Here is a 233,657-nt window from a genome sequence, read left to right as displayed (position 1 = left end):
GTCTGCAGGGAGGTGCGTTTGTTTCCTCCACTGGCGCCTACCTTCATCAGCAGCCTCTGGTTCTTCATGTCCTGTTTCCATGGCATCACGTACAGTTTGGGGATCATGGGATGTCCGCCTGAGAACGTTGGGATGTGGGAGCGGGAACGTCTGGGAGGGAACGTGACAGTGTGGATTTCAGATTTCAAACGTTATGAAGTAGTCCAACAACAGTCTGATTATTTTCAACTCATCAACAGCTGCATTTTTTCTTTATTATTTGGAAAGAAACTAAATTATTTTCCTTCACATCATGATTTATTTCCCAGTTCTGTTTTCTTACTTTGTGTTTTTTTTTCTGTTTTGAGGATTTTAATTCCTCTTTATCCATCTCTGAGTCCAGAGGAATGTTGTGTTTAATAAAATAATAGTTTTTATTTCATCTGCTCTGACTAAGCTTAGCATTTAGTAAAAACTCATCAGTAATAAACCAGTGAATAATCTTTGCTTAACCTTGTACTGATGCAGATTTATTTTGCTTTAGTGGAGACGTGACGACCTGACGATTCTGCTGCAGCCATCATTTATGTTTCTGTTGCCCAGTAGAGAAAGAAGTCCTGTAAACTTGTTTTAGTTGCAGGATTATTTGCAGCTCCACTAAACAAAGTGTGGTTAAATCAGAGGCTGCAGAATTCCAGCTGGAGAAGGAAACTTGATTTCTTCTCTAGACTGCTGCTGTTTGTGCTTGTGTTTGCTGTTACTCTTAAAGCAGAACCTCAGTCGTAGGAACGTGTCAAATATTTGTGCTTTAATTAAGTCCTGGATTGAAAAGAGAAACACATAAATGTGACAGTTTAAAGGTTTTATGAGGAGAATTCATTGTTGAAATGATCAAACCCTCCTGCAGTGAAGTGCTCTACAGTTGACATGAATTCATGGGTTTAACTGCTCCTGTGTTGCAGCAGGATTTACAGAATTGTCATGTGACGTTCACTGTGTCTCTATGTCATAATAATCCGGTTTCTCCACAGGCTGGGATCACCTGGAATACAATGAGAGTTTGGATTCTCCTTGACAGAGAAGATGGCGAGCCAGCATCCATCAGACGCCACTGGACCAGATGGTCCCGTCCTCAACTCTCCATCAGTCCAGTTCTCCTGTGTGGTAGGACGGCTAAAGCCTCACTTCCTCCTCCTCGACTTTTTGTCAGACTCAACCAAAAGTGACTGAATTTAGCTGAAGCTAAAATCTTGAAGGGAAACTTGAGTGTTGTGACATTTTCCAGACATTTGGTCCCACACACAAACTAAACTGGAATCATCTCTGAGCTTCATGTTTGACGTGTGAAGCTCAGCTGAAACGTGTTTATTGCTGCACTGAAGACTAATCTGTCCACTGGCGTCAATTCATTGGAAGTAGAAAGGACCCTGTGGCTCCAGCTGCTCACTGTGTCTCTTCAAACACCTCCCACTCACTTAGATACTGGTTCAATACTCTCAAGTCCTCTGTAGGAACCTGTAATGTGTCAGCTGTTTCCAGTGGAATAATCAGTAACTCTACTCACTCATGTGGCTCAGAGCTCCCTGCAGCGTCGGCCATGTTTGTTGACTGTCAGAGTCGCCGTAGAAACCCTTCCCCCAGTGCATCATGGGGCTTGGGTAGGATTTACAAGGACAGACCCTGGGAGTGAAGCTCTCAGCTGTTGGTCCCAACTGGAGTCTCAGTTAGATTCTACGTGACACGACTGAAGATTTACAATAAATACTCAGGTAGCAGCAGGACAGTGACTTTCTCAGCATATTACTGCATCTGATGACAAAAATGTTAAATTTTCAACACTTCCTCTTTGTGTTAAGAGAAAAAATAATCATATTGACTGTAAAACATGAAAAGTTTCACAGAAATTAAATGTGTAGGAGTCAATGTTGTTCGTAGAAACAGACAGTGGAATAAACTGACACTAAATAACTCCCATGTGACCTGAAAGCATCAACAACAAGTGAATTTAACCAAATCTGACCAGTGACAGCTCTTTAACACAGAATGAATCTACAATAGAACAGGAAAACAAATATTAGAGCAAAAGTGAAAAGTTTATTTCAAAATAAAACTTTATTCTTCAAATTAAAATCAGATCAGTGAATATATTTATATATTTATTTTCACACACAGTTACATTAACACGTGTATAATTAAAGTAAACGGTGGAAATGGTTTAAATGTGAAAATGAATAGTGGGAATATTAGAACGTCTTTCATTTGTTGCCCTCTTGTGGTCAAATTGGGAACTACATTTCTATTTTTAAAGCGGACGAAACAGAAAATTTGAATTTGCTGGAATCACAAAAGATCTTATTAAGTTTAAGTCATGAACATTGACAATAAGCATTTTTTTATTTAAACTACTTTGATGTTTTTTTTTTCGTAATTTGAGTCAACTGCTGAGAATCTTTTAACATCGTCTTATTCCAGGTTTGCAGGTAGATTTTAATAATTTTCTCTGCTCTGTCTGAGATGAGCTCAACGATGTGGGCTCTATAGAAATGTAAAACTTTTATTCTAGATTTCATAATAGAAAACACTGTGATAGCAATGATATCATTCTGGACTCATTCAACAACCCCTTGACTAGAACTGGACCAAGAAAAATAAAGCCAAAAAAAATACTACTACAGGATTCCCACTTCAGCAGTCATTGTACACGAAAATAAACCACTGACTGTTTTATTTAGCCTGTACTTCAAACTGTACTCCTGTACTGTTTGTTTTCTGTAGTTCCACCGTATACCCACTGGATGGAAGCAAAGGACCATGTGTTAAATTGAGGCTCAGGGATTCATATATTTTACCAACATATGCAAATTATTCAACAAAACACATTTGGACAGTTGTATTTGTAGTTTTAAAGTTATTTTGATTTTTTTTTAGAAACATTGTCACAACAACACCACACACTGTTTTATGACCTAATTCCAGGAAGTCCACAGAAAGTCTATTCAGATTACAGTATGATCACAGTATTTACTGAACAATATGACGCTATATTCTCTCATAATCCAGTAAACATGAACATCACAGAGAAATCTCACTTTCTTATTTTGATATCAAAGCTTTTGGCAGCACCAGCTTTTGCAATGCTGAAATATGGGAAGAGCTTCTCGGTGAAAGTGTCTCTGTGAGTGTAGATGAGAATCATGCCATCAGAGTTGTAGAAGGACACCTCCCCCCTGTCATAGTCCAGCTGGACTCTGATCCTCTGGAGACTCTGCTTCACTGTCACGGTCTGACCAGCACCATTAGAGTATTTTCCACTGCGATGCAACAAACACCAGATTCCATATTTTGGTGAAACAAATCTCTTTTCCTTCCTGTCAACTGACTCTTTAACTAAACCAACATTCCAGGTAGGATGATCTCCCACCTCCACCTCCCAGCTGTGTTTCCCTGAGCTGAAGCCCTCAGAGCCCAGAGCAGTGGTGTAGTTAGTGTTTCTCTCTGGATTGTCAGGAAGCTGCTGCTTTGTGTCTCCGCATCTCATGCTGGTCAGATCATCAGACAGATAGAGCCAGGGGTTTGTAGTGTTTGGGTCCAGAATGACAGGACTGAAGTGGACCTTCTCCTCCATCTTCTCCCAGACTCTGAAGGCCAGGTTGCCCAGGTGTTTGGCCACATCTATCAGGGCTCCTGAGACCAGCTGTGGATCTGACAGTGAGCACTGGGCTCTGGCTCTGGTCTGAGTGGCTTTATAACTGCTGAGGAATGGCACCTGGTGTTTCTGCAGCTCTTCTTCAACAGCAGAGATACTGTCTGACAGAGAAGAGATTCGCTTCTGAATCCTCTTCATCTTTTTGCTCACAGTCTTCTCCTTCTGCTCCTCTTCATCCCTCAGAGCTGCCAGTCTGGACTCCTCTTCCTCTTTCAGGAACTGGTGGAGCTTGTTGAACTCTGCTCTGATCTGCCTCTCTGTGGACAGCAGCTGCTTCTTGGAGTGTCGAATCACCTCATTGTATGTTTCCTTCACTTGTTTGTATTTGTTCCTCTTGTCCTCCAGAGACTTTAAGTCAGATTTCAGCTGCTCCTTCAGGTCACTGACTGCTTGTTCTATAGGAACCACTTTGTGATTGTGGTGGAGAGTAAACTCACAGACAGGACACACAACTCTCTGCTCATTCTCACAGAACAGTTTAGGCTCTTCTTTGTGTTTACTACAAACCTCCATTAATGACTTCTCTTTTCCCTTTTTTGTCTCAGATGATCCAGATTTCTGTCTTCCAGCAAAGAAGTCAGCCAGTTCCTTCAGTGTAAAGTTCACTACAGGAAAATCTTTTAAGGATTTCCTTTTACAAATAGGACAGTTTTTGTTTTTAGCCTGTTCCCAGAATTTCTGCAGGCAGCTTGAACAGAAGTTGTGGTTGCAGCTCAGAGACACAGGATCTCTGAAAGTCTCTGAACACAAATGGCAGCTCAGATATTTTTCAAAAAGAGTAGCTCTCTCAGCCATTTTCTCAGATTTCAAATTGTTCTTAAAGAAGAAACTCACCCAGGTGAATTATCTTCAGCTTGTCTCTCAGTTTCTTTCAGTCCTCCAAGTAAATATTGTTCAGTTCAAGATCTCACATCCTGCCACTGTGTCTTGGCTTCAACGATGTCATGTCAAGATTGTCAATGACATTCAAAGTGTGCTCTCAATTTCATCCCCAACTTTAATTGGTTAATTATTAACCTCTAAATGATTGTACTTTTATGACTTTTAGATAGAACATGTTGTGTCTTCAACCCTTTGTAACCTGACTGAATGTGACACTGGTTGGTGTCTGATTATAACTCATCCACATATATACACATATATCTATTTCATCCTTTTTGTTCTTTACACTTAATTTTATTTTTGTACAACTATTTGTTTGTGTAGGCATTTAATGATAATTCCTTTGCGTTTTATTACTTTTGATTACGTTGTAACAGGATCAATTAAATCTAATCTTTGGACTTTGCATGACAGCTTTTATTATTCTGCACGTCCCCTTAAGATTAACTGGTGCACTATGATAATCTAGTTAGTTCTCATGTACTTTCTGACTGTCAGTGTTATTTTCAACAACACTCAGACATGAACTGTGCTTGAAGACTCAATCAACAGAATTAGTTTTTACTAGGTACTCCCAGAACCTCATATTCAGCAAATGTGTATAAAAAAAACTTCAAGAATTGCAAAAAATACTTTTCACAAGAAAATCATAACATTTAATTTTCAGGATAGTTTGAACCTTGTTGGATCTGTGGAGACAACACAGACTGTTGTATCTAGTACTGTATATAATCATTTGAGCTGGTTTAATATAAAGCGACAATGCTGAACATTTGTCTCCGCCATGTGGCTGTGAGAGGAATTACACAAACATGGTGTACATGTGTATAATGCATTTGATTAGTCTTCAAGTCTTTTCTTCCAGTGCTGTCCATGGAGGAGAATCATTATCAATGATGATCTGTGTTTGTCCTTCGCTGTCCATCACTTTCTTTTTAGACTTTAATCCTCCCTCTAAACACAGAGTTTTATTTCACCCTTATTCAACCCTTATTGATCGCTCCTGAGATTCTGTGTCATTCTTCCTGTCTGACAGAGACAGTGAATTCATAGAAGCTTAGTGCCACTTCTTGGCTCTACCAAGGATTCATTGCTGGTTGATGTTAAAAAGTGACAGCAACATCTGTACTGTTGTTGCAGCATCGACACTGACGACAGATTTAAACTGTGGTCATCTGCAGAATTCAGGGAGATGCTGATTAGATTAATCAGCATCATGTGAACTTGTTTAACAGCCCCCATGTTTCATGGAGGGATGAGGTTCCGATGCTGGAAGTCAGTGGTGGAATGCATCTCCAAACATAATGCCTCTCATTTAAACCAAACTATTCTGGTCTCCCCTGTCCACTATACGCTGTCCCAATATGTTTCTGGTTTGACCACATGATGTGGAGGATGGTGTTGAGTTCAGTGATCAGGACGACACACGACTGAAGATTTCCAATAAATACTCAAGTAGCAGCAGGACAGTGACTTTCTCAGCATATTACTTCATCTGATGTCACAAATGTTAAATTTTCAACATTTCCTCCTTGTGTTAAGAGAAAAATAAATAATCATATTGACTGTAAAACATGAATAGTTTCAGAGAAATTAAATGTGTAGGAGTCAGTGTTGTTGGTAGAAACTGACAGTGGAATAAACCGACACTAAATAACTCCCATGTGACCTGAAAGCATCAACAACAAGTGAATTTAACCAAATCTGACCAGTGACAGCTCTTTAACACAGAATGAATCTACAACAGAACAGGAAAGAGGAATGAAAACAAAGTAAAAGTCAAAAGTTTATTTCAAAATAGAACTTTATTCTCCAAAATAAAATCAGATCAGTGAATCTATTTATATATATTTATTTAATATTTACCACATCACAGTGATTCTCATCTCTGTAACAGCCTGTGAACTAGAAAGTAAATGAACCACAATTATCATCATGATGTTTTCACACACCAATACAATAACACACATATAATTAAATTGGAAATGTTTTGCATTTGAAAAATAGCAGTGTCAAAGTTTTTGTCGCCCTCCTGTGGTCAAACTGGGAACAACACTTCTATTTTTCTTTAATAAAGAGGAAAACATAAAGTTTAAAGTTGCTAGAAGAAATAATCTTATTTGCTGTGTTCACTCATGTACTGAACATTAATATATGTTCATTTAAACCATTTATTTTCAGAATGTGACAATAAATACGACTCAAGTGCTGAGAATCTTAATCTTATTCCCCGTTTACAGGAAGATTTTAACATTTTTTTAGTCTTTGAAATGAGTTTGGATTGAACTTCTTGCAGGAAGCAATAAACAATGCAATTAAATAAACCAAGAAAATGTGACACAATGCTCACATTCATCATGGACTTTCACACATTCATACAAAGGTAAAAATGAAACGACTAAAGGCTTTAGACCGATAGAAGTATCAGCCTGATCTAATTAGAGCCAGCCCTAAAAATAGGGGGTATAGGCAAATGCTAAGGGCATCGTGCATCCATTACAACTTATCTGAGGGCATATTCATGAAAGGTTAGTTGTTGCATCTCTGTGCTCGGCTCAGTTTAACCAGCGTCCAGACACTGGCTGGTGGAGTTTGTTATATTGTCACCATTTGCTGGACATTAAAATGTGTTTAGCAGGTTTTTTTTTTTTATTTTGGAAGCAGTGATCTCTGGCGCAGACCCCAGGTTGGGAACCACTGATGTGTACACTCTAATATAGTTATTTTTGTGCACTATATGTCTATCAATTCTGTCTACACTTTTCATCAATATATTTTGTGCAGTACCTTATTGATGGGGTTGGGGGCGCCACACCGTAACTGCCTAGGGCGCTGAAATGACTCGGGCCGGCTTCAACTCTAATATCTAATAAACAACATATTTACAGGAACGTTGACAGGAACAGGAACGTTCAGGCAGCTTCCTCCAGTAGTCTCTGCAGGTTCTTCTGCACCTGGAAGAACCAAACACAAACGAACGTTCATTCAAATAATGAAACATCAGGTCAGTTCAGGGTTCCTGTGTTTTAAAAACAGACGCTCACCCTGACTCCTCTAACGGCCAGAAAATAAAACCCGGATCAGATCGGACTGATGGATGAGGTGTAGAGATTCTCATCATCCACTAATAACTGAACATCAGGTTGAGGGACAAAAACAACAAAGATGAACCGAAGCTGGAATCCACGAGGACAGAGACGATGGAGACATCTGGGTTGTCTTCTAAGACTCTAGACATTCAGGGCATGGAGGAGGAGGAGGAGGAGGACGAGGAGGACATCTTTTCTTCCCTTGTCTTACCCTTCTCCTCACCCTTCTTCTTTTCCTCTTTATCCTCTCCTCTTCTCTCTTATTCTTCTTCTACATCTTCTCTTTCTCCCTCTACTACGACTTCTTCTTCTTCTCTTCTGTTTCCATCAGATTTGTCTCTAAGTTTGATGTCCTGATGATTTCTTTTGTTTACTGGTTTGTAGGAGAGGGGTTCTTCTTACAGACGACGTCTCAGTGAACAGATCACTGACTATAAATGTTTGATTAACGGCAACAACAAGCGTCCGGTTTCACTTTGCTCACTGGAAACCTGTGCTGAAGCCTTCCAGCCGCATCCCTCCACAACAGAGAAAACCAGCTTTTGGTTGCAGGTTTGTGCAAAAATGTTACCACAGATTTAAAAAAAAATAAAAATAAAAATCCAGTTAGAGCATCTGAAGTTAAAAAAAATTAAGACACTCATTGACATGTGCACAATAAAACTATGTGTATTTATCTGTGACCAACAGGAATGGGCATTGACAGTCAGTTCTCGATGAAAAACCGGTTCCAACTTGTTCAATTCATCGACATCGACATCATCATTAGTTTTAATGCTTATCGATTCTTTTGGTGACGGATCTTTACATCAATGGAGGTCAGACTGTAAAGGTCCGAAGTGGCTTCACGTCACCAGAAGTGCCATAAGAACGCCATGAGCTGGAAAATCTCTGATCAACAACAAGTCTCAGCAGAGCAGAGCAGAGCTAGTGAGGATACAGTGACCAGTTTTGTATTTGTTTACTTACACAACCTCTTATCTCTTGTTCAGAAACTCAATAAAATTTTGGTTGTTTACATGAAACCACCAACGCCTACTTTCTCTAAACCAAAAACTCACACGAGGAGTTGATAAAGATAAAGACTCGGATCGATAATGGAATCTGTATCAATAAAATCCTATAATATCCTCGTAACCAATGAAAGCTTTGGAGGAAAAGACCAGAGAGGGTTAGAGGACATTAACACTGAACCGGAAGAGACGGAGGACGAACCTTCTCCAGTTTCATCAGGTTGATGGTGATGAGTTCAGAGAAAAGCTCCGTGTTGACATCAGGACCTCCACTCAGGAAGTCGCCTCTAGAGAAAAGAGAGGAGAGAAAAACACGATAAGAAGATTTAAAAAGATTCATCACTAAAGGAATAAAACTAAAGAGCGAAGGCCATCATTCATCCATTCACTCATCCATTCATCCATCTCATCATTCATTCATCCATCCATCCATCCATCCATTCATCCATCCATTCATCCATTCATCCATCTCATCATTCATCCATCAACCATCCATCCATCCATCCATCCATCCATCTCATCATTCATCCATTCACTCATCCATCCATCCATCCATCCATCCATCCATCCATCCATCCATTCACTCATCCATTCATCCATCTCATCATTCATTCATCCATCCATCTCATAATTCATCCATTCACTCATCCATTCACTCATCCATTCACTCATCCATTCATTCATCTCATCATCCATCCATCCCCCCACCCCATCCCCCCAGTATCTCTCACTCCTGGTGGGTGAGCTCAGCTCCGAGTGTCGTCAGTCTTTGCTCCAGTGAGATGATCTTAAAGGCCAGGTAACAGGAAGAGAGAACCAACACACACACTCTGAGAGGACACACACACACACACACAAAAGCAGTCAGTTATTCACAATGAATAAAGGATGAATGGATGAATGTATGAATGTCGGTAAACTCACAGAAACACGTAGATGAACAGAAGAGTGTTGAGAGAAACATGTTTCAGGTTCCTGCTGTCGATCACCAGTTCTGAGCCTGGAGACAACAACAGAACCACAATATTCACACGACCCGTTAAACAAAGTCATTCAGTTATAATCTAATAAGCACAACACACTGTTCTTCATTTTATTGACAAATTACAAGCAGCAGGTAGTTTTATTATTCTTATTCCTGAGAACATCTGCACTCACACACGTCCAGGACGTAGACAAAGAGACAATGTCAGGACATGAGTCCATGAGCTGAATGTGAAGAGAAACTGGGTCATGGCGGAAGACAAGGAGCCCAAGAACACCAGTGGTTCTCCAGAAGAACCAGATGAATGTATAGGAACAAGTCAAAGTCCTGACCTTCATCCAATAGAAATGTTGTAGCATCAGCTGATGAGAGGAAACCACCAACACCTAAAAACTCAACTGGTTCTGAAGCTGCTGTGGACACTGATCAGCTGTTACCACAAACATTTGGAGCTCACAGCAGAAACTGGACACAGATGTGCACAAATAATAAATGGTCTAGGATAAATAAATGTCGTCTAATATTTCTGTTTCTTTTCATGTGTTTGATTGGGTTCTCTTTGTCTACTTTCTGGACTTTTGTGAAAGTTCTCTGATATTTTGAGTCATTTTCATGCAGAAATGTATCTATGTAAACTTTTCAAATTATTTAAAATACCGGTGTGGTGTGTGCTGTGCTGCTTGCTGTCTGAGCTCTGCTGGTTTTTCACTCTGTGCTGCTGGTCTGGGTTTTCAGAAGTAGATGCACAGTTTGTGTGCTTCAACACGTCCAGGAAGGGAGGGACCGGAAACTCTGCAGACGAGAAAACTTTTATTTTTACTAAAGTGTTTCTCAAGCTGCTGTCAATCCACCCTTTTCCCCCCTCACTGCTGTGAAAGACTGCATCGGATCAGGATTCAAAAGAATGTTTTTGTAAGAGCCCAATTTCTTAGCATTATGACTAAATATAGGGAATCTAATTAATCTTATTATTTATCCTTTTATACAGTTCACACTTTATTCTTGTCACTTTTCTGCACTATGTTGCTGTTGCAAACTGCAATTTTCCCACTGAGGGACAAATAAAGGTTTTTCTATTCTATTCTAAAGCATCAATGCCAAATAGTTCACTTCAGATTCTTTCAACAGGACTTTGATAGGCATAAGATAAATAGAGGTAAAGACTTTGTTGATACCTGTGATCTTCTCATACTCTGGGACCTGAGAGTCGGAGCTGCTGCTCTCCTCCATCTCCTGCCTCCTCTGCCTCACGGCTCCGTCCAGGTCACTGAACTCACTCTGCAGGGGTTCACAGACACAGGTTATTCAGCAGCAGAACATCTACTGCTTCTTCTACTTTCTACAGTGTTGCTGCGTTTCTGCAGAAAGATGAATCAAAAGCAGATTTTCTGAAGTCCTCAACGTTTCCGACAGCAGCTTCAGAACCAGTTGAGTTGTGAGATGTTGGTGGTTTCCTCTCATCAACTGATGCTCCAAAATTTCTACTGGATGAAGGTCAGGACTTTGACTTGTTCCTATACATTCATCTGGTTCTTCTGGAGAACCACTGGTGTTCTTGGGCTCCTTGTCTTCCTCCATGACCCAGTTTCTCTTAAAATTCAGCTCATGGACTCATGTCCTGACATTTTCTTTTGGAGTTCACTGGTAGAATTCACAGTTCATTGGTCCATCAATGATGAGCAGAAGCAGCAGAACAGGCCCAAACCAGGACATTAGCGCCCCCATGTTTCATGGAGGGATGAGGTTCTGATGCTGGAATGCAGTGTTGGTTCATTCAATCTCCAAACATTTAAACCAAACTATTCTACTCTGGTCTCATCTGTCCACTAAACACTGTCCCAGATGTTCTTTGTGGACAGAGAGCAGTTTCTTTGGTTGTTGAGTGGATTCATCAACATGAACATCAGCCAATGTGAGAGAGGCCTTTAGCTGCTTAGAAGTTCCCCTGGGTTCCTCTGGTTCCTCTCCCACTATGATGGAGTGATGTTTGTTGGTGGACCACTCCTGTGGAGGGGAACAGTCGTCTTCAATCTGTCTGACCCTCTGTGGATTATTTGTGGCTTCCAGACTCTTTAGAGATGGTTGTGGAACCTTTTCCAGCCTGATGGGCAACAACAACTCTTTTTCTGAGCTCCTCACAAAGCTCCTTTGATCTGTTGTCATCACACATTTCAACACAAACATGAGACAAATCCCTGATTTATAGAAACTAAACCAGGAACTGAGTCTCATCACATTGATGAGGCTAATCCTAGAGGTTCTCTGATATGTAATATTGACTCATTTTCCTTTTCCATTTCCATGTGTGTGATTGGATGTGTGAAAAACCTTCTGTTGATGTTTTGAGTAATTTTTATGCTGAAATTTAGGGTACAAACACCTTTGTGTGGCACTGAGCAATGACTTTATCTTTACGTGAAGAACTTCTGGTCATCACATGGGAAATTGTGTACACAAAATGTTCAAGTAATTACATCAGGAATGTAATGTAATGTCTAAATGTAAAAGTGTAATGAACAATGGTGTTTGACTCACCAGAGGAAAGCGAGGTGACAGCGGTGACCTCTGACTTCTGAAGCTGTTTTCAACTGAGGACGGGATGGGGCTGCTGCACGGACTCTTCTCCTGGTCACATGTGAGACACAACCCGACACACTGTAGTAGGTTTCTTTGTTCAGACAATTGTTCTTGGTCAGATTAATTACATTCATTAATTTCTTCTCAAACAAGCAAACATTTTTCTAACATTTTTATTTTATCTTTTGTCCTTTCTCAAGCAAAGACGAGGACTGAAAAACAAATGTCTGTCTCTGAATTGCTAAATATGTATCATACAATATATAGTTATTTAATTGTGTTTGTAAAAACTGGGGACTACAAAAGACAAAATTATGTTTGCACCTTCAGATTGAATATACAAAACTACATAAATACCTAAACAATTCCGGTAATATGGAATAAATGAATGCATAGTTTAAAATGATATGATATGAAATACATAAGCTAAATGATAAAGTGTGACCACATGTAGCATCAGAGGTTTAGGGTCAAATCTGCAAAGGATGAGACTCCTGAGACCCTGTGTCCTCATATATGGACATTAAGTTTTAGGTTTGTAACAGCTTATTCTGCCTCATTTAGGCCTTTTATGGCTGAAACTTATTTATTTATGGGAATTGGCTCTTCTGATTTGATAGGACATGCAAACTAAACATATTCTGTCCAGAGTAAGAAGCTACAAGGTCTCTAATTAGAAAGTACTTGTTAGAGGACGTTGGGATTTCATTGTTTGCAATTCTGTCTTTGCACACTGAAAATTAACAGTTTTTTTATTATTATTTGAGCAAGCAATTCTGTTTTTGCTCGGCAATGGTTTGGTATTAAAACAAACTGTTTTATATTTTGTTAAAAATTGGTGACTTTATTGTAATATACAGTAAAATAATCCCTGTGTCCACAAATGAGAACATGTTCAAAGATGATGCTTCTTTTTTATACATTTACATTTACATTCCTACTGATCCCAAATACCTTTTATTAAAAACGAATGACACCAGTAGTTTAATAATGTGGGTTCAAGTGGAGCATCAACATATTGATCTATTCAACCTCAAAAACATTATAAATTCAGAAGAGACAAATGAAATAGAAGTGTGATCTACCTCCAGATGAAGACACACTGACATCAGGAACTTGTAGGTGTTGTCTCTGGACAGGAAGGACACGAACACGTACTGCAAGAAGAAATAAAAAGACACGTGTCCTAAATGTTCTTCTTGATCCTGCTTAAATATTTCTCTGTGTCCTCTCTCACCCTGTCGTTCGACGTGGCGATCACCAGAGCGTTTGGCACCAGGATGGCGGTCTTGGTCTTCTTGATGTTTGTGACGGACACCACAGGGATGGCGATCTGGGACGGGACAGACACACAGACAGCAGAGGGGGACAGTTGAGTCCTGCAGGAACTAGTTCACCATGCGCCGTTCACTAGAGAAGCTGACGTGAAACTGAAGAAACGTGTCCCGGTGGCAGTGAGGGTCAACGTCGAGCTAAAGGTCCTCATCCACTCAAATATTTGTGCCATTTGCAGAATGCATCCGCAGGCTGCACATGTGTGGACACGTCGGCCTGAGCAGACAAACCTCAGCTCAGTAACTGTTCACAAAACACATGTGGGGCGCGTGCATCAGTCGGAGACGTGTTCTGTTAACGTTTTAAAAGCCACAAGCTCATTTTGATCAGGAGATCACATTCATATAACCCTAAAACAACAAAATACTGACATTGTCCGACCTTATTACACAACTGTTAGATGCAAGTAGCTCCAGAGGGAATCCTGAAACTACTGGGAACCAGTTTTGGCCTTAGAACAACAGGTACAGTTCAATTTATGAGCAGGTATCAAAATCTGAGATAAATCACAGCAAAACATCTTTGTTTTATTTTTTATCTGCTGAGATAATTCTTCTTAGCAGGAAGTTTTTAGCATTAAATTCTCTTAATAAGCTTTGTTTGACTTCTTCTTGTTGTAAATTAATTCTTAAAATTAGAGACACAATCCTTAATGTTTTAGATGAACCCAACAAGTAGGAAAACGACTTTGACGTCTCGTCCCTCCTTCCTCCTCCTCCAAGACTTTTGCTTCCTTCCACACATTTCTAATGTGTTCACTATTCATCATGGAGACCACAGTCCTCCTCTGGCTCTCTCACCCAATGAATCAAACTTCTCATGCTGAAGATGTTGCATCTTTACTCTTTTTTTTTCAGTGAACGCTTTTCTTTTAGTCATTATTTATAAATTGCGTCATCATCATCTGAATGGTTGACTATCCAAGACAAATAAAGATCTAAAGATGGAATGCAAACATTACCTGGGCTTCACCCTTGATTCTTTCATCTTTCTTCTTTTCTTTTCTTCTAAAAATCTACAAAGCTCTTTGAAGGAGGGATGTTTCCTGCTCTAAACACTGTGAAGACACTGTCATTTAGAGGAACTTCCTCAGGTTGTGTTTTTTTTACTTTTTAAATGTGCCTGAATCTCACTCTGAATTTGATAAACACCGATTTAAGTTCTCTGTAGCTGCTGCTTGGAACTCACAGCAGAAAAAAAATCAAAGGAACTCGTCTCCCTTGGTTCTTTGAAAACCCGGGTGAGAGACCTTCGAGCAGCTACATGTCCTCAGTCCTGTTGTTTTTATCGTCCATGTATCTCATTTGTGTTGTTGTGTGAGTTGCTGGTTGTTCTTAATTGTTGCATCTTGCTGCTTTCTTGGCCTCACGTCCCTTGGAAAAGAGGTCATTATATCTAAAGCATTATAAATAAATAATAAATAAATGTGTTTTACGGCCGCACAAAATAATCCAGTAACCCATGCATGTGTTTGTTTTTGTTTTTTTAAATCACCTTAGTGTCTTTGCCAAACACCTTGGAGTGGAAGCAGATCCAGTGATCGGAGACGAACATCCGTCCCTGGTAGAGGATGTCTTTCTGCAGAGCGCAGGTGTAACCTGACAGACAGGTAGACGACATCGAGTCACTGACGGCAATCTGCAACACACACTCACAAATCTACAAGATCCACTTTTTAATTCATAAAAACAAAAACCATCGTTCCCAATCAAAAAGCTGGACTCAGGTGTCAGATGTTGAGCTCTTATCTAAATCTCTCATTCAGTATTTAAGGTGGAGCAGGTGGACGGGTGATGATCAGTGAAGACTTACTCTGCCTGAGCTGCTCCTCTTTGCTGATCTCCTTGAATATTTTATGGTAGTGGCAGTTGCTCTTCGAAAGCTGAATCACAAAACACACACACACACACACACATTCATCAGTGATGCTTCAACAGTGTCATGCACACAATGTGAAGAGCTGCAGAAACTAGAGAAGTAGTTTGTCAGCTAAGAGCAGGAGACTGAGATTACAGTTCACACAGGCTCCAACACCAACACTGGACAATAGAAGAACAATAGAACAACTGCCTGCTCTGAACAACATGACCACGGTGCCGGTGACCCCCTGTCTCCGTCCAGGGGGTCGATGTGGACGCTGTTGGGGGGAAAACAAGTGTCTGGGGGTTCACATTGACAATAAGCAGGACTGGGGAAACAAACAGTAATGCCCTGTACAGGAAGGGCCGGAGTCGCCTCTATTTTCTGAGGAGGTTTTTAAGTCTTTTAACATCTGCAGGACTTTGCTCAGGATGTTCTACCGGTCTGTGTGCATTCTGGGGGGGCAGCAGGCTGAGAGTAGTGGACGCCATCAGGCTGAACAGACTGAACAGACTGAACAGACTGATCCAGACTAATCCTCAAGGCCAGTGACGTTGTGGGAGGGAAGCTGGACGCTCTGACCGTGGTGTCAGGCAGGCGAACGAGTCGAACCCCCTCCATGACGTGCTGGAGTTCTTTCAGCACCAGACTGATTTCACCACGATGACCCACAGGAAATCATTCAACCTGCACCACTCCTCACTCTGAGTGTGCAGAACCCATATTTATAGCCATATTCATGTGCAATAACTCATGTTCACTTTATTTTCATGTACCTGTACACATTTCCTTATATATTATTGGACTCTGGACTCACCAAGTGCAATAACCGTATTTATAACCATATTTATACTGATAATGAGCAATAACTCATGTTCATATACTTGTACATATTTCCTTATATACTACTGGACTCTGGACTCATCGTGTGCAGTAATTTCCCGCTGTGCAGTACCCCCCATATTCAGAGCAACAACTGGGAACAGGTTCACTTATACTTATACATATTGTTATATATATTTCTTATATTTTTTACATTGATGCATGTATTCTTACTATAATTGTCTACTTACTCGTACTTATTATTATTGCCACATTGCTCTTTGTTATTAACACTGGTTCACTCTGAGTAGGAGCTGCTGTAATGAAAAGTATTTTCCCCCTGGGATCAATGAAGTGGTTCTGATTCTGATTCATTCTTGAACTGCAGAATCATTCATCTTATTTGAAACCTCAATAAAACTGGATGTAAATTACATTTGCTTTGTCTTTAAACCTCTGGGAGATGAGTTTAAGGACAAAGTGTTAAGTTTGTGTAAATGGTCCATGTTCTGTCCTGTTAGTGACATTATTCTGACTGGAAGGTTCCAGATTAACTCCTTAAAGTTAACAGTGTTTTCTGTTATGATGGTAATAAACACGTAGACCATCGACATAATGTAACGTTTACAGGTGGAGTCAGATCAGAGGCGACGTAGTGAAAGCTCACCTGGCTGTACTGAGACTTTTTCCTCTCTGTCTTTGAGTCCGAGTCGGTCTGAGTCAGCAGAGAGTGATCGAAGGTCTTTGACCTGCAGACACGACATCAACACACAGGATGGACTTAACTTACACCGATCATCCTACATTTAGCTTAGGATTTGGTTCATGGTCACAATTGCGGCTGTTCTTCCCACAGTTTGCTCATTATTTTCCAGGAAATAATAATAATAATAATAAACTCTGGAATCACCTCTGGGAGTCTGTGCAGCTCAAGTGCTGTAAAGTCAATAAAACAAAAGGACAATACAGAGAAAAAAACAACATCAGGGACAATATAAACCGGTTGTTGGTTACCTGACTAACACCGGTTTCCTCCTTCCCATCAGCTCCTGTTGCTCCTGATCGGCCGCCTGCAGAGACTCGCTGACCGTCCTCCCATACTTGATACGCTCCTCGGCCATGTTCTCCACGTCCGAGCTACGCACAAAGAAAGGACAGTGTTAGCAGTTAGCACATTTACAAATACATTACACGTAATTTTACTTAAATCGTTTCATGTTTTCAAGGTAAACGTGATTATATCATGTAGGATTTGCATGATAATAGAGTGTAGTGGTTAGACTGTTGCCACATGACCTCATGATATTGAGGCCGTTTTGGTTTAATCCTCCTCAGAGCTTCTGCAGAAGATCTTCAACAGCTCCAACCTCATCCTCACATGAGTAGAAATCCTCTACCAACACCTTCCCTTAGAACAAATTCACTCTCAGCTCTTATATTTTAATGTTTTCTTCCTCATATTGTTCATTTTTAATTTGATTTCTGTCCTTATAAAACAATAGAACAATAGTGTCTGAGACCCGTGGATTTCACCACCTCATTAAACTGCAGTTTTAAACTACGCTTTATATAGTGAGTACAAATCTTGTTGTGTAGTCGAGGTTAGAGACGTAACTTTGAAGACTGAGGCGCCACCCAACTCCCAAACTGATCCAGTTTTCCGACGTAATACGTAAATGTAAAATTCATTTCATTCAACAAGCTACCTTTTGTTTTTTTAGTTAACCTCTTCATAAAATAAAATAGAATAAAAATCTATTGTAATTGCATTAAATATATACATATATATATGAAAAACAGTTTGGTAACTCCAGTATTGCAGCAGCAACATCATACATTTATTCTGAAATAAATAAATAAAAAGAGATTAAAAGAGCAAGTTCAGTGCAAATCGTCTCAGCTTTGGGTATCGGGGGACAGAGAGTTTTCCAAAGTGGTTCACACAGACAGCAATTACAAGCAGCTCTCAAACTGAATTAAACATCAGTGGATAACAATAACTAGACAGGTTTGTAAAAGGGCAGTTTCTGAGCAAACTCTTTCAGAATTTGAGCAACTACGCAACCAGAAGCATCACATTACAAGTTATGGACAAAGTAAACAATAATGTTTCAGGTCAGAGTGAGTCAATATCAGCTAAGAGGGATTAGCATGTTCCAAAAGACAAAGACAAAAGACAAAAAACTAAATAGACTGAAAAATATATTTAAAAATAATGTATATATGCATATTTTTGTAACATAGATGAGTTGGTATAAACTGTTCCGGTTCCAGCCTGACTGATGTGCAGTTTGTTACAACAGATTAATAAAACCAGGTCTGTGTGCCTTGGTTTAAGTTGCATCTTTCTATCTTAGTGGCAGGAACAGCTGGGTTCTCCTGCGTAATAATGAAATGAGATGCCGTGCTTTGTAAGAATGGGGGAGAATAGGACCCAGAGGGACTCACCCACAAGAGGGGAGGTGCTGAGGAGGACAACGTCTCTTTAAACTGTGCAAAACTATTTGTTATTGAGCAGAAATAATGTTAATTGTCGCAGTAAAAACAGCAGTTTAGGGCACACAATGAAATCCCTGACTAACAACACACATGTGAAACCTACTAAGAACAAAAGAGAAAGACAAATAAACTGAGCGGGAAATGTAGAGACTAAAGGTTATAAGAGACTGATTTTGATAAATAATATGATAAATAAAGAGACATCGCATTCATCAGACACATCAGCTTCACCTGCAGCCAATCAAAATACGAATTAATAAGGAGACTATCAGGCTGTGGACGTCTGAGCAACGACATGTAAGGAGCTGAAATAACATTATTTAATACATTAGCACATGTGTCGTCTCCATCGGCTGCAGCTCAAAGACGATGACTCACTGATACGCTTTATTTTACTGTTCAGTCTACGAGTGTAGCCTAAACACCTTTCTTCAAAATTCAGAGAAACTTGAGGGGAGGGAGTCAGAGCAACTTTCAGTCATATAGAAATAATAGTCTGTTGTAGAACCAAACTATAACAAAAGATATTTATAGTTAATGTGTTAATCTACACAGAGTCCCACTCTAACCCTAAATGTGGCTCAGTCTCCATACGACCAGGATCCTACATGTCCCATGATGCAACTTTTACTATTATTATTATTATTATTATTGTTCCTTTCCAATGCATGTGAACCAACCAGGCCCACAGACTCCACATTTGCAAACAGTACAATCCATTTCTCCTCTGCTCCTGCTCCTGCTCATGACACTTCAGTCTAAATCAGCCTCAGACTCACTGATAGTCCCTGTCTTCATGTTTTCCAGTTCCTCTGTTGGACTTCCTGACGTCCTCCTGCGACGTCTGCCGGTTCACACCCTGGTCCGTCATCAGGCTCTGAGGGTCTCCACCGACCGACCGTCCCGAGCGAGAGCTGAAAGGTGAACTGACCCCGCTGCTGCTCACCTGTCTGCCCGACCACTCCCTCCCTCGCTGGTATCACATGTCACAGCCAATCAGACGGCAGGACAGTGTGGTGTGTGTTTGTGTGTGTATCTGTGTGAGAGAGAGCATTTAAACCTTTGATCGGTGACTTCTTCCCAACATTAGTCTGGAGCTTGGATTTTGCTCCCTGTGTCCCGTCTTATCTCTTCATACGAGTCTGTGCAGACATTTGGTAAAAGCCCTGAAGCTTTTGAGCGGGATCTGATCTGATCTGCCTCCCTGTCAATGAAACCACTTCATGTGTCTCACATTTACTGCACAGTTTAACTGAAGGCAGAAGACACATGCAAACTAATTTGTTGAGTTTTGTTTTCCGAGGCAAATGAGAAAATGTAACCAGACCCCCTTCAACAAAAAATGTAAACAACCTGCAGACGTCTCCGGGTGAAACCTGACACCTTCTGAACTACAGCTGCTTCCACTGGAGCCTCCGTGTGAAAGTATTTACAGCAACAGATGTTTAGTTCCTGAGGAAGTTCAGCCATGAATGAGGATATATGATCAGACTATTGTCCTGTGTGTGAGTCAGTGTGTAATCTGAGTCGTCTCATATCAGCCGGGGGTTACTGGGTCAACAAAACGTTCTCTCTCTTTCTTTTTGCGTCAATCTAATGTAGTTTCATTCATCCACTAACACTAACACACTAGTGGGCCTCATCCAGGACACCAGCGACCTGCACGAATACAGTATCCAGAAGGGCACAATTAACGTGTTTTTTTTTTATAAATACTTATTTCGAACAAATAGTTTTAAACTTATTTGTATTCAAGGAGAAGACAAAGATCCAAACATTGAGTGACGTTCAGGAGTCAGGGTGAAAAGTCTTGACTGTGTAACAGAGGAGGCTCTGACTGGACCAAACACCACTTCACTGCATCATTATTTCTGTGAAATATTTTTGTTTTTGACCTGGAAATTATTCCGTAACGTTCCATTAGTCTTGAGACGTCTGCAGTCAGATTCTCTCATGTTAGCATTCGTCTTAGTTAGCATTCGTTAGCTTGGTAATTCAAACTTTTGTCTTTTGGGTATGGTAAATGGTAAACAGTCTGGCTTTTACATAGCATTTTTCTACCTATTGGTTCTCAAAGCTCTTTACAGTCACAGAGGTTCAGTGTGGTACTTTCTGGGGATCAAACCTCTAACCTCTCTACCCACTGAGCCACAGTCGCCTCCATTGTCTCCAAATCATCATCACAGTCATGTTCTGCTCCTTCAAGTCACAATAAATCCCCTCTATTAGCTGCATTTAATGAAAACATCGACCGATAGTGCACATAGAATTATTAGAATAGATAATTAAAGAACACTTAATTTTACACTTATGTATCCTAAATAAAATAAAAAAAAGTTTTATACCTATTTTGAGTTTTATTGTGTTATAAATACTGGATGCTTTGCACGCCCCCGTTCAGACCCTGCATTAACATCCATCCTGGTTCCAGTTTTAGATATGGGCGTTCACTCCTAGTATCAACAACCAACCAGTGTTAAACTCCTCGTGTGTCCTCATATGTGGACATTAAGTTTAAGGGTTATTTATTCTGCTTTGTTTAGACTTTTTACAGTTAAAACTTGTTTGTTTATGCTTATTAACTCTTCTAGTTTTATAAGACATGCAAACTTAACAAATTCTATCAAGATTAAGAAGCTATGTCGCTATTTAGCAAATACTTGTTTGAGGACATTGGGATTTCATTGTTTGCCATTCTGTCAGCAGTGTTCGGTATTAAAATAAACTGTTTTATATTTTGTTATGCATTGGTGACTTCATCAGCATATACAGTGAAATAATCCCAGTGTCCACATATGAGGACATTTTTTTGTTTGTTTTTTTCAAAACCTTCCTGTTCAAAGATGATGCTTAGTTTTTATACTTTTTAGATGCTACTAATACCAAATACCTTGGAGAAATTAAAAATGAATAGCAAACAGAAGCTCAGGTCTCAGGAGGCTAAGAAGACTCTTAATTCACCAGGACGTCCCACTGAGATATTATTGAAATCAGTTTGTGATACTGAATTCCAAACTTCACTAACATATGTAGCTTCTTTTTTTTTAGTGACTGAAAGATTTACACACTAATATGTGACGGTGCTCTTTAAAATACTTCCCTCACATCATTATGAGGAGATTTTCACATTTCTTTACTAATAAAAACGCTAAATAATTGAGTGTTTTAGTCTTTATTATTGTTAATTTCTTTATGTCACAGGTTCTGAACAGTTTAATTGAAACTGTTCTGGAGATGTGATGTATTTGAATTGTTTGTGACATACACAGAAACTAAAATAGTCATTTAATAATGGCTGCGTGCGGCTGCATGCGGTTGTGGTGTGTAAACAGATGAGATGCCCTTTGAAACACAAACACTAACCCAATGAACTGCAGCTCCCATTTTTCTGCTCAAAACATGACGTTTAATCTCCCCAGATATCACTGTCAGTTCTGTCTGTGTTTTTCTGAATCTCCTGAATGTCAGAAAAATAAATTCCAGCTCTCTTGACATCCTCTATATCAGTGCTGTCAAATACCTGCTACATGTCTTCCTCTGTATTTGTCTATCATAGGATTTGATCTGTGGCTCGTTGTTGTTCTGAAACACGCTGAGCAACAGCGACTTGTTTGTTTTGTTTGGCTGGCATTCTCAACCAGAGATGTTTAACGCTGACAACTTGAACGTTCCTGGAGCTTCAGAAAGTACCAAAGTGGGAGATGTTGGACAATGAAACAATGACACTAAAAGTTAATTTAGATGCTGAACTCTTCTAAGGTTTCTTAGAGTTTAAATGTGGAGATGTTTGGGAAGTACGTTTGTTAGAGGTCTTATAAATGTCCTCAAGGAAACGTTTTACCAGTCGTTGATGTGTCCGAGAGAACATGGCTGGAGTAATAAAAAGGATGAAAGGCTGTGGGGAATATCAGCATCAGTAAAATATTGGAAAATGTCAACAAACACGCTGAAACTTGAAAATGCATGAACCCCATCTGAAGGCAGCGGAACAGTATTACTTTACCATAGATACACTGACTGGTAACTAATTTATCTGCTTTTTCTTTTTCTTGTCATTATTTAGTCAATAATTACAGTTGTATGTGATTCTACTGCAACTACACGTCTGAAAATGCAGAGAGTTTTGGAGATATGAAGAAGTAAGCTAACCACAGGCTCCATGTTACGCTAGCTGCTACTAGCATGAAAAATAAGCAGCCACGTGTTGACATGGCTTCGTCGACTTGTACAGAACGTTTACAGAACAAATCTTTGGTGCTGATTATTGACACCAGAGCAGTGAACGTCTGCAACTACAAGTCTGAAAGTGCAGAGACTGGATATATGAAGTTATGAAGAAGAAATAAGCTAACCACCGTTCATCTCTGCTGCAGGCTCCACGCTATGCTAGCTGCTACTAGCATGAAAAGGGCATGCAGACAAAAAGAGACTACCAGTATGTGTCGACTATAGATAGATGAACTAATCTCAGCATTAATGACCAGTGGATTTCACTCAATTAGAGTTCCCCGAACGTTTACCTGAAGAAAACATTGTCCACCTCTTTAGCGTCTACCATCAAGTCCTCCATTTTATTTTTCAGCAGAAGAAGAGCTCGCTCCATCTATACTTTTATGTTCTGCAAAAAGGTCAACCAGGACTTAGAACGTCCACTAGTGACCAACTGATGGACAATGAGAGGATCACCTCATTTTATGCACCAACCAAGCTGTTATTGGTTGTGGTGCACTGTGGGTAATGTCGGCATCAGTTGGGACAAGATAGAACAAAAAGAACAAATCTATGGTGTTGACTGTGGACACCAGAGCAGTGGACGTCTGCAACTACAAGACTGAAAGTGCAGAGACTTGTGGAGATATGAAGTTATGAAGTAAGCTAGCCACCGTTCACCTCTGCTGCAGGCTCCACGCTATGCTAGCTGCTACTAGCATCTAAAGGGCATCCAGATGGGAAGAGACTGTGTCGACTACATGAACTAATCTCAACATTAATGACCAATGGGTTTGTTTCATTTCAATTAAACACCGCCCAACAACTCTTTAACTTCTACCATCAGGTCATCCATTTTATTTTCAATTTTGTGTTCTGCAAAAAGTTCCTCTAGGACCAAGAAGGTCCACTAGAGACCAACTGATGGACCAAGCTGTTACTGGTCGTGGCGCACTGTGGGTAATGTAGGCATCTGTCTGGACTGGACAGAAGAGTCTGTGGCAAATCTCTGGTGTTGATTTTGGATCCTTTTAGTTTGAGCTTGTGCACAGTGAGTCCGACAATGTCACAGAAGTGCAATGATAAATCAACAGGTCGATCTTTTAAGGACACAAACAAAATAATAAGGCGGCAGAAAAATCTGTCCGTAAATATGGAACTATGCACAAGTTAATTTTGCCTGACATGGCCGACTGGTAGTCGTGTCTTACCGGTGATATCTGGGGGCGGTCGGACCACATGCATGTTTCACACGGCCTCTTGTAAATCGAGGTGGGTAGTCGGCGCTGTAGGTCTCCATCAGAGCAACAGAGTCACCCAACAACACTTCAGATATATACTGCAGGACCTCCTCAGCCCCTCCAGCAAATCTGTGCCTCTCTGTACAGTGGCTCTGTTTGGTTGGTTGGTACATGGTGTGCCGCATTCGTATAAACAATATTCTGACCCCTCTTCTTCATCCTCCTGCTGCCCCAAATCTCTTATCTCTGGTCAGTGATTGACAAACTCATGACTGGCGTATTGCATTTTTTTTTTTCTTCTGCAACAACATGCATTTGAAAGTGGCTCAGATATGTTTGTTTGCTGTCTCCCACAGAGTCAGACCAGAGGATGTTTCATTTGCAGAGCAGAAGTGGGTCAGGAGGCGTAGACTGGAAGCAGGTAGAAGCTGTTATCGCTACACTTTTCCTCAAAACAAATGCACCTCAGTCTGGTTTATGAGCCACAACAGGATTAAGTTGCACACTTGTTTCCATTTTTAGTGGTTTTATGGTCAGTTAAAGTCTATTTGTGGTTATATTAAGCCTCTCTGTGGTGGTTGTGCCACTGTGATCGTAAACTTCTGTCAAATCTCTTTCCAGTCAATTTGCTTAAATTGTTTGTCAATTTTTGATCATTTCAAGTCATTTTTTACATTTTTCAGCATCTTTATTTCATTATTTAACATTTTATTGTCATTTCACATCTATTTATGGTTGATTTTTGTTTGTCTTTTTAGTCTATTTTTTGTCAGTTTTCATGTGTTCTTGATACTTTATTTTCGTTTATTGTCTTTTTTGCCCATTTTAAGTCTATTGACTGTATTTAGTCGTGATATCGCCTCATTAAGTTTATTCATGGTTGTTTGTCGTCTCTTTGTGGTCATTTACTGTCATTTTATGGTTGTTTTGTTATGTTGAGCATCTGTTGTCATTGTTTGTTTAGTTGTTCTGGTCATTTTTTTTGGTCTCTTTTTGCTCATTGCTCAAGCCCTGACAGCTTTTTAGTCTGATTTCGTCTTTTTTGTTCCATTTTCACTGGTTTATTTTTCATTTTGACCAGTTTTTGACCAATTTCTATTGTATTTCTTGATGCTTTTTGGTTGTTTGGTGTCTTTTTGTTTATTTGAAGTCTATTTCTGACGTTAATTTCTCGTCTTTTTAATTCATTTCTTGCTCATTTTTTATTTATTTTTTATTTTTGTCTATTGTCCATTGTTGCTCATTTCATTTTTATTCTTGGCTATTTTTGCCTTTTGATGGTTATTTCAAGTCTCTTTGTGATTTGTCTGAAGCTCTCTGGGCCCCTGTTGTCATCTTGACCATTATCTCTATATTTTGAAAGCTTTTAGTCTCTTCTGTGTCCTGTTTTGTGTCTATTTGTGGTTGTTTTAAAGTCTGTTTGGCCTCATCTTTTAATGGTGTGTCATTTTTTAGGCTGTCTTCTCAATTTGATGTTTATTTGGTGTCTTTTCGTCACCTTGGTCAGCTTTTTGGTGGTCGCTGCATTTCCATGCAACAGATTTGCTATTAAATGCATAAACAAACACGGTCTTAAAGCTAATTTATATATACCTTCCTGCTGTGAAGAGGACAAGGAATTTCTGAGACACTTGATCCATGAAGTTAGTTCCACCTAAACTGACGTGCAAAACCAACGCTGCAGCGCCCTCCAGCGACCAGTGTGTGTGTGATCAGTGACACATGTGAAAAGTATATTGAGAAAGAATATAAACCTTGTCTCTCTGTAGAATATTAGAGACAGTCAACAGTGATATGCACCAACATTTAAAGGATTAAATTAACACCAGACTGTTTTAAAGTGAATAAGGAAATAATCAGAGTTGTTGTTTTTTTTTCCCTTTGTGTTTTTTCTTTTTAGGTTAAAAGTATTGATTTGCGCCTGCAGCTGTGTCTGTGAAATCCTCAGCTGTCACTCAGCCTGTGTTTGGGATCCAGCAGCCTGGATCAGAGCCGTGCGTGTCCGCCGCTCTCCGCCACACTGCGGCTGGCTGCCGCTCTGACAATGACCTGAATGCTGATTATTGTGGAGATCGACAAAGGAGACAAGGAGAGGAGGAGATGAACCGTTTCCCGAGAGTTGGGGAGAATGGAGGGCTGCTGACGGACTGCAGGGAGCTGTCACCCAACCACACCGCCGCCTCCTCCTCCTCCTCTTCCTCCTCCATCCCCTCCTCCTCCTCCTCCTCCTCCTCCAGCGCTGCTGGCTCAGCCGACAGACACGCGGCCCTGCCCTCGCTCCAGACCCGGGGACCTGGCGGCGGCGGGTCGGAGCCGAGGAGATCCGCACTGAAACGGAGCCGATCCGGCCGGGAGGGACGAGAGGAACCCGAGGCGGCGGCGGCGGCGGATCAGTCCGTGGCTACTGTCGCGCTGCGCGGCGGCGGACAGGTGCGCGTCGGGGCGGATAAGCAGCAGCAGCAGCGTCGGGAGGCTCAAGGACGCAGAGTCAGTGGAGAAAGTGTGGAGATGATTTCTACGGTCAGCAGAGACGCGGAAGGAAGCGGCAACAACAGCTGCAGCAACAGCGTCTCCGACGTGACCGCGGCCGCTCCTTCTGCGCCATGCGCCAAAGCCAAGGAGGAGAGGAAGGGGAAGAACGTGATCCGGGGCTGGAAGAGGGAGAGGGACAGGGAGAGGGACGCCGCCGCTCCTCCTGCCCGTACCAGGAAGGAGAAGCCCGGCGATGGCTCGTCTCCTCCTCCCCCTCCTCCTGCTCCTCCTCCTCCTCCCTCCGTCTTCCTCCCGTCGTCCGCCCTGCCTGAGCATCATCATCTGTGCCGCGACGGCCCCGGACACTGCCACTGCGCCGCGGCGGACTCCCGGATCGCGGCAGACAACGTGAACAACAACAACAACAACAACAATAATAACCAGAACTGCCACAGAAGCGCTCTGGATTGTGGAGCAAAAAGCGGCGGCGGCGCTATTGTTGTCAGGCGGCAGCATGACGACACGCCGGCCGCCAAGAAACACAGAGGAGCCGAGAAGGTAAGCGGGGGTTTTATTGTCTGGAGGTCCGGGGATGCACAGCAGCAGCATCTTCAAGGCTGCACATTTTTCATCTGCACAACTGTGGAGTTTAGCATGAAAAGGCCTGAAAATCTTATCAGGCAGATGCAGGTGTGAAGGCCACAGAGAAGCCTGCAGACACTGAACAGGTTTAATGTGGAAATGATGGAGGAGGAGGAGGAGGAGGAGGAGGAGGATGAGGAGGACAGCCTCAGCCTGTCTGCCACATGATATTTATTTCCTATTGTTGCAGGCTGCTGTCATTGTTCCCAGGCTCACTGTCTGTGGTGATGTTCAGCATGCTGATGTGCAGAGATCAGATCATTTTTTTTTTCTTTTGGACAGGGGGATGAAAAGAGGAGGAGGATGAAGAGGAGGGAGGCAGTAGCAGCAGTGTGTCCTCCATCTACATCCTCCTCTTCCTCCTTTCAGAACCATTTAATCCATTCCTTGTCTCTGCTGGAGATTTGAGGGAAAAGCAAGGCATCCTGCTCAGGCTTTGTTTGCCTATGAAAGACTCGTCACCTCAAAATGAACCAGTCTCAGATTGCTGAGCTTCTAACGAGTCACTCTGAGCTCGTTTTCATCTGAGGGATGGTTTGATTAGTACTATTTATTTATTTATTTATTTTTATCAGAAAGCATCCACAGGAGAAGATGGAGGAGAGACGGGAGGAGAGGTGAGGTGAGGGAGAAAAGATTTGTGATAAGAGAGGGAGGAATAGGAAGTGACAGCAGAGGACATGGGAGGGGGGGGTCTGAAAGACAAAAAAAAGAGCAGACGGAGGATGTTCAGGAGGAGGTTTGCAGGATCAGACGAGGCAGGGGAGGCTGAAGCTGCTGACAGGAGGAAACGCTGGTCTGCTTTTGTTTATTTGTTGATCTGAAGGATTCCCGTTCAGACTGAGGAGGCTGGAAGTCGTTCAACACAAATCTGGCCTCCTCGGAAAAGTCTGATGATGCAGTCGAGCTTCAGAGGCTCAATGAGCTCCAGACGTGGATTATTTGCTGATGTTAAAACAGAAACATTTAAAAGAGGACGGCAGTTTATTGCAGACTTTTATTTTATATTCACATAAATGCGTCTGCTGTCGGCGTGTCTAACCCGACACGCTCCACCTCTGCTGTAGAGACTCGGGGAAATGAGGGTAAGTCAGGACAAAAAGCTCGTGCTCCCTGCAGCTTTCTAAAAAACACTGGTACAAGTAATGACGAGCTGCAGACGTAATCCGGGGGAGGACGATCGCTGCACTACGTCCAGGTCGCTTAAGAACATCTACCACGGTATGTTTTCAGAATCCTGCAAGGAATCTTCTCACCATCTGGATAAAAACAATGTTCATCATACTGAACAAACATAAAATCGATGCACGTTTGTTTCTGCATGAAATAAAGATGGCAGGCCGATGGCTACCTGCATAGAAAGCAAGGGCTGCAACTATTTCCTCCAGCGGATCTCTGCTGAAGAACATTCTCAGCTTTAATATGTCATGCATGTCTCCAAATGCTGGTAGAAAAGCTCTGGTTCCAATTCATTGCAGATTAAGCTGCACATCCGACTCTATAGGAACGGAGTCAGACATTTAAATGAAATCTAATGAAAGTGAGGGCAGCAGGGTGGTATTCCTGTTGATAACCTCTTTGGGGAGACGAAGCTTGAAGCTTGAGCATGTGTGATGGGACTGATAAGAAGGTGAACTGTGTCTCAGGAGTCTCATACTTTCATCTGGTCATGCCACTGACTGGAGATCTTGGGGCCAAAAGGTTAAGGGTCTTGTGTAGAATGCGATCCGATCTAACGGGTCAGTTTTGGTTGCAGGATGATTCAAACATGTGGTTAAGGAGCTTGATGCCAAACCTTATCAGACCCTAAGCAGTTGGAATCCTCTACAGATAGACCTGGTTGTCTCTTGAGACCTGGTTGTCAGAAAGATGGATAACTGTACGTGGGCAGGGCAAAACCAAAGGCATCTGTTGTGGTCTAGTAGCATCTGATCAGAGTGAAAGACTGATCTAAACATCTAATAGCTGGTTCCATGGGGAAAGGTCGTGCTGAATTTCAGTGATGTCAACCAGTTCTTAACCTGTAACTGGGTCAAGTGTAGAATGCAAGCTGCCCAGGTTGCATGATGAACCAAACGGTTAAGGAGCCCGATGACCCCGGAAAACGTGAAATCGGCGGCGGTGGCTCTAAGTGTTGCATGACAAATCAGCTAGTGTTGAAAAAAGATTGGTAAATGAAACATGTTTCAACTGTTTTTTCACAGACTGAAAATCATTTTTTGTTGGTTAAGATAAGAAGCAGGACGTACTTAGGTGTCTTAGTGGCGCCGCCAGGGAAGCTTGTTTGGTTATTGGTTGGTTTAAACCCAAAGACAGAGGCGCAGTTAATTAAAGATCCACTCCGTCTGAAGCTTTTCATTGAATAATAATTGTGTCCATAATTGTGTTCTTCTAGTACCTCGACCAAGCCGCTAATGCTACTTTCAGCACAACAGAACTTTCATCAAGCAACTAAACGAATTCCTGGTTTGCTTTTTCATGTCATTGCTCAGTAAACCATAGAATAGATCCCTCCATGGCCTCTCCACGTCACTGTGACGTCATGATGTTAACTAGAGGCAAAACAGAGGGAAGCTTGAGGCAAACACTGTCACTTTCAGCCACGAAAATGTCGTCTTGCTGTATTTTTTGGTGCCAAAACCGAAAAATCGTCGGAGTGAGACAATCAGGTCTGATTAATATGCATCATCAGTTTCACCCTGGATAATGTTATGAGTTAGATTAAATTGTGACTGAAATAACGTTAAGTTAATGGTTGTTTGGGGGATTCTCGGTACATGTTAATGCTAGTGCTAACCACTAGCTAACACAATGTTAGTTGCATATTTCAGGGGTGTCCAAGCAGAAGTTGCATTTACTACGTTCCCCTCCACAGTGTTTCCACTTACTAACTGTAATATCTTTGTTGAAGGGGCTTCACTTGATAAAGACAGACCAGTCTTCGTCCCCTCTGTGTCCTTTGGTCAAATCGTCCATCCAGTGAGAGAGAGTGTAGAGGTCGATGAATATAGTCCCATCAGTCAGAGTCAACTTTTTAAAATAACACTCACGGTCTTGGAGAGTGAGTGTATTAGTATATTCTACAGTCCACTGAAATATGCTAAGCGCCGTTTACAGGCTATAGTGTTTGGCATCCAGTTAAGCCCCGCCCCTTAAAAGACGTCTCATTGTTTACAAACCCTGAAGGGGTCTATAACCTGGTCCCCTCCATCGCTCCCCAACCTGCAGCCGACAGCAGCCATGCGTCATCATTACCATAATGCCATTTTTTTTTTACCAGAAAGCGCAACTTCCCAGTGTTCAGTCACACTTTGAATTTTATTTTCTATATGTGAGTTAGGGTAATTCAAATATCGTAGGCTATTTTATGTGCAGGCGGATGTTTAGGTCTTAAAGGGTTAAGAGCTATTACAGAGAGTAGCTGTTAAATAAATTTCTGCTCAACCAATTAGAAACATTCAGCGCTGCAAACTCCCCCCCCCTCACAGATCAGGATCATTTTAGGGGCTGAAATAACTTCCACAGAACTTAATTTATACAGAAGTGTCCTTGCGTAAAAGTTAAACTATTCTGCCCCTGTTAACTAACTAAATAATAGTTGGTTCCTGTTTAGATCTGTTTAGTTGTTATATTTAACGTCAGGCTGGGGGTCAATAAATAAACCTGTTGGTGCATATGGACGCACCAATGTGTCAGTTCACCAATTTTACATAGATGTAGATGCAGTCGATCTGAATCATAATCAACAGAAAAGTGATAAACATAAGTTGACACTTAAATGTGCATTTACCAAAGAAGACTAATAAGATTTACTTAAAGTTGCTTCAGCTTCTCGAATGGAATTTGTTGTGCAGAATCACCACATTAAGTCTGTAGAAAATTTACAGCACAGCAGACATATGGTCACATGTTCACTAATAAACACAACAACAATCTATGAACACAACACGAGCACAGTAGATCAAAAACCTGCTGGTGGTGTAGTACCATGCATAGCTACTAACTACAAATCCCATAATGCTCTATATCACAAATGATTAAACTCTATTGACAGCTACATATTTCCTTTCTAACATATCCAACTGCACTATAAATTATACGTATTTTATTTTACATACAGGAGCAAAACTGAGATCAGGTGTGAAGTGGTGGCCGGGGACACGTGGAGACACATGTTACTTAAGACCAGGTGGAACTGGACAGTTGTGATGGGATCACCCAGGACAGACGTTAACAGGGTCAGAGGTTCAGATCCCTGCTCTGCAAAGGTTCCTGGGTCCTTGGGGAATGTGATTCTTGCAGAAAGTCCAGGCCTCCGAGTCGTGGAGCTGCTGCTGAAGTTGGTTTGTGTTTGTTTCAGGTAGAAAAATAAAAAACAAAACGAAAAAAACAACTTGTAGCGTTAAAAATTGATTGTAAAAGATTGATAAAAGTCTCAACATAATTATACATTTTCCAATATAAGCTGTGTGATACATGATTGACAGTTCTCTTCTTCTGACTGGATGAATGCATGAAAACTAAAAACCATGCCAGCTGTTCAAGAAACATGAGGCTTCATCTACAAATACTCATGTGACTCTTCATCTCCAGACCTGGTGTTTATTTCTTATTATTGCTGAATCAAAGACATTCTATTCAGGGACTTTTGGAAGCGCTCAAGTTAATCTGATTAAAAACGAATTGAGAGCGTACGATGCGTTTAATTTAAATGGGATCAGAATTGGATTAAATAGTTACACCCCTGCTGAAGAGCGCGTGCACCGGTTGTGCCGTTGCACGGAACTGAAATGTTACACGGAGCTTATGAGCTGCAGTCGAATGGAGGAAGATTATTACACGGAACCATATATTAAACGCAATTTACAGAGGGAAGTGGTGCTTATCTGTAGTAGACGGTCGTACAGACGCTCCGAGAGTAGCGCTGAAGGGTTTATGGTGATCTTGGCATTCTGGGGGATTAAATACAGTTTGTGTTTTATTTCCTTGTGTGGTGCTGCTGATAATATTGTGTTTTTTTTATATCTGTATCTGTAATTATAATTGTTTGTAAGGATTGTGGCTGTGTTGTCTTGTAAACCCCCAAAAGCCGACGGTCAATCAACCAGTCGAGGCTCAGGCGTGCAGCTTTGATTCAGACTGTGCATTTATTCATTCTGTATAAACAGGAGCATAAATGTGTCAAAGAGAGAGTTCTGTGAGATCGTTATGAATCAGTTTGACCCAATGTGAAGCTGATTCTTCTCTGCTCACACTGAACAGGTCATCGAGTGGCCAACCAGTGAAATGTTGTCTATTTATAATTCAATAAAGTTTATTCAAAGAAGGCTTCTAGATGAGGACTCGGGCCGGCGGGCGCTACTGATTTCCTGATTAGTTTTTATTTCTGTTTTAAAGCTAATGCTGTCGTTGGTTCCAGAGGTTTGTGGCGTCTCCTCCATCGTTTCCCTCTAGTTTCTCATCTTTCTTGTGTCTTTGCTTTTGTCGTCAGATCTCCTCTGTCGTCATACTTTTTAAATCCAATCAGTTCTCCCTTCACATTCGGACCAATCTCGTTGCACAATCTTGAAAAATTTGTTGCATCAAAACCAGTCTCGCGACACTTCTAAGGAAAGGAGGATGCAGAATGACGTGTATTTAAAATCTAGATCTGGGGATTTTTATGAATCAGTATCAAGGTCCATTTAAATTAAAATCTTTTATTTATTTTGAGCGTTTCTAAAGCTCTTCTTAAAGTTCTTTAAGACCCAAGCATTGGTTTGGAATGCATCTTAATTTCTTTAAGATAAGATCAAGATCTTTAGGTATTTGGGATCAGTGGGACCTAAGAAGTATGAAACAAATAAGCATCATAGTTTTTGAAACAAATGATACGGACACTAGGATTATTTCACTGTATATTACAATTTAAGTCCCCAACCAAACTATAATACTGTTTATGTTAATGCAAAAGCAGAATTGGAAACGATGAAATCGCAACGTCCTCAAACGAGTACTTGTGAATTTGTTACATTTTTTATGTCATATCAAACTAGAAAAGTTAATAAGAATAAATAAATAAGTGTATCAACCCCTCACTACCACTACATGGTAGATAAAAGTGTCTCCTTACGAGAACAACAGGTCTAAATGAAGCAGAATAAGCTGCAACAAACCTAAAACCTAATGTCCCCATATGAGGACACCGGGTCTCAGGAGGTTAAAGGACAAGGTTTGTGCTCCTGTACTGGATCATATTCACGCTAAACGTGTTGTTCATTAGCATGTTAATGTTTGCTGAATAGCAAAACTGGAAATTGTTGCTGTTGCTTCATTCTTACAGTTGATCCTGAAGGCAACACTGATGTCCATGTTCTTCATTTTATTGCAGTTCATTAAATTCTTGAGATACTTCACAAACAAAACACAAATTTCATGAGAATGCGTGAGAGGCCGATGCATTGATTTCCAGGAGGGGCCGTAAACGTCTGCACCAAATTTCATTCCAATCCATCCAGTATCTGTTGGGATATTTCAGCGTGATGTCTAAGAACGCACACGTGAAGAATAATAATGAAAACAGGTGAAATTATCAAGATGCAAAAAGAAAATTGTAATAAAAAAATCATGTCCAGTCTGGCTGCTGGAAAGAAAAACCGTTCTGCTGCTGTGGCTCAGGCCGTCATCTGCATGACAATAAGATGCACTCGAGTTTGTCTGTGAATGACAGCGGCTGCTCCGTCTGTCACTCAGTCCTGATCCCTGCAGGCTGAATGAACATGAAACCACAGAAACGCTCTTCTCTCCCGTTGGATGCTTCCACTTGTCAATATATTTGTTATTTATGCATTTTTTTTTTTTTCTGCAGCTCTTGAGTCGTACCGTTTCTTTGTTAACAGTTTTTGGTGATGTTGCATGGAAACAGCCCGACTTTCTGGAGCTGGAGCTCCTTTTGTCTTTTAATGCTTCTTTCTCCGTACAAGAACAAATCAGTTAACAGCTGGATGCAGTTGCTTTTGTTCTGAATTATTCAAACACTGCAAATATTTTCTCACTTGGCCTTTTTTTGTTTGTTTGTATTTTGTGCTCCCAAATTTTGTGGTGACAAATGTGAAAAATGAACATTAGGTGGATGGTTTTAATGTTATGGCTGGTGAGTGTAGAGACCAGCCATGTAACCACATACAACTGGTTTCAGTCCTATCATTGGACCAGAGGGAGCAGAGGTTAACTCAAACTCCCAGCTAATTAAATGATGAGCGTGAGTAGAGCTAAAGACAACTAGCAGCAGTTTTCAGCAGCAGTAGCCACACCCATTAATTCTTATAGAGATGAATCCTGTTTCAGTACCAGGCTATAAACATCTTTAAGGTTTTTAAAAAGGTTTATGGGGATTGAGTCATTTTTGGAGCCAGCCTCTAGTGGACATTAGTGGAAGTGCAGTTTTTTGGGAGCTCTGCATTCGCTTTAGGTGCATAAAATGTCCTGGGTTGGAATTTTAGAGGACAAGAAATGTCTTTAGACTGTTTTTTTTGTTTTTTGTTTTTTAAACAGTCCATGCATCGTGGTGCCTTCATGTCAGCATGAAAACGAACAAAGTCCAATCAGTCTGCAGAGAAGATAGATACTAAAAAACGATTTCATTTTTGTGTTTGTTCCTGGAAAACACTGAAAGATACTTCAGAGGATTTCAAGCTTCGTCAGATATTTATTTTAAGTCTTTTACAGAGATTCTGACAGATTAAGGAACAAGTAACTTACACCTATAATGTGTGAATGATGCTAAAAGAAGAGGGGAAAGCTGTTAATTATGCTTCATTAAACATAGAGAGTAGCAGATGCTGTAGAAGAAGAAGATAAAAATGACAACCTTTAAGAAGAGAAATCTTTCCTAGCCATCTCTTTTAAGTCTATTAGCACTGGTTGACCCTCTGATGATCGCTGACAGGACTTTAAGGTGCACCGTCCTTTTTATTTAGCGTGCTATCATCACACAAAGGTCACCGGTCCTCAGCGGGATTCAAACTTGCGTCACATGTGTCCAGTCTTCGCCGGGGGCTGATAATCGGCGGCACTTTGATGTAGCTTATCCTTTCATTTTTCAAAGAATATTGACTGAGGCGAGGCTCCGCCAGCGTGGCCAGACAGTTATCTAACAGCCAGCCAGACGTCTCTCCGCATCCGCAACGCCGAACGCACACTCTGAAGGCACAAAATGTCTGACTCTGGACTCTTGATGTGGATTTTTAAAGGAGTTAAAAAAAAAAAGAAGAAGAAAAAAGCTTCATGTCCGCTGAGACGTGGGTCTTGGAGAAACTATATGAGCTCAATTTAAACCAGTCTGTGTGCAACAATGTCAAAGATCAGTAACATTATACTGAGACTAAGACCGGGTGAGAAAGTGTCAGATCAGCCTGGTTGATCAGGTTTGGAGGTGGTTCTGAGTCGCTTGTGTTTTCAGCTGACGGACCAACCACTCAACTGACCTCCTCCACAGAAACAGGATTTAACGTTAACGTTACAGTTTTTGCTCTGTTGTTTTGAGACAGCAGCAGTTTGAACCATATTCCACTGCATCTCAAATAATACTGGTATTTATGTGCAAACAGAGGATGAAACTGTGATAGTAAAGTAGGATAAGAGTTGATCTGAGTCCTCGTCTGACGTTAAATGTCCTAACGTTCGTCCCCTAGGCTGTAGCCTCCTAAAGTCTTTCCTTGTCTTCTTCTAGAGGCGACTGGATTCAGTCCAATAAATCTTTCTGTCTGAGGAACCATCTCTAACATGCTCATGATGGATATTCTCATTACTCCTGGACATTTGAAGACGTTGCTCTCAAACACTTTTCTCACTTTAATGTGCACCTGCACGTATATGGACAGGAAGGATGGCTGGCCTTTCTATAGTCCACCTCATGATGTGTTCAGGGTCAAGCTCATTTCAGGGAAATTCACAGATTCCTACAGAAGATTTTGTCATATTTATTCGTTTTCATTTTGTAAAAGCCAGCCTGTGCTTTACAGTCTTTGTGATTTGGTTTTGTTTTGTTTTTTGGAGGTTATAGGTTACCTTGAAAGGCCTCTTCCTTTCTTCTGTCTGTCTTTAAGCCAACATGCAAAGTCAACTTTATGATCTGCAGGTGTGACACAAAGTTAATCCTTTAGCGTTTAGTTTTATTTAACAGAAAAGGCCAGTTTACCTACAACCTGATGATTAGGAGAAGTTCTCTTCAGGATTCAGATGAAAAACCTGCAAAATTAGAGATGTGGTCAAAATGAATAGTGGCCAAAAATGACCACAAACAGACTTGTCATCAATCAAAGCTCAGCAATTCTGACTAAAATCACATTATCTGCTCAGTATATGGACGTTTTTATTGAAGGAAAATTTCTCCATTTGTTTTGATTCGACAGAAGATTAAATAGAGGAGAAGCAAAAGTGTCGAGTGTGTTTTCAGAGCATCTCACACGGAGGCACCACAGAGTGCCCATTAGCTACAAACACATCAATGCCAACGGAGCGAAAAGGCTTCATGGTTTTGACGCTACGCCCACACACTCTGATCTGGCAGCTTTTCCTCTGCATCCGTTCACTGAAGGCTCCACTGCTGCAGGAGACACTGAAGTAAGATGCATCATAATATCACCATCAGGAAAAAAAAAGGGAAAGAAAAACGTCTTAGAATCACCCGCTGTCGCCTCTTCTCTTCTTTCATTTGACTGCAGCTTTCCTGAAGCATCTGGTTCCTTTAACACCTACAGGAAGCTCCAGCAGCTGATTGGCTCACATCTGTTTTCGCTTCTGACGGAAAACTCAGGGGAAGAGTTTAGGGGATTATTTTTATCCTGGCGCATTCGGTTCTTATTCAGATTCATTTCATTTTATTTTATAATGAGCCGTGTTTCAACAGATCAACTCCAACCAACCTGAGCCCATTTTTGTTGTAAACTAATTGAACTCAGACAGTGTGTTTGAATCATCTGTCCATCACCCACATTAAGCTCCGCCCCAAACACTGTGACGTAGGAGATCTCAGCTGGAGCAGAATCAGGAGGCGACTGAAACTAATCCATCAGGTAAAGTTGATGGACCAACTTTCCTCTGCATGAACCTTTTGTCTGGTTTCTAGAATTACACTCCTTAGCCTCCAAGCTAATAGTAGCTTTTTCTTGGTATCCTAGCCTCCCAGATTATAGTAGCTCTTCCTAGCTACCTAGCGTCCCAGCTAATGGTAGCTCTTCCTAGCTTCTCAGCCTCCCAGCTAAAAGTGGCCCTTTCTTGGTACCCTTACCTCATAGCTTACAGCAACTCTTCCTAGCTACCTAGCCTCCCAGCTAATAGTAGCTCTTCTTAGCTTCCTAGCATTTTAGCTAAAAGCAGTGGATACCTGCTCCCTAGCCTCCCAACTAATAGTTGTTCTTTCTTGGTTTCCAACCCTCCCACCTTATGATAGCTCTTCTTAGCTACCTAGCCTCCCAGCTTATTGCCTTTCAGTTAATAGCAGTGCATACCTACTCCCTCTCTTGGTATCCCAGAATGAGCCTATAGTAGCTCTTCCTAGCTTCCTAGCCTCCCTCCTAATGGTAGCTCTTCTTAGCTTCATAGCCTCCCAACCAATAGAAATGCATACCTGATCCCTAGCCTCCCAGCTAATAGTAGCTTTTTCTTGGTACCCTAGACTCCCAGCTTATAGCAGCTCTTCCTAGCTGCCTAGCCTCCCAGCTAATGGTAGCTCGTCTTAGCTTCCCAGCTAACAGCATAGCATAACTGCTCCCTAACCTCTAAACTAGCTCTAAATTGGTAGCTCTTCTTAGCTTCCTAGCCTCCAAGCTAATAAGAGCTCTTTCTTGGTGTGCTAGCCTCCCAGCTTATAGTAGCTCTTCTAGCCTTTCAGTTAATAGCATCCTAAAATGAGCTTATGGTAGCTACATAGCCTCTCAGCTAATCGTAGCTCCTCTCATCTTCCTAGCCTCCAAGCTAACTGTAGCTCTCCCAAGCTGTCTCATGATGAATCCAGTCTACTGCCACCTGCTGGTGTAAAGACTTATTTCCTCACATTTACTAGCTGGTCATTGGCCACAGTCATTTGTGTTGTGTTCAAGTTTAACCTTGTGGTCCAGACACAGTGTTCGTGTCCGTACTTCAAGTCGTCAAATTTCTCGTCTAAAAGTGTCTCATCAGTAAAAGCCTCAGTTCAGATTCATAAAGGTGCTTCATTACTGAAACGCTGCGTGCAAACACTTGAGCTCAGGGATATTAATTCATGCAGAATTGGTTCTAACGAGATTATTGTTAATGGTTGACTGAGCAGCTGAAGGGACGACGACGGCGCTTCAGATGTTTAGTGGCGGCAGCTCGAGTTATTACTGCAGCGTCCACCGCTTCTCCCTCGGACGGTTTAAATGCCGTTAGAGCTTGTCATTCAGTCGGGAGGTAAATGTGTGCGTTGTTACGCTGAGAGGCTGAAAAAAAAAGGCAGAGCGGGGATGAGCCGGAGGGAGGAAAAGATGGCTACCGTTCACAAAAACACACACACACACAAACAACAGCCTGACAATAAAGATGAGTTCTGTCTGAGAACAAAAAGAAAACCAGCGTGGCTGCAGCTCACGGAGGGAATTAACGGGAGGAGGAGGAGGAGGAGGAGGAAGGATGGAGGGATGAAAAGAGAAGGAAGGAGATAAGTAAGACTGAAAATTGAGGAAACATTGGGAAAGGAGGACGCAAAAAAACAAAGAATGAAGGTTAACGAGAAAAAGGGGAAGAAGTGAAATCGTTGAAGGAAAATGGAGATGAAAGAAGAGGAAGAAGCACAAAGAAGAACAAGAGGAAACAATGAAACGGAAAAGATACAAGGATAAAAATAAGGATCAAAAGGATGAGGCGAAATAAAGAAAAAAGGAAGGGGATGAGGTGGTAAAAGAGGGAGGGATGAGAGAAGACAAAAGAGATTAAAGGAGGTAAAGAGGGGAGATTTAAAAAGGTGAAAGAGATGGAGGAGGTAAGATGTGCAAGATGAATATGTGAAGATGAGAGGATGAGGAGGAAAGGAGAGGGGGAGGGAAAGGATGTTTTAGTAAAAATGAACGAGGGAGAGGTGGAAGGAGGAGAGGATGAGTGTAGAGAGGAAGAAGAGTCCATTAGCTGAGCTGGATGAGGGGGCGGATGGAGGACCGGATGGTTGGATTGATTAAAATTCTTTCTCTGCATTTATGGACAAACACAGAAGCATCTTCCTGTCGCCTGAGCCGCATAAAAAAATAGGAAAAGATGGAGGAGAAAAAAAAAGAGGAAGAAATCAGACGTCTTTGTTTAATTATAGATTTTAGAGGCAGAATTAATGGAAAACTCAGCGGGTTCCCCTGATACACACACACACACACACACACACACACACACACACACACACCTCCCTCTCCTGATTAATGTGGGTAAATTCAGCTCGGACAGCTGTTTGTGATTCAACACACACACACACACAAATCTAGTGCGTTTGCTTCTTTTTCATCCGTTCATCCGTCGCCTTCCAGCAGATTCAGGGGTGAAACTGATTATTCTCTGGACTCTCTCTGTTTGGAGCTGATCATGTGGTGAAGGAACAGAACCTGAATCTCTGATTTATTTACAAATAATGTGCTCTGATTGGTCCGATCCAGTTGCGTTGTGTTCTTCTCTGAATCGGTTACGATCCAGATGCTGATGCTGCCGTTCTGTTTTAACCTCCGATCTCGTTATAGAGGATTTGCATCAAAAATGTGGATTATCAGATCAAATTAAGAACAACTGGACTCAACAATGATCCGTATGAACTAGTGTGGATCTGGAAAAGTGGATTCACCTCAGTTTGAGTTAGTTTAAGTTAGTTTTAGGTCATTTTAGTTGAAATAGTTACTGTCGCCCGTAACTATGACAGAAAAACAACATCTACAAACTTATCTGACAGTCCTCCAGGACGTAACTTAAGAAGTAACTTGAGGTTTGACGTTTGATATAAATTATTATTACCTGACACTAAATGTGAATCACAACACCAGGTTTCTGAGTCTGATTCCAGTTGTTTCTTCTAATGCAGTGATCTGTTTACTTCTCTTTTCTTTGGCAGATATCTGTAAAAATATAAAATATATCTCTGACTGCTTTTCAAATCTGTTGGTTCAGTCAATCACACAACAGATTTTCACCTTTTTTTTTTAAATTAATTTTACAGTTTAGATGCTATTAAAGCCCTTGATTCAAGCTAATGCTGCTAATCTCCATGTTCAACTGTCACTTTGTGAAAGCGTTCTATTCTATTCTATTGTATTCTATTCTATTCTATTCTATTCTATTCTGTTCTATTCTATTCTATTCTATTTTATTCTGTTCTATTCTATTCTATTCTATTCTATTTTATTCTATTCTATTCTGTAACGTGTTACTGGACTCATATTCTGATAAAAACTGACTCTAATTAAACAAACGCTTCCTAGCTTCTTAGCCTCTCAGCTAACAGTAGCTCTTAGCTTCCTAGCGTCCCAGCTAGTTTCTTTGTTCTTTTCATTATGTTCTGGGTTCTGAAATCTGGGGACATTTACAACTTTAAACAAATAAAAGTTATTAAGATGAAATGAAGAGACAGGAACAATTCAATTTGCATATTTAAACGTATTTAAACCGCTGTGCTTGTAATGCCAATAGCAGCGTGACCAGCTATAGTAATAATTAGTCTACATTCGACTCAAATAGGAGACATTTTTTGGGGACAGCTTTATCCGGGGGACAAGTCATCCAAAAGAGGGGCTGTCCCCAGAGTTCGTGGGCGTCTGGTCACCTCAGTTCTTGGGTCAAAGTTTGGAACATTTCTGCAGATAAAACAAAAGAAATGCACAAATGAATCTTTCCGTATTGATTTGAAAAACCTTTATTGACTTTTCAGTTAACAAACTGAGCGTCGGGCTCGTTGCTTATGTTTATTGCACAAAGATTCATTAAAAAAATGCACAGATTTAAAGGCTAACCCTCCTAGTGCGATGTAGCTGAACTGAGAGGAGATCAAACTTTGTGTTTCTGCTCCAGGGGACGACACAAACAGACTCTGTCAGGAAGTGTTTGGATCACAGGAAGTACTGAAGCTGGTGTAAAATGCCCCGCAGGCTGCTGCACAGTTCCAGACATGTTTAGACTCGTATTTGAGACATTTGTTCGTGAAGAAACCACTGTGGTTCGACAAGTTTATGAATAATTAACACAGAACTGCTTGCAAGACTCAAACACGTCTGTCATTGGTATCGTACCGTCTTGTACGACGATTCAGAATCTGTCTGAAGGAAAGTGAGGGAGACCGATTGTGTTGTTGCGCCGCTCCAGGGTCCATGCATATTTCAGTGTTGTTTGGGTCTTTCTCTATTTCGTGCTCCTTTGTGGTTCAGTTAAAGCGCCGATGCCGTTTTTCTGAAGATACCCACAAAACCAGATTATTAGCGGCTGAGAGAAACAAAGGAAATGAAATCGATGTTTGCAGAAGCTGTCGAGCTAAAAGACCGAAGAAGGAAAGAATTCATACGACGTCGCGTCACCACACAAACGGACTGAGCTGTCGTCCAGAACGAGTCACGACAGGAGCTAAGGTCAATATTGACTGGTGTCTTCCACTTAGAAGAAACTGTTTCTTTTTAGTTACTTTTCAGGCATTGGTGCACATCACTTCTCCAGAGGAGCTGTAGTCTTCATTCCACCTCACATCCCAGACAGGCCACTTCCTTCATGTCCTGTTCATCGTTGTGTTACTGGTGGAGTGGTCGGTTCGGTCCAACGTTGGACTTCTGACTCTCTGCCAGATCTGGAGCCGTTTGGACACATAAATCCTCTGGTTCAGTTCTGTTGCCGTGATATTTCTGTGCAGGATTTTTTAATTAAGAGACAGTGTGAGAAAGGATGATTTGTTTGAGGCGTTTAACTCCTGAGGGACAGGGCTTGTGTTTTTGTTCTTCTCTTGCTGGCCGACCGTACTGTAGCTGCTGTTATTCCAGGCTTCTGAGATAGAAAAAAAAAAAAACTAAAATTAAAACGGCACAACAGAAATCACCCGGGAACGTGATTCTTCTTTTCTAGTTAATTTGCTTTGTGATTTGGTGGCAGTCGTCCCGGGTGGCCTCTATCTGCAGCTGTGTGGGAGTTAACAGACGGTTTCTGGGAGCGCGGAGGATCATCTGTCTTTTTCGCTTTACTGCTATTTTTCATGATGAATTTGCTTTGTTTATCACTGTTTCATGTGCTGCTTCTCATAATACCTGGATTACAGACTCTGCATGGGAGAAACTAAACCTGAACCTGAAAGGGTTTCTTCTGTATAACAAACGTCGCCGGTAACAGAGGAGGGAGAAGCGGTGGCTTTGCCGGCTGCAGGAACGTGCAACTTAAGAAAGACGCTGAGAAAACTAAACCTCTTTGAATGTAAATGTTCCTCAGGGAACATGTAACCTTTTCATGAACTTAGTTCCTTTGCATGTTTCCATTGGAAGGAAATCAGCAACATGAGAAGCCAGTTAGTTGAACTAATCTCAGCTTTGAGGACGAATGGGAGCCAATAATTCAGTTGACTGATATGAGACTTAAACAGATGTTTACCTGAAGAAAACATATTTTCTCCTAGTTTTATTGGGAAATGTACAAAGACCAACTGTCACCTACAAAGCAAAAGAATCACTTTATAGGTGGACTTGACTTATTGACCCTTTCCACTCCAGCGACATATGGACGCCATGATGGAAGAACCGCGGACGTCACATTTAAAACAAGCAGATGCATTGTAGTTGGACGTTTGGTTGGTGTAGTTGGACGTTTGGTTGGTGTAGTTGGACGTTTGGTTGGTGTAGTTGGACGTCTCCAAGGCTTTACATGCACATAACGGTCCCATCCAAGTCATCCAAAAGAGGGGCTGTCCCCAGAGACCGGGACGTCTCGTCACCTTAGTTTGGAACATTTCTGCAGATAAAGCTAAAGAAATACATATGCGTTTGCTGCTATCACTGTCTCGTGATAATTGTGACGTGTCTTCAAAGGCTAAATATCGTGAGAACATGGTTACATGGTACCAGCTCACGACCAGGCAACAGCCTTATAATCAGAGTCAGAGTCAGAATACTTTATTGCTCCTTCAAGGAAAATGCTTCATTGCTACATGGGAAGTAATTCATGTAAAATGTTTGGCCTTCGGGAGGTCGGTCTCAAGAATGCCGCTGTTGAAGCTAACGGTTAGCAAGCGGTTAGCAAGCTAAAGATTAGTAAGGTAAATGTAGGAAATGAAAAGGTGTAATGAAAGAATGAGAGGAAATCAACATTCTCCTCTGACATATTATAAAATTAAATCTAGTTTGAAAACGTTAGCAAACACGTCACAACTCATCAAGAGGGCGACATTTATGCAAAGTCTTTCCACGAAGATACTAAACAGGATCAGCATGTGTTGGGTAACTGACGTACCTGCTGAACGAAACACATTTGTTGCTACATTTTGCTACCGATTTCTGACATCAGTTTTGAAGCAAAGCAGAGAAAGAGAAAGATTTTCTCTATTTTATGATATTTTAATGCTTGAAACTATTGAACAGTTCTTGGTGCAGCTGAGAGACTCAGGTTTTTCTTTGTTTATGTTTTTTTTCTGAGTAGATTTAGGGCCTTCGTCAGGTTGGCAGTAACCTCTGAAGAAGAAAAACAGAAGATGGATGTTTTTTTGCCAAAGAGCCAAGACAAATCTTTTCTCATCAGATTGGAGGACGACCCGTGAGAAAGTCTCTGATCGTCATAATAAGACAAGAGAAGAAGAGCTGCTCCTTTATCTGGGAAAAAAGAGCCGGACTCGACAGAGAGCTGCTGTTTTTCTCAGCCACTTCCAGGCAGGAAGCGTAGCGAGGAAGTTCTTCTGAGCTGTTAAATCACTCAAGAATATCGTGCAGCGAGATATCTGTCGAGCGCCTAATCTTTATTGAGCCGTAATGACGATGCAGAAGAATCTTTCACCGCTGATTGCCGCTGCTCCCTCAGCAGAATTATTTCCCAGAGCTGTTGTAATTGGGACCATAATAAGTGGCGAAGATAAGAGTGGAGCTCTTAAAGGGCGACATTGACATGGATTTCATTATGTGTTACCATGGCGACGTGATGGTTAAGATCACTCGTAGGCTTTGGGAACTCAAGAATAATGTGTTATTGGTTTTATGGAACGCCGCCGGAGGCCGGAAACTCTGAAGAAACATGAAATAAATCTCAAAGAGTTTTATTTTCTCGTGATGTGAAAATCATTAATGGCTGCTTACCTCTCCTTTTTTTTTTTTTTTGCTGTTCAGAGAAAAACTGCACAAAAACAACACAATATGACTCAGACGGTTGATGGGTGTTGATTGTCAGACTCTTCTCGATGCTCTCGGACTGGATGTGTTTTTTCTTTCTAAGAAATAGACTACTACAAATGTAGGAAAGGAGATTGTTTCTAATCTCTGTCTGATCTGAATACAGCCATGGCTCTAAGGTGCATTTCTCTTTTGATAAGGTTTTACCCACCAACTTTTAAATCTAGGTAAAACAACTTTGATGCAGCAGAAATTTGAGTCAAACCCAAAGTTACGTCTATTTCTAAAATCTCAGATGTCTAATATTTGTATTGGACAAACAAATACGATGATAACAGTCTTTCCTTGTTGTACTTTTGTAATTTCTTTGCTAAGAAGTGACAGATGATCATCAGTCATATGTCAGTTTCTGCACAAGGTTGAAAATAGTTTTGTAATCTCTCAGGATGGAGAGTAGTGGGTGGATCCAAACAGACAGAGTGGAGAAAATAGCTTTTTAAAGTGTGGATGCAGCAGTTGGGAGATGATTAGCTAGTTAGTGTCTGCAGGCTGTGGAGGGAATAATGAACGCTGTGACATTTGGGCAAAATGTCTCCTCCTCCGATTCTCGCCTCTATTCAGCAGCAGCGTCCGATATTCAGATAGTTAGATGTTGGATTTCACGTTGGTGACATTAAAGTAACTACGCTTCATGCAATATAATAAAATTGATGTGAAGTTTTCTTTCTCCTGCCTCTAATCTTCCCTCCAGGTGGACACCATGTTCACGGTGCCAGCTCCCCCTGCTCCGGGTCACCCGGGGGCTCCCGGCTCCTCCCTGCCCTCAGCGCCCTCCTTCTCCTCACCGGCCCTGCCCACCTCCAACCCGAAGCAGCTGGCGGTGAGGACGAGGTCTATTGGCACCAACACCCAAGACGGAGGAGTCTCGGGGGCGCTGGACGGCGACTCCGCCTGCTTGGGACCCTGCCAGCCCGGGACCAGCGTCAACTTGGAGGGAATCGTCTGGCACGAGACGGAGGAAGGTGAGGAATGCTCTGGAGACTCTGGACACCAAAACACTCCCTTTAAATGACCTCATATACATTTCTAACACATCGTCATGCTTTGTGCTGCTGGAGTTGTCAGCAGGAGCTTCGAATTATCTCTAAATCTGACTCACAGACTCACAACTCTGCAAAAATGTTGAGGGTGATACAAGAACCACTCAGATAACCCCTGAGCTCTACTTCTTCCTTCAGTCGGGAAAAAAAAAAAGCTTGCTGACACTTGTTTTTGCAGGAGTCTTGTGCTGATTCATCTCTGTAGAGACGATGTGTTTGGGTCCCGTGGGTCTTTGAGGGGAGGGGCCTCTGTGGATCATCCCACAGATACTTGATCAGTTTGGGATCTGGTGAATTTAGAGGCCAGGTCAACACCTTGTGCTGTTCTTCATGTTTTATTTGAGTTGTTCCTAAAGCGTTTTGTGTGTGTGCCTGCGTCCGGCTGAATCTTGCATCATTGCTATGGGGTCGGGGGGGTCTGGTCTGGTCTAGGTGGGGGCTACACGTCTAAGGAACATCCACATGAATGAATCCCAACAGAACACTGAACTGTCGCAAGATGGTTTAAATGTTATTTACGTCTCCTGCCGGTGGTCATAATGTTGTGGCTGATTTGCTTTGCTTTAATGCGCAGCTGCACTACTTTCTCTAAACTGTCCAGCAGCAGCTCCCAACACAAACTTTTTAATTCAATTCAGTTTTATTGATATAAAATATAAAATCTCCCATTTCATGAGCCGAGCAGCGTCTCAGTGTTCAGAGAGTCTGAGGCTGAATGATGATGTTTGCTGTGAGTGTGTTGACATAAGCTGAGGCTGAACGAACTGTGAAAAAGAAATTGACTGAAGATTGCAGCTTCCAGTGAGTCTGTCTCCAGACGGGAAAAAAAAAGATGTGAAAGCTCTCGGGTGTCAGACGCAGGTAAAGACCTCGGAGTCTCCAGCAAAAATGATGAAAAAATAAAAAATATCCAGCAAAAGGTTTTACTTCTTTCAAATCAAAACTGCAAATAAGATAACTGAGATCCTCTCAGACGTGTCCAGACAAGCTGAAACCGGGACAACTGGACTTGTAGAGTTTCTTGAAGACGTTTCATCCAAGTAGCTTCTTCAGTTCTTCACGACTCAAAAGGTTTCCAAATAAAGCGTCGCCTCGCTACGTTCTGTGTGGGTTTGAAAAAACATATGTAACAAGACAAAAGTGGACGGTTCTTCTTTGTGCCGGCGCAGACCTTTCAGACACTTTTATCCTTTCCAAACAAAAATAAGCCTGAAACGAGGCTGGAGATCCTCCTGAGAGCAGGAACCCGTAAAACCCGTCCAACGCTGCGAAACGACCCCGGGGGAGTTCCAGGCCTCGGATCTGACGTCCCGATGAGTCACCCGCCGCCGCTCTCTGATAGGCCGCTAACGAGAGGGCCGCTGCAGCCTCTCAGCGGAGGTGTAATGTTTTACTGCCGGCTGCTAATGACTGAGTCCCATCTATCGCTGCCAGCCGCCGGGCCTCTGAAGCTCAGCCTTCATTCGTTTGTATCCCGGCCCAGTTTTAATTAACTGGAGCTGCTCTCTCAAAATAACCAAGAAAATACGAACCGAGCTCGAGGAGGAGGAGGAGGAGGAGGAGGAGGAGGATATATCTAAGGCCAAGAGAGGACAGAGAGGGAGGAAAGCTTCTCCTGCTTCAGACTCTAAACACCAAACTTCTTATAATAAATGGAACAAAATCCAAGTGATGAACATTGGAATCATTAAATAAAGCTACAAAAATAATCGTGGTCAGGTGATTACTTCCTCTGCATATTAATTAAAGATGATAAACCATCATGCTGCAGTAGATAATGTGGGACACTAGTTCTTCTTCTAAGGATCAGAACAAAACCTCAGACTGGTGGATGAGGTTCTGCTGGTCACCATGGTAACCTTTACCAGTCATCTCCCAATAAACGAATGAATGAATGAATGAATGAATGAATGAATGAACGTGAGGGTGATGGATGGATGGATGGATGGATGGATGGATGGATGGATGGATGGATGGATGATGATGGATGGATGGATGGATGGATGGATGGATGGATGGATGGATGGATGGATGGATACATTCATCTGAGGAAGAACTAGCAGAACTAGAGCAGAACTATTATCACGTCTTAATACAGATGAAGAGAAATAAACCTGGATTTGTTACTGAATTCTGATTATGGAAACATGGATGAAGATGGAGGGATGGAAGAGGGAGAGAGGGGGAAAGTGAAAGAACAGAAAGAAAAGAGATATTTTCAGTCCACTGTAGGGATGGACGGAGACAGAGAGGAATAAAAAGAGGAAGGAGGAGGAAAGAGATGGAGGGATGAAGAGGAGGAAGGAGCAGACAGAACGTGATGAAGAGAGAAGCAACGACGACAAAGAGATTATTGAGGAGGCGGAGGAATAACTGGAGCCCACTGTGTCTGGTGGGGAGGGAGGGAGGGAGGGAGGGAGGGAGGAGGGGGAGGAGGGGGATGCAGGTTGCATGTTAATTAAAGTGAATACTAATTAAAGAGACGGAGAGGAGAAGAGGAAGAGAGCAGCATTTCAGCTTCAGCCTTCCTCCCCCTCCTCCTCCTCCTTCCTCCCCCTCCTCCCCCTCCTCCTCCTCCTCCTCCCCCTCCTCTCTGCTGGAGACCAGATGAGAACTAATCAGACTGTGATTGGCTCAACTCTTAACAAAGCTGCAGCGTCCGTGCGTCTGTCTGGATGCTGACGAAGACGAAGCCAATTAGTCTGATGAAGAGATGCTGGAGGCGCCGTCACTCAATTAATCCACCAATTAACAACATGTTTAAACTGTAAATAATTAATGAAACTCCGGGATAGTATTGATCACAAAGTTCATATTTATTCAGTGCAGTTAGGAAACGCGTCATTAATTAGAATAAATAGAGTCGAGTACGATAAAATGGATGGATGGATGGATGGATGGATGAATGGATGGATGGATGGATGGATGGATGGATGGATGGATTGTGGATGGATGGATGGATGGATGGATGATGGATGAATGATGGATGGATGGATTGTGGATGGATGGATTGTGGATGGATGGATGATGGATGGATGATAAAAATGAATAATAACCATTTCCATGTATGATTTTTGTTTTGTGTCATATTTGTGGACATTTATGGTAATTTGTTAACCACCATGTTAATTTTATTTTAGAACCAATAAATAAATACATAAATGCAGTTGGTCTGAACATAATCTTTCTTATTTTGACCTTTAGTTTCATAAACAATTAAACTATAGTGCAAATAATGTGTATGTTCATGTGTATGTGCGTGTGGGTGGGTAGAAGCTGTTCTTTAGTCTATTAGTTCTGGATCAGTTCTGAGATGTGATGACTCTCCTTCTCTTATAAATGGATTTCTTAACGTGACCTTTTCTAAATCACCAGAGATTTATCTACAATAAACCCAAAGCTCAGTCCATGAAAACAGACATTTTGGAAATGGCTGCCAGGCGCATGCGTACATCCACCAGGAGGCTTCGTCTAAAGACAACGTATAAAATGAAACTTGTTAGCTGCAGTTTGACTAAATTTAATAATTAGAAGTTGATAAAAAAAAAAACGCAGTCGACTAAAATATGAGTAAGACCAAATTCAGAATAGCTGTCAAAATGAACACTGGTTTCTGGTGCAGAGGTGCCATGCTAGCCATTAGCATCGCCATTAGCATCGCCATTAGCCTCTGCCTAGAGAGTCTTAGTTGGGAGCTGTTGTCGTCTCGTTGTGGGATCTAAAACCTGCTGGATCTGCTCCGTTGACGTGTTCGTGAACAGCGGTTGTGATGCTCTCATACGACGTTTTATTTTGGATCATCTCTGTTTAAAGAATTCAAACGTTTTCCTTTTTTGGCTCCAACCTGACGTCACATGATGTTTGCTGTGAGCTTTAGAGTGAATGTGATGATGGTTTGGAGATGGACAGAGAGAAAGACAAGGAACAGCTGAGAGCAGGAATGAATAAAGGTGAACACATTCATTCTAAGTTATTTCATTCGGTTTGTTTTGGTGTGGGTTCGATGTTTCATTTCAGGGACGATCTGATCTGATCTGATCTGATCTGATCTGATCCGTTTGCTTTAACACTCACGAAGCAGAAAACGGCACAAAATGGTGTTTGTGACAAGGAGACAGACTTTGACGGATTTTGAATGTCAACGCGCTCCAACGTCTGCCACATTCACCGTGACAAGCCATGAGTTTCCTTTTCTTTCTTTTTTTTTCTTGGCTTCTTCCCAGAAATGAGACAGAGTCATGACGACTAAAAATAGAAACGCTGTCACATTTCAGACCCAGAAACGCTTCAGGGGGAAACCTTCCTTCTCCTTCTACTGCTGCTGCTGATCCCGCACTTTACCACTTAGAGATGTTGAGTCCAGACTGAAGCCTTGCTGGACCATAAATCACTCCACATCCTTTATTGTCCATTAATATTACTGCATTTAAGTTACTGTGCAGTACAACCACTGTCAATACAAAAAGGAGCCATAATGATAATTCACCACACTGGCTGCAGAGAACAGTCAAACCATTTATTCACAAAATCAAACGTTCTGAAATGCACTGATCTGGTTCACTTTCAAACTGCACAAATTATAAAGCAATAAAGAACATAAGAACAATAAAGAACCTACTCCCAGGAATCTTTCACATCTATTTGTTTTTGGGGTGATATAATTTGAGAGACGAACTCAATTTAAAACATCTTCGTCAGATATTTCGTGTATATGTGGAGTGAAATTATGGAACAGACTAAAACAATGTCCAAGCATGAGTAAGTTTAAGCAGCCATACAAACACATGGAGTTCACCAGGAACATGGAGGAAGGAGGATACATGTCTAAATATAAATGTTTACGAGCATGTGAGAAAAAAACACACACACAGGAAGTAAATGTTAAACGGAGGAGGGTTAGGATGAAATGAATGAAAGTCTTCTTCCTGCTCCCTTTTCAACATGTTGGACAAATATTGTTCAGATGTTCAGACTTTTTCTTTAGTTTCATTCATTCATTCATCCTCTGATAAAGACACAACAAAGTGTTTTAGAGCTACATGCACTGCCCTCCTAGCTTCCTAGCCTCCCAGCTAACAGTAGCTCATCCTAGCTTGCTAGCCTCCCAGCTAACAGTAGTTCCTCCTAGCTTGCTAGCCTCCCTGCTAACAGTAGCTCCTCCTAGCTTCCTAGCCTCCCAGCTAACAGTAGCTCCTCCTAGCTTGCTAGCCTCCCTGCTAACAGTAGCTCCTCCTACCTTGCTAGCCTCCCTGCTAGCCCTCTCTCTGCTCACAATAACGCTGCTGATGTTCTGCTGCAAACTGGAGGCCATGTTTCTAACAGCTGATCAGTGTCTGGTGGTGGATTTAGTTTGTTGAGCCTCCTCTAATCTGGCCACCAAACCTAAAAATGTTCCTGAATATTTCCTGCCAATAATCAAAGATTTAATGTGGGAGGTGTGAGGGTGAATAGTCGACTGCTCACATCCGTCCACTTCATTACCTGGAGCTTTCAGAGCTTCTGTTCTGATCACATCTCCGTGGCGGCCATCAGGCGTAACAGAACAGCGAGGAGTCGTGTGTTGCAGTTAAACCTCGTTTCAAAGCCGTAATGCGTCTGAAATGTGATTTGCTCGGAGATGCTGCAGGCGCATCACAAAGAGGAGGTTAATGGCTTTGAAATGTCAGTCTGAGAGACAGGGAGACGTTTATTTCAGATTAGAGTTTAAACCTTGAAGACTCTTTTTGTTTCCTCCATGCACAATCCTGACAGGAAGTAAGACTGAATCGTCCTCATTTAAAAAAAACAAAAAAAAAACAATACGAGTCTCTTAAAAGTGCACACTCCTTTTTTGTGTGTGTCCTTCAGGTTGTCACTGCTTTTCATTTCCAGGTCGTTAACTGCTGTCGTATGTCGACTCGTCAGACTGAGCCGTGCTCATTCATCTTTTATCGTGTTATTTTATCAGCTCCACTGAACCACAACCTGCACTGACCCTTTAGAAAAGAAAAGAAAAGAAAAGAAAAGAAAAGAAAAGAAAAGAAAAGACTGACTGTTTCTTGAATGTTTCCTGATTGTTGCCTGATTGTTTCCTGGTTGTTTCCTGGTTGTTTCCTGATTGTTTCCTGATTGTTTCCTGGTTGTTTCCTGATTGTTTACTGGTTGTTTCCTGGTTGTTTCCAGGTTGTTTCTTGATTGTTTCCTGGTTGTTTCCTGGTTGTTTCCTGATTGTTTCCTGGTTGTTTCCTGGTTGTTTCCAGGTTGTTTCCAGGTTGTTTCCAGGTTGTTACCTGATTGTTTCCTGATTGTTTCCTGGTTGTTTCCAGGTTGTTTCCAGGTTGTTTCCAGGTTGTTTCCTGATTGTTTCCTGATTGTTTCCTGGTTGTTTCCTGATTGTTTCCTGGTTGTTTCCAGGTTGTTTCCTGGTTGTTTCCAGGTTGTTTCCAGGTTGTTTCCTGGTTGTTTCCTGGTTGTTTCCTGATTGTTTACTGGTTGTTTCCTGATTGTTTCCTGGTTGTTTCCAGGTTGTTTCCTGATTGTTTCCTGGTTGTTTCCAGGTTGTTTTCTGATTGTTTCCAGGTTGTTTCCTGATTGTTTACTGATTGTTTCCTGATTGTTTCCTGGTTGTTTCCAGGTTGTTTCCAGGTTGTTTCCTGATTGTTTCCTGGTTGTTTCCAGGTTGTTTCCTGATTGTTTACTGGTTGTTTCCTGATTGTTTCCAGGTTGTTTCCAGGTTGTTTCCTGATTGTTTCCTGGTTGTTTCCAGGTTGTTTCCTGATTGTTTCCTGGTTGTTTCCAGGTGTGCTGGTGGTGAACGTGACGTGGAGGAAGAGAACCTACGTGGGGACTCTGCTGGACTGCACCAAACATGACTGGGCTCCTCCGAGGTAACGTCTGCTTCTCCTTTTCATTTCCAAGAAAATCTCATCAATGCAACTTCCTCACTGTCAACACAGAGGTGGCGGCCATCTTGTTTGAATAACCTTTATTGACCTGCTGCTTTCTGACACTGTGTGACATTAACCAATGAAATGAGTCACTGAATTAAAATCATTGTTACGTGAAACTGAGTCGACTGAAAGGGAAAAGATTCTATCAGAGAAACATGCTGACGTCCAGACCAGTGGTTCCCAAGCTTTTCCAACTCGGGGCCACTTTTAAGTCCCACCACCTCCATAAATACAGAGGCCATTGCAGGAGTTGTCCATCAGCACCACACAGGCTAATTAACAAACGATTAATATAAATAACAATTTCCTTCAACAACGAGAAATACATTCTTATATATAACAATTTAACATCGAATATCAGATCCAAACTAAATCCATATATCAAAAGAAGTCCATTAAATCGATAGGCTGACAAATAAACACAAACCTGATATAAAGATTCTGCTCGGGTCAAATGAAACTTCAATTTAAACAAAAGCAACAACGTCAAAGAAACAAAATTAAAACACTGCCCTCTTACTTACGACTTTCTCTTAAAAATAAAAGCTGCAGTGGTTCATATCAAGATGTCATGGCGTTAGTAATGAAATTATTTGGCGGCCCACTTGCAATACCTTTGCGGCCCACAGGTTGGGAGTCACAGTAAAATTAAGTAAAAAGGGGGAAAAAGGAAAATATGAAAAGAAGGAGATGAAGAAAGGGAAAGAAAGAAAGACTGTTGCATAAGGAATCTTCTTCCTGTTGGAAGATGAATCTTCTTCCTGTTGGATGAATCTTCTTCCTGTTGGATGCCTTATGTGTAACCAGGTTATTGTTCATGATTATTGTTTATTGGATTAACTGAGAGGAGTCTCTTTATATCCTCAAACGCTGCTAAAGTGATTTAAATAAATAATGGTAATAAACCGTCTGTTGTTTCCATGCTGAGTGCTTTTTGTAATCACTAAGTGGAGAATGTGACCGTCGCCCCCCACTCGGCTGAAACCTCTCAATTATCACTCCTGGATGTGAGTGATTGTTGTCATGACGATTACAGCTTCATCTCAGAGACCAGGGGACGACTAAATTGCTTTTTTTTTTTTATTATATTCATTTGGACTCGTCGCTGTCTTCGTTATATAACTCATCACAATAAAACGCTTCCACTGCCATGAGTCACACTTACGGCTAAAAATAAAATACACTTCAGATTATTAACGGTGGGAAAGCATCAAAACATCCTGGAAATGTCAGAGGAAATGCACAAAACTTCACTTCCAGCTGCTTCAGTGACATTCAGGGGGGGAAAAAAAAGGCAATTACAAACATCACAGGAAGAAGAGACGTGATCTTTATAAAAAAAAAACACAGAGTCTGCTCCATTAATAAGGTGATTAATACCAGAAAGATCCAGGGGCGGGATTTATCCCCCGAACAACAAGAAAGAAAGAACGTAGGAAGGAAGGAATAGAAAGAAAGAAATAATGTGGTAGGGAAGGAAGGAAGGAAGGAAAGAAGGAAGGCAAAATGAAAGAAAGTAGGGAAGGAAGGACTAGAAAAAATAAAGAATGACTCTTCCTCTGCCTCCTCTGAGCTGTGTCTCCTCTTCCTGTCCAGGTTTTGTGAGTCTCCGTCCAGCGACCCTGAGCTTCCCGGGGCCCGGGGCCGAGGGAAGAGGATGCGTTTGGCCATGACCGACCGCTCCTGTGTGGATCCGCCCCCCACCACCAAGGTCAGGGGTCTGTCCCAGCACAGGAGCCGGGGAGGGGGCGTGGCCGGGGCCGCCGCCTCCATCCACAGCAAGGGGCGGAGGGGCAGCCTCAACCTCATCAACAGCAACTGCAGGGCGCCTCCTTCCTTCTTCACGGTGGAGGAGGTGAAGCCCCCCAGCAGCAGCGCCCCCTCCCTGTCCTCCGGGAAGAGGAAGAACAAACCTCCGGCCGACCTGGACCTGAGCCTGGTCTCCTCGGACGACGTCAAGAACGGGAACGGGAAGAGGATCCGAGCCAAGTCCCGCAGCGCCCCGTCCACGCCGCAGGGCAAGTCGGACCCCTCCTTCATGGATCCAGGGGGAGGTTGCGCCTCCTCGCCGCCTCCGCCGCCCATCCTCATCGACTGCCCCCACCCAAACTGCACTAAACGCTACAAGCACATCAACGGGCTGCGCTACCACCAGACGCATGCGCACCTGGAGGCCGAGGAGCCCAGGAAGCCGGAGCTGGAGCCCATGAAGGACGGGGAGAGCGAGGAGCGACTGTCGGACTGTGAGGACGCCGTGGCCTTTGACCTCTCGGAGACCAACAGCTCCTCAAACAGCTCCTCGAAGAAACCAGCTCCTCTGTACAAGGTGACCACAGTGGGGTCTCCTAAAAACAGACGACTGCTCCTCAGCACCGACCACAGCCCCACAACCAAAACCAGAAGAACCTCGCTGCTAAAAGACGGCCTGATCGACGACCTCAGCAACCTGCCCATCATCTCCAACATGACGGTGGTTCTGGAGAACTGCATGGTCCCGGACAGGAACTCCTCGGTGGAGATGCCCAAGCTGGAAGCCGAGGGTTTGATCGAGAAGAAGGGGGGCGCCTGCGATAAGGGCAAGAAGGCCAACGGGAAGGTGGAGAAGCTGTGCAAGTCGCGGACCAACCGGCCGATCGCTCCGGCCCCTGCTCCGCCCAAACTCATCGCCATACCCAACACGGCGTATCCGGCGGATTCTGTCACGTCGCAGTCCCCCATGGCCGCCGTCGGCCTGACGAGCAAAAACCTCCCCCTGAAACCCATCAAACCAAAGCTGAGCATCGTGGTGGAGCCGAGCCTCGTGAAAGCCGCGCTGGTTCCCTGCAGCAAGGAGACCAGGAAGAAGGAAAAACGGAAGCTGAAGGACAAACACAACAAAGACGCACCGGCCAGGACGCCCAACGGCGACGGCGGCGGCGCCGCCAAAATGGAGGACGTTAGCTCTAAAATGTGCGTTAAAGAAATTTCCGGGAGCCTCCTGAAGGAGCACCTCAGTAAACAGGATGTGATGAACGGACTCTCTGAGAGCCAGGAGAGCAGGATGGCCAGCATCCGCGCCGAGGCCGACAAGGTCTACACCTTCACCGACAACGCCCCGAGCCCCTCCATCGGTGGCTCGTCGCGGCTCGACGCTAGTGGTGGTTGCCTGGCGACGGGGGACGGCAGCAGCAAGAACAACAGCCCCGCCTACTCTGACATCTCGGACGCCGGCGACGACGGCGGATCCTCCGAGTGTCGCTCAGACGGCCTCAGACCCAAGTCCGGCTCCTCCGCTTCCTCTGAGGTGAGCTCCACCAGCAGTAGCCACGGCAACGCTGGGAAAACCCCTCCCACAGCGTCCGCCCCTTTATCGAAAGACCCCCAGTCCCCGTACTACCACGGCTACGACCCCTACTACCTGCAGGGGTACATGCAGTCTGACCGGCAAAACAGCAGCAGCAGCAGCGTTGCTTTCCACAAAACCAATGCACACGACGTCAAAGGGAAGGACAGGAAGGAGGACATGAAAGAGGACGACAAAAACGACTTCTCGGACTCTAAGAAAGGCGACGGGCCGGCTCAGTCTCAGCTGCAGCTGGCGATGAGTCAAACTCAAACAGCTTTGGCCCAGTCGCTTTACTACGGCCAGTACTCCCGCGGACTCTACATGGACCAGAAGCTGCTGCTGGCGTCTAAGTGCTGCGACCAGACGTCCAGCAGCAACAAGCAGAGGGGACAGGGGCTGAGAGACGGCGAGGACATCAAACACATGGTTGGTAAAGGCGGTCAAGACGGCGCCAAAGGCTGCTGTCCCAAGCCCGTCCTGTCCTACGTGGAGATGAGCGACAGGGGGGAACGGGGCATGAAGGCGGTGCACGGCGGCCTGGTGGACCAGCACCAGGTCTCAATGAAAGACTGCGATGACATCAAGTCGCCCTCCTCTTCCTCGTCTTCATCCCTCCACAACCCAAACAGTCAGACAGATCTGGACTCAAATGTTTCCTTTTCCAGTGTAAGTTTCTCCCTCTGTCTCTAACCTGCCGCCGCCGCTGCCGCTGCTGATGATGATGATGCTGTTGTTGGTGTTGCTTTTAATGAGTGTCACAAAGAGATTAACCGCACGCTGTGTACAGAACCCATAGGTGCTAATAGCAAAGACCGGGAGGCTGCTTCCGTGGCTGTAGCTCTGCTCTGACATCCTACGTCAGAGGTAGAAACCATTTAGTTGCTGTAAAGAAACAAAAGAAAACCCTTTCTTATATGTACATAGGTTTTGATATGAGCTGCTTTTTCAGGACGATGCTTGTACAGATTTTTTTTTATCCTCCATGATCATCCCACGATGCAGTTGACTGCTAACTCTAGCCATGCTGGGTCATGTCCAGAGGTTGTGTGAGAGCTGAGTGAAAGCTGTAAAAGACTTGAAAGGTTTGGCCTGAGTTCTCATCGTGTGTGAGCTTGAGTCGTGCCGTCGTCCCACCTCTGAAAAACGTCGTCGTCGTCATCCTCCATCAACATCACATCCCAGAGCCGGTGATAGATGCTCTGTCTATGGCTCTGTTCACCACCACTGCACAGTGTTTCCTCTATAGTGATTCGGCAGCGGTGGGCCCCCGCGGCAAGAAATTCTCCACCCTGCTAAAAGGAAAACATTGCATTAGCTTTGCTTTCCCTCCAAAATGAAGTAAACATTAAGGCTTATTATTAATAAAAAAAAAGGAGTTTAGTTTTATATGCAAAAACTGGGACTGAGACGTGGACCGAAGTTGAGCTCAACTCCCCCCCCCCCACCACTGTTAACAAAGAATTATAGGGGAAACACTGCAACTAGCACCAACACTTGTCCCCATCGATCTAGCCCTCAGACGGCCCGGCCTGGGCTCACCGCCTCGCTCACAGCAAATACTCAGAGCTACAGAGTCAACACGGGGAGGAGGCGGAGGAGGGTGAAGCAGACAGTGGAAAAGACTGGGGCGCTACCGTGGAGCCTGCCGGGGCCAAGATGACCTCCGGAGGGGATAGAGGGGGAGGAGGAGGAGGTGTAGATGCTAAAAAAGCCAGGGTGCACGGATCCCTCGATGTCCCGCCCGCCATCGACGCCGAGGAGTCGGACCGTCTGGAAGGCCTGGAGGATCCGAGCCAGGACTCGATGGGGGGGCTCTCCGAGGAGTCCCAGAGCGCTCGGGCGGCGGTTTCTCCTCCGATGACCCCTCAGCAGCCCTACATCCAGTACCAGCACGCCTCCTACCAGCCCTACTTAGCCATGTGTGAGGGCGGCGGGGGCTCCTACAGAGGGGTGTCCCCAACCTTGGTCCACAATTACCCAGGTAAGAGTCTGGAACGGAAACACGAGGACGGACCTGAGACGTCACGTGTTTCTGGTGTGAGCAACAGTTTCCTGACAACGTCTTCATGCAGGATCATGTTTACTTGTTAAGTATAGATCTTATTAGTAATATCACGTCTCCAGGTTTAAGCTTCATTCTCTAGTTTTACTTGAAGACAACGACAAAAAACAACGACCTGTCAGTGTTTAAACCAGCTCCTTGTTTCCAACTGAACACATTCACGCTTAGTTTAATGATTTCATCCCTGGTCTAAATGACTGAATGAGTCAGAAACGTCTCCACTTTGCTCCCTAACATCTCGATTTATTAAACATCCTTCGTGGTTATTAAGAGACGAGAGGCAGAAGAAAGTCTGGAAAAAGTAAAAACACACAGAGATGCTGATTCACGCTGGATTAGGTTTTATCTCCACAGGTAAAAGTCTGTGAAGGTTCTCAGTCGTCCAGGACATGGTTTATATCCAAAAGGCAACTGGACTTGTAGAAGTAGCTTCTTCAGTTCTGAGACTAGAGGGAAGTTAAGGTTTAATGTCTGTACGTGGAAAAATTCTGTCTGTACGACTGATTTAATGCATCAAAACTAATCAGAAGAGCTAATAAATATATATATCACAGGAGCTTCTAATTATTACTGTTTACACACAGGGCGGCCATCTTGGAAACTCAACTCTGCTGTAGTGAAGATTCTACGACTTTGTGACTTGGTGGAAAATTCCAACTCAGAACTTGTTAATTCCGGCTTCTGAGTGGAAATGGAACAAACCATTAGGCTCATTAGGCTTAGAAACAAGTCAAGCAGGTTTCTGATGGTTTTTACACAGAGTTTCTATTTAAACATCCACTTCCCACCGGTCCCTGTCCAGTCCAGTGTCTCTTGTTCCAGCTTCCTCTTCAGCTCTAAACAGCTTTTAGGTTGTTGGTGTTTTAATGGGAACGTCTGAGTTAATGAGCAGATAAAACGTGTTGGATGATCTTGTTTCGTCTTGTTTTCGATGCTAATGTGAAACATATTTCACGTGAAGTGAAAGTGTCCACACGTCTTTGTGGTCGTGTCGTCCCCCCCTGCTCGTCCCCCAGGTTTCCACTACCCTCTGTACGGTAAGACGGCGGGGAGGGAGGAGTCCGAGGTGACTCCGCCCGGCAGAGGAGGAGCGGTGAGCGGCAAACAGAGCGGAGACTCGGCCTCGTCCACGGCCATGGAGCTGCTGCAGCAGCAGAGCCACCAGTACCACGGCAAATCTCCAGCTGTAAGGACCAGCAGACGCACAACACTGCTGCAGACACACAACACTGCTGCAGACACACAACACTGCTGCAGACACTGCTGCAGACACACAACACGGCTGCAGACACACAACACTGCTGCAGGCACTGCTGCAGACACACAACACGGCTGCAGACACACAACACTGCTGCAGACACACAACAACGCTGCAGACACACAACACTGCTGCAGACACGGCTGCAGACACACAACAACAAACATACAAAACTGTTCTCACACTGTCAGTTTAATCATTTCATACTTTATTTGGGAATTGTGTGTATTTACAGCAGGTTTAACATCATGTTTACACTAGGAGCACGTTATAGCTGTTTTTTGTGTGTAGTGTTTGTGTGTTTGGTGTGTGATGTACTGTGGGTCCTTTGTACACATGTACTCACGTCTTCATTTTAAAGCTGCAAACAAACGTCATCATCACCTGAAACACTTTCATAGACGTCGCAGAGTTTATTGGTTGCAGAATAAAATGAACGGAGAAAAAAATGTTCCGAGCTCTGTCACCATGTTTGTAACTTCACTGTAAAATGTTACAGGATTTAACACGTTTTCTAAACTTAAATTAATCCATTTTGTCGATGCTCATTTAACTCGTGTCTTTAAGTTTCGTGTTAGAAAAGTGGTGAAGGAGGATTTGATTTAAATACGGGGGAATATAGACGCTGCCTCGTTTAATTACAATCATTTAAAATGATAAAACCACTGAAACAAAGTAAAAATAAAAAATATAAGATACTGGCGTCATAATCAGAATAAATAAATGAAAGTTTTCTTCCAAAATAAAAATAAAATAAATGTTAAATTCCTGAATGTGAACATGATGTGAGTTGAATCTGTCGGAAGTTTACATGAAACTTTAAAACTCTCCAGGATGAGAAATAGACGTAGAAACAAAAGCATTAAAATGAATTTAGTTAAATCGGATTAAAACAGCGTCGAGTTATAAATGATCGTTAGTTTTTGTACGTTTGACTTATTACAGCCCAGATTTCACTGATTTTATTTCACTGTGATTCAGATTCAGATTCAGATTCAACACAGACACACACACATAAGCTGCGTCCAGTGACATGAACACGTTAATGTGTGTGTGTTTGTGTGTGTTTGTGTGTGTTTGTGTGAACTCAGCCGGGGGAGAAAGGTTCACCTGAGGGAGAGAGAGAGGCCGAGAGAGAGAGGAACCACATGTCGTTCGCCCGACACCTGCACACGCACCATCACACACACCTGGGCATGAGCTACAACCTGATGTCAGGACAGTACGACATCTACCAAGGTGTGACGCCGGTAAACCTGCAAACGTCTCTGTCTCCGTCCTGTCCGAGGGGACGGATCAGCTGATTGTGTGTCTGTGTCTCCAGGGTTGAGCTCCAGGTCTCTGGTCTCCAGTCAGCAGGTGTCAGGTCACTCGTCCTCAGCTGGTACGTTTCAGAGCTCAGAGAAACACTCAGCTCATCATGGTAACTGATGGAGGAGGAGACACTTCATCACCTTCTCCTTTCTCCTGATCCTCCACCTTCATTATTATTATTATCATTATTATTATTATTATTATTATTATTATTATTATTATTGTTATTATTATTATTATTATTATTATTATTATTATTATTATCATCGTTATTATTATACTATTGAAACTAAACTAAGCTAAGCTGAACTGAACTAACCTAAACTAAACAACACTAAGAAACTAAAAAAAAACTAAAACTAAACTAACTAACACTAAGCTAAGTTAAGCTAAGCTAAACTAAACTAAACTAAATGATACTAAGCTAAGCTAAATGATACTAAGCTGACATTAACTAAACTAAACGATACTAAGCTAAGATAAGCTAAACTGAACTAACCTAAACCAAACAACACTAAGCTAAGCTAAACTAAGTTAAGCTAAGCTAAACTAAACTAAACTAAACTAAATAATACTAAGATAAGCTAAACTAAACTAAGCTAAGCTAAGCTAAGCTAAACTAAACTAAACTAAACTAAACTAAATGATACTAAACTAAGCTAAACTAAACTAAATGATACTAAGCTAAGCTAAACTAAACTAAACTAAGCTAAGCTAAGCCAAACTAAACTAAATAATACTAAACTAAACTAAACTAACCTAAATGATACTAAACTAAACTAAATGATACTAAACTAAACTAAACTAAGCTAAGCTTAGCTAAGATAAACTAAACTAAACTAAATGATACTAAGCTAAGCTACACTAAACTAAATTAAACTAAACAATACTAAGCTAAGCTAAACTAACCTAAATGATACGAAGCTATGCAAAATTAAACTAAAGAATACTAAGCTAAGCTAAACTAACCTAAATGATACTAAGCTAAGCTAAGCTAAGCTAAACTAAACTATACTAAACTAAACAATACTAAGCTAAGCTAAATTACACTAAGTGATACCAAGCTAAGCTAAACTAAACGATACTAAGCTAAGCTAAGCTAAAGTAAACTAAGTGATACTAAGCTACACTAAACTAAATGATACTAAGCTAAGATAAACTAAACTAAGCTAACATTTGTCTGGATTAGCGTCCGTCCTTTTTGCTGAACTCTTCTTGTAAACATCATCACCGTCGTCCCTCTGGTCCAGGTTTCTGGTCCAGGTTTCTGATCCAGGTTTCTGATCCAGGTTTCTGGTCCAGGTTTCTGGTCCAGGTTCTGGATGAGCGTGAATCCTAAACACACAAATGTCCTCAACATGTTTTTATGTCCCATGTGTCCACAGACAGCGAAGGGAAGAAGTAAGGACCATGTGACCACGTCTCACATGAGGAGCAGCAGATTTATCAGACATCAATTCCATGGTGTTGAATAAGCTTCGCCTCGCTGAGAGGCAGAGAACAGAAAAAATAAATAACTAAATGAAACTTTCATTTCTTACTAATGACAACCATTAGTTTTATAAGTCATCACAGAGGAGCAGGGGGGCCGACTGAGGGGTGGGGGGGGGCAGGACCGGGACCGGGACCGGGACCGGGATCGGGACCAGATCCGGAGGAGCAGATCCAGAATCTTTTGGAGCTTTTCAGTTTTGCAGAGTTTTACCAGGAGCAGGCGTCGGCTGTGGTGTTCAACTTTATAAAATGCACATTTATGGTGGTGTGTTACCATGACGATGTGACTGAATGTACTGATGATGATGATGATGACTATCCCGATGACGTGGATTGTTTTTTTTTTGTTTTTGTTTTTTTTTTAAAAGCTCCCGATGGTCGGGGGCAAAAGCAACATTAGGAAGCTAAAAAGTATATTCTTATCCTTATTATTCTCATTCTGATTATTGAAGTGGTCCTCCTCCCTCCATAGTGCTCACGCTACATTTGTATTACTAACCTGTACTTGAGCGTAACCATGTTGATTGTATTGTCTTTATGTGAGAGTAAACCTTCACATCGACCTGCCCGGAGCCATGTAGGAACCCACTGGTGTATATATCCTGTACAGATTCATGGCCGAGCACTAACACGCTTTATTGTACACTATGTCGATCTCCATCAGCCGTGCAGGGGAGCAGAGCGCCGCGGGGGGGGAGGGGCCTGTTGAATGTCGACGCCGCGTCTCGGCCCCAGTTTGTACCACATGTTATTGTAGCAGCGTCCTGGACCAAAAAACCTCTCACCAGGGTCTGGACGCCAGAGAACAGCTCAACACCCACAGTTTGGTTTGTGGTGGAAAGTCGGTTCCAGTTTGAGCTCAGCGGGACCAGAACAGTAACACAACTCACCTAGAAATGTGTTGTTTTAGTGCAAAGCAGAACATTATTAAACATTTAACATGTAACAAGCTGCACCGTCACGAAGTAGAGAAACTCTCACTGAAGCTGTGTGAAACCCGAGGAATAGCAGCTACTTTTATTGGAACAAATTTAATTTTTGCGCTTTGTGTTTCATTAGACCCCCTTTGTAGTTCATTAAACATGAACTTACATGTTTAAATCCAGATTCCTCGTCACTATATTCCTGTTATTGTGACGAGAACAGACTCAGATCCATGGATTTGGGCTGATTCTGTTCTCAAGTCGTTGCTAATTCAGAGTGAAGCCGTTCGTTCTTTCTGTCGTACGTAGCTCAGCGCGTCTTTGCTAAACTAAACCTTCTGTTCCATAACCAGATAGTTTGCAAAAATGTGCATTTTAATGTTAAAACCGAGCAGCTCCTTCTGTCCACATTAGCTAATCTTCTTCAGTATTTGTGCCAAAACAAAAAGCTTGACGTTAAAGTCATGACAGCGCTGCTTTAGTTAGCGATGAGCTAATGAGCAGATAATCTAATGAAGGACTTTAATATGAGTCCAAAATGAATAATCAATAAATGAATAAATTTATTTATTCATTTATTGACATTTTTCTTTTTCTACCATCTAAACAAAGCGTCCAGTGACTAGCTAGGCTAGTTGTAGCATGCTAGTAGAGAAGCTTTAGCCACCGATAACCATACTGATTGTTTTCCAATTTCTTGTATTTTAAAAACAATTTTTAATGCTCCAACATGTTTGCGACAGAGTTTTTAAATTATATAAATATTTGAGGGAAATAAATCTGAACATTTAACAAACTATTATTATTTTTTTATTTATTTATTTTTGCATTTCCTGCATTGATTTACACGGTTGTTAGCTCGCTGAAGTGTCAATGTTAATAACTGTTATTTGTTAATTAATAATGAATTATTTCCATTTTTTTATATATAATTGATGAATAATGTTGTTAGCTACGTCTAACTGACCCAGTTATTTCCCAGTTTTATTCAAATTTAAGCTTTAACAATAGCGACTGGATTTGAAATCAAATGAAGGAGCTAAACGTGACCATAAACAAACACACAAACACACAAACAAACAAACACTGACACTGATGACACGAATCCGTGGGTTAATGAAAGTTGAGCATTTAAACCTCAGAATATAAATGGTGCTGAAATCAAACGTACAAACTGGGGCTTTTCATCCCCGTGTCTCTCTCTGAAGGATAAATCCAGTTTTAATTTCCACATTAATATTAAGTTCAGGAACAAATAACACAGAGATTCTGCGTCACTGTTTCTGAAAAATGAGTCGACTTTATCGTGCTGCTTGAAATGAAATCCTAAAGTTTGAGGCAGTTTCTGTTCAGATATTTGACGTAATTATCCGTGGATTGAAATAGTGACAGTGGGGATGCTCACATGAACGTCTCTCGACCTTCGACCTCTGCTCCCATGCTTCCTACAAGCCAGCTAGCTCAAAGCAGAGCCTCCGATAGACACGGCAGCAACGTCTCACCAGATCTTTCCAAACATCTTTGTTTGGCATCGTCTGCTTTGCCTGAGCCACGTTTGGAGCTTCTTCTTATCTTCATCTAAAATCTCTGATTTGACTGTTGGATTGTCCAGATGCCGGCCTAGAATTTTATTTGACAAGACTACCTTATATAAATGAAATATATCGTGTGTTTGATTAAAATAACCGACCCTTGGCTGACGACACCTTGTCTATCAGCGGCTCTGCCTCACTACACAACTCCTTACCTGCATAGTATCCGTGATCATTCTATTACTTGAATATAGTGCTATGAACTCTGTTTACAAAATGCTGTCGACTTTTGGGAGACACGGTGTTGTCTTATAAAGGCTGCTTGGTATGTTCAGTTCATCCCGCTGGTGAATCCAGTCAATGACTCACTGAAACCGTCTAAACATGAAACCTGCTGTTGCTTTTTTATACTGTATATGCCTTAATTCATATGTTTGGCAATCATGATTAAAGGATGTTTATATATAAGGTTTTTGTCTGTGGAGTTTTTCTTCTGAATCCGTCTGTGATATACGAGCTAGAAGAAAAGGCTGTATGTGTTATTATGATCTTTAGTTTAACGTACATTTACAAAACACGATATGATATGCCAGGATTTATTTTACAGTGTTTTGACCTTAGCTCTAGTACGAATTAAAAGCAAATCCACTTTTAAAATACATAAATAAATGAAATCGATACATATTATAGCACAATTTGACTTGACTTTACAGAGAACAGGACCCAGAACGTCACTAAAAGCCAAAATAAAACAGAATGAAATGGAAACTGTGAGAAAAATGTGCATTGGAATCATTTATCAGTGTCCAAGTAATATTGTGTTATTATTACTGTATATCTGCAAAAATGCTCAATAGATTAATATTTATGGAGCCATTCATTCGGTGCAGTGGACTGTATTGTTTTTTTTTTTCTTCAGATTTTTAAATTAAGAAAAAAGTTTCAATAGTCTAAAAACAAATCTCAAGTTTAATTTGGTGAACACTGTACTGAGAAGAAGTTTTTTTAACAAGAGACAAACAATGAAATTAGTTTAGCATCTTCAGAAGCTTAAATTTTAAATTAGATACCTTATAATTGATAAGTTTAGAATTTATTTGCCACAAGCACAGTTAAACAAAGTACAATGTAATGATATGCACTGTAATAATCAATAATATATTTATTATTATTATTATTATTATTATTATTGAAACTCTATCTATCTATCTATCTATCTATCTATCTATCTATCTATCTATCTATCTATCTATCTATCTATCTATCTATCTATCTATCTAATTGTTGTTGCAGTTCCACCTCCGACCACCAGGGGGCGGTGAACCTGAGTCTCTCTCTATCGTCACTTCCGCTTCTAGAACCAAAATGGGTGGCGCCAAAGCTTGACAACAGTAACGGACGGTTTGTCCTCCTCCTCCTCTTTCTCCTCTTTCTCCTCCTTTTCTCCGTTAAAATAAACCTAAATATTTTACGTCGTCGACGCAAAGTTACATTTCGAATTCAAACGACGACGACGACGAAGTAAAGAAGAGGATCGAAGTTTGATTTAAGAAGTAGTTCCGATGTCAACATGGCTGCGAAGACTGACCAACTTCTCATCGTTGTGTCCATCCTGGAAGGTGAGGACTTCAACCACAATATATCATCATTTAATTCAACTAATGTTTAATGTTTTGACTCCTTTACTCTCATTAAATGTCAGTTTAATGAGTGTCATGAGTGGCTGGTTGCTAGTTGTCTGATAGCTGTGTCAGTTCATTTAAATAGGCTGCTTAGCTTTAGCTAATGGTAGATAAATAAATAGATAAATAGATGTAGTTACTCTGGGACATTTTTGTCCTCTGATGATTTAAAAGGGCATTAAATTCAAATCTGTCTCTTTTAAAGTCAATAAAAAGTCAATATTATGGCAACTCTGGGACATATTCATATCCTGACCTATTGGAAAATAAGTAATTTTCCTTAAAAATATTAGCATCATGAAATCAAACTGACATTTAACGGGTTAAAATCCTGATAATTATTCTATATGTGATGTTTCTGACCAGAACTGAAGTTTATCTAAAGATTTAACCCCACAAAGAAATATAAATCTGTGCTATTTTATTTAAGTGGATATTTGTGGTTATTTGGTGACTTAAAATTAAGTCACTAATTTAAAAATAGAGACTAAACGTGAGTTTTTTCCATAAAAATATTGTGATGTCATCATGTTATCAAACTGGCGTTTAAAGAGTTTAAATCCTGACGTTTATCAAAAGATTTAACCCCCAAAAATCTGAAGAAATATGACTCTGTGCTATTTTTATTGCAGTTTTTTGGACGTTTTGTCCTTAATGTATCAAGAAGGTTGTAAATTAAACTGGAAAATGAATAAATGTCACATTATTTATCAGAGAGTAAAATTTATCTCTTTACATATGTGAATATTTCTTGTTTTCTTAAGTAAATAAGTTTATGAATATCTGCTCATTACAGCCTGAGTGTGAGGATTTGATGTATTTATTGAGGATTTAATGTATTTGTTGTACTTTCCTCATAGTAACAGAATATATTTTGTGTTTCTTGAGGTGTTGAACAGGTTAAACAGGACGTAGACATTATATTTGTTTGTAATTAAAAGTCTCACTTTTATAAGAGAAAACAAACAATTTATAGATTTATGTGTTGCAGCTCTGGTCCCATAATACGTTATTTTTGCACCTTTTATTTATTTTAACACACAAAGCAGAAATATTTTTGCTGCTTTGTGTGTTTTGTGCGTGTGTTAAGAAAACATCTTCATCAGTTTGTTGCAGCATTTTGAAAGAAACGCTGCAAAAATAATAGAAACGACTCAAAGTAGAAATGTTTCCAGGTTGTTGTTGTTGCTTTAGTTTAGTGAATTATCCGTCTTGTTTTTTGTGTTTCTGTTGTTGCTTTTAATGTGTTCTCTCAGGTTGTTGTCGGTTCAGTTTTGTCGATGCATTTGTGTGTTACAACCAATACTCTATATTATTAGCTCTTCCTCTCTCTTCTTGTGAGTCTCCCCCTCTTTGAGCTGTGTGTTTCTGACGCATGGATCCTGTTCTTCATGTTTTTTGAGTTGTTCCTAAAGTTCGTCCCCTTCGGTTCTAGTTTTCCATCACTTGCTTTGCTTGAATATGAACATGTGGCTTCTTTATCCTGACTCTCATCATGCTCCTTGTGGTTTGTGGTTGTACTTCAGGTGGTGGAATAAGGTTGTTGTGTTGTTGTGTTGCTGCCTTTAGCCGTTATAACCGTGCATATCGTTAGCCTCAGTCATTTTTTTACTTACGGCTCCAACATCAATAAAAATACCAATGTGCTGCTAAAAATTTAGTTTTTTCTTGTTTTCTGAAAACATTCAAATATAACTTATATATATATATATATAACTAATTATGGTCTTAGGATAACGATGTTATTATTCTGCACATTAGCCACAGCTGAGCTACAGCTGTGAGTGTTTATCACGTTTATCGTTTGATGGTAAAGTGTCATCGTGGGGATTGTTTTTGGTGGTAAATGGTGTCAGATAACTTATCACACATTCCTGGGACCTGGTCTGGTTCTAGGCAGGTACATAAGTAACGTCCACACCAGTAAATACCAGGTCCCCAGTAGAACATGTTCTCTACTGTAGTGGTGATGTTGTGGTTTTATTCATCCTGTGATTGATATAATGAAGGATTTCTGTTCGTCGTGGGGTTTTTTTTCTAGGTCGCCACTTCCCAAAGAGTCCGCGGCTCAGTCTGGTGGTGCAGGCGAGCTTCGACGGGGAGCAGCTGGCTACAGACCCGGTGGAACACAGAGAACAGCCACAGTTCAGCACCGAACTGGCCTGGGAACTGGACCGGAGAACTCTGCATCAGCACAGGTCAGACTCACACTTACAGGACGAGTCAGGAACCGAGAAAATACACGTTAACTAGAACCCAGATTAGACGACATGTAGTTTATTATCTCAGCAGAAGGAGCATGAAGCATAAAGAGGAGGAACAGGCTGGTTTATACATGGACAATAATTACACATGTGAGTGAACAACATCTACACAATGACAGGTTGAGCTGCTATGAACATATTAATGAACATATTTTACTGATGGATTAAATGTGGAATATAAACAGGAACTAGAACGTAATTTATAACAGATGAGAAATACACAAAGTAAACATCAAACAGAGCATAAGTCTGCACTTCCTTCCTTCCTTCCTTCCTTCCCCACTTCCATCCTTCCTTCCTTCCTTCCCACTTCCATCCTTCCTTCCTTCCTTCCCACTTCCATCCTTCCTTCCTTCCTTCCCTACTTCCATCCTTCCTTCCTTCCCTACTTCCATCCTTCTACCCTTCCTTCCTTCTACCCTTCCATCCTTCTACCCTTCCATCCTTCTACCCTTCCTTCCTGCCTTCCCTACTTCCTTCCTTCCTTCCCTACTTCCATCCTTCTACCCTTCCATCCTTCTACCCTTCCTTCCTTCCTTCCATCCTTCTACCCTTCCTTCCCTACTTCCATCCTTCTACCCTTCCTTCCCCTACTTCCATCCTTCTACCCTTCCTTCCCTACTTCCATCCTTCTACCCTTCCTTCCCTACTTCCATCCTTCTACCCTTCCATCCTTCTACCCTTCCTTCCCTACTTCCATCCTTCCTTCCTTCCTTCCCTACTTCCATCCTTCCTTCCTTCCATCCTTCTACCCTTCCTTCCCTACTTCCATCCTTCCTTCCTTCCTTCCCTACTTCCATCCTTCTACCCTTCCTCTCCTCTCACTTCCTTCCTTCTCCTCCTCCCCTTCCTTCCATCCTATCCCTTTCCATCCTTCTACCCTTCCATCCTTCTACCCTTCCTTCCCTACTTCCGTCCGTCCTTCCTTCCTTCCTTCCTTCCTTCCTTCCTTCCTTCCCTCCTCTAACAGACCCACATCTTTTCCTCTCTGGGATGTGAAAGAAATGAGAAGCTGCTTGTTGCATCAGTTTGGTTTAAATAACTGGTTGAATCCCGTGTGAAAGATAATCACCATGAACTAATGATAAACATTAGATCAGTTAAATCCAGGTGGAGAGTTAGAACCAGGAACAGTGTCTAATGAAGAGAGGACACATTGTGATAGTTGCGGTGAATGTTTCCGTCTCCTCCGTCCTCTCAGGCTGCAGAGGACGCCCATCAAGCTGCAGTGCTTTGCTGTGGACTCTGTCCGTCAGAGGAGAGACAGCGTCGGCTACATCGTCCTCGACCTGCGATCGGTCCAGGAGGTCAAACAGGTAAACGTTGACTCCAGGTCTGGTCTCAGTCTGTGTGTCAGTGAGCAGCAGCGCCACCATGTGGTCAGTAGTAGTATATTGTGTCAGCTGATGTATCTCCCCCCGTGTGCTGTGTCAGGATCCTCGCTGGTTTCCTCTGCTGAGCAGTAAATACACCAAACAGAGACCGGCCCTGCTCCTCAGCTTCCTGCTGGAGAACGACACCAAGACCAAAGCTTCCCCGGACAGGTTCAAGGCCCGGAAAGCCCCCCCCCGACAAGGTCAGCCCCCCCCCCTCCCTCCCTCCGTCAGCACACAACTACCGGATTTACCGGAGTACAAGTCGCTCCGGCCATAAAATGCACAATAAAGAAGGAAAAAACATATATAAGTCGCATTTTTGGGGGAATTAATTTCATAAAATCCAACACCAAGAACAGACATAGAATATAGAATAGAGGCAACAACAGGCTGAATAATTGTGCTAACGTTACATGACACAACCGAGAACGTGCCGCCTGGTATGTTAACATAACATATTACGAGTTATTCAGATAAGTATAGCATAAATAACATGCTGAGAAGTTTAACAAACCGTCCGTTTCACTCCAAATAACTAAAATCCAATGAAATCTTCATCCTCGGTGTCACTTTTAAACAACTCCGCTAACTCTACTACGCTTCCTCTTCTACGAACTCCTTCCTTTAGCTGTGGCCACGTAGCTTTTAGCTTTTTTGTTATCTTCATTTCAGTAAGAGTAACCTCCAACCTTCTCGCTAACTCCAAACTTTCTTTCTGCTGCTCGATTACTGTTCGTTTTCCGCTGCGTATTTTACTACTTGCAGCTTGTGATCTGCAGAATATGATTTTTTTTTCGGTGCTGTTTTTGTTAAACCCTTCTCAGTTGTTTTTTAAAAGTTACCGCCGATGTTGAAAATGATCAACACAGGCCTAGAGCGCCCTCTTGTGGTTTAGTGTAAGAATAACATGTGAAATGATATAATAATGTGTTAATAATTTCACACAGAAGTCGCACAATCGGCCAAACTATGAAAAAACCCGCGACTTATAGGCTAATGGTATCTCTCCTTAGCCTCCCAGCTAATAGTAGCTCTTCCTAGCCTCCCAGCTATAGTAGCTCTTCTTAGCCTCCCAGCTAATAGCAACTCTTCCTAGCCTCCCAGCTAATGGTATCTCTCCTTAGCCTCCCAGCTAATAGCAACTCTTCCTAGCCTCCCAGCTAATGGTATCTCTACCTAGCATTCCAACTAACAGCAGCTCTTCCTAGCCTCCCAGCTATAGTAGCTCTTCTTAGCCTCCCAGCTATAGTAGCTCTTCTTAGCCTCCCAGCTATAGTAGCTCTTCTTAGCCTTCCAGCTAATAGTAACTTCTCTTAGCCTCCCAGCCAAGATTAGCTCTTCTTAGCCTCCCAGCTAATAGTAGCTCTTCTTAGCCTCCCAGCTAATAGCAACTCTTCCTAGCCTCCCAGCTAAGAGTCGCTTTTCTTAGCCTCCCAGCTAAGATTAGCTCTCCCTAGCCTCTCAGCTAATAGCAACTCTTCCTAGCCTCCCAGCTAATAGTAGCTCTTCCTATCCTCCCAGCTAATAGTAGCTGTTGCGGTTTAGTGTGAGAATAACATGTGAAATGATATAATAATGTGTTAATAATTTCACACATAAGTCGCACCATCGGCCAAACTATGAAAAAAAAACGTGACTTATAGTCGGGAAAATACGGTTTATATGTATGTATTTAAAAAGATGTGATCTGATGTGGTTCTCTGCAGCCTGTCCTCTCTGTCTCTCTGGTAAGACGTCTGTAATGTGTCCTCGCTCAGGTTGGACGGGGGGGACGGGGGGGACGGGGGGGGACACTAACATGATCAGAGTCTTACAGTGAGTTGGTCTCTGCCTTTAAAAGTCGGCCTCATCTCTCTTTACGTCCGTCTTCTTCAGACTGTTTATATTTTTCATGGATGTGGGTCAGGTCATAATTCACGGTGAGCCCTTTTTATATTGGCCGTTGTCATAGTAACGTGACGGCGCAGAGTTTAAAAGTAGATCTGGATCTTTATTTATTTATTGTTGTTACCAGATGTTGATGAGGAGATTTTCTTAACTGAAGGTTTGTAAAGATAAAAACTCTCACGGCCGAGACTCTGATCACGTTTTACTGACACGTGGTGAAGAGTAGAAATGTTTCTGTTTGAGTTTTAGACAAACATTGAAAGTCTGAACAGTAACGAGAGTGTGAAGTCAAACCAGCTGATCGATGCTTCATGTTCAGAAAATCTGGAATTAATACAATGTTGAGCAACTGATCAGCTGATTCAGGAGAATTCAACTCTGTATGGTGGTTAGCCTCCCAGCTAATAGCAACTCTTCTTAGCCTCCCAGCTAATCGTAGCTCTTCCTAGCCTCCCAGCTAATGGTAACTCTTCCTAGCATTCCAGCTAACAGCAGCTTTTCCTAGCCTCTCCGCTAATAGTAGCTCTTCTTAGCATTCCCGGCTAATAATAGCTCTTGCTAGCCTCCCAGCTAAACTGCAGATGGTATCCTGCCTACTGATGGTGTTTTTAAAGTTTTCTTGATGTGTTCACCTCGTTGCTTCTACTGTTACAGTGTTGTGTGTTGTGTGTTGTGTTTCTCATTGAGTTGTTGTGTAATGAGGGATCCGTTCAGAAATCATTCAAAGCTAACGTGGTTTTGTTTCCTTTTGGTTCAGGATCTCCTTCAGTAGCCGACCTGCTCCCGGACAAACTGGAGGCCTCCCTGATCCCGGACCAGGGCTACCACCAGGTGGGGCCTCCAGATCTCTGCGCCGACATGTTCGTCCTGTCCGTCACCGTGGCCTTCGCTACCAAACTAGAGCAGGTATAAACTGCTGAATGCCTCCAGCGCCACATCACAACCAGACTTTCCCAGCGTCAGGTTTATGGAGCTCCAGAAAACATGAGAACATGTCTGATGATACGGGAACGTTTTTAGCTAAATGTGTTTTCACTCCGCACAAAAATGACATGAAAGGTTGAAATGTTTGTTACAAAAAAGTCTAAAAGTAAGTTTTCAAGGGTTCCTAGTGTTTTTGGTTCTGATTTTATTTCAGATCAACATGGACGTTGGAACGTTTAATCTTTCATAGCCTGAAATAGAGAAGAAATAACTTCCCTGCAACCCTGAAATGCTGAAAATGTTTTGGAGAAACAGTATTTATGACTTAAAAAACATTATGCGACTCTTTAAAACTTTATTTTAAATCTAATTTCAACATTTCAAAACATCTGAATTGCTGAAAAAAAGCTTCACTGAGAAGTTGCTTCAGGCCTGTGGAGGAAAATGTGCAGCTTGTTTCCTGCGTTTGAATGTTTTTTGTGAACTCCTGCAGCTGATCCCCAGCACCATGAAGCTATCGGCCGCGGGCTCCGACTTCTTCTTCTACTACACTTTACTGGGCAACGACATCACCAGCGAACCTTTCCACAACCTGCTGAGTCCCGACTTCGAGCCGGAGCGCGCCTCCGTCCGCATCCGCAGCAGCCGGCCGGTCCTCCAGGCCTTCCTGTCGCAGCAGCCCAGTCTCCAGGTGAGAGTCCGGCTGATGGATCCTCGTCTCTTTTTCCACTGCTCGTGTCTTTGTAGTCGACCCAGTTTCTATTCTCTCCGTCGTCCTCCCTCAGATCCACCTCTGCTGTGGGAATCACTCTCTGGGCTCCACGGACGTTTCCCTCTCGCCTCTGTCGGCGGCTCCCGTGGATCTGGAGAACAAGGCGGCGACGGTGGAGGGAGCGTTTGTCCTGCGGCCTCCGAAGCGTGCGAAGCAGACGCTGCCGGCCGAGCTGCAGCCGACCGTGGGAGTGGCTGTAACTCTGAGGAGGGAGGAGGTCGCGCTGCAGGTACAGAAACCTTCCAGACAAACGTCCGACTCCAGCTCAGACCGGAGCTTAGACGACTCACGGGCTCAAACGCATCATTAGCTTCTATTAGCTTCTAGTCTGAAGTGTTTAAGGTTTATATAAACTATGAGTAAAGACAATTAAGATGATAGTTCATTGAGATTTTAATGAACTTTGTAGCTTGTGACGTACATCAGATGTGTCTCGGCTAATGAAATTGCCATCGTTAGCCTTAAGCTAATGTTGAGGTTTACAGCTATTAGTAAGTAGCTCATTAATGTTGATGTTAATGTTATCAGCTAACTAGCCACATAGCTTAGATAAGACAAGACAAGACGAGCTTTTCATGTTTTACGTCGCACATTCTTCTCTTTTTTCTGTTTGTGGTGAAATGCTCCGTTGCTCATTAGCCATGATGCTGTTTGACCGTAGCTTTTCATGTGACGTCACGGCTCATTACCTCTACTGAGCATGTGCACCAACAACACAAAGTCAGTTTGGCTTTAGCTCAAACTCAGAAACATGTTGGACTCACGGATGAACTGTCTCCAGCCTTTAGGGAGTAAAGAAACTCATGGAAGCTCCTCACCAGTCCAGAAACCTCAACTATCTTCTCCACCTCCTCCTGGTCCTCCTCCTGGTCCTCCTCCTCTCTCCCACACTGAGAGTGAAGCTGAAAGTCTCCTGGAGGAGCTTCATCATCTTAAGGAGTCGGGTCTGGAAGGTGGAGCTCAGATTAAAACCAGAATCGTTCTCAGATGAAACAGTTTCAGGGTTAAAGCTCAGTGTCTTTTTTTTTTTTTTACTCGTTTCCAGCTCCAGATCTGGACGTTTCTCCTCCTCCTGCTCCTCCTCCTCCTCATCATCATCATCCAGAGACGTCAGCAGACGGAGGAGGAGCGTCGTCCGTCAGTGTCTCTGCTCCCAAAGTGTCCATCCCGTCCTCGGCCCATCACTACTGCTTCTCCCTGGACCTCCTCAGCCTGGGGAACCTGAGCTTGGACCGTCCCATCGCTGCGACTCTCAGGTGAAGGCGGAGTCACGTCTAAACCTGGTTCTGTTTTTTTTAGACCGTGGTTCTGGTCTTTAACTCTAAGGTGCTGCTGCTGCAGGTATTCGTACCAGTTCTTCGGCAGCGCCGCCCCCATCATGACCAACCCGCCCGTGGAGCTGCAGAGGAACATGGAGGTGTCTCTGCCTCAGTCCTACTGCGCCTTCGACTTCGCCGCCCTCCCCCACCAGCTACAGGACACCTTCCTCAGGTAGGACAGGGTTTAACCCCTCCTCCTCCTCTCCTCCTCCTCCTCCTCCTTCTTCTGTTGTTCTATTTCCAGTAGATGTGATGCTCCTCTGACCAGGTGGTGGCGCTGTGGTTGTTGTCGTTGTTGTTTGGGTTCTCAGGGTTCCTCTGGTGGTGGAGGTCTGGCACAGAGACTCGTCCAGCCGAGACCAGCTGATCGGACGAGCGTCCGTCCAGCTGTCCCGGCTCCTGAGCTCCCAGAGGACTCGTCTCCCGACGTCGGCGGGGGAGCAGAGCTGGAGACAGACCCACCGGGACCGGGTCCCCGTGGTCCAGACCCACCAGGACCGGGTCCCCGTGGTCCAGACCCACCAGGTCCAGGTGGCGGAGCTGAGCTACGTGGCAACGCTGGAGGACCTGGGTCTGGTCAGAGCCACCGAGGTCATCGTGTCCGACTCATCACAGGTGAGACAGGATGAAAGGATGGAAACGCGTTGTCATGGCAACATGCAGAATCCAATTCATTTTTTGCACTTTATTTGAACGAAACATTCTTCCTCCTTCGTTTTCTTTTCATCGTCATGCATCCTCTTCTTCTTTTCCTCTACTCTTCCTCCTCTGCTTCCATCTTCTTCTCCACCTTCTCGTGTCTCTTCCTTATTCTTGTCCTCTTCCCTACATATTTCACCCTCCTCTTCTTCCTCCTCTTCATTTATATTCTTATATTCTTCCTCTATATCTCCATCATTCTCCTTCTCCACCTTCTCTTCTGTCTGTCTTTCTTTCTTTAACCTTGCGCAGCACTGGTTTACTTTTCTGATTCATTTATTTCTTTTATTTATTCTCATAAAGTCCATCTTATTTTACTTTGGTAGCTTTTTCTTATTTCCTGTCACGTTTCTAATTGATGCTTTAATCCTCTCATACCTTGAAGAATGAACTTCCAGCCTGTGGTCAGTCGTCGTCCCGCCCCGCGGAGCCCCGCCCCCTGGAGCCCCGCCCCCTGGGGCCCCCACCCCCAGGCCCAGCCCCCCCTCTGGGCCCCGCCTCCAGGGACACCCTGGAGTACCGCACGGCCCTGGAGCTGGAGCTGTGGAAGGAGGAGCAGGAGGATCTGTTCGACCACCAGGTGAAACTCTGAGGGACGACTGACGGATCAAAACTGTTCAACCTGTTTTTAAATAAACGTTTGTGGTTCGTTTCAGCTGAGGAAGAAGGAGCTGAGCCACATGAAGGCGCTGGCTGAGGAGTGGAAGAAGAGAGACCGAGAGAGGGAGGCTCTGGTCAAGAAGAAGGTGGAGAATCTGCACCCGTCCACACTTTTAAATACTCTGGGTTTAATTTATGTCTCCTCCTCGTCTCATCTCATCTCCTCTCTGTCTGCGGTTGCAGGAGGTGGAGTACAACCTGCTGGAGGAGAAGCTTCAGAAGACGCTGTCGGATCTGGAGAGGAGAGAGAAACATCTGGCTGAGGCCGAGCTGGAGGTCAGAACTATTCATCTACAAACCAATTATCAGAGTAGACAAAGTAGAAACCAATAAAACCTTTTGTGCATTTATTAAATCAAGAACTTTTTAAGTTTCTGCTGCAGACGCATCTAAATAATTTATTAATGAAGTGGTTTTAACGGCGTCCTCAGACCAAGAGGCTGCAGAGGGAGCTGAAGGCCGAGCACGATCTGACCCAGAGGGAGCTGCAGGAGAGCGGCAGGAGGCTGCAGCTGGAGAGCGACCACCGGGTGGCGCTGGAGAGGGACAAAGTGCGGCTGATGGAGGAGGAGCGAGGCCGGCTGCTGCAGCAGGTGGAGACGAGGGAGACGAGGGAGACTCCTTTGAGTTTTTAATGAAACGTCGTCATCATTAACGTGTCTTTGGTGCAGATCGCGGACGGAGAATCTCGCTACAAACAGCTGGAGAAAGAGTTCCAGATGTTCAGAGAACAGCAGAACGTCAGACCTGAGATCAGGCTGCAGTCGGAGATCAACCTGCTGACGCTGGAGAAGGTTCATCGACACTTTTAAATATATTATAAAAAATAATAACAGCAAAGACCCAAACATTTAACAGCTTCACACATTTCAAAGTCTTAAAAAGTCTTTAATAATCACAATTTAATGCTTTAAAAAGTGTTAAATTACATTTAATGAAGTAAACAGAAATAAAACTGCAAATTAAACCTGAACCAGAGTTCAGCTCTGGTTTGAAATGACAATAAATGTAGTTATTTTTAAAGTAATTTAACCCATAATGGAGTTAAAATGGTCAGAATATGGTCAAATTAATTTAATCATTAATTATCATTCAGCTTTAAATGTGATTAAATAACAAATAGTTATTATTTCCTCCCTGATGCTTTTTTAATTTATGATCATATGAATTATATTTTACATTTAACTTTCATCTAAATAAACGTTTTGTAGTTAAAGATGATAAATTAGTATTTTTCTCTAATTGTTAATTAATTAATTAGTGTTTTTTTTCTTGTTTTTAAGGTGGAGCTGGAGAGGAAGCTGGAGTCGACCACTAAGTCCAAGCTTCACTACAAGCAGCAGTGGGGTCGCGCCTTAAAAGAGTTGGCTCGCTTCAAACAGGTGCCACTAATTTATCACCATCATCCATCAGCTTTAATCAGAATCACATCTATAAAATATATATAATATAAAAAGAGGCGTCTTAAAATCTTTATATTTTTAGTTACGAGTAAAGTTTATAGGTCAGTTAGAAAACAGATGGTTAAATAAACGTGTTTTTAAACGAACACCCATCAACTACATTTATCATCAAAGAAGAAATAAATAAAAATATATTAAAATATTAACTAAACTATACAAAAAGAAATGTATGAATAAAACAATAATAAATAATAAATATTAAAATGTTCATATTTTAAATAAAACAGGACTTGTAGAGTTTCATAAAGTCCTTTTATTTTTATTTATTCTACATGTTGTTTGACTGAGAATCTTCACAGATCAAAATAAATAAAAACTCATTTTATTGCCGAGCAGAAAGTGAAAGTGTGAGACGGGTTGTTTTGGTGGAAGCTAAATGTCGTAGCCTGGAGGAGCTGAGCTCTTCTCTTCCCGTCCTGACAGGGTTCATATTTCACCGTGGATAATTGTAGTTTTTCAGGGTTTTAATCTGCTGCTGGAGACGCGCTGACAGTGTTAGGACATTTAACAGCTCTGTTTAAAGACGCAGAGATCAGGCGGCTCACATCACACCACGGCTACAGCCAATCAGGTGGTAACACATCGTTTAGTCTTAGTTTTTTAACGTGACGCTCAGCTGGTGGCGATGCATCATAGTTTCAGGAGTAAAACACGACTGGAAAATAAACTTACGTTAAAATGAGGCGATAAAAGGTCAAATTATGACGTTCCAGTGTTTTCTCTCCGTCTCTGGAAGCAACAACAAAAGGATCAGTTTCTACCTAATACCAGCTCTTACTATCTAATACCAGCTCTTACTAGCTAATACCAGCTCTTACTATCTAATAGTAGCTTATTCTAGCTAATACCAGCTCTTACTAGCTAATAGCAACTCTTACTATCTATTACCAGCTCTTACTATCTATTACCAGATCTTACTATCTAATAGTAGCTTATTCTACCTAATACCAGCTCTTACTATCTAATAGTAGCTTATTCTAGCTAATACCAGCTCTTACTATCTAATAGTAGCTTATTCTAGCTAATAGTGACTCTTACTATCTAATACCAGCTCTTACTATCTAATAGTAGCTTATTCTAGCTAATAGCAACTCTTACTATCTAATACCAGCTCTTACTAGCTAATAGTAGCTTATTCTAGCTAATACCAGCTCTTACTAGCGAATGCTCTTACTATCTAATAGTAGCTTATTCTAGCTAATAGTAGCTTATTCTAGCTAATACCAGCTCTTACTAGCTAATAGTAGCTCTTACTACCTAATACCAGCTCTTACTATCTAATACCAGCTCTTACTATCTAATAGTAGCTTATTCTAGCTAATAGTAACTCTTACTACCTAATACCAGCTCTTACTATCTAATACCAGCTCTTACTATCTAATAGTAGCTTATTCTAGCTAATAGTAGCTTATTCTAGCTAATACCAGCTCTTACTACCTAATACCAGCTCTTACTATCTAATACCAGCTCTTACTATCTAATACCAGCTCTTACTAGCCAATACCAGCTCTTATTAGCCAATACCAGCTCTTATTAGCCAATACCAGCTCTTACTTACTAGCCAATACCGGCTCTTACTAGCTAATAGTGGCTCTTACTAGCTAATAGTAGCTTATTCTAGCTAATACCAGCTCTTACTAGCTAAAAGTAGCTTATTCTAGCTAATAGTAGCTCTTACTAGCTAAAACCAGCTCTTACTAGCTAAAAGTAGCTTATTCTAGCTAATAGTAGCTCTTACTAGCTAAAACCAGCTCTTACTAGCTAAAAGTAGCTTATTCTAGCTAATAGTAGCTCTTACTAGCTAATACCAGCTCTTAGTAGCTAATAGTAGCTTATTCTAGCTTCCTAGCTTCCCAGCACGTCCTAGCTAATAGTACCTCCTCCTAGCATCCTAGCTAATAGTTGTGCTGCCTAGCTTCATAGCCAATAGTAGCTCTTCCTAGCTAATAGTAGCTCTTCCTAGCTAATAGTAGCTCTCCTTTAGCTCTTTCTTTAGTTCGTCTTTCTGTGCTGCCTCCTACTGGTGTGGAGAGTCATTTCCTCGTTCTTCTTCTTTCATGTGTTTTGCTTTTTTTTTTTTTTTTGGTTCGGTGCTTCAGGACGTGGCGAACGTGTCCTCAACAGTGTGTAAAGACACTTGAGTTTGTGAGTATGTGAGAGAGGGAGAGGTGTGTTTTAACACCAAAGACAAATATTTACTTGAGGCGAAGTAGACGATGAAACGCGTTCGAGCCATCAGTCCTTAACGGCGCACACACACGTTCTGCTCTGGTATCTCTGTGAGGACCCTGCGCACTGAGCGGTCCTCACAGAGATAGACCTGCACACAAACACACACACACACCCTCTAAGTGGAGCTTTAGTCGGACTAAGACGGACGTAAACACACTCAGACCTGATCTGACAAACTAATAACTGTTACTGACGTTAACCAGCTGGAAAACTGGACCCACATTTATCTTTTCTCTCATCCTTTCATCCTCCTCCTCCTCTCTTCATCGTATTTATCCTCCCACTTTACTCTTTAACTCTTCTCGTTCTGTTCTTGTTTGTTTTCCGTCTTTCTTTTACTTTTGTGTTTTTTTCCCTCCTCCCTCCTCCCTCCTCTTTCTCTTAAGTGCCACATCATTGTAAAGAAAACACAGAGTGATTTATGCCGCCTCCGTCTATTAATCATCTGTGGGATCGTGTTGAGCAATAAGCGAGTCAGCCGCTAACTATTCAGATGTCGCACTCTCCCTTTTTTTTTTTCTGGCGTATCAGGCCCGTGTTTACACGACCATTCGTCTCTGGCTCTCGCCGGGGTTTTTAAAGCCGGGGCTTGTTTGGTTTTTCTCGGCCTCTCCTCGCCTATTCATTCTCTCCTCTCAGCGCCTCGCATGGCGTGCTGTTTAGCTCAAGTCGGATCATAAAAATTCTTGTCCGAGGGAATGATGTGCTTTTCCACGCAGGAGGCCGCGGAGCTTTTCTCTCTCGCTTTTTTTGTTGAATCTCCAAATATTGGGACAAGGAGCTTAAGTTGGTCCTTTTTAGAGTGAAAATATTGGGATAAAGAGATTAAAGTGTTGCACCCAGGAGCTAAATGTGGCCTTTTTTTTTTTTAAATGCTAACTAACTAAATTTGGTGTTTTAGCAGCTTGGTTTGGAAGTGGAACTAAACACATTTATTTCTGTAAGTGCAACAATGACATAAACTATTCGCTACAAAAGCTTCATCTACTAAAAAAAAAAAGACGCCACTGTTGTTTAGCTGATACCGAAGCGACGTCAGGCCTGAAAAAGGGGAAAAATGTGAAACTCCAGCTCCTCCTACGGCCACTAGAGGCCACTGCTGAGAGCTGAGCTTTCATCGGAAAAGGACGACGCAAGACGTGAAGCTCGGAGACGTATTAGTGTTTCGTTGTGTTTCATTGTTCATGAGCAGAAAGAAGAAGTGAATATATCTGCACTTAACGTGTTGATTAAAGTTGAAACAACTTTTTCTAGCCAACGTTTGTCCACGTTAATGTGTTGAAGCTGGAAGAAAACTCCTTCCTGATGATACTTGACGTGGCTCCACTGTTTCTGGGGGGAGAAACGTTTTCTCTTCTGAAACGATACCGATAATTACAGCCTTGAATATCGGCCGATACCAATATTGATCCGACATCAGCACAGATCGTACCAGAGAGTAAAAGTCATCTACAGATGTTGGTTGTTTGAGGAGCCAGAGGTTTGTTTTCTTCTGTGTGTGATGAGTTTGGTCGTATTAAACTTGTCTTAGGAAATTTTTTTGACTGCAACGTTTTCATTTTTAGACTTGAATGAGAATGCGGCGCTCCTTTCCACCCCTTGTCTTTGTTGTCCTCAAATGTCCCATGGGGAGGACCAACGTGTCCTTTAATGTCCTCCATCATACAGGTAACTAACTCTACTGGGACAAACTGAGACGCTCAGAGTCGTTCTGCTGCAGATGCTTCATCGTTTTAACTTGTTTTTAAAATGGAAATATCTGGCGTTAAATGTTACTGACCAACGCCTCAGTCGTGAATCTCCATGGGAGGAACTGGAGGTGGTTTGAGATCGGATCAGGACGTTAAAAGGTTGGAACCGTCCCCTGTGAAGCGGGTTCTGGTCTCCTCCGTTGATCCTCTGCGGCGACGCTGAGTGTGTTTGTATAACGCTGTCGAGCAGCAGATGGAAGTTGTTGTCTGAGGGAATCTGAGTGTTACTGGTCCCAGTGGAGACTCCGCGATGGTTCCCACTGGTCATTCCCGGAATATTCTGGTGTCGTTCCAGACGAGGAGGTCGACGGGTTTTAAGGAACATCACACTGGTGTTTTAGTCCGACGACCGGAGTTTTAATAAGAAGAAAAGACGACGTTTCCAGTGGGAACTCGCTTCAACACAAACTAAATATAACTCAGACATCTGAAGAGCGTTGGAACGTGTTTCCGGACCAGAACCTTTGGTGGAGAAATTATTCATTTAGAACCAGATTTAAACTCACGTTCAGAACCTTAACAGGTTGTTTTGGTGATTAAAACTGAACCCTGAACTCCTGCAGGTGGCGAGAAAAGTGAGACCACATGGAAGTGATGGGATGGAAGTGAGACGTCCTCCCACAGGAGGAGGAGGAGGAAGAGGAGGAGGAGGAAGAGGAAGAGGAGGAGGAGGAAGAGGAAGAGGAAGAGGAGGAGGAAGAGGAAGAGGAAGAGGAGTCATTCTTGGGTCACGTTCTCCTGCTTCCTTCCCTCCTGGACTCTTAGTCCATGAGGACGACGCAGACGTGTTCATGTCCTGGTCGTCGTCTCCATTTAACTCCCAGATGTCGGAGCCTCTAGTGGACGTTAGAGGAACTACCAGACGTTTTTCTATCACCTGAGGTCGGACGTCGCTGCAGATTCATTAGGAGAAACATTTTACTTTCAGCTCGTCGCACTTTTAAATCCCCTCTTCTGTCAAATCCAGATTTCAGTCCTAGTATCTCGTGTCTGGTTTCATAGTTTCGGTTAAATCAAAGATGGAAAGTAAAGGTCGAAGCCTGAAGCCTCGTCCACATGTGTTTCGATTGTCGTCCGTCCCTTTGTCCCAGGCTCTGGTTGCCGCGGTAACCGTCTTGTTTGTGTCCCAGTGAATCAAGCAGCAGAACATAAAAAAAATACGTCCGTCTGGGAACCAAGATGGTGGACGGTGTGTGTTTTTTTTCTCCCCTCTAAGTTCCCGTTTGAGCGTCTGGAGTTTTTGTAGTTTTTTCTCAGCCCCCCCCCCTCCCTCCCTCCCGCTTGAGGCCTCGCTATCACCTCGTCCTCTAATTGTTTCAGGACTCGGCCCTCAGGTTGTGCTTGGCAGCGGGCACCAGAGAAAATGTTTGGCCGGTTTGTTTTTGTAGTAATTAGCCTTAAAGCGGCCTGTAACGCGGGCGGCTAATGGTCCGCAGAGAGCCGGGCCTGTGTCAACACGCCGCTGTGTGCGAATGACGTCTTCGTGAGAGATTGGGAGTGTTTGTCTGTGAGGAGGTTGATCGGCCCGTGTGAAAAACCGGCCGCTCTGTTGCTTTTTCCCCGTCCAGAATCGGCGGCTGCTGCTCTGCGTCACCGCGACCAGACGGATCCTCGCGTCTCCTCACGTGTTTTACAGCAGAACTAACTCATGGTTTTAAGGTGAAGTCCGGTGGAAACAGGTCATGTGTCATCGTGTGTCTGCTCTAAAATAGTTTCACCAGAGCTGCAACGAGATTCTTCTGGTTGAAATTGATCTTGATTTCAAAGATTAATTTTACTTCCTGCTTCCTCCCGTTAGATCAGATATAAAACCAAACGTTCTGCACCTGAGAGGAAACAGGACGGACGTAAAATGAGCTTTTATTATTTGTTCCCTCTGAAGTTTGAAAAAGTAAACGTGAGGAACAATGAACTGATGTAATTTATCTTTATTTACTTCTTTAATGACGGTTTTCTGATCGAAAGTGAATCGGATCCATCGGATATTAAACGAAGCGTTCTGGCTTCGTGAATCGGTTCTCGGGGTCAGATTCTCCGGCAGGTTGTTGGTTTTTAACCTTTCTAATCTGAGTCCTGAGGGAGGCCTGAGCCGCGGAGAGAAATACGAGTTGCAGACGTTTTTATGAAGTTTAATTTGTGTTCTCACCGCGTCGCTGTGTGAATTCTTCTCTCCCGCAGCATTTTTTTTCTCAGGAAAAATGTAAAACCAGACAGATTCATCACCGAAACGTCCTCGGTGTAAATTCGCAGAAACAGATTCTTGGCTCCTCTAACGCACACGTTTCATGTGAAGGTTTCGGAGGTTTCTCGTCCAGATGTAACGGTTTGTGTTGTTGTTGTCGTTGTTGTCGTCGCAGAGGGAGCAGGAGAACGCGATGACGCGTCTGAAGAAACAACAGGCCGAGCTGGAGGCCATGAGGCTGCGTTACCTGGCAACCGAGGAGAAGGACGCGGTGCGACATGAGCGACGGGAGCTGGACGACATCAGGAACCAGCTCAACAGGTGAGTCCTGGTTTATTTACCTGTCGAGACACGAGACATTTATCAGTTAGTTAAAGTTTAACAAAAAACTATCGACTGAAATAATCTTTAAAGAAAGAGACGAGATAAAGCTTCAAAACACGTTGATCAGTAACATCAATGTTTAATTTATTGTTAAGAGTAAAGTGAGTTAACAAATAATCACTTTACTGATTCAGTTCTTAGTAAAACATGATACAGATGTTTTGTAAATGTTATTATTAATGTAATTAAATTAATTAATTTAAAATCTTGGACATAAAATATTAAATCCAGAACTCGTTGGTAAAAACTTTGACGTATAGAGAAAAATTTTCATTCATTTGAAAAACACATTTTTATTTAAATTAAACTGAATCAAATCCAACTTTTCAAAATGTTTAATTTCATGTTTTTACAGCAAAATTAATACAAATTAAAAAAAATAAACGAATTAAAATTTCACTAGATGTCAGCGTTTGTTCCAGCTTTAGAATATTTATTATCTTCATTAAGAATTTTTTGTTCCTTCTCATTGTGTTTATAATCATCTCTTCAGCCTTATTCTCACAGGACCAGTTTTACCTGGAAGCTTCTAGTGACTTAGAATAAACACATAATAAAATAAATAAACTGAACAAAGGTTTTGTGTAGAGTCACTGAGCAGATTTTATTCGACAGGTTGTTTATGAATTGAGTCTCATCACATCAGGATTTATTTAAAGAGTTTATTTATCCGGTTCAGATGAACCACACGACGTCTCCAGGTAAAACTAGAACCGTGTGAGCAGTGACGTGGTTTTGCTTAATATCAGAACTAGAACTTATATTTTTTTTCCCCACAGGTTAAAACAGGATGAGCGGTTAGGCCACGCCCCCTCTGTAGCAGACTCCGCCCCCGGTCCGGGTCCTGGTCCTGGTCCGGACGAAGACGCGGACGAGCACCTGAGCCGCCTGCTGGAGGAGAGGGACACGCTGCTGAGGACGGGAGTTTACACCCACGAGGACAGAATCATCTCCGAGCTCAACAGACAGATCCAGGAAGTGATGAGAGACCGAGGGACGGTCTGAACCAATCACAGGCCGGCTCAGCAGAGACTCCGCCTCCAGAGACGTCACAGCAGCTACAAACCTGACGTCTCCACTCGTCCTCATAAAAGGACAAACCAACACTTTATTTGATTCTATTTAAACAGAAAAAACTTTATTATCGAGTGTCACAGAGAAAACTGCAAAGATTTGACACTTTCAAGTTCTGTTTTATTCTGTGGAGCCTTTAAAGCGTCATTAGCGCCACCTATAGGTCAAAGTCTCTATGCTAAGCTAATGCTAACCATGAGCTGTACCTTTAATATTTGGAAAGAACAAAGGTTCTTTTAACTTGTGTTTGATGGATTTATTTATATTTCTGGACAGAACAAAAGGTTTTTCTTTACTTTCTCACGTGTTGATGATAAATTCACAGATTATTTCTGATTAGATGCAAAAAAAAAAACTCCAACATGTGAGAGTCTAAAGCTTCAAACCTGCTGGTTCTTCATGTTTTATTCTGAAAACTGACTCGTGTTCTGTGGTTAAACATCATCACAGCAGAAAATATCAACTTTAATTAAACTTAATCTATAAAATGGTTTAAATTCAGATTCTCACAGAAACAAACTTGATTTTGAAATAATCAGATGATCTAGAATAAATAAATTAAGTGTGTTGTGTTGTGTGATGTGTGTGATGATGATAAACAGCAGGTGGCGCTGCAGCCTCAGAAAAGCCTCCTGCAGACGTTAACTTATTCTTTTTAGAGACTGAAATGTGTTTGTTTGATGCAATAAATTATTTTGGTATGAAATGTTCTGTGTGTTTTATTTTCTCTGGTTCATTAGTTCAGATTAAACTATTTTTCATTATTTAAATAATAAGAGATTTTAAATCTGATATTGTCGACTTGAAATGTTTTAACCAACAAATAATAAACTAGGATTTAACGGTCGTGTGTTTTATTACAGATATTTGATTTAAGTCGGTTAAATAATAAAAATAAACATAAAACAGCTTCATATTAAACATGAGGAATAAAAGAAATAAAACGTTAACCTGTAGAAGTTTAAACTAAAATGATTTGATCTTGATTAAATTTGATCATTTACTGTTAATTATCATTTTCTTCATTTAAATGTAAGTTGAATATATAAAACATTTAAATTATATCAACAGTTGGAACAGAAATGAGTAAATTTAATTTGACTAGATTTTTATGTAGTTTGTGTTAAAAAATAAAATAAAAACGCGTCATGAAAAATCAGACAAATTAAATCTGGAGAAAAAAGGCGACAGATTCTCTCAATAGATCATAAATAAATTAATATTTTATTAGTAGTTAATCTGTATTATCTGATGGAATTAAACTCGTATTATATGATGATTTTTATATCATATCATAAATTTAGATTATGTAATTATTAAAATAATACATATATATATATTATTACCATATTAATCATAATATTCTATCAAACCAAATGTAGATTTTCTAAGTGAAGTAACAATAGATAATATTTACTTTATAACTAAATAATAAAATTATATTTTTACTTTATTAAGCTTAAATCTTGTACTCATTAACTATTATTATTAAACCTATATTAATATTTATATTAGATTTTCTACTGATGCTCATAAATCTATTATAAATAATATAGTACGTGCTTGTATTAAACGTATAATAAGAACATTTACATGAGATTTTCTTCTCTAACTGATCTGAGCTCAAGTCTTTTCTCTGGTTCCAGGTCGACGTGTTTAAACTTTATAAACTTTAACCAGGTGACGTGTTTAGTTTCGTCCTTTATTGAAGGTTCAGCTTCGTGTCCGTCAGAATTAGAGCAAAGTTGTTTCTCGTTTCTTTTTTTTTTTCTATAATAATTCACTAAACTTGGACACAGGAGGCAGATTTTCTCACAGTGAAACTCTCCCACTTCTCTGCTCCACATGTTTCCAATTAAAGCAGAAAACCTCCGCGGCTTCATGTCTAATTGGTTTTGAAAGTGCGACCTCTCCGCTGCTTAACACCCCCCCTCCCCCCCCCTTCACCCCCCCACAGGAAATTCCACCATTAAAACCATTAAACACATTTAAGGTTCCACTTCTCTTCGTCCTCATTCTTCTTCTTCTCAAGCTAATTTGTAATAATTTGATTTTTTTTTTCCTGTAATGTTGGGAACTAAAGTCTGGATCGGCCTCTGGTGCGTTCGAGTCCTGCAGGAATTCCTGACGACTCTTCCTGACTGTGTCTTAAAGGAGATTAAATGCTGGATTTACCTTCATGGGGCCGGACGCTCGTCTCTACATCTGGCTTCATCTTTTTACCTGAAAAGGAAACAAACTCTCAGTTTCTTTTTTTTTTATTCACAGCAGAAATCTGTGGTTCAGATCTGATTAAAATCTTTTTTCCAGGTTATTTCATTTGTTGCTGCTTCCACCCAGTTTCCCAGTGAGAAATGACCGTAATTATTAGTTAATTTGTTATTGCTAAAGCTTCTTACATCATTCAGTCGTATCTTTGAGCCTGTGAATGTTTTATATTATTTAGGTAGAACTCATAAATCTTCTTCCTGCACATTCCTCACATTTTAACTCGTTCAAACAAATAAAGCTCAAAAGAGTTTTCCTCCTCCTCCGTCTCCGTTTGTTTTTCCTCTTTCACACTAACTGCTTCTAATTAAAACTATCGCTGCCATAATCTCATTACGTGAAATCTAATCTGGGCTCATTCACATGCTTGTCAGGCTGTAAAAGTCCTGAAACTTCTGGTCGTGTGATCATTTGTTTGGTCTCGGTGGGTTCGGATCCGGTTTCCCACGGTAAAAAAACCTCCGTGATTGATGCCTTGACGCTGCGGCTGCGTTTGTTTTGGTGAATTTGTCGAATCCTCGCAGGAATAATCTCAGAAATCAGGGAAGTGGAAAAGCCAGATCGCAGCCTGACGGAGCCGAGGTCAGAGCAGAGCGGCCTGAGTTACAGATTATTAGAGGGGAAGTGAAGGCATCTGGAGACGGAAACCGCTTAGCTTAGCGTAGCTTAGCTTAGCATAAAGGCAGGAAACAGGTGGAAGTTAACAGCTCAGCTCTAATTAAAACAACAACAGTTTCCTCAAGTTCATTTCATGTGAAATTGTTTTAAAATTGAAGTTGGATTCCAACATTTTCTCATTAGAACTAATTTTAAAATGAAAGAAAACATTTAAACTTCAGGTTTAAACCTAGAACAGATAAAAAATCATCAAATAACACATTTCATTTTATTTTAAACTATAAAACATCTCATTAAATAAACTCAAATAAAAAGGCTCCAAAAAAATTCAGGAACTTTCAACAGATAATAAAGTGAAAACTGTGTCAGAGATTAGTGAAGAAATAATAATAATAATTAAAAACAGATGAGCTGAGTTTAAAATGAATTCCATTGGAAATTACCACTAAAAGTAATTTATTCATTGCACTAAATAAGGACGACATGCAGATCCCAGGACGTCTTAGCTAAGCGCTAAATTACCTGGTGACGGCTGAAGTAAAACCAGCTTTAGTTCTGTTTTATTCACCTGTTGTGATGAAACAGTTCAAAGACTCACGTAAAACAGCAACACGAGGAAACTCACGTGACCAGAGGCGCTGGGTGGACGGGAACCTGCCTGGTTTGGTTTTATCCGTTAGCTTCAGACTAAAGAGTCACAGATGATCTCAGGTATCAGCGCTGAACCTGTTCAAACTGTTCAGACACTTTCAGACACTCACAGATCACAGGTTTAGACACGGAGCTAAAAGGAAAAGTTAAAATACAAAAAGAGGAATAAAAGCACAGAGAGCGGCGTAAGAATTAAAACTGTACTTCAGCTTTATTTCCCATGGAATAACGTCTTTTTGGTTCTTTGTCATCGGGTTAAAAAAGAGGGAGGAAATCATGCAAACAAGATCGAGTCAACGTGGATTCGTACGAGTCTGTTTGACATGAGGCGGAGGAAACGATTCCTTCACTTTCTGTTCACATCCAACTCGAGTTATTTCAGCGCGTCAGGAAACACAACGTTTACAGAAGAGTCATTTAATGAGCCAAAACATTAGGGACACGAGTCAATGTGTTTTAATCTAAATGACTGAAACACTGAAGGGACTCAAACGTCAAAATAATACGAACACAGACAATAACAAACGTTAAAAAAACACAACTCAGTCATTACAAACTAACAAGGAACAACAGGAACTTCATGAAGACTAGACTCAGATTTACTAGAGTACGTAGAAGAAGGAGGAGAAGAAGAAGAAGAAAAAGAAGAAGAAGAGGAAGAAGAAGAAGTAGAAGAAGAAAGAGAAGAAAAAGAAGAAGAAGAAGAGGAAGGAGAAAAAGAAGAGGAAGCAGAAGAAGAAGAAGAAGAAGCAGAAGAAGAAGAAGCAGAAGAAGAAGCAGAAGCAGAAGAAGTAGAAGAAGAAGCAGAAGAAGAAGAAGAAGCAGAAGAAGATGAAGAAGAAGAAGAAGAACAAGAAGAAGGAGAAGAAGAAGAAGAAGCAGAAGAAGGAGAAGAAGAAGAAGAAGAAGAAGAAGAAGCAGAAGAAAGAAGAAGAAGCAGAAGAAGAAGAAGAAGTCGTCTGATCTGATTCAGGTTCTTTAACGTGAGAATAAAACGGTTCTGGATCCTGATGTGAACAGAAAGTGAATTTGTTCGGACTCTGGTTCAGATTCACATTAAAGTTTAATCTAAATCATTTCCCTCGTGATGCGTCATATAAAAGTTTTCTATGTACAACATTCTGTGCTCTGGTTAAAGAGACGTTTCACTCGGGTTCAGAAGCGTCTGTACGTTTAACACAAATGAAATGTCGGGTTTAGATGCTTTAGACTCGCTCTCTTTTAAAAAGAGGAAAGAATCGTTTCTGTTTGTGTGAGAAAAGTAAAAGCTTCTCGTCCCCGTAGTGAAAAACCTCTGAGCTTCAGTTTGACTGCAGGTTTACATCCATCACCTTCACCACTCAGTTGGTCTTTGGAACTATTTTTATTATTATTCTTATTATTTATTATTAATAAAGCTTTTTTAACTCTCAGGCACAAAAACCTATTTGGTGTCGACGTGTTGACGTGTTGACGCGTTGACGTGTGCGTTTAACCTCCACTCGTTTTAATACAAAGTGTCGTAATGACAGAAATATTTACACATCTGAGGCTGATTCCAACATGAACTGTGTAGTAAATATATGTGACGACATCAGTCGATGAAGATGAGAAGAGTCTGGAGCTGACGTCCTTTGTGCTGCGTCCACTTCACTTTTCTTCATGAACCGTCGGATTATTTCTATAAGAAATTACACACGTTATCTCTTCAGTATTTCCCTCCGTTAACTTTACATTAGAGCTGCTGAAATTAAATTATCAACATTTAAAAACAAAAGTGCCAGAAGCCTGATATGAGTAGGAAGATAAATATAATTTATGTGTCTTTTTTTATAGGGTTCAGACTCGTCCTCGTGGTTTTGTTTGTGCTGTGAAACTCGTTTGTGTCGTTGTGCATCCTCAGTCTGTTTTGCTTTGGTCGCGTCCACTTTGGCTTCGCTGCTGCAAAAAGATAAAAAGAAGAAGTAAAGCTACAGACAGACGAACGGACACAACGTCCGCCCGCCTGAGTTTTTTTGGTATTTCACTGCTTTCGTCCCGGTTTGGAGAAAAGAGTTTTTCTTTGGATGGAAACACGTCAAGGTCCCAAACGTCTCCAATAAATATCCTCATGGAAAAGCTACGTCCGTTAAGTCCGACTCCTCCGACGGAAACAAGAGAAGAAGAACAGAAAACAGATCTTTGGTTTGGATGAATCGATTCTCTCCAGCGGGATGAATGTGGTCGGTCAGTAAACGCACCACGTTCACATCAACCTCGGCTTCCAGACGCTTCCACTCGTCTCCGTCCACAAAGAAACTCCGTCACCAGCTGCACCTGCTCGTTCAGGACGTTTAAAGAGGAACTTTAACTTAAACACCAGGAACCAGACCTCAGGGGAAGTAACACTCGCCTGGAGTTGGATTTTTTTAATTATAATCTCAGATCGGATCAAGAGTTTAACTTTTTCACATCACGAGCGACAGACGTCACAAACAAACTCAAACGAGGGTTTGAGTTTGTTTGTGAGTTGATTTCAGATCAATAATTTGACTAATGAATCAGTATTTGCTGGTTTCTATTTCTGCAGCACATCCTGAAGTTAAATATGAGCTTCTCTGAGTGGAGACGTGGACGATAAAAAGGTCTGAGAGGATCCGATGCAGAAGCAGAAAGACTGAACCGTCATATTGTACAGCTCAGGTTTTGTCTCCGGGCTTTTCTGGGCCTTTAATTATCTCCTCTCACAGTTTGGACTTGAGCACAGTGAAGCTAATTTCCAGAGGCAACAGCTCCGATCTGCAAACCATCTGCCGTCTACGTTGTGAACTCATTAACTGCAGCAATTGATCGAGGCCGCGAGTTTCCCTGTGAGCTGTGCGGTGTCACTACCAGCAGAGAAATAAGATGAGAACCTAGAAACAGTGAGAAACCCGGTGCAGCTCGGGTGGAGAAAAGGTCCGAGTGTGGACGGAGGCTTGAAGCCGCGAGGAAACGGTTGATTGATGTGAACGTGGCGCTGAGCGGTCGGAGGTTAATCCACCTCGATGGACTCGCTGCTCTCGTTCACCGGTTTGCACTCGTTGGGGAGTCGCTGGTGGCGGCTGAGCTGGGTGGCCTGCGTGAAGCTACGGTCGCAGCGCTCGCACCTGGACAACACACAAAACACAACACACGGGCGTCAGCTTCCTCTCAGGTAAACAACACGTCACATCACACAACACACGGAGACACGTCTACAAGTGTCTCAGTCTAAACTTTAAGGAGACGTCACCATGTTCAACGCTTTGGTTTCAGGGTCAAACCTTAGAATTAACTTCGAAAAAAAAAAAAAAGGAAAAAAAAGGGAAAAAAAGAAAAAAAGAAAAAAAGGAAAAAAAAAAAAAAAGGAAAAAAAAGGAAAAAGGAAAAAAGGAAAAAAAAGAAAAAAAAGAAAAAAGAAAAAAGAAAAAAAAAGAAAGAAAAAAGAAGAAAAAAGAAAAAAAGGAAGAAAAAAAGGAAAAAAAGAGAAAAAAAGGAAAAAAGAAAAAAAGGAAAAAAAAGGGAAAAAAAAAGAAAAAAAAGGAAAAAAAGGAAAAAAAAAGAAAAAAAAGGAAAAGAAAAAAAGGAAAATAAAGGATAAAAGGAAAAAAAGAAAAAAAAGACAAAAAAAGAAAAAAGAAAAAAGAAAAAAAAAGAAAGAAAAAAGAAGAAAAAAAGGAAGAAAAAAAGGAAAAAAAAGAGAAAAAAAAGGAAAAAATAAGGAAAAAAAAGGAAAAAAAAGGGAAAAAAAAGAAAAAGAAAAGGAAAAGAAAAAAAAGGAAGAAAAAAAGGAAAAAAAACAGAGAAAAAAAGGAAAAAAGAAAAAAAGGAAAAAAAGAAGGGAAAAAAAAAGAATTAACTTTGTTTTAGGCGCTCGGTTGAGATTTAGAGAAACTAGACTCGTTAAGTTTCGTTCTAGTAGCTTGTTCAGTCTGAGAGTCTGGAGGAGGAAACAGAACGAGGACGAGAAGCTTCTCTCTAGAGAAGCTTCTCGTCCTTGTTCTGTTTGACATAATCTGAGACATAATCTGAGACATAATCTGTCAACGATTCATTGGAAACAGGATCTGGATTCGTGGACAAACTACGGAGGTTTAAATCTCTGGGTGACCGGCACAAAATAACCCATGAAATGTTTTAATAATATGAAGAATCATTTTCTCTGTAGACGTTTTGGAGGAAGTGGAGTTCTTTTTTATGCATAATTTGTGCTCCAACGTTGTGAAAAATGTTAAAAACAGAGAACGATAAAAAAAGAAACTTGTGTTCTGGTGGATGTAGTTATGAGTTATTTCCTTCTCTTCACCCAAACCTCAACCATCTAAACCCAGAACCAGACCATGACTGAAGTGTAATGTTCAGCCTAAAAACACCAGGAAAAAGCCGACATGTCCTCACAGCACTAGTGTGAGTGTGAGTCCGGCCCTCACAGCGTAATAAAAGCCGGTCACACACACACGGTCCCTGTTAACTCTAATATCCAGTGACAGTACAAAGTGAGTGTGAGGCCCCGCGGAGCTGTAATTGTTGCCCTGATCTTCACAACCTGACCGACAAATTACACACACAGTCCACCTGTCAATAATCTATCAGGCCGGCTCAGAGGTCCCCCCCCCCCCCCACACCCCCCCACCCCCCCACCACCCCCACACACACATCCAGGCCTGATGAGGCACCGTCACTGTCACTTCCAATAGGCACCGGGAGCAGAAGGAGCTTTTAGTGAAGGGGGGGGGGGGGGGGGGCATTTAAATGTATATAAATGTGTGTGTGGGGTGGGGGGGGGGGGCGGCGTTGTGTTGAGGTATTGGACCTAGCGGACCTGAAACAGGACTAACGTGCTGGTAGATTGGACGGTTTGGTCACAGGAGACGTTTTTAAAGTGAATCTGTGAATCTGTGACTGAACAACATTCATTCATTCATTCGTTTAAACTGAGGTTTGGTTTTAACTTCATTAACACAAAGATGAGGGAACTAACTGGTTGATGCTCCTGTGTTTTAGGTTGTTTTATCTTATAGCTTCACATGTCCTGTCTATTGTGAGACAGTAACTTGTCCAGGTTTCCTCTGTAAAGGATCTGAATGAGACTGACCTGGTTAAATGTGGGTTAAACAACAGAAAATAAAAGGGTCCCACATCGGCCCTGATGTGGCTTCACAGTTTTACCAGTTTTAAAAACACAACAGACTTTTCTCTCTATTAAGATGTAACATTTTCTCTCACGATGAGTTTAAATAAAAAGAAAACATTTTCAAATCACTTCTAACACTAATTAAATTGTAAACGTGTTGTGTGTGACAGTGACACTTCAATCATGTAGTTTCCTCAATGAGAACATTGAGTCAAACACTTTGGTCAGAGTGATTTTAATTACTTTAATTAATTAACGGATCATAGGACAAACATTCATCTCATCATCTTATCTATAATAACTACGTCCTGATTGTTGTTATTTATTTCAGGTCTGCTATGAACTGAAACCACCACCCTGTGGAGTTCTTCTTCTTCTGTTGTTTCAGTAGCAGTCGGTTGTTTGGTTGGAAGAAGAAGTTATTTAATGTGTAAAACTGAAGAGGAACTTCAGTTTATTCAAGATGTTCTCTGGACTCTGATGTTTTTACCGACTGTAAAACCATCAGAGAAGAGAGAAGAAATGTCTCCAGGATCTTCAGTCTCCAGATGTTGGAGACATGGTTGTTTTAAATAAAGTTTTTTTTTACTGTCCCCCCCTGTGGAGTGTCTGTGCAGGGCAGCAGCCATGTTTGGTGACGTTAGAGGACTGAGCCTCTTACAGGAGCTTCCACCTGAACCGTCCTCATCCTGTAAACGTTGGGCGATCGACTGCTGCGTCTTCAGGTGGACGTTTCGTGTCCTCATTTGTCTGTAAATTGAGAAAACCACAAACAGCTCCGGACATCAAAGCTGCTGTGAAGCTGCTCTGTCACAGCGACTCATCCAGCAGCACAAACACGAGGCTGTTCTCCAGCAGAACAAAGAGCCACCGGCCTCTTTCCTCAGCGGGAAAAACAACACCGAGCAGTTCGTCCTGACAAAAGTCACAGAGACGCTTTAATCAGTTTCCCTCAAGGATCAGCGACGTTTCAGCTTCTCTCTCATCTCAAGCTCTGATGGACAAACGAGACACAACGCGAAGCAAACCTGAAGCGACTGTGTTCAGTCACAGCGACATGATATTCACATGTTTCCCTGAAGGAAGCAGCTCAGACAAAACTCTGATCACAACCTTCCAGCTCCCACTGAAAACAACTTCTCCTTCTTTTCCTTCTATCGTTTCAGGGTTGGACACAAAGATGGACACTTCTCCTCCTCCTCCTCCTCCTCCTCACCAACATGCCAGTTCATTAGGAACACTGCTGATATCCTTCCAACAGATCAGTCACCGACTCTTCATTTAAAGCACTTCTTGAACCACAAATGTACAGTTTCTAAGTGTTGCACTTATTGAACTCGTGCTGTTGCAACACTGCACATTTCCCCACTGTGGGATAAATAAAGGATTATCTTATCTTATCTGGAGAAGGTTCTGGTATTCGGCCCGAGTTTCAAATAACACGGAGATGTTGACTCAACTGCTTTCACTTTTCGTACAACTATTCAACGGACACATGTTCCTATTATTTTGACACTGGGGCCTCAGCTAAATAACAGAAATGTGACTTAGATTTAAATGCATTCACCAGTTTCCCTAATGAACTGGCAGGTGGACGTGTATCGTGTCAGATCGTATTTTAGTTTGACGTCCGTGTAAACACCTGAGTTGGACCTGTAATGAGAAGGCGAAGGCTCATAGAGACGGAGACGACACCAGGAGGCGGCGAACGGGACGAACCAGCGAGCGTCGGTGCTGGAAAAGCTGCCGACCGCACAGAATCTGTGGGAGAATAAAGTTCACAGTCGTCCCGGTGACAAAGTGACAGTGGCAGCTTTAATCTATCCGCTGCGTCGTCCGAAAGGAGATAACTCCCCGAGGCCATCGATCCGCTAAAGATTTCTGACGGCCGTCCGTGATTGTCTTTGTCCCGCTCGGCCTCCGCGGAGACTCTGAAGTGCTGATGAAAAGGTTGTGGGGGGGGGGGGGTTCCCTCTGATTGCTTATTACAAACGCTGATTTGCTTTCAAGTGGATTTCTTGTCACTTCACTTTCACGCCGTGATCTCTTGTTCGTTCCCGCTCGGTCTTCTCACCCCTTCGCTCCGCGTGTCGATGACACCTTCGGATTCCTCTGATTGCTTATTAAGAGCGTTAATTTGCTGCACGTCCTCCACTATTTAAACCCCTTATTTAGCTTTCTTCCCTTTCTGTTGCAGCTCGTCCTGCCCCGTCCTCGTCCTCTCCCCCGTCCCCCTGGACGCTGACCTCCTTATTGTCGTCCACGGCTGATGAGATGACAGCCTGACAACAGCCGCGTCCACAAACCCCTGATTGCATCGCGGCTTTTTCCCTCTAATTATATCAGGCTTCAACAGAAAATAAATAAATAAATAAATAAATAAATGGAAATGAGCGATCGAGCTGCTCCTGTATTTACACCCGTCATTTTTGCTGAAGCTCTGATTTACAACAAGGGAAAAAAAAAAGGTGGAGATGTTTGTTTCAGGACGTCACAGGCGACCGATAGTAAAGCAGATGATTATTACAGATACATCATGAATAATAATGGAGGGAAATAAAAGTAGATTTTTTCTATCAGCAGGACTGAAAAAATACGTGAGATGTTCTTTGCTTTACTTTTAAAATCAGTAACACTTTAAAAACGTATCAATTCATTGATTCTAATGTAACTACATTAATGAATTATTTCAGGGTTCATCTATAAGAAAAGAAAAAATGTTATTCTAGTTATAATTAAGTTCATTTGTTCAACCACTTTTTAACCTCTTTAAAATCAGTGGCAGTGAATCAAATGGTTTAATTCCTCTAACGTGATGTGAATTTCACTTTCAATCAGCCTTCGAACCTGATCAGCTGATTTTCACCCTGATTATTTTCATCTCCTCTACGACGACAGATCAGACGACACAAGAATCATTTCACCAAATATCCTGCAGCCACAGAAACTGTGTGTGTTGCATTTTATTTAATTATTTTATTTAAATCAGGACTTTATCTGTGTTGCTTTTATTTCCCAGGGTCCAGGTTCAGTATCAATGAGGAACTGACAGAGAAGAAACAGTTCAGAGTTTATTTCATCTCTTATTTGAATTACACTGTAACTACGAGGATTTCTGACCCTTTGATCTGTGATTTTCTACATGATGCTGATAGAATGAATAATATGTTTGCACAGTTTTCTCTGCACTTACACATGTTGTGTTTTTATTTGTTCTGATTATATTCTACCTTGATGCTGCATTGATTTTATTGAGCATAATAATAATAATTATCAGGATTTCTTAGTCGTTCACACTGAAAATAATCTGCGCTGCTTTGACCCTTTGAGTCGATCGATCAATGAGCTGATAACAGAGATGACTTGTTGTTCATCAGGTCCTTTAAATGAATTAGTTTTGGTTAATCAGTCGTGTCTGGGTGCTGTGTTTATCTGCCGGCGGGGGGAGCAGGGAGGGTGGTTGGGGTACTCACTGTTACTTACTTGAACGGCTTCTCTCCCGTGTGCGTGCGGATGTGGTTGTTGAGCGTCGTGGCGCCGGCGAACGCTCGGCCGCAGTATCCGCATTTGAAGGGTCGGTCGCTGGAGTGCGTCACCACGTGGTTCCTCAGCTCCGACGGCTGAGAGAAGGACTGGGAGCAGTGTCCACACTGGTACGGCCTGAGGACGGGGACAGGGACAGGGACAGGGACAGGGACAGGGACAGGGACAGGGACAGGGACAGCAGGGTCCGTCAGATCTATAACTGTAGTTCCTCTAATGTCCACTAGAGGCTCCAACAGTGAGTGAATCCCCACAGACCATGAAATAAACATGTTGACATCCTGGTCTCTACGGGACGTTTGTTCACTCTGACAACTGTGACAAAAGTAAAATTTTAATGATATGAAGACGTAAATTTCAGGATAATTGACGAGCTCCAGCTCATTTTTGAATTAACTGGTAATTAGCTGGTAATTAGATGGAGACGTCACACTGAGTTTCAGAATGATGCCTCTCCATATATTTGAGTTTATTCCTTAAACTCTGCTTCTTTGATTCCACACACATGTTTTATTTATGGCTGAAAATCATTCAGCTTTTTCCTCCGTGTTCACTTTGTGTAAGAGTTAAACTAATTAACGTGATTAACGCTGGGATCGTGTCTCTTTTACACTTTGATTCTCGTTCTCCATCTTGTGATGTTGCTTCTTCTACAGAAACGACATCTTTTCCTTTTTCTGAGCTAAAGCTTCATGTAAAACAAATATATTGATCGTCGTATAAATTAAAAGAGTCAAACGAACGGCGACACAGAAACAGCCGGAGTCAGACCCCGGCTCCTGGTTGCCATGGTAACGTGACCCCCATCCACATCCAGGCCGTGATGGTGACTGGACCATACATCACTCTGGGTGCGTTCGGCCCAAATGGGAGTTTCATAGTGGGAGTGAATGAGACTGAAACAAACAACCCAACAATAGCAGAGAGTCTGCTAATAGAGTCCTGCTTCCACACAGCAGCAGATCTAATCTCACACGTTTCTATTTGCTGAGCTGAACATCGTCTCCTCCTCCTCCTCCTCCTCCTCCTCCTGCTGCTGCTGTTGCTAACGTCGACTTATTTTAACCTAGAGGACAAGTTCACTGTAAACGCTGCTCGGATCCTGTTATCAGATGTTAGAAATATTTTAAAGTGTGTTGTCAAACAATAGAATCGCAGCTTTTTTATTGGTTTTAACTGTGTATAAATCAGGTGATGTGAAAGGTTTACACCAGGTGAAACTAGTTCACAGATACTGAAACTAAAAGTCAAGCAGAAACTGATGTTTATGTCCTTATATTCCACATAAATCTAAATTATTTAGATATCTCCGTGTTGATCAGGTTCTTATTATTATTATTAGGTAACGTCTGAACACAGAGACTCACGTTCACACTGATTCACATCATTGGCCGTGAAACTGAACTGGAAAGATGAAACTTTCAGGTTTTAGCTGCAGAAACGTGTCGGCTCCATGTTTTACATCAGAGATGCTAAAGTTAGCAGCAGCAAAATACTCTTAGAGTAAGACTTTATAGCTGAAAACATCACATTCATTCTGAATGAACGAAGGTTTTCTGAGCCGACGAGCTGTTGTCATGTAGCGACACTTTTACAGCATCTTTAAAAACGCAATTTACAAAATCTACATATGAATAACAATAGATGTAGAGTTTGAAGGATGAGCACATGAACCAGCTGCATCATTCAATCAAAAAAGAAAAAGCCAGGTTCTCCTGAAATGTTTCAGGAAACGAGTGTGGAAGTAATGCATCACCTAAAGCTTCTACTTTCTGGCCAGTGAACATGATCTCGGGGAGTTTTTCTGTATCCGAGTCAGATTGTAAATCCTCCCGAGTCACGTTTTACAATTTGTGACATTGGCTTATGTAAATAAAACAGACGATTTTCAACGTTACATCCTTTTGTGTGTGAGTAGGAAACGTCTTCCTACGTATATTCAGAGCCACACTTGTTTATTCCTGGGAGACAAACACTGAACCGCTGTGTTAGTTGTTAAAATGTCTCTGGTTTTCGCGGCCGCTGCCTGAAAATAAAGAGATTCTCATTCTGAAACCAATAAGACAAAACTCTGACATCAGTACCTTACAAATAGGTAAAGAGCCCAGAACTAGAGTAAAACAAATAGACCAACATCTTCACCGCTCTAATAAATCACAAACACCTACAGTTCCCCGAGAGGACTTCGTCCACAACACACACACACACACACACACACACACACACACACGGAGGAAAGTAATAAGAGTAAAATAGTGTAATACAAAATCGAAAAATTCTCACTTGCAGTTTTCCACATAAAAGGCGTCTCGCCGTGGGGGCGGCTTCATTTATCAGCCGGCCGGTCTATAAGTTCACGCCTCAGTGGGCCGCACCACTATTTATTAGGTGGGTTTTCTATGAAGAGCCGCATTGATTGTGAATAGTTTAAGTTGATGAATGTGTGGATATTATTTATTAAGGCAGCAGGCCGGGAGATTAATGCCCGGTTATTGTTTATTACAGTGGAGCGAGGAAGAGGAGGAGGAGGTGAAGCATAAACACCTCCATCACACACACACACACACACACACACACACAGGTACGTGCATATGCAGCCTAAATATTTGCAAACACAAGCAACATGTAATTATGATCCTAAGTGCACGGATACCACACACACGCTGGCGTAAACAGATTTACTGCCATGAAACAGGTCAGAACAGGTTGGTGAAAAATAAGAAAAGTCGCAGTCACGGCTGATTGTGTCACTTCCTGCATCACATCTCATCATCTCACAGCGACATGTAAATACTGTTAAAGCAGCAAAGATCCGTTCAGATCGTATGGACGGGGTCGTACTCAGGCTCCTCAGTTACATCGCTGATCTTTTAACTCGTGTTTTTGATCTGATCTATATTATCAGAGCTCTTTGTTTCACCTTTTCTTAGATGAACATGTTCACATTGTCCCTGGTTCATGGATTTATGACCTTACACTAGTTTTAAGGTAACAGAGCAGTGGAGCTGAGCTGCTTTACCACTTAATATCTGCACTATCTAATTGATGGAGATGTATTTTCTCCTCTGAATGGGTCGAAGTATAAAATGAAATCCAGATGGAGAGTCACCAGTGAGTTCTGAGTTTAGCTGAGACTGTTCTGTTCGGTTCGTGTTGTTACTGACGCTATTCACATAAAACTGAAATAAAAGCAGAACATGAGAGGCAGCGACTACAGCAACATGTTTAATAAATATAAAACAAGCTGATGAGAAGTGACAAAGTGCAGCCTTTACATGTCAAGAGTTGGACTTTTTACTTTCACAGAGATAATATTTGTTCTATTGAATAACCTGATTAGTAACCGATCCTTCAACGTATTATTCTGCATCTCCATTTTTCTTTTATCCCGCGAACCTGCTTCTCCTCTGCGGAGCATCTGTCTCTCTTGGTGGCCGTTAGCATCCTGCAGTCGTTCAGTCTGACCGTGTTACAGTCTGTTGACAGCACAGACAGCCAAATATGTCCAGAGTCAACATCACGACAAGTTCACGAAAACACAAAACAGACGCTTCGATTTGGTCCAGAGACAAACCAACAATACTCGGCCTGGACGAGAGCGGAGCCGGCTGCCATGTTGTTCACACTTCGCCCTGTGTGTGTGTGTGTGTGTGTGTGTGTGTGTGTGTGTGTGTGTGTGTGTGTGTGTGTGTGTGTGTGTGTGTGGGGGGGGGAGATGTATAAAATTAGTCATTTTCAACACTTGTGCTAAAACACGGTTCAGGACAATAAACCTCGCGTCGCCTTTCAACACAACCATGAGGTAACAACAACAGAGTCGGTGTCAACGTGTCGCTGTGTCCACACCTTTAACACATGAGCTGATGACAGAGGCAGAGTTTGTGTGTGTGAGACCTAAACTACATCCAACTATTAACGCTGCGTGGGAACGAAACGTCCCGGCACCACAGTCACGGCTCCGTGTCATCGGAGAGGTCGGAGGTCAGTCAGGTGGCTCGACACGGAGGAGACACCACAGGAGGGATTAAAGTGTTTCCAAATAATGACAATAACCTCCTACTGTCAGCTGCACTGTGTCCGTCACAGACTAAAAGCCTCAGTGTAAATGAAGCAAACACACAGGAAACTAAACTCAAGGATGTGGACAGAGCTTCAAGCCCTTAAAATAACACGTCTGTTTTCTAATATTCAGATTTCACAAAGTATTTAATCTGAAAAGAGCAGGTAGACACAGAGAAGACTACATTAAATTAACTGGTAACTAGTATCATGTGTCGCTGTGACGTCTGTGCGTCTATTTAACAGTTGTAGGAGTCTTCTTGTTTCGTTGTGCGTTTTAAATTAATTTGGGTTTGTCTGTGTTGCAGCGATGCAGTGATGCAGGGTGAAGTGCGTCGATTGACCCGTATAGAAGCAGCCTTAATCCATACGGAGTTATATTTGCGCCGTGAGGACGTCTGCTCCGTCCTCCTTGTATGAAGACTTTATTCCCTGGAGACCAGCAGCTATAAATCACAGCTCACACCTCGTCAATACGCAATCAATGGCTCCTCAGAACATACGTACACACACTGAGCTTCACATCCAGGCTCAAATAAAATCACTTCCCTCCCGTCATGCAAACGCAAATATTCCTCCATCCACCACTCAGCATCTTTCCATTTCTCCCTTTGTTTATCTCTCTCCTTCCTCGTATCGATGGACCTTTTAGAGCATAAAGTCCACATAATGTCCTCTCATCAGCCCAGAAACATCACAGCAGACAGGGTTTAATGGGGGGGGAGGAGGACGAGAAGAAGAAGGAGGAATAAGGACGAGGAGGAGGAGAAAACGACGATGAAGAAGTTTTTTTTTAAGACGTGTGGTCACAAAAAATACTCAAATATCTAAATTTACTTTTAAGTGACTCTTGAAGATCTGAAGTTGAGTCTTGAAACTGGCAGAACTTTGCCGTCATCAAACATGTTAAATCCACTCCCATGCAACACAAAGTGGATTTTTAAAATAATGGCAAACATGACAGATAAAAATAGACTTTGGAGAAATTTCTACGAGCCCGTCCATCACCATGATGGATCATTATCCGGCGGCTACGAGTGGGGAAAAAAAGAAACAATCATTTTTCAACACATCTGTGTGTCCGGCAGGGACAACACACATCTGTGTTAGTGTTAAATGCAAATACGTCCTGACTGTCAGGTGATAAATCTCCTAAACGTCAACGGTTTAGCAAACCAGAAAAACATTTTGACTTAATTGTGTTTTGAGACATTTCTCAGCTCAAGCTCGAGCAGCAAGTGGGGCCTTCGACAGAAACATGAGACAGCTGCATGTTGCATTTTAACCTCCATAAATCACTTATATTTGGTTTCCTGCAAAACATTTACGTGCATTCGCTCGACCGTCGTGTTCTACAGATGCACTAGAAACAACAGCTCGTTTGTTAAACATGTGCCGTCGGTTACAGTGAAGCTGTGAGCGTTTAGACCTGGAGACGGAGCAGCTGCAGAAAGTATAGAGTTAGTTAAAGCTTAAAATGTGATCAGATATGTGTGTTTACGCCAACATCAAACACTATAGAGGAGGAGGAGGTGAAGGAGGAGGAAATGGAGAAGGAGAAGAAATATTAAAGAGGAGAAGAAGGAAGTGGAGACCAAAAAGAAGAAGGAGCAAGAGGAATAGAAGAAGGAATAGAAGGAGAAGAAGGAGAAAATGGAGAAGGAGAAGTGGATAAGAAGAAGAAGGACTAGGATAGGAAGACTGAGGAGAAGAAGGAGGAGGAGAAGAAGGAGCAAATGGAGAAGGAAGGAGAAGAAGGAGGAGGAGGGGGAGAAGAAATATTAAAGAGGAGAAGAAGGAAGTGGAGACAAAAAAGAAGAAGTAAGAGGAATAGAAGAAGGAATAGGAGGAGAAGAAGGAGAACGAGGAGAAGGAGAAGAAGGAGAAGGAGGAGGTGTAGAAGAAATATTTGGAGAAGGAGAAGAAGGAGAAGGAGGAGGAGGAGGAGGAGGATAGGAAGACTGAGGAGAAGAAGGAGAAGGAGTAAGAGGAATAGAAGAAGGAATAGGAGGAGAAGAAGGAGAACGAGGAGGAGGAGAAGAAGGAGAAGGAGGAGGTGTAGAAGAAGGAATAGGAGGAGAAGAAGGAGAAGGAGGAGGAGGAGAAGAAGGAGAAGGAGGAGGTGTAGAAGAAGGAATAGGAGGAGAAGAAGGAGAAGGAGGAGGAGAAGAAATATTTGGAGAAGGAAGTGGAGACGAAGAAGAAGAAGGAGAAAGAACGTTGGAAAGTAGCAGAGGAGGTGGAGGAGGTGTATTTATCTGCAGCTTAATATTCACTTTGCTGTGATTATGACACAAACACAAAGAGGTTCAAACTATTTAAACTTGTAACCAGCTCAGACTTTTTGTAGTTTTTCCACTGAGAGATGAAACGTTTTAAACCACTTGTGCCTGGATTACTGCAGCGAGTGTTAAATGTTTCACCGTATTCACGGAAAAACTGAGAGAACGACGCGTTGCAGCCAAAACCGTGGACGAGGCCGAACGACAGAATCAGCGTTTTAATTCCTCTGTAGGTTCAGCTGTGTGATGATACACACTTTCAATCGGCCGTAAACCCTCTGAGCTCTCATATACAAGATCATATTCATATACAAATACATGACTCATAAACAACATCAGTGAACAGGCCTGAACTGTGAACGCCGGAGATCAAAGTGCTGAACAAAAACGGCCCGTTCTCCCTAAAAGCATAACGATTAAACACCAGCACAGTAAACACATCAATCATAAAAGCTGTGGTTATTAATTCACTCCACTGCTGCGGTTTTGTGCGGCATTGCTTTTGTAGTATGTAAAGCCTACAAGTTAAAACATAGATTTTTTTTTCCTGATTCATCACTCATCGCTGTCACAAAACTTACAACAGTATCCCGAGTCCCGACACCGGTTTAAAACCGAACGCAGAGAACTTCCAAGGACTCATTGACATAAACAAACCTCTGATGATGGATTCTGTTGAAATGACATATGGAGAAAAGGAAAGACACAGAAGAAGAAAAAGTTCAGGAAAAGAAACGGTCAGCAGAAAAAAAAAAAAACCCTGAGAGAGACGTGTGTGGTGTTTTTTTTGAGGCTGATGTAAAGAACCATCAGTCTTCCCATCAAGTTAACGTCAATAAATACGTACGGAGGGAGGGAAGCACCAAGAAATCAAGAAGAGACAGAGAGAGAGGTGACAAACCCTTATTCTCATTCACTGGTAAAATGTCTGAAACCTCCTGAAATCCAGAGACATCACACAACAACTGAATGACTGATGAAGACTCGTCTTTCAAAGCACAAGCTGAAGGTTTGTCAATGACATTCCTCAAAAACCTCGTACGTGTTCAACCACCCATAAGAACTAAATGAACGTCAGAACCACAACAAACACCAGGAGGACGTCTCCTCAGCGACTACATCAGCCTCAAAACAACCTGAAACAACGGCCTCAAAACAACCTGAAGACGCCTCAGTCTTCTTCATGACAACTAATGTCTGTAGCCGGGGACGATCCTGGAGTTTTTACAACGTTGTAGTTGCTGGTTTTAGCTCGGCCACAAACCAAAAACCACGTCCCCGTCTCGCCAAAACTACTTCTTCTCCGTCTTCTGTTTTAATGGCGGTCGGCTGGAGTCAACTCTGCCAAAAAACCCAAGAGAAGGAAAAAGAACATGTCTGCTCTGGGATTAGGACGGTTACTGGGGTTTATGGCAGCGTAGAACCCAAGGTACGAGCTCCGCTCTCCACACTACGTTAACTCTGACTTAAAGAAAGATTTATTCATCTGAATCCAGGAGAAGATGAGGAAAGACTTCAGGAGTCTACAGAGATCTTACCTAACTCCCTAAGGGTTAGTAGGAACCAACCTTAAGGACGTTAGAACCCTCTAAGTTAGAACCCTGAGCACCTATAAGAGCCCGAGTGACCAGGAATCTCCATAATGTCCACAGGAGACCACTAATGGATCTCTGGGACGTTCTCAGTTACAAAACAGAACCAAACCAAGTGCCGGTGAAATCTTCTCTGTGGTCTAGAGAACTGTTCCCGGAGAACCGAACCTAAAGAACAGTAGAAACTCATGAACTATAAGGTTTTATTTGACATTTTTCTCAGCAGATTGACAAATTATTTTGGGGGTTTTGGTTGATATCTGATAACTAAGCTCAAACTAAAAAGGGTCTTTATCTTGTCATGTCACAGTCGGAGTAAATCAAACAGCAAATATCCACCGTGCACCTCAGCTTGTCGAGCAAATCAGGATAAATATGAAGCAAATAAAATCTCCCATCGTGCTTTAATGCAGCTCTGACAGAGTCTTTGAAGACACGTTCTTCAGTCAATTTGATGTATTTTTAGGGGGAAACGATGAATCACTCGTTTTCCCCATTTCTGTTACACTAGTTTTGAATTTAGAGACATTTGAGAGGCTTGTGATGAGGATGATGATGATGATGATGATGAGGATGAGGATGAGGATGAGGATGATGATGATGATGATGATGGTGATGATGATGGTGATGATGGTGATGGTGACGATGATGAAGATGATGATGATGATGAAGATGATGATGATGATGGTGAAGATGATGATGATGATGGTGATGATGATGATGATGATGATGATGATGATGAAGATGATGATGATGGTGATGATGATGATGATGATGTGATGATGATGATGATGATGATGGTGATGATGATGATGATGATGATGATGATGAAGATGATGATGGTGATGGTGATGATGATGATGAAGATGATGATGATGATGAAGATGATGATGGTGATGGTGATGATGATGATGTTGATGATGATGATGATGATGAGGATGATGGTGATGATGATGATGAAGATGAGGACCTGAATCACTGGTCCAGAGTTACACTGTGGCCTCGGAAGCTCCAGGACTGTTTTGGCTTGTTCAGCTGAATTTTATCTGCTTCTCTGTCCCATAAAACCTTCCTATTGACAGGCAGCTCCACATCGACCCCCCCTCTCTCCCCCCCTCCCTCCCTCCCCCACCCACCCCCCCATATCCAGCCCACATTTTTCTTCCCTATGAGTATTAGTTTATTGAATAAGTGGCATCTGTTTTCCTGGCCCCGTCACCGTAAGGCGAGGTATTTCTCACTGACGCACAGCGCTGATTTATTTGCCGCTCTGACTTCTCCCCCGCGAAAAAATAAAGCTAAGCAAAAAATTTCCAATACATACACACACACACACACACACACACACACACTGGTCCTCGTCCTCCTTTCGTGTTGAATATAATTAACTTGGCAGATGTTGTACAGACTGAAAACACTTTTACACTCATCCACAAACTCCCCCTTTCTGTCACAAATGCATGGTGAGATGATGATGTTGTCTTACCTGTCGGGGTTCTGCGGGCAGACGTGCATCTGCAGCAGGATTCTCTGGGTGAAGGTTTTGAAGCACTGGCCACATTTCCACAGGTGCCAGTCGCTGAACTCGCTGCTGAGCTGGCTGGTGGAGGTCGGGCTGGCCAGGACCCGCTGGTTCTTCGAGGCCAACTGGCTGAAGCTGGAGTCCGACTGAGTCCCGACGCCGACCTTGTCCAGGAGGGAGAAGCTCCGGGGGCACGGGGAGTGGGGGAAGACCATGGAGCGCATGAGGGAGGCGGTGGGGGTGGAGGAGGAGGAGGACGACGACGTGGATGAGGAGGAGGAGGAGGAGGGTTTGCCGTTTTTGCTGAAGGACTGGAGGGACTCCTGTCTGCTCATGGCCTCCATCACGGTGGCCGGGACATTTACTGGAAGAACAAACACAACAGGCAGGAATTACACCGACGATGCTCTGGAGTTACATCGTTTTCAAGAGTCCTTAAAAAAACAATACAAGTGTCGGTCACACACATGTTAAGGCAACAATTCTTTAGTTTTCCAATAATAGAAAAACAATTAACTTAGCAGAAGAAAAGTCTATAGATCAGAGGTGTCAAACTAATTGTGGTTTGGTGTCACACACAGTCCATGTTGATCTACATGATCCAGATGTTTGACACATAAAAATAAGAAGGTTCAGTCTGACTGGCTGGTAGCTCTGGGTACTTTTTGGTTTTTCAAGCTTGGCCTAAGACTATAAAAACTAAACAACTAATTAATATTTGAAAAAAGACACCGGAAAGATAAGAAAAGGAGGAGAAGGAGAAAGATTTCTAATCTTTTCTGTTGGTCTGAACGGAGCATGGACGTGACTCTGGAACAATATTCAGATTGAGGTATCTGGTATCTGGTCGTCTGAATTTCTTTGACTGTTTGTCTTGTGAATGTGGAGAAGAACCAGGTTTACTTAGACCTGGACCAGTGGAGACCACTTCCTGTTTGAATCAAAGACGATTTGTTGTTTTATATTTTGACACTTTGACCTTTGATCTTTTCTCTTCCGACGATGCTCTGGGTTTACATCGTTTTCAGGAGTCCTTAAAAAACAATACAAGTGTTAGTCACACACATGTTAAGGCAAGAAAAAAAGATATAGATCAGAGGTGTCCAACTAATTGTGGTTTTGGTGTCAAACACAGTCCATGTTGATCTCCATGATCCAGATGTTTGACACCTAGAACCTAGAGAATGGGACAGAGACAGACTTTAGATATGTTCAGCTAAAGGTCTGGTAAACTCTAACCCTCTCACCGACCATGGGAATGGTGAACAAACTAGAAGTTATTACAATAAGTATTACGCCCACTACTATATTATCACTGCTCCCAATGCTACAGATTTAAAAAGAAGAAGGTTCAGTCTTACTGGCTGGTAGCTCTGGGTACTTTTTGGTTTTTCAAGCTTGGCCTAAGACTATAAAAACTAAACAACTAATTAATTTTTGAAAACAGACACCGGAAAGATAAGAAAAGGAGGAGAAGGAGAAAGATTTCTAATCTTTTCTGTTGGTCTGAACGGAGCATGGACGTGACTCTGGAACAATATTCAGATTGAGGTATCTGGTATCTGGTCGTCTGAATTTCTTTGAGTGTTTGTCTTGTGAATGTGGAGAAGAACCAGGTTTACTTAGACCTGGACCAGTTTTCCCCGTTTAAACTACTTCCTGTTTGAATCAAAGACGATGTGTTGTTTTATATTTTGACCTTAGTAAGAAAATCAAGTCTTATATTATTTTCTCTTTTCTCTCTTGTTTAAGAATACAAACTTAAATAAAGTGTTTTGTTTTTTTTTTGCTTTTGGATTTAAAATCAAATAACAGTTGTTTTTTCCAATTTTTGTCTCTGGTTTTAAAAAGCAAACTTGAAATAACAAATACACTTTGGCTTTTATAACATGTTCATAATCACATTTATGTGGTTTCTGTTTTTTTGGACGCTAAACACATGAGGCAGATAAAACGGGCAGATTTAAGAGGAAGTGTTGCTGGTGAATAAAACAGTCAAGTACAATGACATTAACGGGAAGAGTGACTTTATATAAGAGTGTGTAAATTAGGTTCTGAGTGAGTGGGCTGATGCCCGCTGTCCTCACTCGACCCGGCCGTCGTCTGTGTTCTGTTCTGCGGTCGGAGCGACTGACAGACCTGGACTCCATAACACTTCATCATGTTTGAAATGACATTACGAGGGCTTGTCTTACTTTAACTCACTGCGGATGGTTTCTTTTTTCTTTCTGTGAAATGGGTTCAAGACAGGCTGCATGTGGACTGGCAGGAAGTCAAACTGCTGCACTTTGACACCGGAGAGAAAACGTTTTGTATCCTATTACAGAAAAGAAAGGAATGTTTCTTACAGTTATTTTATACTTAAACACATATGAACCAGGGGGCGTGATGGTTATTGTGGCAGGCAAAGACGAACAACTTATTTGGTCGTTTAGTCAGGGAAACCTCTGCTTCTCTTGTATCTTTAAAAATACACCGAGCACTAATCCAACACGAAACATTTGTCTTCTATTAGTTCTGTTGTTTCTTTGTGTCCTTCCCATTAAATAAATAAATAAAGAGCTTCTCTAAACATCTCGTCATAACCGCCCTCCATCCTTCATCGGCTCACCTCTGCCGTCAGGCCACCGGGCTCCATTGATCCTCTAATAACCTTATGAGGAGATAATTACACCATTTGTAAGTCGGCTGACGGCGCTATCGACGGCCACGTTACTCGCACCGCTCGCCCACGCTCAATTCATTTCGCTACAAACCTCACACATACACCAAAAATGCACGTCGATGCGGTTTGGGCTGCTTCTGAAATGCATCATCTGAATGGGGGAATTATGTAGATGCAGTTTGCAGTTTGCATCTGAGCTTCTCTCTCTTTCTTTCTTTCTTCCTCTTGCAGACGGGTGTGATGTAAACACAGACTGATCAGAGTACAAAGTTTTAAAAAGCAACTTTTCAACCCGACCTAATGAATGATGATATCAATCATTCTCCTTCTTTGTCATTTACTTTCACACTAAACAACGTGAAGGAGAAAGTGTAAAGAAATTGTTCTACAAATCATTTCAGTGTGAAGCAGCAGCACAGTTAAAAACTAACCATGATGTGTTAAAACAGAAGAAGAACCTGACTGTACTTGTTTACTGGTTTTATTTATCTGTGGTTAAACTTCCACTGAGGCCTGATTAACTACTGGACTAAATCAGCGAGAAGCTCCTGGTTTCCCTCAGTCTGGTCTTTAGCGCTCAGCTCCAAACCCCCCGACTCCTAATGTGCCAGAAATAACATCCAAACACGGCATCCTGGGAAACTCCTGGCACGATTCAAGTGCTATCACATTCTCTTTTAATTACTGCAGAGCAAACTGAGCCTGAATACAGGAAAGTGCTCTGATACCTCATGTTCTGCTGGGTAACTGAAGTGAGAGGCTCGTAACCACCCGTCTCCCCCCTCATGTATGAGACTATTAGGACTTTACTCCCACAGATCAAGAAGAAGCTCCAACATCATCAGACTCTTTAAAATCTGCATTTTATTCCAACCTTTAACTAGATTTACTCTCATTTCTTATTGTTTGGGGTTTTCACCAAACTCCAGGTTGTTCTTAACATGAAATATGTTTTCCACACTTAATATATATAAATTTACATCATTTTATGTCTTAATTTATTGTTTTTTTTATGTAACTTGTTTTTTTAACTAACCAGTCTTGTCCTGCCACTATGAGACATCCTACAGAAACACCTCCCATGATTTTCTGCATCAGTGACTAAAGAGACACTTTGGAAACTGACAACACAGTTATTAGTTGTACCTGTCTGTACCTGTACGTGTGACTGGAGCAGGAGTTTCATCTTAAAGATAATGGTTTCATCATCTTTCATATGTCTCTGTCTAGAGTTTAGCTGTTTTTGGTTCGTATCATATATAATCACGCAAATCTTAGTGTTCTAGAACAATCCTCATGTGTTCATTGATGACTTAGATCTTCATGACATTTGTTGAAATGAAACACATCAAATTTACTTTATATCTTTAAAGTTGTACATCAGCGATTTGAAACTTCCTAGGAAAAGGCTTGTGTGTGTGTGTGTGTGTGTGTGTGTGTGTGTGTGTGTGTGTGTGTCCTCCTCTCTTTACTGGTGTGAACTACATCAGGTCATGTTGCCAAAGCTTTGTTCATAATCAATAATCGTAACATTAGCGGCGATTATAAAGTCTTATAAAATCAATAGAGGCAATTATAACAAAGATAATAACAATACATCAAACGAAGAAGAGAGGAGGATCTTCTCTCCTTTAACGTCTGTCTTTTCTCATCCCTCGCTCATCTCCTCTATTACTCCCTTCATTCTTTTAATCTCTCGTTCCTGCTGCTGATTCATGTTGGAGAACACGACGTCTCTTGGAGATCGGTCTTTGTCTCTCGCTGCACATGTTGTTATCGTTAGGCGGCGGCCGGGCTGCAGAGCGTCAAGCCGGGAGGCTGTGATTGGATGGAACGTGGACGGTAAACAACCATGGGGTGTGTGTGTGTTCGGAGGGCGGCTGTGTTTTCTTTGTTGTGTGTTGGCCCGTGGTTCGGCTTTCTGTTCATCTATAATGTGAGTATGTGAGCACATGTGTGTTTATCTGAATTAGAAAATGCTTTGCTCTTGTTTTATAGCTCAGATTAAACATTAAGATTTAAATTTACATTTCTTAGAACCGATGACCTGTAATTAATTAATATGTGGGATCTGACTTCCTAATATTTGGGATCGCTGAGTTCATTAAATGGTTTATACGATGGTCTGTTACAGGACAGTTTTATAGTTTTGTCACTGCATTTTACAGGTTGGATTTAAATCTCCAGGTTGGTTTAAATCTCTACACATGAAACCCACTTTAAGACGACCAAGACTACAGACTAGACCAGAGACCAGAGACCAGAGGCCACGTAAAGACAGAACTGCTCCTCCACAGTGAAGCCAAAGCTAGTAGAGCGCCCCCAGGTCATAAGCTCCACCCCCTCCATGTTAGTGGGCGGGACTTGGGCCAAACTAAAACACTAAAATACACATCAAATATATTTTTTTCAAGTATTGTCTCTGTAATTGTAGTTAATATAATGTTGATGCATGTTCAAATATCTATTTTCTGGAGTAGTTTCGTTTTAGTTCATGATTTGATGCTATAGAAACAGGATGTGACCACTATTTCCATTCCAACCACGTCCATGAGAGCTGGAACAAATTGCTTAAGTCCAGTTATAATTTCCTTGTAGCTGGTGGAGGTAGAGTGTAGTAAACAGTGTCAGTTTGGCCAATGAGAGGAAGCGGAGAGAGGTTTTCCATATTTATATACAGGCTATGGTAACTTCAGCTTCTTAGAAGGCAGCAGTCTGTGATTCCCAATGAAATGGGAAAACAGGAAGAGCTACTACTAACAGGGAAGCTTTTAGGAAGCTAGCAAGTGCTACAAGTAGCTGGCTTTTGAATTTTGTTGTCTACTTTCATCACTTCCAGATTCTCTCCTCATGCTCCGGTTCTGTCGGTTGATTAGTTGTAATCAGAACGATCTCTGACTTGAGTCCACGTTGAACATTGCTGAATCGCCTGAAAAGTGGCCAACAGAGGTCTGACAAGTGGCAAAGCTGCAGGAAACGCTGCTGAACCAGGGCTACAGACAATCACCAGCAGCTGTGAGGGATCCCAGCGCCCGGCTGCACTGGTCAGCTCCCGGTCTGAGTGTCCTCCGAGCTTTGAATGCCTGCAGTCCTTCTGTCTCCACTGCAGAGCCTGGACGTCGCGCTCATCGTTTGTGGGCACCGTCAGCAGATAGCGATGCCACGGAAAAACCCAAATGCAGTTACGAGTCTTTAATTTGGAGCAGAACTGCTGTCTTTCAGTTTGTGCAGAGGAAGGCTAATCTAATTTCACTTCATTTGGAAGTGTACAAACATCTTTCACTGCAGGGTGGAACAAAAGCAAATCCTCCAGTGTTTGTTTGCCCCCGTGCCAGTGAGTAGGTTTTGTACCTTTGAGAACCAAGTGCAGATTATTTGAATAAATCTAAAACCGATTTTTACTCTTTCAGTTTGTGTGAAATGGAAAGTCCAGATAATATTTAGGATTCCTCCTCTCTCACCTGGTTTCAGAACGATTTAATGAATGAGAAATGTAAAGAATAACAACAAGTGGAGCAACTGATGTTTCAGAATCATGAAACTTTAGTATAAACTCTGAGCAAAGTATAGGGATTAATTACAGAGAACTAATCATTTTGGAAGGGAAATAGAATTATTTTAAATCTTATTAATTAAATGAACCTGAATGCAAAGATTTATATTTAATACAATGTATCACTGCTAATTTATAATAATCAAAACAAGAAAAATATCACAAAACAACTCATTTTAGTCACTGATTAAACCGGTTTGACCAGAAATACATGTTAAAGATGTGCTGATGAGCGTCTTTCTTTCCTTTTCTTTTTTACATTATTCTTTGGGGATTTGATGTCGTGATAATTTATTTCCACTTTTTATTGTGTTTTTTTTCACCTCCTCCTACTGAACAGATAACACATGCTTTTGCCTCTTTTGGCAGGTTAATCATCCCAGGAATCTGTTTAAACACTTGGACCTCCCACATTTTTGTATTCTGATGATCCGAGGTAGATTCTGGTTATTTATTTTGTTAAAACTACTGAGCTCCATCTATCTGTCTTTTTCTCCAAACATAATAAAGTTGGAGTCTATAAGAATAGAAGTAAGAAACATGTTTGAACACACTTTTCCAGTTCGTTTGCGAGGAATTTTTGCTCATTTACCAAACCTGCAAATAAACACTCTGAGATGCATTTATTTCCAGGTGTGAACAGGACGTGGATCTGGAAGTTATCAGGTTAAATCGCTGCTCATGTGATTAAAAAGGCAGAACAGGACCTTACAGAGGCAGTAATGCTGATGTGTGTGAGCAGCGCTGGCCTCGGTCCTGTCACCATGAACGATGTCATGTAAAAGAGTCGTTTCATCTGTAAAACAAACTGGTTTGTGGCCAAACGTCTCTAATTCGCAATCAGCACGATCTCATGTCTGTGCGACTCTGAGAAAGACGAGCTCCTAATTCAGTTTGATTCAATTTAGATTCCGCAGATTAAAACTCCTTCTTCACGTTATGGTTTTTTGGTTTTTCTTTTTTTTTTTTTCCTGCTTCATAAGAAAAAACGTCAAAGTTTGTTTTTTTGCCCGGTGGGGAATTTCTCTGTCAAATCCATGCAGAAAAAGAACAAATGTTTGAATGGAAACGATATAAATGGGCTGACTGAGCAGAAAACTAGATGGGATGTAAACAGAGACTAATTAGTGACAGAGAAAAAGACGGGATGGACGGAGGAGAGACGGAGGGAGGGGGGGAGTCTTTCCTTTCAGTTTTTTAAGTATATTTCATGTAGAGTCAAACTTCTCTTCATGTTTTGATGAAGTCGGTTTCTGATTCTTATGTAGAGTCGACTTTTTGGGCCTTTTTAACTGCAGCTACTTTTAGCTTAACAGGGCACAAGGAGCATTAAACTCACTACACGACATAAAACTTTATGTTTTAGAAGAACTAATATCTCTGGGGAAAAACATATATATATAAGAATTAATTTTAAATCTTCATAATTTAAGCAGCAAAATGAAGCTGGTCCTGGTTCTACGACATTAAATAACATTTATCCTACTTACAAAAGTAATACAAGGTCAAAAAGCTTCACCATGTTAAGGTAAAACCCAGAAAACTCCTTTTATTCAATATTTAAATCATTTTGCCTGGAAGTGTTTATTTTTTGTTCGTAGTTATTTCGTGATAAGAGCAATTATTATACCTTTAGTTTCTTTACTATTATTTATTTTGTAGGGAGAAACTTAATTGTTGAGCATGTAGGTCAAAACTGGAAGTAAGATAACGAGTCTTTAATATTAAAAAACTACAACTAACGTCACGTGTCATCTCAATGAGCTTGTTCCATAATTTATATCATGTCCCCAAGTCATGATGTACACACAACAAACAGCTGCTTCTCATCCAGTCGTCCATAACACACATATTTATAGCTTGTTTTGTCACATAACCTGAACATTTTCAAATGAAATAATCTGGAAAAGAGAGAAGAAGGGCAGAAAAAGATGACGAGAGGTCTGGAGAGCTTAATTTGACCGGAGATCAAGGAGCAGTGAGTCGACACTAAGCCACAACGTGCCCACATTTTAGCTAATAAAAGATTTCTCGCAGACTTGTTTGAGCTGGCTCCGACGGGCAGACAAATAAATCAGATAGCAAGAAGTTCGTAGTAAAAAAAAAGTGAAATAAAATAAAAACCTGCATCATTGTTTTTGAGGCGCGCCAAAGAATTCTGTCCAGTTCAAATAGTGTCAGTAATAAAATGTGAGCAACGTCCAAAGAAAACTGTTGTTTTTTAAGGGGAGTCAGAGCGGTCACACTGAGGGAAGGACACTTGGACACTTTAGGTCTGTCCAGGTCGGATACTAATTAATTTGAGGTCTGAACAGGAAGACGAAGAAATAAAATGAAATAGTTTGTTTTCTCACAGTTCTCGTCCTGAGCGATGCACTGCAGCGGGATCCCAAAGAAGGAGGTGTAGGAGTCGTTGTACCAAACCAGCAGCTCGGTTCCTCTGGGGATGTCCATGCACGCTCTGTAGAAGATACAGGACCTGCAGCAGAGACACAAACACAAACGTTCTCTGTCAGGTTCAACGTCTGCAGATTATCTGAGGAGAAAACCCAAATAATCAGGTCTGCTCAGGGTGATTCAGCAGTGATGTGGATCCAGTGTCAAACATAACATTTATGTCTTATATGTAACATTAATGAAGGAAATGTAGGAGCATCCTGAAGACCTGGAACAAGGACCAACGTGAGGGGGTCAGTGACTCTGTCCAGGTCTGATGTTGGAAAAGCTTCCCCATCTGATAACGGCTCAATTTCTGACCAAACCCAAATGATTTATGGGAAAAATCTGGTGTCTCTCTTCAGACCAGCTCATGACTGCGATGTTGTTCAAACACACAGCCTGCGAGCTGACAGTTCCCCGGGTCACAGCGCCACTAAAACAACACCTCGCCTGCCCAAAAACATCATTCTAACAACATGAGCGAACGCCACATTTTAAAACCACATTTTCATATCCAGCCCAGACTATTTTAAAACACTTTCCCACATGCTTTTCTCCCACCGGGACCTCAGGGTGTCAGACAGACCAGATCATGACTGAGGGGTCACAGGTTCAACTCCCAAACAGCTCTCGGTTTTTTCTGTCAACGAGTCTTTGAAACAAAAAAGAGAGATTGTTTTTACAAATAACCAATTAAAGTGAAAAGAAATTTAATCCAAACTGCCTTGAAAGTCGATTTTCCTTGTGTGAGAAATGTTCATTTGATGAAGTTTGACTTGAAGCTGCAAAAACACCTCTTGATGCAATAAATGCAATATTTGGCCATTGAACCTTAAACATTAAAGTCAAAGCTGCTACGTCCACAAATGCACAAACGTAATCAGCTGAAGGCCGTCACATAAAACTCATGCACCTTCAAAGAAGACACTGATTCCCTTTGATTCCCATAAAAACCATCTGTGGACAGAGAATAAATCACGACTTTATTCTTTTCTGGCTGACCGAATCTCAAGGGAGGGGGCGAGAAAGAGAATTTGAGGAGGACGAATAATGAAGCTGCAAAAGACAAACGTAGAGAAAAATTAAAGATGACAAAAGGGAAATCCAAAGAGAGTAGAGAGGGAGGTGGGATGTCAAGATGTGTGACACGATGCTTTATTTAATCAAGTCAAGACACACCAAACTAAAACAGAAGAGGAAAGGAAATGAAAGAAAGGAGACAGACTCACTAGCTTGCCAAAACATTAGGCACACTAGTGAATTTGTTCTTATTTTACAGACCTGCAGTGAATCCCCCTACGTGAACCTGAATGAATCTGAGAAACTAAACTGTGTTCTGTGTTCAGATATTTCTACTTTCTTTTCTTTTTGAGTCTTGTCTTCGCTTTTAAAAAGTCACACTTGAACAGAACATTAAGACAACAACCAACTGGACAAAATCGTAGCTACACCAGTGAATGCACTGATAATATCACAGTCCTACACAAAATCCTCCTTGATGACTGCTCTGATGCAGAGTTGATGTTGAAAGAGAATCAGGAAGGTTAGAAAATCCATGGCATTCATTTATTATGTCTTAAAGGTTCAAAGAAAATTATACTTTCGTAATAACAGCATTTTACTGTTTTTCACAAGCTGAACTGAGTGTGTGATCTGCGTTTGGAAGCGTGTGTGCATATTTTATTAATCCTTTCGACACCAGGGGAGGGGTGAGGTGGTCTTACACCCATGTGAAAACACAGCCAGGAGGGACCAGGCTATAAATCAAACATACCCAATGACCTCCCAGGATAAAAAGGGAGCGAGAGAAACACGCAGCAGCTTGTATGTATTTGAAACGATGTATTTGTGTGCGTCCGAAATCAAACACATCAGGTATGAAAAACAAAGACCCCTGCAGCCTCACAGCAGACGCCCGACATCAGGGCAGTATCTTCAGCTGTCTGCTCTTTCTTCTGGTTTTTATATGAAGGTTCTAAAGAATAACGTACATGACGGCTCATATGTTCAGTGAGAGGTCATCACAAATACAGAAACACTTCACAAGGTGTAATAAGGTGCACACATTAATATAAACATGTGACATAAGCAGCCAAGCATCATCAGAGGTTAACATGTACGTATCGGAGACATAGGTCATATAAAGACAGGTTTTTAGTTTCTTACGTCAACTTCCATCAGTTTATTGTTGTTTCAGTATAATCTCTCTCTCTCCAGACTTGGTGCTCTGTGCACATTTTAGTTTTTCCTAGTTTTTAATTCCTATCTGTCCTGAGCCACGTTCTGAGGACTTTTATTCCTGTTGACAGGAACCTCTTTACATCATTGCCTGTAACTGGCCGGAGATGAATGACTCATCATCTGCATTTCAGCTGAAGAGGAAATCACCAGATTTTTGTTGACAGGGAAAAAGAGACATTTTCGATAACTTGCCTGCTTGACTAGGTTTACCTGTTTGTCTGAGACATCACACTCTCCTACGCAACCTGTTTCAATCTGGAGGGAAACCTGACAGTGTTTGTTGGGTTTTTTCCAACAAGAGGTTCAATGAGAAGCTGGGAAGTTTAAACTCCTTCTCATTAACACTGGCAGTGAAACAGCATTGTTGTCATTCTTGAGTGACAACATTTAATGTGTTTTGACATCAACAGACTTAGGATTGTTGTCAGTGAGTTGGCCATGCCCATTCATAGTTTTCATTAAAACTCAGAGGTGATCTGATCCTATTTAAGAGTCGGGGGGTTTTGGACTGAGATCATTTTTTTCTGTTAAGCAGGTTACACAATTATAACCACGGATCAAAACAAGTTGTGACTAGATAGTGTAGAGCGGTGGATTGACTGGGTTATTAGTGAGATTACGGGAAATCCTCAGGTGTCATGTGCACTTGAGCTACAGTGACTTCAGCTCAAAGCATGACACAGGTGCAATAAAAGCTCCCATAGCCGAGGTAAGTGCTTTTATGTTGATATTAACTAAGGTTTTGCTCGTATCCTATGCTAAGCTACATTTATTTTCATGCTCCATAAGTTTTATTTTTTGAACACTGATCTGATCCTGATCATTGACTTTTCAGTATCAGCTGATCTGACTCTGAACAAAATATCCTCCCTGGTAGATTGATGAAGGCTTTTTCTTTACTTGCATTCTATTAGTTCACTTGTGCACGGTGTACAACAAATAGGGCTGTTAATCCAGTGTACTCGGCGTTTAGTGTGTTGTTGTTTCGGTGCAGCCTTTGTTCACCTGTCATTAAACAAAAGCAGAAGAAGTAGGAGTAGCTTTGGTTCATGACAGATGTAAAACAAACAACTACAAAGCTCCGGCTTGGCTAAAATGCCCCATCCATTCATTTTAAAAATGTCCGGACTGGACCAATAACAATCTCCTGCTTTTCTAACACACATCACTAAAGAGGGAAAGACACAAGAAACTATTCTACATCAACAAAACTGTAATGAATAGTTTACACTAACCTAAATGAGTATTTAGGTTATTTTTACCACTAAACTGACTCTAATGCCAAATGCTTAATCATTTAATACTGAACAACAACCATGGGCAGGTTTGTGTAAAGTACTGCTTTAAATATTGTAATTATTTGCATTTCAGTAATATAAGTAATAATCTCGCCTTGTCTCTTCAGAACAAACAGCCACTACCTTCAGTTTCTGCCTGCTGGAGTTTCTCCCTCACAAGATGGCGTGTGGTAAGTCTGGTATCACTACATTCATAGTTGTTGCACGAACAGACAAAGTTAATGGAAAGCTGAAGAAGGAATCTATCATAAAAATGAAAAGGCAAAAATTCTGATCCATTCAGGTTAAAGCAGCTAAAATACAGATCACACTAATAATTTTACTAATAACAACAAACAAATGATAGAGTTGCAATTATGTGTTTCTAGATTAAAGTGGTTTTACTTTTGACATGATTTACAAATCAGTGACACCTGCAGAAAGAGGAGGATGAAATCTGTGACGCTTTCATTTTGTTTTGCCGTTTTCAGGATCAGAACTCAGGATTGTGATGTTTGGAAAAAGACAGTATGAAAAGACGACACTGTGTAACTTCATCGCTGAAAGAACAGAGAATCTGTACCCCAAATCAAGAAAGCAGCTGACTCTTCTCCATGGAGAGTGGAGGAAGAACCCATTCACGATAGTGAAAACAGCCGACGTCTTCAGTATGTCTCAAGAACAACTGAGACATGAAATAAAAATGTATGCTGTTAGTTGTCCCCCTGGACCAAATGTCTTGCTGTTGGTCGTGAAGTCTTCTGACTTCACAGAGGACGACAGACAAAAAATTAAGAACATTATGAGTTTCTTTGAACAAGACGCCTTTAAATATTCAATGGTCATCACGACACAAAATGATAGTGGAGACAATCCCTCAGTGAACCAACTCATCCAAGACTGCAGGCAGCACAGAATCAACTTTGACAGAAACCACCAGTCTGACAACAATCATAAAGAACTGATGACACAGATGGAGAAAATAGTGAGTGAAAATAGGGGACAACACTTAACATTTACTGAAAATGCAGGACCAATGCTGGAGCTAGAAACTGAAAAACCCTCTCTAAATGTGCTGCTGTGTGGGAGACATGATGCCTTGAAGACCTCAGCAGCTAATGCCATTGTAAGTGGAGGAACGTTTGTCCCACCTGCTGATTCGTCACAGTGTCTCGAGGCAGAGGTGTGTGGTGTTCAGGTTTCCCTGGTGGAGCTTCCTGCCTTGTATGGAAAACACAAGGGGGAGGCCTTGAAGGAAGCCTACAACTGTGTCTCCCTTTGTGAACCTAAGGGTGTCCACGCCTTCATGCTGGTCCTACCGTTGGACTGTCCAACTGATGACAACGACAAGAAAGAACTGGAGACCATCCAGGACATTTTTGGGCGCATAGTCGATGACTTCACCATTATTCTTTTCACTGTAGAGAAAAAACCTACCTATAGAGCAGTCATGAAGCTGCTGAGTGAAAACAGAGTCTTCCAAACACTCAGCCAGAGCTGTGGTGGACGATATGTTGTCTTCAACATAAATGACAAGCACCAATTCTCTGAGGTACTGGATGAAATGAAAACAATGACAGGGGTTGGATCCAGCGGCTACACGAGAAATTTATTTCCCAAACCGGTAGCAAGAAGTAGAACTTTCTTAGCAGCATCAAATGTCTATCAGAATAGAGACAATTACAATATAGTGAGACAGCCGCCCAAGATGAGGCAAATTAGTGAGCCCCCCAGGATGGCACTAAACACTGAGCCCCTCAGGATGGCAACTGAGCCCCCAGGATGCATAAAAGAGCCCCAAATGGCACTAAACACTGGCCCAGTGCTAAGACTGACCCCCAGGATGGCACTAAACACTGAGCCCCTCAGGATGGTGTTGATTGGGAAGACTGGCAGTGGAAAGAGTGCGACAGGAAACACACTGATGGGAAAAGAATGCTTTAATTCTAAGGTCAGCCAAAGATCAGTGACCAGAGGTTGCCAAAAAGTTACAGGAGAGATTGATGGGCGTCCAGTCACTGTGGTCGACACACCTGGCTTATTCGACACGACTCTGTCCAACGATGCAGTGAAACAAGAACTTGTGAAATGCATCACCATGTTGTCTCCCGGACCTCATGTGTTCTTACTGGTGGTCCAGATCGGCCGCTTTACGCAAGAAGAAAAAGACACTGTGGCACTGCTCAAGAAGTTTTTTGGCAAGAGGTCAGAAGACTTCAGCATTGTTATATTCACGAGAGGAGATGATCTTAAAAAACAAACGATTGATAGATACATTGAGGAAGACAGCGAAGACGTTCTCAAACAGCTGATCACTGAATGTGGAGGAAGATACCACGTCTTCAACAACAACGAGCAGAACGATCGCTCTCAAGTCAGCGAGCTATTGAACAAGGTTGAGCTGATGATGAGGAAAAATGGTGGCAGCTACTACACCTCCGAGATGTTCCAGGAGGCGGAGGCTGCTATTCAAAAGGAAATGAAGAAGATTATGAAGGAGAAATCAGGAAAGATAGAGAGAGAACAGAAGGACTTGAAATTAAAACATGAGGAAAAAGTCAAGAAGAAAAAATCATCAGAGCTAATAGCCAGATATGAAAAAGAAATAGCACTGAGAGCCCAGAAAGTCAAAGAGAAGAAGGAACACATCAGTAAGGAGGAGGAGAAGATGAAGAGAGAACGAATTAAGAGGGAAGAGGAAGAAAGAAAGGAGAAAAAGCAGGAGGAAATCCAGCAACGTGAGTGGAAACAAAAAGATGAAGCTCTGCAGACAAAGATTAGATATGTAATAGATCGCAGCGCAATAGCTGACAGGATGTTACGCAGCAGAGAAGACATGAAAAAAGAACGAGAGGCATGGGAGCAGGAAAGGAAGGAATGGTGGGAAAAACGACATCGTGAGGACGAACAGAAATACGAGGAGGAGCAAAGACGACTTAAAAAGCTCAGAGAAGAATACGAGCAGGAAATTGAACGATATGAAATGCAAAGAAAAAAAGATCAACTGAGGAAAGAACAAGAGGAAAGAGAACGGAAAGAAGTCCAAGAAAACTACAAGAAGCAACTGGAGGAAATACTGAGGAGAAATCAAGAGGAGGCCAGGAAGCAAGCGGAGGAATGCAATGACTTCAGACACAGGTATGGCACTGATGTCTCAGCTGAGATGGAAAAGTATGGAAAGGAAATGGAGGAGATGAAGCTGAAGCAACAAAAACAAAATGACTACATGATCAGCCAGCTGAGGAGAAACAAGGCGTATCAGAAAGACTTTGACAAGCTCAAGCAGAAACAAAAACAAGAGATGGACGCCCTGGAAAAGTTATTCTTTCTCCACAACAAAGAAGATCAACAAAGGGAAATTGATGAGCTGATGAAAATTCATCAGGAGGAAATAAAAGACTGGATACAGGAACACGTAGAGAAAGCCACAGAAGACAGGTCGTGTATTATCCTGTAAGACGTTTTTAAAGCATCGACTGACATTATATTCCCTTATACTTGTTTATTTGTGTTTACGTGTGCTGCTGAGATGACGTTACTACATTTAACTAAAGTTTGATGTTGAAAATATGAATAATGTGACACATGTAAGAGAAAATTCTGCAGTGTAATTAAAGTGATTAAGAAAGCTGAAGAAGTTAAAACGTGTAAATGCTCAAACTACAGAAGTTAGAAGTCAGGGTGGGACCTTGCTTGATATAAAGGTTCAGCTAAAGTTATGTGAAACCAATGACACTTTTAGTTTTGAATAAAAAATTTTAGAAATATAAATATCTGAATGTTTTAATGTTGAATATAATCGATTGAGAAAACCAGCTCCCAGCTCTAGCATTAAATGATTCCTGATCTGAGTAATATCCTCTGGTTTGTTGTCTGGGTTTAGCTTTAGTAACTATATACTTCTGATGGATGGATGGATGAATGGATGGATGAATAGATGGATGGATGGAGGGATGGATGGATGGATGGATGGATGGATGGATGGATGGATGGATGGATGAGTTTGAGATATTCCAGGGAGTAACAGGACAAGGAAAAGCAGCCACAGTGTACACAGGCTGACAGAAAATGAATTGCTGGTATATCTATTAAAAGTTTGTTTAGCAGTTTGTTTCACTGATTTCTAAGACTGTAGCATTAAACTGCATTAGTTTTTTCACCTAATGTACATATTATTTTAAGGACAAATTGAAAAAGGGCAAATGTGACCCAACAATAAAAGCCTGCTGATAGAAAAGTTTTTTCTTTATATATTTTTCATTTATATTAATTTCTTCTGTGATCGAAATTAAGAGGCACAAACCGTGAGTGGCTTTTTACTTCATTTAAATTCTGCTGCTTGTCACTTAATATAATTTGATGCCTTGGTGGTTTAAAATGTTTCCAATCTGCATAGTATGTAAGTATGTTCTCTTATTTATTGTAAAGAACTTTATAAATGTATGCAGTCAAATAAAGAGCCATTCTGTGTCAATCTGTGACAATCCGGAGTAATTTACTGGCTGATCTAAGGACTAATTGACTATAAAATAGTCGATATAATAAAAAATAACTGCAAGACGAATCTATTGGAAAAATAATAGTTTGATGCTGAAAACTCAACAAATGAAGGATTCATTGTAGTTTAATATTCATTCTTACTTACACACATTACAAACATACAGTTTCTCAGTGAGACAAATTTGGCTCCTTCTGGTCATTCAAATACTTGTTTTTGATGGCAGCTATCTGGTTTTGTAATAGAAGCAGTACTACATATGTAGCATGCAAGTGTCAGATTTCATCCCAGTGATTTCCTGTCTTTACGTGTTGGTTAAAGTATGAACTCTCTGTTATGGACAAGTTATACTGGTTTACCTTTTTACTGGCAACACCTGCTTACATCATTTCCCAGTAACCTGTGTTTTGAAGACATACTGAAACAACAGACATGCTTAGTGTGTACATATATATATCTATCTACATATACATGTGTATATATACATATATATATCTATCTACATATACATGTGTATATATATATATATATATATATATATATATATATATATATATATATATATATATATATACACACACACACATATATATATACATACACACACACACACACACACACTGTGCTGCATATATGTACAAAGTTTTAAAGATAAACATCGTTCGATTAAACTGGCGATATAAACAGTAGAGAGAGTGATAACAGAGATGAAGCGATAAAAAGATAAATAAAAAAAGAAGGCATGCAGAAACATGGCGGTGATACGACGCTGCTCCAACTCTAAACAGACCTGCTGCCTGTTGCCAACTAGAGTTGATCCATTCACTATTTGCATGTAAATAGAAACAGGTTTTTTAATTTCGATCAGTTGGGTGTTACAAGCCATGTCAAGGGATTACAGTGTTAAATAGCCGTCATACCAGCACGATGCCCTGCCTCCAGACGTCATGCGAAATGATTTCCTGGTAAGATACTTCACAAGCTTCGTGGATAAGTGACACTGCCTGTATTTCACTGGTGAGTACTCTCAATAAATACATTTGTAGAGATACATGGTTAATATACTGTTTAAACTGTTATAATAGTCATAGGGATAGTACAGTTAGTATTATCATTGTTTAGTTTTAGTTATGTTGTTGTATTCTACTGAATTCCTCGAACTGAACTGAAATCACAGGAACGTACAGAGATCGTTGGGTGGAAGGGGTTAAAGAGTTTCCTCATTTTTGTTGTTTGGGTTACGTTTTTTTCAGTAACTGCACTGTGCTGATCAATAAACCGCAGTGGACCTGGAAAAACTTAATGGATGAAATGGAGAATCCATCATGTATGCCTTTGCCTTGTAACATTTTGTGTGTTCTTTCCTTAAACCCTGCAGACACCAAGAGTTTCCCCAACTGATTTTCCTTGAGGTGAAAATATGGCAGCAGCTGCAGCACGTGGTAAGTTTAGTACAAGGGTATTAAGAGATAAAAAACACACTAAGGACTTATCTGAGGTAAGATTGAGACAGATCATGTAACGCCTCTAAAGGTTAAGTCCGTTCACACTACAGTCATCTACCAAGAATGTGACCTTGCCGGTATTTGATCAGAATGTGGTTCAGTCAAGGTTAAATGAGGCAGAAGTAAAAGACATTTAATGACCTCATTTCTGACAAAAACATAGAAGACAACAACTTAAGTGAATTAACTGAAATCCGCAATAATTATAATACTGATTCTGTTTTTCTACAGCATCTGAACTCAGGATTGTCATGTTTGGGAAGGATCAACATGAAAAGGCATTACTGACTAACTTCATCACAGGGAAAAAGGATTTAGATAACTTAAAAACATCTAAGAAAGCTATTGCCCAGGGAGAATGGAGGAAAATACCTCTGTCAGTACTGAAAACAGCCGACGTCTTCAGTCTGTCTCCAGAAAAACTGAGACATGAAATAAAAATGTGTGCTGTTAGTTGTCCCCCTGGACCAAATGTCTTGCTGTTGGTCGTGAACCCTTCTGACTTCACAGAGGACGACAGACAAAAAATTAAGATCATTCTGAGTTTCTTTGAACAAGACGCCTTTAAATATTCAATGGTCATCACGACACAAAATGATAGTGGAGACAATCCCTCAGTGAACCAACTCATCCAAGACTGCAGGCAGCACAGAATCAACTTTGACAGAAACCACCAGTCTGACAACAATCATAAAGAACTGATGACACAAATGGAGAAAATAGTGAGTGAAAATAGGGGACAACACTTAACATTTACTGAAAATGCAGAACCAATGCTGGAGCTAGAAACTGAAAAACCCTCTCTAAATGTGCTGCTGTGTGGGAGACATGATGCCTTGAAGACCTCAGCAGCTAATGCCATTGTAAGTGGAGGAACGTTTGTCCCACCTGCTGATTCGTCACAGTGTCTCAAGGCAGAGGTGTGTGGTGTTCAGGTTTCCCTGGTGGAGCTTCCTGCCTTGTATGGAAAACACAAGGGGGAGGCCTTGAAGGAAGCCTACAACTGTGTCTCCCTTTGTGAACCTAAGGGTGTCCACGCCTTCATGCTGGTCCTACCTTTGGACTGTCCAACTGATGACAACGACAAGAAAGAACTGGAGACCATCCAGGACATTTTTGGGCGCATAGTCGATGACTTCACCATTATTCTTTTCACTGTGGAGGAAAAACCTACCAATTCCGCAGCCATGAAGCTGCTGAGTGAAAACAGACACATCCAAACACTCAGCCAGAGCTGTGGTGGACGATATGTTGTCTTCAACATCAAGGACAAGCAGCAAGTCTCTGAGGTGTTGCAATCAATGAAAACAATGAGAGGGGTTGAATCCAGAAGCTACACAAAAGATATTTTTCCAAAACCCAAACCAGTTACAAGAAGTAAATCCGTCTTAATTGGATCACATTCAAACGATCAGAATAGAGAAAATGTGAGCATGGAGTCATCCAGGATGAGACAGAACAGTGAGCCCCCCAAGATGGTGCAAACTAGTCAGCCCCCCAGGACTGTGCAGAGCAGTGAGCCCCCCATGGCTGTGGGGAACAGTGCTCAACCCAGGACTGCAAAGAACAGCGAGCCGCTCAGGATAGTGTTGATTGGGAAGACTGGCAGTGGAAAGAGCGCCACTGCAAACACTATTTTGGGAAAACAATGCTTTCAGTCCAAAGCCAGCATGAAGTCAGTGACCAGATTTTGCAGCAAAGAAGAGTGTGAGATTGATGGGCGTCCAGTCACTGTGGTCGACACACCTGGCTTATTCGACACGACTCTGTCCAACGATGAAGTGAAACAAGAACTTGTGAAATGCATCACCATGTTGGCTCCCGGACCTCATGTGTTCTTACTGGTGGTCCAGATCGGCCGCTTTATGCCGCAAGAAAAAGACACTGTGTCACTGATCAAGACGTTTTTTGGCAAGAGGTCAGAAGACTTCAGCATTGTTATATTCACGAGAGGAGATGATCTTAAAAACCAAACTATTGAGAATTACGTTGAAGACAGCGAAGACTTTCTCAAACAGCTGATTGCTGAATGTGGAGGAAGATACCACGTCTTCGACAACAACGAGCAGAACAATCGCTCTCAAGTCAGCGAGCTATTGAACAAGGTTGAGCTGATGGTTAGGAAAAATGGTGGCAGCTACTACACCTCCGAGATGTTCCAGGAGGCGGAGGCTGCTATTCAAAAGGAAATGAAGAAGATTATGCATAAAAAGGAAGAAGAGATACAGAGACAAAGAGAAGAACTTGAACGAAAACATGAGGAAAAAATACAAGAGAAGAAGCAAAAATTAGACCAAGAAAGGGCAGAAAGAGAGAAAGCACTCAAGGAAAAGGAGGAACTCTTTAACAAAGAAAAAGAGAAGAAGGAAAGGATAGAGGAAAAACGAGCCCAAGAGCAAAGAGAGAGGGAACGGCAAGAAGAAATTCAGAGGAAGGAGTGGGAACAAAGAGAGAAGCAAAGTAAATCTAAATTAGAAAAGATAAAAACTTTAGGCAGAAAATTACCAGAGAGCAAAGAAGACATACAAAAAGAACGAGAGGCCTGGGAGAAAGAACGAAAAGAATGGTGGGAGAAATGGCTTAAAGAAGATAAACAGAAACAAGAGGAGGAGCAAGCACGACTGAAAAAGCTCAGAGAAGAGTACGAGCAGGAAAGAAACGAATATGAACTCAGGAAAAGGGAAGAAGACCGAGTCAGAAGAGAACAGGAGGAAAAAGAATGGAGAGAATTACAAGAAAACTTTCAAAAGAAAGTCAACAAAAATGAAGAGGAAGCCAGAAAGCAAGCAGAGGAGTTCAACGAATTCAAAGAGAAATATATGAATCTGGTCAAGAAGCATGAAAAGGAAGTGGAGGACATGAAGCAGCAGCAACAGAAGAACAATGAATCTGTGATTAAACAACTGGGAGTGAACAAGGCGTTTCAAAAAGACATCGATCAGCTGAAGAAAAGACAAGAACAAGAAATGAGCGACCTAATACAAACTGGTCCGACTCAAGACCAAATCGACTTACTTAGCCAAGCACACGACGCAGAAATAAATGAGTGGATACAGAAACACGTCAGGATGGCCTCACAGGGGAAAACCTGCTGCATTTTATGACAAGTTTAAAGAATATGTTGTTGGTTAAGATTAACTTAGGAGTGATGGTGATAAATGAACAGAAAGTGAAACCAGCAACTTAACTGATGGGCAGGGAGTTAGCACCCCTATCTAACCACATGAGGTTAGATAGAGATAGTTGGGTATCAGGGTTTTATGTATAAGTGCATGTGAGGTGTTTGGTTATGTCTTTGTGTAACTGTATTAATCTGGTCTGTCGAGTCACAACATTCAGAGACATCTTTGTCTTGTGATCTGATATTATATCGCTAGTAATCAGTGCAGTTTCATGTTCAGTTATGGCATCAGATAAAAGACCCACAGAAAGCGTAACTTTTCTGCATGTGGGTGTATTAGAGTGTTAAGTTAATTATAATGTGTGCAACAGAATAAAAATCACCTGAAATAAATAATACAACTCAGACTATAGGACTAAACAGCAGACAGCAATGTGCCCAAATTGCACGTCTATAAAATTTCAGGCTGTTCATTAAATATTTTATAAAAGAATAGTTCATTAAATGCAAACATTTCTATAATGTACTTCTTTGCTGCTTTGCACTAAAACGGGAGAAATCTGGAGTTGTCTTCGTTTATAAATTATTGTGTTGTGCTGGTCCAACCAGCTTGAGATTAATTGGGTTGAATGTGACCCCTGAGTTTGACACCTTTGGTTTACATCCATCCATTTGAGCTATGACCAGAAAACATATATATTACAGGTCACAGTCACATTTGACCACGACTACCAAAATTAATTCATGTGAATGTTGTGCAAAATCTCAAGAAATCCATCAAAATAACCACAAACCCAGCTGTCTAAATAAAGGAGACGTGTGTAACTAGGGCTGGGCAGTATAGCGGTTCATACCGAATACCACTATTTTTTTCCGTTATGATATGAATTTTTAATATACCGGCATACCAGTGTATTTGATTACACGCTGCAAGACACCGTTTCAGACCGGACCATTTTCAATGTAGCACTGCGTCACTGCAGTGTGGTGAAAATGTAAAGGTCAGAAAAGGCCAGTCAAGCGGCAGAACAAGTGGACTTGTGACAAATAAATAAATAAATAAATAAAAATAAGTTGGTTGTTTTTAGGGTGACCAAGTTTTTTCTGATTCTGATTGATAAAGTTTTTCATCTCCGTTTTGGATGACCTGTCCCCTGGCTAAAACTTTCCCTCAAAGTGTCCCCAATATTAACTTGTGCTATTGACATTATAGACATAGCTGTTTAAATATGTTTAAATATGAATAAATATGTCGAAATAAGTGAAACCATAATTGTCCATGAATCTTGATTTCATCTTAGCAGGCAGTGCTACCACGGGGCCCTGTAAACCTGTTTTACTGCTAGTGTGGGATTATTCTATAATATTTACTCATCATTACAGTAAAATAGTCCATCCTTAGTCAGTCTACTGCATTAATACCTCTCTCAACCAGTAGAAAATGTTGTCAACACTATATCATGCATGAAAAACAAACAAAAAAAATAAAATCAACATAATATCGTCACAATTTTGACAAATATCGTGACATACATTTTTGGTCATACCACCCAGACCTATACGTAACTATAATTATTATTAAAATTATAGTCTGCACATGTACGAAAACAAAAGGAACCACTTACCCTGGTTTTTCTGCATGCACATACGTTTTTGCTTTGTTGAATTTCCCAGTTACAGAAGATGTGAGGGTGAAGAAACATGTAATGCAGGTACACAAACCCAGCCTACTACCCTAATCACTATGACTTGATGATAATCTTTTGAAATATTTCTTTCACCTTGAGTGACACACCGGTGCAGAATGTAGACCGTGATCAGAAACCCTCATAAGGCCAAACAATGCCAAACAATCTTGATTTCTGAGGACACTGACAGTTTTTTTATAACCTTATTTAAGTTTCTGAGAACGAGACGTTATTCACATGCCAACGTTATATACTCTATACTTGAAAAAGCAACTGGAAGTAAGATTCTTTCAAGACACGTTTAAAGGTGGATTCAGCTGTTCCTGAGAAAAACTGAAGACATTTCAAATCAACAAACCCACATTTTTTTTTAACGCAACAACAAAAACAGAAGAGAACAAACGACAACACAGCAAGTAATATATGTACCGGACCATAGCTAGGAATAGAGTTGGAAAGTTGTAGTTATAGTTGCTGCTAAACTAAATCTAACATGGGCCAAGGAACCAGCTCTGGACAGTGATCCTTTCAACTCTCCTAGTAGAGCTAACAACAACAGTATATCTTGGCAAAACTCTCCAAGGTACATGTCTGGTCATCACTTTAGCATGTTAGCATGAGCCATATCTACTGTCCACCTTCTTTTCTTACATCTTTTGAGATTCTCTTTGGCTCACGCTGCCTCTTTCATCACATTTGCATTGTGAGTGGTAAATTGAGATGCTACGCATGATGGTATCTCCGTGTATTCTATGAGAAGTAGGTCAGACAGACAGACGGCCGCACAGTCAATTATAAACATTTCACTGAAATCATACCTGAACAACCCTGTCTTCTAACTGCAGATAACAAGGTCCTATAAGGTGAGATACAAGAACTTAACCTTATTAAAGCACAAACTCCAACAAGTTCTCACAGCTAAATGACTAAATAAAACATAAAATGTAACTTAAATATGTAACAATTCATAAGAATTTTCAGGGCAACAAGTTGTCCAGAATTCTTATCATTAAACATTTTTCATATTTTAAAAAAAATAAATAAAAAATTCTAAAACAAAAAATTTGTTTAAATGCACATTACCACAAATCCAACATATTTTAGTGAAAGGATAAATCGAGGTTATCTTTCACTCTACTCATTCAAAGTTACAGGAGCTGTCTCGCACCTTTTCACACACAACGCCACCCTAACCGAGACCTGTCAATCTAAGCCTCCTGCACACAGCAGGTCCCGCCCCTGTCGCTTCTGAACCAATCACGAGGCTGCATATTACATGGTGACTCTGACAGGTCGCCTGTAATTGGCCAAGATCCTATTGAGTCCCCAGTTGAAGTCCAGACGCACGCTTCAGAGGAGCTAACAGTGCACCTCGCTGCTTTGGTGATTCACTGTCTCTACTACATTTAGCTATGTTGAAAGGTAAAGGAATGTATGTTTATGGCAGTTGCACAGCCACCAGACTGTTTCACGTTTGAAATTTTGAACCTGTGTATTATTTGAATATCTGCAAAATGACAATAACCATAATTTATAAAAAGCACTAATAGAACACACATACTAGGTACGGGGTCTGATACCTAGAGGGGCCACAGATCGTGGAAACAGCTGAAAACCTTGTTGTTGTTGTTGTTGCTACTTGTTTGCTTGCTCTTGTGAGCAGCTGACTTGCATTATATTTTCTGGCAGATGATGCAGGTGTTGACTGATGGAATCAGTTCTTTGAATAGAGTCTTTATGCCAAGTTGCCACCGAGCATAAAGAATGCTAAGAACACACAGGTAACTTATCAGTAACTAGATCAACTATAGATAGTTGATGCATTGTCGTCATACACATACGGGGCACCGCCTCCTAATTCAGTTTATAAAAAGGTTGATCTCTCAGATGCACTGATTCAGAGTGGATCGCACATATCTGGTACACTTCAACCAACAGATGAGCATCAGAGTCTGGAGTATCACGGTAAGTACAGCATTTTGTGTGTACACATATTATTTTGTGCCATAAATGCAACAAGTAAATGTGTCAATTTACTTTTGGAAATATATTACTATATGGCACACTAGAAACATCTAACCACTAGAAACATCTTTCTTTCATCCATTCATGTCTGACACGTGTGGAAATGTTCATGTCTTTCAGAATATCCTGATGCTATATTGCCCCTGATATTTGAGCTCCACATAATATCCTGTCCCCATTTGCATTATTTTTCTGCCACTCTTGATATAACTTTAATAGTTTGTCTTTTCTGCTCTTAAATCCAACAGACAAGGTCACAGTGACATTATGGCAGCATCATCAACTACAGCACACGGTGAGTTGTACCAATACATAGGAGAATGCAAGAAATGCTCCTGATAGTCAGCATTAAGACTAGAATTAGGTCACTGAGCTAATGTCTCAACAATTAACAACAACTAAGACTTTTCCTAAAAAACAACAGGAATAGAGAATAATCATAGAAATAGTCAAGTTCATTGAGGTTGGAATTTTAAGTTTTTTTAAATACAAAAAAAAAGTTTAATAATCTGTTGAAACCGATTTTCCTGTTTGTTTAAATACGAACATAAGAAGAGGTTAAGGGCTAATTGAAGACTTGAAGATGGCGCCGGTGTGTGTGGCCTGTCGTCTCTAGCTGGAAACGCTGTTTGTGTTTGTGCTATTTGTGTCGATTGTTAAGTGATTTTGTGTTTTTATGCTTTTTATCTTAATCTTAAACCTATTTTATGTCCCAATGTAAAGCACTTTGGCTTCCCCTGTGGTTTTTAAATGTGCTATATAAATTAAGTTGATTGATTGATTGATAATAACATATTGTATAAATGGAAAATGGAATATTTAACGATACTGTTCAACGAAATATATAAATGTTTTTTACTATATTTTGTCTGATGTATTGTATTGGTTGTTAAAACCCACGTTGAGTTTAACATTAATTGAAGCCTGTGTGGTTTAGTTTTATAGGCCTGTATGTGTAGAGACAAAATGTTTACAGCTTATAAATGGAAAGCAGTGCTGCCATTCACATCTGATTCTTTGTCGAGTCTCTGAAACTCACATACAACGCACTCTCTGACGACACATTTGTTTGTATGGATGTGCTGGTATTGTTTTATTTAAATTCAGGGACTCTGGTCATTTTCAAAAGTTGTCGTTATAGTTGGAATGGACTCGGGCAGGGTGCCACCGGGGAGTTGTGGTATTTCCACAATATTTTCCTTCTAGTTTCACATCTTTCATGTGTCTATGAATCTGACAAGCTGGTCTCTGTTGTTATACTTTTTAAATAGAGTAAGAGTTGTCCTATCATGTTTTGGATCTCCCTCATATATCGACTAATCTTGATTTGTCTTGTGAAACCATTCAGCATGTAGGAAATGAAACATTTAACAGAAGATTTAATGAATTAATATGGGATTTTATGAATCAAGGTCAATTTGAATCAGAATATTGGGGGGAAAAAAATGAAACCCAGCTCTAGTATGGACCTGTTGTAATTTGTCTATTCTAATCTACGCATTTATGTAAATACTTGAATGACTGACATAAATGCATAAATGATCATATTACTAAGTTCAAGTCATTGGAAATAACTCTGTAATGCTTTTTCATTGTTTTGCAGCATCTGAACTGCGGATTGTGTTGTTTGGAAAGAGTCAGAATAAAAAGACAACACTGACAAACTTCATCACACAGAAAAATCTTTTAAGAGATACTCTTTCTCATCTTCCCATAATATCCTCACAAACTACAGTTAGTGAAGGAACCTGGTGGAAAACACAGGTGAAAGTAGTGAACACGTCAGACGTCTTCAGTCTGCCCAGTGATAAAGTAAGTCATGAGACTAAGAAGTGTGTGGCTCTTTGCCCCCCAGGACCAAACGTTCTGGTGCTGTTAGTGAAGCCTTCTAAGTTCACTGAAGAGGACAGAAAAAAAATAAAGTTCATCTTGAGTTTCTTTGGTCAAGATGCTTTTCGATACTCAATGGTCATCTTGACACACACTGAGGAGGTGAGGAATTCAGCTGTGGATCAGCTGATACATGAGTGCAGAAGTTGGCACAAAATCAACATTGACAGAAAAGACCTCTCACGAGAGGATCGTCAAGTGCTCATTGAAAAGATGGAGAAGATCGTGAGCGACAACAAAGGAAGGCATCTTTGCTGCACTGGAGGAGGTGTCCCCATGGCAACAGCAACAACTTTCAAACCTCCTCTCAACCTTGTAATCTGTGGAAAATCTGGAGTCTGGAAGACTTCTGCAGCCAACGCCATTCTTGGAAATCGCAGGTCTAAACCACCTGCTGAAGGATCAGAATGCGTTAAGAACGAGGTGGAGGTGGCTGGTCAGTTAGTGTCCTTGATTGAGATGCCTGCCTTGTATGGACAACCCCCTGAGGCGGTACAGAAGTACACGTCTAGATGCATCGCTCTGTGGAACCCTGAGGGCGTCCATGCCTTCATCCTGGTCCTCCCTGTGGGTCCTCTCAGTACTAAAGACAAGGGAGAGTTAGAAAGCATCCAGAAAGCATTCAGCTCTCGAGTCAATGATTTCACCATGATTCTGTTCGCGGTGGAATCAGATCCTACAGATCCAGACATTGTTAACTTTGTGAATGAAAGTAAGACCATGCAGGAGCTCTGCCAGAGCTGTGGAGGACGCTACCTCATCTTCAACGTCAAAGACAAGCAGCAGGTCTCCGAGATATTGAGTATTGTGGAAAGCATGACAGCTTTGGGATCCAAGTGCTTCACAAAGCCAATGACTATCAAGCCTCGACAAAAACCTGAAAGAAAGACAGCAGCTGGCGATAAAACTCCGAGCAGAGAGCCTCTCAGGATGGTGATGATTGGGAAGACTGGCTGTGGTAAGAGCGCCACTGGAAACACCATCCTGGGCAAAAAATCGTTTTACTCCAAAACCTCCATGACATCAGTGACTGAGTTATGCTCAAAAGAAACGGGAGAGGTTGGTGGGCGAGTGGTGGCGGTGGTCGACACACCTGGTTTGTATGACACAACTCTGTCCAACGATCAAGTGAAACTGGAGCTTGTGAAATGCATCAGTTTGCTGTCTCCTGGACCTCACGTGTTCTTACTGGTGGTGCAGATTGGTCGCTTCACAAAAGAGGAGAAAGACACCGTCAAGCTGATCAAGGAGTTTTTTGGCAAGAGGGCAAAAGACTTCATCATCGTTGTGTTCACCAGAGGAGATGATCTTCAAGATGAAACGATTGAGAGTTACATAAAAGAATCCAGCGATGACTTTGTCAAAACACTGATTGATGAATGCGGAGGAAGATACCACGTCTTCAATAACAAAGACAAAGGGAATCGTGCACAGATCACGCAGCTTTTAGACAAAGTAGAAACGATGGTGGAGAAGAATGGAGGCAGCTGCTACACATCGGACATGTTCCAAGAAGCAGAGGAAGCCATACAAAAGGAAATGAAGAGGATCCTCAAAGTGAAAGATGAAGAGATGCACAAAGAGAAGGAGGAAGCAGAAAGAAAACACCAAGAAGAAGTTCAAGCAAAAAAGAAAAAAATTGAAGAAGAAAGAGCAGAGAAAGACAAAGCACTGAAGGAAAAGGAAGAGCACATTAACCAAGAACAGGAGAAAAGGAAGAAAGAAGAGGAAAAGAGAGAAAAGGAGGACAGTGATCGGATAAAGCAAGAAGAGTATTTGCGGAGGCAGTGGGAACAAAAACTTGAAACTCTGGAAAAAAAAATAAGATCCGAATCTGAAAAAAATGAATTTGCCGACAGAAAGTTGATGGTAAACCGAGAAGAGATGAGACGAGAACGAGAGGCTTGGGAAAACGAGCGCAAACAGTGGTGGGAAAAACGCCGTCAAGAAGATCAGCAGAGACAAGAGGAGGCGCAAGAACAGCTTAGAAGGCTCAAAGAAGAATACGAGCAGGAAAGAAGCGAATACGAACAAAAAAGAAAAGAGGAGGATCGAATCAGAAGAGAGCAGGAGGAAAGAGAGTGGAAAGAAATACAGAAAAACTATGAGGAAAGAGAGCAGGAGATGAAGAAGAAAAATGCGGAGGAGGCCAGAAAGCAAGCAGAAGAGTTCAATGACTTCAGAAAGAAGTATAGCATAGACTTTGCGGCTCTGACTGAAAAGTATAATAAGGAAATAGACGACATGAGGCAAAGAGAGCAGAGATATAACGAACACCTGCTTAGACATCTGCTGATGAACAAACACTTCAAGAGAGAATTTAAAATACTGCAGAAAAAACATGAAGACGAAATGAATCAGCTCATGGGGAATATTTCTCAAGAGAATGTGGATCATCTGGAAGAAAACGTCCTCAAATTAGAGAACGCACATAAGGAACAAGTCAATATTTGGATACAAGAACATGCAGAGAAGGTCTCAGCAGACAAGTCCTGCAGCATTTTATGAGCTGCTGTCTATAATCTGAATCTGAACAGCCCTGAACAGAACTGAGATCGCTCTTGGTTTTAAAGTTACATACAGAAAAATGAAGACATTAAGATTCACTTTTTCTTTTCCTACTGATCCTCTGTCATTGTATCACAGTACTTTAATTATTTCAACTTTTCAAGGTAACCTATATTATAAACAAATGATATTTACTTGTTTACTCTTGTAACCCAAAAAGTGCCAAATATGAAGAAACATGAAGAAATAATGAGTAAGCATAGAAACATCAGTGATGGGAAAAAATTTAAGTAAATATGTACTCATGTTAATTTGATGCTTTATGTGTCATTGATATTATTATGTCCAGATGTCTTATGCTGTGATTCAACTGCATGCATTACTGTAGAAGACTGATAATGAAATTGTAATTTGATGGTGATATTACTTTACCATTTGGGGAAAAAAATTACCTGATCAAATAAAATCAAAACATTTGTTTCTTGATGTGAATAATTTGCACATTTAACAATTCATCAATAAATATACTGATTCAATGCCAGACTGATTGCAGGTTAAGTAACTAACATTTATTCTTATAACATTCTGATGCATCCATTTCTTTACTGAAATACCATTAAATGTAATTCTTGCCCATTTCATCAAATTAAGAACAATTATAATGATCAAATTAAGAACAACACTAGCCTGTCATATCCAGATTCAATTCTTATCAGACTAAGAGTCAGGTAACTTTAGAGCTAGATTTCATTATGTGGCCTGTTTCGACATGTACAGACACGAAAAATACTTCCGCTTCAGGTGGTTAGTCTTCACAGACAGACAGGGCTGGCAGAAAGTTGTGATGCCCTGCCTACTTTGGTAGAATTACTTTCACTTCAGACATTTGAAATGACGCAGCAAGAAATTCTCCTGGTGAGTACACCCAATATAAAAGAAATGCAATGTCTAAATGCAGCACAACACAGGAATATATATGTATATATATACACACACACACAATATGTTGTGAATGTTAGAAATGTGCAGAAATTTTACATTTTAAAACTTTAAAATTGTTGGTTACTCTCAGGTCTGTGACAACAAGGCAGCTTGAGATCAGAAGTGTAGTTATCAGAATAACTGCACTTTACTGTTGATTGACATCGTAAATGTAGCACAGGCACCATGGCAGCCCTGTACAGTGAGGAAGCTGCAACAGCTGCAGGTAAGTGAAGCATTTTAAACAACTAGTGAATGTATAACATAACAGTCATGCACTACTCCCTCCTTTATGCTGTTGTAATTGTTAATGCGTCAGTAAGGTCATAATTTAAATGGACGATTATTTTGGATTTGGATTATTTCATGGTGTTGTTAAACTGGATTTAATAAATCTCTAATTTCCCCACAGGGGTAAATACAGTGTTTCTGCTACCTGATATCAATTAGCCCAGACTGCTGCATTCTGTGGACCAATAAAGTATTATCTTATCATCTTATCTTATCTAGATGCACATATATAATTATGTTTATGTGTCTCAGCAAACCATGAGGATGAACTAGCAGGCACAAAGCAAAATCCTGCCAAACTGGAATAAAGTCAACATAATTCAGGACATTTCAGTTAGTGACTGACTGATTATTGGTCACCGATATATCGGGGGCCGATAGGACGGCTCCGGTTCTATCGGGGGTTCTATTGTATCAGTGAAATGTTGCGCCGATAGAAAAAACAAAGAGTGACAAGTTACGTTAGATTAGTTCATGAAATAAGTAACTGTAAACATGAAAAAATAATTGGAACAACAATTATAGGCCACATTTCACTGCCCCTTTCAAAAGTGTCCCTGGCCAAAGTGTAAAATAACTGCGAGGCAACTTTGCTATATCATCACAGATTTTTCTGACACTAATTTCAGTCCTGGGTTACTTTTCAATTTCATTGAGTTTTGCTTGTTGCTTGAAAAGTCAGTTGTAAAATTATAAATACGTTGATATTTTTTCCATTGAATAATTTAAAGTCAAGTCAAAGACACAAATGAGAGGAGATATTTTTATAATAGACTGCTGTTATATAACTGTTTCTGATCCAGATTTGTAAATGGACCACACAGAATATACTCTAAAACAGACCTGGGCATTTTACGGCCCGCGGGCCGCATACGGCCCTTTGGGCATTCCCGTCTGGCCCATAAGTCACAGTGGTTTGGTTCTATTGACAATATTCATTGTGAGTGAACACTGGTTAGTTGTGCTTTTGCCTGGAAGACCTTCATGACATCTCAAGAGTATAACTAACTTTGTTTTTACCAACAAATTCCTCCAAACAACTCTCTCTTACTGAGGCTCCGCGATCGTTGCTCTTCAACCAGCAGCCACAGCAGCATCATTACCGTAATGGCAGCGTTTTTTCTAGAAAGCGCAATTTAAATATTATCCATCGGGGAGTTACGGTAATTCAATACAGCAAGCTTCTCTTTGTGGGCAGACGGACATTCAGGTCTTAAAGGGTTAAACATTTATTGAGATTTATTGAGATACAGAAAATAATTCATGTAGCTACATGGTCACTTCTTGGTTCACTGACGTTTTCCAAAGAGGACAAAGTTTCCAACATTCCAATTTTTAGTTTTATCCAAAACTACAGATCGATTGTTTCATTTTCATCTCCAACCTACAGCAAAACTCATAAATTTAAATAAATATCTACAGAATATTCTTATGTGTCTGATTACCAGTAGCAGCTTATCAACATATATCATTTACTGCTTTTTACAATGGGAGAAAATTAATATTGAGCTGAATAACGTTCAAGTTAAAGTTTGGTTTGGCTCCAACACAGTTCAGATTTTTCATGTGGCCCCTGTAGAAATTAATTGCCCAGCCCTGCTCTAAAATGTCTCAAACAAGAGCAACTTGCCTTGAATATTTTTTTTATTTTTTGATACTGTACCGGACTGACTGTCAGTACACGTAATACTGATAACATTTATTTTCTTTTTTCTCTCGTTTGCAGCCAGTGAGCTGAATATTGTTCTACTTGGAGGTTCTGATAAGGACAGAACATCACTAGGTAACTTCATTACAAGTCAACAAGCTTTTCAGACTTCAGTACTATTTGCTGAAAAGCACTGTGTGCACGCACGTGGACAATGGGGTGGAAAGTTGGTAACAGTAGTGAAAACCCCAGACATTTATTATCGCCACTTTTTATCAGTGATGAAAGAAATGATGAACTGCATGACTCTTTTAACACCTGGACCAACTGTGTTTCTACTCATTGTGAGGCCTTGTGATTTCACTGAAGAGAAACGACATGTTCTAAAGGCAATTCTGAGCTTCTTTGGTCCAGAAGCTTTGAACAACTCCATGGTTATCAAAAGACAAACACTGGATGAGGGGAGTGAGAGTTCCTCTGTGGATAAAGTCATTGAAGACTGCAATCAAAGGCAGATAACCATGAACCTTGATAAAAATGAACTTCATCACAACAACAAACTTGATGAGCTGATGATGAAGATTGAGATCATCTTGACTGAAAACGGGATGCAGTATTCCATGGCAGCCAGTGACTATTCCTCTGTCTATTGTAGCCACTTAGATGACAAGTCAAGAAATGACACCCAGGAGTTTGGATACGGGATTCCTTTTGTGAATAATCTGTCCAAAAACTTGCTGAAAGAACACAGCGTATATGACACAAATACAAAACCAAGAACACAAACAACAGAAAAGAACAGAATGCTGGAGGAGGATAACAGCAAAATACCAAACCAGAGAGACGATGTGGCAAAAGGCTATTGGAAATATGAAGACTGGGAGGACAACCTTAATACCCAAGTTAAAGATGTTAAATATCAAAATATAAAAGAATATGAAGAGATGAGGAAGAAGAATGAGGATTGGCATGATGAAGAAATGGAAGAGCTGAAGAAAAGGAATCAAAATCAAATGGCAGATCTGAAAAAGAAGAACCGTGAATATGTAAGAGATCTCAAACAACAACATGAGGAAGAACTGATGGATCTTAAAGAGGAGCAAAACAAAAAAACAAAGTCTCTGAAAGAAGACCACATGACAGAAAAGAGGAGTCTAACACAATATTATGAGGAGAAAATAAATCATATGGAGCAAATTCACCTGAGAGAAATACAGAGTCTACAACTCATCCACGAAGACAAAATCAGATGTCTGAAACTGGAGCAAGATGAGAACAACGAAAAAATCACAACTTTAAAAGAAGACCACCTGAAGGAGATCACTGATCTGAAGCAAGCACATGAAAACACAATAACAGCTTTGCAACAAGAGTGTGAACGAGACAGAAAGTCCGAGTCCAGACTGCAAGAGCTGATGCAGATGTATGATGAAAACCTCAAGCTTCAGCAACAAGGGCATGAAGACATTATGAGAGTTCTGAAACAAAATCAAATTATAGATATAATTAAGCAATTACTGAACATTTCTAAAAGCATGATGACACTTTTTAACCAAGACTTCTTCAGCAAACTGAAGGAAGACATGAGAAAGCAATATGATGAGAAAATAATGAGTAGAGACAAAGACCACGAAGACCAAATACAGAATCTGAAGGATCAACATGCCAAAGACAACCAGGATCTGAAACAGGAGTACGACAACAAAATAGCAAATATGAAGAAGGATCACATCAAGGAAATGAGGGATCAGCAGCGAGATCACGATAAAAAGATGGCTGCTCAAAAAAAAGAGTATGACAACAAGATAACCAGCATAAGGAAAGAGCTGAAACAAGAGCATGAAGACAAAGTGAAAGACTTAAAACAAGAGCATGAAGACAAAGTGAAAGAGTTGAAACAAGAACAGGAAGACAAAATGAAAGAGCTGCAACAAGAACATGCCAAAGAAATAAACAATTTGAAGCAAACTCATGATGACAAAGTAGCAGATTTAAATCAAGACAACGACAAGAAGATGAAAGACTTCATCCAAGAGCAAGATGACAAAATAAAAGGTCTGAAGGAACAACACGAGGACAAAATAAAAGATCTGCAGCAGGACCATGAAGACAGAATTACACGTCTGAAGAAAGATTATGTTGAGGAAATAAATAGTCTAAGTCAAGAGCATAAAAACAAAACGAAGGATCTCATTCAAGAGCAAGATGAAAAAACAAGGGACTTGATCCAACAACATGAGGACAAAATAACAGAAATAAAACAAGAGCAAGTCGATAAAATAAAAGATCTGACACAGCAGAATGAGGAGAAGATAAGAGAATTAAAACATGACAACACTAATATAATAAAAGATCTGAAGCAAAAGCATGTTCAGGAAATAAAAGATGTGCAGCAGCACCGTGAAGACCTGAAGAAAGATCATGCCGAAGGATTAAAGAATTTAAAGCAAAAGCATAAAGAAAAACTACAAGATCTGACACAGCAGCATTGGAAGAAAATGGGTGATCTTAAGCAAAATCACCTTGAGGAAATAAAAGCTCTAAATCAAGAACATGAAACCAAAATCAAAGATCTGAAACAAAAACTAGGTGACCATATACAGGATCTGACGCAGCACAACGAGGGTAAAATAATGGAACTGAAAGAAGACCACATTAACAAAGTAAAAGATTTGAAGCAACAACATTTCCAAGAAATGAAAGATCAGCAGCACGACCACGAAGGCAGAATGACACGTCTGAAGAAAGATTATGTTGAGGAAATTAAAGATCTAAAACGAGACCACACCAAGAAAATCAATAACCTCATACAAGAGCAGGAGGACAAAATAAGGGACCTGAAGCAGGAAGGTGTGATGCAGTGGAGTGTAATATTGGCTTGTTTACTATTAACACTATTAACCCACTGCTTAACATTTAACTAATCACAAATGTGGCATTCTGAGAGCTATGTGGTTGTGTTTAACTACAATATAAACTATTATTTGCATTAAATGTGTTAAATGTTTTCAAAAGAATTATTGAGGGGACATTTTAAGGTTTTCTTTGCATTTGTTTGTGATTTATTGTATTAGCATAACATGAATGTAGTATAATATTATAATTATTTGAATTAAGTGTATTGAATGTCAACACAAGAAATATTTCAGGGGATATTTTAAGGTTTTACTTTTAAAGCGTTAGTACTTATAAAGTTTAACTGCATGTTACGTCGTTTCTTTTAATTTTGACCAGCTCTCTTTAAATAATTGTAGATGTCAACACAAATAGCTTCACAAACTACATGAGTTTTCTGTGGGGTTTGGGGGGTGGGGGCTTTGTGGAGGGGAGGGAGGGAGCACAAGCCTGTGCAAATATATTTCCAATTCATTATGAGACCATGGCGGAGAAAATACGACCGTGGCATAATATTAATGTTGTATGGGAAACAATTACATGAATATTGTGTAATAATATGATTGTGTTTAATGTATTGAAGGGAATAGTTTAAGGTTTTACTTTTGAGGTTTTCCTTAAGTTTCTGTTTTTATGATTTGCTTGTAATAACAGAAACATACATTATAAATGACACACTTGTCTTTTTGCATAACCACATTTATTTCTGTAAAGAAAAAAAAGATTAAGAAACAAGAAGAACTGGACAGGTTTTTATCAATAAACCTTCGTTAACTACTTGATGTGCTCTGGTCCTGGTTTACACACACATGAACACACACCTACGATCAACAAGGACACGTTTAGTCCACCTGCATCACATGTTAAGAGAACGAAGACTTGGTTCTTACCGGTACTGTACGACCATCATGTTCTGTTCCCCACAGTGTCTGGCGCAGCGAATGTACCTCATCCAGCTGGACTTACTCGGATCATTACCATCAATAAAGTGCTGTAACGTCCCCTCTGCATCATAGATCTGGAACACACAAATACACGGAGTCAGAGCTTTTATGATTACGATAATAACCGGTCTGTAAATGTTCTCAGTCATCACGGTATCTTAAAACAAAGGTAACTGGACTTATTTAGACTTATTTTTTATCCACATAGCTTCATCAATTCTCACAGACTAGTGGGGTTCATGTTTTTAAAGGGAGTATCTGTGGGTGGCGCACCTGATAACACCCAATACCGACCTGCAGTTATTCAGATTACGCTGGGTGGTGTATTTTTTATCTATTTATTTTTTTAATTAATGGTTCTGACTATGCTTGAATGGCAATAATCTCTCCAGACCCATGAGACACATGAAAGGCTCTGATCATGTGAGTTTCAGAAAAAACACCTAGAACTTAAGAAGATGAATGGTGGTGAAATTTCTGCAAGAGAACTGAAAACCAGTCCAGCAGCCTGTGTGTTTTTTATATTCTGATAACATATTATTATATTGTGACCCGAGTAGCTGGGGATCTGCACAGACTGGATAGAGAGGTTGTCCTTCTCCTGACTCCTGTGACTCCACAAAATCCACACAAACATGTCTATAAAATAAATCACTACCTATCTGAACTAATAAATTAACATTAGATGGGGAAGACTCAACTAAAAAAACAATGTCAGAAAGATAAATATCACTTTAATAATTTAACATTCTACATCAGGTATTATCTCATTTATGATGCCTTCATTTTAGATTATAACTCTTAAAAATGATAAATATTTCACTAACATTTTCACATTTCTCTCACTGTCTTCAGCGTTTTGATATTTTTACTAGACAATTAACTAAACTCTCCGATAATCTAAACATGAGACAATTTATTTCCTTTCCACCGACTCCCAAAACATTTTAAGAAATAAACACCAGCAGCTACGTGGCCAACAAACATCCTGGTGACAGGAAATCATCAGACTGACAACAAAATATCACATCCGTTGATTTCACTTTTTGTCTCAAATTGGATAACAATTAAACAGACATTATTTTCGCAATAATTACGATTTTACCCGTGTGTCATTCAACAGCATTTTCAAGTCACAGAATGAACACAACATCAAACATGCATGCATAAATAAAAAGTGCGCTATGGTTTACTGTGTCACTTATTAAACTTTAATTAGGGTCAGACACTCACTTGCCAGTTCATTAGGTACAGGTTTGCATATTGAGAGTTTGCTTAAAATAACATAAAGAGCTGTTGATGCAACTGTCTTTTATTTTGGAGGCTGTGTTTTTTAGTACTATTAAATTGTATAAACATGTTGTATAAACATATTTTTGACATTTTAGCCAGTTGTGCTGCCACCTTTCTGTCGCTGTTTCAACATCACCTGCTAAAATGTGAGTGCAAGTGAGTTTATATTTATTAACTAGTTTATCCCTAGTGTTGGTAGATCTAACGTCTCCATTTTGTGTCACCTCCTTTGTTTTCCGGCCTGTAACCCCAAAATGTGTCTTTGCCCACTCTCTTAATTAATTCTTAATTAATTCCTAAAATGCCTCTGAAACGAAAGGAAAGAAATCCAGGAAGTAGAAGCAGAAACGAGAACTGCCATTTTGTTTTGAAATCTCGTGAGATCGCGGGCGTAAAATTACCGTTAAAACCAACAGTAAGTCCACTAAAATGAGACAGAAATGAATTAGTACGATGCTAATAGCACCGTTTGTATATTTATATTAATTTAGTCTTTCAACTTTAACGGATATTATCATATTATGAGCACTATGACACATTAAAATCAACGAAAATTGCGTCATATTCATTATAACGCACTTTACTTTAGGCTAGTAAACTACCTGTTAGCTAGCCAAGCTAGTTAACTAGCTGTTGGCTAACTAGCCTAGCCCAGTTAACGCAAATGTTAATAAGATTTGGGTTAACTGTCAAAGAAATCAACATAATAGACAATTATACTTTTAAATTTGAATGACTAAATATATAGGGTCTCTCGGGAAGTTGCTAACATTTAAAGAATATAGGAAAATGAAAGGGGGAAGTGAACCGTTAGCTACTTGTCTCCTCCTCTGTCGTTCAACGGCGCGATTTCATCAAAGGAGGCGCCGCCATCTTGAAGTTTACTAACAGAACCAAACCTCGGACAGAACCTTCTCAAAGATTTTAAACGGCCGCCTCACATTTAGAAAGACCGAGACACTTCACTCTATATCACTCCGCCGCAAAACAACTCCCACTAATATATCCAAGCCACATACGCAGAGTTAAATAGTCCCTCCTGAAGAAAACGAATATTTTTAAAGTTTCGAGGTATATATATATATATATATATATAAATCACCCAGAAAAATAAAATTCAACAAGTTAAAAAGTATATAAAAATTCTCTTACTTATTTGGTGCTTAATTTGTGCATTTCTTTTTTGTTATTCATTGTCATTTAAATTTAAAATCTGTTTAAAATTAAGCTGTGCATGTGCAAATAGTGTTTTATTATTTTTGTATTTTAAATCTAGTTGTTTTGAAATGACTTTTAATTTGTGGATACATCTTTCTTTGTCTCACTTATTAATTAATAAGGATATATATTTAAATAAAAATAGTATTTAAAATTAACTGCACAGCTAAAAGAATAATAATAATAATAAAAAAAAGATGCAGGTCAGCTTCTGAGGATGTGTGGTCTCTTTAAATTTTATTTTTTTTTAAATAAAAAAAGTCCCTGCAGACGTCACTTCTGATTTCCTCTTAAGATTTCCCTCCAACAACATTTATTCCCAAGTAAAGAGTTCTCTGACACATGAAGTCACACTTTAAAATCCCAAAAAAGCTATTTGACTGTCAATGGAAAGTGTCACTTTAAGGAATGTTTATTAAAGTCGGACGGGGACGACCTTAAACATGTCGCGGAGCTGATAATATACAACCTGCAGTTAAATAAAATTCTGCTCCACTGTATTTATACCCAGAGTTTAGGTTAAAGTGATGAACTGTAAAACTGTCAGTAGAGTTAAGTGTATTTATGGTAAATCAAAGTCGAAAAGATGTTTATTTTTAGAGATGAATCACATAATTGTGTGATCGTGTTTCTTAAAAATCAACCTTAGCGTCTGGAGATGATGACTGGGGCTGCACTCGCAGCGCACACAAAGCCAAATAACTCCCGTTGATTTGAAATGTTTAAAACAAGCTTCTGCAACTAATCATTAGCCTCTTATCCTCCGTCAGGCCGGAGCTGTGATTATTACGGGCCTGCTGGGTGCTAAACGTTATACAAACCTGATTTACACCTGCTCTAAAAGCCTCGCCGCTGCGTCTGCCAGCTCTGACAACTAAAAATACTCTGTCAGAGCAGCACTGGAGGTTTGCACTTTAAAGTCGATGCATGAACTTGAAACATAAACCAAACAAGTGGAGGAGGAGGAGGAGGAGGAGGAGGAGGAGGAGGACGAAGAAGAAGTCTTTTTCTTTTAGCTGCTCGGTTTAAGTTAGGTCCTCTCAGGAGGAAACACATCTCACTTTGTGCACAACAAAATATTTAAAAAGTTAGACTGAAAATGAAAGCCACCTCTCAAATCTGCTCCATTTTATTTTTTAAAGACACAGATTATTTTACATGCTTCTATTTTGTTACACCTGGATAATTTTTAATGGCCTGTCTGGACACTAACATAACATAAAATAATCCTTAATTTATCCAACAGTGGGAAAAATATGCAGCGTTGCACCAAATTCAAAATATAAGCAGCCAGGTTCTGTCTTAAGTTAAGTTTCTTCCTTAAAACATTTAAGTTTTATCAGAGAGTTTTTCCTGCTATTAGCTGGGAGGCTTAGAAAACCTACAGTTAGCTGGGAGGCTAGGAAGAGCTACTATTAGCTAGGAAGAGCTAGGAAAAGCTACCATTGCTTAATTAATTGTGTTTAATATTAATTGAGAGATGAGTCTGTGAGTCTACTAGCCTGCATCTACTAGTCGCTAAGATCGTGTCTAAAGCTGATGCTAAAAACAACAAAACTTATTTTAACTGTGTAAATTGTATCTGTTAAAGTGCTGCAGTGTTTAAGACTTTAGAGTAATTTTGAAGCACATTCAGCTGTTATTAATGTGTAAAACTGTAAAAATATAAGTCTTTAAATATAAATAAAGAAGTTTATTTATTACCAAATAATTTGGTCATATTACAATTAAAACTAAGAAAACTTGTTGGGCTGCAGGTCAATTTGAGTGAGTCTGGAGTCGACAATAAATAAAGGAATGATAATAAATAGAGGAATATAAATCTGTTTGGGACCAAAAATATTGGTAATTAATAGTGTCTGTATCCTCCGTTTCATTCACGTGTTCAGTTTGTTCTGCCGCCATAAGAAGACCAGTATTTTTTGTGGCAAGCGATTTGCCACTGAGATAATTAAAACTCATGCAGGGCTCCGTTAATGATTAAAAATTTATCTTTGTGTTTTTTTTTTCCTCGCCAATAGTTTGTGGCAAACGATACGAGACAACAAAAAATAAAAATCACTTTCTAAAGCCAATGTTTGATAATTACAATAAGCTCATGATTTCAGTTTATCTTGGTTTTTGGTTCTAGGGTTCTAGGGTTCTAGGGTTCCTTGCAGCTCCATTTTTTTAATTCGTATTTTTATAAATAAATCAAATAAAATATTTCAGCCTCTGCTAGGAAGCTTTTTCATATTTCTATCATATTTTCATATTTCTATAAATAATTTATATCTATATAGTACCTTTTAAAAGTGCTCTATAAATAAAAATGTATTATTATTATATATAATATTTTATTTAGTGATGGAAGTAGAAGTGTCAGCCACAGTGAGCTGTTAGATGAGGAGCTGTACGCAGGTAACCAACTTCTTTTAAGGTCAATAATCGGAGAGTTTGTTTTGTGCGACCTCTACATCTCCTGCTACTTTCACTCACTACAGGTGTCGTCCAATCAGCCCCGACTAAAATGCTACAGATTTAAATTTGGAGCAAAGATTTGCTCTGATTTGTGTCCTCAGCTCTTACAACAAACAGTACAACTTAGCGGATGAAATTTACACAGAAAAAATAAGAACAAAAGAATCAACGTTGACGTGAAGATATTCTCTGCGAAACAAAACGATTGACGAAACAATTAAAAATGAGTGAATAAATCAAGGGAAAGCCGAGGACTTCACAGCTAATAGTGATCATAAGCAGTTAAAAGGAGTCGATCCTCCTCAGCCTCCGTCTCTGTGTGTTCATTATTAATCCATCCCTCCATCCATCCATGGCGGTGCAGTGTGGCTGTATTGAGGAGGCGTTGAGAGTGTTTATAAGGTGATGACCCGAGCCAATAGCCGGCCTCTCCGCTGTCCATACAGCCAACAAACAATCGATGCTGTAAATGACTGCGAGAATCAAAGGAAACGGCCTCATTTATTATTCTCTGTATGTAAGCACTTTAAAAGCCGTCACAGACGCTCTGTCTGCAGACTCTGCTGCCTCCATCTGAAGCTTTCTTTGGGCTTTTAGTTTAATGCAACCCACTTTATACTGACTTTCTGTTGTTTAGCTGTTGGACGACGTGTGCACAAAGAAACCTCAAACTGTACACAATACAAGATATTATTAAGACACACAACCACACGAGATCTTAGAAGTAAACGGACAGAAACACAACTGAGGATGTTTTGTTTAGGAAGCTAGAAAGAGCTACTACTAGCTGAGAGGCTAGCAAGAACTACAGTTAGCTTTGAGGCTAGAAAGAGCTACTACTAGCTGGGAGGCTAGAGAGAACTACAGTTAGCTTTGAGGCTAGGAAGAGCTACTATTAGCTGGGAGGCTAGGAAGAACTACAGTTAGCTTTGAGGTTACGAAAGCTACTGTTAGCTGGGAGGCTAGGAAGAGTTATTATTAGGTGGGAGGCTAGAGATAACTACAGTTAGCTTTGAGACTAGGAGCCTATGACAAGCTACTGTTTGCTGGGAGGCTAGGGAGAGCTACTATTAGCTTTGGGGCTAGAGAGCTAGGAAAAACTACTTTTAGCTGGGAGGTTAGGGAGATACGAGGAGCTACTATTAGCTGTAAGGCTAGGAAGAACTACAGTTAGCTTTGAGGCTAGGAGGCTAGGAATAGCTACTATTAACTGGGAGGCCAGGGAGCTAGGAAGAGCTACCATTGCATAATTAATTATGTTTAATATTAATTGAGAGATGAGTCTGTGAGTGGTTGAGGAGGTTTAATATCAGGTCTGTAAATCATTACCAGATAATATGAAATAAAACCAGATTCCTCCTACGATTGTGGGGAAGCAGGAGTTAAATCAGGCTAAAGCTCCGGGGATCTTAGTCCAGAATTAGGTTTTAATACTATAACAAATAAATCCGAAATCTAAAGTGGACATAAGCAAATTCCCATAGCTAGATTCTGTGATTTCAGATTTCAGACTGTGTGTTAATAATCTGCTGGTTCATTTTAAATGTGCGTGACCTTCTGCTGACTGTACAGTAAGTCGTCTCAGACCTGCAGCTGCTTTCCAGCCTGAAGCCGTTCTGTCAAAAGCATTTTTGCCGCCTGTGTTTATCAAATCTATCGGCGCAAAATTCCATCTGAAGACAAACGGCCAAATATAACATGTTGTTTAGTTCCACGGCCAGAAAAACGCTGCAAACACTGGCGAGACCCGGCTTCACTTCACAGCTCCGGCCGACATTTTTCCATCTGAGCACAACAATCGTGACAAACCTTGATTTTTTTCTTCTTCTTCTTCTTCTGTTGCAGCTTCAGTTTTCTAAAGCTCAGTAAATAATCCTTGTTTGACCTTCAGTCTCTTTCGGGCGGATGAAGCTTTCAGCAGCCTTGTATTAACACACTGAGACCTCACATAAGATCTGCTACTGGACGACTTCACGGCTAATTCACTTTTGGGATTTTCTAATTTCACACTATTTTAAATTCTAGCCAAAAATCTGGAACATACTAAATGCTACTAAATTATACTGTTTTATATAAGTAATAAATAAATATCTTGCATTCATGTGCCACTTTATTAGGAACACCTGCACAGATGAAGGTTTGTTCGTCCAGAAAGACGCCAACAACCAACGTGTCGACCAGAGATCAAGAACGTTAATGAAATTCATCAAGTCGTAGCAATGACAGGAGGATATATTTGGATTTAATCTCCACTTTGAGACCAAACTGGGAGTTGACTGACATATGAGGCAAAGACAGTTCCTAAAAAACCTGAAGGAAACACGATACAACCATCTTGGTTTCTACCACCAAATCCACCTTGACGATAGCGTCAGTTATTGGGAGGAAAAGATGGCGTCATCCTCTAATTCAGACCTTAGTCACGTTTCCAAACCAAAAACAACTCCATCTTCAATCATTTAAAACTGTGTGATTCTTTTGTGCAGCCTCTAAACATTTCTGGTAACTGCTGATCTGTCTCAATTTTGGTTCTGATAAATTAAAAATTTTTAAAAAGATTTGAAAAATTAATTAAACCAATTAAACCAATGACTGTTACAAAAAAAATGAACAACAATTAGCTTGTTTTGTTAACAGACCTAATCCACAGTTTAGGCTTCTCCGTTAAGTTGACACAGCTAGCTAGCTAGCCAGCTAGCGTCGTAGCTGACTGCTGTTTTGGATTAGTGAGGAATCTGTGAGGTTAACTGAGGAGTCTGGAGATACAGACATTTATACAATTTGTTTTTGGCGTAATTTCAGCTAAAGTTTCAGTCATCATTGTTGAAAATGAAGCAGAAAGTAGAAACAAAAATTGACCCGACTGGTAAAAAAAAGACACAGCGCCGACTAGTGTTCAGGTGGAGTTGCTACAGAGTGAACCAGACAGACGAGGCACAAGTAGAAATGACTCAAACCACTGTAGGCTACATACGTAAGTTACTGCATCTGGGCCTATAAACATGTCCACCATTTTGGTTCCTGCAACTGGTATTACACACTCCTCAAGGAGGCGAAGCAGAGAAAAAGAAGAATGATTTAACCAATCAGGAGGCTGCTGTCATGACACTGCTGACCTGTGATTGGCCAGGACTATGCCAATTGAAGCCACACCCACTGTTTGGCTCAGCCAATCAAAACATAGTATCATGATTATCATCAAGACACTAAATAAAATAAAGCCAGATTAGAAAGTGATTTCTCCGACACAGATATAATTTGTTATCTTCCATATAAAATTTGATATATTGCCAGAACACAATTAAAACTAATTTTGAATGAGCTAATTTTTATTATTGTTATTAAATTCGGACAGTTATTTAGTTAATTAGCATCACATTCTAGTGATATCTAGGCATTGTTTTGCATAATAAATAATTATGGATTTTGTAAAGACGTGATCATTGTGAACATAAAAACATTATAACTCTTTTTTCTTTTTCTTTCTTTTTTTTACTTTTAATAAAAAATGTAGAATTACATCCCATGGACTTCAAAAGTCCCTCAATTATATATTGACCCGAAAAACTATTTTACAAAGGTTATTTTTGTGGTAAGAGGTCACTGAAGTTACATGAAAAAGCAATATTTTTCATGTAGCTGCATCATAGTCTTTTCTGTCCCCCCACCTCCTAAAAAGTAGATGGATTAGAGTTAATGTCTCACTTGGCTTCCTCAAATAAAATCCCTACACCACCACTGACCACAGTAAAATGTTTAAAGTCTTCAACAGATCACATTCAACCTGAATTTAAGCTGAGAGATTTGTTATTTCAGATGAATTAGAAGTAGCAGCGAGTGTCATGAGGTGTGAGCAGCAGGACTGGAGGTAACACACTCACACCGTGTCAGGTTGTGTGTCTTTAGTGGAGTGGATTACAGCCTCGTCTCTGTTAGTCATTGATCTTCGCTGTCAGTGCTTCACTTAAAGCTCCGTCACTGTCCACGAACCGAGGGAAGACACGGAGCAACATGGCGCCCTCCGGTCTGAACCTGTCGGCCGTCTGTGAGATGACGTTTAAAACGTTTTAAAGCCTCATACTCTGGTTCTTTTGGCCATTTTCTCTTTATTCCTGAGCGTGTGAAAGTGACCTGCGCAGCCTCAACTAACAGCCGACTCAAATTAACCGACAGCGTTACGACCTTTCGACCCAATTACAAAAGCAAATCTGCTGCTTGTCTGAGCAGAAGCTGCAGGAGATACGCAGCGGGCGTGTGTGCAGACGGGAATGTGGTTCGGTTATCAGCTAACAACACTTAACTGCAGCTCGGAACCAACGCTGGCATGTAAATGGCTGCTCGGTCATCGCAGGGCGACGTGTGCGAGACGAGTGTGTTTTAATGCAGCCGAGTTATCGTGTCTGATGGAGGTGTTAACGCACACAATCACACAGGAGTGTATTTAAATCTATTTTAACCAACAGCAGCAGAGTTCAACGCCTAGTTCTGTTCCCCCAAAGACCAACGTGTCAGACTTTAGTCATGTGGAAATATTTTATGACTTTTTGTGCATCTTTAACCAACAAATAAATCATTACAGTGAGTGTGTAACTTGAGGCTCTGTAGCTTCATTTACTGCATTTCAAGTCCTAAAAGAACTCGTCATGACAACTTTTAGAGTTTGTACAGAAACCCTGACAGCGTTTTTTAAGTCTATGCAACAGAATTAAAATAATTTAAAGACGGATGAACAAAGACGACAGTCAGACGTTTGCGTCCATTGGGCCAAAGGTGAGCGTAGCTAGTTTTTGCAAAATATTTAAGGTTTTGATTCACCAGACGTTTGCCAGTGTTGGGTCAGAGTTAAGGTTAGGGTTCGGGTTGGGCCTAGTTTCTTCGCTGTCCCACTTTATTGATCAGAAGTGCAGCGTTTTAGTTTTTATTTTAAAATATTTAAGGCTGTGATCCAACATTTATCAGCAATGGGCCAGTTGAGTTACCGGTGAATATTCCTGATCCTGGGTTTTACAGCGTGTCCTGCACCGTTGGCACTGAAACTAATTTTTAGATTTTTATTTTAGATCCAGATATAAAATAATTAAGGTTGGCCCGGGGTTAGTTCTAGTTTTTGCCGTTTCTCCTGCACCGTTGACACTTATCAGATCTCTGTCTGCAATTCTTGATTTTCTAATTATTTATTTCAGATCTAGATCTAAAATATTTAGATTATTAGACTGTGATGCAGTGAGATAACAGTCGGCTGTTTGGAGGAGCTGGGCCGACGCTGTTTGCTGGGGTTGATGTTTCATGCATCGTTGTTCATCCATTCAAACTGACCAATGAGCTGCAGCCCAGCACATTTTCAGAGTCTCTAATTAAACGTCGCTCAGAACGTCACAGTCAGAAAAAGTCTCTCTCTGGTTCCTGAACACACCGTTCTTCTTCCTGTTCTTCTTCTTTTTCAGTCTAAATCCTGTAAAACTGTTCCTGAGAGCCGATCAATGCTCACACGCTTCTGTTCTACAGCTAATCAATGAAACTCTACTAATTCTACTGTTATCTGCCTCCCTTCTCCTCCTCCTTCTTATCTCACCACATCTCCTCCTCCTCCTCCTCCTCTCCTTCACCTTGTCTTTCTTTTTCTAATCTTAAGGAGCGAGACACCTCTTGTTGAATTTGTTTAGCGTCTCCATTCCCTGGTTTAATGGTTTAAAGGAAAAGTCTTTTAGGCGTTTTTAGATGCTTCATTTATAGGAAGTTTACAGACGGGCCGTTTAAATCCATTTGGTGTCAGTTTGTGAAATTTAAATCTTTTATATTCTCCATCTGCTTTAAATCCTCTCCAACATCTTCTTCTCCTCCTTCTTCCCTATAAGGAGACACACGTCCATCTGATTCACCTCATGGTTGTCGCTCAGTGTTAAATGTCCTGTAACCACAGGATTAGTCGGGCTCGGTTAAATAAAAACCAAAATAAAGCTGTGCTCATTCATCCTGTCTGACACGCTGCCGTTCACTCCACCACATCTTTCACTTTTCTACAACACAACACGTCGTCGAGGGCTCCATATTTCACGAGTGTCGCTGCCGCCGCTGCCACCGCTGCCGCCGCCTCGGTGCCCAAGAGCAACAGTCGGGGCCTCCACGCTTCAGCCGGAGCTGCCTCGGAGCTGCTGAAACTTTTCAGACTCATAAATCAGCGGGGTAATAATCGTTCAGAGAAGCCGATAATATTTGGATAACCGGCCCCGATCCGGAGCGTTGCCGCCTGGAGGCCGAGACGCTGCTTTCTCACACAACACCAGGACGAGAGAGGAGCAGCAGAGTGTGACGCACCAACGCCACCCGCAGGCCTGAGGCCCCCCCAACCACCCCACCACCCCAACCAGAACCACCTGGACCGTCACCTGGACCATGGGTTCCACCATGAGATTAAAGTCTTCCTGGAGTCACCGTTATTTATCCACTGATACCAACCAACTCCTCCGGGCTGATGGAAGCTTTACTCCAGACACAGGATAAAACACAGGAACAGATGAATGTTGTAGGAAATTTTTTTTTTTTTTTTTTTTAAATTTGACAGCTTTTATGTATTAATTTCTACTTTGCTTTATAGTCACTTTTATCTTTATGTCTTAATTTATGAGTATGTCTGTTTATGGATGGATGCATGTGGGTTTTATTACCTATTTATTTATTTATTTTTAATTATTTTTTAATTCAATTCAATTCAGTTTGACAGCACTAAGCAGTGCCCACGCCAACACAGACGTCAGCCAACATTCAACAATAATAACACAAACCACACTAACACTGGCAGACGTAACATGCAGGTGTCGTCCTGTGTCTCCCACGCACAACCACGAGGTTCATTAGCAGAAAATGAACATGAACAAATGTAAAAAATGCTCCTATAAGAAATCAGGGGTTCATTCTTGTTCTTATATGGAGCTTTTAAAACGACTTCCTGAGGGCATGAGCTGAAAGTTACAGTAACTTACACTGGTATAAAGCCTGTCATTCATTTATTATATAAAGTCATATTTTAGGAAATGTTCTGTCCTGTATTTTCTAACTGACTTTGTCTTTGTTACTTGCTTTTACTGCTCTGCTTTGTTTTTAAATGTGCTTCAAAAATAAATGGACATAATCTCAACTCAACCAACAGCAGCGACTGATACAGCTGATACAGCTGATACACCATATATATATATATATATATATATATATATATATATATATATATATATATATATCATACCATGACCTGGATGACTAGTGAATGGTTTATCCAAGAATAAAAAAACCCTTTCTCCCCAATTCACTACTCAAGTTTGTTATCAATAAACCAATGGGACAAGAAAACAGCGACCGAGGTTAATCTGGTCGTCAACAGACTTTAGTTATGTGAAATGCTTCAAACTGAAACCAGCCTCACCGCCAGTCATTTAGAACTGAGGGGGGATGAGGAGTGACACACCTTCAATAAAAAAATGAGTCAAGTGGCTTTATTTTTAGTTATCGCAATGAAACACTGTCCGCCATCTTGGTTCCTACCATCAGATCCACCACGTTTAAAGTCTGGGACGAACCCAAAAACCCAACCGGAGCCTGGAAGAGGCTCTGATCCAAAACCGAGACACAAACTACAATGAATACTAGTGAAGAAATGATGAGAGGTAATAGTTGTTAGTCTTAGACACATGTTTGCATCTATGCCAAAACAAACTTAGAGTCTGGAGAGATTCTGTTCCTTAATACACCAATAATTTGGAAAAGAAGATGATGACACGGTGAAGAATTCTCAAACGAGCCAAGTTTCCTTTGATTAACCTCGTGAGACCCAAGAATTTGTTTGGAATGCATCTTAATTTCTTTAGATAAGATAAAGATCTTAAGGTATTTGGGACACAGGGATTAATTTAAATCACCAACGTCAACCAAACTTAATTTTAAGGCAAAAGCAGAATTGGAAACGATGAAATCGTCTTTTATTTAGTTTTATTATTATTTTTAAATCCATAATCAAAACAAAAATAAATAAATAAAACTAAACTTGTCTTTTATTCTAAAGTGAGAAAAATATTAATAAATTACTTTCCACTAACTAATTCCTCCAAATCTCTAATTCCTTTCTGTGTTTTCTAATAATTATGTCTGAGAAATCCTTAATGAATTTATTTCTTTATTAATTGTTGTCCACGAACAAGCACTGGGGAATTTGTTCAATTGTTATATCAAACTATAAAAGTTAATAAGAATAAATAAGCAAGTGTATTGACCCTTCACTACCAGGACATGCAGACAAAAGTGTCTCCTTATGAGGACAACAGGTCTAAATGAAGCAGACCTAATGTCCCTGTATGAGGACGCCGGGTCTCGGGAGGTTAAGATATTGTAAATAAACACCGTCCGCTATTTTGGTTCCTGCTAATACCTAAGGTATTTATGCTAAAGGATTAACCACAAACTGGAACGACAAAGGATGACAAGAAACTGACTTGTTCTCCCTTGGTTCTATCCTGGAGTTGTGGAACCAGGGTGGCACCTCCAACCACTCATAGCAGCAACATTACAATAACATAACTACTACTTTTTAGCTTTTTTAGGTTTTTTAGCAAATATTTACTTTAGTTCAACAGAACTGGGCACGAGAAAGAAGAATAATTTTTATTGGCACGCGTCCATCCCTGCAAACAAAGAGTGGGGAGAAGCCTCGGAGCAGAGGGCGGCCATGAGCAAAACCGACCGAGGAGCTCAGAGAGGTCGGATGCCTTGCTGAAGAGCACAACTGCCACGGACGTTAAAGAGGAAAAGTGCTGTTCACTCAAAACCCCCCATTTATGGAAGCGGCGTAGACGTAGATGAGTCGGACGAACGGCATGTAATATGTTTGTTTTTGCAGACCTTTTTCATTGCTTTTCCATTTTAAATGTTTTACGCGGTGTCCCAGCGGTTCGGGCGCATACCATACAGGCGATAGTTGGCGGGACCTTTGCTCTGATCTCCCTTTTCCACATTTTTCTGTCTTTCTACTGCGACAATCCAATAAAAGCAAAATAAAATAAAAAATAATCATAATAAAATCTATTTTAAAAAATGTATAAAACTAGCCGGTTGACGTCATCACGGTTCTCGTGTCAGGTCCAACGTCCTTGCTTCTTTTATTGCAAACCTGTAGAATGAGTTTAAGTCGGATTTGTTTGTGTTTCACAAATAAAACGTCGCGATTCAGGATTCAAAATTTGGTGTAAAGTTTCCTCTAAATTTCTCACTTCTTTCCTTTGTCTTGAACTTCTCTCCATCTTCTCCGGTGTTTGTGTTTCTTCCTGCGAGGCACCGCTCTTTTCAAAAGTGCTACATCAATAATAAAGTTTGCTTTTCTCCACCCGCCCTTCACCAGCTGTGTTAAAGATCTCCAGCTTTCATCCTTCTGATCCGATGCTTCTAACCAATCAGCTGATTCCTGCCCTCTTAAAATAAAGTGGAAGTTCTACTACGTGATTAACGTCCACACATGCTAATCACGACATGTGAAGGAAGGAGAGGAAACAAGCAGCAGCTCTGAGGCTGGAAAAACACCCTGATCAAACATGCTGCTGGATTATGGAGGCGCTACATACATGTACGTATGTTATTCTAACATGGAGGTGCTGCTGGAAAAACCCCCCAGTCTTTGTTCTCAAACCCCTGCAGTCACCGTGCCTACGGGGTGATGTCACACACAGCCAGAAACGTTAACCCAACTCCTGGAAAAAAGATTCTGACACACAAACTAAAACAGAAGTAGGACCAGACAGGCCTGGAGCTCGGGTCTAGATCTCAACCAATGACAGATCTCTGTTTCTATTGGATCTGAGAGGAGAAGCAAACAGAAGCGCTAACATCATCTTAGCATGCTAACTTGCTAACCTTTGCCCTCTGGTGGACGTTCCGGGCTCCAGTTGCCTTGAGAACGCTCTTGGATATTTCCGAGTGAAACAAGCAGAATGTAAAATTATTGCAGGTATATTGATGCTGCACTTCTTAATTAACAAAAACCTCCAGACCTGAAGTGTTACCAGGGCTGAAATGTTTGTCTAATCCTTTTTATCCAAGACTGATTTGGTGGTAGGAACCAAACTAGTGGACGATATTTCCAGTTATTGCTGCACAAGAGGTATGTCCTGCTTCATATGAACATGTATGACCTATTAGATCAGATAAGTCGTGTGAAATTAACGGACTGAGCCTGACTTTTTATTACCAATATACCTGTTTATCTCAATATTTCTGTGGTTTAGTTGTGTTTTTGTCAAAAAGTCAAAGATATTTATTACCAGGGAAAACACAGAGGGTCTGTATCAAAGCGTCTGAGAGGCCGGACGTCATTTTCCACCAATAAAACACCTCCCATGTGATTTATAATGATGTGACTAACGTGCTGGTGTCAAACCAGCGATACACAAGTTACGAAAAATCACTGCAGCGTTTACTGGACGCTGCGACCGCAGACCGCTGGAAAACACAACAGAGTCAATGGGAATTCTGCAGGGAACGCGAACCCAGCACAGCAACAACCTGAAAACCCGAAGAAGAAAAAAAGGGAAAAGAAAAGACGGCAACAAGCGTTTTGGAATTTTCTGAACCCCCATGTGTCCCATCAAGAGCCCACTATCAAAATATTTGGCCTCAAACTGGGCAGCTCCAGTTTTTCTTTCTTTTCTGAAGGCCTGCTGCTGTTTTAAGAGACTCTGACAGCTCGGCCACTCTCTGATCTGTCCAAGAAAATAAAAAAAAAGACCCGTCCCAGTAAAAACCCGGCAGGACGAGGTCAGAGCCGAGGCATCGGGCGGCTCCTCTGTTTTCACTGCACATTCTTTTCAGTCAGGACGGCCTCGAGGTCGACGACGACAAGGAGCTCCGTCCGCCGGGCTTCGCACAAAGTTTCTCTGTTTATATTTAGAGCAATAAATAAATAGAAATGTCTGAGACGCCAGAGACGCTCAAACTGTAACACGACCTACAACGAATAAAGGCTACAACAACTGATCAGCTCATTCAGGACAGACAGCTCTGTAGGATTGATATGTAGCACCCAGCTTAGCCCAGTTAGCTTCCTAGCCTCCCAGCTAATAATAGCCTACAAGCTACGGTAGCACTTCCTAGCCTCCCAGCTAATAGTAGCTCCTCCAAGCCTACCAGCCAATAGTAGCTGTTTCTAGCCTCCCAGCTAATAGTAGTTCCTCCTAGCCTACCAGCTAATAGTAGTTCTTCCTAGCCTACAAGCTACAGCAGCACTTCCTAGCCTCCCAGCTAGTAGTTGCTATTCGCAGCTGCCTAGCCTCACAGCTAATAATAGCTCTTTGTAGCCTCCCAGCTAAAATTAGCTCTTTGTAGCCTCACAGCTAAAATTAGCTCTTTCTAGCCTCACAGCTAATAATAGCTCTTCGTAGCCTCCTAGCTAATAGTAGCTCCTCCTAGCCTCCCAGCTAATAGTAGCTGTTTCTACCCTCCTAGCTAATAGTAGTTCCTCCTTGCCTACAAGCTACAGCAGCACTTCCTAGATTCCTAGCTGCCTAGCCTCACAGCTAATAATAGCTCTTTGTAGCCTCCCAGCTAAAATTAGCTCTTTCTAGCCTCACAGCTAATAATAGCTCTTTGTAGCCTCCCAGCTAAAATTAGCTCTTTCTAGCCTCCCAGCTAACAGTAGCTATTCCTGTTCTTTAGTAGCATCCTGTTGTGCTTTAAATAATCTGTCTTCTACATGTGGCCACATGAGTGATGTTAAAATAAAAACCTGTTTATATATATATTTATTTCAGAATAAAGTCTGTACAGACACAGAATCTTTCCACCTTCCAGGAGAATCTTTCTGCCCTCGGAGGAGATCAATTTGTCGAGCTGTAAAATACTGCAGCACCAGGAAACACCTCCCCGCCGCTCCACCCGGCCGTGACGCCGAGCGTCTTAATTAAAACTGGCCCTTCCTGGACGCCATAGACAACATGACACGAGCCCCCTGATTGGCTGCGGGACACGCATCTCTTCCTGTTTGGGCTGGCGTCAATAAGCGAGTTTAACAACCAGCGACTTTTAATGGGATCTGTGTGCAAAGCTTCTCCGTCAATAGGCCCTAATGAGAGGCTATAGCCTGGAGGGGCCTCCAGGGGAGGAGCAAGGGCTGGTCCGAGGCCCCGAAGAGGGACACGGCTCCACTGAGGACGGGTCGGACGGGAAAGGATGCGAGGGGACAGACGTAACCATGGTAACCGCTACTCATCATCCACCCACAAATAAACAACAACAATAAACTACTACTTCCTCCTCTTATTCTTCCTCTTCCTCCTTCTATCTCTCGCTGCTTCTTCTTTTCATCCTCTTCTTCTTCTCTGCACCTCCTCCTCTTTATCCTCCTCCTCCTCCTCCTCTTCCTCCTAAGGTGAGGAACTTATTTTTAATCCTGACTCGATGCTCCTGCACTTGGCCAATGACTGAGGCCTAAATGACCCCCCTCATCCCCCTCTGACCTCTGACCCCTGCATCCCCCCTTCCTCCTCCTCCTCCTCCTCCTCCTCCACCTCCTCCTCCTGTGGTCAGAGGGAGACTGATGTCCGGTCAACCGTCGTCTGACTGACCTTTACCAGCTCGGCCACGAGGGACTCATCTATCTCCCCGTCTCCCATCGTCCCCCCGTCCTCCCCCCGTTCCTCCCCCCGTTTCTCCCTCATCCTCCCCTCGTTTCTCCCCCGTTCCTCCTCCTCCTAATGCTAATGCAGCTGTTTATAACGGCCACATTGACTTTTCTCCTGCCACTGTATGTAAATACGATGTGATCTGATCAATGGACTGAGAGGTGACACACACACACACACACACACACACACACACACACACACACACACACTCAACAACAATTAATTAATAAATTAATAAATTCATTCAGGATTTCTCAGGCAGATAATTATTAGAAAACACAGAAAGGAATTAGTTGTAGAAAGTAATTTATTTTATTAATATTTTTCTCACTTTAGAATAAAAGACAAGTTTAGTTTTATTTATTTATTTTTGCTTTTATTATGGATTTAAAAATAATAATAAAACTATATAAAAGACTGATATTTATAACTGAACTAATATTATTATTTATTGTATTATTATTAGTTACATACACTAAGAGTTAAAAGTTTAATTAAATTCTTTAGTAAAGTGGTCGTGTATAAACGTCTTAATAATAATAATAATAATAATAATAATAATAATAATAAACTACTGTTTAATTAACAGGATGATAAATAATGTTACACTGTTGTTAAATGTTTAAAGTGAAAACACATTCACTTAATTTTAAAAAACATTTTTACAACCAAAAGGCCAAAAGGATCAGTTTTATTCCACACGTTCTCTTTCTTTAATTAATGAATTTCTTAAAAATAAATTCATTCACAGTGTTTTAGATATTGTACATTTAGAATAAATGTGATATAAAAAATAATAAAACAAATAAAACGATAAAACAAATAAAACAAAGAAGGTGGATCATGTCTGGTCGTGTGTTTGGTTCTGGACCCTGAATGCAGCCCCCCCCCCCCCCCCCCCCCTTACCTCCCACAGGTGTCTACTGTTCCTCACGGTTCCCGCCTGCAGCTTGTCCAGGAGCAGCGGGACGCCCTGGAACGGGCCGATCCAGGTTCCCTGAGGGATCCTCTGGGACGCACAGATCCCGTATCCCAGACCAGGAACCGTGCTGGTGCAGAGACAAACCTGCAGAACCGGGGGGAGAACCGAGAACCAGGAACCCGCGTTCAGGACGATGTTCACGAAATAATCCACCTGGTTCTGGTTCAAGTTTTTCATTCATTTTTAAACATTTTGCTCCAACCTGTGTTTTTTGTCTTTTTGTTTTTATAAACTACAATTAAATCAAAATAAAAATGACAAATATTAAACTCAAACTTCAATTTAAAACATTTTGTGAACCTGGAGATTTTCTGACTACGTGTAATTAATAAAAATAATTAAATTAATTAATAATTAGATTTAACGAAGACGGATCATTTTTCTCATCATTTATTAATTTACTGATTATTTTCTGGATTCATTCATTTTTTAAAATAAAACTTTAGTGAAACAGTGAAAAAAAATGCACAAAAATATATAAATTTAATACATAATATATATATAATATAAAATAGTTTAACAAACAGGGTTATAGAGTATGGGCCCATTTAAGGGGTCTATACCGATCCGCCATAATATTATGACCGATTGTGGGAGCTTTCATCAGAGGTCAGAGGTCAGCGTGGACCCTTTGACTGGTTTCCACCAGAACCAGAACCGGACACAATGTTCCATGATCCAGGACCCTAAATCTGCTCCTCCTCCTCCTCCTCCTCCTCCTCCTTCATGCTAATTATCAGCAGTATGAAAATAAAAGTCGTCTCTTTGTCCATGTAAAGAGGCAGAAGATCAGAAAATCGACAATTTAGCAGCTTCACTTGAGACAATTTAAGACGAGATCGACTCATAATTTACATGTAAATGATATAAATATGTAGTTTTAAAGTAAATTATTGAATTATTTTTTAATATTTTGGTGGTTGACAGAGATCATGAGGTCAGTAGAGCTCGTTTTAACGCCTGGTTTAACAGGTGGACGGGGGCGTCACCTCTCGGGGCAGGTCTCTCAGCCAATCAGGGACGTCCGGGAGGGTGACGGGCGCCGGGGTGCTGCTGGTTCCGACCAGGCGGCGCAGGGAGTGAAGCGGGCCGTGCATCGGACACTCGCCGTTCCTGTTGTCTGCACACATGTCGCAGCCTAAAGAAAGACAAGAAGACGCGTCTTATTCCAGGTGATTCAAGCGTAAACTCGTCTGTTTTTTTCTCTAAATACGTCGTTCATGCAGGAAAAATGCAAAACATTAACCTCAAGCTTTAATTTCTACATTTAAACCTGGATAATTATTCACAGTTTAAATCTTTTTCTTGATTAACTCATGTTTTTATCAATAAAACGTCAGAAAACAGTAAAACAATTTGCACAAAAAAATGAAATCAACAATAACATTTCTGCACTTTTACTCTTTGTTTTGTGGTGTTTCATATTATTATGAGAAATATTAAAGATATTAAAGAGTAAAATCTGATAAAAAATCTTATTTAACTTATTTTCATGCAGACGCCTCATTTATCAAAACAAAAAATCAACCTTGAATTTTAAATCTTTGAAGGAGCTGAAGACTCTAAATATAAATTATTATTAATAAAAAAACATTAATTTAACAAAGATTTTTTATTTACTTGTATTTTTCTCTATAAAACTTTAGAAAACAGAAAAAATGCACAAAAAAATTTAATTTATAACTGATTTATTTTGTCAAAACAGTTTATAAAACAGGATAAAAACAGTAAATTATTGAGTTGTTGCTGTTAAATGTGTCGGTTCTTTGTCGCTGAGACGGAGCGAAGCAGTAAAAGAGGAGGAGGAGGAGGAGGAGGAGGAGGAGGCGCAGGATCTTGGCCCTCCGCTGTGTTTTTCCAGGTTAAATGTGGCGAGCAGCGTATTGCTGGGAATTAGCGAGTGTCAACATTTACTCAGAGATGCAGTCTGACAGTAATGGATGTTAATTGACTGGAGCAACATAATGAGAGATGATTATCTGGACAGAAAACTCCCACAGAGCTTCGAGGCCGAGAGCAACGGGATGTTAATGTTGCTTTTCCCCAAAACGAAGCCTCCAGCTGTTTGATAGACTGACGGATACTTTTACACCGTGATTGATTGGAGCTAATTAAATCATATTATCGAGTCGTTTAGGAACCTCAAACTGAAACGTTGGGTCACGGTCAAGTAAATGGGAAAAATTCTGCAGGAACACGGCGGCTAGAAAAAAAAACAAAAAAAACATGTCGCCTCAAACACGTACGGACACAAATAAAACGAAATAAAACTACAGTCGAATAGAGCTAATGGAAGCAAGAACAGCGACTGTTAGCAGGGAGGCTAGGAAGAGCTACTGTTAGCAGGGAGGCTAATAACAGCTACTGTTAGCAAGGAGGCTAGGGAGAGCTACTGTTAGCTGGGAGGCTAGGAAGAGCTACTGTTAGCTGGGAGGCTAATAAGAGCTACTGTTAGCTGGGAGGCTAGGAAGAGCTACTGTTAGCTTGGAGGCTAATAAGAGCTACTGTTAGCAGGCAGGCTAATAAGAGCTACTGTTAGCTGGGAGGCTAATAAGAGCTACTGTTAGCTGGGAGGCTAATTAGAGCTACTGTTAGCAGAGAGGCTAGGGAGAGCTACTGTGAGCAGGGAGGCTAATAAGAGCTACTGTTAGCAGGGAGGCTAATAAGAGCTACTGTTAGCTGGGAGGCTAATAAGAGCTACTGTTAACAGGGAGGCTAATTAGAGCTACTGTTAGCAGGGAGGCTAGGAAGAGCTACTGTTAGCAGGGAGACTAAGGAGAGCTACTGTTAGCAGAGAGGCTAATAAGAGCTACTGTTAGCTGGGAGGCTAGGGAGAGCTACTGTTAGCAGGGAGGCTAATAAGAGCTACTGTTAGCTGGAGCTAAGAGGCTAGTAGGAGCTTAGCTACTGTTAGCTGGGAGGCTAGGAGAGCTACTGTGCAGGAGGCTAAATATAAGAGCTACTGTACTGGAGCTAGGGAAGTACGTTGGGGAGGCTAATAAGAGCTACTGTTAGCTGGGAGGCTAGGGAGAGCTACTGTTAGCAGGGAGGCTAATAAGAGCTACTGTTAGCTGGGAGGCTAGGGAGAGCTACTGTTAGCTGGGAGGCCAGGAAGAGCTACTGTTAGCAAGGAGGCTAGGAAGAGCTACTGTTAGCTGGGAGGCCAGGAACAGCTACTGTTAGCAGGGAGGCTAATAGAGCTACTGTTAGCTGGGAAGGCTAATAATAACCTCTAAACCACTGGTGTCAAACATTCGGCCCACGGACCAAAAGTGGCCGAGCAGAGGATCCAATCTGGCCCATGGAGGAATGAGTTTGGTTTCTCTTCAAAGAAAAGTGACATTTAATTCTTAAGATTAGTTTATTATTATTATTATTATTATTATTATTATTATTAATAATAAATAGTTTGTTCTTCTGCCCCCTGGTGGTCATAAAATTGAGGCGCAGCTTTAATTTATCAAATCAAAATGAAATAGTTTCATGTTTAATCAATAAACTTTAGTGGTGTCATCACTTGTGATGTGAACTGGTTCTTTGAGGAGCCTCAGTTTCTCCGAACCTCATTTCTTTTCATCTAATCGTGTAAATAAACTAAAGTTGTAGTTTTAGAGTCGTGGACGTGATGCGACACTTAGACCTGGAACTCAAACAGAAACTTCACTTATTTTTCTTTACAAACGTTACAAATGTTTTGTAATAGTTCAGTTTGTTAAATGGAAACGCGTCATAATGTTCGTTGGAGTTATTATCATTATTTATTGGTTAATAAACTGTTGTGAAACTGGTCCGACCCCCTGAACGTGGCCCCTGGACTAGTCTGACCCCCCTGATCCAGACTCTTCGCTTTAGTTTCCTGAACCTCAACATCTCACATCAAGTGAACTAAACGAACGAACCGATCGACGGCTCAGATCCGACTCAGAGAATCTGTTCAGGAGATTTACTGGAGGAACAGTAAACGTTTAATCGTCTGATCTTTAAATAAATGAGCATAAAGATGATTCATTCCAACGGATTTAATAAAACAGCTGATTTACGAGGACGTTCGGCTGTAGCGGAGGCTCACGTCTGCATCGTTTTCACGTTTCACAAACGAAATAAAACAGCTGAGACGTTTAAACATTGTGTTTCAGAGCCACAGAATCTTCCAGCTCTCGTTCTATCGTCCTCGTATGTCGAGGCCACGGAGACGTTGGACCTGTTTTCTGCGTCTTCCTCGGCCTCAGACTGATGAACTGGCTGTGAACTTGTTATGGCGTTCGCTCCTCGCTGCCCATCATTCAAACCCACTATTCTGTTACATCCATCGCCAGTGTTTAGACAGCTCCGCTCTGCCTCTGATCCCCGAGACGTTTCCAGGGGAAACCACCTCCCCTCGCTCCGCTCCCTAAAAATCTATTATTATTATTATTGTTATTATTGTTGTTATTGGTGCAGGAGCTGTTCCTAATCTCAAACACTGTTTTCTTCTTCTTCTTTTAAATTCGGTTCTCGTTCCGTCGGTCGCGTCCCGACTCCGCGTCGTCTCCAGACTCAAACCGCGAGGAGGTCGAGGTTCAGTAACAAACCCGCTGGACTTCTGCTCGACAACAAAAAAAAAAACATCACACTTCATAAAGGCTGCGGACGTTAATAGCGCCGCTTGTTTCCAGCGCAGCTGTGAGTCCAGATGAGGAGGGACCACACAGCGAGGGCCCGATTCACATTTTAGCTTCTAGTTTTTTCTCCTTCGTCGGCGGCTCTTTGTGAGGACGCGGTGGAGCCCAAAGCGGAGACATCAGAGGGAAAAAACTGTGTCTACGGCTAAATTTAGAGAAACGCGACTATTAACCAACACGTTTGGCATAAAAACTAATATTTACACGAGTCTATTTTAGTCCTTCTGCCCCCTAGTGGCCATAAATCAACTGGTGCAGCTTTAATTCATCAAACCAAAATATTATAAGATCAACTTCTTTAAAAACTTTTAAAGAACATATTATAGCTACTAGTTATAAAAATACATATAACGTCTTTTAAGGTCCAGAATTTAATAAAATATAAATAATCATTTATATTTATATTTCTCACGACTTGTTTCCCTTCAAACAAACACAGCGTTTATTTAAGATTAGATTCTTACGTCAAAATTATGACTAAATATAATAATAATAATAATAAATCATGTGTTCTTCTGCCCCCTGGTGGTCATAAAACTTGAGTTGCAGCTTTAATCCATCAAATCGAAAAAGCAAAGACACATTTTTAAGAAGATCGTACGTCTTGTGTTCACATTAAACATTAAACCTCTTTATAAAATCGTGACTCTAATGAAATATAATAAAATACAATAACTTGATCTTTATCTACAAATGTTTTTTTTTATATATTTCTCAGTAATTGATGTAATGTGTTTTTATTAAGTGAGAAAATACTCTTCGTTTGTTCTGCTGCCCCCTGGTGGTCGGGAACATCACGATGCAGCTTTAATCGATCAAACCCAAATAAAACTGTTGTTTTGGTAAACGCCAGTTTATTATTCATTTAAATTATTTATTTATTTGAACAAATTTTGGGGAAAAAAAACACTAAATCACTTTCATCAATAATAATTTTAAGGGTTTTTAAGGATTTGACTACATAAAGTATAAGATATATAATACTTTTTTAGATTACAGTAATAAGAAAATATACTCGCATTTGTCTGTTATGTTAAATTCAATCATTTCCAGCAGTTTTCACATGAAAATCTCACAGTTTCAGGCAAAAAATTCAATAAAACTTGTTTATTATTCTCCATCAGACGTCATAACTCTCCCATTTGTCCATTTATATTCTCATCTTTGTTATCCTGCTGCAGAATAATCAATCACTTTTATTTGATTTGACTTGTTATGTTTAAAACTGGCAAATCTTTTTCAGGTTTAATAAATTAAAGCTGCACCAGCAGAGTTTTATGACGAGGAACTTTTATTGTATTTGATTTTTTTGCTCATGTCAGACGCGCAGGTCTTTTCTTTACTCTGACAACTTGTAATATCAAACAAAAACCTGATTCCTCCTCTGAGACTTTTCCTTTGAGACGACGCAGGCAGAGAGCGGTGCGTTCACAACACCTTTTACTAGCGTGTAAAAGTCAGTTTTAGTGAGACGGGGCCGGTTTAGTGCCGGTTTTAGATGAATAAACACGTCGCGCAGCCTCGGCCTGAATCAGAAGGAGTTAAAGATCCATGAGGGTTTGTGAGTCTCTGCAGAAAGACAGAAAGACAGAAAGACAGAAAGACAGGAAGACAGAAAGACAGGAAGACAGAAACGTCTCTGGCTCTGTGTCTTTATTAAATGACAATAAAACTTCCGGCTGACGTTAACTCCAAACATCACTTCCACTCACAAGTTTTCCTGAACGTTTTCTTCTTCTTTTAAACCGTGCGGCTGATGATCTGTTCTCAGGTTAGTTCAGTTTATTCCTGATAAACGTCGCGTGGATTCGTGGACGTTTGATTATTTACTGGGTCTTTGCTTCATCTGGATTATTCTGACGTCGTGTTCACGAATGCATCTCACAACCAAAATGTTTAGAGAAGGACTTTTCTGTTTGAGTGTCTGAAGGATGTTTTGTTTTGTTTTTTTAAACTAAATAAATTAGTGCTGCATTCTGGGAAACGTAGTGTTTTCTTAAGAGTTTCACTCAAACTGGGAATTTAAAGTGAGAATATTTCAGACTGAGTCGATATTAAACAGATGAATTAGGATCCTCTTTTTTTATCATTGGTTAATATATTTAAAACGTCTTAAAATACAAAATATACACAAAGAAAAGAGAGTAAAGGTTTTATATTTTATTAATTATATAATTATTATTATTATTATAATATTAATTCTGTGTCTGTGGACCGATGCTTTTATGAGCTTCAGTCTGAAACACATGTTATTTATTTATTTATTTATTTGCCAATAAAATATCTAAAAGGTTTATTGCATATAATTTGTTTTTGCAATAATTAAATAAATTATTAATTCATACATAAATTAACGCATAACACATGCTAATAACATATATCATATATATGAAACAAATATATTAACTGTATATACGCAGGTATATAAATACACTCATCAATTATTATTAAATGATATTAAGTATAAAAACACTTATCGACTGTATATGTATTAATTAATAATTGATAAATATTGTCATTTTTTATTTTAATGTAAATGTCACATTAAAGTAAAATAAAAAATAATAACCTAAAAATATTTTTATCGTATAGAATTTAAACTATGGTAGAATTGGCATATGTCGATTAATAAATATTTTTTACACATAAAAATATTTTAATTGAAATATATATCGCGCTATAATAATAATAATTATTATTATTATTATAATAATAATGGTGTAATTAATAATGGAGGTCAGACAGTGAGTCATGGGGGAGTTTGTGGTGTGTGACTTCTTTATCTACACCCCCACTCCACTCCACTCCACTCACACCCACCCCAGAGACCTCAATACGGCCGTGTAGGGATGATAAATAGCGGGCCGGTAGGCCGGTGGATCGATCCCCTCCTCCTCCTCCTCCTCCTCCTCCTCCTCCTCCTCCTCCCTCTCTCTCCCTCTCTCTCTCCTCCACAAACACAAAACTATATACGGCAATTAATTCCTGCTTGTCCCTCCATCCCTCATCGGTCCTGCCGGCGCGCATCGACTCAGATTACTGCTGATGGTCCGTTTTATCACCGCGGAATACGCGCGCACGGTGTGTGTGTGTGTGTGTGTGTGTGTGTGTGTGTGTGTGTGTGTGTGTGTGTGTGTGTGTGTGTGTGTGTGTGGAGATTCGCCGTCTGGACCCTGAAGAAGAAGTTACGACTCTTTACGTTCCTGGATTATTATTTAAAAGTAAAGCGGAGAAAAAAAAAAGCAGCAGCTCAGACGCGTCACGTGTCACCGGCAAAAATTCATTTTTAAATTAGAAACACACACACAAAAAAAATAAAAACTATTTTAATGTTAAAGTCTAACCTGCTCTGAATGAGCCGTGAAACCGCGCGGAAACATTTGGATAAATTAAAATATTAAAGTCTGAGCAGTTTTTAGAAATATTAAGAAATAACAAACATCAGGGGGATAATTATTTAAAATATAGAATAGAAATTAAATCCTTTAATTTAATTTAATTTAATTTAATTTAATTTAATTATTAGTGGAGAACTTAAACGTGTCTCCACTTCCAGACTTCACATCGATCTTTTGGCCTCTCGCGTTTGGTGCCGTTTCTCGCGGATTAACGGGGCCGCTGAGCTCCTTCCTCCGGACCGTGAGTGGAGACTCTCACCCCCCCGTCCCCCCGGACCGTGAGGGGAGACTCTCACCCCCCCGTCCCCCCGGACCGTGAGGGGACATGACGCCCCCGGTATCTCTGAGTAAACGCAGCTCAGCTTCGGACTGAGGCGGTTTCGAACGGCGCGTCTTTTACGCACCACGGAGCTCGAAGCTCCGCGGACACGAGTCCACGCGCAGCAGAAACTAGAGCGCGCTCAGACGGACAGTTATAAAAGTTGTGTTAAAATAAAAAAAGAAGAGTTTTTAAAGCTGTAAAAGTTGAATTATTTCATTAAAAATCTTAAAACGTGTTTTTTATTTTTGCTCCTTTTCTCTTAATTGAATGTTTGACTTGAATCTGTGGAGGAACAGGTGCAGAGAGAAGAATTCTGTCGTGTTTTAACAGAGAATGTGAATGGACTCTGGTTAATATTTAGTGTGAGTGCAGGGCTGCTCCTGGCTGACCTCTGACCTCTGACCTCTGACCACCTCCTCCTCCTCCTCCTCCTCCTCCTCCTCCTCCTACTGTCCAACACAGCAGCTGTCAAACTGTAACATGTCTCACAGCTTCTCACACGCTGCCTGTCACATCCAATATCTGCTTAATAAATCAATTACATTATTTAGGGACAAACAAATAATAATAAAAAAGTTTTGTAAGAAAAAAATGTAAATTAAATCATAAAAATAAAACTTTCTATCTCCTGTTCTTTTATATATTTGTCACATTAAAACGTTAAAGCTCCGTGAACGACACCGATTTCTTTTTAAAGGTTTTACAGAAATAAAATGAGATTATTTCTGAGCTGATTTATTTTTACAGATTATGATTATTTTTGTTTCATAAAGATAAAAATTTGCTGAAAACGATCGTACGCAGAGAAACTTCAGAGGGAATTAAAGGGATTTTATACGAATCGAGAGACGTGAATCTGATTTATTTACAGATAAATAAATGAATTTAAATCTAAAATAAGAGCGACACTGATGAGGAGCAGTGACGGGGTCAGTGTGTGTCTGTGTGTGTCTGTGTGTGTGTCTGTGTGTGTCTGTGTGTGTGTCTGTGTGTGTGTCTGTGTGTGTGTCTGTCAGGGTGTTCCTGTGTGTGTGTCTGTAGTGTTGTTGTGTGTTCCTGTGTGGCTTGTGTGTGTCTGTGTGTGTGTCTGTGTGTTGTGTGTGTGTTGCGTACGTACGGTTGTTGAGTTCTCCCGTGTGGTTGCTCAGGGGGATGATCTCCATCCTCTGTTGTCCGTACAGGTAATAGTCCAGCTCCTCCGACGTCAACTTGAACCTGGACCCTTTACCGCCTCCTTCTCCTCCCCGGTCCTCACTGCTGCATCCTCCTGCACCTCCTCCACCTCCTCCACCTCCTCCTCCTCCGCCGCTGCTCTTCACGCTGGACGACACCACCCCAACACCCCCACAGCTCTGCTCTTTGGCCTGATGGAGAAGCCCCGCTGCCGGGTTGTGACCCTGCTGGTTCTCAGGAGGAACCACCACGACCAGATCTCCTCCTGCTCCTCCTGCTCCTCCTCCTCCTCCTCCTCCTCCTCCTGCTCCAGGCCCGGTGCACACGGGGGCCAGCGCCTGCCCGAACAGAGCGATCTGCTGGGGCACGGGGAGCTGGGAGAGCCCTGCAGAGGTGGAGATGGAGATGGAGGAGGACGGGGTGAGAGCTGCCGCCACCGCCGCTGCTGCCGCCGCCGCTGAAGAGGAGGCTACGGAGGAGGAGGACGTGGAGGAGGAGGAGGAGGAGGACGCGCAGTGCGTGGAGGCCAGGAGGTGGCTGTGCAGGCGGCTGGGGCGCAGGGCGTCCATGGGGATGGAGAGGCGGTCGGGCGGAGGCGGCGGTGCCAGAGGAGCTTTGAGCTGAGCCTGAGGGAAGAGCTGCTGCCAGTGCTGCAGGTAGGACGGGTCCACCTTCAGGAAGGCCGAGCCGCTGGGGTCACCGGGCTTCAGCATGGCTCCACGCTGGAGGAGGAGGAGGAGGAGAGAGGAGACACACAGGGACACGAGTCACCGGCACAAATAAACTTCTTCAGCTTCAGGATCCACATTAAAGTCACAACTCATCACAAAGTGTGTTTGAATCAAACGGGTTCAAGTTTCAGCCGCTTCGTCCTCAGATTAGTTTAATCTGACGAGACATTAGAAATTTATTTATTTGAGTTATTTGACAGATTATTAAATCATAAAGTTTGAGGCCTAATGCTGAGTTTAATGTTTTCATCTCAAACTGATCCTGAAACACATGTTTCTATTAATTTTTTTTAATATATTTCGTGTTTCAGAGACTTGTTGTTGTGGGATGTAAATAAAATCTCAGGTTTAATCTGATCTGCTCCAGTGTTTTTAAAAAGACATTTTATTTAGAAAGAAGAGACTCATTTCTAACACACATCCTAGAATTTGAATTTAATAAAGAAGCATTAAAATGATCAAATATTATGAAGAACATCAGGAAAAAGATTCTTCTTTTAACTACACAAAATAATTGGTATTTTCCTCAATCTTGTCTTTAAAGGAAATGTTTAAAGGATGTTTCCGAGACGTAAACTCGTGGAGCCAATAAAGCGCAGAGTATAAACGGACCCAGGCAGCCTGACCCTCCTCTGCTGCGCTCTCTGTTGGTTATTTTAACGCGGACTTTACGCACACATCAAATCAGCCCCAAACCAAATAAAAAGCAACGCAAAACGCGCGCACACACTCACATGCGCTCTTTGCTTTAGTTTGTAAACCAGGCGTCGAGGAGAAAAAAAGTGAATAAACAGTAATAATAATAATCCGGATTAGTCCAGAGAGTGTTTAAGATCCGCGGTCCGGTGCGTGGTCTGTGTCCGAAGCAGAGGCAGCGGTGGGCGGGGAGAGACGCGCGGACGCTCCGTTAGGTTTCTCCCGGAGTTTACCTGGATGCGCCTTTTCCTTTTCCTTTTCCTTTTCTTTTTTTTTTTGTTTAAATGTGAAAGTTGGTGGGGCCAGAGGAGGCTTACATCTGTCAGAGTGCGCGCGGCTCCTGGGTGCTGGTTTCCGGGGTTCTGTGGAAGGTCTGTCCCTCCTCCGGGCTGCGGTGAACCATCGAGGGGGAGCCGGGACAGTTCGCTGCGTCCTCCGCGTCTCCGGAGCCAAAACTAGAGAAGCGGAGCAGCGAGAGAGTCTCCCTCTCTCCTTCTCCCCTCCTCCCCTCTCCCTCCCCCCGTCTCCCATAGTCTCTCTCTCTCTCTCTCTCTCTAATTCACACGTATCATTCCTCTCTCCTCCTCTCCGCTCTCACACGCTCCTTCATCCTCATCTTCTTCAAACTCTCTCTCTGTTTCATCCTCCTCTTCTTCTAATGTGAACACGGTCTGAACGAGCTGAACAGATCTTTATCTGCACACAGACGCCAACAACTTCTTCTAACTGCTCTGAAATAAAAAACCACCTCTGTTTTCTCACACAACTTCTGAAAGTGGACGAAGAGAAACAGATGAGTTCATCTCATTCTGATATGAACTCATCTGTTCTGATCTGGTGTTGACATGAACCTCTACTTTTAATCACAACAGCCGTTTTACAGAAGTGTGACATGCGCAGACCGAAGAAAACATCACGTGACTGATGTAATCAGCATATTAGTTGCTTTTGTTTTTACACTTGTATTATTAAAGCAACAGTTTGTGGGGTCACGTCCACTTTTTCTGTTGTGTTGTTTGGCCTCATAGCAGCAGGTCTTTGTTTCAAATATGTGAATTTTTTGATGGACCTTTTTAAACAGTTCAATATTTCTATTTTTGCTGCCATGTAAGCGTGAGATAATGTCTTTACTCTTTCAGAGTTGGTATTAAAAACAAGCTCAGACAGAACGGAGTCTGACTGAGCTCAGATTCACCGTTTACACAACTTTAGATCGTTTGGGGAAAAGGATTATTCTCCCCTGTGAAACCCAATGAAATTTCATTCTATTTAAGAAATCGTAATATTTGGCGCCATGTGAACCCAGCTAGTGAGGTGCTAAAGTCAGCCACATGTCCAGGTTCTGCTGTCAGATCCTTGTAACTAAATATTTCCAGTAACTATTGATCAGTTGGAGGAATTTGATCCCAGATCAGAACCAGCTGAGTTGTGAGATGTTGGTGGTTTCCTCTCATCAGCTGATGCTCCAACATTTCTACTGGATGAAAATCAGGACTTTGACTTGTTCCTAAACATTCATCTGGTTCTTCTGGAGAACCACTGGTGTTCTTGGGCTCTTGTCTTCCGCCATGACCCAGTTTCTCTTCACATTCAGCTCATGGACTCATGTCCTGACATTTTCTTTCAGAGTTCACTGGTAGAATTCACAGTTCATTGGTCCATCAATTATGAGCAGATGCAGCAGAACAGGCCCAAACCAGGACATTAGCGCCCCCATGTTTCATGGAGGGATGAGGTTCTGATGCTGGAATGCAGTGTTGGTTCATCTCCAAACGATTTTAAACCAAACTAGTTCTACTCTGGTCTCATCTGTCCACTAAACACTGTCCCACATGTTCTTTGTGGACAGAGAGCAGTGTCTTTGGTTGTTGAGTGGATTCATCAACATGAACATCAGCCAATGTGAGAGAGGCCTTTAGCTGCTTAGAAGTTCCCCTGGGTTCCTCTGGTTCCTCTCCCACTATGATGGAGTGATGTTTGTTGGTGGACCAATCCTGTGGAGGGGAACAGTCGTCTTCAATCTGTCTGACTCTCTGTGGATTATTTGTGGCTTCCAGACTCTTTACAGATGGTTGTGGAACCTTTTCCAGCCTGATGAGCAACAACAACTCTTTTTCTGAGCTCCTCACAAAGCTCCTTTGATCTGTTGTCATCACACACTTCAACACAAACATGAGACAAAAGTGTTATATTTTTGTTTTCTTTCAGTGTGAAAAACAGTTTTGAGTTATTTTTATGGAGAAATGTAGGAGTTTCTCAAGGGTCCAAAAACCTTTAAGTGGCCCCGTACGATAAGGATTCAGTATCTGATCTATGTGTTAAATCTACCTGCATTAGCTGAAGGTCTAAAATGATCCAAAACAAACCACACACATCTGAAGTTAATGTTATTATTGGTACATGCAGGACTTCACTTGGAGTTCCACCACAGCTTCAGCACCTTGACATAAACTGTAAACCATTTGTGGACGTTCTAAAGCAGCATCGAAAGACAGATTTAAAGATTCACGTTGGGCCACGTTCTTCAAACATGTCCAGATTAATCCAGTCTTTAAATTACATCCGATCACATCAGGACGTCCTGGATTCATTTGGGCTAAAGAGCTAAAGAGACATGAAATCCACCACTTTGGTTCCTACCAAATAAATCCAGACCACCCTTTGAGTTTCTTTTTGTATCTATTTTTTATTAGTTAACGTCTTTTTGTTGATGTTTTGAGTCTCTTTTATCGTCTATTGGCGTCTCTCTCTGATCATGCTCAGCCTTTAGTTGTGAGAGCTACTCATCCAGTTGATTGACAAATGATTTAAATGCGCAGTTTCCTCCAAAACATTTAAACTGAGGAACACATTGTCCACCATTTTGGTTCCTACCACCATATTCAAATAGATGATTATCCAACTGTGTCCATAAATCAACAATATTTCAACGTTCTACTCTTTAACTACAGGGTTAGCGACACAACCAGAGCCCAGAACGTCCAGTAGAGACAAACTCTCAGCTTCAACAAGCAAAAAAATAAAAAAAAAAGAATCACTTTATACGCAGATGATGCTTTATTTTACAAGTGATCCCTCCTGTAAAGTTCTTTAACAGGGGGTTCATGACCTGCAGGGGGAGTGGCAAAATCTTTGGTTGATTACACATTTTTTCATATAAAAAAAATATATATATATCCCCCACAACTTTAATAAAGTGTCTGAAAAACGTTGAAGACGTCTGGTCTATTCTCGGGAAAGATGAACGATGTTTTAAAGCTTTAGTTTTTTTCTCCTAATTCAAGTTCAGACTAAACCTGAACTTAAATTATCTGATTTATTAGCATTATTATATGTTATTATTCTTATTTCTGGTCTGGTAGGTGGTCATGCTGTCATCTCACCTCCCCTTCGCCCACTTTCGTTCAGCGTATGTAACGTATATCTGTGTGTGTGTGTGTGTATATGTGTGTGTAGATAAGACAGATTACAGCCGACCTCTTTGTGTTTTGGGTCTGACTTGTTATCCACGACAACCCTCGAGCTTTCCCACCCGTCTGCTGCAGTGGCCTGTGCAGCGTACAGTGTGTGTGTGTGTGTGTGTGTGTGTGTGTGTGTGTGTGAAGGATCAGTCATTGTGAGCTGCTGCCGTGGATAAGAACATCAGCTAAATGCCTGAAAGCGTAAATGTGTGTGTTGTTATGACTGGCGTCGCCCTGACAGGACCCATTTGTCATCCTCGGGACCTCTGGTGGATTGATAACGAACAAAAACACAAACACAAGCGTCTGAAAGTGAACTCTTGTCGGCTTAGAGCGACTTTTTCAGCCGGGAGGAATGTGGATTGGACGAGGCGCAGGGTTGGTAGTTCACATCTCAGGCCTCCTCCTCCTCCTCCTCCTCCTCCTCCTGCACACAGCTCAGATTTAAGGAGGATTTGAGTTGACTTTTTATTTTTTTTTTTTAAGGGAAAAACCAAACGTAACGAGTAGTTTTTGACATTAAAATAAGATGAATCCACTGATACACCTTTATTTCCATTTGCTAAGGAATTAGACGCGACTCTCACATCTGTGGTTTCACAAAAAAGAAACATGAACTTGCTCATGTTTATTTGTTTTTGTCTATTTCCATACCAGAGATTCTAATATGTAGGATTTATTTCAAACGTCTGCAAGAATCATCTGTAAAATGCATATTTTTAGACTTAATAACTAACAAGGCTGTGGCTAACAGTTATGTTTAAGTAATTTTTAGTAAATCTAATAATAAAAAATCTGTGCATCTACAGAATATTTAGCCACTTTTTCATGTTTTTTTTTAAATGTTAGCCGGGGAAACTGATCAATTGTGCAGCGTTAAAATATCTGGGAAATTAAAACTCCTGTCAGATTTGTAAGTGTAAAGTTTTTTGCATTTCTTTAAGATTATGCATTGATAGGCTAATAATAATATCAATAACTCCTTCCACTCTTTATTTTCCTCCTCTCTCTGTCTTCCTATTCTTCCCCTATAAAGTTTAATCTTTAAATATTTTTCTTTCCAATGTGATGTTTTGAATACTGTGGCACGAATCCTTGGACCGTTTTTAGGCCTTTTGATTTTTGCATTTGTTTAAGATCGTGCATTGACCAGCGTCATATAAATAAAGATTTACTGGGATCAGTTTGTTAAATAAATGCTTCAGCTCCTGCAGGATTTTCTTCACGGTTTGAATTCTCTGCAAAATATTCTGGTAAGTATTGAATTAATGTCTCTACTGTAATTATACGTAAAAAAAAAAATAGATGTTAAATGTGTTTTCTACACATTCAGATATTAAATAACTTAAATCTTAAACATGAACTTCTCCAGTTCCTCCGTTACAACAAATCAAAGGGAATTTTGTATTTTTACTGCAGCCAAATTCCTCCTAACAGACGACGTCCTCGTCTGCAAATTTTTTCATGCATCTGTTGCAGAGAGAACGAATCTTTCAGCTGTTTGTGCAAAAACTAAACCATGAGTTATGATAACGTCTCATTAAGGAATCATTTCAAGGAGTTTTGTTCTTTAACGGGTTCTACGAATAGTTTGTGTGTTTTAAACAATTAGAAATGAAGAATATGTGCTTCTTTTTTTTATATTTTAATCTAAATATACACAAACTGTTATTTCTCTACTTCGTCATGATCATATTTATTTACAATTCTCCTTCGGTGTCGACGCTGGGGATCCACAAAGAAAGAAAGAAGAGAAGAAGAAAGAGAAGGAGGAAGAGAGGAGCAGGGCAGTGGTAGAATTAGGTGTTTTCATCCATTGATTAATGGCTTTCTAAAGCAAAGCACATCGAGAGGAGCCGGCCGGTCGATAAATTAACTGCCCAAATTCATCATTTTCTACAACAAAAGCTAATTATTTAGACGGCTGCAGGAAAAGAAAAAAACACAATATTAACAAGAGTTCATTTAGCAGAGAGCTGTATTCCTTCAACACAGAGCAACTTTAGATCACAGGTGATAAAAAAGCTTTTAAATAAATAAAAGGATAAAAAGATAAATGAATGGATAATAACAGATAAAAGGGAAATACAACAGAGAGAGAAGGAATAAAACGACTGATAATAATAAGGCTGATATTATAATAATATGACTGATATAATAATAATATGACTGATATAATAATAATGTGGTTAAATGTGAACAAGTGGAAGAAGAGTTTGTCTTTATTTTTAATTAGCAAATGTTAGCATGCTAGCAGATTAAACTCAAACACACTGAATTTTCTTCTAGGAAATTAGCATGTTAGCATGTTAGCAGACATTTTTCTTAGCGTTTTTTTTAGACTGAACCACCGGGGGGCGCAGTTCATATTAATGACTTATTTATTCATTTCTGGTGGTTTGTTTCTGTCATAGATTTTATATAAAGGTTAATTCTTCTTCAAATTCTCTTTGTTGTACTGCCCCCTACAGGGTCTAATTATTCTAATTATTTACCACCACACTTATTAATACTCCTCCTCTTTCTCCTGCTACTGCTTCTTATTCTTCACCTCCCTCTCCTCCTCCTCCTCCTCCTCCTCCTCCTGGTCCTCCTCCTGCTCCTCTTTCTCCTCCTCCTGCTCCTCCTGACCTCAGATGAATCTGTTCTTGTCATTTTATTACCTGGTCTCCATGGTAACACCTCCAGGTGAACGAGACCAGTATAAACTCAGAGTCAGATCAAAACTCAGGGTATAGGTCAGACTGAATGTGAGGAGGTTTGAGGAGGTCTGAGGAGGTTTTAGGGGGTCTGAGGAGGTCTGAGGGGGTCTGAGGAGGTTTGAGGAGGTCTGAGGAGGTCTGAGGGGGTCTGAGGAGGTTTTAGGGGGTCTGAGGAGGTCTGAGGAGGTCTGAGGTGGTTCGAGGGGGTTTGAAGGGGTCTGAGGAGGTCTGAGGAGATATGAGGAGGTCTGAGGAAGTTTGAGGAGGTCTGAGGAGGCTTGAGGGGGGCTGAGGAGGCTTGAGGGGGTCTGAGGAGGTCTGAGGAGGTCTGAGTGGGTTTGAGGGGGTTTGAGGAGGTCTGAGGGGGGCTGAGGAGGCTTGAGGGGGTCTGAGGAGGTCTGAGGAGATATGAGGAGGTCTGAGGAGGTCTGAGGAGGTCTGAGGAGGTCTGAGGAGGCTTGAGGGGGTCTGAGGAGGTTTTAGGGGCTCTGAGGAGGTTTGAGGAGGTCTGAGGAGGTTTTAGGGGGTCTGAGGAGGTCTGAGGGGGTCTGAGGAGTCCGTTTAATGGGTCCGTTTCTCCTCCGGGTCAAGCGAGGCCTATAACCGGGGGGGTCGGTTAGGACCCCAGTGACGGTAATTCAATTATAGCGTCTGTTTTCCAGGGTGCCGCTCAGCGGTAACCTTGGAGCGCGTTTCATTTACATAGCAGCATGTTGTTAAGGCTCCGCTTTGACATTCAATTAAAACGTTTACATTTCTGCTTAATTAATTCGGCGGGCGGAGGCCAGAAAAGACGAATGGACGGGCGGCGCTGACAGGAGGCCGATACGCCGGCTGTGCGCTGTTAAGGTCACGGCGGCCTGACGGTTATAATTCATCTCTACAGACGTGTATTCATCAGGGACCTCCTTCCTCCTTCCTCCTTCCTCCTCCTCCTCCTCAGCTTTACTCCTGCTTCTTAAAGCCGCGTCACTTCATTATCCTTCAGTTTAAAGCTAAAAACAAAGATTATCGATCTGTCAACGATGGAAAAATGTATCTGAATCTTCTGAGACAGGATCAGTTTTTATACTTTCAGTGTTTCATCCTCACATCCTTTCCTCTGTCCTCCTTTCCTTCCTTACCTCCTTGTTTCCTCTCATTTAATTTCTTCCCCTGCTTCCTTTCCTCCTTTCCTCTGTCATTGTTTCATCTCCTCTTTTCCTACATCCTCGTTTCCTCTCACTTCCTTTCTCCTCTCATTTCCTCTACTTGTTTACTTCCTTTGTCCTCATTCCTCAACTCCTATGTCCTTGTTTCCTCTTACTTTCTCATTTCCTCTTCTTCCTTTCCTTCTCTCCATTCCCCCACTTCCTTGTTTCCTTTCCTCTGTCCTCATTTCCTCTCATTTCTTCCCCCACTTCCTCCTCATACGTCATTTCCTTTCTTCCTCCTCTTCCACATTTCCTTTCCTCTGTTCTTGTTTACTCTCCTCTATCCTCATTTCCTTTCCTCCTATACTTCCTCTCCTCTGTCCTTATTTCCTCTCCTCTATCCTAATTTCCTTTCCTCCTATACTTCCTCTCCTTTGTCCTTATTTCCTCTCCTCTATCCTCATTTCCTTTCCTCCTATACATCCTCTCCTTTGTCCTTGTTTCCTCTCCTCTATCCTCATTTCCTTTCTTCCTATACTTCCTCTCCTCTGTCCTTATTTCCTCTCCTCTATCCTCATTTCCTTTCCTCCTATACGTCCTCTCCTCTGTCCTTGTTTCCTCTCCTCTATCCTCTTTCCTCATTTCCTTTCCTCCTATACTTCCTCTCCTTTGTCCTTGTTTCCTCTACTCTGTCATTATTTCCTCAACTCTCCTATATCCTTGTTCCCCTTCTATGTCCTCGTTTCCTATCTTACTTCCTCCCCTAATTTTCTTTCTTCCCCCATTTCCTTTTCTCATCCTTATTTCCATTCCTCTCTTTTCCTGCCCTGGTTTCCTTTCCTCTGTCCTTGTTTTCTCTACTCCATGTCCTTACTTCTCTTACTTCCTCTCCTCTGTCCTCATTTCCTCTCTTATCTCCTTTCCTCCCCCCAGCTTCCTCACTCCTGTCCTCCTTTCTTCTCCTCTGTTTTCCTCTCTCCATGTTTCCTTACTCCCGTACTTCCTCTTCCTCCCCCTCCCCCCCCCCCCCCCCCCCCCCCCCCATAGGCGGGCCTTAGACCCAGACTCGGCCCACAGGGGGGAGTGGTCTTGTGATGTCTCGCCGGGTTTGGAGCGCTGTTTCCCGGCCAGCCTCCCAGCTGTGACTCGCTGTGATTTCCTGCGCCTCCGTTTCTTCCGTCGCCCTAAATAAAATAAGATGGAGCTCCGGAGGGTCGCGGCCGCTCTGCTCTTCCTCTCCGCCGCCTCCCTGCACTCAGTGTCCGGCGCGGTGTCACGGACAGGACCGAAAGTCACGGAGAAGGTTGGTTGATGAGATTTGCCGCAATAATTTGCATTAAACCTCTGCACATCTTGTGCTCCCCGTGCGCCACTGGAAGCTTCCCGGTGTGCGCCGCCGCAGCGGATACGAACCGGGATAATTATGGGAAGATATATTTTAAAAACAGGAAGCGCAGAGAAAGGCCCGGACTCTGTCTCTGTGTTCACAGATTATGTGGGACAACACACACACACTGAGACACACAGAGACACACACAGCTGTACACGTGTCCATTGAGGAGACACTTAATGCGCAGTGCGTCTGTCCGCAGGCTCCGTCCTCCATTAAACAAGCCGCAGATATTCACCAGACTCAGAAACATTATTTATTTATTTTATAACCATGTTGAGAGCTGGGACATCGGGGACTCATGCAGTGGTGGTGCGGCCACTCCAGAGGACCGAGGACAAGAAGCCAGGAGCTTAGTTAGCTTTCGGTTTCGGTCTTTCATGAAGTAAGAGCAGCACCTGCGAAATGTCTCAATGGGTCAACGATGAATACTAATATAATATTATATAACTACTGTGTTTCCATCCCCCTAGAAATACCAAAAAGCAAAAATCGCAATAAATAATGAAAATAATAATATCACTGAAACATTTTTACTAAAACCAAGTGCAATGGACACACTTTTTTACGCATTTCCCGTCACGTGACCAGTTCATTTGATCTTCTTCAAAGTGAAGTTTGCACAAAAAGAATTTCTAAAACACCTTTCAATGGAAATACGTATGGAAATTTCAGAAATACCGCTTTTATTTTGTGAAAAACTACCGGAAACGCTCGTATCACAGCATAAAGTATGAGAGGAAACTGCCTTAAAATCTACAGCTGAGCTGAACTAAAAGTGATAAGTTAAAGCAAAGAGAGAAAAGTTTATTTATTCCGTAATAAATCAGTCAGTTTAAGGTATCAAACACCCGAAGAGAAGATGAATTCTTCTTCTTCTTCTGTATTAGAGGCGGCTACAGTCGGAGCTTCCACATAATAAAAGAAGAAGAACGAGAGTCCAGCGTCCAACCATGTCTGTGTGAAATGAAGCGGTGATAGTAGGAGATCATCTACATAGAGTCAACTCGGTTTAAAAGAAGAGAAAAGTTTCCTGGAGGGTCGGGGAGTTTATGGCGGCGTTGGAGGACCAGGGGGACCAGCTGTAGGCCGGTACTGATGTTAGCAGACCTGTATGTGATGGGGGACTCTAATAAAACTAAACGAACGTTAGCAGAAAGCTTCCACTCGTGCATTGAGTCGCATTTCTCTCCTGTGTGTGTTTGTGTTCAGGTGTTCTTCGACATCACGGTGGCCGGTCATGAGGTCGGACGCATCGTCATCGGTCTCTTCGGGGACGTCGTCCCTCTCACGGTCAACAACTTTGTCGCCCTGGCAACCGGAGAGGTGGGTGCAAACGCAACAGAAATGTACAAAACACTAGACGTTATGCCGTTTATTTCACTGTGGATGCATTCAGGAAACTTTAACCTGTGTCTCTGCAGAAAGGTTACGGCTACAAAGGGACCAAGTTTCACCGAGTCATCAAAGATTTCATGATCCAGGGAGGAGACTTCACGACTGGAGACGGAACAGGAGGTGGATGCTCCACAAATATATTTAACATTTTAAAATCTGTGAAGTAGTTTTTTTAGGTCGACTCCTGAAACTTAAAGATTTCCTTTTTCCTTCCAGGTCACAGCATCTACGGAACAACGTTTGCAGATGAAAACTTCAAACTGAAGCATCTTGGAGCAGGCTGGGTGAGGTTTAACATGATCTGATTCCTGTATTCTCCCACTGGAGAACATGACAGAGCTCTGAGAGCTGGAAACTGGACTTAAAGATCTCTGACATAACTCTACTACTCAGATAGGTGAAGTGAAGACATGATTGTGTGTGTTTGTGTGTGTTTGTGTACCAGGTGAGTATGGCGAACGCTGGTCCGGACACCAACGGGTCCCAGTTCTTCGTCCTGGCTGCCAAAGCTCCGTGGCTGGACGGCAAACACGTGGTCTTCGGCAAAGTCCTGGACGGGATGGTGAGTGGAACCGAGGACTCTTTCCATCAAGATGCTGCATGAGGCTGTTTGAAGAAAACGTGTCCGTTATCAGTAATGTTTTATCGTGGGTTATGAGCCGTGTACGGACAGAGCTTAGTCAAAATTATACAAAACAATTAAAATGGCACCGGAAAATCAAAACGCTAACCCAAATATAAAGAAAACGTAAATACAAAAAATGCAAAAACACTCTAAACACCTAAAATGACAAAAAGACACCGTAAAAAGACACAAATTTAACCCAAATGCACCAAACTAACTAACACGCCACCAAAAAACAAATTAAACCACAACAAGGAGATATACAAACAACCTAATGAAGCCAAAAACACATAAACCTATAACAAATACACCAGAGATGTAAAACACTATAAAAAAAACACACAAAAACATGTAAAATAAGAGAAAGATATAAAAAAGAACACTATAAAGACACAAAACCACAACAATGACACCAGAATGACCAAAACCAACCAAAAGCACCAAAATATCACGAAAAGCATGAAAAAATCACCAACAAAGATAAACAAAAGCACAAAAAACAACCTGAAAGACGTAAAACTAGAACAAATACATCAGAATGTGATCAAAAATAATGCAAAAAGTGCTGTAACAACAAAGATAAAAAGCAACTACAGATACACAAAACCACCTCAATGACACAAAAATTACACCAAAATGTGAGACATAAAACACTCATAAAAAACTCATAATGTGATTGTGTCAGTTGTTGTTAGTGTAACGTTGTGTGAATTCATCCAACATTCGTTACAAGTTAAAACCAAGACGAGCTGAAACTTACACGTCACTAAACATCCAAACAGCTTCATGAGGGATCCTTGATTCAGGTGAACTTACTTCCTGAATAGATTCGGAGGCTCCGCCCATACAGGAAGTGGATCATGTGAACTACAGATATAAACTACAGCAACAACATCCAAAACAAATCCTTAAGGGGAATAAGATTAAGAAAGCATTAGATAATCAGTTTCTATCGAAATAAATAAATAAAGTCAAACCTTGTTCTGTCGCAGGCTGTGGTTCACACCATCGAGCTCCAGGACACCAACGAAAGGAACCTGCCTTACACCGAGTGTGTGATCGTGAACAGCGGCAGGATCCCGGTTAAAGAGCCGTTCGTGGTGGAGGTGGAGGGCTGGTGAACGCCACCGGAGACTCTGGAGATCGATCAGGAGTCACAGTTCTAACAGTTTTAGCCAGTTAATATAACTAACGTAGCATGTTAGCATGTTGGACTCACTTTTTAATGTTTTTTAGAGCCAAACTTCACTTTCCAACCAAACACTTTCAGGGTAACTTTGTTATAAAGTTTGTAGAAATAATAATTTAAGTCAGAAATTAACTAAGCAAACACAAACATATTTTGTCATTTAGGCTGTAATTAAGAAGAAGTAGAAGCTAATGTGGTAAACAACACCTGCTAATTGGAAGCATGCTAACATGCTAATGCTACTCGGATGAAACAGTACGAGTCCAGTTGCTGCACAGTTTGACTTAACTTGCTAAAAGGAATTGCGGCTTCTGATCGTTTTCTACCGTATGCAGAAACAAAATACAAGCCACATATATTTTTTATTAAGTTATTCTCAGAAATCATCAGTCATACGGTAGCTAGCTAGCAGACACTGTGCAGGTGCTAAACCTACGAAGCTAACTGTGTTTGAAAGGAAGTCGTCTGTCATATTCCTCCGTGCTCAGGTGGAAACTGTCTATTTTTTAAGAATTGATCCGTTTCATATCAGCAGAAACACATTTCATCCTGGATTCAGAGTTTTCATCAGAGCAGTGGTGGCGGTTTGTGTTCAGTCTGTACCAGCTTCACTGTGCTAACGGACAGAGGAAAAAAAAATGAAACTTGCACTTACGGAAAAACTGTAGCTCTCGTTGCCAAATCGTTCCTCATTTGCCAAATGTTCTTGCACTTCGAACAAATAAATAGTTACAAACAGAGATATGCAAAAAAAAAACTCAGTAGCCAAATGTCGTTCTATTTTTATCATTTTGGTTATTATTATGCACCATGTCATGTTTGCAAAAACTACAGCACAAAGAACATGAACGTTACTACTGTTACTGTCCTGTCAGTAAAGATGTAAAATACTGTGTCCTGTCTAGTTAAAATGTTTAATCTGCTCTTTGTAATGTTATTTTTGTAAAATTGTCTGGTGATCTTATCATGTGGAGGTTTTCCTGTGCCACTGAACTTGGAGATTTTAAAACATATCAGAGTTTTTTTTGTTGTTTTCCATTACAATCAGAAATCTGTGCATTTTCTACAATAAATACACCACTGCAAAATGATCAGTGTCCATTTATTCTGGGGTCTCGGCCTACGTCACTGTCCTGGTGATTCATGAACAAACACCACCAGATGCAACACTTCCATATATGTGGTTTATCCCAAACTAATGGTACGACCCAGGGGGCGTAAAACTGTCCCAAAGATAAAAGCTGGTTCTAAACCTAATACACTCGTCTAGTAATGAAAGTCAGCTTTGTACTGATACCTGAGACGTCTTGGTGACTGGTTTCTCTGAGGAGTCACATGAACAAAGATCACCAGAGGGAATATCAGGACTTTTATACATTCTACAATGAGCAAAATGATATAATTAGATGATGTTCAGGATAAATAAAACCTCCTGTAATGAAATAGAGAGTGGTCTGGTTCTATTTTACTAAAACCTTCAGAGAACATGTGAGCTTTGTGGTATCTGTAGAAACTCTTGGTCTAGGTCTAGTCCAGGTCCAGGTCTAGTCCAGGTCTGGTCCAGGTCTAGGTCTAGTCCAGGTCTAGTCCAGGTCTAGGTCTAGTCCAGGGGTTGATGGATGAGTTCAGAATGATGTAATTACCATCAGGTTGGTTTCTAGTCTCTAATCTAGAAGATATTTTAGTTAATCACTAACTAATCAGACTCAGTGTTACTGAAGTCTCACGTATCCGGGGCCAGGAACAAGTAGCTGATGTTTTTGGACATTTATTTTTGTCTTTTTAGACAAACCATGACATCCCAGGACCCTAGGGTTTAACAGGCGAACCACCCAGATTGTGGCCAATCATAAAAACCCAGACATCCTACAGATGCTCACATCTGGAAACTATGAAGAGTTTTATTATTATTATCATATGAGATGTTTGAATTCTTATGTCTGATTTGTTCTGAATAAAGTCACAAAGAGGCCTCTGGGTAATGAAGTTTAAGGGCCATAAAGACTGTGGACAACACGTCTCCACTTCCTCTCATTGGACAAACATCTTCCTACTTTGACTGATTATCCCATTATAATTTACACAACACTAAAACGTGACGATTCTCTAAACAAATGTGTGATGGTTTTTAACTGTTTAAAAAAAATGTAATATTTTCATGACGAAACTTCAAAATGTGTCTCATTAATGGCGGCGCCACTACAGATGCAATGCATGATGGGATATCGGATGGTCACTACTTTTTGCAATGCTCTATGGGAAATTTTGAGTCCCCTATGCAGGTCATATAATTTGATCACTAAAGCTTCTGAAACCACTATAAAATGGCATTTAGGGAGCAATTGTGGACACAGCTATAGTCTGATCAGTATGTTCCGTGGGCGGAGCCACAATATCGATGCCCCGCCCACACTTCCTCCAGTCTCACTTGCGTTTTGTTTAATTAATCCTACGCTTTGCTCCACCTCCACCAGTTACAAGGACATGTTGGATTATACCCTGAACGTATTTTAAAACTCTCACAGTCAAACAGGACAGCGTCTCTGAGTGGTTGGCATGGCAACCGGTGGCCGCCATTACGTCACATCCTGTTTCTATAGCCTCACTGCTGAAATTTGGGGCCCGCGGGGCAACTTATTACACTAGTAACTACGGTACTGATGTTTTGTCCCATGTTACTTTGCCTATTGCACTAAATATCTCATGGCTCAGGGTTTAATGATGTTCCACGTCCGTCTTCTGTTTTTCTTATTTAAAGAAGCCAGAGAATTGTTCAGTAATTTTTTGAACATAAATGTGAAGCATTACAGAAGAGGATTCGAAAAAATGTAGTTAAAGTGAATGAATTCTGACTTTTTTCTCAGAATTCTGACAGAGATTAAAGTCAGAATTTTGAGAAAAAAAGAAAATTCAGTTTTGTCCGTCCACTGGGAGGAATCTTTCCACCTAAAATGACAGAAACTGTACCTGAATAAAAAGTATGTGTCGTGTATTTTAGTGTTTTAATTTGGCATAAGCCCCGCCCACTAACAGGGAATGGGCGGGGCTTATATAGGCAATACTGCAGTCAGCCACCGGGGGGTGTTCCACACGCTTTGGCTTCACTTTAAGGAAAAGCGCCTCCATCCATCTTTACAGACTCGTACAAACGTCCTTTGGTTTTAGTGTCAAATCTGAAGAAAATGATTCCAAACACAAAGTAAAACCTGTTCAGGCGTCACTGAGCGCAGCAGCAAACAGTCTGAGCCGTGTTTTACATTCACACGGCGTCTCTGAGCCGGTTTGGGCGTGAGGCCGATGTTTGGGAGGCGGCGCCGTTAAACGGTGTAATTATCGCCGGTAAAAGGTGAAGCTGCAGACGGAGGCAGAGACCTGACGGCTGATCTCTCAGCGTTGACACAAAACTGCTGCTAATGAGAACTACAGCGGGTGATTTGTTTTGGTCTGTTCTACAACACAGATGGAAAGAGATGAACACACATCCACAGGGGAGGAAAACATCTCCCAACACAAAGGTCAGCGCGGAGCAGAAACCTCCGGAGGACGACAGGAAGTCGACAGAAAAACCACCAAATATTTCACGGCCGCACGCTTTCCTCACAAATTAACCAGAGATAAATAAAAACACTTCTCACAGACTGACACCTGATGTTTTCAAAGTGGGACATTTTTAAATCATCACACAGGTTTGTTCTTGAATTTTACACATTTTATCTGTTTCAGAAATCAAACTCTTTTCATCAAACGCTGAAGAAAAAGATTTTATTTCCTTTAAATGTGGAAAGTCTTTCATTTAATAATTTAAAAGTTTGAAAAGCTTAAAAGTCTTGTGATTATTAGTTTAGTCTCATGTTAATATTTCAGAGCTTTTTCTAGTTTCAGTTGTATTTTATTTTAATCATATCTTGTTTTTTTATTATCTTCATTCTAGGTTCCTGTTTCTGAAATTGTATTTTTTTATGTCTTTGTTAAGTTGTTGTTTTGAAATAAAGATTATTAGTATTAATAGTTTTATTATCTATAAACTGTTTGGCTCATTTCACGTCTTTAATGACCAACTGTGAAGCTCAAAAGTCTCGTCAACAAATATTTTTACTTAGAAAAACTGGTGCATCTGTCTAGATATTTAAAAGAGACATTTAGTAGATGATGATAATAATATCGTCGTTGAACAGATGTTGTTTCTACAATGACATTAAACTAAAGCTTAAATTTCCACCTTTAACCTCTTTGGTGTCGGGGTTTTGTGCATTTTTTAGGGGTAATTCAAGTTTTCTTTTCAAACCAGAAACAAAAACTGTGATTTCATTTGGATTTTTTATATATTTTTACATGAGCATTAGTCTTAATGTTTCTGCTGAGGTGATTTATCGTCCTTGATTGAAGCAGGAAGTCGTCTTATTTTATATATATTTAATTATATATCTATATATATTGATACTGATCTCATTTGAACTATTATTCCATTATTTTTAACTTATTATTTTAACATTTTACAGTGTGCATCAGTCTCTGTGTCTTATATATTTCTGTCAATCACAACGTGAAGCTCTTTGAATGGGATTCATTTGTTTTGAAGGGATTAATTGATTAATTGACTTCCTTGTCTTTCTGGTTTATTTTTCCATAGATTAAAGGACTAAAGGTAAATTATTTGTTTCATCTTTTTAATCTTAGTCTTAAACCCAGACTTTAAACACCAGGACGTAACCACAGGTTCTACGATGTGAGTCTTAAGTTTGTTTTAGATGTGAAATAAACTCAGAAACGTCATTCTCTGCCCCCCCTCCCTCTCTGAAACGTCTCAGCTGAGTCTATATTTTCTGTCTTCTGTTGTTTTTATTTTTTTTTCCAGGTGAGACGACGGACAGACGGACAAAACTAGCGCCTCCTTAAACGTCCAGCACCTCCGTTTGTCAGCCGAGATAACAAGACTGTCTGAACCCAGAGATGGAGGAGAGAGGGGGGGAGACGGGGGAGACGGGGGAGGCGGGGGAGGATAGAGAGGGAGAGAAAACGGTTGTAGGTTTTTAAATGGTCCGGAGGGATGTGTGTCGAGGAGCAGGAGGAGGAGGAGGAGGAGGAGGAGGAACACGGGGAAGCTCCCACAGCGACTGCTAGTTGTTATATTGGGGATCTGTTAGTGGATCAATGAAAAGAGAACGAAAGAAAGAAAGAGAAAGAGGGAGGGAGAGAGGCTGCGTGGAAAGATGACAGGCCTCATTACCACCAAACCTCAGACAGTGATGCCTCTGTGTGTGTGTGTGTGTGTGTGTGTGTGTTATCAGCGTTTGTGTGTGTGTGTTATCAGCGTTTGTGTGTGTGAACATTTCTCAAACAGCAGACGCCCTGTTTACATGAATAAGTATTTGTGTTTGTATGATTCTCTGTAGTTCATCATTCTTTATAACTGTGTGTGTGTGTGTGTGTGTGTGCCTGTGTGTGTGTGTGTGTGTGTGTGTGTGTGTGTGGGTGTGTGTGTGTGGGGTGTGTGTGTGTGTGTGTGTTTTGCTCCCTGAAGGCGTCTCTTGGATGGAGGATGATGGGACGGAGTTGTTTAAAGGTCAGCGGCAAACACTTCATCAGAAAACAGCTGAACCTGAGAACTAACAGTTAACCTGCACACAACCAACACACAACCAACACACAACCTGCACACAACCAACACACAACCAACACACAACCAACACACAACCGACACACAACCTGCACACAACCAACACACAACCGACACACAACCTGCACACAACCAACACACAACCTGCACACAACCAACACACAACCAACACACAACCAACACACAACCGACACACAACCTGCACACAACCAACACACAACCGACACACAACCTGCACACAACCAACACACAACCGACACACAACCTGCACACAACCTGCACACAACCAAACTACAACCTGCACACAACCAACACACAACCAACACACAACCTGCACACAACCAACACACAACCAACACACAACCTGCACACAACCAACACACAACATGCACAAAACCAACAACCAACACACACCCAACACACAACCAGCACACAACCAACACACAACATGCACAAAACCAACAACCAACACACAACATGCACACAACCAACACACAACATGCACACAACCAACACACAACCGACACACAACCTGCACACAACCTGCACACAACCTGCAAACCTGCACACAACACACGACCTGCACACAACCAACACACAACCAACACACAACCTGCATTCAACCTGCACACAACCAACACACAACATGCACAAAACCAACAACCAACACACACCCAACACACAACCAGCACACAACCAACACACAACATGCACAAAACCAACAACCAACACACAACCTGCACACAACCAACACACAACATGCACACAACCAACACACAACATGCACACAACCAACACACAACCGACACACAACCTGCACACAACCTGCAAACCTGCACACAACACACGACCTGCACACAACCAACACACAACCAACACACAACCTGCATTCAACCTGCACACAACCAACACACAACCAACACACAACCTGCACACAACTAACACACAACCTGCACACAACCAACACACAACCTGCACACAACCAACACACACCCAACACACAACCTGCACACAACCTGCACACAACCAACACACAACCAACACAAAACCTGCACACAACCAACACACAACCTGCACACAACCTGCATTCAACCAACACACAACCTGCACACAACCAACACACAACCAACACACAACATGCACAAAACCAACACACAACCTGCACACAACGACACACGATAAACCGACCAACAAGAGCGAAGCATCAGCTCTGAGAACGCACAACAGCGGTGTGATGGTGTTTGTCCTGCGACGTTGCTCTAGTCAGACTCCAGTCGGCAGCTTTTCACATCAAAGAACCAGAGAACAACTAATACTAGCTCCTCTTAGCTTCCTAGCCTCCCAGCTAACAGTAGCTCTTCCTAGCCTCCCAGCTAAGAGTAGCTCTTCTTAGCTTCCTAGCCTCCCAGCTAAGAGTAGCTCTTCCTAGCTTCCTAGCCTCCCAGCTAAGAGTAGCACGTCCTAGCTTCCTAGCCTCCCAGCTAAGAGTAGCACTTCCTAGCTTCCTAGCCTCCCAGCTAATAGCCACCACACAGTAAACTGCGGCTTCCTCCCACTACCCAAACACATGCTCGTTAGGTTCCCAGGTGATGCTAAATTGGCTGTGACCTCCCTCTAGAGGACAAGCAGGCAAGAAAACCAGGTGACCAGCCAACGTTTTAATGCACTTGCTGAAGTTACAGAGCTGTGCTTTTTAGAAAGAGGACATTTTGACTTCCAAAGGCCGAGGAGTTCAAACGGCAGCAGATTGTTTTACTTAAGAGCATTTTCCAAAGTTTTGTCATTGATTTTCAACCTTCCATGTGTGGATGGAGGAAACTCAGTCAATAAAAAAAAGCTCTCAGTTACAATAGAAACTCTCTCGATATGTTGAACAACCGACCCTAAAAAAAGAAACGGAGCAGCACTCTGGTATTTCACAACAACTATAGGATGAAATACCATGAACTTTTGTCCTGACATTCATGGTGCCCAGAGGGTGAACCTTGCTCACTCTGGTGACTCTAACTTTTCCTTCAGAACCACAAACAATGAAACATCTCAGCCGCTGCATCGATATATGGACCTCGTCAGGCTCTGTTTGGTTACCAGTGTGGTAACAGAGACACATCTGTGGCTATGCTAAGGCTAGATCTGTTCACATTTTGGCTAGGAAGAGCTACTATTAGCTGGGAAGCTAGGAAGAGCTACTATTAGCTTGGAAGCTAGGAAGAGCTACTATTAGCTGGGAGTTTAGGAAGAGCTACTATTAGCTGGGAGGCTAGGAAGAGCTACTATTAGCTGGGAAGCTAGGAAGAGCTACTATTAGCTGGGAGTCTAGGAAGAGCTACTATTAGCTGGGAGGCTAGGAAGAGCTACTATTGGCTGGGTAGCTAGGAAGTGCTACTATTAGCTGGGAGTCTAGGAAGAGCTACTATTAGCTAGGAGTTGAGGAAGAGCTTCTACTAGCTGGGAGTCTAGGAAGAGCTACTATTAGCTGGGAGTCTAGGAAGAGCTACTATTAGCTGGGAGTTGAGGAAGAGCTTCTACTAGCTGGGAGTCTAGGAAGACCTTCTATTAGCTGGGAAGCTAGGAAGAGCTACTATTAACTGGGAAGCTAGGAAGAGCTACTATTAGCTGGGAGTCTAGGAAGACCTACTATTAGCTGGGAAGCTAGGAAGAGCTACTATTAGCTGGGAGTCTAGGAAGAGCTATTATTAGCCGGGAAGCTAGGAAGATCTACTATTAGCTGGGACGCTAGGTAGAGCTACTATTAGCTGGGAGGCTAGGAAGAGCTGCTATTAGCTGGGAGTTGAGGAAGAGCTTCTACTAGCGGGAGTCGAGGAAGAGCTACTATTAGCTGGGAAGAGCAAATACTAGGTAGGAAGAGCCACTGTTAGCTAGGGGGCTAGGAAGTGCTACTATTAGCTAGGAAGCGCTACTATTAGCTGGGAAGAGCAAATACTAGCTAGGAAGTGCTACTATTAGCTAGGGTGCAAGGAGGAGCTGCTTTTAGTTGGAAAGAGCAACGTTTAGCTGTGAGGCTAACATGCTAAGAATAGTTACTATTACCTAGGAAGAGCAAATATTAGCTAGGTATAGCTACTATTAGCTGGGACGCTAGGTAGAGCTACTATTAGCTGGGAGGCTAGGTAGAGCTACTATTAGCTGGGAGGCTAGGTAGATCTACTATTAGCTGGGACGCTAGGAAGTGCTACTATTAGCTGGGAAGCTAGGAAGTGCTACTGTTAGCTGGGAAGAGCAAATACTAGCTAGGAAGTGCTACTATTAGCTAGGAAGCGCTACTATTAGCTAGGGTGCAAGGAGGAGCTGCTTTTAGTTGGAAAGAGCAACGATTAGCTGTGAGGCTAACATGCTAAGAGTAGTTACTATTAGCTAGGAAGAGCAAATATTAGCTAGGTATAGCTACTATTAGCTGGGACGCTAGGTAGAGCTACTATTAGCTGGGAGGCTAGGTAGCTAGCTGCAGCCATTCACACCTACGGACGGGAGATCTTTATCACCTCCTTCCCTCCTTCATCCTCCTCTCTGACTTCAATTAGAGGCAGGAATAATCATATTGACAGGGCTGACAGGTCGGGGCAGGAGAGCGGGAACATGAATAGTCACATGTGTCAAGGGCAGGGGGAGGAGGGGGTGAGGAGGAGGGGGTGAGGAGGAGGAGGGGGAGGCGCTCAGATATATCAGTGTGTCTTATTGTAGCTTTGATATTATGACAATGACACACAGTCAATTTAAATTCAGAATCGCTGGGGCCTCCAGCTCCAGTAAATGCCCAGGAATTAGTCTGCTGACATTTCTACACAGACATATTGACATCTAACAGTGTAGCAGGGTTCTGCGTTACACATCGTAGTAGGTGGAGCGGCACCGCGGGACCCGGCGCCGGGTTTATTCCACGCAACAGAGTCGCGCATGGACGTCTGGCAGGTGCACATTAAATAAGTGTCTGTGAACGGAAAGCTGTCAGATTATCATAAAGGTTCAAGACACGACACTTTTCCTCCTCTGACTCGGTTCTTAGGAGAATATGGGTCTGGATTTCATTATAAGTTGATATGTTTCTACTGGATTTACAGTTTAAGAACAAAAAAAGCTAAAAATGATGGTGCTTTAATATATGAACACAGAAAAGACAAAGAGAAGGAAATGAGAAACCAGTGGTTATTAGACTCATATAAAAGGAGATGGAGACTACGTCCTGGACCAGTGGTTTAGGTGGAGACTACGTCCTGGACCTACGTCCTGGACCAGTGGCTAAGATGGAGACTACGTCCTGGACCAGTGGTTTAGGTGGAGACTACTTCCTGGACCTACTTCCTGGACCAGGGGTTAAGGTGGAGACTACTTCCTGGACCAGTGGTTAAGGTGGAGACTACGTCCTGGACCTACGTCCTGGACCAGTGGTTAAGGTGGAGACTACGTCCTGGACCAGTGGTTAAGGTGGAGACTACTTCCTGGACCAGTGGTTTAGGTGGAGACTACGTCCTGGACCAGTGGTTTAGGTGGAGACTACATCTTGGACCAGTGGCTAAGGTGGAGGCTACTTCCTGGACCAGTGGATAAGGTGGAGACTACGTCCTCCTGCTCAAGGAAAGGACAACACAACATGTTCTCTTTCAGTTTTAGAATTTTTGCACATTTTTTAAAAGACATTTCCTTGAAATACAAAAAAAAAAAATGCACAGATCTGTACATGACTACCTCCAGTCCATCATCACATTAATACAAAAAGACATTTACTATGTATTTATGTTTATTTAGTGGAGGTCTGTTGAATTTCCCCATTTAAAAATACACAAATGAGCTTGTTAGACAATAACGAAGCACTAGCTAGGTACAGATTTCGTAGTTTTATATTAAAGGAACATCTGATTTTACTGCATGAAATAATTACCTTGACTGAGGTTTGGAAAGTTTCACTGATGTTGACGTGAGACTGGGAAACTTTCAAAATTTTTTGAAGTTAAAGTGGAAATTAACCTCCGAAAATAACAATAATAGAAAAAATACTTTAAGAAAATTATAAATGTTAAAAATAAAACAAATCTCCCAGCTAATAGTAGCCTTTCTTAGCTTCCTAGCTAATAGTAGCTCTTACCTTCCTAGCTAATAGTACCTCTTAGCTTCCTAGCTAATAGCAGCTCTTCTTAGCTTCCTAGCTAATAGCAGCTCTTCTTAGCTTCCTAGCTAATAGTAGCTCTTAGCTTCCTAGCTAATAGTAGCTCTTAGCTTCCTGGCTAATAGTACCTCTTAGCTTCCTGGCTAATAGTAGCTCTTAGCTTCCTAGCTAATAGTAGCTCTTAGCTTCCTGGCTAATAGTACCTCTTAGCTTCCTGGCTAATAGTAGCTCTTAGCTTCCTAGCTAATAGTAGCTCTTAGCTTCGTAGCCTCCCAGCTACATTTTGCCAGTCTTCTTAAAAGAACTCAACACGTTCTGGATGCTCCGTGACCTGGATGACTGAAAACCTTCATAGACTCAAATTGCATGAGCACATTTATGAACTGAAGCTAATATTTTGTTTTAATATTTTCACAGTTTCTCATTTATTTTCCTGTTGTTCTTAGATTTACTGTCAGAAGCTGGTTTTCTTTTAGCTTTGTTTGCATTCATGCATTACAAAGTTTCCCCCCACGGTATCTTTTATATTAAATTAAAGTATTCATTCTATTTACATTCAGACGTATATTCAAAGCCTGGTTTTCATGCTTTTTGCATTAAACCCAAATTCCTCTCTTTGTATGCATTTCCCCATTAACACCTAATTGTCTGGTAATTCCTCCTCGTATCTGTTTGCAGCCTCCACTTCTTCTCACGCCCACACATATTAAAAGCCATTTTCCTCCTCTGTTTTCTTTCTTAACTACATGCATTTCGCCATTAGAGGCTAATTTTCCGACAGCCCCTCTCCCATCTATATGCATTGCTGCGCCGAGGCCTAATTTTTCTACTTTTCTCTCTGCGCCTCCTCTCCCTCGCCAGCCTCCATCAGCTGAGGAGGAGCCCGGTCCGGGGGAAATCGTTAGAGCTCCTTCTCTTTAAATTGGGGAGGTGGACGGCAGGTGAACATCGCATTGATCGCCCTCTCAAGGCCTCTTTCTCCCCCCTTCATCCCTCTCTTGCGCATCCCTCACCACCAATTGTCTGGCCTTTATTCCCTCCCCCCTCCCTCCCCTCCCACCCCCACTCCTCCCCTCCTCACATCACTGCCAATTGCCGCCCATTTTTCCCCCGCTATCTCTTCCTTCTTCTTCTTCTTTTCTTCGGAAGCAAGCGGAGGTCACAAATTTACAAGAGGGAGTGTGGCGGGAGGGGGTGGGAGGGGTGGGAGGGGGGGGAGTGTCGCTGTCTATCTGTCTAACAACCACCATCATGGGGCGGAAAACCGAGATGCGGGAGGGTGGGCTGGAAGGTCCCGGGCAGCAGGGGGTTATGGGACAGAGGCGGTGGGTGGGAGTCGGACTGGAGTGGGGGGGTGAGGGGGGGTGAGGGGGGGTCGGAGTAAACATAGTGATGATTTCCCCTGAGTTTCGTTCGTCCCGACCGAGAGACGGAAAAAAAAGAGGAGGAAGAGGAAGAGAGGGAGAGAGAGAGAGAGAGAGAGCAGCTGCTGTCCTGTCACCGCTGGCAACTGTAGCCGGGGTGACACCTCCTCCTCCTCCTCCTCCTCCTCCTCCTCCTTACAACAAGCGAGAAAAGAGAGGGATGCTGCGAGAAAATCGAAACAGATATGCCACCAACACACACCAAACACCCTCAGCGGGCCCCTCTCATCGTCCAATTAGAGCCCGAACCGAGAGGAAGGGAGAGTTTCCTCTGTCACACATTATTTTATATTTAGTACTGCTGGATGTTTTGTTTTGTTTATTGTTTTGAATTAATGGCAGCGTGTGAAAACATTCTGTCATTTATTAAATCCACCATCGTGCATCAGCGACTCTGCGTAAAGGAAACTAAATAAAAAAGGTTTAGGAGGTGGTGGCGGAGGTCAGCAAGCTCCGTCGTTTTCCTTCTCGGTCAAATATCCCTTACATCACCTGGAGGTGTGTTCGGGGGGTCAGTGAACTGTTGGAAAACAAACGATGCTTCTACTAAGCCCCATGGCATGATGCTGCCACCGCCGTGCCTCGCTGTAGGGATGATATCCAGCTTTAAGTACCTGTGTTCACGCCCCCTGAGCGGCAAAAACATGGTGAAATGTATCAGTAAACACAGAGAGACCGGGAAAAATGTGGATTATCAGATCAAATTAAAGACAATTAGAGGGAGATCATTTCTACAGACATATATAAAGTACAAGAGACTCAGACTTGAGTAAAAGTAAAAGTATCAAAAAAAAAATAGAAAGTAGTAGTAAAAGTACTGCACTTAAGTGGAAGTACTAAAGTATTAAATTTTTTTATACTTAAGTATTGCAAGTCGTTTATTTCAGTCTTTACTACTGAAATACTGAAAGTAAAAGTACAAGTATTGTACAGGAAAGTACAAGATCAGTACATGTACATGGAGTCTATCAGTATCGTAAAACCAATTAAAGCTGTCAAAGGCCTCATACATATCCTACAAGCGTTTCCTCAGTCGGCTCCATTCACAAAATCCTACATGAAAGATGAGAACAAAATAATTTTACATGACCTGTTGTTGTAAACTGACGAAACATAACGTTAGAGAGAAGCTCCCAGCACCTGCATGTAATGATGTCATTAAACAAGATGGCCGCGTCCATGAAAGCTCTTGCCTTGACAAGATACGCAGTAACTTTGGTTGAAACTTGGTGTGTTCAATATTTGCATTTGAGTGCAGAATGAAATTAAAAACAAAAAAAATCTTGATATTAACTAACATAATTGCTGTAATATTAAACTAAATTAGGCTATTTAAGTTACACAAATTGTAAATAGAACAGAAAACGTGAACCAACTCATGAGTTTTAATTATTCACAGTGATGAAATCAGAAGGCAGAAGTTTATAAATACATTCAAAAGTGTTTTAATTGTTTATTTTAAATGTAGGAATAAAAATCCACCATTAATCCCAGTTTCCCATGATGCCGTTTGTCTGTGTTTTGGTTTTACCAGGCTATTGTTTTTAGCCGTTGTTAGCATAGTTCACATATAACACATGAAAATACTTATATTACATCGAAACAGCATTTTTACATGTGTATGTGGAAAAATACGACAGATTTAGTGCAACTACAACTAATCACAAGTGATAATAATGAAGTTAGCTAGCTAGTTAGCTAGCTAACTAGCTAGCTAACTAGCTAACGTTAGCTAGGCAATAATATTACTAATATTCACCAATAGTAACCACGTATTTGATATATAGTTTTGTATATATAAGCGTCTTGTTAGCTTGACGTTAGCTAGCTAGCTATCAAGCCTTACCTTGGCGTTTGTAGCTTAATTACTTTCTGGAGATGTAGCTGGAGTGATTCCTCCCTCACTGTTTGGTCCTGTTGAGGCTATACTTCCTCCCACCCCCCGAAAAAACCGCACCGCTCCAACATTCATGCCGGCCGGAAGTCGGCAGCTAGACAGTTTACCTAGCAACAGTTGCAGGATGTATGATTGGACGATGACCGTTAGGGGGCGGGGTTTCATGAAAGTTCTGCGCTAACGAGTAAAAGTGCGATAAAATAATAATACTCTTAATAATACTCACTTTACAGTGAAATAAAATGAAAGTGAAATACGAAATAAAATAAACATCACAACAATAATATATAACAGATCATCAAAAATAAGTAATTAAATAAACAAGAAGACGATTTTAGTTATTATACGTCTCTTCTCCTCTTCCACAGATCAGCCCTGTTGAGTAGTTGGTCTTTAATGGGACACAGGACTCATTGTGTGTTCACACTAACGGGAAAAGGAATGAGGTCATATGTGTCCCAGTCCACATGTGGACTGACACCGGATCAGTGTTCACACTAGTGGACGTTAATTAGGGGTCTGAAGGTGGACGTGGTGCTTTGAGTTTTGTTTAAAGTTCAGTTTGTGTCTCTACAGATCAGAGAATCTTTTTAAAAGGAATTTGAGAAACTCCAAATAGGCTTTTATATTTGTTGGGTTCAGATGTAGCATAGCTACAATATAGCTGCACACCTATATCAGCTCGTTAGCACGTTAGCATGAATAGTTACATGTTTTTCTGGCTATTTTTATTATTATTATTTTGCGAGATCTTCTTACTTAGACGATGAAAACATTGTTAAAGGTGCGTTAGAAGCACATTTCCCAGCCTTTCATCTGTTGTGATATTAGTGGAAATGAAAAGGCATAAAGACTAAACGCCACAGTTTTCCAGTACACTGAGGTTTGCTACTTTCATTTTTGCTTAACTCTCCATTTTGTCTTTGTCCAGCTCTCGCTTCGTTCTCCCTCTCCTCCTCATCTGTCCTTTTTCTCTCCTCCTCACCCCCCACCTCACCCCTGTCTCTACTCTCCCTCTGAAACTAATTAGCAGTGAAGGCCGGAGCAGAGGGAGGGAGCGAGGGAGAGGAGGGAGATATGAAGAACGAGAGGAGGGCTAAGAAACCAGAGGAGGAAGAGGAGGGGAAAAAAAAAAGAAGAAGATACTAAAAGTGGAAAATAGATCCATATTAGACGGTTTCAGCTCTGGTTTAACCCGCAGAGCTGCAAACAGCCACAAAACAGAAACGTGTTCTACTTGTTCTTCACTTTGGTTTTGTTCCTTCCGTGAATTTATCTTTGAATTTGCAAATGTTTTATTTGCTAAAATGAACAAAACCTTCTTCAGGGATCTTGGAACAATTTGAGTATTTTTGTTTTTGCTGTTGAATAAACAAATAACTCAATGAGAAGGTGCAGATGCATAGTTAGAGTTTTATTGTGGCGGGTATTATTATGATGATGATGGTATAAGAGGACATTGGCCAGAGAGGAGATCAGGGTGGAGGGACGGGCTGGATGTTTCCTGTTATACGTAGGTTGAAGGTCTCAGTTACTTTTGAACACCAATGTTTCTTTGAGAAGAAGTTTTTTTTTATTAACAACTTTCTTCAAAAATCATTGAACTGTATTAGTTTTTATATTAACATTCTGTTTTTCCTGTTAGCCTCATAAGTAAACGACACCATGAGAAGTTTATGCAAATTTCCTGGAGACTCATGGATATAAAAGTTTCACTGTGGCATTTATTATCATGGTGATGGTTTAAGAGGAAGGTGACGCAGCTATAAAGCTAAAAAACAAAAAAACTTGGTGTAGGGAGGAGGTTGGGGTGGAGGGACGGGTCAACAACATACGTTTGTTTGGTTCCTGTTATAGAACAAAAGTCTTAGTTACTCCTCAATACGACGAGCTGTGTTTCCATTACAGCTTTTGACAAAATAAAAGTGATATTTATGAAATTTTGATAAAGCGTGTGTTTCTATTGAATGGTGTTTTGCCAATCAGCTGTAATTCTGTTAACTTCTCATCACTCTGAGAAAGAAGGATTTTAAATGAACTGGTCACATGACCCGCTGCATCATCTCCAGGGATATGCTAAAAAAAGTTTTTCCATCACACTTTTGCAATAAACTTTTATATTGATACGTCTGAAAAACCACCTCATGAAAGCATAAAACAGTTTTAGCTTTAGATATTAGTGAGGGTTTTATTAGTTTTGCGCATTTCTATGGGGAATCGTTTCTTAAAGAATTTCTGGGAAGTTTTTAAAAAAATTTTTGATCTAATAATAATAACAATATTTAGTTATAGACGCTATAACCTACGTACGTAACTAACGGCGGAGTGATTCTGGTATCAGATCTAAACACTAGTCAGCACTGTCTTTTTAACTAGCTAGGTTTATTTTTGTTTCTACTTCCTGCTTCACTTTCAACGTGGTGACTGAAGCTTTCTCCACCAAAGTTTTTATCTCACAACCTCCTCAGTTAGTCTTTCCTCCATAGAAAGTATGCACTGATGTCACTTCCTCCTGGAGCCACGCCCCCTGATTGGCAAAAACACAGTGACATGTATCTGCAGAGAGACCGGGAAAAATGTGGATTATCAGATAAATTTAAGGAAAAATGGACTCAACAATGATCCATACGAACTAGTATGGATTTGTAAAAGTTTCAGTTAGTTTAAGTTAGTTTTAGGTCATTTCAGTTCTGATAAATGTAACTAAATAAAAGATGCTAACGCTAAGAACTTTACTGAGTAGTAACGTTAGCCATACGATACTGTAGCGTTAAAAGGACGACGAGGAGTGATCACAAATATTCAGTTAATTGTTTTATTGTCATTTATTGTTGGAAGTGAAATAGTTACTGTCGGACGTAACTACGATAAAACAACAACATCCACAAACTTATCTGACAGCCCTCAAACACGTAACTTAATCTCTGACTTGCTTTTCAAATCTGTTGGTTCAGTCAATCACACAACAGCTTTTCACTTTTTTTTTTTTAAATTAATTTTACAGTTTAGTTGCTATTAAAGCCTTTGATTCAAGCTAATGCTGCTAATCTCCATGTTCAACTGTCACTTTCTGTCAATCAGTGGCCGTAACCATGGAGACTTCAGCTTCGTGTGACGTCACATACACGCCCTCTATTGGAAATAAAGATGGAGAAACAGCCAAAAATACTGAAGAGGAAACACGCTACTACCAAGAGGAGCGATGCATGGACACGTCAAATAACTGAGACGTTTGTTCGAGCTGCCTGGGGGTTCCTGGTTCAGGTTTTGTTGTGACAGGTATTATTATGGCGATGGTATAAATGGAAGTTTGGGTAGAGAGCGGATGCAGCCCTCAACGCTCAATAACATCTGGTAGGTCATTTATCTTTAACCCCGACCGAGACGTTTTGTGCCTGGATCGAGTGCTGCAGAATGTGAGACACAGTCTTAGTGTAATGAGCTTCAGGCTCGTCTCAGCTTCAAACCGTTGGAAGTGAACATCCGATTCATCCGAGTGAACCACGGCCACTTTTAAGGTGGTTTATATCCCAGAGGTGTTTTCTTTCAGCTGCACCTGCTCCCAGTGTCTCGGAAAACGCTGCAGAGTTAGGAAAAAAGGGGGTCGACTGAAACTTTGTCAACCTCCACCATCAGCAGAGGAGAATCTAACAGAGTAAAGCAGGAGGAGGAGGAGGAGGAGGAGGAGGTCCGGCCTCTGGTGCTTCTATTCTCCTCCTGCTGGAAGCTGATTTTTCTGTCAGTAAACAGCTGATCGGCGGCGCCGTGTGGCGCTGAAATGGATCGATAACATTATGCAGAGCAAGAATAAATATATAAAGAGGAATGTTGGCAAGAAGGAGGAGGAGGAGGTGGTGAGAGGAGGAGGTGAGAGGAGGAGGTGAGAGGAAATCAATGCTGGAGCTGAACAAACTCTGTCAACAAACGTGTAAATAATCATCCAGAGTTCCTGTTCGCTCTTTGATGCAATAAACAGAACGTACATGCATCTAAAATCAGACGCACATATGCACACGTGGAGATGTTTAAGTTATACTTTATTTTAAGAAAATTAAATTTAGGACTGGATTTAATTTTAAACAGCTCCATCGGCGATTAGCCGTCTAGTGAGTGACTGACATATCTGTGCCACGTAAAGACATGTACAGTTATGTAAAACAACGTAAAGACGTATAAAGCAACATAAAGATATGTAAAGATATGTAAAGACACGTAAAGACATGTAAAGCTACGTTAAGATATGTAAATATACGCAAAGACACATAAAGACATGTAAAGCTACGTTAAGATATGTAAATATACGCAAAGACATGTAAAGACATGTACGGATATGTAAAACAACGTAAAGACACGTAATATATATGTAAATATACGTAAAGATATGTGAAGTCACGTAAAGACACGTAAAGATATGTAGATATGTAAATATACATATATACGTATATAGATATGTAAAGGAACGCAAAGATATGTAAAGCTACGTATTACCTGGACTTGTCACACCCTCCTCCTCCCTCCTCCAATAAAATGGTAAAAGAGTTGCACATGAGTGTAGCTGATGCTAAAAAAAAAAGCTAGCAACCTGATAAAAACTCTCCCCGTGTAGAGAATGATAAATTAGCTCGACTGTTTTAGCTCCAGGCTACGAATATGTGTATTTCTGCTGTAAAGTGTTTATCATGGAGCTCTAGGAAGATTCACTCGGTTTAACAGCCAGCCTCTAGTGGACGTTAGCGGAACCGCAATTTCTACTTTTTTTTAGATTTTTTAAGTCACTGTAACTAACACGTTGTTTTATTGTGTAGACTGTATGGAGATGGATGGAACTGTTCCTCTAAAGTGAAGCCGAAGCAAGTAGAGCTCCCCCTGGTGGCTGGAGGCTGCAGTATAGGTCATAAGCTCCACCTCCTCTATGTTAGTGGGCGGGACTTGAGCCAAACTAAAACACTGAAATACAAATAATTAATTTTGTTTTCTTGGGTTTTTGAAGGATGGTTTCTGTCATTGTAGTAAGTTAATGTAGCGCTGACGAATTTTCAAATGCCAATTTTTAGCTTAGTTACTTGACGCTATAGAAACAGGATGTGACACCAACATGACTACAAGTTGCCATGCCAACCACTCCATAAAATTAAATCAAATTTAAATAAAAATTTAAGAGAATTATGGGATATCACGTAAAGACAAGACTTTATACAAGTTACAGCTCATTCGTTAAACACATTTCAATGGAAACGACGAGCAACTGGAAAATTCAAGAAGGGTTTTTATTTTGTGAAAAGCTTTTTTTTTTTTTTTTTAAATCACATCTCAGCTTTTTTTTGTGTAGTTAAACCCAGAACCACCAACAAAGAGTGGGATGGATGGATTTTTTGTCCTCCTCCATCTCTCTTATTGTTTTCACACACCAGTAGGACGCGATGCTCCAGTGAATGGCCTCAACACCCCGCGGACACAACAGGGTTCGTGGAGGCGTTTGTCTTTTTCTGCACTTCCTTTAAAAACTGATAAATAATATGAAAGAGTTCAGTTCCTTAAAATGTAAATCCTAAGATGTTTATATCAGCGTGAAGACTTATAGGTTTAAGGAACGAGCCTGGAAGTCGATGAAGTGATGGAGGCTGAATGTTTGTTGTGTGATCTTTACTCAGCGGGAGGTCTGACACACACACACACACACACACACACACACACACAGTGAAACACACACACACACACACACACAGTGAAACACACACACACACTCAGTGATAAATGCGGCGCTGGCAGCAGATCAATGACGGCGAACTTTGGTTGAGCAAACAGGATCCATAAAGAGGACTAACTTGTTTTTCTATCACTCCATCTCCACCTCCTTTATTTCTTCCTTTTTTTTTGTCCTCCTCAGTCGGGGTTTTCAGTCGCTCTCTTTTCCCGTTTCACCTCATCTCGTCTTTCTCGTTTTTCTTTTATGTCTTTCACTCCGTCCTCCCTCCTTTTTTACCTTTTCTTCCGTCTCTCTTTCCTTTTCCATCAACATAACATACGATGTGACACTGATGCTTCTGTCCTGTTCGTCCGTTTTAACGCATCCTTTGTAAAATATATTTATATATTTCTTTTATATTATAGTTTATGTTTCCAGTTCTCTGTACATAAAACCTTTCGCATTATTTCGTATAAACTTTGTCTCTGCACTGATAAAGAGAATAATGACAATAAAGGCCTTTCTATTCTATTCTATTCTATTCTATTCTATTCTATTCTATTCTATTCTCAAACTTTATGTACAAAGCTCGTTTAAGACGACAGCAGCTAGTTAGAGACTAAGAGAAATAAAAACATGATAAAAAAAATATCTTTTAAAACAACCAATCAATAAAAAAGAAAAACAATAAATACAAATATTAAAAACATTTAAATAAATGATGGTAAAAACAGTAAAATAATTAAAACTATAACACTTATAGCGCGTCTCTTGTGTCTCATTTTTATTTCTATTTTATTTCATTTTTTCCTCCAATTCATCGTGTCTTTAATTTCTCTCATCCTCTCGTTTTATTTTCTCCGTTATTATTATCTTTCCTTCCTCCTCCAGTTTTCTTTCTCCTTTTATTTATTTTATTTTCGTGTCGTGTCTTATTTGCATTCTCATGTGTCTTTTAATTAAATTCTATTTATTTTATTTTACTATTATTTATAATAATGTGATATATCCACTCCTCCAACTCTTTTCCTCTCTTCCACATCTCTTCTATCTTTTTGTCGTCTTTTAATTATATTATTTCTATTTTCTTTCCATCCTCAGACCCTTAAAAGCTCAGATCCAGAGTTTTCGCTGCAGTGACGACGTGTCATTAAAGTTTTTTTTATTTTTATTTATTTTTTTGCTGCAGATTCGAGGACGACCTGAAGAGTGAAGAACGACAAATAACTGTTCATCCGTTCATCCGTCTCCTCCCTCTGTTCTTTCTCTATTTTCTGCTTTGATGACTCTGTCCACACTCAGAGGAGAAACCGCTGAGATGCAGCTTCAAAGGAGCCTCCTCCTCCTCCTCCTCCTCCTCCTCCTCCTCCTCCTCCTCCTCCGTCCTCACTCCTTTTCCTTAAACCTCCTTCATCATCTCCTCCTTCAGTTTTCTCATTCTTTCTAAGATATTTCTCTTTTTTCCTTCCTCCTCCTTATTTTCTTACTCTTCCTCCTTTGATGATTTGCTCCATGTCCTCCTTCCTCTGCTCCTCTGTCTTTCCTCCTCTTCACCTCCTCGTCTTAATTTTTATTCCCCTCCTCTCATTCTTTCCATCATCCTTCTTTTCAGTTTCCTCCTCCATCCATCCACTTTCTTTCCTTTCCCGTCTCCTCTTCTTCCTCTTTCCTCCTTCCCCTTCTCACTTCCTCTTTCGTCTTCCCTCCTCCTCCTCCTCCTCCTCCTCCTCCCCATCCGTCCGTCAGATATTGTTTAAAAAGCGAAGCTGCAGTTTGATGGTTAAAACGCTGGCAAATCGATACCTTCACACATGACAGGACGGAGAGAGGGAGGGAGGGAGGGAGGAAAAATAACAAGCTGACAACGAGGAGGAGGAGGAGGAGGAGGAGGAGGAGGCTCCTTATTCCTTATTTCCACGGGCTGAGATGGATGGAGAGCAGAGGGACGAGTGTGTCTCCTTCTATTTGCACTCCATTTCTTTTTATCTTTATTTTTTCCCTCATGTCACCCTCTTCCTCCTCCTCTTCCTCCTCCTCCTCCTCCTTTTTATTCATAATTTGAGTGTGTGTATATGTTTGTTCGGACACAATGTGTTCATGTAGAAGTGTGTTTTCTAATGTTTTATTTTATTTTATTTACTGCTCTGTATAGTGTACAGAGCTGACAGAGGTTGATAGAGGAGTAATAGGTGAGTAACCAGCTGTTATGGAAATTAGTGCCACCACTAATTTCTAGTTTTTGATGGTTTTACCCACAGAGTTTTCCAGAGTTTCCGGCAACAGACCCAGAAGTAACAAAGTAAACCCGACAATAATTATGTAGACCCGGAAGTAAGGAAATACACGAGGAAATAAACAAGGAAGTACACCCGGAAAGTAACGAAGTGAACCTCGAAGAAGAGCCGAAAGTAATAAGGTAAACCCGGAAGTATGGAAGTAAACTCGGAAGTAACAAAGTGAACCCGGAAATAACGGGGTAGACCCGGATGTAATGAAGTACACCAGGAAGTAAAAAATAGGAAGCAAACTCGGAAGTAAACAAGCACGTAAACAAGAAGTAAAGATGCAAACCTGGAAGTAAAACCTGAAGCAAACTGGAAGTAAACCTGGAAGTAAACAAGGACGTTAACCAGGAATTAAGGAAGTAAACCCGGAAGTGAACAAGGAAGTAAAGGAGGTAATGGATGAAGTAAACAAGGAAATTAACAAGGACATAAACATTGAGATTAAGGAGGAAGTAAGAAATAAATCTGGAAGTAAACAAAGAAGTAAAGATGAAAGTGAGGAAGTAAACAGGAAGTAAAGGAGGAAGTAAGGAATTAATCATGAAAGTAAACCTGGACGTAAACAAGAAAGTAAGGAAGTGAAAGCGGAAGTAAATGTGGAAGGAAGTAAAGAAGGAAATAAAGGAGGAAGCAAGGAAGTAAAATAGGTAAACAAGGAAGTAAGAGAAAGTAAACGAGGAAGTGAGGAAGTAAAGAAGGAATTATAGGAGGAAGTAAAGGAGCCTTAACCTTAACTGTGCTAAATTATCTCTGAAATACACCAGTTAGAATAAAAGAAACAGAAGATATAAGAATAAAAATATTAAAATGTACAGAAATATTTACAGTCTCTGTACCAAGCGACAGTAATTAATTAACAGTTTGACAAAAAAATACAACCAACCTAAAGGGCAGAAATGATACAGGTTGAATATCATGACTCTAGTATATAATATAATATAATATAATATAATATAATGTGACTTGGACTTGAGAACTACAATTTAAAAATGGGATCAGGAGCAAAGACATTTAATCGGGATAAGTAACTGGATTTCATACAATCAACGTTCTGGAAAGAGTCTGAGATCTTTAGCATAAAGTTTATTGGCACAAAGCATAAAGTTTTGCATGTGAACTAAAGGTTTCACAGCACAGAGTGAAGACTTGGTCGGTTGGTTTTTAGATGGTTTATTTTATTTAGCAGGTAACAATATAATTCCTGTTCCTTCGGTTTAAAACAACAACACTGTGCATTTAATCCCGGTAGTAGCTGGATGTCAGTAGCTGCTGTGGGACAAATTAAAGGATTATCTTATTATTTTTTATATCAATCTAATAGTTTTTGTCTGGAAACACGTCACTGCTGCAGCGCTAATAGATTAAAAATAAGAGCTAAAAGAAAACAAAGAGTCAAGCGAGAGGAGGAAGCAGGAGAAAATGAAAAGAGAAAAGGAAAAGTGGCTCCAAATGAAAATGAAGAAATAAATTGAGAAGGAAAAGGAGACGTGGAGACGGAAAAAGAGAAAAAGGGAAGCGGAGGGAGGTGGGGATGGAGCTGATTAACCCTTTCTCTGCAGCCGTTTGACAAATGAACAGAATCAACAGCATCTATCACCACAACACACACTCACAGGGGGGGCCGAGAAATAACTAGTTTCTGCTAATAAACCCAACTAGCATGCCAGGACACATTACTCTGTCATAGGCCACACACACACACATCCATCTTCTGCAAAGAGAGAGAGCGGTAGTGGAGGGGGGGGGGGGGGGGGCGATCGAGCTCCTCCACTCTGACGGGGACATTTGTTAAAGACGGACTCCGTTCAATAGCAGTCATAGACCAACGCCGTCACTTTAAAGCGCCATCCATCTCCAAAAAAAAAAAAAAAAAGAAAAGGCTTTGTGAGGAAATATGACTTCCTGTTTTTATCGCTTCATCATTTGTAAAAAGGCTCAAGTGTGGATCATAACGTCCACGAGGCATCGATAACCCCCCCCCCTCCCCTGAGCCGAGCCGAGCCGAGCCGAGCTGGACCAGGTCAGGCCTGGATCTGGAGAACAAATCCATCCTGCTTGTTAACGGCCTGGACGCTCAATGTCCACCATCCACATGGTTCACAAATCACAAATCACTGATATCACACCCAGAATTTACCACAGATACAGCGCTGAGCAAGTTACTTCACAAACATGATGCATTACTCATTACTGTAACTTCAAAGTAATTAGTTACATTATTATTATTTATTTATTTATTGAACTGGGACAATATAAATTAATCCACACTGATGCGTCAGTCATCAGTGTAAATGCACCAGATTTAGCATAAATGCTAATTTTCATTTTTTTTAAGTCACTCTACTGTTGAACATGTTTAAATAAAAAATGAATATATCAACCTGTGTATTATTTGAATATCTTAATACTGAATGCAAAATGATAATAACAATGTATATTTATGTTTAATTAATGTTTAATATAGAACACATATACTAGGTACAGGGTCTCTACTTAATCTCTGATCAGTTTGGGTCCAATCATACAACAGACAATCACAGAACCCGACACAGATAGACAATATTATTATTATACATACATCATATATATATATATATATATATATATATATATATATAAATATATATATATATAATATATATATAATATATATATTTATAATATAAAACATTAATGGACCAAGAACCAGAGCGTATGCATCACTTTAAGAAAACTATTTAGGCTGTGTGAGAACATGCCTGAAAAAGTAAGTAGTTGTCGTAGTTTCTGATGTGTTTTTGGGAACTTGTTCCAGGAACCAAAGAGAATCCGAACTTGACTATTACGACTATTATACTTCAGTAAAATGAGCCAATATTACATATCAGAGAGATGAAGCTCTAGATTAAACCAGAATCCATGGTTCAGGTCCTAGTTTAGTTTCTATAAATCAGGGATTTGTCTCATGTTTGTGTTGAAGTGTGTGATGACAACAGATCAAAGGAGCTTTGTGAGGAGCTCAGAAAAAGAGTTGTTGTTGCTCATCAGGCTGGAAAAGGTTCCACAACCATCTCTAAAGAGTCTGGAAGCCACAAATAATCCACAGAGAGTCAGACAGATTGAAGACGACTGTTCCCCTCCACAGGAGTGGTCCACCAACAAACATCACTCCATCATAGTGGGAGAGGAACCAGAGGAACCCAGGGGAACTTCTAAGCAGCTAAAGGCCTCTCTCACATTGGCTGATGTTCATGTTGATGAATCCACTCAACAACCAAAGACACTGCTCTCTGTCCACAAAGGACATGTGGGACAATGTTTAGTGGACAGATGAGACCAGAGGAGAATAGTTTGGTTTAAATGTTTGGAGATGAACCAACACTGCATTCCAGCATCAGAACCTCATCCCTCCATGACACATGGGGGCGCTAATGTCCTGGTTTGGCCTGTTCTGCTGCATCTGCTCATCATTGATGGACCAATGAACTGTGAATTCTACCAGTGAACTCTGAAAGAAAATGTCAGGACATGAGTCCATGAGCTGAATGTGAAGAGAAACTGGGTCATGGAGGAAGACAAGGAAGGAAGGAAGGAAGGAAGGAAGGAAGGAAGGAAGGAAGGAAGGACTGTAGAATTGAATTGTAGAGTGCTGATACTGAATTTAGTAAAAATGTCCTGCTTCCTGTTTCCTTCCTCCAACAACAACATGTAAACATTTGATTTTTAAAGAAATTTGTTGGATTTTTCTGCAAAATATCACATATTTAGTTTTTATTCACGTATGAAACATTTTTTGGTTCTTTTCAGTTGAATTAATTTATTATTTCATTATTTCCTCATCATCTGTGATTATTTCCTGAATGTTAAAATATCTAAGAACTAAACTGGATTCTTTTCAAATCTTCAGACGAACTGAAAGAAAATCTTTGAAGCCGGAGTTAAAGTGAAGCCGGACTGAGCTGTGAGTCTGTTTTCTGACCCGTGTAAATAAAATAAATAAGTAAACTAGTGCGGGAGGTTTGGCCGTGGTTCACCGGCCTCTGTTGGTTTCTCTTTTTCGCTCGGTGTAACGAGCTCTCAGACACATCCATCACTGCTAGCGGTGGCGGCGCGGCTAACGCTAGCAATCTGCTGCTAACACGCCCTCACGCCACAAGGTCAATTAGCCTGACCTGGATAATTACACACACACACACACACACACACACACACTTTAACATGCAGCAACAAATCGTCCACACGATTTAACTCAAAGACATGCATGTATGCTACAACACACACACAGACACACACAGACACACACACAGACACACACAGGTCCATTAGCAGGGTGTGTTTGTCCAAATGAAGACCAATGGCCGGGCAGCTTTAATCTGCAGCTTCTAATGAGGAACCACAGGAAATAAAACGAAGCCAAATCATGATTCAACTCCTTCAGCTCCACCCAGAGTCTCAGTAGCCGGAGCTTCGTCCCAGACTCTGTTTAGCCTCGGCTTTAAACATTAACACGCCGCTAGCGCTTCTTCTATCTGGAGATTAAACACGATAACAATACATTTTACATTTCCTGGCTGTTTCTGAGCGTCTGAAGTCATTTAACCTTCTGGAGCTGATGGACCAATAACGACGACGTAGCATCAGGACGTAGCGTCACTGAGAGTCTGTTTCACCTTTGGTAGAAACGTCAAACTATAGACCAGTGTTTGTGTTGTTACGTCACATAAAACTAGACTCATTATACGAAACGAAACATGACAGCTCCTTTCCTATTGGTGCAAAAATGCATCCCATCAAACGATGTGTCAGTTGTTGCTAAGGAAGAGGGAGAAGTTGTGGGAGTGAAGTTATATTCAGTCTGTGGAGTCAAAGAGAAGCCGGAGATTTGGGACTTTTAGATGTTGTCACTTATTGTAAATGGTTGTGAATAGTTGTGCAAAAATATGCGAAGCATTTCCAGAATTTTAATGGAAATAGTTATAAATAACTTTGTTGTTTGCTAAATTTGTTCATAAGCTTTTGAAATGTCCAGTTTAGATTTAAGTTATTTAAATATTTCATTAAACATGTTTGTGGTTTTCACAGTGAAACACTTTTTTTAACTTGATGGTGTTTATCTGGTTTTAGGTCCAATGTGTTAATACAGTTTGTTAAATGTTAAATGACACAGGTGAGGTTGTGCTGTTAAGAATTAAACCAAACAAGACGATGTTTTTAAGGTAAAACCAAAAGTAGATTAAACTCTAAAGTCTTTAAAGTCTAGGTTCGAGTCTCATTTCTATTTTCCTACAGTTTTGCGAGTCTCTGGTCGTTTGTCGTCTTTTTGCAGGTTGTTTTTGATCGTGTTGCATCCGTTTGTGGCTGTTTTTTCTTTCTTTATTTTATCTCCTGTCACTGATACAGAGAACAAACATCATTTTTATGGTTTATCTCTAGTTTACTGAAAAGTCCAGCTGATTTATTTAGAGCATCTTCTCCTGGAATATAAATTTAAACTAAATGTTCTGAGACCATCACGGTGGATCTGGTGGTAGGAACCAAAGCGAAGGACGATGTTTCCTTCAGGTAAATGTTTGGGGAACTCTGGGTCATTTAAAGTCTTTGTAGAGTTGTTTTAAATCTCATTTTGTTTCAGTTTTCCATCTGTTTTGCAGGTTTCTACGTTGGATTTGTGAATCTTTGCTCCTGAATAAACACGTCTTTAAAGTCTAAGAGAAATAATCTCACGTCTTCCAGTGATTCCAGCTGAACGTATGTTTCCTCTGAGTTACTTCACATCAGTTTCCCAGTAAAACACAAACACGCATCCTTCCAAAACGTAAAGTTTGTAGTTGACTGACACGACTGAACGTCTTCTGCAGGAACAGAAGTTCAAACTAAACGTCCAGTTTTTAGATTTCTGTTATTTTGTCATGTTAGATGTTGGCGGCTGCAACGTAGCGTCGTCAGTTTGTAACCGACTAAGAACATTTCTACAAGATTAATGGGACAATTGTTAGAGGACGGATGAGACCAAAGAGTAGAATAAGGAAGGAAGGAAGAAAGGAAGGAAGGAAGAAAGGGAGGAAGGAAGGAAGGGAGGAAGGTTTTCTTTCTAACTGTACAGATTTCCAGTGATTCAGATTTTTCAGATAATAAAACACAATCAGATGAATTTATTCTCCAGTAAAAAACCTTTAGATCATAGAAATAAAACATAATGTTGCCGTGAATGTGAAGTGAGACGTAAAAAGCCAAATACTGAAATACGTGACGATCTAAAACACACACACACACGCAGCGTTTCCAGAAAGCGAAGGGAATCTAGAGAAGGAGGGAAGGAATTATTTTTCTTTATTAAGTGAGCTGCTTTCCTCCGGGACGACAAACACAACACACATTAATCTAAACTGCTGCTGCTGGTGTCGCTGGGTCTCAGGAGTTTCTGCTGTGTATTGGTTCTCTGCTCGGACTAAAGACTAATTACTCAGAGTGACGTGGTGGCTGCACTCACACTAACACACTGACACACAAACCAACACACACACACACACACACACACACACACACCTTGGCTACAGGTGTGAGGTGTGTAAACACTGCAGTCGTATCAATGTAAAACGTTTTTGTCTTTTTTTTCCTCCTCATTTATCCCGAGGATTTGAACCAAAAAAAAACGAACTTTATCACGAAGCTACAACAGAATCATTTAATCCAGTCAAATAGAAACGCACCATGAAAAATACTTTGACGACACTAGATGCAAACACATGAAACAAAAGACAAAAGCTGAACACAAAGAGACGCAAATCAGACATAGAAACCTGCAGAAATATCACGACGTGACTAAACACCTGGAGAAGGAGACTTCAAACAACTTAGAGCCTCAAAAATAAATGAGAAAAACTCACATAAAATACAATTTAATTCAAACGTTAACGACCAAACATTTACCTGGTTCCTACCAGCAGATCCACCATCTCAGAACATTTCATTTAAATTTATTTTCCAAAAGAAAATCAGCTTGACTTTTTGCAACCTCTCAGAAAACTAGAGATAAAAACCATAAAGACGATATTTGTTCAACCAGTATCAGTTATAGGAGATAAAATAAATCTACTGGAACCAAATCTGAGGCCACGGCCAAAAGAAACCAGCTACAAACTGATGCAACGAGGTCACAAAGAACCTGCAAAAAGACGACAAACACAAAAAAGACAGAAAAACCACCGTAAATTCTGTCCTTTCTGTTGCATCGATTTAAAAACTGTGATTTAACTTTTTAAATAAGTATTTTTTTCCTTTAATTGTGATTTATTTGCAAAAAATAAAAGTTACTAATTGCTTCTCCTACCTTCCTCGCAGCTAAGTTCCTCCTTGAATGAAACAGGAAGTAGTCTCCATGGTGACCTCTAGTCCAGGAAGTAGTCTTCTTCTTCTTCTTCTTCTTCTTCTTCTTCTTCTTCTTCTTCTTCTTCTTCACCTTTTTAGCCTTTTTCATTTTAAAGATTAAAAGCAGCAGATTAAAAGTCTAAAACCAAACATGAAGCACCAGGAAGTACCCAGACCCCGTCTCCTCTTACCGTTGAGGCCCAGGATGGAGATTTGAATAAATCCATCATCTCATGTTTAATTGTGTGTTTGAACAAAGCGCTTCACTGACCCCGAACATCGATACGAGGCTCAACATGTGGCGACTGCAGCCGATCAATAGACGCACAGTTCCCACCTTTCGCTTCCTGTCCGCTCTCTGGATGATCGGAGCGAATAAATTAAATTTCTCTTTAGTTTAATTCCACATAAAGTCACATGAAGTCTTTACGTAATCCTGCAGAAAAAAAAAGAAGAAGAAGAAGAAACACTTAGAAATAAGTAGAAACGAGAAAAGACAAACGCAGGGAAGGAAAGACAGAACAGGGAAATTAAAAAAAAGGAAAAAAGTTGAGGAAAGGAATAAAATGAAGCCGAGCAGATAAAATGGAGGGAATAACACACACACACACACACACACACACACACACACACACACACACACACACACACACACACACACACACACACACACACTGCAGCCCAAACAGTGATGGATTTCAGTTATTAGCCAATCAGAAAGATGGATGGCGCCGCGCTGCGTCCAATCAACATCATCATCTAGATCCAGTTAGCAGATAGCGCCTCGCCGCTAATCAACTTATTAAAGTTCCTGATAATATCAGTGCAGAATAATCTCACACACACTGGTGCTGAGGAGTCGATAAAATCACTTGAGGCGAGGCCGAGCGTCGAGCTAAGTGCGACGCTGGAGGTCATTAATATTATTTAACACTAATGAAGAAGAAAAACTGGAGCAGCCGCTTCCTGCTGGAGAGACAACGAGACGCCGGGTGTGTTTCAGATCTTTAGCTCAAGAGTAGAAAGAACTTTTAGAAACGTGTGAAAACAGAACGGACGGGAGGTTTCTGCAGCGCCGCCTACTAGCGCCCCCTATCTGTTCACTGTGAAGGTCACGTTCAAACAACCACAGGACGAGAAACAGGAAGCTAACGTCCTCTACCTAGCCTCTCAGGTAATAGCTTTTCTTAACGTCCTAACCTAACAGAGAATAATGTTTCCTAGCAAATAGCAATAACAGTTGCCCTTCCTAGCCTCCTAGCTAGGATCAGCTTCTCCTGACATCATAGCATCCCAGCTAGTAGCAGCACATTCTACCTTCCCATCTAACAGTAGCTCTTCCTAGCCTCCGAACTAATAGCAACTCTTCATAGCTTCCTAGCTAATAGTAGCTCTTCCTCGCTTCCTAGCTAATATCAATTATTCCTAGCTTCCCATATTATAATAGCTCTTTCTAGCCTCTCAGCTAATTCTAGTTCGTCCTAGCTTCCTAACCACCCATTTAATAGCTCTTATTAAAGACCTAGCCTCCCAGCTAGTAAAAGATCTTTCTAGCTTCCTAGCGTCCCAGTCAATTGCGTTTCCTAGCTTCTAATAGCAGCTCCTACTAGCGTCCTAGCCTCCAAGCTAATAGTCGCTCTTGCAGTAGCCTTAGCATAATTGGCCAAAACACTGACTGAGGAATCCAGTCTCTGACTTTTGAACTTTTAAACTAAATTAAATTGTTTTATAATTAATTCATCAGTATAAAATGTGTCAGAATTATTTAGAAATAGATGAAATAGGAACAACAAAGAAAAAGGCAAATGAGATGCTCAGCTCCAGTTAGCAAATAAAGCTAAATGCTAATTACTGATGTTTGAACTTAAGTATTATTTATTGTTCATATGTGAACATGCTCTTTGATTTAGTGCAGATTTTAGTCTTATAATCTAGTTTTATTAACGTAATTCCTTGTTTGTTGTGTGTCACATGAGCAGAGAACGTATTTTATTGTAAATTGTTTCATTAAAAAACACGTTCCAGCGGTGGCGTGTTCAGAGGTCAGAGGTCAACGGGGCGTGAACCTGTGACTGTGCGGCTCCTGAGAAAGTGCAGGAACGATGACGCGTTCGTTCTTAATACGAACAGATGAGCTGCTTTAAAAAAAAAAAAAGCAGAAAACAGCTTTTCTGCTCATTAAAGCGACTCCTCGTTCACTATCAATCCTGGTTCAACGAGTTCCTGTCGGACGGTTCTTGTGCTGCAGGAGGAGACGTTTGATCGGTTTAAGTCTGGATCGAACCCTGGCAGCTGGTGCAGGAGTCGCAGACCTGCTCCCGTCCCCGAAACGCGTCGCACAACTTACGCTTTTATTCAAGTCGACTCTTCTGTGACTCGTCTCTAATAAAAACCCAGCGGAAAGTAATAAGATCTCCTGTATGTTCCTGACCCGTTGACCATGTTGTTGTTATTGTCACAGGTTCAGCTCCGACTCTGCAGAAGGAGAAATTAGACAGTTTATTGCCTGATGTTCTGAGATCAAAATGAATCTGAGCCAAAACAAGAACCGAAAATTATTCAGCTGCATAAAATCTGAAAACCAGCGGGAAGAAGAAAAAACTTCATAAATCCCACCTCTCCTCCCTTTGTTAACTCAATATATACTATATTAAGTCATAAAATACTAATATTAATATACATGACACATAATAATGTATAATACATAAATATAAGACACTGGACTGAATTTCACCTCTGACTCACAATAAAACAATGAATGACATTTGGTTTTTATTCGTGTTTAACATGTTCACGGTAGAAAAGGAGACGATGCTGCAAAGTTGGGTCAGTTCTTATTTTAAGTATCAACGTAACTAAGAAGAAAACTTCAAAAATGAAATGGTTGAAAGCTTCACAGCAGGAAGAGTTATCGTTATAGACAAGCAACGGATGAACAAAACAGAATATTTTGCCTAAATTTGAGATATTTCTTCTTCATCCTTCAGTTTCTAAAGTGTAGGTGTTGAGATGAATTGTAAAAAAAATTACGTAAAAGACTGAAATTTACTGATGAGAATAACTTCTGTTTCTAATTTGTCCACTGTTTTATTTAGAGACGTGGACCAGGACTAGACAGCAGACAGACATGAGTCCAGATCAAACTTATTTTTTTCATTTTTTTAATAAAGGATATTTTATTAAATGTAAACATTCTCCTCCTGATTCACTTGTTCTTCTTTGCATTAAAATAAATGGATGAAATAAATAAACACCAGTTAGAATGTTAGAATATTTCACCTTGATTGGAGACGTTTTGCTCTTCTCTAATATTGAAATAAATGTTGCTGCTGCTACGTCCTCATCTTTACCTGGTGGAGGTTGTCAGGGTGCAGCCCCCCCCCCCCCCCCCCGGTGATGGAGATATCTGGAGTTTGACTCGGGGTAACAAAGGTTAGCAGAGCTCAGCAGGTCGACGCTGACAGACGTCGCACACACGACTGTCACTTCCCTGTCACACACCTAAAACCTGCCTCTGAGTGTGTGTGTGTGTGTGTGTGTGTGTGTGTGTGTGTGTGTGTGTGTTTGGGGGGGGGGGCGGAGGTCAGCGTCCTGCTGTGACCCCGGCGTTGGGATCGATAGTCGAGGCCGTCGGAGCTGACAGATGGTAAATCTGAGCCTGAGGCTCCAGCAGAGAATTTCTGCCCGTTCGTCTGTGACAGGCAGCGACGTTTAAGGTGAACGTTCGTCTGGTTTCACGTCTCTGAAGCTGCTTCTCTTTGGTTGGTTGGTTGATCGGTTGCGTTATTCTCATGGCCTGTTCCCGCGGGGGCTTCTCTTTAAAATTTCACTCAAACTGGAGGAGAATAGTAACGAAACGAAGTAAGAAAATGTTTTACGACAGTTGTCAGTCGACGTGTGGTTTACGGGAAACGGGACGGATGGTGCTGCTGAAAGAGAAGTCGCTGACACGGATCCACGCAAACACATCCTGGTGGAAAACATCACGTTTTTCTGCAAACGGTGCCTGAAAAAAAAAAAAAAAACAACTCCAGACATCCACAACATCACTGTGCAACACATCGAGTTTAAAAAACAAACTATGAACTGTGAAATTGTGAACTAAAAACTTTGGACTAGTTCCAGCTCTTCCTACCTTCCAAACCTCAAACCTCTATTCCTAGCTTAGCCTCATAGCTAATAGTAGCTATTCCTAGCTTAGCCTCATAGCTACTAGTAGCTATTCCTAGCTTTGTAGCCTCATACCTAATAGTAGCTCTTCATGGCTAATAGTAGCTCTTCCTAGCTTTATAGCCTCATAGCTAATAGTAGCTCTTCCTAGCTTAGCCTCATAGCTACTAGTAGTTATTCCTAGCTTCCTAGCCTCATAGTTAATAGTAGCTCTTCCTAGCTTAGCCTCAGAGCTACTAGTAGCTGTTCCCAGCTTTGTAGCCTCATAACTAATAGTAGCTCTTCCTATCTTTATAGCCTCATAGCTAATAGTAGCTCTTCCTAGCTTCCTAGCCTAAATACAGGGACATTTTCTGAGATAGCTTTAGCCGGGGAAATGTAGGTCATCAATGTTTTGCAAATTTTACATTTACATTAGATGCATTTACTGTATCATATTTATCGCGAGACGGCAAATTTTCATCGTGGTTTTGGAGGTAAATCGTATACGTTAAGTTATAACATATTCTATAAAAGTGCCTTAAGAAACTAAAGTCCTGAGTGGTCGGTTGCACCAACTGAACATGATCCAACTCATAAGAATAAACCAGACGTCCTGCATAGAATTAAACCTCTTTATAAATGATGGTTGGTTTTGAGTGGACGTCCCAGTGAACTGAGCCCCTTTTAAAACTCGTCTTAAAACCCGTTTTTTATTCTTTGTCTTCCAGCCCAGACTGAGACCCTGCTTTATTTACTGTTTTTAATCATTTTTATAGCTTTTATTGCCCTAGGTTCTTATTCTTACCTATGGACAGCACATAAAGTTGAGCTCTCTATGCTAAGTGGCTAAGTGGCTAACTAGCTAAGCAGCTGCCAGTCGTGCGTCACGTCTGAGCGGCGAGGATCAGTTTTTTCTCGGTTTGAAGCCGGAGCTGCTTCAAAAGACAACTCAAGACAAATGGGAGTACAAGCAGACTCCCCCCCCGCCACCCACCCCCTCCCCCCCAGCCAACCCCCCACCCCGGCCCGGCCCAGTGCACCGGGGTTGATGTGTGAGGCTCATTAACACCATTGTGTCTATAAGGAATGGTGGACACAACAACAACAGCAGCTACATCCATCCGGAGCTCAGCCTTATTTTTAACTTCGGACCATCTGCTCGTTACCAACATCTGGAGACTTTCAGCCTCCTCACATCACATCATCAGTTCATTGTGGTTTGAATGAGAAAAGGGTTCGTTCGTATTTTGATTTTTTAATCCAAAATGAAGGAACGAACAAAAGTATTTCTTTTATTTTATAGTTTTTCTACCATTGTGATTTAAAAATCGATTGAGTTTTTATTCTCTTGCATCATATGTAAAAGTGAAGCCAGAGCAAGTAGAGCAGTAAAGGTCTTAAGCTCCGCCTTCTCCTCCCTGTTAGTGGGCGGGACTTGGACAAAACTAAAACACTAAAATACATGTCATTTTTTTTAATTTTTTTTTATTCAAAGATGGTTTCAGTCATTGTGTCGTTAATATAATGTTGAAAAATGTTCAAGTGTTAATATTTTGGATAAGTTTTGTTTTAGTCTGTTATTTATCGCAATAGAAACAGGATGTGACATCACAGCGGCCACCAGTTGTCATGCCGACCGTTCCCTAAACAGATTTAAAAATAAAAATAAGTTCAATGTATAATCCAACATTTCCTTGTAGCTGGAGGAGGTAGAACAGAGCGTAGGATTAATTAAAACAAAAAACCATTGAGCCTTGAGGAAGTGTGGGCGGGGCATCGATACCGTGGCTCCGCCCTCGGATCGTACTGATTCTAAAACAGACTCTGCCTCCAAACTCACAGGATGGCGCCGCCTGTATCCCCGGGAAAATAGCATCAGTTTGGACCAATGAGGGATGTGGAGACATGTTTAGTCCATATTTATGTACAGTCTATGCGATTTATTTTGGAGCCTCTAGTGGACGTTAGAGGAACTGCAATTCTTGTTGAACTTAATTTTTCTGATCCAGAGATTTATTATTATATCTTTGATAATACTCTTGCAACATTTACTTGTCCTGAGAAATAAATGTGTTTAAATAAAACTAAAACTACGTGTGAATGAGGAGTTTTATTATCTGCAGCTTCCAGACTCTGGTTCTATTTATGATCAGAGTCTGAGAGCAGGACGTCTCCCCCCCGGCTCAGGACGGAAAAGACTAATGATGACCCTGGACACCCTCCTCTCAGAGGTCAGAGGTCAGAGTGGAGGAGACGAGGAGAGGAGACACGGATCTAAGAGGGTTAGAGAGAAACCTCCTCGACTCTGAAGAAATGACCAGAATAAAACCTCAGACGGACGAAGTGAAGAGACGTTAAACATCAGAGGAAGAAACCTGGAGCCATGGAACTGAGATCATATTCACTAGGACGAGAAGAAGCCTCCTTCCTTCCTTCCTTCCTTCCTTCCTTCCTGTAGTAGGAGTCTTAGACTCCGGAGAGAGAGAACGAATCTTTTCTGCTGACATCAACATGTCTGTGTCTCTGGTCCATTTTGGATCAACCTGTTTTTTTTGCTGAGGTTTTATTAGGAGACATTTTGTCTCCTCGTCCTCGTCACAGATTTCCTCTCATGTTTCATTCTGCTCTTTCACATCCTCCCATATTTAAACAAAGTCCACCACTTCTCACCTGTTGTCGTTCTCAGTCGACCACCTGCAACTCACAAGCCAACAACACAACAATCTAAAGTTGGTTCAGTCGTAGGACAGAAAAAAAATAACGTGTGAAAAATAAACACATCTTCCTTTTCTTTTTCCCAGAGTTCCCTCCATCCCTCCTCACCCCCCTGGTCCCCCACCTTCACATGAAAGATAAAATGAAACCCCTCCTCCTCTCCTCCAGCCAGACTTCTAAAAATAAGTGTGTTTTCCCGCCCCCCCCCCTCCATCCTTAACCCCGTCCTGGTCCACAGCTGATCTTCCTCAGCTGGACCCTCAGGTACCAGGGCAACCGGACTCCGAGGCCGAGGCATGAATCACTGTCAGGCTAAATGTAGAATCAGCATTTCTGGGACCGGCCATAAAAAACAGAAAATAAAAAAATAAAAACCCGCCCCCCCCCTCGGCCCCCCCCTCGGCCGGGACTAACCCCGTACCTGGTCAGTCCAGAGCAGACGCCGCCTCGGCCCCCGGTATCGATTTCTTCCTCCGACGGCAGAAACAAAGAGACTTTCTCCTCTTACATGATACATCATCATCACATCATTTGTAGCTTTGAGTTCACAGGCGGAGGAAGAGACCCAGAAAAAAAACACCAAGAAAAAAAAATGAAAAACACCCAGAAAGAAAAAACGAGAAACACTCAGAAAAATACCAGAAAAAAAAACAGAAAAAAAACAGAAAAATACCAGAAAAAAACAGAAAAACACCAGAAAAAAAACAGAAAAAACAGAAAAATACCAGAAAAAAAACAGAAAAACACCAGAAAAAAGACTGAGAAACAGCCAGAAAAAAACACCTAGAAAAAAAACTGAGAAACACCAAAAAAAAAACTGAAAAACACCCAGAAAAAAACTGAGAAAACAGAAAAACACCCAGAAAAAAACTGAGAAACACCCAGAAAAATACCAGAAAAAAAACAGAAAAAAAAAACAGAAAAATACCAGAAAAAAAAAAACAGAAAAATACCAGAAAAAAAAAACAAAAACAGAAAAACATCAGAAAAAAAAAAATGACAAACTCCAGAAAAACACTGTGGTCCCAGGACCTTCCTTCCTTCCTTCCCTCTTTGTTTCCTTCCTGCCTTCCTTCCTTCCTTCCTTCCTTCCTTCCTTCCTTCCTTCCTTCTTTGTTTCCTTCCTTCCTTCCTTCCTTCCTTCCTTCCTTCCTTCCTTCCTTCCTTCCTTCCTTCAATCCTCCTATCCTCCTTCCTTCCTTCCTTCCTTCCTTCCTTCATCCCTTGTTTCCTTCCTTCCCACTTTCTGTCCTCCCTCCCTTCCCTCCTCCTTCCCTTCCCTCCTCCTTCCTTGTATCCTCCCTCCTAACCCCCCTCCTCCTTCCTGCCTTCCTTCCTACTTCCTTCCTTTCCATCTGGTTCCTAAATCTGGATCATGTCTCCTTGTGGTCCTGGTTCTGGTCCAGTGGTAGGTAGAGATCCATCAGAGGCAGCAGCTGGTACAATATTATACTGACCACATGGTGGCGCTGCAGCTGCTACTGACAGAGTCCAGGACTCATTTTAATTAATTAACAGATTAATTAAAGGTGGATCAGATGTTTCCTTTAAACTCGTTGTTAAACAAACTTAAGGAGCGTGAAGCCGAACTGTTAAAGAACCCGTGGACCCGTGTTGGCAGAGAGAGAACGAGCCTCTGTGGTTCTAGTGGAACGGCCGGTTCCCCTCAGAGAGAACCCACCACTGTTTGGTTTGCAGCGTTCTCTGTATCATCCTCACAGGCTCTGAGTCCACGGCGCCGTCATCCGTGCAGAGGAGGTCGTGTTTTCTGTTAATTCTGTTAATATTTGTCGTGTTCCTGCCATTAATTTAAAATCTCAGAGATTAAAACGAAATCTTCCCAGGATCATTTGAACGTCGCCAGCGACGGGTTCAGCTGTGTGAAAATAACCCAGAGAACAACTTTACAGCTGTTTCTTTTTGTTTTTCTACCGAGTTATTTTAATGGGACCCAGTGAAAATACACACAGACACACACAGACACACACACACACACACTAGGTCGGTGTGTGTCGTGCTCAGGAATATGATGGATGGTTTCCAAACAAAAACCGAGTTTGAGGAGCGAGCAGCGGAGAGACGAGGAGCTGATGATGGATGGATCAGTCGTGTGCGTCGCCTCCTCCTGCAGCACAACACAAAAAACACACAAAAAAATCAAAAAAAAAGATCCAGAGTTTTGGCAGAAAATTACCTCACGCTGACTTTTTAAAATAACAGAGTCCAGGTTCCTGTGTGGTGTGTTTACTGTACGACGGCAAGCGTGAAAATTTAATTTCCGTCCGGGTGACAGACGCTCACCCCCCCAGACTAACCCCCCCCCCCCCGATAGCTGTAAGGTTGAGCTTTAACATCGATGTTTACAGGGAAACACGTGAACTCAGGAGGAGGTCGCCCCCCCCCCCCCCCCCCCCTTTAACGGAGCAGCTTTAATGGAGGATGAAGTGTTTACAGAGACGCTTCAGGCCTTAAACAAACACAGGTTTAACTCAGAACCTTCGTTCTACACATTTAATCAGACACTTAAAACGTAAAATGGATAACATATGACTAGAAAATAAAAATGAAGGAAAATGTTGCAACATCTGGTCTCATCTGGAAGGAAGGAAGGAAGGATTGAAGGAAGGAAGGATGGAAGGAAGGAAGGAAAGACGGAGACAAAGAAGGAAGGAAACAAGGAAGAAAAGTTCAAATACAAGGAAGGAAGGAAAGAGGCAAGGAATGAAACAAGGAAGGAAGGAAACAAATACACAAGAAAGGGAGAAAGGAAGGAAGGAAGGAAAGTTTGAAGGAAGGAAAGATGGAAAGGCTGAGGCTAGGAAGGAAGGAAGGAAGGAAGGAAGGAAACAAGGAAGGAAGGAAGGAAACAAGGAAGGAAGGAAAGTTCAATGAAAGGAAGGAAGGAAGGAAACAAGGAAGGAAGGAAAGTTCGAAGGAAGGAAGGATGGAAGGATGGAAGGAAGGAAGGACAGAAACAAAGAAGGAAGGAAGGAAGGAAGGAAGGAAGGAAGGAAGGAAGGAAGGAAGGAAAGATGGAAAGGCTGAGGCTAGGAAGGAAGGAAGGAGACAAGGATATAAGAAAGGGAGAAAAGAAGGAAGGAAGGAAGGAAAGAAGGAAGGAAGGAAGCTACCTTAAGTTACTTCTTCAGATCAGTTTGTGGAAGTTGTTGCGTTGCCGTAGTTACGGCCGACAGCAACTATTTCAGTTCCAACAATAAATTAAACAATAAAACATAAATGATTTTTTTTTTGTTTGTTTGTTTTATTTGTGATCACTTCTCGTCGTCTTTTAAAGCTGCAGTATTTTATGGCTAATGCTACTTAGCTACTTAGCATTAGCATCTTTATAGCATCATAATGAAACTACCTGAATCTGATGTGTTATATAAATGAACTAAAGGTCATAGTTTAGTTTCAGGATTTACAGGTGAAACCAGGTTCATGACCAGAAACACACAAACCTCAGACTGCACAGAAGCTACTGCTACACAGACACACAATGTGTGTGTGTGTGTGTGTGTGTGTGTGTGTGTGTGTGTCCTTAGCAGCGCAGCCTCAAACCAGGTGAACTCTGGGTAATTCACATTTGGTTGTGGAGCAGAGGGACTCACTCACTTCATGGGATCGATACGAGCTCAGATCCTCGGAGGCCGATTCTGATTCAGGTCCATTAGTTCTTCACTTAAACCCGGAGCAACTTCAGGAACCAGAGGACGACGGGATTCTGCTAATAAATAAATATAACACAGCATCACCACAGATCTGAAAAAAAGAGAGAGACAGAAAATACAGGAACATGCAAACACAGGATAATTAAAAGTCAATATTAAACAAACAAAATATAATAAAACCTGAGGTCAGTTTACAGTGACAGATAAAAAAGAATTAAGATTATTTTAAAAGATAAATTTACTTTATTTTTTAGGAATAAAAGTCATTCAGACGTCGTTCTTCAGTCTGAGATCATGATAAATTATTGTTTATATATTTTATTTTGAAAGGAATCAGTTCATGGAACAATATGAACAAAGAATCCAGATCAAAATTTACATTTAAAAGAACAATTATGTGAAGGAAATATAATGAAACATGTTACGTTTGATTGTCGTAAAACAAACATTTAATGTTTTTGTTTTGTTTGTATGATGGAAATGTTTGTTGGGAACTAAAAGTGTTGATTTATTTTTTATTTTGCTGCTTTTTGTGTTTTTTTTTTAATTTAAATTCTTTGTAAATTGATTTTTTGGGGTAAAAGGGCAAATTACATCAGATTCTTCTTCTTTCTGCTCCGTTTCTTTCACGTTTGAAATAAATAAATAAAGAAGCTGTAGGAGGCGTATGGAGATGCCACGGAGCATCACAGTCAGTTTGCCTCCGTCCTCCCTCCGACGAGTCCGAACCACTTCTCCTGATCTGTGGCCTCCTGATGGCTTGTCAATATATGGATCACCTCCTCCTCCTCCTCCTCCTCCTCCACCTCCTCTTTCTCCTCTTTTCTCTAATTCAGTGAAAAAATCTAGTTTTCCATTAGTCGCTGCCCCGACAACGTCACCCCGAGCTTCTCCACCTGTAATTATTAAAGGCAGATTCCCTGAAAAGCAATCAGCCCCCGCGGCCATTTCTATCTTTGAAATCTTAATAAGCCGCAGGCAGAGAGGAGGAGGAGGAGGTGGAGGAGGAGGTGGAGGAGGAGGAGGGGGAGTAACGGGAGGTGAGATGATAGGAGAGGGATGGGCTGAGGGAGAAAGAGGAGGCAAGAAAGTAATGAGTACTGAGACGAGGAGAGAGGACGGGAGGAGGAAGCAGCTGGACCAGAAGAAGAAGCAGAAGCAGAAGAAGAAGAAGAAGAAGAAGAAGAAGCAGAAGAAGAAGAAGCAGAAGAAGAAGAAGAAGAAGCAGAAGAAGAAGAAGAAGAAGAAGAATCATAAACCTGTTTCTCCAAACACTGAAGTCTAGAGGATCAAAGTTTGTCCTGGATTCTCTCCGTTAGGAATTCAGTCTGCTCCTGCAAAGACTTCCTGGCCAATCAGATTGTTTAGGGGCGGAGCTTAAAGTGGTGACAGGAAGTGATGAAAGTAAACAAAAGGTCAACCAGAAATCTACAGCGTGGTGGAATGAATGAAGAAAAACGAACCAACAAGATTTAGGAGACGACAACTCTGCTGGACGCTTTGGTAGCTCTTCCTAGCCTCCCAGCTAATAGTAGCTCTTCTTTGCCTCCAAGCTAACAGTAGCTCTTCCTCGCTTCCTGGCTAATAGTAGATCTTCCTAGCTTCCTAGCCTCCCAGCTAATAGAAGATCTTCCTCGCTTCCTAGCTAATACTAGCCCTTCCTAGCTTCCCAGCTAACAGTAGCTCTTCCTACCTTTGTAGCCTCCAAGCTAATACAGATACACTGTATAATCCAATACTTCCTTATAGCTGGTGGAGGTAGAGCAGAGTGTAGTATTGATATAACAAGTGTGGGCGGGGCATCAATGTCATGGCTCCGCCCTCGGACCGTACTGATCAGACTCTGGATCTAAACTCACAACATGGCGCCTCCCGTATCCCCGGGAAAATAGCATCAATTTGGACCAATGAGATGAAGTGGAGACATGTTTAGTCCATATTTATATACATTCTATGGGATTTATTCGCTTTTGGAGCCTCTAGTGGACGTTAGAGGAACTGCAGTGTTTGTTGAACCGATCCAGGGGTGGACACTTGTTAATTTTTAGGATTATCATAACCATGATCGTCCTGTAGCAACTTTGTTTTATGATCAAATTACTCGGTTTTGGAGCCTCTAGTGGACGTTAGAGGAACTGCAGTTGGCGGAAAACAATCCTGGTTTCATCACCGATACAAACGTGGTTAAAATGTGACGGATCTGAGGCTCAGAAGATGAAGGGAAAAATGGAAGAGCACATTTTGAGCTCCGAGCTGGTGTGAGCTGGTTTATTTCTCACCTCAACAGTCTGAGAATCCCACAACTTCTTCCTTTTTTTTTTCTGACTCCGCTTCTCGTCCGTGTGGATAGAGGTGAACTTTACCAAGTGTCCTTTCACATCCTCATCTTGTCAGCGCGGGAAGAGAAAACTTTGATGGAAAAGGTCTCTCTCTCTCTCTCTGCGTCGGCCTTCTGAGAAATGAGGCCTTCACCCCGTTTATTGCTGAGCGGCGGCGTTTTCGAGAACGCCGGGGCCCTGACAGGAAAAGTGTCAGGCCAGTTTCTGACGTGAATTTGCATCCCTCAATGACGGGTGACAGCGCTGAAAGGCCAGGAGAAAACCGGCGCATCGATCCGCTCGTGGAAACTATTCAAAGAAACAGATGAGCTGAAGGAGCAGAGGGGCCGCTCATACCTCCCCCTCCGTCCCACCGCCGTCCCTCCATCCCTCCATCCCCACAAACCACTCGCTTTAAAGAACAGAACTTCATTAAATTGTGCCACTCGGTGTTTGTATCAGGAGGTGGTGGAGGAGGTGGAGGAGGAGGTGGAGGAGGAGGTGTGTGGGGGCGTTGAAGGATCAGAGCTTCGCCACAGAAGAGCTATTAACTCGGCTCGGCCATCGTTGCCGTTTCTGCTGCATACGAAAGCAGCAGGTTGTCACGGTGCGTTCCCACGACGACAGCATCAGGACCGCTGCCAGGTAATGAGGGAGCGCACACACACACACACACACACACACACACACACCTACAATCAACCGCACACATACATTAGCACACATGTAGACGGAGAAAAATACTGTAAAAAGTAAAAGAGCGCACACACAGAAAAAGGAAAAGCAACAAAACGTGAACAGAGAAATAATAAAAACACATGAAAATAAAAAACTTATTTCGCTCATTTGCAAGTTAAAATGTGTAAAATGTTCTTGTTTTTATTTGGACGAGGCTTCACGATATCCTCAAAAACAGACATTTTAACACAACAAAGGAATTTTGCATCAGTTAAGTCAATTCTGAAAGTGACACCTGTGGTGTATGTGGATCACATTTGGCTCTGTTTACTTCTTTTTCTTCTTATTCTTTTTTTTTTTTTAGATGAAAACGAGCCGTGTATACAAACATAAAAGGGTTTTCATGGTTTTCAATCTGGAAGTCTCCATGTTTGAGGCACTCGGCAACAAACCGCAGGGACTGAAGTAGATTGTAGCTCGACCAATAGGGCAGAACGTGAAAAACATCTGGAATGTTGTTGATGTTAATAGTAACAGTAGCTCTTCCTAAATTTCTAGCCTCCGTGCTAATAGTAGCTCTTCCTAGCCTTCTTGCTTCCCAGCTAATAGTAGTTTGACTTAGCCTCCCTGCTAATAGTAGTTTGTACTAGCCTCCAAGCTAACAGTAGCTCTTCCTAGCTTGCTAGTCTCCCTGCTAAGAGTAGTTGCTAGCTTCCTAGCCTCAAACTTAATAGTAGCTATTCCTAGCCCCCTCGTCTCCTGCTAATAGCAGCTCGTCTTAGCCTCACAACCTCCCTGCTATTAGCAACTCTTCCTAGCTTCCCAGCTAACAGTAGCTCGTCCTAGCTTCCTAGCCTCCCTGCTAATAGTAGTTCTTCCTAGGCACCCAGCTAATGGAAGCTCTCCAACATGGAGACTTCCAGATTAATGACAATAAAACGCTCTATTGGGCCAAAAAATAACATTTAATCTAGTGTTTATCAATACATAAGTTAGATTTGAGGCGAAAATCAAAAATGTTATAGACGTTGTTTTTTGACAGTTTTGGGCTGGATTAAGATAATTCTGATTGTGCTAACACAAAAGACGTGTTTGTCTTTCTAACACATTTTATGAGTTGAAGCAGGTGAAACACTTTATGTGACGTCATTCTATTTATCTTCAGTGTTCAGTGAACACACCAAGAAACATATTTTACATTTTAAAATAAGTTGAAGATGCCTCCCCGAAAAGAAACACCTGCACACACACAAACAGACCAAACGATGCTAAACGATCTCTCTCTCACTCTTCAATTAATTCTCTCTGCTGCTTTGACCTTTTTCCTCCGACGGAAACAAAGAAACTAGAGGCTGCTCGGCTTCACACTCACAAATACAGATGAAGAAACACAAAGTTTACGGACGTTTTCCCCCATCAGAGTCTGAACACACCAGTCTGAAAAATGGCTTTCACCTGGACGGTCGTCCAACCAATCAGAGACATTTAGTCATGAACTGGTTCAGGTGACGCGTTTGAATCACTCTTCTGTCCGTCACCACATTTAAGACGAGATACATTTTGTACCACAACATATTTGAGTGAAAACGTTGGGCTAATGCTATTCCTAGCCTGCTAATGGTCCCCCCTGCTAATAGTAACTTTAGCTTCCTAGCCTTCAAGCTAATAGTAGCTATTCCTAGCCTGCTAATAGTAACTCTTTCCTGCTAATATTAACTCTAGCTTCCTAGCCTTCAAGCTAATAGTAGCTATTCCTAGCCTGCTAATAGTAACTCTTTCCTGCTAATATTAACTCTAGCTTCCTAGCCTTCAAGCTAATAGTAGCTATTCCTAGCCTGCTAATAGTAACTCTAGCTTCCTAGCCTTCAAGCTAATAATAGCTATTCATAGCCTCCTCGCTTCCCAGCTAATAGTAGTTCATACGTGCCTCCGAGCTAAGAGTAGCCCTTCATAACTTACTAACCTTCCTGCTAATAGTCTCCCTTCTAAGAGTAGTTCCTAGCCACTTAGCCTCCAATTTAAGTTCACACATTTTTTCTCTGCACGCGAGATACTTACAAAAAATTCACTGTTTTACATTAACCAGCATCAAAACCGGCAAAGTCCTTTTCTCTCTGCTTATTAAATCACTCACGGCACAAAAAAGTGTGAAATTTAATTTTTAAAGTATAGTTTATTAAATTCAAACTTTCTCCTAATTTACTTGAGCACTAAAGCAAATGGAAATAAAATCAGTCATTATTCCGTTACCTCACTGATCCAGATTCAAATCAAACGTGGCCCCTGAATTAAAATGAGTTCGACCTCGTGCGTTACATCGTTAAAACGATTCTACGTGTTGTAGCATCCTGACGTTAAACTTGTGATTTTTATTTATTTATTTATTTTTTTTATTTTTTTACAGTGCAGCCTGAGCCGGTCGGTCAGCAGCTGTGCAGCGCTGTCACACTTCATCAAAGCTCCATCACCAATGATAATGTGACCCGGCCGACTCAGCACCGCCGCTCCCTGCTGCCCAGAATATTGGCAAGTGTCAGATAGCCGATAGATTTATGTATGCAAATGAGCCGGGTCGATGGCGTCTGCCACAGCCCGAGATCTACAACCAGCGCCGCATCGCCTGGAATATTTCCTGTCAAATAAAGTCCAGCGGCCGAGAGGGAGAAAGAGAGAGAGAGGGAGAGAACGAGGGAGGAGGGGGGAGAAAAAAATAAAAAAACTTAATATGAAAGGAAAAATGATCTGAAGAAGAAGAGAGGAAAAGTGAAGATATGATGAAGAAGACTCGCTGTCAAGGAGGCGGCCAATCATCGGAGGGAATAAATGAGTGCGGGGCTGTGATTGGTGGAGAGGAGACAGGTTTTACACAGGTACACAACAAATCACGTCCAACACAACAGACAATTAAAAGGAAATTAAAATGTATTTACATAATCTGTTAAATATTTATATGCTTTTACACATTTATGTTTTACATGATATTTATTTATTAAAAAATCTTTTTTAAAAAAATCTTTAAAATAGTATTTTTGTGTGTTGTGATTTAGCATTGAAGTAAGAAATGAAAATAATGAAATAGTATTTTAAGTGTTGGTCTGCAAATATTTTGATGATGTGTCTAAAGAAGATATTTATACATCCGGGAATATCAATATACTCCATACAAATTAACATAATTTACAAATTATATACATACATTTTCTTTAAAGGATGTTTTGTAGAATTTTTTTTATTAAAAATAGTATTTTTGACTGTGGGTCTGCAAATAAATTTGATGATGTATCAATAGATATAGAAAATATTATATATAATTTAATTCTAAAGTTATTTATATACATGGGAATTCAAACATACAATATACAAATTTACATAATTTACAAATTATTTAATTGCTTTAACAAATTTAGGGAAAGAAAAACACGCCATACATTTCGTGTAAATGATATTTAAAAAATATATAATTTAAAAATAGTATTTTTTTTGACAGCAAACCTGCAAAATGAACATTTTTATAACACTGAAGTATAACTGAACAGATGCTGTGCCACATTTAGCATTAAAGTATGTTTTAAAGGGGATAATTTCACTATAATTTTATGGAAAGAGCAGTTTACGCCACAATAAACAGTGAAGGATAAATCAGTTATTTGATAAAATCACACGATAGGTTCAGATAATTCATCATTTTGTTGTAGTGGGAGGTGTCGAGCACGACTCTGGTTGCTCATAGGTCACGTTATCTAACCATATTCTGGCCATAAACTATAAAAAGTTACCAATTTAGGAACGATAATTCCAGGTGACGTGTTATCGCACAGGTTAAAGGTAAGGAAAGCCCAAGGAGAAGGGTCAGGGGGCGGGGAGGCGGGGAGGCGGGGAGGCATGTCGGCGTGGCAACAGTCGCCGTGTCACCGCCGCCCCCGTGGGAACATCCCGTCAAACGGAAAGGTTGTGCCACATCTGCATAATCATTACCACGGCGACAGAAAGTCATTCTGGGAAACAATCAATGTTGTTTTAAGAGTCCTCCTCTTTAAAAAAAAAAAAAAAAAAAAAGAACAACAGAAAAGGCGTGAAGTGTTTTAAAGAAGATCTAGTGTCCAAGTCTCTGAGGTTTTTAGAGACCAAACTGTTTTTCAGTAAAAACACACACAGTGAATCAGTTGTGCCAAGAAATACTGCAGAGCTGCTTTTAACTGCTGCGCGACATCATAATCCCCGTCTGTGCCAGAAAATACTCAATTACACCTTTCACTATTTTAAGAACTCGTAGACTGTGATTAAATATGGACGACGCGTCTCCCCCTCCTCTCATCGGACAAACTGACGCTATATTTTACCCCCGGGCGGCATAAAACAAACTACATGATCAAAGTTATAATAATCTACTAGGAAACATGATCAAAAACACGAAAATTAACAAGCTTAACATTAACTGCAGTTCCTGTAATGACCACTAGAGGCTCCAAAAGTGAAGGAATCCCATAGACAGTATTTAAATATGGACTAAAAACATCCACTTCTCATTAGTAAAAACTGATGCTATTTTCCCGGGGTTATGGGCGACGCCATGTTTTGAGCCAAAGTCTGATCAGTACGTTCTGAGGGCGGAGCCACAATATGGAAGCCCCGCCCACGCTTCCCCCAATTACCACCTCTCTGCTCTACCTCCACCAGTTACAAGGAAATGACTGAATCCAACTAAAGTGTATTTTAGTGTTTGATTTTCCCACCAACATGGAGGAGGTTGAGCTTGTGACCTATACTGTAGCCTCCACCCACCAGAGGGAGCTCTACTAGCCCTGCTAGCTTTGGCTTCCCTTTACAGGAGCTGTTCCAACATCCATATTTATATACAGTCTATGCCCAGACAGAAAAATTTGAAACTTTTCCCAATATCAGTGAAGAAAGAACGTCAACGAAATCCAAGCTGACATGTCTGTGTGCTAAGCTAACTGCTAACAGCAGGCTAGTAACGCTGTGGAAAGCAAACAGAATCTAAAGAGCGCTCATATTAAATAATTCAGAAATAATTCCATGTAAAATAAATAAATAAATAACACTAAGCCACACAGCTAATAGTAGCTCTTCCTAGCCTCCCGGCTAATAGTAGCTCTTCCCAGCCTCCCGGCTAATAGTAGCTCTTCCTTGCCTCCCGGCTAATAGTAGCTCTTCCTAGCCTCCTGGCTAATAATAGCTCTTCCTAGCCTCATGGCTAATAGTAGCTCTTCCTTGCCTCCCGGCTAATAGTAGCTCTTCCTAGCCTCCTGGCTAATAATAGCTCTTCCTAGCCTCATGGCTAATAGTAGCTCTTCCTAGCCTCCCGGCTAATAGTAGCTCTTCCTAGCCTCCCGGCAAATAGTAGCTTTTCCTAGCTTCCTGGCTCATAGTAGCTCTTCCTAGCCTCCTGGCTAATAGTAGCGCTTCCTAGCCTACGGGTTAATAGTAGCTCATGACATTAATCGTGATTACATATTTTTAATAAGTTTTAGTTTAGACCCAGTACAGCTACACTACAATCATCGTCTAGGGGGGAAAAAAAATACGAGAAACAAATAAAACCTAAAAATAAAACAAGCAGAATGAGGAGACAAAAGGAAAAAAAATACAAAATGTGTAAAACCACAAAAAGAAAACAAAAAATAAGTGTAAAAGGAGAAAGAAACAGGAAAGAGAGGTGAGATGAAAGAACAGATGTGAGATAAAAAACAGAGGAGATGAAGAGAAGAGACAAAAAGAGGAAGACGAGAGAAGTGAGAAGGAGACGAGAGGAAAAGGAAAGTGATGAAGAGGAGGAGGAGGAAGAGGAGGAGAGAGGGTCCTCCTCCATCAGCAGATAAGAGGCAGAAATGGATGAATCCTATTGGCCGGAGTCGGCCTCTTATCTGCTCGCCTTCATCAACTCAGGACACATTTCATAGAAATTTGCGAAATCAGGAAAGCCGGGTATCGTGCCATCGATCACGGGGCGACGCCGGCTCATACATCCTCCCGGCTTCACAATAAAAGCCACAATTGACACTTTAGTTTAGTTTTTTTGTTTGTTTTTACTAACATTTCTACTGTAGGGTGCTGTAGCCACGGAGACGCTCCACGTTGTGTTCAAGGTCAAACTAACTTCAGGAGTTTCCAGATGCGACATGATGGTTTCTTTAGTCGCGTCGGCATAAACACACGTGGCCGTCGAGCTGCTGAGAGAAAACGACAATAAAGAAAC

The 233,657-nt window shown here is 41.2% G+C and overlaps 10 protein-coding genes across 15 annotated transcripts; 6 read left to right on the top strand and 4 right to left on the bottom strand.

Moving 5' to 3' along the window:
* Positions 1-2,064: 2,064 nt before the first annotated feature.
* LOC125012793 (nuclear factor 7, ovary-like) lies at positions 2,065-4,625 on the bottom strand. Its single transcript, XM_047592936.1, has one exon. The coding sequence runs from the start codon at positions 4,478-4,480 to the stop codon at positions 3,065-3,067; it is 1,416 nt and encodes a 471-aa protein (XP_047448892.1). The 5' UTR covers positions 4,481-4,625; the 3' UTR covers positions 2,065-3,064.
* Positions 4,626-6,335: 1,710 nt separating this feature from the next.
* LOC125012799 (GRAM domain-containing protein 2B) lies at positions 6,336-25,591 on the bottom strand. Of its 4 annotated transcripts, none has more exons than XM_047592943.1 (14): positions 24,168-25,591; positions 17,263-17,385; positions 16,916-16,997; positions 15,379-15,448; positions 15,061-15,164; positions 13,469-13,564; positions 13,317-13,388; positions 12,190-12,279; positions 10,830-10,932; positions 10,312-10,446; positions 9,594-9,669; positions 9,401-9,499; positions 8,872-8,956; positions 6,336-7,521 (listed from the first exon to the last, which is right to left on the bottom strand). In XM_047592943.1, exons 1-14 carry the CDS (start codon positions 24,380-24,382, stop codon positions 7,480-7,482), a joined length of 1,392 nt encoding a protein of 463 aa, XP_047448899.1. In that variant the 5' UTR covers positions 24,383-25,591; the 3' UTR covers positions 6,336-7,479. The 4 variants fall into 4 exon arrangements, with proteins under 4 accessions (XP_047448899.1, XP_047448900.1, XP_047448903.1 ...); XM_047592944.1 differs by having other exon boundaries at positions 12,190-12,276; XM_047592947.1 differs by lacking the exon at positions 24,168-25,591 and adding an exon at positions 19,527-19,817.
* Positions 25,592-25,738: 147 nt separating this feature from the next.
* Positions 25,739-65,022, top strand: znf608 (zinc finger protein 608). Its single transcript, XM_047592891.1, has 9 exons — positions 25,739-27,227; positions 45,369-45,639; positions 52,496-52,583; positions 54,243-56,637; positions 57,484-57,952; positions 59,050-59,219; positions 60,383-60,530; positions 60,616-60,675; positions 61,991-65,022. The coding sequence occupies exons 1-9, from the start codon at positions 26,298-26,300 to the stop codon at positions 62,008-62,010; spliced, it is 4,551 nt and encodes a 1,516-aa protein (XP_047448847.1). The 5' UTR covers positions 25,739-26,297; the 3' UTR covers positions 62,011-65,022.
* A 911-nt stretch (positions 65,023-65,933) lies between these two features.
* LOC125012767 (centrosomal protein of 120 kDa) lies at positions 65,934-85,929 on the top strand. Its single transcript, XM_047592900.1, has 19 exons — positions 65,934-66,173; positions 68,278-68,434; positions 69,702-69,816; positions 69,935-70,076; positions 72,521-72,669; positions 73,181-73,378; positions 73,473-73,688; positions 74,241-74,412; positions 74,505-74,715; positions 74,801-74,950; positions 75,090-75,393; positions 75,863-76,057; positions 76,134-76,223; positions 76,321-76,413; positions 76,569-76,730; positions 76,809-76,931; positions 77,421-77,519; positions 83,941-84,086; positions 84,929-85,929. The coding sequence occupies exons 1-19, from the start codon at positions 66,125-66,127 to the stop codon at positions 85,152-85,154; spliced, it is 2,997 nt and encodes a 998-aa protein (XP_047448856.1). The 5' UTR covers positions 65,934-66,124; the 3' UTR covers positions 85,155-85,929.
* Positions 85,930-90,223: 4,294 nt separating this feature from the next.
* prdm6 (PR domain containing 6) lies at positions 90,224-173,438 on the bottom strand. 3 transcript variants are annotated; one of them, XM_047592919.1, is made up of 9 exons: positions 172,669-173,438; positions 171,148-171,925; positions 162,639-162,787; positions 161,575-161,733; positions 142,987-143,114; positions 115,444-115,568; positions 106,836-107,235; positions 97,357-97,533; positions 90,224-91,867 (listed from the first exon to the last, which is right to left on the bottom strand). In XM_047592919.1, the coding sequence occupies exons 2-9, from the start codon at positions 171,914-171,916 to the stop codon at positions 91,753-91,755; spliced, it is 2,022 nt and encodes a 673-aa protein (XP_047448875.1). In that variant the 5' UTR covers positions 171,917-171,925; positions 172,669-173,438; the 3' UTR covers positions 90,224-91,752. The 3 variants fall into 3 exon arrangements, with proteins under 3 accessions (XP_047448875.1, XP_047448876.1, XP_047448874.1); XM_047592920.1 differs by having other exon boundaries at positions 97,347-97,533; positions 172,948-173,438; XM_047592918.1 differs by having other exon boundaries at positions 172,948-173,438.
* LOC125012785 (golgin subfamily A member 6-like protein 6) lies at positions 120,888-122,817 on the top strand. Its single transcript, XM_047592928.1, has one exon. It carries the CDS (start codon positions 120,890-120,892, stop codon positions 122,501-122,503), a length of 1,614 nt encoding a protein of 537 aa, XP_047448884.1. The 5' UTR covers positions 120,888-120,889; the 3' UTR covers positions 122,504-122,817.
* LOC125012770 (GTPase IMAP family member 8-like) lies at positions 124,465-128,733 on the top strand. Its single transcript, XM_047592903.1, has 3 exons — positions 124,465-124,561; positions 124,923-124,986; positions 125,281-128,733. Exons 2-3 carry the CDS (start codon positions 124,965-124,967, stop codon positions 128,151-128,153), a joined length of 2,895 nt encoding a protein of 964 aa, XP_047448859.1. The 5' UTR covers positions 124,465-124,561; positions 124,923-124,964; the 3' UTR covers positions 128,154-128,733.
* On the top strand, positions 133,500-136,788 carry LOC125012777 (stress response protein NST1-like). Its single transcript, XM_047592911.1, has one exon. The coding sequence runs from the start codon at positions 133,849-133,851 to the stop codon at positions 136,279-136,281; it is 2,433 nt and encodes an 810-aa protein (XP_047448867.1). The 5' UTR covers positions 133,500-133,848; the 3' UTR covers positions 136,282-136,788.
* Positions 173,439-178,952: 5,514 nt separating the features above from the next.
* On the bottom strand, positions 178,953-180,908 carry LOC125012014 (gibberellin-regulated protein 14-like). The gene is made up of 2 exons (XM_047591606.1): positions 180,810-180,908; positions 178,953-179,261 (listed from the first exon to the last, which is right to left on the bottom strand). The coding sequence occupies exons 1-2, from the start codon at positions 180,906-180,908 to the stop codon at positions 178,953-178,955; spliced, it is 408 nt and encodes a 135-aa protein (XP_047447562.1).
* Positions 180,909-181,015: 107 nt separating this feature from the next.
* LOC125012824 (peptidyl-prolyl cis-trans isomerase C) lies at positions 181,016-185,617 on the top strand. Its single transcript, XM_047592998.1, has 6 exons — positions 181,016-181,229; positions 182,529-182,642; positions 182,741-182,834; positions 182,931-182,998; positions 183,160-183,276; positions 184,332-185,617. The coding sequence occupies exons 1-6, from the start codon at positions 181,125-181,127 to the stop codon at positions 184,458-184,460; spliced, it is 627 nt and encodes a 208-aa protein (XP_047448954.1). The 5' UTR covers positions 181,016-181,124; the 3' UTR covers positions 184,461-185,617.
* Positions 185,618-233,657: the final 48,040 nt, after the last annotated feature.

The sequence above is a fragment of the Mugil cephalus genome, chromosome 8 (genome assembly GCF_022458985.1).
Source record: "Mugil cephalus isolate CIBA_MC_2020 chromosome 8, CIBA_Mcephalus_1.1, whole genome shotgun sequence".
NCBI lineage: Eukaryota > Metazoa > Chordata > Actinopteri > Mugiliformes > Mugilidae > Mugil > Mugil cephalus.
Note: the sequence above shows the minus strand (reverse complement) of the source record. Positions and strands in the feature narration are given on the sequence as shown.

Bases quoted from the DNA above. Each gene is read 5' to 3' on its own strand.
- LOC125012793 (XM_047592936.1), bottom strand. From the start codon at position 4,480: ATGGCTGAGAGAGCTACTCTTTTTGAAAAATATCTGAGCTGCCATTTG.
- LOC125012799 (XM_047592943.1), bottom strand. From the start codon at position 24,382: ATGCGGCACACCATGTACCAACCAACCAAACAGAGCCACTGTACAGAG. The intron at 10,933-12,189 runs GTGAGTCAAACA...GAACCCCTGCAG, and splicing joins TGTCACCTCGCTTTCCTCTG to AGTGAGTTCAGTGACCTGGA. The intron at 9,670-10,311 runs GTATTTTAAATA...TGTTGTCTCCAG, and splicing joins GCACAGCACACACCACACCG to GCTCAGAACTGGTGATCGAC.
- znf608 (XM_047592891.1), top strand. From the start codon at position 26,298: ATGAACCGTTTCCCGAGAGTTGGGGAGAATGGAGGGCTGCTGACGGAC. The intron at 45,640-52,495 runs GTGAGGAATGCT...GGTTGTTTCCAG, and splicing joins CTGGCACGAGACGGAGGAAG to GTGTGCTGGTGGTGAACGTG. The intron at 60,531-60,615 runs GTGTGACGCCGG...CTGTGTCTCCAG, and splicing joins ACAGTACGACATCTACCAAG to GGTTGAGCTCCAGGTCTCTG.
- LOC125012767 (XM_047592900.1), top strand. From the start codon at position 66,125: ATGGCTGCGAAGACTGACCAACTTCTCATCGTTGTGTCCATCCTGGAA. The intron at 68,435-69,701 runs GTCAGACTCACA...CCGTCCTCTCAG, and splicing joins AGAACTCTGCATCAGCACAG to GCTGCAGAGGACGCCCATCA. The intron at 72,670-73,180 runs GTATAAACTGCT...GAACTCCTGCAG, and splicing joins TCGCTACCAAACTAGAGCAG to CTGATCCCCAGCACCATGAA.
- LOC125012785 (XM_047592928.1), top strand. From the start codon at position 120,890: ATGGCACTAAACACTGAGCCCCTCAGGATGGTGTTGATTGGGAAGACT.
- LOC125012770 (XM_047592903.1), top strand. From the start codon at position 124,965: ATGGCAGCAGCTGCAGCACGTG. The intron at 124,987-125,280 runs GTAAGTTTAGTA...GTTTTTCTACAG, and splicing joins GGCAGCAGCTGCAGCACGTG to CATCTGAACTCAGGATTGTC.
- LOC125012777 (XM_047592911.1), top strand. From the start codon at position 133,849: ATGGTCATCTTGACACACACTGAGGAGGTGAGGAATTCAGCTGTGGAT.
- prdm6 (XM_047592919.1), bottom strand. From the start codon at position 171,916: ATGCTGAAGCCCGGTGACCCCAGCGGCTCGGCCTTCCTGAAGGTGGAC. The intron at 162,788-171,147 runs GTACGTACGCAA...GTCTTTCTTTAG, and splicing joins CACGGGAGAACTCAACAACC to GCTGCGACATGTGTGCAGAC. The intron at 115,569-142,986 runs GTAAGAACCAAG...TCTCTGCTGCAG, and splicing joins ATGATGGTCGTACAGTACCG to GTCCTGTATCTTCTACAGAG.
- LOC125012014 (XM_047591606.1), bottom strand. From the start codon at position 180,908: ATGGAGAGAGGAAAACAGAGGAGAAGAAAGGAGGACAGGAGTGAGGAA. The intron at 179,262-180,809 runs GTAAGAGAAGTA...AAACCTCCTCAG, and splicing joins ATGAGGACAGAGGAGAGGAA to ACCCCCTCAAGCCTCCTCAG.
- LOC125012824 (XM_047592998.1), top strand. From the start codon at position 181,125: ATGGAGCTCCGGAGGGTCGCGGCCGCTCTGCTCTTCCTCTCCGCCGCC. The intron at 182,835-182,930 runs GTGGATGCTCCA...TTTTCCTTCCAG, and splicing joins GACTGGAGACGGAACAGGAG to GTCACAGCATCTACGGAACA. The intron at 182,999-183,159 runs GTGAGGTTTAAC...TTTGTGTACCAG, and splicing joins AGCATCTTGGAGCAGGCTGG to GTGAGTATGGCGAACGCTGG.